The sequence below is a fragment of the Rhineura floridana genome, chromosome 1, assembly GCF_030035675.1.
Source record: "Rhineura floridana isolate rRhiFlo1 chromosome 1, rRhiFlo1.hap2, whole genome shotgun sequence".
NCBI classification, from domain to species: Eukaryota; Metazoa; Chordata; class Lepidosauria; order Squamata; family Rhineuridae; genus Rhineura; species Rhineura floridana.
The window spans coordinates 12,888,213-13,152,326 of NC_084480.1; the positions used below are offsets into that span (position 1 = coordinate 12,888,213).

General features: G+C 43.6%; 1 protein-coding gene across 1 annotated transcript; it reads right to left on the reverse strand.

Moving 5' to 3' along the window:
- Positions 1-760: 760 nt before the first annotated feature.
- Positions 761-226,150, reverse strand: LOXHD1 (lipoxygenase homology PLAT domains 1). Its single transcript, XM_061636319.1, has 40 exons — positions 225,727-226,150; positions 217,238-217,352; positions 206,562-206,642; positions 203,986-204,170; positions 182,996-183,094; positions 175,714-175,862; positions 175,081-175,204; positions 166,068-166,318; positions 164,177-164,312; positions 158,046-158,206; positions 156,448-156,534; positions 152,763-152,898; positions 146,845-146,999; positions 137,750-137,910; positions 126,995-127,071; positions 126,514-126,710; positions 121,218-121,410; positions 117,990-118,150; positions 115,823-116,120; positions 113,969-114,120; positions 112,348-112,481; positions 110,351-110,496; positions 104,104-104,208; positions 102,824-102,952; positions 99,664-99,828; positions 92,239-92,420; positions 89,254-89,370; positions 76,167-76,329; positions 72,157-72,311; positions 70,345-70,624; positions 60,336-60,544; positions 39,598-39,783; positions 36,984-37,111; positions 31,667-31,784; positions 24,856-25,033; positions 11,676-11,861; positions 6,196-6,366; positions 4,871-5,009; positions 3,769-3,930; positions 761-1,299 (listed from the first exon to the last, which is right to left on the reverse strand). The coding sequence occupies exons 1-40, from the start codon at positions 226,148-226,150 to the stop codon at positions 819-821; spliced, it is 6,876 nt and encodes a 2,291-aa protein (XP_061492303.1). The 3' UTR covers positions 761-818.
- Positions 226,151-264,114: the final 37,964 nt, after the last annotated feature.

Genomic DNA, 264,114 nt, shown 5'->3' on the forward strand with positions numbered 1-264,114 from the left:
AACTGCTGCTTTTTGTAAACTGTATTGTTTTTATTGATGTATTTTTATATTTGTGTTTATTTTTTTGGTAAGCCACCTTGAGGGCCTTTTGGCCAAAAGGCGGGGTAGAAATAAACAACAACAATAACAATAATAATTATTATAACTGCATTACACAGTGTTACTCCAGATGCAAGGATGTCTCTATTAACTTAATCATAAGCAACCAATCCGGGGTTGGCATATTCGGAACTCTGGATGGGTTGTCCAGCTCATCATATGGGATTTATTGATGCCTATAATACAACAATAGTTTTAAAAACAACTTTATTAGTGCTTAAGTACCAGGATATAATCTGACAAAGCTAAAATTATTATTATTTATTATTACTCTTTATTTTTACCCCGCCCTTTTTCCAAAACTGGAACTCAGGGCGGCTTACAAATAAAATGGCCCCATAGCACACACTGGTAATGTTTTAAATCAGAAAAAGGTGTGTTCTATTTTTCTCTTTTTTAAGCATGTAGTTTTTGTTCTTTATTTAAAAAAATGGTAAATCAAATAACATTTATTATTAAAAACAATGGAACACAGCATTTTGAAGGAAACATTTAAAAAGCTCTCTAGCGAACAGGTTCGGTAATGACAAATGAAGTGAATATAAACTTTGCCAAAATCCTGTTATCATAAGCCTTTTGGAAAGAAATTGATTGGTTTAAATTTAAATGGGTTTGTTTTGAAATTCAGTTTGGGATGGAGGATCAGAAATCCAGATTGGAATTCCCGTTGCCAGGTCAGGTTTGAGCCTTTCAGAAAAGTGTACATTTAAAGCTTGCCATTAACTCTTTGGGAACAGCTCTCTCCACGTCAATCCATCCCCTCGATTCTTATCCAGCCACTTCCCACAGGGGAAGTTTGTTGTCACGCCTGTCGCTGAGTTGGTGATTTCAACCCGTTCTACCAACCATCCGCATGATATCCCACTACTGTCATGCTCAATACGAACTTTTTTCAACTCCCCAAGTTCAAGGATCTCCAAGTAAAATCGGTTGGTACTACCCCGTTCAAAGAGGTTGCGGAACTTCTGCTTGAGCGCCCGTTTGCCCGAATCTCCATTCATGCCAAAGATGGTAATGAGGACATTGGCATCTGTGCCGGATCCCTTCTCAAATCCTGTCACAACAATGACCTCATATTTGACTGGCACCAAACTCCGAGCTTTGCTGGCAAAGCTCTCGATCACCTTGGCACACTCAAAGACTTTGCGGTCACCTCTCTTTCCACAGAGCGGGAGTTTTGCATTGCACCTGAAGAAATACCTGTCAAAGGAACAGAACAAAGCTTTGAACTTGGGAGGATTAATGGGGTACTTTTTTGACCAAATATTTTGCTCTAGGGAGTCTATTTTTCCTGGGAGAGAGGAGTACTTTCCCTCACAAGTATTTTGTTAGCTTTGCTAAATCCTGTTTGATTGAATGTTTTGCTATCCTTCTTTTGTTTAAATTCCTTTGGTTGGCAAAGTTCCATAGCATACCAGGTATAGAAACCAATTTAATTGGATGTGTAGCTCATTCCCCTCTGCCCCATCTCTGAATGGTTGTAATCTCTGTCTCCTCCTTTTCCCCATTCAGTCTCGGAATAATAACTAATACTAATATTACTAATAATTTCATTTATGAATTGTGTCTCTTGAGGTTTTCTACAATCAAGCAGTATATGCATTTTGTTAAAAACGAAAAAAGAAAGACACCAATACAAGCACTTTGAATCTCCCAATAGCTGATTGGCAGCCAGTGCAGTTTTTTTCAGCAGTGGCATTATGCCAATATTCTGTCCCAGTTAGCAGCCAAGCTGCTGCATTTTGTACTAACTGCAGCTTCTGGATCAGCGTCAAGGATAGCCTCACATAGAGCCCACTGTAGAAATCCAGTCTGGAGGTAACCTAAGGTACCTAGCACTCCCAGATTGCTACATGATGTTTATTGGAAAATAGGTAATCATATTTTATTTATGCCAATGGACTTCTTAGGATAAAGATTTGTTGTTTAACACACACAAAAACTTACCTTGGCACATCTTTGAAATACCACGAGATTAATCATTCACTGTACAATCACTCTTACTCTCAAACCCATGATGGGAATGAGTTGCATGATAGGTTGATTCTTTGGCAGCTTCAATGTAAAGTATCATCAGATGGTAACAGGCAAGTGTGACAAGTGGGATGGATAAGACCCCCAAGCTCATTTGTTGAAATGAGATGTGTCGAGCTTTGCTAGCAAATGGCGATTTGTGTTTTCAGCTCCAGTCCCTATGTAATCATTTCCAAAAAGTGTGTTGGGGGCACGCTTGTGCAACTGGTTCCCTGGGAAATTAACAAATGAAATAACTAACAGCTGTTGTGAACCCAAATGACCCATGTGATGTTCCTATATTAATGTATATATGGTAAGTGTTGTTGTTTAGAAGATACATGGTAAGTGGAGTGAAAGAGGAGGGGGAGTGAATGGGCAGTAGAATGCTAGATGATTGGCTGAGTGTTTAAAATGGCTGAAGGTATAAAAGGAAGAGTGAGAGTGGAATCTGGGGGGAGAAGAGAAAGAGTGGGTTGCTTGGTGGGGTTTAGAGAGTTGTTTGCCAGGAGAGAGTGGAGAAGGAGGGGGGTGGAGTTCAGATTAGTATTGAGTAAAACCATATGCTTATGTGCCTTAAGAAGAAATCTTGTTAATCTTGTTAGCTTTGTTATCTTTAATAAATACTTAATTTGGTTTACCAAAGGCCTGATCCTTGGCTGGGGTTTCACAGACCAGAAGGGAGGGTAAGGTAATGACCAAGGCTGAAGGGAAACTGTAACAAATGGTGGCAGCGGTGAAGAGAATAACAATACCAGTATTCAGAGTCTCTGGGAATACTAGTATTAGGACGTGACTGGTGGTTGCCTAGCAGGGGGATCTGTTGAGATCTGTGCTAGAGCGGTGAGAGAAACAATAAAAAAGGACAGTCCGGACTGGTGGAGTCCCTGGTGGTGCCTAGTGACAGGCAGTAGCCACGCGCAGGTAGGAACCTGACAGGGAGAGCCAGGGAAGGGCATCACAACCCACCTGTAGAGAAGGGTGTAACACTGAGCACAAAATTCTCTATGGATGTATTTAAAAAAAAAAGAAAATAGGGGGTTGGGATGAGCGAAAGAGGGTGACCCCCTTGCACGTTTTGGGGGAGGGGAAAATCCTGTAATGTTGGGGGGAATGGGCCTCACTAGGAAAAGTGGTGGAGGTACCAGCGTTTCATTCTTTCTCTTTAGGGATGGAAAACCTGTCGATTTCGGTTCTTCAGGTTTTTCTTGTTTTCAGTCTTAAAGGAAGTTCTCCACATTTCCACAACACAAATTGTCATCACTGCAGTGCCAACTTCACCTAAAACACACTTTTGTATGCAGTTTTCAGTGGTGTACACATTTTGGCAAGGAATTTCCCACAATATAATGTCATTTTCACTAATATATCAATTTTTATGCACACATTTCCCCAATATATGCATTTTTGTAAACATTGTTTGGTTGGAGAACTGGATCACAAAATTTGGAGAAGTGTGAATTTTGAAGGATGTCTGTGTTTCGGTTTGGATATTGTTTCTGAAAGTGTGGATTCGGTAGGTTCTCCTTTAAATGCAAACTGAACCAAATTTATCCTCCATTCCTCGCCACCACATCCAGCTATTTCTACTCTTTGTGGCATCATTGAATGCCACAGACTGGCCATCTCTGCTGTTCCTTGCTATGAGCCACTTACTTGTTGTGAAGCTGCATTTCTGTAATAATAATCTCCTGCACGTGCCAGTAGACATCTGCTTTTACGCTTGATTTCTTTCCATCTTTTGGACAGAGTCCCACACAGATGGCTGCGATATCACCGACATTCTTTGAAGTAAACTCAAATACATCTGTTGCTCCTCTGGAGTACCCCCCCAAAAAAACCCAACCAGCTTTAATTAATATCAGGCAGGTCAACAAACAGTAGTGATCAGAGGACAGAAGTTCATTTGTCTGAGGTGATTAAAAAACCATCATTTGATTTTATCTGCAAATTATTTAGCAAAGGCGGATATGTGTGTTGCAAGTAAGGATGACCACAAAATATTTCAGTGCAGAGTGCTCCTGTTCAGGGTTCTAGTCACTCCATTTCATTCCTCCTCCCCTCCCCGTTCCCCACCACCACCAGTCAGCATTCTGTGGCCATTGGGCACATTCAGTCCTTATTGGGCTGTTTTGTGGGACCTCCCCCCCCTTTAGGATACTTACTCCCAAATATATTTTTTGTACTTCTGCTAACCTTGAAGTTCCCTCAAGCCTCCTGATACTTCCTTCTTGTGCATGTGCGATACCATTTTGGCTTCATAAGCAATGGCATGCACAGCCTTGGCACTGGCATTATTTCTTTAAATAATCAGCAGGATGTTCCGATAAGAATTTACCCTGCTCCTTCCTTCATAACATGGAAACCGCATCTGAGATTTTCTCTTTTGCTCTTGAAAACAATTAAGTTTCTAGCCTTCATGGCTGTGCAGAAAAAAAATCAGGAACATATGCCCACTGTCTCCTGTGTTTCTATCTTAGAAGAGGCATCTTTGACAGTGACACATGCCATCTACAGCTTTTATCAGGGCTTGTGGATGTGCAAGATTTCTGTACCAAGCAGTGGGATGGATGAGATTACCTCCACCAGCTCTGTGATTCTAGGATAAAACCATTTTAAAAATAAGATCTGCTGACCAATTCACAGATTCACCTTTGGATACCTTTTTAACCAATCAAAATATTTTGAATCAATTGTTCTAACAGACTGATTGAATAAAGGTTGCAGCACATGATACTATTAAGATCATCTCGCTTACCTTAAAAATCTCCTTTTTTTGGAGGAGTTCTCCAGGAGGAACTCTTTGGAACGTCCCATCTTCCCTTCAAAAATAACAGCAACATTTTCTTTGGTCTCTGCGTTGTCTCTGTCGCTGGTGACTGTCAGGATCTCATAAGCTTGAAAGTCAAAAGAGAGCATACACTGAAGGGGAAGAAGAAAGGAGAAGTAGCCCCCGAAACCTTCCTAGTCCATAGATGCCATTTCAGCTTGTAGGCGATTCCTGCTTCATTTGCTATTAAATTGTGGCACACACACCATAAGATCCCAAAGGGAAAAGATTTGGGTTTCTTTCCCTGTCCTTAAAGCAGGGATGGGGAACCTATGACCCTCCAGATATTATGGACTGCAGCTCCCAAGAGCCCCAACCAGCATGGCCATGGTCAGGGTTGATGGTAGTTGTAGTCCAGGAACATCTTGAGGGCCATAGGTTCCCCATCCCTGCTTTAAAGCCTGCACTTTCCACCTAATGCATGACAAACATAAAATATTTTTTAATGCAAAAGCATTAAGATGCATCTTCGTGATTTGTATGGCCTACTGATTATTTTCAGGCGTTAAAGCTGTGGGGACAGCACAGTAGAACTGCTTCTTTCCTGCCCCGGTTTTGGTTGCCTTCCAACTCCTGGAAGGAGCCAGCCTGAAGAAAGGAGCTGTTAGTATCCCTGGATCTCTCACTGCAGAACCCTGCGTAATACTGTTTATTCATGCAAAGATAATGGAGTAGGGAGCACCCTTCTAAACCCCATCTTTGGCCTAGGTAAGCATCCGAATGCCTGGTCTACATTGGTGGTACAACAAACATAATCACCTCAACTTTTATTCCCCTTTACACACATGCCTGGCCTATTCCTTTCCCCAGCTCTAAGGAGGTTCCTACACCTGACATTTCCATGGTTTTCTCTTGCAGATGTTGAGATAGGAGCCCTCTTTCAGGGTAGGCCTTCCCATGATCAGGACCTCCAACTGCGCAGGGGTACTGATTGCATGAAACCCTATGTACAAACAGATGCTGACATGTAGACTTCCCCTTTCAGAAGCTTCCAACAATGGCCAGTTTGTGCCCAATGTCAGGGGCAGGACTGGGGACACGATCCCGCCACTTTCTTCCCCACATGTAGTTTGCACATGTAGGAGAATACTGGAAGAAGGCTAGCATGACTTTCGTTTTTAAGAAAATGGCTATCAAGATCAAGTTGTTGGGTTGTTGTTTTTTAGTTAGAGTTAAAAGCTGAATAAATCCAGATTTACAGCGAGGTCACTTCCCTGCCCCCTCTGCAGCCAAGCTCTGCCAATCAGACCTACAGGTTCGCTCCTTCAGCTCCAGGATGTCATTATTGGCACACGCCAGTTCTCGCATGAGCTGCCCATCGTCTTCGCCCTTTGCCAGCCAGCGATCACACTGGAAGCGGAATATCTTATCTATGAGGGAGTCTTCCACATCGATGTATTCCAGGTGCCAGCCAGGCCCAACTCCTGTGGGAAAGGAAGCATCTCGTTGCTTGGGATCATGAAACAGCTAGATTGCCACTGTCTTCAGGTAAACTGTACAAGTCACAGGATTAGGGATGGAGGAGGAAGTCCACTGAGAGTCAGTGTGGTGTAATGGTTAGGGTGTCGGAGTAGCACCTGGGAGACCAGGTTCGAATCTCCACTCAGCAGTGAAGCTCACAAGGTGTGACCTAGGGCCAGTCCTTGCCTTTAAGCCTCACAGGGCTGATGCGAGGATGAAATGCCATATATACCACGTTGGGCTCCTTGGAGGGAAGGTGGGATATACATGGAATAAATAAATAAATAAAACAAATTCCGTTTGCATTTAAATTTGAATTTACCTAATTCTCGCTTTCTGAAACAAGATGTGAGCCAAAGCATGGCCGCCTTTCAAAATCTGCACTTCTCTGAATTTCATAATGCGGTTTGCCAGCCGAGTAAGGTGTACCAAAATGCATATACTAATGTAAAGTGTGCATTTAATGCGTGCACCAGTTGAAAGAACATACAGAAATGCATTACAGTTGAGGGCAATTGCTTGGCAATGTGGCCATGCATATCGGCCAGACTTTGGAAAGTACAGTCCTGTTTCTCCAGGTTCTGTCATTTCAGTCAGTTGTCTTACCAGGCAGTTGCTGTGGTGGCTGGCTGGCTGCTCACCTCTGCATGATCCCAGGCTTGGGATCTTACTATTGGCATCTTATTATAGGCTCCTTTCCCAAATTTACACAGAGAAGTGTGAATGTGAAAAAACGGCTGCGTTTCAGTTGGCGTATTGTTTTGGAAAAGTGCAGATTAGGTGGGTTTGCCTTCAAATGCGAACTGAATCAAATTTCCCAGTATTCCTATTCCCAACCTCCTTTACCCAAAGAACTCAGCTGAGCACATGCATAGCCTCTGTTCATGCTATCAGAGGTTCTGCTTTCCCCCCCAGGGTTCTCGATCACCCAGAGAGAGCCTTCATTTGTACAGGTGGATGTGCACAGGCTCTGTTCTGACCTTGTAATGAACATGTGATGGCCAGGGATAAGCACAGTAGGCATGATCGTGATCTGTCTCTCTCACACACATACACAGTCAGTGAACCCATAGAAAGGGCTCCTGGGGCTGGCCTAAGGCATTTTGCTGCTTGAGGTGGAGCAGCAAACACAACCCATCTGCCCCTGCAAATCAAGGCACAGAGTACCCAAAGCCAGCCCAGTTATTTTGGAACCTGAGGCAAAAAAATCCCCTTTCCCTGAAAGTACGTATGGATGTATAATACATATGTACGTATGTATTTGCTGGCTACCACACACATCAAGGTAATGTGCAAGGTAGAGTAAAGACAGCTAGTTTAAAACAACACAGAAAATAACAGCAGATATATTTAGAAACAATACCAAGTACACTCCATGGCAGAGACCTATTCATCCAGCTGGAAAAGTTTGTCAGAACAAAAATGTTTTCAGCTGTTTCTGGAAAGTGCAGATAGTGGGCACCTATCGTATCTCGATAGAAATGCTGTTGCACAGAAGAGGGGCAGCCACAGTGAAGGCCCTGCTGTGGAGTAGGCACCTGAGGTCTTTGGAACTTGCAGATCTCCTACAGACCACAGTACCCTACTGTGTATATTAGGGATAAGATGGTCTCTCAAGTAACCTGGTACTAACTATATAGGGCCTTAGTATCATACCATAGTACCATGCAATTAAATGATGATAAATTAATGTTTCCCTTATCTGTGAACCCTAATCTGTGGCCTCACAAAAATATTAAAAGCAAAAACAAATATACCATAGACACAAAACAATAAAACAGCAACACCCTCAGACAGCCACAGAAAGCTTTGGTAGCAAACTAATAACAAACATCATCATCTCAGTCTGTCAAATGCCTGAGAGAAAAGGTAAGTCTTTACCTGGTGCCAAAAAGATGTCAATGAAGGCACCAGGCGGACCTCACTGGTTAAAAAGATCAGGTAAGCAGGTGCTGTGAGAAACCTCACTTGGCCTGGAGAGCCATCGCCAGCCAAAGTACTAGCCTAGATGGACAAACAGGGCGTTATTCAATGCTACCGTGAAGTTAATAGACTTGACTAACTCAGGTTCATTAATGTCAGTGGGTTTACTCTGAGTAGGAGTCCGCTGAATACAGCCCACAGCCTATAAGGCAGGCGTCCTATGAAAAGGAGCATCCCTGCCCACTCTTGACCATTTAATGTGCTACTGTTATGACACCCAGCATGAGATAAGGCATGGGTGGGGGCACACAGGAACACTGCCAAGTACAGGCAGCTGCTTTGCACGGAGTCTGATCATTGGTCCATCCAGCTCAATACTCAGTACTGCACCTCATTAACACGGCCACATTGCCAAGCAATTTCCGCAGAGCTTGGAAAAGTTACTTTTTTGAACTACAACTTCCATCAGCCCAATCCAGTGGCCATGCTGGCTGGGGCTGATGGGAGTTGTAGTTCAAAAAAGTAACTTTTCCAAGCTCTGATTTCCCCTACTGTAATGCATTTCTGTATGTTATTTTCACATGCAATGACTCTCCAAGGTGGAGGTGCTGGAGACTGAACCTGAGATGTTCTGCATGCCAAGCAGATGCCCTCCCATTGCGCTGTGGCCCTGTCCCTGGTCGACTACATACCTGCCATTTCTCATCACTTAATCCGGCCCAGGCCCTACTTTCCTGCCTATACTTAATCAAGCCTTGAACTCCAGAAGGCAGGGTACTGTTCAGGGATTACCCAGCTGCGCCATGTATGCTGGAAGAAATACAGCCCCCCCTTTTTTGCATCTCCTGAGAAGTAAACCCTTTACAAATAAGACTGCCTACCCTGTTTCCAGCAGCTTGGAAAGAGAGTCTTCCGCAAACTGAAAGCAAAGGTGGGAGGGACTTGAATCTCAACAGTTGCTTGTGGTGAGAGGAGAAGGGGCTGGACACTGCCATGGGAATGTGGGGGCTGATGATGGCCTGACGGCTGGTGGCAAGGCAACACTCCGAGTTGGGAATCTGCCACTGGACTGGCAGCAGCTGGTGTTGGAGTTGAACCAGGAAGGAGCTGCTTCTCCACTTAGAAAGAAAGCAAGACAGGGCGCTCGGGCAAAGAGGTGCCCTTGTAACTGTATTTGTGGACGTGTCTGAGGTTGAATTACATGGGAAGGGGAGACAGCCATCTACCTGGGCTCCATCTACATTGCCGCCCTGGGCTCCTGCCAGTAGGAAGAGCAGGACATTAATTAATTAATTAAATACATACATACATACATGCATACATACCTTCCTTTTGTGATGGCCATCCTAGTTACCATTTTTAGAAGGCTACACTTTGTACCCCCCAGCTCTTGAGGAAGTAGTGATGGAGGGATTAGGCTATTTCCGGTGTGTCTTAAGAATGTAGGAAGAGCCTGCTGGATCAGGCCAAAGGCCCATCTAGTCCAGCATCTTGTTCTCACAGTGGCCAACCAGATGCCCACGGGAAGCCCGCAAGCAGGACCTGAGTGCAACAGCACTCTCCCCTCCTGCAGTTTCCAGCAACTGGCATTTGGAAGCATACTGCCTCCGATCATGGCTAGTGGCCATTGACAGGCTTATCCTACATGAATTTGTCTAATCCTCTTTTAAAGCCATCCAAGTTGATGACCATCACTGCCTCTTGTGGAAGTCAATTCCATAGTTGAACTGTGCACCATGTGAAAAAGTACTTTCTTGTGTCCTGATTCTTCCAACGTTTCAGCTTCATTAAGCCAACCAACATAACACACCAACTACAAAGCCAAACGCAGTGCTCTAGCTGTGTACGGCTAGCATTGCTAACCACCCCAAAATACAACTCTGCAGGGTGAATTTGTTGGTTTCTGGACGTGTTGCTAGATCTTGATACATTTGAACTGCTGAGAACTGTATTTCTGAATTCAGTGATCTCTTGGATAGCTACATTCCAAGATGAGCAGGAGGAAATTTTGCATAGCAATTTGCAAAGATAAATTCCTCAAGAATTCTTAACTTGAATCAGAAGGAGGTTGTTTGGAATCCTCTGGGTGACTCATAGTTGTCCATAAACAAGACAAACCTCCTTTAATTCCAGATACACCAACCAGTTCCTGAATCCTTACTTGCAATCATTAACAATGCTTAGAATCATGCTGCACCCACCTATAAGTGAATATTGAAAGAGTAGCAATGGCTTACTCTTTAACAAATCTCATTGCAAAGAGTAAAGGATGGTTGAAGGGAGGGATTTAAGAAGGCATCTTTTCCATTCTGCCCTGTATTTGTCACATGCAGCACTGTTTCTGGTCTGCTGCCATTTGTTTTCCACCAAAAACTACACTATTTGTCTTGCTGTCCGCTTTGGAGAAATCACATTACTTATTTAATTTAAGTAAATTACATAAATCACACTGTCATTGCATTATTCCACCCCATTTATTTCAATGCAAATAGGGGGAGGAGACATAATGCGTTGCACATTATTTGTGGGCTGAAAGCAACAACCGCAGCGAACACTGATTATATTCACTGGACTGATTTCCGTTCCGGACATGGGATGGATAAACAAACACCAGCAAATTCTGCTCCTGTTTCCATTTTTGTCATTAATTCTCCAACATCCCTAATTGGAGGGTCATATGTTCCACCACTGAGCTATGGCCCAAACAGAAGTTACTTCAGAGAAAATATGTTTTGGTCAGGAGCATGAAAAATACTGTTATTTCTCTTTCAGAAATATAACATGTGGAATAAAGCTCATCCTCTACCCATCAGATACTTTGTGCCCCCTAGGTTTTTTTCCAGGTGCTGCCATGGCTTAAATTTAAGTGTGTGTGCGTCTGTCTGACTATCTAGAAAGAACACTTTGGCTTCTTTGATGGTATAAACCAGAGGTAGGGAACCTTGGGCCTAGTGGCCAAATGTGGTCTTCCAGGTATCCTTGGGATTCTTCCTGGCCACAATCTCTCTCCAGGCCACACACCTCACTGGCCCTGCTCTGCACCCTCCTCAAGCGCTTTCTTCTGCTGGGATGTGTCCTTGAACTGTGATAATGCTTCTTGCTTTCCTGGATGGAAAATGGAAAGATGCACTTGCATGTGTGGAATCTTCTGAGTTTTGTCTGGCTGGGACGTAGGCCTACCTTACAAAGGTAAGAGTCACATTTGTTGCTCCAATCAATTTTGCCTCTGGTCCCGTCCACCACTGGCACGAGGCCCCCGGGAGTTTCCCCGTGAAGAAATGCGGCCCTCAGACTGAAAGAGGCTGCCCACCACTGCTGTAAGTCTTAACACGAATCACATCTCTCTTACCTTTGTTGTCATGCCAGATGCGCACCTTGCAGAGGTCTCTGAGACTGAACACGTCCGAGAAATAGAAAACGTCCAACTGGTCCCTTTCGAACTTGTTGGACCGGTTTGATTCTTTAAGGGCCAAAGTCCCAGAGTCCCCGTTCTCCCCAAAGATGATCATGAACACATTGGCATCTGTTCCAGCCCCTGCAGGAAGAAAGAATGGGGTGGATGGGAAGAAATTAAATTCAGGTCCCATTTAAAGCCAAATCTATCAAATGTGCATTTTCCGCAACAATGTGAGAATCAAAACACAGCCATCCTTCAAAAATTGTACATATCCAAATTTTCTGATGTTCTGCAACCAAATAGTGTTTATAAAAATGCATATACTAGGGTAAAATGTGCATATAAATGCATATATTAGTGAAAATAACACACAAAAATGCATTATATTAGGAGAAATTGCTTGCATAAATGTATACATTAATCAAAACTTTTGTTGTTGGAAGAGGGCTAGCATGATTCCATACAAAAATGTGTTTATTAAGAGACATTCACACTAAAATGCTGGAGAATTTTCATGAGGATTCTTTAAAAAAAAAAAAAAACCAGCAATTTGCTGCAGAAATGTGGAGAACTGAATTTAAGATTGGAAAAAAGAGAAAAGGAGAGAACTGAAATGGATAGATCCTTCTTTCCCTAGAGAACAGAGCATTATGGGGCATTGAAACAAGGGAGATTAGGCATCTCCCTTGTTCCATTTTAATGTCCCATAATTACTGGGCAAGTATAATTTCCTAGATCTATTTCCCTTACCAGATCCAGATGTCTAGGCCTAGGTAGAGGGTCCTGCTCAGAAATAATCAAGGTCTATTGTTTTAGGATGGTCAGCAAAATAATCCACTTGTCCAAATAAAGACAACAAAACAGCAAAGAACCTTGTTGGACCTTAAAAGCTAACAAATTTGTTGCGACGTGTTGGGATTAGACGGGAACTAATGAATGCACACACCTTTTCCAGAGAAGAGGATGAAGAACATGCAATTGTTTAGCTGCACCACTTTAATACACAAAAATTGAAACAAAATGGCAGACTTCCATGTTTTCCTAGCAATTTTCTCTGAGTTGTAACCATTTACTGTTGCTCTGAACAGGTTTTTTTTAAACAGTAGCCCTTCCTGCATGAGCATTTTCAGCTTTCTCAGTCATTAAGAACATAAGAACATAAGAAGAGCCTGCTGGATCAGGCCAGTGGCCCATCTAGTCCAGCATCCTGTTCTCACAGTGACCAACCAGGTGCCTGGGGGAAGCCCACAAGCAGGACCCGAGTACAAGAACACTCTCCCCTCCTGAGGCTTCCGGCAACTGGTTTTCAGAAGCATGCTGCCTCTGACTAGGGTGGCAGAGCACAGCCAACATGGCTAGTAGCCATTGATAGCCCTGTCCTCCATGAATTTGTCTAATCTTCTTTTAAAGCCATCCAAGCTGGTGGCCATTACTGCAGCTTGTGGGAGCAAATTCCATAGTTTAACTATGCGCTGAGTAAAGAAGTACTTCCTTTTGTCTGTCCTGAATCTTCCAACATTCAGCTTCTTTGAATGTCCACGAGTTCTAGTATTATGAGAGAGGGAGAAAAACTTTTCTCTATCCACTTTCTCAATGCCATGCATAATTTTATACACTTCTATCATGTCTCCTCTGACCCGCCTTTTCTCTAAACTAAAAAGCCCCAAATGCTGCGACCTTTCCTCGTAAGGGAGTTGCTCCATCCCCTTGATAATTCTGGTTGCCCTCTTCTGAACCTTTTCCAACTATATAATATCCTTTTTGAGATGAGGCGACCAGAACTGTACACAGTATTCCAAATGCAGCCGCACCATAGATTTATACAACGGCATTATGATATCGGCTGTTTTATTTTCAATACCTTTCCTAATTATCCCTAGCATGGAATTTGCCTTTTTCACAGCTGCTGCACACTGGGTCAACATTTTCATCATGCTGTCCACTACAACCCCGAGGTCTCTCTCCTGGTCGGTCATGGCCAGTTCAGACCCCATGAGTGTATATGTGAAATTAAGATGTTTTGCTCCAATATGCATAATTTTACACTTGTTTCTATTGAATTGCATTTGCCATTTTTCCGCCCATTCACTCAGTTTGGAGAGGTCTTTTTGGAGCTCTTCGCAATCCCTTTTTGTTTTAACAACCCTGAACAATTTAGTGTCGTCAGCAAACTTGGCCACTTCACTGCTCACTCCTAATTCTAGGTCATTAATGAACAAGTTGAAAAGTACAGGTCCCAATACCGATCCTTGAGGGACTCCGCTTTCTACAGCCCTCCATTGGGAGAACTGTCCGTTTATTCCTACTCTCTGCTTTCTGCTTCTTAACCAATTCCTTATCCACAAGAGGACCTCTCCTCTTATTCCATGACTGCTAAGCTTCCTCAGAAGCCTTTGGTGAGGTACCTTGTCAAACGCTTTTTGAAAGTCTAAGTACACTATGTCCACTGGATTACCTCTATCTATATGCTTGTTGACACTCTCAAAGAATTCTAATAGGTTACTGAGACAGGACTTTCCCTTGCAGAAGGGAAAAGTTAGAGCCCACCTTCATGAGAGCAACAAAAAACAAACAAAACCAGAGAGAGAGAGAGAGAGAGAGAGAGAGAGAGAGAGGCTGTTCAAGCTTTGGTATATTTCATGGGGAAAGTCTTTGAGAACAAAGAAGCAAATTTGGTGAAATGGGCAGGCTCTTTCTATTTGCGTGGAGAATGGTTCTTGTAACGGGACAGCCTGAGCAAGTGAGCACTTCTCTGAACAGGCTGAACAGTTGGTGCTATCTGTGCACGCCTGCACATCCTTGAGACCGGGGGAGGCACTTCTTCGAGATCCGCCGCTGACACCTCCTCGGGTTGATCCTCTGATTCCTCTTCTGTAGAGGAGGGGCGTGCGTGCAGCGGTGGTGGCTTGGGTGAAGAGGGAAGGAGGAAAAGGGACTGGCCTTCTGTCATGCCATGACCAAACAGCATTTCTTCCATTGTAACTGGAGCTAAGGGGCTGAAGCCTTCTGCGCAGGACCACCCTGTTACAGGCCACTGGGCCCTTCCCCCGGATCCCATTCTATCTCTTCCTCCTCCTGACCACTCCAGGACTGCTCCAAGGGGCTCATGACAGTATTCTTTTTCTAAGTTTCATTGCAGAACAGTGTCCAGAGCAATGGGCATAACTCTTGCTGTCTTTATATAATAGGCTACACTTCAGCCATACAAAAGTCAGAAGTTTCTACACCCAAATCTCCATTCAGGCAACCAAGTCGGATTATCACAGCTGAAGGACACATTCTGACCAGGCTCATTCCAGGCCCAGGCCCTGTAAGGACAGCAATGCCCAGAACACAAGGCAGGGTCACATGTGCACAACCCTCCGATCTGATTCGAGGCTCAATCCTGTGCTCTGTGGTGGCCTGGATCAAACCTAGGATGACCCGACCCAGATCCAGACCCTTAATCAATTTGGAGGTCCAGCCCTAATTAAACATGGAGTCAGGAGGGCGAAGAAGGAGACACAGTGGTCCAACAGCCCCGGATTGCTCTGCCTCCCCAGTGCAGCTGAAGCTGAATTGGGCTGTTTTGGTTCGGGATCCAGGCTCTGGCTGGACCCAGTGCACAGCCTGAACCGTTTATCTCCAGCATCTATCTTGGCTGCTCCACCAACAAGAAGTGAGTTATTTGTTTTGTATTATCATCATCTGTTGTAAGCTAAAGGGCTGGGTGTAAAAGCTTTATACGATTGCGTGGTGAGGAGTAGTTGTGGAAGCCTCCTGGATGCTGGTAAATGAAGGGACTCTTTGGGGTGTGGTACACCTGCAGAACATCCCCAGCCCCTGCCTAGAGTTGGATGGCATGAGTCTCAAAAGTGCTTCAATGGCATACGAATCGACTTACTGTCTCTGCATTGGGAGATGTCGCAGCCTAGCTAGTTCCAAACCTGCCAGTGTCTCAGCCAGATGTACTGTCACACTGACTGCTGTACAATCTGATCAAAAACAAGCTCACCTCATTCATTCTCTAATTTGTTTTCCCCCACTGGCTGTCTCAGCTCATAACAAGATAGAACTCACTGTCATTAAAAAACATCACCCTTCATTTCCTGGAAAAGAGGAGATGCATTTGCTGATGTTAATATCCACTGTTCTCCTCTTTGTGAACCAGAGTTCAGTCTCTCTCTCTCTCTCTCTCTCTCTCAATCCCTCTCTCTCCCCCCCCCCCACATGCACACAAATCTCACATTGGAAAAATAATCGTTCTACCCAAAGGAATGCCAAACTCACAAAAACGTCCTCCATGTTTTAGGATTCTTACATTTTCGTTGTTAGAATTTCAGTATTTTCAAAGCAGTCATGTATAAACAGGCCCAGCCACAAGATGTGGTTAGGCACGTGCTGAAGGGGCCCCAGGGCACCTATTGTGGATGGTGCTGGGATCATTTCATGTATACATCTACTGTTTTTTTGAAACAGAAGAATCCTCCCTGCACCCAAACTGCTTGAAATAAGGGACAGATTTCAGCCCATGCACACACACCCCTCTTGAAAATCAGAGAAATAGTCCCCAAATTCACAGCCTGCAAAGATGTTCACAGCATTTGTGGGCTATTTCAGAAAGCACTTTGACTCTTTCCGCCAACACACACACACACACACACACACAAACAAAAGGTGCTGTGATTCGAGGTATATTCCAGATGATCCCAGAACATGATCTAAATCACAGGTAGGGAAACTTTTTCAGCCTGAGGGCCGCATTCCCTTCTGCGCAACATTCTGGGGGCCACATGCCTGTAACAGGTGGGGCCAGAAGCAAAAGCGGGTGGAATGATGAATATAATTTTTACCTTTGTACAGTAGTTTCTACACCCCTACTCATCCACCCTTCTCTGTCCTCCATCCCGGAAGGCAAGGGGCATGATCAGAGTTCATGGACACATTCCAGCCAGGCAAAAACCCTCAAGAAGGATGTGAGGCAAGGCCGGAGGGGGATGTGGCCTGCAGAAAGAGGCTGTGGAAAGTCCTGAGGGCCAGATGGAGAGGCCTGGAGGGCCACATTTGGTCCCTGGGTCTGAGGTTTCCCATCCTTTATCAGGCCCAGCAAAGCATGCAACATAGGTGGGCAAATACCAGTGCTCACAGGCCCCATGAGGACTCATCAGGGCTGACACTGGTCACCAACTTTCCTTCCCCCCCCCTTTTCTTTTTCTTTTCTCATTGAAACATGTCTGGCAGGTACATTAAAAGTGAAGCCTCAGCCAAAGCTCCAGCTGCCCACCATTTCCTTTTTCCCTGAATGTCTCTGGGTCCTGACATAGTGAGGCACAATGGCATCCTGGGGAAATGAAGATGTTAGGTGGCATGAGCCTTGGGTGGTGCTTTGCAACGTACCTGGTGCTAGTTAAAGGTGCTTGCGGGCTTCCCTGTGGCATCTGGTTAGCCACTGTGAGAACAGGGTGCTGGACTAGATGCAGGGCCGGCTCCAAAGGGTGGCCAGGTGGGGCCCTGGCTGAGGGGCCCCTCCACTCCCCTTCCATGATTCATGGCAGGATTGCTCCAGCAGATCACACGGTGAGAGCTCCGGAGCAAAGATGGCAGAAGAGGCTTCAGCCCCTTAGGGAAACCTTGTCAGCCATCTTGGTTAAGGGCAGCGCTGCACATGCAACCGCACAACAGCCAAGACAGGTAGGTTGAGCAAGGGAATACCGTGGGCTCAGAAGCTCTCACTGTGCAATCTGTGGTAGTGATCCTGCTGAGAATCATGGAAGGGGAGCACTAGGGCCTGGGGCAGGCTTGTGCCCAAGGGCCCTGGCATGTCTGGGGCCAGCCCTGACTAGATGGGCCTTTGGTCTGATCCAGCAGGGTCCTCCCTCTGTTCTTAAGCTTATGTTTAATTAAGGGAAGAAGGGAACCCTGGCTGCTTCCTGTCAAGCTTGCGGGGGAGGGAGCAGGATGTTGAGGAGGGCATCCAGAGAACACGTTGCCCAGGATCCTTTCACATCTGGCACCAGCCCTGAGAAATATAATGAAGCACCCATGCGAAAGCTAGAGAGCTAGAGAGATCTGGGGTCTAGTCAATACCTAGATAGGAGTCATGGGAACCCCAAGCACAGTGTCTTGAGTTCCATTATGGCAAAAAAGTGGAGTGTAAGTGTAACCAAAAAATAACTCCTTGGAGCAAAGGGTCTAATGGAACACCCAGTTCCCCATTCTTGATCACTGTCATCTCCCACTACATAAGAACATAAGAAGAGCCTGCTGGATCAGGCCAGTGGCCCATCTAGTCCAGCATCCTGTTCTCACAGTGGCCAACCAGGTGCCTGGGGGAAGCCCGCAAGCAGGACCCGAGTGCAAGAACACTCTCCCCTCCTGAGGCTTCCAGCAACTGGTTTTCAGAAGCATGCTGCCTCTGACTAGGGTGGCACAGATAAGCCATCATGGCTAGTAGCCATTGATAGCCCTGTCCTCCATGAATTTGTCTAATCTTCTTTTAAAGCCATCCAAGCTGGTGGCCATTACTGCATCTTGTGGGAGCAAATTCCATAGTTTCACTATGCGCTGAGTAAAGAAGTACTTCCTTTTGTCTGTCCTGAATCTTCCAACATTCAGCTTCTTTGAATGTCCACGAGTTCTAGTATTATGAGAGAGGGAGAAAAACTTTTCTCTATCCACTTTCTCAATGCCATGCATAATTTTATACACTTCAATCATGTCTCCTCTGACCCGCCTTTTCTCTCAACTAAAAAGCCCCAAATGCTGCAACCTTTCCTCATAAGGGAGTCGCTCCATCCCCTTGATCATTCTGGTTGCCCTCTTCTGAACCTTTTCCAACTCTAGAATATCCTTTTTGAGATGAGGCGACCAGAACTGTACACAGTATTCCAAATGCGGCCGCACCATAGATTTATACAACGACATTATGATATCGGCTGTTTTATTTTCAATACCTTTCCTAATTATCCCTAGCATGGAATCTGCCTTTTTCACAGCTGCTGCACACTGGGTCAACATTTTCATCATGCTGTCCACTACAACCCCGAGGTCTCTCTCCTGGTCGGTCACAGCCAGTTCAGACCCCATGAGCGTATATGTGAAATTAAGATGTTTTGCTCCAATATGCATAATTTTACACTTGTTTCTATTGAATTGCATTTGCCATTTTTCCGCCCATTCACTCAGTTTGGAGAGGTCTTTTTGGAGCTCTTCGCAATCCCTTTTTGTTTTAACAACCCTGAACAATTTAGTATCAACAAACTTGGCCACTTGACTGCTCACACCTAATTCTAGGTCATTAATGAACAAGTTGAAAAGTACAGGTCCCAATACCGATCCTTGAGGGACTCCACTTTCTACAGCCCTCCATTGGGAGAACTGTCCGTTGATTCCTACTCTCTGCTTTCTGCTTCTTAACCAATTCCTTATCCACAAGAGGACCTCTCCTCTTATTCCATGACTGCTAAGCTTCCTCAGAAGTCTTTGGTGAGGTACCTTGTCAAACGCTTTTTGAAAGTCTAAGTACACTATGTCCACTGGATTACCTCTATCTATATGCTAGTTGACACTCTCAAAGAATTCTAGTAGGTTACTGAGACAGGACTTTCCCTTGCAGAAGCCATGCTGGCTCTGCTTCAGCAAGGCTTGTTCTTCTATGTGCTTAGTTAATCTAGCTTTAATAATACTTTCTACCAGTTTTCCAGGGACAGAAGCTAAGCTAACTGGCCTGTGATTTCCGGGATCCCCTCTGGATCCCTTTTTGAAGATTGGCGTTACAGCTGCCACTTTCCAGTCGTCAGGCACGGAGGAGGACCCGAGGGGCAAGTTACATATTTTAGTTAGCAGATCAGCAATTTCACATTTGAGTTCTTTGAGAACTCTCGGGTGGATGCCATCCGGGCCCGGTGATTTGTCAGTTTTTATATTGTCCATTAAGCCTAGAACTTCCTCTCTCGTTACCACTATTTGTCTCAGTTCCTCAGAATCCCTTCCTGCAAATGTTAGTTCAGGTTCAGGGATCTGCCCTATATCTTCCGCTGTGAAGACAGATGCAAAGAATTCATTTAGCTTCTCTGCAATCTCCTTATCGTTCTTTAGTACACCTTGGACTCCCTTATCATCCAAGGGTCCAATCGCCTCCCTAGATGGTCTCCTGCTTTGAATGTATTTATATAAATTTTTGTTGTTGGTTTTTATGTTCTTAGCAATGTGCTCCTCAAATTCTTTTTTAGCATCCCTTATTGTCTTCTTGCATTTCTTTTGCCAGAGTTTGTGTTCTTTTTTATTTTCTTCATTCGGACAAGACTTTCATTTTCTGAAGGAAGACTTTTTGCCTCTAGGAGCTTCCTTGACTTTGCTCGTTAACCATGCTGGTATCTTCTTGGCCCTGGCGGTACCTTTTCTGATCTGCGGTATGCACTCCAGTTGAGCTTCTAATATAGTGTTTTTAAACAACTTCCAAGCATTTTCGAGTGATGTGACCTTCTGGACTTTGTTTTGCAGCTTTCTTTTTACCAATCCCCTCAGTTTTGTGAAGTTTCCTCTTTTGAAGTCAGATGTGACCGTGTTGGATTTTCTTGGCAATTGGCCATTTACATGTATGTTTAATTTAATAGCACTATGGTCACTGCTCCCAATCGGTTCAACAACACTTACATCTCGCACCAGGTCCCTGTCCCCACTGAGGATTAAGTCCAGGGTTGCCATCCCTCTGGTCAGTTCCATGACCAACTGGTCTAGGGCATAGTCATTTAGAGTATCTAGAAATTTTGCTTCTTTGTCGTGACTGGAACACATATGGGGCCAGTCTATGTCTGGGTAGTTGAAGTCACCCATTACTACCACATTTCCTAGTTTGGATGCTTCCTCAATTTCGTATCTCATCTCCAGGTCTCCCTGAGCATTTTGATCAGGGGGACGATAGATCGTTCCCAGTATTAAATCGCTCCTGGGGCATGGTATCACCACCCACAATGATTCTGTGGAGGAGTCCGCCTGTTTGGGGGTTTTGTGCTTGCTGCATTCAATGCCTTCTTTCACGTATAGAGCGACTCCGCCACCAATACGTCCTTCCCTGTCCTTCCGATATAGTTTATATCCAGGGATAACTGTATCCCACTGGTTTTCTCCATTCCACCAGGTCTCCATTATGCTCACTATATCAATGCTCTCCTCTAAGACCAAGCACTCCAGTTCTCCCATCTTGGTTCGGAGGCTCCTAGCATTAGCGTACAGGCACTTGTAAGCAGTGTCTCTCTTCAAGTGTCTTTGGCACTTGTGGTTTGGCCTGTGGTAATTTTGCCCTTCTGAATTGATATCCTGTGCCCCTGCTCTCACAATGCCTACTTCTAGGCCTACCCCTTTTACAATTTCATCATTTCTTTGGTCTTTATCCCAGGGGGGAGGTTTATTCTGAACCAGACCCTCCTCAGCTCCTGTCGGGTTCCCCCCCTCAGTCAGATTAAAAGCTGCTCTGCCACCTTTTTATTTTTAAGTGCCAGCAGTCTGATCCATTCTGGTTCAAGTGGAGCTCATCCTTTTTGTACAGGCCCGGCTTGTCCCAAAATGTTCCCCAGTGCCTAACAAATCCAAACCCTTCCACCCGACACCATCGTCTCATCCAAGCATTGAGACTACAAAGCTGTGCCTGTCTGGCTGGTCCTGCGCGTGGAACCGGTAGCATTTCAGAGAAAGCCACCTTGGAGGCCCTGGCTTTCAGCATCCTGCCTAGCAACCTAAATTTTGCTTCCAGGACCTCACAGTTGCATTTCCCCATGTCATTGGTGCCAACATGCACCACGACCACTGACTCCTCCCCAGCACTGTCTACCAAACTATCTAAACAACGGGCGATATCCGCAACCTTCGCACGAGGCAAGCAAATCACCTTGTGCTCTGCACGCCCATCACACACCCCACTGTCTATGTTCCTAATGATCGAATCACCCACTACAAGGATCCCTCCACCCCCTGGAGATACATCCTCGGCACGAGAGGATAGCTGCTCATCCCCCAAGGAATGGGTCCTTTCTAAGGGATCATTTCCCTCTTCCTCGGCTGGATGCTCTCCTTCCCTGAGACCATCGTTCACCATGATAGCAGAAGAGCTATCATCCTTGGAGTGGGACACAGCTATAACGTCCCTGAAGGCCTCCTCCACACACCTCTCTGCCTCTCTCAGCTTTTCCAGGTCAGCCACCTTGGCCTCAAGGAAATGAAGTCACTCCCGGAGAGCCAGGAGCTCATTGCACCAAGAGCACACCCACGACTTCTGTCCAACAGGCAGATAGTTGTACATATTTCAGGCAGTGCAAAACACTGGAAAGCCCCCACACTGCTGCTGGCTTCTTACCTGTGTAGTTTTGTTTAAGGTTTATTAAGTTAATGGGTTGGAAACTGTGGTTTAGTTGAGGTCAGGGAACAGATGGGCAGAGTGGGGGGGCCCTGGCCTCCTCGCCCTGCTGCCGAACTCACTCTGCTGCTTAACTCGCCTTGACGCTTCGTCAGCTGGGGCTCCCTCTAGCTCGTGGAGCAGGCTCCCTCGCTAGGGTGCTCTGAATTTATATGTGTGGCTGGTGCCTCCCAGCTACTGCTGCCAGCCAGTGATGTGTTAATTGAGGCTGATGGCTCAACTGTCAGCTGGGGCTTAACTCCTTAGGATTATCTCAGGCTTCCTTCCTTTGAAGGCAGGAAGGCAGGCTTCCTTCCTTAGAGAGGGGGGGCTGTTTAAGGACTTTGACTAGTGGTACTATGAAAGGTTAACTAGCTTTTACTCTATTTTTATTTTATTTGCTGACAAGAACCACTAGCAGGCTTGACATCAAAGCCTGAAGGCAACTTCATAAGGCACGCTAAGAGAGGGAAGCATTCATTCTCCATAAGAGGACCACCTCCATGGAAACTTCCCCCATTGCTGGTATTGGGGCCGTGGGTGGCCACATGTGAATCTTGGGGCACTTCCAACCGGTCGCTATTTTGGGGTATGATTCAACTACATGCTGGCAAACTCAGGTTGCACAATTAAAGCTGATCTGGGACTCTTGTGCAACAAACCCCCTTCCTCCCAAAACAAGGAACGCGATGGGAGAATGCAGTGAAAAATCTGGAATGACACTTTGACACCACCTCATCTGGCATTCCTGCAAACAAATCATGAAATGGCCGACATTGTCTATTGTCCCTGAAAACAAACCTGTGTGAATGCTCAATAGGCAGGTCATCTGGAAGTGCCCTTGACTGGAGGATTTGTTCCCCAGCTCATGGTCCCTTAGCGACAGCTGGAGACTTGAGCTGGAAGGTAAAGGAGCTGGAGACCAAAACGCAGCAGGCACAATTTATCCACCTATTTATTTATTTGACTTCTAACCTGCTTCCCGGCAATGTCCCCGAGACAGCTTACAAAAAGGAAAAGCAAAATATGAAAAACAGCACCACCAGTTAAACATTTAATAACAAATATGATCAACAGAGAATCGTTGAAACACACACAGAGAATAACATCTAATAAATAAAGAATGTAAGAACATAAGTTAAGAATGTAAGAAGCCCTTCTAGATGAGATCCAGAGCCCATCTAGCCCACACTCCTGCTTCTCACACTAGCGTGCCAGCTTCTCCTGGGAAGCTTCAAAGTTGGCACGTGCCTCAGCTGTCATTTGGCTCCTCCACTCCTTCAGTGGTTTCTGTTCCATAAGAAATGGTGCTTGAGTTTGCTTCTTTTTCTGCTGTGTCTTCCATATTGTAAATCTGTGGACAGGGACTGTCCTGTTTGTAATCTGTGTACAACACTTAGTACATTTCAGGTGCTTTATAAATTAGTAACAACGGGCTTCCGACATGTGCCCTATGGAAATGGAAATGGGCTGCCTTCAAGTCAATCCCGACTTATGGCGACCCTGTGAATAGGAATTACATGGTAAGCGGTATTCAGAGGGGGTTTACCATTGCCTCCCTCTGAGGCTAGTCCTCCCCAGCTGGCTAAGGCCTGCTCAGCTGGCCACAGCTGCACAAGCCAGCCCCTTCCTTGTCCGCAACTGCCAGCTGGGGGGCAACTGGGCTCCTTGGGACTATGCTGCTTGCCCACGGCTGCATAGGTGGCAGGGCACGCAACCCCTGAGCCATTCACTGTGGGGTGATCTTTAGCTGGCCCTTGACGCCCAGGAGACACGAGCAGGGATTTGAACTCACAGACTTTGGACTCCCAGCCAGGCTCTCCTCCCCACTGAAACCAGTATTATTGCCTCTGAACATGACAGGGTGGAAAGGCTCTGTTAAAAAGGACAGTTTTCAATAACTTTCCCCCAAAATGAGCGCAACCATTACGCAAAAGGAAGCTCTCTAGGCTGGAGTTCCCAATGGTGGTGCTACCACCATTGTGAAGGTTCTGACCCTTGTCACTACATGACAGAATTCCGATAGTGATGACACTCTCAACAAAGCCTCTTTGGATGATCTTAAGGCATGAGAAAATATGTAAGAGAGAAGGTGTTCCTTAACATAACCAAGGCTCTTTAGGGCTTTAAGGCTCCATCTGCACTATAGAGTTAAATAAAGTAGCATCATACCACTTTAAACAGTTATGGCTTCCCCCAAAGAATCCACTGAACTATAGTTTGTAAAGGGTGCTGAGAGATCTTAGGAGGCCCCTGTTCCCCTCACAGATCTACAGTTCTCAGAATGGTTTAATAGTCAATCCCTCTTCCCAAGAAACTCTGGGAATTGAAACTCTGTGAGGGGAAAAGGGGTCTCCTCTTTCATACGTTTGTCTCTTTTTAAAGTTTGAAGTAAATGTCTTTCAGTTCCTTCACCTGTGCCAAGGCATGACATGTCCTCTAAGATGTCTGAGACATTTAGAGAGTAGCCAAAATGAGTGTCAATCTGAGTCGGAAAATTTCCCAAAGAGATTTGCACTTCCGTTGGCTGATACCAGATATTTCTGAAAGCAAAAAGCTAAGCAAAATCTGGAGGTTCTCCTCTTTGGGAGAACATCTAAGAAAGTCAACAGAGTTTCAGCAAATCTACTGAAATTCCTCAGTGGGCTTTCGCATTTGCCTAAGAACTCTTTCATTTTTTTACCTTTCAGTTGTGATCCAATCAGCAGGTAAAACTCTTAATTAAATTCTTTTAGAACTGGGCACAGCAAATATTGAACGCACCTCCAATGTCACTGGTTTTAACCTGAATTGTGTACGTTGTATACTCCATCATCTGTACATCGTTGATCACCGCTGGTATCTCCCACTCTAGTGTGAGATTGTCTCCCCACCGCTTGGAGAGCCAGTCGTTGTATGTAAATGTGGTCACCTCTTGAGTAGTCAGATTCTTCATGATGATCTAGAGAATCAAAAAGCAGAAGGAGTTTAGCCTAAATTATGACACTTTGGGTAGGACTAGAAGAAAGAAAGGGCACGATCCACCAGGGAAAACGTCTACCTGGAGCAGCCAGGCAGAGCAACGCATGTAGTGAGAAGGGATGGCAAGATCTGTCCATTTCTGCTTGCTCAGTGTCTCATTTTCAATCGCAAATTCAGTTCTCCACATTTCTGCAGCAATTTGCGATTTTTAAAAAATAGAAATACTCATGAAACTTCTTCAGCATTTTTGGGCAAATTTCTCCTAAAAACATGTTTTTGCCTGCAGTTTTGCCTAATGTACACATTTTTGCAAGCAATTTCTACTGACATAATTCATTTTTGTATGCTATTTTCACTATGTTCATTTTCACATACACTTTCCTCTTATATATGCATTTTTGTAAACATTGGTTTGATTACTAACTGCATCACAAAATTCAGCTAAGTGCGAATTTTGAAGTATGGCTGTGTTTCCATTCTCATACAGTCTTGAAAAGTGCGAATTTCACAGATTTGCCTTTAAATGCAAACTGGACTGAATTTCTCCCCCATCCCTACTTGTAGGCAAAAACATGAGGTGGTCAAGCATGGCAATACCTTTCCACTGCAAACTGTGACATTTGTCCAAGGGCAACCTCATAATTGATACAATCCACTCATTTTTAATTTGTCTCCTTGATCAGCTCCTTACAAGAGGAGAGTGGGAAGGAATTAAAAATAATCTTCTACCGTCAGTTTGTTGGAATAGGAAAACTCAGACTATCATGCCTGCATCTACATAGCAACAAATGGTTAATTATGAGCTTGATGGCTTAATTTGCCTTCTCATCTAGTCTGCTTAGCACTGACAGTGTACCATCTGCCTGACATTCCAGCTCTACTCCCACAAGGACTCCCGTCTGCTCTTTCTTATATCTACTACTGGCAGAAATGAAAGTAAGTTTGGATCAGTCCTCACACCAGAATGACGTCCCATTTGAAGCCTACAGAGACACATTTGGGAGTGCATTACTCCTTGATCCTCAGGGGGGGTACCCTGTATGAATACCCCAGGGCTGCACATGCTGGAAGAGAGGCAGTGGAAGGAGTCCACATTCAGCACCAAATTCCATGACACGAAGATGAGCGGAATTCTTCTGCAACCCTGTATACATCTTCCAAATTAAGAAAATTTACACGCATCAGCTCATTTTACGTAATTTACTCTGTAATGCATAAATATCTTGGATAACTTAGTCTGCTTCTGACAGCCATGGAGAAGGGACATGGGCCTCTGATTACTGGATACCTTATTCAGCCACTCCTGTTGCTCTGCTTTTATATGACTCCTGCACTGGCACAGAGGCAGTGCTTTTGTTTTTGTTTTTGGTAAACAATGATGTGCTGGAACTCATACCTTGATAAAAGTGTTGTGAGTGCTATGGGCAACAGGAGATGTGACGGTATTCTGTACCAGAGAGTACCATCACAAAAAAAGCACTGCACAGAGGTATCCAGATGTAACTCAAGATCTTGGGGGGCTCTTGAGCAATATGCCCTAATGGGCTCCCCCTTTCTGAGTAGCCTCATTCTTCCTTGCTGCTGTCACCACTACCTATTCACTTGCCCTCTCCCTTTGGTCCCAGTCCACCTGCAGCAACCTTGTACAACCTGGTGCCCTCTAGATGTTGGACTAGAACTCCCATTGTCCCTTTCCATTGGCATGCTGGCTGGAGCTGATGGGAGTTGTCCGAAACATCTGGAGAGAAAGAAGTTGTGGAGGGCTGGTTCCTAGATGAAGAGTGCAAAGTAAGTGGAGAGTAGGGTTGCCAGGTTAATGGCCTGAGAATGACCCTGTATCATTAGGAGAAGAGAAAGTCAGCCAAGTGCAGGTGTTCTTGCAACTCTGTAATGGGAAAAACCACAAGGTGGAATTCTCCCTCCCCCCTGCACAATATTTAAAGATACAGAAGACCTCCTGGAGGCCGGGCCTGGCAACCAAAAGGTCTTCTGTATCTTTAAAAGTTGTGCATTGAGAAGGGAGAATTCCACCTTGTGGTTTTTCCCATTACAGTGTTGCAAGAACATCTGCACTTGGCTGACATTCTCTTCTCCTAAAGATACAGGATCAGTCTGAGGCCATGAACCTGGCAACCCTAGTGGAGAGTATTGTTCCAGTCCTTCACTGCTTGAATGCTTGCAGAGGGCAGGTTTGCAGCCAGAGGATACCTCCTAGGCTCCCATCAGGGGCTGGCATTTCTGGGCATTTGCCAAGTTCCACTGCAGATGGACCCCACTGTTGATCCCAGAAGTCCCTGTTTCTGAGGTGCTTTTGGGGAAATTCAGAATGGCTGCCTCCATAAAAAAATGGCTGCCATTATAGCAGACAGCTGAATATCTACACAGAAACACATTTTTATAGATCAAGCATCCCAGTTTTATTCAAGAGGTGCAGGTTTAATTATCACCCCTACAGAAAAGGCAGTGATTGAAGCTGATTTGTTAAAAATATAAAGTCACAATGCAGCCCTATTTTTAATCACCCTACTAGGAAAATGTTTTTTACTGGATTTTTTTAAAAAGATAACTCTCTTGCAAAAATATTATAGAAATAAATTTGCTTTATTTACGGTTTAAAAGGCATCCCATACCATTTTGGAGGAGATGGGGAATCAGAGATTGTGAGCGCAATCTTGTGCATGTCCAATCAGATGTTCAGCCCCATGAGTTCAACTAACACCCATGTAAGGATAGAGGGAAAATTTGATTCAGTTTGCATTTCAAGGTAAACCTAGCAGATCTGCGTTCTTCAAAACAATATGCGAACTGAATTACAGCCATCCTTTGAAATCCACACTTGTCTGAATTTTGCAATGCAGTTCTCCAGCCAAGTAATGTGTAAAAAATGCATATGCTAGAGTGAAGTGTGCACAAAAATGCATATATTCGTGAAAATAACATACGCAAATGCAATGTATAAGGGGAAATTGCTTTGCAAAAACATGTACAAGTCAAAACTGCATTCAAAAATATGTTTATTAGGAGAAACTTGCACTCAAATATTGATGAATTTTCATGGTGTGTTTGTTTTTTTTAAAATGTGCAAATTGTTGTGGAAATGTGAACTGAATTCAATACTGGAAAATTCGGAAACTTGGAGAACCAGATTTCTCAATCCCGATTTCCATGCAAACATGCAAATCGATTTGGAGAAAGAAAACTGAGGATGGGGTGATTTTAAGAAACCATTTCATCTCAAATTGCTGGACCCATTTCACAGAATTTTGGTTGAATCCTGCTTCTCCCTAACCCTGCATTGTACCTCCCCCTCCACAATTCTCACCCATTTGTCTTGTTAAAATCCCCGCTATCTCCCTTTCATACCTTCTCCTACCGCCATAGTTCCCTATAAAAGGCTGCCTAGTAGTAACACACATAGGAAGCTGCCTTACACTGAGTCAGACCACGGCTCCATCTAGCTCAGTAAGGTCTCCAGGGTTTCAAGGCAGGGGACACTCCCAGCTCTATGTGAAGATGGCATTGGAGATTGAACCTGGGGCTTTCTACATGCAGAGCAGGTGTTCCACCATTGACCTATGGTCCTTCTTCAGAAGGGCAACCAAAAGTATCAATGGAGTACAGCACCTTCCCTATGAGAGAAGGCTAGAGTCTGGAGCTTTTTTTAAGATTAAAGCAGAATATGATCAAGGTTTATGAACAGTGTGGAGCAAGTGGACAAAGACATTTTTTATCTTTTCATGAAGGTCAGGGTACCACCGTTGACATTGATTGGCAGCAGTTTCAGGACATCCAAACAAAAATGTACTTTTTCAGACAGCACATAATCAATTTAGGAAAATTCACTGCCATAAAATGTGGCTATGGCCATTGGTTTAGATGGCTTTAAAAGGGATTAAAACAAATTCATGGAAAACAGGTTGTCAAGAATTATTAGCCATGAACCTCCAAACTCAGAGGCCATATGAATACCACTTGAGCAGGGCCAAATAATGGGGAAAGATTGTTGCTTTCCAGGCCTTCTGGTGGGCTTCCCTGAAGCATTTGAATGGCCAGTATTGGAAATAGGATGCTGGTAGCAGCCGGCGGTTCCATGTCAGTGGGGCTGTGGAATCTGTTCTGGACTAAAACTTGGAGCAGAGTCCACTGCTCCACTGACATAGAGTCACCAGCAGCCACTGGCTGATAGCATGACCAGTTGGTTAGAAGGCTCTGCAGCAGGTCTTGCAGCATGAGTTTTCTTTCCCCTTATCTCTCTCGTATGCTCAGATAGCTACAATGAGCCCTTGAGCATTATGTACAAGACTAAGACATGCAAACACAAAAACACACACACCAATACAAAACCTTGTACGCACAGGCCACCTAAAAGTTGGTTTCCTTTTTTTAAAAAAGCTATGTGTCTCTATTGAATTAAAAAAAGATCAGAGAGGCAGCAAAAATAATTTTCAGTATTTGGCACATGAAAGTGGAGGAAGGGGGAAGGGAGCTACATTTTATAACTGCTTTAGAAAAAGGATGTTTAGACAAAATAAATATCTGAAATGGCCCTTTCAAGAATAATATGGATTCAAGCCAGCCTTGGCCACCCACTCCCCATGGGCATGTAACGTTCTTTCTTGGGGAAAAAAACACACACCCCATGACAGCTACAATTTTTCCTCAGGGGGTTTCTATCACAAAAGGGGATTTGAAATCTATTGCAGGTGCAATGGCATAAAGCCAATGTTCTTTCCTAATAAAGTTGAACAGCAGAGAGTCCGCTTGGGTAAAATTATAGGTTGTACTTGGCTTTCCTTACAGATCTCTAAGGTCTCCAGTTCTGCCAAGATAAGAAGTTGAGTGACTAGAGGAAGCATTAACAAAATATGTGACCTTGCCAACATGAAAGGAGACTTTCCTTATTGCAGTCCCTCTGAAACCTTGGGATGTAAATGATGAGGGATAGAAGCCCAAAGGAGGAACAAAACACTTCAGATGAAGCACTCACCGTTCCTGACAGTGTGCTGAAACTGTATTTGGAGAAGGTGTATAGGTCAGCGGGAGAGCACTTGCAGGGAATGCAGAAGGCCCCAGCCTCAATCCCCAATATCTCCAGGTAGGGCTGGAGACTGAAAGAGACCTGCCTGAGACCTTGGAGAGCTGCTGCCTGTCATTGCAGACCTTCCTTTGCCAGCCTGCTGCCCTCCAGATGATTTGGACTACAACTCACATCAGCCCCAGCCACCATGCTATGGTGTAGTGGTTAGAATGGTGTGGGAATAAGGGTCTCTGAACTACTCTCAGCCCCCTTAAGAAACTACAGTTCCCAGGATTCTTTGGGGAAAGCCATTGCTGTTAAAGTAGTATAAGAGTGTTTTACATAAGAGTGATTTAAACTGCCACCTTGGGCTCCTACTGGGAGGAAGGATGGGGATGTTGTTGTTGTTGTTGTTAAATAACAACAACAATGCATGTGTGGTGTGGATGTGGTCACAGTGTCATGGCTTCTTCCAAAGAATCCTTGGAATTGTAGCTTGGGGAGGGTGCAGAGTTTTCTCTGCTTTTCAGATTTATATTTCCCATCAGAACTACAGTTCCCTGGGCAGGGATGGGCAAGAATTCTGCTGAATTCAGATTTAGCACCAGATTTTTCAGTGGTCCTTATCTTTGTGAAGCAATCTTGTCTGCTCCAAACCTCAGTGGCTTTCTCCCAACACCAGATTCCCCCTCCTCAAATATATTGTTCTTTTATTGATTTTACTCACAGCACAGCATATCAGTATAGCTCTCTTTCTCTCTCTCTGTGCTAACTCCTCTCCACTTGAATAATCCAAGTTCCAAGTGAGGAGGAAGCAAGCCAAGCCTATAATAGCAGAGGAGGAGGAGGAGGATATGAAGTCACTTTCCTTTCAAAATATTGATAATAGCTTTCTTTCAAAATATGGATATTAGTATGAATTTTTGGGGGGAGGAAAGAAAATTGGACCAGTAAAAGCAATGGATAGTGGAGAAAGAACAAACTCAAATTGATACTGCCTGTATCACTGGCCAATGGATCCCATCCCATTCCTGGGTAGAATTCCCTAAGGCAGCTTTCCATAAATTGATGCTCTCCAGAATTGCTGGACTACAGCTCCCATAATCCTTGCCCACTGGCCACATTGGCTTGGGCTAATGGGAGCTGGAGTCCAACAACATCTGGAGCAGGGCACCAAGCTGGTAAGGAATGCCTGAAGGTGTGCTCCTCAAGGTCATGCCAGTGCCTGACAGCATCTTGGCAGAATACCAGGATGTCTGATGAGTTCTAAGCTAACTCTGTACATGTACAACTGTGTGTATCCATGTGATGGCTCCAAGCACAGCATTTGCTGTCTGACAGAAGGCAGCATTCTTTCAATTCTAAGTTTGCTGTTGTTTTCAGGCACATTTCTAGCCCCTATAATCTCAGAAAGGAAAGATGTGAATAGTACCTGGTCACATATAAGAAGCTGAGCAAGCTTAGCAAGATTTTCAGTGGCCAATGCTTTGCATACCTCCCTAACTCTTCTCCAAAACCGAGCAACTATATGAAAGCCTACAAAGTATATGCGCAGCCTTTCCTCCGAACAGTGGAAGAGTTAGAGAACTGTGCTACCTGTTCGAGAAACCAGTCCGGGCGACTCCCTTCCCCGTCAGTCCGTATCCTCATCTTCCTGAGTGGGGCAATGTCAGGAATCTCCATGATGAAAGTATCCTTTTGGCCAATCTCAAATCTGGAGGAATGAGAAGTTTGTTCAGATTTTCTATCATAGAATAGAGTTGGCTTTATATACAAAAGAGCTCCTGCTGTAGACAGGAATGGAAAGGTCTGTAATTTTTAGTTCTCCCAGCTCCTCAGGAAATTCAGTTCTCCACATTTCTGCACCAATTTCCAATTTTTAAAAAAAGTCCTCATGAAAATTTTCCCGCATTTTAGTGCAAATTTCTCCTAATCAACATATTTTTGTGTGCAATTTTGACTTCTGTACACATTGTTGCAAGCAAATTCTCCTAACATGATGCATTTTTGCATGTTATATTTATTAATATATTCATTATTATGCACACTTGCCCCTAATATATGCAGGTTTTGTAAACTTTGGTTGGAGAACTGCATTGCAGAATTCGTACAAGTGCAGATTTCAACAGATGGCTGCATTTTTGCTTCTCATATTGTTTTGGAAAGTCAGAATCTGATGGATTCAGCTTCAAATGCAAACTGAGCTGAATTTCTACCTCATCCCTAGCTGCAGGTTAGAAATAACATCTCCCATACCACAGAAAGAATGCTGCTGTGCTTGTGACCTGCTTGTGGGCTTCTCTGAGGCATCTGATTGGCCACTGCGAGAACAGAATGATGGACGAGGGATGCCTTTGGTCTACTCCAGTAGAGCTCTTCTTATGTTCTTGCTTTTGACTTGATGGGCTTTGCATGAATTGAACCTGGAACGGATGGGAGGCCAGGGGGTGGCTTCGACCTCTCTGCCACTAAGTGGCCGTGGCTATTTTAATCCAGACAGGGACATTACTCCCTGCCTCCCTTTTTCGAGTTAGTGAGGGTCGACCAAGTCCTTGATGGCCCATCCATCTATATTTACCAGGTCGAGTCATTCCACTGACGCAGCCATGACCGTCTCTACTTGCCCTGGTGTAATTTTAATGAATAGCCGGAAGGTAATCATCACGAGCTCCCAGTGATGTCCCGGGGAAGGGTAGTGGACAAAATACCAAAGGTTTTAAAAGCGCAGTGTGTTCGAAAGACACTGGGCTTGCCATGCGATCTGTAGCCGGTTACATGGAGCGACTACCCGGATCTGGGCTCGTCTCCAGGGACGTGAACCGGGAGCATGCTCAACCTTGAACACACCCTGGGGATCCCTTCTCACAGAATAGCCAACTCCAGGCACTATTCTTGAGACTGTGTCAAAATCAAGTGGGTATCCCCACGCAACCCCCACTGTTCCTTGGGGGTGCAATCTCGTTGCCGAAGCAACATAACGCAACTGCATATTTAAAATGCGTCAGGCACTATATAGCTCACTTAGCCATACTGCACTGGAGCAGTATGTTACCAGCGGGGCCAATGAGGAGGCAGAGGACCAAGAATGTGCGTGCCTGCCCAGCAACCAGCGGACTATTCGAGTCCCAACCATCTCGCCAGAGTAGAGGTCACACAAAACTGCTGAGAGATGCCCCCGCTCCACTGAGTCTGCTTTGTGAACTCTGCTTGTCATGAGTGAGATTTGTGGCCAGGTAGCATCCTGGCTCAATTCCACTGTACCCCATTCTGGCACCTTTCCAGAACATACTTTGCCAAAGAGAAAATGTCTGCTCCCCCAGCAGTTAAATCGATCCTGACCCAGCGTTGATTCGGGGCTCAAACCAAGTACCACTTGGAAGGCTTCTTTTCAATCTCAAGTTTTCTTTCCAGTCAGTTTAGTCAGGGCAAGTGCCAGGATTGCATCAAATAGAGTGGTCACTTAAGTATCACAAAATAAAGGACACTGATTTGCATAACATTTACATCTGCTAATTTTTATGTATGCATGGGAATTGCTATAACTTAAATAAAAAATAAATCCCACTCTAGTGGGGAAGACTTATCAGGTGACCTGTGTGCCACTTCAGGCTGCTGTCCTAGCACTAACTGTTGATGGGCAACTGCAAGACCCCTCCAGCTTTCCACACCACACCCCATTTTGAGGGACTTATGTTGGCTTAGGTTCTGCCGGCTGAACCAGCGTAGCCTCAGATCATCCAGGTTCAGGGAGTTACACTGGCATATCCCTGGCTGAGCCCTGGTTCAGCTGCGACAGCCCAAGATCCTCCTATTCCAAACTCGCTCATCCCGGCAGATCTTGGATTGTGTTGTAAATTGGCTAGTGTTCGAAAAGGATTGGGGAATTAGGAACATAAGGAGAGCCCTGCTGGATGAGGCCAGTGGCCCATCTAGTTCAGCATCCTGTGCTCACAGTGGCCAATCAGATGCCCATGGGAAGCCCGCAAGCAGGACCTCAGTGCAAGAGCTCTCCTGCAGAAACTGGTATTCGGAAACATACTGCCTCCGACCATGGAGGCAGAGCATAGCCATTTTGTCTAGTAGCCATTGATAGCCTTGTCCTCCATGAATGTGTCTAAATCTCTTTTAAAGCCAACCAAGATGGCGGCCACCATTGCCTCTTGTGGGAGTGAATTCCTTAGTTTAACTTCGCACTGTGTGAAGATGGTCTTTCTTTTGTCTGTCCTGAATGTTCCACCGTTCATTGGATATCCATAAGTTCTAGTGTTATGAGAGAGGGAGAAAAACTTTTCTCTATCCCCTTTCTCCATACTATGCATAATTTTATGCACTTCTGTCATGTCACCTCTTACTCGCCTTTTCTCTAAACGTAAAAGCCTCAAATGCTTCCTGCAAACTTTCCTCATAGGGGAGTTACTCCAGGCCCTAGATCATGTCGGTTTCCCTTTTCTGAACCATTTCCAGTATCCCTTTTGAGGTCAGGTGACCAGAACTGTGCACATGTGGTTGCGCTATAGATTTATATTGGCAGTTAAGTTTTATTTTCCGTTCCTTTCCTGGATTGATTGGGGTGGTGTTGGAACAGGTTGGCAGAAAGCTCACTCTTGCCTACCTGAGACCTTTCCCCTCCTCACTCCCACCCACATCACTCATCCCCATCTGGAGTATTTGTGTGCCACGCCCTGCTCCGACACCAGGTCCACCAGTAGCAGAGCAAACCCTTTGCACGCAAAATGTCCCAGACTCAGCCCCTGCCATCTCCAGTTAAAGGGATCTTGCAACAGGTGATGGGAAAGAGCTCTCTCTGCCTGAAACCTTGGAGTGCTGCTGCCAGCCAGTGCAGATAATGCTGGAGTGGATGGATCCGTTGTGTGATTCAGTGCAAGGCAGCTTCAAATGTGTTAATTCAGGTGGCTGAACAGTCCTGCTATCAAGCTGCTCCTGCCACAAACAACCTTCTGGGTCACATTTAAAGGTTCTGCTCATCACTGTATGTTGGATTCATTTCCTCTCTGTTGCTCCACAGCACAGATTAAATTACACAGAGGCTATTGCTCCGAAGTGATGAGCTAGATGGCGAGAGAGGTCTTTGGGAGCTCTAATTTATATGCACGCAAGGGTATAAATCTGAATCAAAGACTAACGAGAGAAAAGACAGAACAGATAAACGGCCAGGCACAGGGCCTTCCTTGGGATATAGACTTGTCTCTCAGGAGGATCTCATTGGTTCTTCCTGCCCTCCCAGTGCCGACTTATCAATATTTGTGTTGCCACGGGCTATTTTGCAGTTAAAACTAATGTAAATTAAATTGCCTTATTATCCGGGTCAGTTTAAAGGCGTGTTTGTTTCCATCACATATATCACCTTGTATTGTTCCTTAAAGAAAGGAAAGATTTATAGCCTCCTTTGGCTTCAAGTCTAAGGGTGAATAACTACAATTTGCTGTCTCAACGATCCTCATATGGCAATATTCCGGGATTGTGTCCAGGTCTGTGTGCATTTCGCAATTCCATGGAACTGCAGAAAAACCACAAAACCTCAGCTTGTTTTAAAAAAATAGTTTTGTTTCTTGCCCTGGTGGTTGTGCAACCAGGATCTGGTGAAATAGCTGAAGCCAGAAGAGGTCTCACTTTGACTTTCAGAGGGGATGTCATGTGGTAGACCCTCAGGGTTCTATATAACTCATTGCTCCTCCCTGTGACTGGCAGATGCAAAATAAATGATCCAATTTGGAGCATTTGGTATTAGCAGGAAGCCTTTTAACAATATTTGCCCTACTGGTATGATCTGCTTGTTAAGATTTCAGATTAATGAATCATCTTGTATATATTAATCTTTATCAACAAACAAAACCAAAATAAAATAGCATAAATGCAAATTAAGTAGGCAGTGATATTTTATGCATTTTATGTAAACTGCTTCAAGATCTATCTGATAGTAAGCAGTCTATAAAAGTCAAATTAAAAATAGATTTATAATCAAGCAGAAATTAAAAAATAAATTATGCAAAATAGTGACACATATATCAATATTGCTTGATTAACATAATTTATGCAGACCACAGTATGCAACTTCTCTTAATGCAGAATTCTAATTGTTTCAGCAAACACTTCCCTGTGTATGGTGGGTTTTTTTTTTGGTAGGTCTGCCCAATTTGTGATTGCCATCTGTCAGCCAGGTATAGTAGCCCACTTAGAAGCCGTGATAAACCTGGTTTTGCTGCCTGCCTACGAAAACAAAAGCAGGCTGGTTGTTAAGACCCTTGCAGGCTACAGTGCAGGCAGGGATGATGAGCTGTGTTCAACCTGGTGAGTCATAAGCAGTGGCAACAGGTGAGTCTGATGTCAGTGGGGCAGTGAATCTGCTCCAGGTTTTAATTCAAACTTTCAAGGAGCTGTCCAAGCTGCCTTCAGCTTTGAGCACCTTGGATAGCTCCTTGGCAGTTCAGGCTAAAACCTGGAGCAGATTCACTGCCCCACTGACATCGGAGGCACCTCTCCACTGCTCATAAGTTGTACTGGCTGGTCGGGTAAGAACTGCAGCTCAGAGGCAGAGAACAAGATTTGCATGGACAACTATTAGGAAGCAGGCAGTAGGTCTCTATCTGAGACCTTGGGGAGCCATTGCCAATCAGAACAGACAGTACCTGGCCAGATGGGCAAATAGCTTGAGCGGGTATAAGGCAGCTTCCTATGTTTCCTACCACATTGTTTTTATTTTTCTGGATAGGGAACTGGGGCTGAGAGAATACGGCTTGCCCAGAGTCATCTAGGAAGCCCCTGGCTACAGTGGGTTCCAAAGCTAGGATTTTCCCATCGCAAGTCTAACACAGCTATCCACAGATGGACCTTTGAGGAATGTGCTCTGCCCTTGGTAGCTCTGGAGCATGGAAGCTGGCAAAGTCCTGGTTACCTGGCTCCATTTTTTTCCAGCTGCATCTCTTCAGAGCATCCACTGGATCCAAAGAGTGTAATAAAGATTCCAGCATCAGTACCGGAATATGAATGATCTCCAGTCACGACAGTCACTTCATAGAGAATCTGGGGAAAATGGAAATTAGTTTGATTTTTGTAATTTAAAGATTAATTTTTTTTTTTTAAAAAAAATGTGTTTGAATCTTTATTTCTCAGAGCCATAGCCTACCACAATTCAAAAAGACCAAGCCACAATCATAAAAAATAGGACAGACTGGAAAGAGTGTCATTGGTTTGCAGGCTATGCATAGAACAAGGGTGACTTTTCAGAACTTTGAGCTAGGGGAACATCCAGCTAAGGATACAGGTGTATGAAATTAATTCTGCATGGGGGGGGGAACATGTCTTGGAATCAGTTGTCATAGTGGACATTGTCTTCACATAACACATAATTAATTGATGGCATTCACTGCTCCAGGTAATGTAGTGATGGCCAGTAGTCTTGAAAGGTTTAGAGGATAGGTCTGTCAATGGCCATTATCCATGGCAGCTATGCAGAACCTCCATGGTTAGAGGCAGTCTACCTCTGAATGCCAATTTCTGGACAACAGTGGAGGAGGACTGTTGCCTTCAAGCCCCGCTTTTGGGCTTCCAGTAGCAAGTAGCTTGGTGACTGTGAGGAATAAGATGCTGGATTATACTCATACAATCAGAAAATTGGAGGGGTCACTGGAGGAGGACATCTACCCCACCCCACACTTGAAGCAGGAACTCCATAGCTCATTCCCAACAGGTAGCTCTGCAGCCATTGTCTGAAGACCCACAGTGGGGGAGAGCCATCCACTCGTCTTATGAGATTGGGATGTTGCAGAAATCCAATGGAAACAGAAAACAGGAGTTGAAATTGCTGATATTCACTTATTTGTCACATGCCCAGAATGGAAATCAATCCAGTGAATACAATCTGTATCCACTGTGTCGTTGCTTTCAGTCTGCCAATGATACTTAATTGATTACACATACCCTCATTGCATTGTGTTTCCTTTGCACTGAACTGAATGGGGTGGAATAACATAATGACAACATAATGTATGTAATCACATAAATTACTTAAGCTGTGCAATTTCAACACAGTGGACAGTGAAATGAATAATGTTTTTGACAGAAGACAAACTGTAGCAGAACGGAAGCAATGCTGCATGTGATGAGCACAGGGTAGAAAGCAAAACAATGCCTGCTTACATCCCTACTTATAGGTAATTGGTTGTATTGTCAAACTCCTCTTACCATTTCCCATGTTCCCATGTTCCCATGCAATCTGCCTTCCTGGCCTGGACCTTAAGCCCATTGGATGGAGTCCTGCCCTCTGATGCAGCCCTCTTCTATGTACCTGCCCTCTAGCCCTTCAGGTATATGAAGAGCACAATCACATCACACCTCAGTCTTCTTTTCTACAGGCTAAACATACCCAGGTCCTTTAACCTTTCTCCATAGGACGTCCATTTCCTGACCATTTTTGCAGCCTTCCACTGAACCTGTTCCAATTTGTTTATGCTCTTCTTAAAATGTGGCACCCAGAAAAGAACACAATGCTCCAAATGAGGTCCGGAGCTTTGGGATTAGAAGCATCACACTTGAAATGGAAGATCTTGCAGTCTCATCTCCAGCCTCCTCTACCACAAGCTGTGATCACCCCAAACATTATAGGGGGAATACAGAGGGTGGGGAACCCAAGTGAATTCACAACCAGAGTCTCAAAAATATTGTTAACCTAATTCAGGGATTCTCAAACTGTGGTCTCTGAACCACTGCAGAAGTTCAGTCCAGATCATCTGGGAAAGGTTGCAGAACTGTTGAGAATATTGGTACTTTATCTGTTTTTCTGACAATGGAGATCAAGGCCATTTCAATGAGGGCCAGTTTATCGAACAGAGTAACAAAGTCCCGGCCTTGGGCCTGTGATTTTCACAGTATGGTGCTGGTGCAGTTCACCAATTTACCCCCTTAAAATGTATCAGTCAAAGACTGACCTAGTGATTTTCATAATGGCCTGTGATTTTCATAATATGGCACTGGTTTTCAGAATGATTTCTGCATATCTAATTTAGAGGACTATTAGTTGTTCTGTTGTCCTTTGCTAAAGTTACCACATAATTGCCGTCTGGAGGGGCACTCTTGTGCTATAGCACCACGAAAACAGGACAATACCCCCAAAAAACATTTGTGGTATGAAAAGCTACAGGATGTCACCAGGAAGTTGCATGATATGCACAGATTGGAAATGAAGCAGTATATCTGCCCTGAAACATTTGCAGATACAAACCGATTTGAAAGCAGTAACATATAGCCATGCCAATACCATCCTGGGCACAAATCATCATGAATGCACACTAAAAATGTCATCTTGTAGAAGAAAAACACTTCATTAAATGGTCTGCCGAAATGCCCAGTAATTTTAAAGTGGTCAGGCGGGGGGGGGGCAGAGTTTGAGAACCACTGGTCTAAACAACAATATCATAGTTTTTCTGGAGGAAAACCATATTTGCTTCAAAAGCGAAAAGCGTGAGTTAAAAGGCACAGCACTGACCTTCAGGCAAGGCAATAGCACTGACCTTCAGGCCAATGTTGACACAGTCGGCATCCAGGATGTTGAAAACACGCGAGGTAAGTCCATCTCCCATGTCCCTGGCCAGCCAGCACTTGCAGACGAAGGTATACATGACGCCTTTGGTGGGCACAATGATGGTTATTTCATCCAAGAGCCAGGAGCTTTCTGGTGTGGCACCATCATGACCAACCTGCGGGATCCAGAAATAGGGGGGAAAAGATTTTGGTCAACACAAAAACATGTGCAGTGCCAGAGAGATCAAAGGGGAAAGCACAGAGCTTGGAAGATTACTTTTAAAAAGGAATAAACCACAATTACTGTTATATGGCCCCAAAAAGGAATAAATTACCATTACAATTACAATCGTTCTGAAAGGAATTGATTACTTTACTCAAAAGTAATCACTACAATTACACTTAAGTTACTTTAAAAAACCTCTAGAGTGCCTACAAGGTGCTGGCCTTGGCGGCTGCACACCTCAATTGCCTGAAACAACATTAAAAATAAACACACGCAGAGAGAGGTAGTAGAATAATTCTTTTTATCTATAAGATAGCAGTGGTGGTCTCTTCACTGGGAAGGGAGGTGGGGAAGGAGGCAGAGGCCACTACTAAGATATTTGCACATCAAACCAAGTGCAACCCTCCCCCACACACACACTCAGCCAGGAAGTATCATCTCTCTCATTCAACCACCTCCTTGACCCTGCCCTGCCACCAAGGGACACCCACCCAAGCAAACATTCCCCCCTGCAATGCAAAAAAGTCAAAACACTGCAAATGCAGCAAAGTAGCGAGGGAGGGTGGTGGAGGCTGCTTTGTGTGCCAAGTGCAAACACAGTATTCACACACACACTTATCATCTTTCACCTCCACAGTTCGTGATTTCCATTCTGCTGCTGCCTCCTCCTTTATCCATGTTCTTGCCCTCCGGCTCCTTTCTCCCTCCACTCCATTCTTCTCCATCACCGTCAATTTTTTAAAACAATTGTTTTCTCCACTCCACCCCGCTCGTCTCTCTTTCCACCTCCTCCCTCGTCGCCTCCTACCCACCCACAGAACACGAGGGAAGAGTGATGCTGCACAGAAGCCCAGTTTGAGGCACATGATTTTCATCCACAAATCAGAGGAGCAGAAGACTTCCCCTGCTCCCCTCCCAAGTAATGCCCACAAGTAATGCTGGAAACATTACAGTTACCGCTCAAAAGTAATAAAATTACTCCTCGTTCTATTACAATGAAAATTTAAATGAATTACCCACTTGTTCCTCAAAAAAGTAATGAATTACAAGTAATTCATTTTTTGTAGCTAATTACATCCAAGCTCTGACTGGGTGGGGCCAGGACTGTGAGCAGAACAGTTAATTCTTCCATAGACAGAAGGAACCATCAACTCAGAAAAGTGCAACATAGTGTCATGCCAGCTTGCCAGCCTTACCCTGGCCTGCATTTAAAATGGCTAACTCCCAAAGCCTTATGGGGAATTCTTCCCCTTGACATCTTCCCTGTTAGCTTGCTAGCAAGCAGTTAAATCTTTGATGTTCTTTCATCACTGTGACTTGGTGATTTTTACAACACAGCTGTACCAGCTTACAGTAATTTTGCACCTTCTTATCAGTGGAAGGGGCCTGGTTCCATCAAGGCTGTAAAACTCCTTGCTTTGTTATGGGAAACCAAGAGGAGGCGCCAGGTGCTGTGGGAACATCATTTTTTCATCCCTTTGATGAAAATGTTAATTGGTTAATTGTCTCTGGCTGGGAGGGAATTTTCCTCCATAAGAGGAGGCTCAAAATTCTGGGTTTGTGTCCCACTTTGGAACACCAGCTTGCCTATGGTGATGGTCTGTTGTGGCTCCATTTACATCTTGACTTGCAATCCCCTGAGGGGAAGAAGGCTACCCACTGAAAGATCCTATGCTCTTGTAAGTATAGCTAAGGCAGATAGCTTTGTTATTTTGATTTGTGCCAAGAAACTTTCCTTTACCTTTTTTACTAAATACCTTACCCGTTTGGGTGTATGGTTTTTGGATTCAGTTTGCTGCTACAAATTATTTGTGTGTACCTTTTTGCTTTTTGTAACCTTTTTATGCTTTTCTTATTTTCTTTTTAATAAACTTTAATTATTTTAAACCAATGATCTCTGCCATGCCCCTTCTATGATAAGCTTCCGCCGGGCCTTGAAGACTTGGCTCTTCAGGCAGGCTTTTGGGGTGGGTTAGGTTTTTTACTGTTATGGTTTTAAATTTTAATGTTTTAATGTATTGTTTTATCTTGTACATTGCCCAGAGTGGCTGGACAACCAGCCAGATGGGTGACTAATAAATTTAATAAATAAAATAAATAAATAATAAAAAATGTGTGTTTATTCCAGAGTGAGGGGTCAGTTCCTAAATTCAGTCCTTGCCATTTGACCACAACTACCGTGTAACAGAGAAACGTTTTTACCTAAGACTTCAGAAGGGGCCAGGAGTGTATCTAGACTCTGGTCCTGAGAGGCTCAGGTGTTTAAGTGGGCTCTGGGGTTCCCTTTGCCCCAGAGTAGCTAACCAGTTGAAGGGTGGTGGCAGTACTATCTTGCAGGGTTGGTGTTGACGTGCATAACCTTGGCAAACCAGGATTTGCTGGGATCAATTGCCCAAGGCTGGGGATTGACTCCTAGGACAGTGAGAGCAGACGGGGAGAGGCTCCCCGCTTTCACTACACATAGCAATTAATTAATTTATCTTTAAAGCCCCTGCTGAACTCTTAGAGGGTAGGGCTGCAAGTTTTAATCAACTAACTGTGAGATTCATCAGCTGGCAGTGCAATCTTCTGAATGTTTACCTGAAATAGGTGCCCTTGCGTCCAATTGGGCTTCACTCCTATGTAAGTGCATTTTGGATTTTCAGCCTAAAAAAGCAAAACAAGTGGGATCTGGCAATCAACAAAGGAAGAGGCTATCAATGGCTGCTAGCCATGATGGCTATGCTCTGCCTCCATGGTAAGAGGCAGCATGCTCCTGAATACCAGTTGCTGGAAACTGCAGGAGGGGAGAGTGCTCTTGCACTAAGGTCTTGTTTGCAAACTTCCTCTTGGGGCATCTGGTTGGCCACTGTGGGAACAGGATGCTAGACTAGATGGGCCTTTGGCCTGATCTTAGCAGGCTCTTCTTAGGTTCCTATCTGCAACAATATTTCTCAATACAAAGTGTTCCTGTTCATGTCAGCCATGCCCTCCACTGGAATACTTGAATGGAGTATTCCCCTTCTACCTGGTTTTCTTGGGTTTCCAACCCCAACAGTATATAAGCATTCTGTGGCAAGTGAGTGTGCTCAATCCTCATTGGGTTGTTTTTTTAAGGGGGTGGGTTTCCCCTCTTAGGGTTGATTTAAATGTTTTTTTTAAAAAAATCTGCAAACCTCTGGGCTCCTCCCCTCTTATGTGTGAGGAGATGATGATGATGATTACCTGCCCTTCACCCAGAGATCCAGGGCGGATTACAACAATTAAAAAACATAATTAAAACAGTTAAAAGCAACCTAAACGACATCACAGAAAATAGGATTGGTCCTAAAAATATACATCTCAATATACCCTGAAGGCCAGGGTAAAGAGGATCGTCTACAGTATTTGGTGAAAGTTGTACAATCAAGTTGCCAGACACATTTTGGTGGGGAGGGAGTTCCACAGCTTAGGGTTTGTCACAGAGAATGCCCTCTCCCAGGCCGCTACCACCATCCCGAGCTTCTGAGAGTGGCAGAACTACCAAAAGGGCCCCCTCTGCTGATCTCAAGCCCTGTTGGGAAGGAGATGGTCTTTCAGATACTTGAGATCAAAGTCATTTAGGGCTTTAAACACTAAAGTGAGGGCCTTCAACTGGGCCCTGAGATGCTGTATTGGCTACATAAGCAATGACTCTCAGGCCTGAACACCAGAAATTGAGGGAATAATATTCTCCCTTGATTACATGGAGGTGGGCTTTTTCATGGTGGCACCAGTGTTGTGGAATACCCTTCCTGCGGAAATAAAAGAAGCCCCATCGTTATTGGCATTCCACTCACTCTTGAAGCCACATCTGTTTAGGCAAGCATTTCCTTGAACCTGAACTTCCTGATCTCATTGTTTCAATTGTTTCTTTAACTATTTCAATTGTACTGGCTTGTTTTATCATGCATTTTAATTATAAATGTTTTCAGTGCTTTGATGGATTTGTTTTATTGTGTATTTTAATTATATATTGATTTTATAATTGGTTTTATACTTCCAAACTGTTTAGAAGCCATTTTTGCATGTAAGCAGTATACAAATTAATAAATAATAATAATAATTAATGATCAGGCCTGAAAGCAAGCAAATGCTTAGCCTTGGCAGTTAAATGAAAACCCCATGTCCAGGGACACTATATCTTTGAGCACCAGCAGCTGGACATGATCTACCGGGAATACCATTATCATCATTCCTGCTTCCAAGCTTTCAGGAGCTCCTGACTAGCTAGTGTTAGAAACTGAAACAGCCAAATTAACTGTTAGTGAAATCCAGCAAAGGAATACTCATGTTCCATTAGTGGCTTTTGCACAGTTAAATTTTAAATTACACTTAAGAGAATGTTTTCACCGTCTCTCGGGATCCTCAAAAATGCCCTTTCCTTGAAGCTCTGAAGAATGTAAATATATTTAATGAGCAATCAGTGAAAAGCTAGACATGCTGAAGATTAGTTGAGAGCCAGTATTTGTAAGAGACCTCCATATCTCAGAAAGCACTTCTCCCTATTTGGATTCTTTAGTCTGTTTTACAATGAGCAGAAGATAAGGCCAAGCTCACTGTACCGACAATCAAATGTTAGATCACCTGTAGTTGGATCAGGGTCTTTTTAGTTGTGGTCCCACTCCCAAGGATGCTGAATAGGTTTCCTGAATATGTGTAACTGTGTTATGGGGAAAAATATATGGTATGCTTTTTAAAATAAACCTAGCTTGGGGTGAATAGGCAAATTGCTTTTAAAATACTGAAAGCTGCCTGAATGAGGAGGCAGCAAACTCTCACACCATCCACGTGATCTTGCAAGACTTTGGGAAATGCAATGGAAAGTGGCCCATTGTCGTGAATCACACTGATGCCTGCATGAGCCTTCATGCACAAATGTTGCCCACTCCCTCCCTCCCAAACCTTTAAGTAAGTAGTATTGCTGGGTCACAGATGCTGCCATATACCAAGTCAGACTATTAGCTCAGTACTGTCTACACTGATTCACAGTAGCATTCCAGGATTTCAGGCAGGGAGCCTTTCCCAGCCCTACCTGGTCCTGTAGATGGTCAGTGGAGACGTCAGTGGGGCAGTGAATCCACTCCAGGCTTCAAGGAGCTGTCCAAGGTGCTGGACTCTATTCCCAAAATAGGTTTGGCACCTTGGACAGCTCCTTGAAAGTTCAGACCGCAACCCAGCATGGATTCACTGACATGGGAGCCACCAGTCTCCACTGGAGATGCCAGGAACTGAACCCTTCCGAGGATCTAGTCAGGGCTCAGCTGTGGGCAGCAGTCAGAGAACAGTAAGGAACCAGCAGCAGTTGGACGAACCAAAAAGCAATGCTGAAGAATAAGTTGGGGCCAAAAGGCTAACCAGGAGTAGTAGCAAGGTGCAGGTCAGAAGGGGAAGCTGGAGGCTGAACTAGGAGCACCACTGAGATGGCCAGAATGTAAGGGTAAGGCAGAGCCAGAGGACAATTGCGGGTGGCCTGTTGTACACAGACAAGTACAACAGGGCTGACAGATGACACACCCCTGTATGAAGGAAGCATCTATTTGAAGGGCTGACCAGGCCATGTTCTCTGTTGTTGTTGTTGTTGATGATGATTTGTACCCTGCCTTTTGGCCAAAGGCCCTCAAGGCAGCTTACAAAAAAATAGGCACAAGCATAAATAGGCACAAGCATAAAAATACATCAGTGAAGGCAAATTAGATAACAAATATCATTATTTTAAAAAACCCAGCAATTACAACATTTTTAAAAAACAACAATTACAACTTATACCCCTGCAGATGTTGCTGGACTTGATTGGATGTATGCATTGTCACCTATTCCCACAAATGGAACCTGAGAAACAGTGAACAGTCACCTATGCCATGAATAACATCAGAAACAGACAGGACAGAGTCATTGAAGTTGTTAGGAGTTGCTGGCACATTCAGTTGGAAACAGCATGAATTATCGGGAGTCTTTTGATAGTGCTGTTGAAATCTTTACAGATAAAGCCTAAGAAGAGAGAGCAGGAGGGGCTCTGAAGTTGCCCACCAACCGCTAGCAACTAGAGAGCACGCTGAGCAGGCACATAGCTGACCTGGTCACAGCCTGCCCCACTATAGGGAGATGTACATTGCTTCTAAGCAAATCATAGCAATTGCTGTTAAATCTGCATATTTACATAGACATTTATGCAACTTTACGCAAACTCTAAGTGAACATTACACAACTTTACATGAACTTTACGCAAATCTGTGCCGTCCTTTGTCCTCTTTGTAAGTGGCCACACTAGGAGAAACTGGGAGGGAGGCTTGAGGAGCAAGCCAGGACTGAGGACGGAAGAACAACCAAGGACACAGGAGCAAGACCCTGTTGCTCAAGCAAATCTCAGCTGAAACAGGAAGCCTCTTATACTCCTTCCATCCAGAAGAGTCCAATGGCTGGCCTGGGTGGGCAGAGTCTGACCAGGGCCTCAAGGAACTTCACTGGAAAGACTGTCCCCTGCAGTTCAGTGATTCACTACATGGGGGCGCTGTGCACAGATCCAACAACTCCTGACAGATATGACTTGAATTCCAGAGTTTTAGCTGCTTTGGGGGTATGGTCCAAAGGAGTAAAATCTCATGATGAATGTCCAGAAATAAGGGAGAAAGCGTGCTGTTATCAGGACCTGCCCCTATGCTTCTTCACCACTCTAAACAATGGCATTTTTGTCAAACATCTTGGCTGGAGCCTTTGCTGCTGGCTACACTTCACTGGCAATCGGTCTCTACACCTAACCTGTTTGGTGACCTGCTTCCTGCCCCAGTCAGGTACATGAGAATGTGCCCCCATCATAACAAGCCCCACCACCTGCTTTGTCAGGCACCTCCTCTTGGCCTTCAGGCTCCACCCCCTTTCTCAAGGTCTGAACCTCAGGAAGCAAAAACTGATACTCATTTGCTTCCAAAGTAGATAACAGATGCAGGGAAATTGAGACTGGCTTCTAAGCCTGAAAGATAGCCGCTGAAACAGAAGCAACACAGGAATTTTGAAAACAGCTAATTCAGTGAGCTAAAAATGTCCTCTAAAATATATTTACATTAGTATATATTCAACTTTCTGAAATTGTCCTTGGTGCCATTTCCCTCCGACCCACCCCCCGGCTTCTTCTTCTTCTTTCTTTTTCCTCAATAAATCACCTGGGTTACCTGAGCCAATCACATATTGGTGAAGGAGATGATGTCATCACAACACTATGTAGTTGGTGAGATTTGGCTATTTGATAGGGTCAATGAGGGCAACTGAGGTCAGTGTTTCCCTAATTAGTCACAAGAGTGCTCCTATACTATCAGAGGTCACACAGTGAACAATGGCATGCCACTACCATGCCACACAGCCAGCGGCATTTGGCTATGAGACATCACTGGAGTCAAGTGAAAGCAATGGTAAGTGATGGCAAGTGAGGGCAATGGAAATGGAAAGGCAAGCATTTTCACAAGCAGCACAAACAAAAAGAAACCCGTGTGTGTGTGTGTGTGTACGTGCAACGTAACTGAAAATGTTTGTGAAAAACCTGTAAGCAGTTTTGGTTTAGCTCTGCTGGCCTCCAGCACTATATTTCATGAGTGGCAGAGTGAAGAACATATTTCTGTAGCTCAGCAGGGCTTCTCATCCACTCCCTGAACTTGCATAACCCTGCCTAGCTTCAAGAGATGTGAATCCTCTCAGCCGGCGCTGTCTGAACTGCCTGACAAACTGCTAACAGCTTAGACTTCTCTCCAAGAATCTCGCTGTGTGTCACTGCTAAATTACTTAAGAGATTAATCTTAGGCACATTCTTATCAGTATAATTATGTATCCCAATCACTTCAAGGAAGCCTCTCCCAGTCAATCAGCCTAATGAACAATCTGCTCACAAAAAACACTGGAAGGCCTGACAGTTCATCATGTTCAAAGCCAACGTTGTTCATTATTGGTGGAGGCATCCAAACCTTTTTAACGTTTCCTTTTCAAGTGGAGAAATGACCCCTCAGTCCACCCTCAGTAACTTTTTCTTTCTGTACAATAAGCTACACCATCTGAAATTATAGATCTCTTGTAGGTCTCCTCCCCTTCCAAAACACTGGATAACTTTACCTAACTGTTTCAGCCATGCCTTCCATTAGGGACATTATCACCCTGCTAATGGCTGTACTAAGATCCTCCATGGCGCAGAGTGGTAAGCAGTGGTAATGCAGCCGAAGCTCTACTCACGGCCGGAGTTCGATTCCAACGGAAGGAGGAAGTTGAATCTCCGGTAAAAGGGGTCGAGGTCCACTCAGCCTTCCATCCATCTGTGGTCGGTAAAATGAGTGCCTGGCATATGCTGGGAGGTAAAGAAAGGCCCGGGAAGGAACTGGCAATCCCACCCCATATATACAGTCTGCCTAGTAAATGTCGCAAGACGTCACCCTAAGAGTCGGAAACGACTTGCACTACAAGTGCGGGGACACCTTTACCTTTACCTTTAATGGCTGTACTGCTGCAGAAAATTACACCTAAACTTGAGTGGGAAACTTGAGTGACTGACAGTGAGATGTGCTGATGCTAGTGACGGGAGAGAGAAATTCAGTTTGCATCAGGTTTCAACGTGAAAACTACCTGACTCAATTCTCACTTCCTGAAACAATGAGTGGACTCAAACCTTCAAAATATGCACATCTCCAAATTTTGCAGCACAGTTCTCCAACCAAATAATTTGTTTATTAGGAGGAAGTGTGCGTATATTAGTGAAAATAACGTACAAGAATGCATTATATTAGGAAATATTGCTTGCCAAAATGTATATATTAGGCAATACTGCATACAATGTGTAGATGAGGAGAAACATGCACTAAACTACTAATGAATTCTTGTGAGGACTTTTTAAAAACACAGATGCAAATATGTGGAGAACTGAAGATGGAAAAAATGACAAACCAAAGCTGATAGATCCATTCGTCCCCAGCTGATGCTCAGGTTACTGATGGATGATGGGTTTGATAGGAACACAGGAAGTTGCCTTCTACTGAGTCAGACCATTGGTCCATCTAACTCTGTATTGTTTACACGGACTGGCAGCAGCTTTCCAGGGCTGCAGGCAGGAGTCTCTCCCAGCCCTACCTGAAGATGCTGGGGACTGAACCTGGAACCTTCTGCATGCACAGCAGATGCTCTGCCACTGAGCTACAGCTGCCTTCCCTGCTCTTTTGCCCAATCTCAGTAAGACTTCCTCAAAGCCTATTGCTCTGGCTTGCTGAGTGCTATACAACAGGGGTGTGCAACCACAAGCACAAGGGCCAAATGTGGCCCTCTGGGATGCTCTGTTTGACCCTCGGAAATGTCCCCAGGCCAGACCCGTCTGTGACCCTGCTTTATTCCTCAAGTCTTTTTTTTTTTTTTGCCTGGCTGGGCATGTGACCTTGAACTCTGATAACGCCTCTTGCTTGCCTAGATGGAGGAAGGAGAGGGGTGAGCATGTGTGAGAGTGTGCAGAAACTAGCCTACTGTCCAAAGGTGAAATTTACATTTCTTGCTCTGCCTGCTTTTGTCTCTGGTCCTGCCCACCACTGGCAGGTCCTGCAGGGAATGTGACCCCAGGGCTGAAAAGGATTTCCCACCCCAGCTATAAAAGAAACATGCCTATCCAGAACGTTGATATGCTACTGGGTAGCTCAGTGGTAGAGCAGATGTTCTGGGTGTAGAAGGTCCCAGATTAATTCCTTGGCATCTCCAGGTGTGAGCACCAGTTAGGAGGTGATCTTTCTCTCCATGAGGCCCTGGAGAGCTGCTGCCAGTCAAAGTGGGGCAATATGGAGCTAGATGTACCAGTCTCGGCAACTTCTTGTATTCCTAACTGATCGAGAGTGCTGCCATCACTTCACTGACCCTACTCCTGCGCCTTTAACACACAAGGTCTATTCGGACATTCAGCTGAGTGTGTGAGGACAGACACTGTGTAGGCGGCATGCAGCGCCCAATAATGCTGGCTCTGCCCCCTCCAGTCTGACCTTCATGTGTTCAGTGCAAAGGTCTAAATCAGGGATGAGGAACCTCTGGTTCTCCAGAGGTTTCTGGACTACAGCTCCCATCATGGGCTCCTGCTGGGAGGAAGGGTGGGATATAAATCAAATCATCATCATCATCCCTGACCTTTGGCCAAGGTTGGCTGGGGCTGATGGGAGTTGGAGTCCAGCAACCTCTGCAGGACCACCGGTTCCCCATCCCTGGTCTAAAGGGAGAGTCTAAACATGTTCAGCGGAATGAGCTTATCCCTGTGATCAGGGGGGTTATCCAAGTTCCCCATCCTTGGGAGGCTTCTAAGGGCATTCGGCTGAATACCCTTAGGCTGTCTTTTCAGAGCTTTGCAATGAATGCATGAAGGTCAGGACTGGAGGGGCAGCACACAAAGGGATTTGGGGGGGAGCATGTGTTCCCCATACACCCCTTGTACAGTTTGACATCTCGTGCGTTCCGCTGGAACACCTGCGTAGGGCCAATGAAATCTAGTGTTCCTGTCCTCAAGAGAACTGGTGGGAACATATTCGCCCACTCAATTTCTGAGCATCCAGCTGCTGCTAAAATCACAACACCAAAACCAGAGTTGGCAACATTATGCCTTTATTGAGGATCACACATATTTTGAAATATAAGGTGGGGCTTAATAGTAACATTGGTGCAGAAGCTTTTACAGAGAGAGCCCGCTATTGCCTGCATCACACAGGAACATCCAGCTGCCTGGATGTGAGAGGGCAGGAATTTCAACTGCCTACATTTGTGCCATCACGAGGGATGGAAAGATCTGTCAGTTTTTGGTTGTCTCTGTCTCTCATTTTTTTCCAGTCTTAAATTCGGTTTTCCACATTTCTGCAGCAACGTGTAGATTTTTTTATTTAAAATTCTTGAAAATTCTTCCCCATTTTAGTGCAAATTTCTCCCAATAAGCTCATTTTTGTATGCCATTTTGATTGACGCACACATTTTTGCAAACAATTTCTCAGAACATAGTGCATTTTATGTGTTGCTTTCACTAATATATTCATTTTTATGCACACTTTCCCTTAGCAGATGCATTTTTAAAAACATTGGTTGGAGAAGTGCATTGCAAAATTTGGATATGTGCGCATTTCAAAGGCTGGCTGTGTTTTGGTTCTCATATTGTTTTGGAAAGTGCAGATTTGATAGATTCGGCTTTAAAAGCAAACTGAACTGAATCTCTCTCCCTCCCTAGCCACACCTAGCCAGAAGAATGAAAATAATAAACTGGCCTTGATAAGTTTATCCAAATCTCTTCAAATCAATATGCTTCTTTGTTCCTGAATCTGCTAGGTGAGGTACCTGTGGCTCTCCAGGTAGTGCTGCACTACAAATCCCATCCTTCCTGGCCATTGGCAATGCAAGCTGGGGCTTATGGGAGCTGGAGTCCAACTACATATGGAGGGCCACAGCTTTCTCATTCCTGTGTTGGGACATTCTACACCTTTGTAGAAACTGTTCTCTCTTACTAACCCAGTTTATGAATGGGAAATTTCCATTCAGGTTTCAGTCTTGCTCTCTGGCCTATCATTCACAGCATGCCTCCAGACTCTTGCAAGCAGGAAATGATCTTGTCTAGCTCTCCCCCTGTGCTTTCAGGAAGATCTGGCAAATGTCAGTTGGCACAGATGCTGCAAGGTTGCAATAATATGATGCAATGGATTTGTCAAAGAGGAAACTGGATTAGATTAGCCAAAAATCCATTCCGGCCAGATGGAGAAAATGAGAGAAGACGCAAAGCCTGGAAGAGGAGGAGGAGGAGGAGGGAACAAACAAGAAAAGCCAAAGAGTCAGAATAAGCAAAAAAAAGGAGGCTGAATGATGTCAAAGAAATTGTTGAAGAAGGAGGCAGTGCTATGTCTACTATGGGCTTTTAAAAATAGTCTTCAGCCAGACAAAACAAACTGATAGACAAATTTGCATACAATCTCTTTTTGGTATAATTTATTTCACTTTTGTTATTGATTGTCATTAAAGGAATTAATGTAGGACATAAACTGGCTCCAACCAGCAGCCGCCCTGCTCAGCTGACCCCTTTGTTTGAGGCTTTTCAGCAGGTATTGCCTACATACTTTAAAACATTGCAATCATAAGGGATAATCATGTGCCATGATAGTCGTGGCTACTAGCCATGATGGCTATGTTCTACCTTCACTGTTGGGGGAAGTATGCCTCTGAATGCCAGTTGCTGGAGATCACCAATGGGGAGAGTTCTGTTGCGCTCAGGTCCTGCTTGCATGTTCCCCATTAGGGCATTTGGTTGGCCACTGTCAGAGTGGCATCCGCTTCTCACAGTGGCCAACCAGGTGCCCTAATGGGAAGCCCACAATCAGGACCTGAGCGCAGGAGCGCTGTCTCCCTCCTGCCATTTCCAGCAACTGGAATTCAGAAGCATGCTACCTCTGACCATAGGCAGAGCATAGACATCAAGGCTGCTAGTAGCCACGGACAGTCTTATCCTCCATGGAGTTGTCCAATCCTCTTTTAAAGCCCACCTAGTTGGCGGCCATTGCTGACTCCTGCAGGAGCAAATTCCATAGTTTAACTATGCACAGTGTGAAGAAGAGTGTTCTTCTGTTTGTCCTGGAACCCCCAACATTCCCCTTTATTGGATCTCCACACATTCTAGTGTTATAAGAGAGGGAGAAAAAAATGTTTCTTAGGCCAAACGAGAGATGGATTGATTCCATAAAGGAAGCCACAGACCTGAATTTACAAGATCTGAACAGGGTGGTTCATGACAGATGCTCTTGGAGGTTGCTGATTCATAGGGTCACCATAAGTCGTAATCGACTTGAAGGCACATAACAACAACAGACTTAGGATTGCTCCAAGATATTGTGGTATGAAAATGGCAGGTGCCACATACACAGAGTAAATTGGAGAATATTTGGGGGGTGGGGAATCTGCAAAGTGATTTTCTTTTTGTCAGTAGATATGGGGGTAAGAGAAAAAATCAGGAATGTCTTCTGAGAAATTTCATCTGAGCTCTAGTACATCTTGGCTCTAGCTAGACTAGACAAACCTTCATTCAACCCAGCAGGGTTCCTATGATCTTCCAATTAGTTGGGGGCAGGTGGGGAGGGTAGCACAAGGCATAATATGCAAGAGCAACAACACTGCTTGCAGAGAGTCTTAAGGAGAAAGAAAACATTTTTTTTTGGTGGAGAGGGGAAGCTGAGTGGAGTGATTATCTATGTAAATTGTGTCTGTCAGGCCCTTTGCTACATGAGGGTTCCTGTGCTGGGATCTCTGATCGGTGCACACTGCTTATGAGCCATGATTAATGCTCTCCAATGAGAGGTCTCCCAAGGTCTGGCAAGCTGTGAAAACAATTTCCATGTTGAGCTAAAAAATTATACAAGACGTTCTTCTCACTGCAGGCCATTTATGAAATCCAATCTCTGATAGCGATCAACGCTCTGTCAAGTCTTCTCTCCCTCCCTCTCTTTACCACACATACAAATTGAAAGAAACAGAAATTGCCAAGAGCCACTCAGAAGTGAGCACCATGCAAACACATACACAACAAAATAAGCTTTTTTTTTTGCAATGAAAATTATGTAAGAATCATCTTCAAACATGCACACATGCACATTAAGGGAAAGGAATTGGATTGATCAAGTGTGCACAATTTGTAACCCACCAAACTAAGTACATCTTCTCACCCATGTAGGGTGCAAGTAAGGTGGTTGCTTACACATCACTAAAAAAAGAGGAAATGCATCACCAGAGGACAAAGGAATATACAGATCTGCATAAAATTTGCATGTGCTGATTTATATGAACAGATGCAAAGTTAGGGTGGCAGCCAACCAAGTTTTACTCAAAGTAGACCCACTGACATTATGGACCTAAATTACAGTACAACCTAGCCATGATGTCTCAGAAATAAGTCTTACTGAACTCAGTGGGGGGTTATTCTTAGGTAAATGGGGTTAAGATTACAGCCTTAATCATGTTCATTAATTTCAGTGGGTCTACTCCAATTATTACTAACATCGGACAGAGCCCTTAGAAATAATTGCTACACCTCCCTGGGTGCTTCCACGTGACTTGTTCATTGTATTCATTTGTTTCAATCAAATCAACGTGCATTCGTACGGATTTGTTTGCAGGGAGATTAGATTATGTTGGCTATCTAATGAATATTCACTCTGATTTGCTTGTGAAGAAGTTAGATGGCCCTGCATCAAAGCAAGTGTAATCCCATATTTTCCAGTGCATATTTATGTCACTTTCCTTATCACAAAAAGCCTCATCTTTTGGGGAAGTGGGTTTGTTGTGCAGGCCCTCCAAATCAACTATCATTGTGCAACCTGAATTTGCCAGGATGAATCACACCTGCAAAATAGCACAGTCTGGAAGCACTTCCTCTTGAGTGTGGATGGCACTGTTTAGTGCACAAAGTTCATAAAGGCGTGGACTGCATGCACATCATACATTTTAAGCACATGGCTTCCCTCAAAGGATCCTGGGAACTGTAGTTTACCCTTCACAGACTGACAGTTCCCAGCACCCTTAACAAACTACAGTTCCCAGGATTCTTGGGCCAGGTGCTTTAAATGTGCTTTAAATGTATGGTGTGGATGTGACCCTGCACTTGTGGGTAACTGAGATTAATATTCACATAATAACAAATATTTACTGCTTACAGCCATAGGCAATTGCAAATGCAGTAAAATGCCTATTAGCACAGACATAAAACTTCAATAAATTATACAGCCACAAGAATGGCTGTAAACTATAGCCAGCATGGATTTTTCACATTCGGCCATGTTAGATTGAAAATACCCCCATGCTATTCTGCTGCTTCCCGTAAACTAATTTCAAAACAAAACCTTACAAAACTTATAGTTCTGAACTTAGAAATACTTGCTTAACAACACCATGAAACATGTTTCCATAGTGATACACAAAACACTCAGAGAGAATCCAGACTTTAAAGTCTGAAACATGAGTAAAAAAATCCAGAACCCTATTGGACTTTTTTCTATCAATCAGTGGTTTCATAATTTGTTGAAATTAATTAAAAATCAGCCATGTTCACAGAGTACCTATAATCCTTTTACTAACCGTGGCCGATACTCTGACCTTCATCTTCTGCAGTTTAAAAGTTAAAAAAAATGCATGGCTAATTTTTAATTAATTTAAGAAAATTAACATTTGAGTCTATGATAGCACAGGCATGCTCAGTAAGAACCAACCGTCAGTGTTTTAAAAGCCTGACTAACAGCTGTTTGGCTTGGCTAATCAGAGGGTCACACCCATGCCAGACATTTATTTCACTTTAAGCCGTCATGGCTTCCCCCAAAGAATCATGGGAAATATAATTTGTGAAGGATGCTGAGAGTTGTTAGGAGTCCCCTATCCTCCTGACAGAGCTCCAGTGGCCAGAGTGGTTAAACAGTCAGCCCCCCTTCCCAGAGAATTCTGGAGATTGTAACTCTGTGAGAGAAATAGGGCGTCTCTTAACAGCTCTCAACACCCTTCACAAACTACACTTCCCAGGATTCTTTGCAGGAAGCCATGATCGCTGAAAGTGAAATAAACATCTGGTGTGAATGTGGCCAGTGACAACTTTGGTTTAAATTTGGGTGGGAGGCTACATGTGCCTGCTGTAGAATAGAAAGGTGGGGGAAATCCCCAAAAGTAATGATACTGCTAACAGTGTTTTCCTTTTGGAAAGGAAAGGCACTTTCCCTCTGCCCAGTGCCCACCTACTCAATCTCCTCCCCCTCCTTCTATACCCCTCCCCTCCCTCCCTACTCCTCTTCCTCCTCTCCCCTTACTCTCCCTTCCCCTCTCCCTGCCGCTTCCCCAGGTCAGTTACACCTATCCTAGGCATGATTGCATGGAGTAAATCCCACTGAACTCAATAAGCATGCAAATGATCAAACCAGCCCTCCTCCTCCCCTTCCCTTTCCACCTGCTCCCCTCCCCTCCCTCCCCCCTTTCCCCTCCCCTCCGTCTGCCCTCCCTCCTCCTCTCCCATGGTCAGTTTCATCTATCCTAAGCATTATTGCAGGGAAGTAAATCCCATTGAACTCAATAAGCAGGCAAATGATCAATCCATTCTCAGCAAACTTGCATAGGATCCCATTTTCTTTTACCTCCTGGACTAAAAAGCAGATAAATTCACTAATAGCCAACAGATATTTCTATCAAACTTTAAAAAGTGGGGAAATTGGGCAGCTATAGTGAATGCACCAGGGGAGCAGGAGACCTTACCTCTCTGAGATATTGTACTGCCCTACAAATTTGTAAAAATGTAAACACAATTTGGGCTGGTCTTTCAAAGTCCAATCCATTTCCTGTGTAGCTTGGAAGGATTTGGTGACATGTGTCTCTGAGCATATGGTGAGTGGTAGCAACACCTGCAATCAGGACTGCATCTCCAAAGATGAAGCATTACATTTTTTGTGTTTGTTGGCGTTTTCCTTACTTTGCTTCTTTCCTGTGTTACTACTGTTTCTACAGATAACCTAACCTAAAAAATTACATATCACTCATTATTCCTCCTGGAAATCTCTGTCAAATTTATTTTTATTAATTACATTAACTTTTTATTGGTCAGTATCATATGCTGGTGAAGACAGCCTGTTGTATTGCAAACTGGAGGTTATGTTCTATTTCTATTTTGGGTGCATTAACTGTTGAATCTGAAACTGCAGCTTTGATGTAAAATTAGGCTGTTTACAATATTGTTATGGGTTTGCGGTTGAAATAGATGATTTCTATGAGTCCCCTTCCAGCCTCTGATTTGGGACCCTGCACCTGGGGGTGAGAAACCTGCTCTGAGAAAAGGCTGGGAACTGGAGGCAGGAGAGAAGCTGGCTCTCTGGACCATGGCTTTAGGGTGCCTCCTGTAAGCGTAATGAAAAAGCAAGATATTGGACTGCTGATGCTTTGAACCCCTCCATCTGGAGCTCAGGTTGGAATGTGTGTAAATAAATAAACCATATTTCATAAAGACACCACAGCCTCCGCTGACCTTCTTTCCAAGGAAATCAAACCCCTGGGCATGTGCAGGGACCCCTGGAAATCTCTCACTACTTGGAGATTGGGGTGGCATGCAACAATATGTTGCTACTTAAGCAATGAAACTAACTGTTGGAAAAAACAAACTTAACCAGCCCAAGATGCCTTTGTTCAGCCTGCTCTGCTTAAATATACCCCACTTAAGGAAGGGTGGGCAGGGTCAATTAAAAACACAGAGCACACTTAGAAATTTGCTAGAATATATTTCACCTCCCATTGTTTTAACTTGTACAAACTGAGACGCTCCTCCCGTCCCCTGGAGACTATTCTGCAGAATAGTCAGTGCCATTATTCCATAATAGTTTTTGGCATTTTTTAGTGTAATTATGCAAAGTTTTGCTGTGCTTCATATGTTCACAGAAAGAGAAGCAAAATAATTTACCATAGGAAATTTTATTAAAATTGCCAAGTAAATAAAACATATTTAAAGTTTGTCTTAATATTGTTGCTTCCTCCCTGCTAAAACAAGATCAGCACAGCACATCTTGCTTTTGTTGTTTGGGCTGATTACAGGTATTGCCACCACTCACCATATGCTCAGAGGCACATGTTACCAAATTCTTCTAAACTACACAGGAAATGGGTTGGACTGTGAGAGACCAACCCAAATTGGGTTTGCATTTTTACAAATTTGTAGTACAATATCTCAGAGAAGAGGTCAGGTCTCCTGCTCCCCTGGTGCATTCACTATAGCTGCCCAATTTCCCCGCTTTTTAAAGTTTGATAGAAATATCTGTTGGCTATAGGTATATTCTTAAACCGCAAGGCTGTTTTGCCTATTAGTGAATATACTCTCTTATTCATATACACAAGTATCACAAATCTGCTTGTGTGTTTTCATTATTTGAATTAGAGGACTTTTATTGTAAGTCAGTTTTACATAGAAAGGGGCATCTACCATTTTAAGCTTACAGAATAGACCCTCAAACGTACATGTGCATGCATGAGCACACACACACACATAGGAAGAGGAATCCTGTTGGTTCAGAACACAGCTTTAATGGAGCCCCTTCTTTTCCACAGTAGCTAACCAGATGCCTCTAGGAAGTCCCAAAGCAGGACATAAAGGGTAGTTTTCAGTGGTCATGACTATCTTAGGGTAATACATTTCAATAGATCTACTCTGAGTAGGATTTATTTATATACAGTCCAACAGAAACAGCACTACCCTCTGCTGCCCCAGTTTCAGCAGCCAGCAACTGGTGTTGAGTGATAGGCTGCCTCTGATCATGGAGCTTCCCTATATGACATGATGACTTGATGGGTTCTCCCCTCTCCATTCATGTGTCTAATCCCCTTTCAAAGCCAGTGGCCAACACCACATTTTGTGGCACATGCTTCCGATGTAATTTGTTTCAGACATGCACACTCCTCACCTCTGCCCCCTACCAGCCACATACTGGTTTAGCATCCCCCCCTTACCACCCCTTCCCAAAAAGAGATCCAAGCATGGTCAAGTGGGCCATGAGCAAAACAAACAATCACAAATGTACAAGCAAGGCAGTGTGTTGCACTATAAAGTGCAGAAAAAGCAGTAAAATGTAGCATTGGGAGCAGAATCCCTACAAATCTCAGCTTTCTTTAAAAGGAAAAATATCAAGTCTCTAGTTCTTAATGGGCTGCAACAGGCTATCCGTGCAACTGTGTAGGACAGGTGAGGGGAGCATTTGGCCTTCCAGATGTTGCTGAACTACAACTCCTTTAATCTCTAGCCATTGGCCATTCTTGATGAGGCTGATAGGAGTTGTAGTTCAGCAATGGAGGGCCAAAGTTTTCCCACACTGGGTGTAGGCAATTTGTGATAAAAGTCTCAGACTCAGAGACATTAGTGAATAAAGTTTTCCACCATTAAGAGGGCAGGACTTTGGGGGCACATGCTCATTACCCCTCCCTATCACTACACAATACATTATACACACACACACACACACACACATATATTGTATTTTGGGTATTTTAATTGTATTTTAATTTATTTTAATGTTTGTGTGATTTTATTGTTTACAATTTTATTATGTACGTGTTCGATTTTATTTTTGTAAACCGCCCTGAGTGCCCTATTATAGGGTAGAAGAGTGGGATAGGAATATTTTAAATAAATAAATAAGTAAATAATGCAATCTAGGAAAATAATTATAATTGAGAAGGGGGAGTTGTTGAGAGCAAAGCACGCATTGCTAATGGGAAGGGTCACAGCTCCATGATAAAGCACATAGTTTGCAGAAAGTCCATGGTTCAAACCCTGGTACGTCTAGATAAAAGGATCTCAGCTAGACCTTTCTTTACCTGAGACTGTGAAGAGCCACTGTCAATCACAGTGGACAATATTGCTCTTGACGTATTCAATACTACTCTTGAAGTGGTCTGATGCAGTATAGGGCAGCTTCATATATGTCAGGCTGAGCGACCCTTTGGCCCTCCAGATGTTGCTGAATGACAACTCCCATCATTCCTGGCCATTGGCCATGCCTGGTGGAGCTGGTGGGAATTGCAGTTCAACAACGTCTGGAGGATCAAAGGTTCTCCATCCCTGATCCATGTACTTGAGATGTGATATTTAAGCACACTTGCCAATTTCTCGGGCCTTTTGGGGGGCAAGTGAGGGTTGAAGGTTAGCAGAGATGGGCTGGAATTTAGCTGAATATGGACTTAGCAGCAGATGTTTAAATAGTCTGCTCATTCTCTACCTTCTGTGGAGCAAATTGCTTTGCTGTGACGTTCAGTGGCTTTCCCCAACACCAGATTAGCTCCAAGAGTGGAGTGAGTGAGCTAAGCCTTCTGACAGTTGAAAATGCAAGTCTAGAAAGTTTCACCTGCATTAAGGAGATTTTCTAGCTTTGCCTTTAATTACTGTAGTATTAACCCTCTAAATGCTCATTTAACAAATGCTGGCAGAATAGCTTTCAGAGGGTTAATACTACAGAGATTAAAATGCAAGGCTAGAAAATCTCCTTAACATGGGCAGGACTCACTAGCATTGTATTTTAAACTTTGCAGTATTAACCCTTTAAACCCCTCCCTGCTTATCTTATTTGCTGATCTCTCTCTCTCTCTCTCTCTCTCTCTCTCTCTCTCTCTCTCTCTCACACACACACACACACACACACACACACACACACACACATTGAAGCAGATAAAAATATTCCATTGTTCCACAATACTTCAAACCACTGAACTGACCAGGGGCAGGCAGGCAGGCAATCTCTTGTTTTCTCTCATGGCGGGGAGAGGGAGGGATATGATTCAGATAGGAGGAGAAAGAGGCAAAGGGGGGATTGGCACTGGCCACCATTGAGAGAAAGAGTCTTTTCTTCCTTTCTCAGAAGTAACAATATCAATACAGTATAGAGCGGAATAGAATAGAAAACAAAATGGAAAGGAACCACCTGTCAGTCCAATGGAATGCAATTGGACCACCTACAGTAAGTGGTCCCAATCCCTGATGGTTACCTCCACTTTCTTGACTTCTTCAACATCCAATCCCATAATGGAGAATTTCTCCACAGAGGCATCTGCAAATACTTTCTGTCCTTCCGGGAGGTCAAGCCAGAGTCGGCCTGTCTGGAGCTTTTCAGGACCCATAATGATGACATAAACTCGACTGTCAGTGTCTGAACCAGGCTCGCCACCCGTGGTGATGATTAAGTGGTAAGGAATAACTGAAAACAAGCAAAGAACCAGCAAAACAAGTGAGACCAGGCAGGAAGCTTGGGGATGGAGCACATGCTTTGCATGGAGAAGGTCCCATGTTCAGTCCCTGGCACAGAGCTTGGAAAAGTTACTTTTTTGAACTACAACTCCCATCAGCCCCAGCCAATGCTGGCTGGGGCTGATGGGAGTTGTAGTTCAAAAAAGTAACTTTTCCAAGCTCTGCCCTGGCATCTCTAGGTAAAGGGTCTCAGACAGGAGGGATAGTAATGAGTCATTTCCCTGAGACTTTAGAGAGCTTCTGCTAGTCAGTTACAGAATAAAAGTGAGGTCTTGCCTTCAAAACTATGTTGCAGTGTAGAGAGCATCTATTCCAGATTCCAGCCACTCCATTCCATGCATTCTCTCCCACAGTGTCCTGTCCTCCTCCATCCCACCCCACCCTGGGCCATTTTGACAAGGGGACAGGTAGACACAAAGTAAAAAAACTTTCCTTTGTGTGTATGGCTGTAGCCACACCTACAGAGGAAGATCCTTTGCATCAAGCCAGTGATGCTTGCACTCTAGTGAGCTATGCAAAGGAATATTGGTGCTCATAGCAAGCTCTGCTTTGGGACTTGCTGTCAGTACCAATCCCAGCAGGGCTTGCTGTTGGTGCCAATCAGTACTCACAGCAAGGTTGTTCCTTTGCAGCTGTGTCTCTACCTGCCCCACACCTTGGTTGCCAGGCCCGGCCTCCAAGAGGTCTTCTGTATCTTTAAAAGGTGTGCAGGGGGAAGGGAGAATTCCACCTTGTGGTTTTTCCCATTACAGTGTTGCAAGAACACCTGCACTTGGCTGACTTTCTCTTCTCCTAAAGATACAGGATCAGTCTCAGGCCCTGAACCTGGCAACCCTAATCTCCACTTCTCTTTTCTGAAAACGGGGACATGTGATGCTAGTCAAACTCTGGCCCTTTTTACTGTACAATCTTGTGGGAGTACCTTGAGTACATTATTTTTTTTTAAAAATTCAGCTTCAAAGAGATTTTCCAACTGATTGGAAAGTGTGGCCAATAAAAACACTTTGCTGCAGGCGACTAGTGTGCTTACCTAGAGACACTACTAGAGTACTGTGTTAAGAAGACAGTAAGGGCTCTCTGAAATCCCCCAGGATACATTGTACTATGGTGTGTACCCCCTCACACTGCACAAAAACATTCCCTTGCAGACAGAAATCTAGCAAGTTGGGGTGAAGGCTAGGCCAGAAAACTTCTCCCTGAGATCTAGTTTTTTATGTGCAGATAATTGATTTTTTGGGGGGAGGAGGTGGTAGTGGTGGTATGAAAAATTATTCACTTTTTCTTTTTGGGGTACTGAAAAGCAATCAATCACATGAGCCCCCACCTGCCCTCTGAAGTGGTACATTCCAGACAAACATCTATCATGGAACAGAGAGCTGTGCAGCATTGGCCCCTGTGATTGGAAGGCAATGTGGAGCCTCTGGTTTATTACATGTTTAATGTAATAAATATTAAAAATCTGGCTTTCTATCCTTGCCTCAAATTCAGAGATTTTTGCATAGTTGTAGGGATGGGCAAGTCAGTCAATTTTAGTTTCTCATTTTTCCAGTTTTAGGTTCCGTTCTCCACATTTCCACATCAGTATGCATTTCTGAAAAGTCCTCACGAAAATTCATCAGCATTGCATTAATATATACATTTTGCACAGCAATCTTGCCTAATATAACACATTTTATTTCCACATTCCTTGGCCAGAGAACTGTAACGTTTGGAGAAGTGTGAACATTGAAGGATGTCTGTGTTTTGGTTCACTCATGATTTTGGAAAGTGCAAATTAGGCAAGTTCTCCTTTAAATGTGAATTCAGTTGAATTTCTCCCCTGTCCCTACATAGCCACATGTCCAAGCGTCAAATGACCTTTCCACCCTACCCCATCCGCCACTGCAGTATTTCCTTACACTGCCCTTCCGGAGCGGATCTCTCTGAGCTGTCTGCTTTCTTATCCTTCACATTGGCATTGCTGTCCCGGCTCACCGATGAGTCACCGATGCTTTTGCGGTCAGGATCGTAGTTCTAACAGGAGAGCACAAACACACACAGGAGACTAATCAGCCTCAGCCTTCTCAGCAAACTCAAGAGAGGTTCCTTCACACCCCAAGGAACAATATTGCCAGAAATGCTGATACAACTTACTCTAAGTCAGCTGTTTACCAAGGGCAATATGAGTAATAGATTTTTTTTAAAATGTAGGTGAGACTTTTCCCTCCCCCCCCCCATTCTGCAGTGTCACACCTACTCACTCAGGCAATCTGGTCAGAGACAGAATTTTTTTTTTGTACTGGGAGCAAACCCTGGGTTCAAGTCCTCGCTCAGAAATGGAGCTCATTTGGTGACCTATGGCAAGCCTCTTCTCCCCTGCCTTTGAAGACGGTTCGGAAACTGCAGCTTGTGCAAAATGAAGCAGCCAGATTGGTAACAGGGACCAGACGATCTGAACATATAAAACCAATTCTGGCCTGCTTGAATTGGCTGCTTGTATGTTTCCAAGCTCAATTCAAGGTGCTGGTTTTGACCTATAAAGCCTTACACGGCTTGGGACCACAATACCTGATGGAACGCCTCTCCCGATACGAACCCACCCATACACTACCCTCAACATCTAAGGCCCTCCTCCGGGTGCCTACTCCGAGGGAAGCTCGGAGGGTGGCTACAAGGGAGAGGGCCTTCTCAGTGGTGGTCCCCAAATTATGGACTGATCCTCTTGATGAGGTGAGCCTGGCGCCATCACTGTTATCTTTTTGGCACCAGGTCAAGACTTTCCTCTTCTCCCAGGCATTTTAGCATGTGTTTTTAAAATTGTTTTAAATTTTTTAAAATTGTGTTTTAAATTGTTTTTAAAAGATGTGTTTTAAATTTGTATGTTTGTTTTTGATGTTTTTAGTTGCTGTAAACCGCCCAGAGAGCTTCGGCTATGGGGGGGGTATACAAATACAATAAATAAATAAATAAACCAACTTAACCTGCCTTACAAAATTATCAGGAGGATAAAATGGGATCATTCCCAAGTATGCTGCCCTGAGTTTGTTGAAGGGGCAGGATCCAAATCTCACAAAGAAAACCTAATGATGAAATCCCCAAATTGTTCCATTGGTTCTGTTTTTACCAGGGCAGCCACCCAGTTGAAGGAATATTAGTTGATTATCTACTGATTAAAGTAGGTTATGAGTAAAAATAATGCTTCTGAGCAAGATGCTTTCTTTGTTTTTAGATGCATATGTATCTTAGGAGGCATCATCTTACACAGGGATGGCAACCTCAGACCCTGGGGCCAAATGTGGGCCTCCAGGTCTTCCTATCTAGCCCTGGGCCTCTCTCCAGGCCACACCTCTCCCTGGCCCTCCTCCATACTTTCCTTGAGTCGTTTTGTCTGGCTGGAATGTGTCCTGACAACACCACTTGTTAAATTCCATAAATGCACTGCCACACCAACCAATATGAGTTTATTTTAAATTATTTTTGAGTATTTCAGTTTGTTACTGCTGTATGATTTATACATGATGTTTTGATTATGTCTGATTATGTTTAATAATGGTGTAAAACGAATAAACAATTATTTAAAAACTAGCCTACTGTACAAAGGTGAAATTTTGCATTGTTCTGCCCACTTTTGCCTCTGGCCAACCCACCACTGGCATGTGGCCCCCAGGAGGTTGTCCAGAAGGCAATGTGGCCCTCAGGCTGAAAAATGTCCTCCACCACTGACTTTAAACAAGGCATTTCCCTCCTGTGTACAACAGAAGAGTGCGTGCTGCTTGCCATCTGCAGTCTTGATGAGTACTTGTAGTACATATATTGCTGCTTAATTAATTCAAGGTATCATTTTTAGTTGAATAAAATAATGTAATCAGTTCATCTACCCCAGAAATATTTGCACACGTGCCTTGCCTTCAATGCTATGAAAAAATATTCCAGCAATTAAAAAAAAAAAAGGTGTAGGGAGGGATAAGCTGCAGTTAGATTATTCTAAGCATGGATGCAATATTGCCTTTTTCTTGAACACAATAATTCAGTTTGATAAAGAGTTTTGCATAACTAAAACACTTGTGCTTTGAACACCAGTGTCAGAGATGGATGTGGGCAGCAGTCTGAGGTGAGCCCGGAGTTGGGAACCAGGAGCTGTGGGATAAAGCCAGAAGTTAGGGATTGAAGGATAAGGCAGGTCTGAACAATAAGCCAGAAGACAGAGTCAGAGAGCAAACCAAATGTAAGAACCAAAGTTCAATTTGAGCCAACCAGGATGGAGGGCAAACCAAGGAACAGAACTTCAGAACTCCTTGCTCAAGCAAATTTCAGCTGGAATAGGAAAGCACTTTTATACTTTTTGCAGCCCAGAAGAATCTATTGGCCAGCCTTGGTGGGCAGAGTCACTTTAGGGCCTGCAGGTACTTGCATTTCAGTGACTCACCACATGGGGTAGTGGTCCATAGGTCCCAGCAGCTCTTGAGAGCCAGTGATGCCTACTTGCAGGGTATGATTTGATTTGCCAAAATGCTTTGCAAGGAGAAATAAGCCAAGAATTCTCAAGCACTTTGTACAGTGAAAAGTGTGATCAGAATGGAAAACAGTCACAAAAAATTCTTAGGGGTTTGGAGACTGGTGTAATAGCATGACTAAAGGTTTTTTAAAAATCCCCTTGCATGTTCATTGAAATTGTTTTTATTAAACCTAATTAGTTTTGCTTCCTTAAAAGGAATTAATAATAGCGACTAAGTAAGCCTGGTCCCACTGACCCCTTTGCAGCCTCATGTATTAGATGCAACCCATCCATCTCATCCCTGGGGTGGCTCCATTTGCCCCAGTGTTAATATGTAATCGTTTCAGTTGTAACATGCAATTAAAACATTGCTGTGCACTGTAGAACAAGCCCTCACAAATCAAGCAGCTTTGCTCAACTACAGTATAAGGCCTTGCTCGGTAAAAGGGTGAGTGCTGCCTATTAATTTTGATCCCATTAATTAATCCACATACTTTGAATTCTAATTAGCTACATTGTGGCACGCAGAAGCTTGCTTTTTTTCACCACACATGGAAGCCAGGGACATTGCACTGAGAAAGATGAATGGCATCAGAGCAAGGCCAGGGCAAAGCATGCTCATGAGTCATGCTGAGTGAATGCAAAGTCAATGAAAAGGACACAGTTTTGCAAGAGTTTCTCGGTCTTGTAAAATTACGCTGATGTCGAGGAAGTGTACAGAGACTTCCCCCCTCCCCCTCCCCAATGCTAACATTCGGAGTCGCCCAATAATGGGCAGTCAGTTCTGAACAGAAAAAGAAAGTACTTCTTCACACAATGCATGCCTCATTCATTCATTCGTCAGTACACGGGTATCAGGAACTGCTCATGTGGTGGTGAGCAACGTCACTGCAGCTTTCCAGGGGACAGCCTTCTGAACTGGCTTCACCCAGGCTGCCCATTGACTGCTCCTAGGCAGGAAGGAGTAGTTAGAGGGCTTCCTGCCTCATTGGTTATTCACTTGAGCAACAAGGTCCACCTGAGCTCTAACATGCCTTGAGTTTCTGATCCTTGGTTGGTTTACCAGATGAACATTCTAGTCCTGATGGTTCTTTGATGATTCTAACTGCTGATTCCTGTCTCCTGACTTGCTCCAGCCTGCTGTCCATGACCCAACCCTGACAAAAGGATGTGGTGATGTCCTCTAGTGTAGAGATTTTGACAGGGGTTTAGACAAATTCATGGAGGCCAGGCCTATTAGCTAATACACCATGGAAGACCAGTGGTTGGGCAGTAGCTTGCAGGGCCATTGCCTTCAAAGCTTGCATGTGGCCTTCCTAGAGAGCTCTGGTTAGTCCATGGAGGGTAAGGCTGGCTACTAACCCTGATGAATATGTCTACCTCTACTGTCAGAGGCAGTATTATCATTATTATTATTTATTGCCCGCCCTTCACCCAGAGGTCCCAGGGCAGATTACAGCAACCTTAAAACACAGTATTAAAAACAATTAAAAACAACCAGAACCACAAAATAGGGTGGGTTCCAAAATATGCTTAGAATGCTTAGTTTGCTTCTGTTTGCTTCTGAATACCAGTTGCTGGAAACCACAGGAGGGGAGAATGAGCATGCGCTAATGTCCTGCTTGTGGGCTTCTCATAGGCATCTGCTTGGGCTTCGTGAGAACAGGATGCTGGACTAGACTGGCCCCCTTTGGCTTGATCCAGCAGGGTTCTCCTTAAGTTCACAATGGAAACAGGACGCTGGACTAGCTGGACCCATGGTCTGATCCAATAGCTCTTGTTATATTCATATTTGGGCTATGGCGCCCATTCGAAAACAATCTTTACATCAACAATAAGATGAAAGGTGAAAATGGAAGCTGCTCCAGGTTACCCAAATCCTCTGTGTCCTGAATGTGGCTTTCCAGGGGTATAATTTAGGGAGAGAAATGTTTCTGACTATTTGTGATTAGTCTTCAGGGGATGCTGTATTTCTGGCCAACTAACTCTTTCTAAATGCTGAGATGCTGGTAAAGATGTTACTGTTGCCCCCCTACCTACTCTTCCCCCCAGCCACACACACACAGTAATGGTCTGTTTGTGTGAGCAACAGAAGAGTGAACTAAGAACAAGATCACCGTTCTTTTTCCATGAGCAGAACAAATGGCAGCTTGGCTCTCTTGCTGTTCACACGAGGGAAATGTCTCAAGTTGAGTCAGATGATTTGCTATCTGAGCTAGCTAGGCACAGATATGCCAGAGAAATAAATGGAAACAGGAGTGGAAATTGCCGATGTTTGCTTATTTGTCATATGTCTAGAACAGAAATCAATCCAATGAATACAATTGGTATTCACTCTTGTTGCTGCTGTTGTTGCTGTCAGTCCACATTAAAAAAAAGTAATTGATTGTTTTTTCCCCATTTGCATTGTGTTTCCTTTTCATTGAAATGAATGGGGTGGAGTAAAGTAATGACAATATAATTTTGCCACAGTGGACAGTGAGACAAATTACATAGTTTTTATAGAAGATGACGTGCAGCAGAGCAGAAACAGTGCTGCATGTGACAAATACAAGGTAGAAGGGGAAACCATGCCTTCTTAAACCGCAAGCTATGCATCCATGTCTTTGAGGGTGAGAATGTTTGGCCCAAATTTGGGGGGAGGAAGAGGAGAAAAAATTAGTTAACCCTATTTTTCAGGGACAGGGGAACCCAGAAGTTGGGGAAGGATGCTAAAGCTAATACTGCTCCCTGGAATTCCCAGTAGCTATAGGCTGATTGTCACCATTTTCATTTCCCAAAAAAACCCCTCTCCCCAAACAATGATTTGCATTTGCACTTCTTGGTAAGCCAAAAAGTATGACTTTCTGTGCACAAGTGCAACATGCTCACTTCACTCTTCCCCACTCATGCTGGGGGAAAATAAACTACACTCTCTGGCTTAGAGTTATGTATAGATTTAGGATTCTGACTTGTTTCTTTTCTAACAAACCACCATCTGTAGCCAAGGTTTGTTCTTGGCTTACTGATCATAGTTTGTCAGAGTGAAGCAAACCATGATCCTTGGTTTGGATGTAACGATGAGGCCAGAAATTTTGGTTTCTTTCCTCCATGTCCCAGCCGGGAAAAAATACAGCCCAGATAGGCACATTCGTGATAAGCCATTAACTGTGGTTCACTGTAATGCATGAAATGGGCCATAGTTTTGCTCCAGCAGACTTTTGAGAAAGGAAAATGGTGTCCACCGGACAGCTAGTGCCAGCTGAGGGTACCTCAAGGAAATAGTTTTGTGTCATGCACCCAATCCTTTGATGCTGGCCCACCCACCCAAACAAACAAACAACCGAAATGTTCTCCTTTTACAGCTTGCAGCTGGAGCTTCAAAAGGGGCGTCATTTTCCCCCAGTATTAAAAACAGTGACTTTGACCTGTCTTGCTAACATTTGACATAGTAATTTGGAGGTACTAGAAAAAAGGCTTCACAACAAATGCTCTTAAAACACATGGTGGTTGTTGTTGTTTTTTTGCTTTTTGCAACTCAGAGCCAATCTTGCTGTGAATCTTGCCTCTCTGAAACAGAAGCCTTTCCACCCTCCACCCCTGAAACTTGAAATGGTGCCCTGCTAGAACCAGCAGGCAGTAGACCTTATTTTCCCCCAGGACCCTTGCTGCAGCCATTTAAAGATGGTTTTTGCCAGGTGTCAGAACTAATTGCCAAAAATAAAAGGAGATGCTGTCTAAGATGAGAAAGTTATAATAAAATGGCTCCAATTAAACTTATAAAGACCAAGATCCCAGTGTCACAGGGAAGCTAGCTCCAGCTACTTCTGGGAATTTCTAGAAGTTTCCTGTTTGGAAATCTATCCAAAACAGTAATATACCCTTTCTCCTCAATATGTTTGGTTGCTGGGGGAAAGAAAAGGGCTTAAGGGATAGTTGAAAAATGTAAAAATACAGTGTGCTGAATGGATGCAGGAGAATTCTGTATTCAGATAGTTCTCTGAAGATAACACAAAAATTAACAATTGACTCTAGAGGGCCCCTACACCTAGCTAGCAATTAAGATCAGGGCCAGCACCAGAGGGTGGTCAGGTCGGGCCCTGGCTGAGGGGCCCTGGGTCCCAAGGGCCCCCTGAAGGGCCCCTCAGGATGCGTGGGTAGCACTCCCTTCCACGATCTGCAGTGCAGATTGCGGAAGGGAGCACTACCCATCTACCCTGAGGGGCCCTTCAGGGAGAGGTAGGTGGGACATGCATGCGTGCATGTGTGCACAGGGCCCCAGGGCAGGCTGGTGCCCAAGGGCCCCAGTATGCCTGGCACCGGCCCTGAGTAAGATCTTCATATTAGTCACTACCTGCATTGAGGATGATATCTTTCTAAACTATTAATTAGCTTAATTGTTAAGCAGAATATGCTGGGTTCATGTGGTTTAATTGCCACTCTTTCACCCACCTTTATATCAGGTATGAGGAAGACTGTGGCCCAAGGGCCTAATCTGGCCCACCAGGCTTCTGATTCTGCCCCTAGCACTCTTCCTAAGCCACACCCCTTCTCCCTAGGCCACACCTCCTTCCTTCTTGTCCTGTTCAGCATCATGCTAGCCATGAAAGAAAAGATCTCTTCCTCCATAGCCAGCTAGGTTTGTTTCTTCATTGAGAGCCCCACCATCTTTGGCTTTTCCTACCTTGGGCCCCCTCACCCCCATGGTAATTAGACATTTTGGGCAAAAGGTTTGCCCACCCAAGCCCTGCACTGTTAACATTACACTGGCAACACACACGATGTGTATACAAATTTACTTTCGCTCTCTCTCACTCTCTAGGGAGAATTCTGTCAAAAAATGGAAACTTCTGCAGTTTGTGCTTGTCTGTGCTCAGGACTGTAAATCAGTCAAGTTAATATGAACAGTATTTGTTCACATGATTGTTGGGGGCTTTTAAGTCCACAAACTAAATGGAATTAATGAGTTTTTAACATTTTTTTGACGTTTCCTTTATGATGAAATAAGTGCAAATTACATACGTTATGTAAATAGTTACATATGTTACATAAAATAGCAGACGACGAGAAGAATAATGTATTTGGTGGAAACCAAAGTGCAGTGGAACGGAAGCAGCACAGATTGTGACCAATACAGGTCAGAATGGAAATCACTGTCTTCTTACATCCCTAGCACTTGCGGCCAAAAAAGATTTGGCATATTATGGAAACAACTGAGCTGAAAGCAGGATTGCACACTACAACCAGCAATTTGCCTTTCAAACAACATTTGGTTCTTTTAAAAAAATCTCATGTGCCTCCTAAGCATACAAACCTTTGGGATGTTGGGACCCTGCAGCCCCCCCCCCTATAAACACTGTGATTTACTTTTTCAAAAAGGATCCGCTCTATCTTTTGGTCCTCCTTCTTCCTTGACAGCCAGCGTTCACACTGAAACAGGTACAAATCATCTGTGTTGTCATTCAGGATCTCTACTTTCTCCAGGTACCAATCTGGTCTTGGCAGGGTATTGTCGTGGCGAATCTTGATTTTATAGACAGGGCCGAGGTCCACGGCTTGGACTGTGAATATATCTTCCTACGGGAGATTGAATGGAAAAGGTTGTCTTTCTTCAAGGTTCTCTTTGTTAGGCAAGCAGAAATGAGTGCAGTGGAATACCGGTTGAGATCCAGAAAGGACTGGAAAGTTAACATCTACTTTAACAAAAAACACACAGTGCACATATAAACCACAAAATTATATATATATATATATATATATATATAAATTAATGCACAAGTATTATAAAACCAACATAAAATCACTACTAAAATCCTGCATGTAGTATTGACTCAACGCCTGCGTAAGGTGAAATATGAATAAAAGAATATAGCCATAAAATTCTGCAGATGGTATTAAATCAATGGCTATATTAGATGAAATACAAAAACAGAGTACAGCCGAATGCATTTCGACAGAGTCTTCTTCAGTGGCCTTGTGACTTAATACAACAGCTAAGTGTGGCTAGCATCTAAAACCAGAGAAGGGGAAAAGAAGGGGGGAACCCCAAAATGCTAGAAAAATATATTTTATTATAATCCAAGCCCAACGCGTTTCAGCCTGTGTGTATTTAGGCCTTCGTCAGGAGAACAACAGCGGTGGTTGTACTAATGAAAGCAGCTTTGCACACAGAAAGACACTTCACACCTTAATAGGCATACACTATAAAAATCTCCCAACAAACAGCTGTTTTTTTAAAAAATCCAGATACACTCACCATTAGTAATTAATGTGCAAATGTATTTTTATCTTTTGCCCATTATAGTGTATTCCTATTAAGTCACAAGTTTCAGTAGTGGTTTTTTGTTGGTTTTATAATATTTGTGCATTAAATGTTTATTTTATTTAGTGTTTTATACGTGCACCTTCACTCCTTTTTGAGCATTCAGATCCAAAAAGCCCTGGACCTGAGTCCTGGCATTTTTGCACTTGCAGTGTGGCTTCTATGAGAGCCAAATGAGACATTCACTTAATGTGTAGCATGCCAGGTATGTATCTTTGCAACTTAAAGAAAAAGCAAGTGAGAGGGGACATAACAGAGATGTAGAAAAGTATGCACGGCATGGAGAAAGTGGACAGAAAAAGGTTTTTCTCCCTCTTGCATAATGCTAGAACTCTCAGACATCCAGCAAAGCCAAATGTTGGAGGATTCAGGGCAGACAAAAGAAAGTGTACTTCTTTACACAGCGCATAGTTAAGCCATGGAATTTTCTTCCACAAGAGGCCACCAAATTGGATGGTTCTGAAAGAGGATTAAACAAATTCGTGGAGGATGAGGCTATCAAAGGCTAATAGCCATGATGGTTTTTTTCTGCCTCCACTGCCTGAATGCCAGTTCCTGGGAATTACAAATGGGGAGAGTGCTCTTGCATTCAGACCTGCTTGAGACATCTGGCTGGCCAGTGTGAGAACAGGATGCTGGATTAGATGGGCCATTGACCTGATCCAGCAGCCAGGCTCTTCTTATGTTCTTAGAATTGGACAGGGGGCAGAAAAGTTATATTCCTCTCTTATCAAACTGTTTTAGAAACCAACAGCATCAGTGAAAAAGAATACTGTGTTATTGGTACCTGTCCTCTTTCAAACTTGTTGGTGCTAGTTTCAGACTTGGTGAGTTTTCTTTCCCCTGTGTCTCCCAGGTCTCCATATATGGTCAAGAACACATTGGCATCCGTTCCGGCACCATAAACATCGCCGGTGAAAATGGTGATCTTGTATGCGTGAACTATCCAAAGCATGGGGGGAAACAACACATTTTAATTTACGCTTTTGGAGTGGTAACCTCAGCGGCAGAAGAAGCATTCTCCTACCGACTTTACTTAAATCATAGCTTGCCATCATTTCTGAATGAACACAGGGAGCTGCTTTGTACTCAGACAATCGGTTCCTCTGGCCTAGTACTGTGACCGGCAGCAACCCTCCAAGTTCTCAAGCAGGGGGTGAGGAACCTCTGGCTTCTCTGGCTCCTTTGGCTCCAAAGATGGCAGGCCATCTTTGACAGATGGGCGCGGCAACCCACCTGTAAATCATATAACATCATTATAACACGATTGACAGGTGGGTTGCATTGCCCGGCTGTCACAATCCCTTGAGTGGCATCCCCAAGCTTGAGAAGCACCATGCCATGGGCTATGCTTTGCAAGCCACTTCGTGCTGCTCCTTTCAACTTCTTATAACAGCTGATGGGCAGTTGGGCGTGTGCCTTCCTCCAGCAAAACAACAATCTGTAGCCTACTTTAAGGTCACAATTGTTCCTTTGAAGCTCCAACCTTACCTGCTCTGTGCTTGACATCATAAATTATGTTGGGTGAGTGGGCACAGCTTCCTCAAAATAGCCTTTTGGGCCAAATGAGGAGGCCTGATGGGCCAAGTTTGTCCCATGGGCCAGAGGTTCCCCACCCCTGACTTTAGGGTTGCCAGGTTCATGGCCTTAGACTGATCCTGTATCTTTAGGAGAAGAGAAAGTCAGCCAAGTGCAGGTGTTCTTGTAACACTGTAATGAGAAAAACCACAAGGTGGAATTCTCCCTTCCCCCTGCACAACTTTTAAAGATACAGAAGACATCTTGGTTGCCAGCCCCAGCCCCCAAGAGCTCTTTTGAATCTTTAAAAGGTCTGCAGGGAGAAGGGAGAATTCCACCTTGTGGTTTTTCTCATTACAGTGTTGCAAGAACACCTGCACTTGGCTGAGTTTCTTTTCTCCTAAAGATACAGGATCAGTCTCAGGCCATGAACCTGGCAACCCTACTTAAGCAACAGTGTTTTCCTGACACTCTTTAACTGGAGACGTTGGGGATTGAACCCAAAACATTCTGCATGCAATGCCTGTTACCTATTGCTACTGAGTTAGAGATGGTTAAGAATCACATGTATTTCTCCAGCTCTGCTTGTTTGTTTGTTTATTATTTGGTTTATATCATGCCCTTTCTCCCAGCAGGAGCCCAGGGCACCAAGTTTTAAGTTCTTTGTAACCCATACATGTTCTGGAAAGAATAGGCATGAGCACTGCAACTTTTTGTTGGAAAAACAAGATTTGCTCAGCGATAAGCACCAGAGCTTGGAAAAGTTACTTTTTTGAACTACAACTCCCATCAGCCCCAGCCAGCATGGCCACTGGATTGGGCTGATGGGAGTTGTAGTTCAAAAAAGTAACTTTTCCAAGCTCTGCACCAAACACATGTCAGCTTCTTTCCCTCAATGCTCTCCACATTGCAGCAACCTTCCTTCAATGGGCTGCAAAGTGCAAGAAAGAACTTTGATACGTAATGAATTGGAAAACCATTTTATTCAGTCTAGTACTCTTTCTTTCAAAAAAAAAAGGGCTTGCTTGAAAGAAATAAGATGAAGCGCAAAGTAAAATTAACTGCTCCGAAATGGGTACTTAGGGAAAAATGAAAAATCATCAATAAAGATGATACTATTATGAAAGCTCATTGTTCAATATTTGATTTGGCTTTAGCACAGCTTGTAAGCACTTGTTTACACTGTCATTCATGCTGAGATGACAATCTCCCTGCCTTAGCTTAATGCACTCTTTTATTTATTTACAAGATCAAGGGTTTAATGTAAGACTCGGGGTTTTGCACATATAACACAGGTACAAACTCAGGCTTGCCATGGAGGCCTGGTCTGCACATGCAGCAGAATGAGGTGGTAGAGCCCTGAACTAACATGAATTATACCTCTCTAGACTGCAAACGTGGGTGGGGATGGGGTGGGGGTGGGGAGTCACATTATTGAATGGTCCCATGAATACAGGAAAAAACTCCATGCAAATAGTATGTGTAGCTGAAATAACTGCATATTGTTCCTGTCTACCCCTACTTCCACTTTCCTTTCCTTCCTGTGTCACCTCCCTTATGTCTGTTTTCTAGATTGCAAGCCTCTTGAGGCAGGGACCCATCCTCTCATTATTTGTAAAGTACCATGTTCACTATGTACATAAATACAAACATAGGCCACATCTGCACCTTGCATTTAAAGCAGTATAAAGGTCCTCAAATGCAAAGATGAACACTAAAGTCAGGATCATTCAGACCATGGTATTCCCAATCTCTATGTATGGATGTGAAAGTTGGACAGTGAAAAAAGCAGATAAGAGAAAAATCAACTCATTTGAAATGTGGTGTTGGAGGAGAGCTTTGTGCATACCATGGACTGCGAAAAAGACAAATAATTGGGTGTTAGAACAAATTAAACCAGAACTATCATTAGAAGCTAAAATGATGAGCCTGAGGTTATCATACTTTGGACGCATAATGAGAAGACCTGATTCACTAGAAAAGACAATAATGCTGGGAAAAACAGAAGGGAGTAGAAAAGGAGGAAGACCAAACAAGAGATGGATTGATTCTGTAAAGGAAGCTACAGACCTGAACTTACAAGATCTGAACAGATGCTACTGGAGGTTGCTGATTCATAGGGTCGCCATAAGTCGTAATCAACCTGAAGGCACATAACAACAATAAATACCACTTTAAACTGTCATGCCTTCCCCCAAAAAACCTGGGAACTGTTGCTACAATTCCCAGAGTTCCCTGGGAAGAAAGATTGACTGTTTGGCCACTCTGGAAGTGTAGCTCTGTGAGGGAAGGACGGGACTCCTTACAACTCTCAGCACCCTTAACAAGTTACAGTTCCCAGAATTCTTTGGGGGAAGCCATGACTGTTTGAAAGTGGTATAATACTGCTTTAAATATATAGTGCAGATGAGGCCATAAATAAATTATATAAAATTAGCATAGGAGGGGTGGGTTGGTCTAGAACATTTATCCCTGCTGTGGTGGTAGTCGGGTGTGTATTTTTGCCAGCAGGAAAGGTCTTTTTATGGGAGCACGCTAAAAATAAAACTCCTGCATTCTGGTGATCTACAGTCCTCTGTACTACCTCAGGATTCTACCAACCTCTTCTGCTGATTGTGCGGATCTGGCCTGAGTGTACACTGAACAGCCAGTCCTAAATCCCTTTAGTGTTGTGGCACCTACCCTTAATGGAATTCCCTCCCCTTAAATATTAGACAGGCACCATCTCTGTTGTCTTTTCAGTGCCTACTGAAGACCTTCCTCTTTCAACAAGCCTTTCAAGTAGAGACCTTATCCCAATCTTAGTCTGTGTTGGAATCGCTTTTTAAGACGTTTTAAAGATGTTTTGTTTTTAAGATGTTTTAAATGTTTCAACTTTTGCAGCCTTAGACTCCTTCTGGGAAGACAGGTGGGATATAAATTTAATTAAATAAACTGTTGGCAATCTGTTGAAGAGTGATGTATAAAAAAAATAAAAATAAAATGTTCACCCATTCATATTTTGTCCTGTGTGTGAATGTCTCACTTCTCTAAAGTCCAGTTTGGATTCTCTTCTTATTCAGTGGTAGTTGTACAGTTGTATGCCAAAGCTGTGTAGGATGCCCCTGAGACACATAAGAACCAGACCCCATGGACCACCTCCAGCTAGGAGTAACAATACTGGTTGTGGAGGACCTTTAGCCTGGATCATTTATAAGGCAACTCCTTCTGTGTTAATCAGAGTCGTAGTAAATGGGGAAAAAAGTGTTGAAGTGGGACAGAAGTTGGAAGTTGACTCACTTTCCAGTGGATCGTCAATTTCTTCGTCAATCTGCTTGAGCGTCCCATCTTTCATGAGCTTTTCAGTAAAGACGTCAGATGGAACCAGTTCCCTCATAATCTCTCCATCGTCTTCTGACCTGGCTAGCCACCTCTCACATGGAAATGTGGTTTTTTCAGAACCCTATTGTGGCAACAGGGGGGAAAAAAAGAGGGGGCAACAAACTTCTGTAATGGAATAACGTCTGTAAATACATAAGAACAGCCTGCTGGTCAAGAACAGAAGAAGAGCGTGCTGACCTAGGTCAACAACCAACTTTTATTTATGTCAGGATGCAGCCCTACCCAGACCTCAAACCTGAGGTCTCCTCAGATGAGGAGGAAGGGGAGCAGGAATCTCTCCACACTGACAATGACACCAAAGAGCCATCAGGTCTGGACATCCCTGCCCTAAGACTGGAGATCCCCACACCAGCGCTCTGGGTTCCCCAGACCACCATACCTCATCTCCCCCAGGGCCACAGGAGCAGAGGTGAGAGGAAGATAGGCAGGAACTTCAGAGCCACCACTGAAGTGCCTAGCTAGCTGCAAGAGGTGGGGAAGGCACATGGAAACACCTGCTCAGATTGGACCCAGGCTGCGAGCCAAGAAGAGGTGGAGCCTTCAGCTCCTGTATAATCCCCAACATTCTGAGCTGCTCCGTTGCTGAAACAACTCTCACTCAAGCTCTACCCTTGCTAGATACTTTAAAACAGGGATGGGGGCCTTTTTCAGCCTGAGGGCCACATTTCATTATGGGCCACCTTCCAGGGGCCATGTGCCGGTGGTGGGTAGAGCGACTGATGTACGTTTTTCCTTTGTACAGCAGTCTAGTTTCTACACTCACTCAGACACTTCTCCCTCAGACTCACTCACCCAGGCAAGCAGGAGGCAGGACCACAGCTGAAGGCCACATTCTAGTCAGGCATAAATCAATTCTCATGAAAAGCCAGTGAAGAGTGGCCTGGGGAGGGGAGGTGGGGCTAGGGAGGTGGTGTGGCCTAGAGAGAGTCCTGAGGGCCAGGCACAGTGGTCTGGAGGGCCACATTTCCCCCCGCTCCCCGGGCCTGAGTTGATTTGTTGTGGCCTGGCCCTCCCACAGCTGCCACTGCAGCACAACCTAAGAACCATCTTGCCCAGCATCCACTTTTTCTGTTTCCAGTTGAGGTGTTTCCTCCCTACTCCATTTGCCACCACAGAACTACCTCAGAATCAACTTGCCCTGAGGGGGGCAAGAAAAGCCTGTCCGATAACCTGAAAGGAGCATGAAAAGAGCAGGAAAGAGCATTTCTTTATGTTACAGAGGGCCACTTGGCCTCCACTAGAACTCAGCCATTTAGTGTTGCTGGTCCCAAGCTGTGGGAGACTCTTCCAGGAGAGATTGGGCAGGCACCCCTGCTTTTGGCGCTGAGGCATCTTTTGAAGACCTTTCTACACCAGCAGGCCTGTGCAGCTGTTAAATTAACCTGTCACTTTAATTATTGTCGGTGTTGTTCTTAGTGGTGTTTCATGTTTTATTGCTGTACACCGTCCTGGTACTTTATGATATGCCAGCGCAGAAATACTTTTACAGGTAAACTCATAAATATATGTAAGCTGTCAATTAGCCTGTGACAAGCATGGAAGACATTTTCAGTAACAGCAATGGCTAAAGTTGTCCGTGAAAGTATACAACAGTCAACAACACCACTTGTAAAGCATCATTAAATAAAATCAAGTTTAAGATATCCAGCTAGCAAACAAGAATTTGCTAGGCTCAGTGCTGACTTAACTGTAATGATTAATACAAAATCAATATCTTGGCAGCACCAGGCTAAAATATGAACATATGAAAAATGCCTTATACTGAGCCAGACCATTAGTCCATCCTGTCTAGCCTTGAGTCTCATTCTCCTCTGGCTGGTAGTGGCTCCTTGGGGCCTTGGGGGAGATGTTTCCTATCATCTGCTACCCGATCTTGATGACTGGAGATTAAGCCTGGGTCCATCTACATATAGGTCATGTGCAGCAGTGTAATGGCAAATGCAGAAGTTTAGGATCCCTTCATGATAGTCATGCCATGCTCCATCACAGCCATGCCCCATTTTCCGCTTTCCCTCATTGGCTTTGCTCTCCCTGTCATCTTGTGAGTCCACCCTCCACTACAACACATACCCCTAGCAGCCAATCAGCATGAAAGGGGAGGCTGTGTGTTAGCTACTGAGAAGAGTCTTCTCAGTGGCTGACTCACCTCCTTTTACTCTGATTGGCTCCAATCAGCATGAAAGGACAAGGACTCTTCTCTTCTCAGGAATATGCTTCATTTCCATACTCATTGGCTCATACATAGGGACCTGGCTGGGACCCTTCTCCCCAAAAAGTAATGGGCCTGCAACTTCCCATGACCCCAGATGATTGCACCCCTGGGCATATGTTCTACCAGTGTGCAATTGCCCTCCCCCTCCCTTTGACCTAGCATCAAGCTTAGGGCCACTGGGGTGAAAGCCAGATCCTAACCATTAGACAGGAGGTGGGGAACCTCAGGACTAGCTTTCAGCATTCTGGACAGCTCCTTGAAAGTTCAGACTAACACCCACATTGGATTCATGGCCCTGCTGATACCAGAGCCACAAGCCTCCACTGCTCAGGCTCAGAGGCCAAATACTATTTAGCCCTGGCCACACCCCATCCCAAAGGCCACACCTTCCTTGAGTGCTTTTGCCTGGATGTGTCCTTGAGCTGTGATAAGGAAGGAGAAGATTTGTGGGTTTGTGTGTTTGTGTGTAGAAACGTCTAACTTTTACATGGCTGGATTGTACAAAGGTAAGAGTCACTTCTGGTGCTCCACCCACTTTTGTATCTGGTATCTGGTGTGTCGCCCTCAGAAGGCTACCTATGAGAGAATATGGCCCTTGGGCAGAAAAAGGTTCCCCACCCCTGCACTAGACAGATGCAATAATGCAATGTCTCTGTAGCCCGGGAATGCCAAAGACCTTCCCATCTCTACAGGTGCTCTTAGAGGATTTGGGGAGTGACTGTAGGCCCCCTCCTTCTCTGATTCAATCCCCAGCATCTTTAGGTAGGGCTGAGAAAGAACCATGTCTCAGACCCTGGAGAGCTGCTGCCAATCAGTGTAGATAATAATGAAATAGATGGGCCGAGGGTCTGACTTAAGATAAGGCAGCTCCATATGATCCTATTACCAGACTCCAAACTTGGGAGTGGCAGCACAGACTTTCCAGGAGAGGAGCCTGTGTCAGCCCACCAACCACCAAAGGGCAAGCCACATTCTGAGGTCATTCAACAGGGCCAGGCTCCATGATCCAAGGGCCCAGTTCCCTTTTAGGCTGTTCAAAACAACCTTTGGTGCCTCTGGGAACTCTTCAGGCCCTACACTAACCTTTCCCAAGCTGGTGCCCTCCAGACATTGTTGGACTACAACTCCCAGCAGCCCAGCTAGCATAATCCAACTAGCATTGTTTTCGTGTTTTAAAATTTGTATATTTGTTTTTATTGTTTTTAATTGCTGTAAACCACCCAGAGAGCTTTGGCTATGGGGTGGTATATAAATAAATAAATAGTCAATTATCAGGAACGATGGGAGCTGTAATCCAAAATGTCTGGAGGGCACTGATTGATGAAGCCTGCCCTACACAGAATCTGAATAACCCCGTGCAGTGGGCTCTCTGTTATCTGGTCCCTTCTGGCATATCTTTCTGTCTGCTGCTCTATGGAAATATAAAATTGCCTTAAGCCAAGTCAACCCATTTGACCAGGCCTTCCAGTTGTTGCTGAACTACAATTCCCATCATCCCAGGCCATTGGCTATGCTTATAGAGGCTTATGGGAGTTGTAATTCAGCAACAACTGGAGGGCCATGGGTCCCCCCTCCTGCATTAGACCATTTTGCATGGCCATTGCTAGCTGGCTGTGACTCTACTAGCCATAATGGCTGTGCTCTGTCTCCACTGTTGGAGGCATTATGCTTCTAAATGCCAGTTTCTGGAAACTGCAGGTGGGTAGAGAGCTGTTCTACTTAGGTCTTGCTTGCGGACTTCCCATTGGGGCATCTGATTGGCTGCTGTGATAACCAGAGCTTGGAAGTAACTAGTTACAAGTAACGAATTACTTGTAATCCATTACTTTTTTGAGTAACGCGTGGGTAATTCCTTTACATTTTGATTGTAATAGACCTAGGAGTAATTTTACAACTTTTGTGGAGTAATTGTAATGTTTCCAGAATTACTTTTGGGCATTACTGGGGGGGAGCAGGGGAAGTCTTCTGCTCCTCTGATTTGTGGATGAAAATCATGTGCCTCAAACTGGGCTTCTGTGCAGTGTCACTCTTTCCTCATGCTCTGTGGATGGGCAGGAGGTGACGAGGGAGGAGACGGAGAGTGAGATGGGGTGGAGTGGAGAAAATAATTATTTTAAAAAATGGATAGTGGTGGTGAAGCATGGAGTGGAGGGAGAAAGGATCCGGAGGTCAAGAACATGGATAAAGGAGGAGAAGGAGGCAGCAGCAGAATGGAGATAATGAACTGTGGAGGTGACAGATGACAATGCGTGTGTTTGTGTGTGTGTGAATACTGTGTTTGCACTTGGCACACAAAGTGGCCTCCACCACCCTCTCTGGCTACTGTGCTGCATTTGCAGTATTTTAACTTTTTTGCATCTCAGGGGAAAATGTTTGCTTGAGTGAGTGTCCCTTAGTTGGTGGCAGGGCAGGGTCCGGGAGGTGGTTAAGTGAGAGAGATTATGCCGGCTGGCTGAGTGGAGGGGGTTGCATTTGGTTTGACGTGCAAAGATCTGAGTAGTGGCCTCAGCCTCCCACCCCACCACCCTTACCAGTGGAGAGACCACCATTGCTATCTTATGAATAAAAATAATATTCATACTACCTCTGTATGTGTTTGTTTATTTTTGTTGTTTTAGGCTACTTAGATGTGCAGCAGCCAAGGCCAGCACCTTGTAGGCATTTTTTTTTAAGTAACTGAAATGTAATTGTAGTGATTACTTTGGTGGAAAAGTAAAGTAATCAGCTACTTTCAGAGCAGTTGTAATTGTAACAGTAATTGCTACTTTTTTGGGCCATGTAACTGTAACTGTAATTTATTACTTTTAAAAAGTAATCTTCCAAGCTCTGGTGATAACAGAATGCTGGACTAAATGGGCCTCTAGCCTGAGCCAGGAGAGCTCTTCTTACATTGTGTTCTTACTCTCCAAAGTCTCAGCCAGTGACTTGCTTCCCGAGATTCCTTTATCCAGAGATGTCAGGGGATGGGTCTGGGGCCTTCTGCATGCAAACTGTGAACTCTACAAGTTATGTCTGAAGACCAAACTAGACATGGCGTTGAATTTAAAGTCCAGGGTTGCTGTTGATGTTTTTTTTTAAAAAAATGTAAATATAATTAAATACTAACAATGGGAGAGTCCTCCATAATGCAAATAACAGCTTCAGAGGAGGGATTTTTCTTAGGGCCACAGCACAGGAGGAAAGGATTGAACTTCCCCTCCACACATGCAGTGATCCGGATAATAATCTTGGACACACACCAGGCTGATGCAACTTCTTTTTTATTGCTGCTGTTTAAACTGCACATTAAATGCAAAGACATGACTTTTACATTTAACGTCACATCTGTTTTGTGTTCCCCAGAAAGCTCATTGCTCTCAGCTCTGGATCAATTCTCCAGCACCCTTTGAGCTCCCAGATGGTGACCACAAGGTACAAATGGTAGCATGTCAGACAGATTTTTGTGAAGGAGGGACTTCTTTTCACCTCCATGCCTTGCTCTGTCAGAACCACCTCATTACTGTCTGTTGGCTACCTTCTTTCTTCCCGGTGCAATCAGAGACAAGAGATCTTATCGAAATGCTCTGATTGGCCAGTCTCCCCTCCCTGTGCAAACTCGGTACAGTGGATGAAATATAATTATGAGATATAATTGGCACGCGCTGCCGTGGCTTTAGTCCTCTGCAGCTAAGTCAGCTTGTCCTCCCCAAACACTTTCAATTTAATCTGACCTCATTTCTCCTCCATGCAGAGCAGAGCTACATGGAGATGCTTCTTAACAATCTAATCAGGTAGCAGGGCTTTTAGCGGCCTTGGCAGTCTGTTACTATCCTGTGGCAGACCGTGATATCCTGCGGATGATGATGGCATGATCATGCCACACTCAGCTTTTCCTCTCCCCACGTGCCTGAATCTAAAAGCTCGGCAAGAATCCCTCTCGCTCTCTCTGCCGCTCAAGTGCACCCAGCCTGCTGCTACGACCGCTCCTCTAGGCTTTCTCATTAGGGAGGTTTTGTCAAAGACTGGTTATGGTTACAAAGCCCAGAAGGAAAAAATGGGCACAGGCAGCCAGCCGCTGTCCACAGGGAGCTATCCAGAGTGCTGATTCTGGTCCATGCATGCCACCATTTCTACAGGCAAAAGATTTGACTGGCTCTTTCACATCCACACAGAAACTGAGCCCAATTCGCTGCTCCTCTGGACTCTGCTTTGTAGCCCAACAGCAGCCCTTCTGGTCTCTAGGCCCTGTATGAGTATTTCCCCCAGCATCCCTTTCTCCTGCTTTTTCTCAGCATCCAGCTTCTCCTGCCCTTCCCTTTCCCCCCTTGGCTGTCTTCCCGCTGCATCCTTCTGCTCCTCAGATCCCTGTCGGCTTCCCTGTAGGCTTCTCGACCTACAGACTACTCTGCCCGTTTCTGTTCAGCCACCTTGCCTCTGTTCCTTATCTCCCCTACCTCCCCGCGTGGTCTCTCCACTTGGCTTCCCAACCTGCAGCCTCATTACAGCAGGGCAAAGGAAGCCAGGGAGAAAGGCACGCAGGGGGACAATCTGGCAGGTGCACAGGGGAGGCCAAAGCACCTTCCAGATAGCAGCCGGGGAATGCCTGCTTCTCTCCAGCGCACAGGGGAAGGCCGTCTTTGTTCTTAGATTTTGCTCCTTTCTGGATTTTGAAGAGTGTGCTGCTGCCATCGCTGCTGGGAAGCAGAGAAACATGAGAAGCTAACAGCACAGAACGTGCCTCCGTGAGATCTCATTAGTTTCAAGGAGGGGAAGGGACAGAAGCTGCTGCAGTTATCTCAGTTATCTTGAGGATGCTGCCTGCTCTGTTCCATCCCCAAGACAGCACTCTGCTTCCCAGTCTGGTGTAATCTTATGATGTAAGCAATGATAAATCAATAGCACAGACAGGCTTAATAACTGGCTTTCTATCAGAATTTGTTTAGTTTTGTGGATGTTTGAATTTTAATTATACCCTATAGTTTTAATGCTGTGTATTTATATGCTGGCCTTTGACCATAATAAATTTACTACTACTATGATGTAAAGAGACATTATGAGGCAAATACTGAAAGATCATATTACCCTGATAAACCCAGTGGATCACTGCGCTCTGCAGGTGAGGGCCTCCTGCAGATACCATCTTATCAGGAGGTCCATTCTGCACAACATAGGAAGTGAACCTTTAGTGTGGTGGCACCTACCCTTTGGAATTCCCTCCCCTTGAATATTAGACAGGCACCATCTCTGTTATCTTTTCAGCGCCTACTGAAGACCTCCCTCTTTCAACAAGCCTTTTAAGTTGAGACCTGATCCCAGTCTGTTTCTGGGCTGGAACTACTTTTTATGATGTTTTGAAAGTTGTTTTTTAAAAGATTTTTTGTTTTATATGTTTTTAAAGATGTTTTGTTTTATTATGTTATAAAGTCTTTTGTTTTTAATATGTTTTACTGCTTTCAGTGTTTTTCCTTGCCTCCCTGGGCTCTTTTTGGGAGCCCAGATGATGATGATGATGATGATGATACTACTACTACTACTAATAATAATAATAATGTTATGTGCCTTCAAGTCGATTATGACTTATGGTAACACTATGAATCAGAGACCTCCAGTAGCATCTGTTATAAACCACCCTGCTCAGATCTTGTAAGTTCAGGTCTGTGGCTTCCTTTATGGAATCAATCCATCTCTTGTTTGGTCTTCCTCTTTTTCTACTCCCTTCTGTTTTCCCAGCATTATTATCTTTTCTAGTGAATCATGTCTTCTTGTTCTGTGTCCAAAGTATGATAACCTTAGTTTCGTCATTTTAGCTTCTAGTAATAGTTCTGGTTTAATTTGTTCTAACACCCAATTATTTGTCTTTTTCACGGTCCATGGTATCTGCAAACCTCTCCTCCAACACCACATTTCAAATGAGTGGATTTTTCTCTTATCTGCTTTTTTCACTGTCCAACTTCCATATCCATACATAGAGATCAGGAATACCATGGTCTGAATGATCCTGACTTTGGTGTTCACTGATACATTTTTGCATTTGAGGACCTTTTCTAGTTCTCTCATAGCTGCCCTCCCCATTCCTAGCCTTCTTCTGATTTCTTGACTATTGTCTCCATTTGGGTTAATGACTGTGCCGAGATATTGATAATCCTTGACAAGTTCAGTGTCCTCATTGTCAACTTTAAAGTTACATAAATCTTCTGTTGTCATTACTTTAGTGTTTTTGACGTTCAGCTGTAGTCCTGCTTTTGTGCTTTCCTCTTTAACATTCATCAGCATTCGTTTCAAATCATTACTGGTTTCTGCTAGTAGTATGGTATCGTCTGCATATCTTAAATTATTGATATTTCTCCCTCCCATTTTCACACCTCCTTCATCTGGGTCCAGTCTCCTTTCCGTATGATATGTTCTGTATATAGATTAAACAAATAGGGTGATAAAAGACACCCCTGTCTCACACCTTTCCCGATGGGGAACCAATCGGTTTCTCCATATTCTGTCCTTACAGTAGCCTCTTGTCCAGAGTATAGGTTGCGCATCAGGACAATCAGATGTTGTGGCACCCCCACACCTCCTTCATTTTGGTCCAATCCCACTGATAATGATAATGATGTATACGTGAATTTACCTTGTAACATTGATGTGGGAGGGGTGGTTTGCAGGGGAGAATGGGGAGGAGGAGAGGGATGAACTATTAGGATCATAAGCAGACAGGACGCTGCCATATACTGAGTCAGACCACTGGTCCATCTAGCTCAGCACTGTCTCTAGTGACAGGCAGTGGCTCTCCAGGGTTTCTCCTACCTGGAGATGCCAGGGATTGAACCTGGGGCCTCCTGCATGCAAAGCAGGCACCCTGCTACTGAGCTATGGCCCCTTCCCCAAACTGTTCTCATGCACGCAACTTTCTGCTATCTTTGATCCATTTTTCTTGAGCCAGGTTTCAAGATTATAAATCCGGCTGATAAAACTGACGCTCCTGTCGAAACCCTGGTCAATCTGTGGAATACGGAAATGACCCGGGCAGTTGACACGATCGCCCTGGTGCGCCCTCTCCTATGCAGAGCTCAAGTGGCTCCATGGTTTACCCCGGAGCTAAGAGTGATGAAGCAAGAAAGGACACGGCTTGAGTGCAAATGGAGGCGAACTCCCGACGGCTGTAATCCTGCACTTGTGAAGGTCTCTACTAAGCTCTATGTGAAGGCGGTGAGGGCAGCGAAGAAGCAGTACTTTGCTGCCTCTATTCAGGCATCTTCTAACTGCCCAGCGGAACTTTATAAAGTTGTTCGGGGACTTTTACACTCTGGTCCTCAGAACGCAATAACACCATCAACAGCCCGCTGTAATGAGTTTGCGAGACACTTCCAAGATAAGATTGCGAACATCCGCCGGGACCTTGAGTCCAACACTGCAGTTGAACCTAATGAGGTGTCCGGAGCACAGTCCTGTCCTGTTTTATTGGATGAATTTCAGTTGGTACAGCTCGAAGATGTGGACAAGGTGCTTGGACAGGTGCGGGCGACCACTTCTGCTCTGGATCCTTGCCCCTCATGGCTAATAAAAGCTAGCAGGAATGGAACAGCCGGATGGGCCAAGGAGGTGATCAATGCCTCTTTACGAGAGGGAGTGGTACCACCCTGCCTGAAACAGGCGGTGGTGAGACCACTCCTTAAAAAACCCTCCTTGGACCCTGAAAACCTTGACAACTATAGACCGGTAGCAAATTGCTAGCCAGCTCCAGGCGCTCTTGGATGAAACTGATTATCTGGATCCATTTCAATCGGGCTTTCGGCCGGGGTTTGGTACAGAAACAGCCTTGGTCGCCCTGTATGATGACCTCTGTCGGGAGAAAGACAGAGGGAGTGTAACTCTGTTGGTTCTCCTTGATCTCTCAGCGGCTTTTGATCCCATCGACCATGGTATCCTTCTGGGGTGACTTGCAGATTTAGGAGTTGGAGGCACTGCTTGGCAGTGGCTGTGCTCCTACCTCGAGAATCGTCTCCAGAAGGTGGTGTTTGGGGAGCATTACTCGAGTCCCTGGGTACTCCAATATGGGGTCCCGCAGGGTTCAGTTCTGTCCCCCATGCTCTTTAATATCTATATGAAGCCGCTGGGTGGGGTCATTAGGAGATTTGGAGTGTGTTTCCAGCAATATGCTGATGATACGCAGCTCTACTTCTCCTTTTCATCTTCTTCAGGTGAGGCTGTTAATGTACTAAACCACTGCCTGGCCGCGATAATGGACTGGATGAAAGCTAATAAACTGAGACTCAATCCTGACAAGACTGAGATGCTGTTGGTGGAGGGGCTCTCTGCCCGGATGGTTGATGTCCGACCTGCCCTAGATGGGGTTACACTCCCCCTAAAGGAGCAGATCCGTAGTTTGGGGGTCTTATTAGATCCGCTCCTGTCACTGGAGGCTCAGGTAGCCTCGGTGGCACGGAATGCGTTCTACCAGCTTCGGCTGGTAGCCCAACTACGACCCTATCTGGACAGGGAGAACCTTGCCACAGTTATCCATGCTCTGGTAACCTCTAGATTGGACTACTGTAATGCACTCTACATAGGGCTACCTTTGAAGACGGTTCGGAAACTTCAGCTGGTGCAGAATGCTGCGGCCAGAGTTCTTACTTGGTCTAAAAAATCTGACCATATAACACCTGTCCTGGCCCAGCTGCACTGGCTACCAATATGTTTCCGGGCCAGATTCAAAGTGTTGGTTCTTACCTATAAAGCCCTTAACGGCATCGGACCGCAATACCTGACGGAACGCCTCTCCCGCTATGTACCTACCCAGTCGCTGCGCTCGACGTCGAAGGCCCTTCTCCGGGTTCCAACGCATAGGGAGGCCCAGAGAGCAATAACTAGAGCTAGGGCCTTCTCAGTGGTGGCCCCCGAATTATGGAACGACCTCCCTGATGAGATACGCCTGGCGCCTTCCTTATTATCTTTTCAGCGCCAGGTAAAGACCTACCTCTTTGCCCAGGCATTTTAAATGTTAAATGTTAAATTTTAAATTTAATCTATTTTAATTTAATTTTTTTCTTAATTTTGTTTTTAAATATGTTTTCATATTGTCTTGTACCCACACCTGTATTTTAATCTGTTTTTATCTTGTTGTACACCGCCCTGAGAGCTTGTCGCTAAAGGGCGGTCTAAAAGTGCAATAAATAATAATAATAATAATAAATAAGCCTTAGAGCAGCCTTTCCCAACCTTTGGGTCCCCAGATGTTGTTGAACTACATCTTCCATCAGTACCAGCCAGCATGGTCAATGGTCAGGAATGATGGGAATTGTAGTCCAGCAACATCTGGGGACCCAAAGGTTGGGAAAGGCTGCCTTAGAGGGTTGTGGCAGGGGGATGACTCATGGTGTATTTACAGGGGGGAAATTGGTAGGTGAGGGACAGTTTAATCACTCTGCTCTGGCCTGTCAAACCTTCTCTGCAAATGGCCCATGTCAGCGCTTGCGTTACATTGGCCTGTAGGTGCCAGTGCATGTTTTTATTCTGTCTGCATCTGGGTCCTGGCATCGCCCACATATGGGCAAATCTCAGTTCACCTCACTCAAGGGTGGTGGTGGGGAATGCCTCCCTACACCTTCCCAGCCTGAGAGCACTGCTCTTCCATTTTCTGCAGATTCTGAGGATGTCTCCCCTGTAGCTTTCCTGCTCCACAGCCAGGCAGGACAATGTGTCTGCAGAATCAGCTATGCGCCCCTTAAGGACTGCAGGCAGCAATCCCTCTTCCTCCAGAAATTTGTCTAATCCCCTTGTAGAGTCATCCATGTTGGCAGCCATCAGTGCATCTTGTGGCTTAACTATGCACTATGCAAAAAAGGTACTTGCTTTTGCTGTCCTGAATCTTGAAACATTCGGCTTCACTGAATAGTATTATGAGAAAGGTCCCTGTTCACTTTCTCCACACCATGCATAATCGCATGCCCCTCTCTTATGTCCTCCCCCTCAGTTGCCTTTCCCTAAACTCAAAAGCCCCATATTTTATAACTTTTCCTCATAGGGGAGTTGCTCCAGCTCCTTGATCATTTTGCTTGCCCTTTTTTTTGCACCTTTTCCAGCAACACAACATCCTTTTTGAGGTGCAGCAGCCAGAACTGTATGCAGTATTCCTAGTTTTGTATATCATTATGATATTGGCAGTTATCTCTTTCTATTGATCTCTAACATGGAACCTTTTTCACAGCTGCCGCATGCTGGGTCAATATCTTCATTGAGCTCTCCAGCACAACCACAAGATCTTTTCTGTGGTTGGCCACTGCCACTTCAGACCCCATTAGTGCATAAGAACATAAGAAGAAGTGGCCCATCTAGTCCAGCATGCCTGAGGAAAGCCTGCTGTCAGGACCTGAGCACAACAGCACTCTCCCCTCCTGTGGTTTCCAGCAACTGGTATTCAGAAGCATACTGCTGCTGACAGTGGAAGTAAAACAAAGCCATTGTGGCTAGTAGCCATTGGTACTAACCATGTGAAGCTGTACATGTGAAGTTAAACTATTTGCCGCCTTCTCAGCTGCAATGAGATTTGAAATAGGGACTTGCTGCCTTGGTTGTCCAATAGTCTTGGGTTCTCCCCTCTGCTGTTGTTGTTTGTTATGTGCCTTCAAGTCGATTATGACTTATGGTGACCCTATGAATCAGCGACCTCCAAGAGCATCTGTCATGAACCACCCTGTTCAGATCTTGTAAGTTCAGGTCTGTGGCTTCCCCCCTCTGCTGTATGAAGCAGAAAAGTTTGGGTGAAGCTGATGCCTGTTGCAAAACATTCAGCTTGACACTCACCTTTCCATTGGGTAAAAGCCTGCGTATCTCCACTCGATCAAGATGCCAGCCAGAATTAATCCCTGAACCGTCATGCCCAATGCGAATCTTTTCAAGAATGTCTCCAATGTCCTCCAACTAAATAAATTAAAGAAGACATTTCAGAACCAACCAAAGCTTTGTAACCTCACTTTCCAGTGCCAAATCCCATTTGTTCCTTTAGTTCAGGTGTGGGGAACCTTTTGCCCATCAGATGCTGTTGGGATAAGCAAAGTTGCATGCTTTTAAAAGGGAGATGTCACTTTTAGCCAGAATATGGGGACACCTCTATGCTTGTTTACTGTGAAGTAACTTCCTGTTGACCAGGTGAATTTTTTCCATTCTCTTTCTCTTTCTTTGTTAAGAGTTGTTCTCTTTTGCATATCTTCCATTAAGCCACAGAAGGGAGGAGCCTCCACAGGTTTCTCTCACAGATGGTCCCAATCATGGACTAAAATCTACTACCTACTTCTGTCTTTTCTCTCCTAGCTAGAGCCTATGTTTGCTGAACATATGAAAGGTTGTAAGTAAACATTTTTAATACTTTTGCCCCGAAGAGGACTCTCTCTGTTGCTTGTATTCAGCTAGTCTGCATGAAGGGAAGGTGGGCTGGTTAATTCTCATTCCGTTTTGCAAGATATATATTCCACTAAGAGACAGAACTACTAAACTGTTTCTATCTCATTTAAGCCCAATAGATGTTGCTGAACTACAACTCCAGTCATCCCCAGTCATTGGCCATGCTTGCTGGGGCTGACGGGAGTTGTAGTTCAGCAACACCTGGAGAGCCAAAGATTCCCCACACCTGCTTTTGTTTGTATCTTGTTTTTCTCAAGTGAATAAAAAGCCGGCAAGCACCCTGGTAGTATCTCAAAATGCAGCCATCTCAGAAGTCTGTGCTAGACATAGTTTCTGTGTTAGCACATCCAGCTAACTGAGGACTTGATTGTAGTTACTGAAGCTTGTGGACTTGGCAAAAAGGGAGTATATGTTAGTAGCTGGAGCTGAAAAATCCAAAGAGAATAATGGCCATTTTAAACATTCAGAGAAAAAAGACACACTTGGCACAGTCCTTTCTGGGCCATAACCACAGCAAGGATGAGGAACCTGTGGTCCTCCTGATGTTATCGGACTACAGCTCCCATCAAAACGTAGCCCTCCTTCAGAATTTGCACTCATCCAAATTTTGCACTGCAGTTCTCCAACCAAACAATGTTTACAAAATGCATATATTGGAGGAAAATGTGCATAAAAGCAAACATATTAATCAAAATAAGATAGAAAAATGCATTATATTAGGAGAAATTGCTTGCAAGAATGTTACATTAGTCAAAATGGGATATAAAATGTGTTTAGTATGAGAAATTTGCACTAAAAGGTTGGTGAATTTTCACCAAGATTTTTTTTAAAAAAAGAATTGCAAATTGCTGCAGAAATGTGGAGAACTGAATTTAAGACTGGAAAAAGGAGAAACTGAGAGAAGTGAAACTGACAGATCTTTCCATCCCTACTTGGTGACAAGCTCTTTGTTCACTTTCTCTTGACTGATTGAGTCTGTTCCATCTATCTCTCCTTTTGAAAATAATTAAAATCCTCTCCATTTATCTGAAAGCATGTAACATTAAAGGAGAGAAATTATTCCCCCCCACCCTTCTGCTCATCCCAAATAAATAGCTTTCTTTTGTTATGTACACCCTGTGGAATTGCTGTATGTGACTTTAAAGACAGGCACAGAATAAACCAACGAGAAACAACAACAAAAAGAGTGTATTTATTGCAGTGCTTTCCACATTGCCAGCAAATCACCTCCTAGAAGTGTAGCTGATAACAGTTTCTTAAACGCTTTTAGGATGCCATCTGCAGAATACAAAGCAGTTCCAGCAGTAAAACTTTTTTTTAAAAGGCAATACGCAGCTCTGGATGATCAGGAATCCCAGAATTGTTTTCAAGGTCTATTGAACTTATTATAGATTCTCACAAGTAGGTGTCAGAATACAACATCTCGCGCTTTCCCCCCTCTCCTCTCCCCACTCACTAGCTGTCTTCTCCCAGTGTAAAAAAACCACAACCAAAGGAGGATTAAACATGCTAAAGGAGATTTCAGAAACAGTTTTGTGTCAGTACAAAGAACCTCAAGGCCACCCTAGAATAAAACATGAAAGAATGACCTGTGAAACTATTTTTAAGTGATCTGGATAAAAGAGCAATTGGCCTAGGTGTCTATTTCTTCATCTTTGTTTTTTGGATGACACAAAGCTGGGATGAACTGCAAGCAATTTAGAGAATGTTATAAAATACAGATATATCACAAATTACAGGCAGGCTGTTTGGTTTGCAAATTAATTAACTAAAGTAAATTCCCTTATACTTTCCCTCTGTCTGATCCCTTCTACGCTCATGGCTGAATAAGACCACATTCACACCATACATTTATTCCATTATTATTCCACTTTAACAAGTTATGGCTTCCCCCAAAGAATCTTGGAAAGTGTAGTTTGCAAACAGTGCTGAGAGTTGATAGGAGACTACTATTCTACTCAGAGAGCTACAATTTCCGGAGTGGTTTAACAGTCAGTCCCTCTTCCCAGAGAACTTTATGAGAGGAACAGGAGTCTCCTAACAGCTCTCAGCACCCTTCTCAAACTTCACTTCCCAGGATTCTTTGGGGGAAGCCTTGACTGTTTAAAGAGGAATAGTGGAATAAATGTATGGTGTGAATGTGGCCTAATTCATCGCTCTGCCCTACACTCTTTCCTTGACATTTGTCCTACAGTCATTACATTTCACTCCTCCCCTCCAAAAAGAAAAAGAAAAGCCAAATTACTGGAAAACATGAATGTTGGTTGCTGACTAAATTATTATGCAAATATATGTAAATGTAATTTACAGGATAATTCTGAGACCAGAGTCATCAGATCATTTATTTGGATGGGGAGGGGAGAGTAGCTACAGCATCTTTGATGTTACCTCAACAATGAACTGATTCACGGAGTCCCTCTCAAAGAACATCCTTCGCTCCCTTTTGTTTTGGCACAAGGATTTCTGTCGAGTGCAGACCCCATCAGCTCCATACAGGACAATGAAGACATCCGCATCAGTGCCAGCTCCAAAAATGTCACTTGTGCAAACAGTGACCTCATAGGGAACAACTACACCAGGTGAAGAAGGAAAAAAGATACAGATCAAGAAAAATGAGGCATGGCCATCTCCTCCAAACCATTATTGTTATCGTTATTGTTATCTTTTTTTTTCAATTAATTTTTATTCCAATTTTCAAAACCAAAACAATACAAAAAGAAAACAACACAAATCAATAACTAGTACAATACAAAAAGAAGAAATATATATATATATATAAAAAAGAAAAAATATTGACTTCCGATTTGTCATAGTTCAGCTATAAATCTATAATATATAACAAACCTATCTCTTAATAGATTATAAAATCACCTTCCTCCAGCGGTTATCTTAGTTGGTTTCAAATCTCATTATCATCATATCATTTTAATCTTCCACAAAAAGTCAAAGAGAAGTTTCCAATCCTTGAGATATATATCAATCAATTTTTTTGCTAAATAAACATATCAATTAATCCAACTCTTCAAATCTACTAAGTCCAGTAATTTTAAATCGCTCTTCTGTCATTATCCATATTAGGTCCATCTTCCATCTTCCATCTTTACGCACCCAAAAATCTTGCTGTCATAGTCATATAATAAAAGTCTGATAGGAATTTCCTCCATCACAGATATTTTCTTGCCATCAAATCGAAACGTATCACTGAAGTATTGTTGCAAAGCCGCATCTCTGTTCCTCTTTTCCACATGATACACTAGTACATCTCTTGAAGGTTTTTCCATTGACACAAAACAGGGATTAATTCTGTTAACTTTCTCCATTTCAAGTTCCATCAAATCCTTCCAGTCCAGGAATTTTTTTGAACCGATAATAGCTTTATCTCCAATCTCTTCAATTCCTTCAGGGACAGCGCTGAATTCCAAACTATAATATTTGTCTCCAGGATCCATCACAGCCAGGAAATCCAAATCTTTTTTCATGTCCATAATTAAGCCAATCTCCATAATTTGAACCTTGCCTTTAATTTCTCTTTCATCCTTTTTTTGTTTTCCAGATCTATCTTTATTCTCCTTTCTCATAGAATCCTGAGTTTCTTTCAGCTCCTGTCTCATTTCGTGAAATTCAATTCTCCACGCTTGTCTATTATTTCTCAGTTCTTGTTTTATTGAGTTAATCCCATTCATTATTTTCTGAAACATGTCTAGAGATAAAGTCCCTTCTTGTGCATCCATGATCTTCTTAATTGTCATTCTTAAAGCCAAAGGAACAAAACTCCTTCAATTTTCAATGTCCCAAACAAAGAGCAGCTTATTTCTTTAACCAGTTACAAAGGAGTTAATCTTTCCAACCAACTGACGTCACACACTAGACAGCCCTTATCTCTTATCTGCCCGGAAGTGTAAGAACGGCTTTAGTTCACAGAGTCCAAATAACTAGTAGCAGAGAGAATGAGCAGATTCGTCAAAAAAAAAAGTAGATCAGGAAAAATAGTCCCAGCCATATATTACACAAAAGCCTTATAAATCAAAAAGATTTCTTATCTCTTCCAATCAGAAATCTCTCGTCCGTTGTAATCTTTAGAATGCTATTTTCCATGTCAGCTTTTTGCAATAAAAAGAGATAAGCTATTTATATTTTCTTCCCCCTTAGTTCCGTGAATAAAAAAAAGGAAAGTCTTACCTCACCTAGGTTATCTCAATTGCTGTTACTTTGACAAATCTCTTTAGCTGTATAGATAAGAAAATGATGAATGTAGACAGGAGGATGTTTGCCTGTTAATCCGTATAAAAAAAAACGGGTCACTTATCCAGCTGAGCTAGCATAAAAATCCTCGCTCTGTCTGAGCTGCTGGAAGACAGACAATTCTGACGAATTCCAGACTCCAACAATCAAAGCAAAGCTGTGTGGGAAATCTCACGTTTCTTCCTTATCCGGAAGAAATTATTCCCAGTCAGAAAAGAGCCTTCTGACTGAATTTAAACTGGATAAGTTTCATCCAAGACGGAGCTCGTCTCAGAGGCTGCACAGGCGTAGGGATCCTCCTGGGAAGTCATTATCGTTATTGTTATCATCCTGGCCTTCACTGTGGGGTCCCAGGGCGGATTACACCAGTTTAAAATAAATCATTAAAAACAATTGAAAACAACTTATTTATTTATTTATTAAATTTATATCCCGCCCTTCCTCCCAGTAGGAGCCCAGGCCAGCAAACAAAAACACTAAAAACACTCTAAAACATCATAAAAACAGACTTTAAAATATATTAAAACACCTTTAAAAATATGTTAAAATAAAACATTTTTTAAAACATTAAAAAACAAAAGCTTTGAAAAGCTTTAAAAAGCCATTCCAGCACAGATGCAGACTGGGATTATACAGCCACAAGAGTTTATGTATAAGTTCTCTACTTAAAAGGCTTGTTGAAAGAGGAGGGTCTTCAGTAGGCACCGAAGAGATAACAGAGATGGTGCCTGTCTAATATTTAAGGGCAGGAAATTCCAAAGGGTAGGTGATTCCAAAATCACATCACAAAAATAGGATGGGTCCTAAAACATCTCAGGTGTCAAAGGCCAGGTTAAAGAGGTGGGTCTTTAAAATATTTTAAGAAGGCTAGGCATCATGGACATTTAAATGGAATGGCCAGTGTGCTGATGATGAGTGATTAAAGGAAGGGATGCGAGTGTTGTCCTCTCATTTCCCACTGCCCTGTAGAGGTGGTCCATAGCTCAGCAGTGGGGCATCTGCTTTGCATGCAGAAGGCCCCAATTTCAACCCTTTGCACCTCCAGGTAGGGCAAGTAAAAATTCCTGCCTGAAACCCTGGAGAACCAGACAGTGAAAATCGTATTGGTCTAGATGGCTTGACTCAATTTGAAGCAGCTTTCTATGTAAAAATCATGTGTGCAGACTGTGCATCAAAGTCATGAGATGAGCTACAAATGTAAAAAAAAAATCTTCAAAAAGTGGAAGAAATTGAGACAGAGGGTCACTAAAGATGCTGTTTACTCAGGATGCCCTTTGGTCTAGGCTCAGCTCCAAATGCCTTTGCCTAACTCCGTTCTCAACTTCAGGAACTGGGTTCATGGTTGCCAACATTTGAACCAGCCCCTACAGTGGTTTAAAAAATACTGTAGACATTAAGCCTCTGTGTGTTGAGGGTTAGCAAGACCGGTCTGTTAGGTATGTGATGGAGGAGGCAAGGCCAGCAACCAGAATCCTATTTTCACACCCCTCATGTGATGAAGAATGTGGAGGCAGAGAGGAGGAGATGCCCAAAGAGGGCTAATCAGAACATAGGAAGCTCCCTCATACTGAGTCAGACCTTTGGTCTATCTAACTCAGTATTGTCTATACTGACTGGCAGAAGCTGTCTGGGATTTCACACAAGGTTGTCTCCAGTCCCAACCCTACCTGGAGATGCTGGGAGTTGAAAATGGAGCCTTTTGCATGCAAAACAGATGCTCTGCAACTGAGCTATGGCCCTTCCCCTCATGTTCATTCCATGAAAAGCTCCACCTGTTGGTTTCTGTGCATCACACCTCTGTTAAAGGCAAGAAAGTCAAGCTCATTTCTGACAAGAAGTTGGCCTTAGTTAGGATCCACCTGACAGCGCTCTGGACCCAGAAAGGAGGCCTTTACACAATTCAGTAAGCAACCAGACTGAACAAATTATGTGTTTGTGTGTGTGAGTGTGTATATGTGAGTGACACTCATGAACTCCAGGTTCCTGTGTACCAGGCCTAAGTAGCAGCAGGAAAGCAACATTTTAACAATTCAGCAAATTTGTCCATTTCAATTTCTCCAATCTTAAATTTCATTCTCCATGTTAGCACATCAGTTTGCAATTAAAAAAAAAATCTTCATGAAAATTCATCTGCATTTTAGGGCAAATTTCCCTTAATATACTCATTTTGTATGCAATTTCCCTAAAATACACACTTTGTTTTGCAAAACTCCCCTATTATAATACATTCTTGTATGTTATTTCCATTGCAATGTGCATTTCAACGCACACTGTACACTAATATATGCATTTTTGGCTGGAGAACTGCACTGCAAAATTCGGAGAAGTGTGAATTTTGAAGGATGGCTACATTTGGGAGGTGCAAATTAGGTAGGTTTTGCTTTAAATGCAAACTGAATTGAACTGCTCCCCCATCCCTAATTTCATCCAAGGTGCAAACATGCTCATAGCCTTGTTGCCAACCTCTTATCTCATTCATGTGGTGGTTTAACAGCCACACTGAGCCCTGAGGAGTAATTTTAATTGGGATGGGCACAAATGACATAAGAGCTTCCCTTCCATCTTGGCAACAGCCAAACTTCTTGAAGTGTTATCAAATCCCTTTATTTTTCTTCTGCAAATGAACTAAATAATCTGAAAGGTTAATGGTTGGAAAATTAGATTATTGTTAGAAGCACAAAGCATTCATTTAAGCAGAGCAACTGGGTAGAAGGCATATTGGTTGAGTGCCCCTTCTTCCTAGCCTGTCAACATCATCAGCTTTGGGGCTGATTTGGAAGCAAAGGATAAAAATGCATAAAAAGTGAGCTGGGCCTGGAGATGCTGCAGGTAAATAGATGCAGTGCTGGAAATTTACAGTCTCTTGCAAATCCAGTTCACACGTCGCTTTTTAAACTTTGGTGCCCAAAGAAATGATGTTAATGATTGTATTTATTTTAAAACATTTGTCACTGCGCCCTTGTGCTCTAACAAAAAGCACCCAAGGTGCAATGTGTGTAATTTTATGCATATTTACTTCAAAGTAAGCCCCACAATGGGGCTTACTCCCAGGCAATTGTATACAGGATGCAGTGTTTAAAAATTGGTACATCAGAGACCCGATGGTCAATATCAGGAAACAATAGTTCAAACTGTGACAGACTCTGTAAGAGGGATGGGAAACCTGTGTCCCACCAGATGTCACTGAACTCAGATTCATTGCAGGAAACCTGCCCCTTTAAATGCAAATATGCCATTTCCAGCTGATGACGACACCCATGTATTTTGCCATGTAAAGTGAAAGCATGACTTACCCCTTAAGTCATTTCAGAGATTCTGCAGATTTAAGGACTGACAGTCATTGAAATTTAATAAATAGCAATACTACTTCTCAGTAGCAGTTCCACATTTGCAGAATGCCCTCCCTGGTGAGATGCATCTGTCTCCCTCATTATTAACATTCAGGACACATGTAAAAACATTCCTGTTCACCCAGGCATTAGATCGGTGAAAGATACTGTTCCCAGCAACCTTGCATTTATTGGCTGTGAAGATGGGTGACTGTTTTTAAATGATTTTAGATGTTCTTCTTAATGTGTTTTTTTTACTGTATTATTGTGTTGTTTTGGTGCTTCATTCCTTTGGGAGGAAGGGAAGAATTATTATTATTATTATTATTATTATTATTAATAATAATAATAATAATAATAATAATAATAATAATAATAATAATTCACAGTCACTGGCAAAGGGCTTCTTTATGTTGCCCCCACATCCGAATAGAAGATTCATGAGACAGAACTTGGATTAAATTATATTTATTTAAATATAGCATAAGGAAGAATTATGTAAAACCAAAATTAACCAAATCAGAAACTACAAGCAGGTGAGGATCCCACTAATTCTGGTAGGGAACCATCCCTCCCGACTCCTGGGCATGTAATATAGCAAATAGCACTGACTCCCCAGCCAAGGATGTGGAATAATTCCCTCCCTCCTTGCTAGGTGAGCGTTGGATGTGGATACTTCATGCGCACTGTGGCCCCGCTGTATTCATGTTCATCCTGATGCGCCTGACAGTCCACAAGGAGCACCCCCCCAGTTCTCCCCCCCCAAGACCTGAGGGCCTGGGAGGTCCCTGAAGGGTGCACTTACCCAATAATGCCTCAGTATACCCCAAGTTCCTTACCTGCCTGTGACATAATGCCATAACTGGCAAGCGACCACACCACTCCCTGAAGCAAAACGAATTAAACCCAGCAGTACAAAGTAGGCAAACCGAGACAGGCCCCAACAAGGAGGCCCAACCAAAAAATTCCTACTTGGCCTCTTGATAGATGACCCGTATAACCCACACTGAATAGAGGGAGGGAGGGAGGGAGGGTGGGTGCAAGAAGACATGAGGAGGAGGCTAGAGAGGTGGAGCAAACCCCTTTTAAACTCTGCTCAAGCCTCCTCCTATAGGCTGTGGGGCATCCTATGCCCCTCCCTTACCCCTCCCTATCGGGATCATCCTTCCTGAGTCACCTTTCCAACAGGTAGGACAAGCCCACCCCCACTAAACAGCAGGAACGTTATTCTCTCAGTTTCTCATTTTATTTCAGACTTCAGTTCTCCTTATTTCTACATGAATTTGTGATTAAAAAAAACATGCTTATGAACCTTCATCGACGTTTTGGTGCATTTTTAAATACAATTTTGCCTAGTATACATATTTGCGTAAATCAATTTTCCCTAATAAAATGCATTTTATGCAGAGCTTGGAAGATTTACTTTTTTAAACTACAACTCCCATCAACCCCAGCCAGCATGGCCACTGGATTGGGCTGATGGGAGTTGTAGTTCAAAAAAGAGTAACTTTTCCAAGCTCTGATGTTATGTTATTTTTGCTTATATATGCAGTTTTATGCACACTTTACCCTAGTATGCACATTTTTGCAAACATTACTTGGCAGATTCCCCCGTCTCTACTCCTGAATGACTCCACAGATCAGTGGGGCTCCAGTAGCACACAGTCCTTGCTTGCTGTGAGGCTCAGGCTGAATAATAATAATAATAATAATAGTAATAATAATACATTTATATTCTGCTCTTCCTGATGATAAAGCACTAAAAAATCTTAAAAACAAAACATTAAAAAATCTTCCAGTACAGATGCAGACTGGGATAAGGGATCTACTTAAAAGATTTGTTGAAAGAGAAAGTTGCTGAATTACCTTGAATGTTTTATTATTGTTATTTGTTGAATTTTTATCCTGCCCCTCCTACCAAAGGCGTCCATGACAGAAAACCAGAAAACCATGAAAGTGGTACAATTTTAATTTAAAAGAAACAAACCAAGTATCCTAATAGTTTCAAAGTTGTCAGAAACAATGTATTTCATTGAACAGGAATGTCTTAAAACCCACCTAAATGTTAATAATGAGAAGGGCACTTATACCTCACCAAGGATGGCATTCCAGAAGTAAGGGACCACTACCAAGAAGGCCCTGTCACAGGTCAGCACCAGCATAAAGGCCCAGTTAAGTTGGAACTTCTGCATGCACATTATGGACAGCAACCCACTGGAGACGGGCTAACACCACTACTCACATGGGACGTACGTCCTGGTCTGCAGTTTTGCAGGAAACAGAACCCTTTCAGTGGCTCCATCGTCCTCTGACTTATCCAGCCAACGGCCACAAGGGAACTTCAGGCAGAGCCCCAAGCAAGGAGCATCCACTTCTACCCACTCCATGAACCACCCTGAAGAATTACCTGCCGAGAAACAGGAGGCTCTTTGCGCTTTCCATCAGCACTCTGAGTTGACTTTTCACATGGCAATCCACAACCCAATTACACCAGAGTAATTCCATCAAAACATGCAGGGCTGCTCCACAATATGTAGCTGGACCAGTGGAGTCTCTATAATTTGCAGGTTTACAGTGCAATCTAAACCCAAGATCCATGAAGATGAGAGAGTGCGGAATTGGCAAATCTTACAGCAGCATAACTTCCTCATCCGGGCTCAGCTGGGACTATGCCGACGTAAGTCCCTCAACCTGGCTGAGCCAGGACTATTCTATAACAAACCTCTTTCAGCTCAGTCACATGACCTGACAACCTGGTGGAACTGATATCAGCAAAAAATGTGGGGTAAATTAGACTCTATTTTAAAAGCTTGCTGTCGTTCTGCCAGGCTCGGGCCAGCTCAGCCAGCAGCAGCCTGGCTCTTGAACAGCGTTTGGAATAGGGGTTGCTTAAATCCAGTTTAACTTAAGCCGGCATAAATTCCACCTATACTTAGGACTGCTCTTGGGGGGGGGGCTTGAGGGGGCGAGGTTGGGAGGCTTGTTTGCATCTAGGTGAATGTCCAGACTCCAAAAATGGAACTGAGCAAGCTGCACTTCCTCTGACATCTTGCAAAAGATCTTCTACACATGCATCCCAGTATGAATTGGATCCTTTCTGCCAGACATGGCCACAGCTGCAGGAAGCAGCGCAAAGGGGAAGAGTGACAGAGAAGGTCCAATCTGTGCGGTGTATATGTGTGCTGTGAGCTCTTCCAATTAAAGGAAGGGGCTGCAGCTCAGTGGGAGAGCACCTGCTTCATATCCAAAAAGGACCTCGCTCAGTCCCAAGCATCTTCAGGTAGGGTTGGGAAAGACCTCTGCCAGGGACTTTGGGGAGCAGTTGCCAATCAGTGTAGACCATGACGTAGCTAGCCTTTTTGGTCTGAAGGCCACCCTTGGTCAATCCTCCAGGGGCTGTGGCTGCAAGCAGGTGTAGCCATCCGTCTCATGCACTCGCTCACATATGTATGCACACAAGCACACAACACCTGTTCCTCAGCTGGTCCATGCAGATCAGCTGAGGATGGGAGGTACAAAATTATCAATCAGATGACCTGGGGGTACAATTTGCATTCCTACCTGGGCATTGGTTCCATTGTCGTACCACTCTAATAGGACGTTTTTCCTGATGTTCAATTTCTTTGCATGCCTGGTGATTCCTTTGGGAACATGAAGGGGTCCAGAACAGTGTTCTTCAACTTTGGGTCCCTAGCTGTTGTTGTACTCCAACTCCCAGAATCCCTTGATCAGTGGCTAAACTGGCTGGGGATTATGGGAGTTGTAGTCCAAGAACATCTGGGGACCCAAGGCTGAAGACCAGTGGTCTAGAGTGGAGGCCAACTCCTAATCAGTACTTTATTGGTTAAAAAGAAGAAGAGCTGCTAGTACTCTGACAAATGTGCCATGAACGCACAAAATGGTTACAAAGGGCAGGAAAAAGAGAGGTGCCAGTACTCCTTACTAGTGAGCACCATCACAAAAAAGCACTGCTCCTAAGTAATTCAAATCAGAGATGAGAGAGAGAGATGCTGCAACAGACAGTGAATCATTCACTTTTGAAAAAAATATTGTGCTATTTGAAAAGTGAGAAATTAACAAGAGGCAAAGGCTTCTTCCCCTCCTCCTCTCTGCTCTGAGACAGAGGCCTTGTTCTCACAGAGATGGAAAATCGGTACCTGAGCTGCACCACTTTAGATTGCAGGAAGGGGCTTCCATAACTGAAGGCTCCACCTTACAAAATGAATAAATACATAGTTGCCCATAGAAAACCAGTTGTCAGGTAGGAAGGCTAGAATCCTTCTCTCTGACGTGCTAGTTTTTCCTGTATATTCTGTCATGTGACCCCCCACCTGCAGTCTAAACATGGTACAGCCCAGCCATGCATTTACCACATCGGTGAGATCTAGGTTGGAATCTGGAAGTCATTGCTGATTGGTTCAGATCAGTAGTGCCCTGGCAAATTCAGAAATGCAGGGCCTCTTCCTGATAGTCACAGCCATCACCACTCCTTTTTTGGTGCTGGGTTGAGAATGAGATCCTTGTTAATGCCTTCTCCCACAACAACAGACATCCCTAGCAGTCATTAAGCATCAACGGGACAGTGTTAGCAACTGAGAAGAGTCTTCTCAGTGGCTGACTCACCTCCTTTCAGTCCGATTGGCTCCAAACAGCAGGAAAGGACAAGAAAGCATGTTAGAAGACTCTTCTTAGTGACTAACACACTCCTCTTTCATACTAATTGGCTCATAGGATGCTGGAGACATAGGGTCCGTGCTGGGACCCTTCTCCTGATAAAATAAGGGGTCTAAGACCCCCTGAGACCCCAGACGACTACACCCCTGGTTCAGAGTCATCACACTCCACTAGCCAATCTACATTCTGAAAGAAAGATGAGGCAGAGCTACCTATTCAGTCAACATCTCATCTCTTGGGACTTTTCTTGTGTGTATGTAGGTTAGGAGAACAGCTCTGGGTTGAAGATCTCAGTGCAAATTGGGGAAGATGATGTTCCACTGAGTTTATGGTTGGGAGCAGTTCTCCCATGAACAGCTGGAGGTTGGGACAGGTGGCTATTCTGGTAGCAGCTCAAGTTCCAAGCTGGCTTGTGTCATCATTTTACTGGGTAACACTGCTCTATCATTTATTTATTACATGTATTGGTTGCTTACCACCAAAATGTCTCAAAGTGACTTAACAATGATAAAAGCATGCATGACACAAGATTTAAAACACATCATGAAGGTAAGAGAACATTGATTAAAAGCACTCAAGGTGCAATTGCATAAAAATGACAAATCTTAGCCCACGCTACCAATAGGTGAATGGCACCACCCTAGAGCTTTTAATTCTGAATACATCAGTAGGTGGGTGAAACATGTACAAAACTAAACTTACCTATTTATACTTCCAGACCAACATACCTGTATTATCATGGCCAATCTTTATTTTCTTTATGTCTCCAAGATCCACGCATTCCACCGTGAACACATCTAACTTTCCTCGCTCAAACTTGTTCTTGTTCGTCTTGGAAGCCTTCAAGTAGATGGTCCCTGTTTTGTTTTAACCATAGACCCTCATTGTTTACAGGAGAGGAAAATAGAGCTGGCATCAACGGTCAATGCATCTGGGCATCTCCCAAGGCCATGGCCTGTTTGGGTCCTATTGAGGGCACCACCGTCTTTGTGGATGCCATGAGAGACCTGGAGAAGCTAGAGGTAATTTGTGCTACCTCAGCTTGCTGGGCCCCATCCAAAATAAGCTTATGGGTTGTCTCCGATATTTGTCATGCTTGGAGTAGATCCATCAGGATTGATGGGCATGACTAACTGAAGTCCATTAACTTCAGTGGGTCTACTGAGGAAAACAACCTTAAGGATTCTGAAGAGAAGTATAATTTGCCACGTGTTTCAGCTGAACTCTCTCCTCACCCTTGGGGCCATCTGTCACCAATTGCCCCGTGAGAAGGATCCTGATGACTTGCTATATGTTAAATTGCTTATTGAGGTATGTGTCTAGATGTATTTTGATGTAAGTTGTCTTGGAAGGATTTGCATCCTGAAAGACAGGATATAATTGGAATAAATATATAATATGAAGATGAGACAATTTTCATCCAGTTATTTCACCGGCACTTATTCTGGCCCCAGACACAACAGTATAGAGCGGATAAAAATGATAAAAAGAAGAAGAAATATTTAGAAGGCAGCCCTCAGGCCACCACATAAAAGTAAATAATGCCTTTTTGAAAAATATCCACAGAAATGGGATACTTAAAAATGAAATTTGCAAAAGTGGTGCGAACAAGAATTCAACTGATCTGCCTGTTCCTTCTTCATTTACAGTGTATTTGATACGCTTTCAGAATACAAACCACCCTGCACTTCATACTGAGTACTGGAACCGCCAAAAGTAATCTCAGGGTGCTCTGGGAGAACATACACACAGACACACAAATGCCTGGAGACACAACAGCCCAAATGGTCTGAAAATACAGTTTATCTAACCATGACAAGAGAGAAAAATCTGATCTGATTCAGCTGTCCTAATAAGCAAACATGAGACGATACCATGAGATGATGAAAAGGCATTTCCTGAAAGAATGGGGGGAAACTGCCATGCCAGTTCTCTTGAGTGACAGTAGCCAATTATATGAATGGCCAAAATCACACGGTCTCCCTCTGGGGCTGAGCTTGGCTCCTACCTGTGTCATCTTTGGTTCCATAAAGGATGATGAAGACATTGGCATCTGTCCCAGCATGTTTCTTGTCCCCAGTTTTCACTGACACAGTAAATGTCGTTGATTTAGCTGTCAAAAAAGAAGAATCTCCATTGGGAAGGGTGGCTTCTGTGCTATGATGAATTTCATTTCCTCTCTTATTCCATCACATGTGGGGCTATTTCATGAAGTATGGGAGGGGATTATGGAATCAGCGGAAATGTATGGAGTGAGTGACATAGGCATTCATTATGGTTGATCTAAAACCCACAGAAGAGTAATGCCTTTATTACGTGGATGGGGAATCTTTTTCAACCTAAGGACCACATTCCCTTTTGGACAACCTTCTGGAGGCCTCATGTCAGTGGTGGGTGGGGCCAGAGGCAAACACAGGCAGAGCAATGAATATGAAATTTAAATTTTGTACAGTAGCCTGGTTTCTTCATATTCACACATCCTTCATATTAATATATTCTCTATCCAGGCAAGCAATAAGCATTATCAGAGTTCAAGGACCTATTCTGGCCAGGGACACTTAAGGAGGGGTGTGAACTGGAAGGCTGTGCAACCTGGGTAGAGTCCCAAGGGCCAGATAGAGAGGTCTGGAGGGCTGCATTTGTTCCCCAGGCCTGAAGTTTCCCATCCTTGCTTTATGACTGCCAATGAAAGTGCCACAGAATAAGTAAGCTTTCATGTTCTTCAGAAAGTTTCCCCTCCCCCTATAAAAATCCTCATAAAAATTTGTCAGTATTTTAGTGTGAATTTCTAACACATTTTTTGGTATGCTGTTTTGACAACTCTACACATTTTTGCAAGCTATAAATATATAGTGCATTTTGTATGCTATTTTCACTAATATATGCATTTAAACACACACTTTATCCTAATAGATTTCATTTTTCTACAGATCACTTGGCTAGAGAGCTGCATTGCAAAATTTTGGAAAAGTGTCATTTTCGAAGGATGGCTGTGTTTCAGAGCATCTATTATTCCAGAGAGCGCAAATTAGGTAAATTCACCTTGAAATGTGAACTGAATCGAATTTCTGCCCCATCCGTAATAGGGATTTGGTCCCATGAAGCCAATGGATCTTTTGAGGCTTGGGAAAGTTCAAGAAAGAATATTTGTGGCTGGGGCGGCTATTTCAGATGCCAAGGAAGGCGAAGCCAGAGGGCTCAGAACTAGAAACAAAGAGAACACTAAAAGGAGGAGATAAAGGAACTCAGGCGTGTGTTAATCCCTTTCTCTTCATTCTAAGACTGATGTGAACCCAGCAATTTTGTCAGCAAACCTGATCCTCACTGGTACTGCATTCAAGGCATAAATCATTTCTTTATTTATTATTTGATTTCTATCCCGCCTGTTGTCCCAGCAGGAGCCCAGGGCAGCATATCATTGCCACAGGAATGTGATGGCTGCCATCGCAGTTTAAAGCAGTTTAATCCTTTATTTTATTTTTAAAAAGAGCAAGAACAGATGCCTGTGGAAAAAGCAGCACTGGCAAACAGAATCTCCCTCGTTTAATAGCTGCTCACCATTATGGGCTGCATTTCATTGTTCCTAAAGGTGACTGTAGAAGGCCAAGACCCAAAGCCCAGTAAGGGATGATAGTGGTAGATTTGTGGGAGTTGAAATTACCATACAGGGTACAAAAATTTTGATAGTGGGCATTTATGCTCCCAATGAAGATAAAACAAGGTTTTATACTGGACTTATGGAAAAATTATCAGAGTTTGTATATGATCATTGGTGTGTCATGGGTGATTGAAATGGGGTAATTTCACCAAAACTGGATAGACTTTCTGAGAAAAATATTAAAGAGACACAGGGCAAATTGCCGAAGATTTGTTTTGAATTGATGGAAAATTTGGAATTGGTGGACGCTTGGAGACATATAAATAATAATGCAAAGGAATTTACCTATTTTTCAGAAAGGCATAAAACATTTTCGAGGATTGATATGATTTGGATGTCTAAAAGTTTAGTGAAAGATATTTTCAAGATGGATGTACTACCAAAAACTTTTTCGGATCACAATCCAGTGATACTGACTTTAAAAAAAAAAAATCTTGGATTTAGATGGAGACTAAATGAATCTTTATTACAGAATGATAAAATAGTGCAGGAATGTAAGAAGAAATTAAAAGAGTTTTTTGAACACAATTTATATAAAGGAACAGATGAAAATATTGTTTGGGATACAAGTAAAGCATTTATGAGGGGATATTTTTGAATCAATACCAGCCCGTTGGGTCAAAGGAATGCTTTTGAACTGGAACCAGCCAACAAATCCCATCCCTAGTTTATAAACAGTCAAACTTCTGACTACCAGACTCCACGGACACATAAAGCGATATTATGTCGTCATAATGAGGGGATATTTCTAAGAAACTTGGGTGAATCACACTTTTTTTTTGCATAAAGTTAAGGAAGAAGGGAGCAATACAAAGAACTTGTTTTACTTTTTTTTATATGACAAAAAGCTGGCTTAAATTTGGAATTATAAAGATCAAAACGAATAAGAGGCAACCTATTGGACAAGATAATTTGATTATTTGAAGGAAATATATCTGAGACTATTTTTTATTCCTTTCTATTTCGGATTATGTTTTTTTTTTAACGAATCTGCTGTTCGTGTATGTCATTAACTGCTGGACGCTGAGAACTGGATTTGTTTTACATTCTTGAACGTGCCGGAGATAAGAACTGTGTTGGCTAAGATCATACTAACAAGCCTGATTATATTAACTCTTTTGTTGTTGAGGAAAAGTAAGAAACAGCTTGCCACTAAGTTTGGGAACATTGGTTAATAATAGAAAAAGTTTTACCTTTTTGAAATGACAACCAGGAAAACAGCCAAAGTTTTAGAGCAAAGAGTTTCAACTGATACACAGGAAGGAATAGACATGTTTCAGAAAATTATGGAGGGGTTTAATGACTTTAAACAAGAGATGAAACAAGAGATGAAACAGGACAGACAACAATTTAAAGATGAATTTTACAATATGAAAAAGGATTATAAAGATTTACAAGATCATATCAAAACAGAAGTGGGTGAGATTAAAATAATATTGGGCAATTAACACAGGAAGTAAAAAATGTTAAAGATAAGGTGCAAACCTTAGAGAATAGAATTGATAGTGTAAATGTGGAATTAGAAAAAAATTTGGACTATTTTGCTGTTATGGAACTTAGAGATAAAGAATATTGTTTGAGATTCCGTGCAATTCCTGAGGAAACAGGTGGAGATATCAGAGAGAAAATTGTTACTGTCTTAGCAAAATCCTTGGAAATGAATGAAGACCGGATGGAATTTGAAATAGATACAGTTTACAGAATTAATTCCAGATATGCAACAATGAAAAAAATCCCAAGAGATGTACTTGTTAATTTCTTTAAAAAAAAGACTAGAAATATGGTATTGCAATATCATTTCAACAATGGTTTCAAAATTGACGGTAAAGAAATACTGGTGATGAAGGAAATTCCTATTAGACTTTACGAAAGAGAAAAGAATATGCTTTCTTCACAGAAAAACTTAAACAATGTAAAATTCAATTTAGATGGGATGTTCCAGAGGGAGTGATTTTTATATTCAGACAACAGAAGTATCGATTAAATACTGTTCAAAAAGCAAGGGATTTCTTGAGAAAAGCTTCAAAAGATATGGAAGAAGATAAACTCAAAGACATGGATACAATTCCTGGGAAACAAAGTCAACAGAAACAGGTAGAAGAAGAAAAGGATGATGATGAATCAAAGGGAGCAACAGGTACAGACTTTTCCAAAATACATGCTTAAAAATGGATTACAAATATTTGACTTGGAATATAAATGGAGCTAATTCGGCGCAGAAGAGAAAGAAAGTATTTCATTATTTGAAAAAAATAAAATTGGATATAATTTGTTTACAAGAAACTCATATTAAGAAGAAAGACTCCAAATATTTAATCTGTAAAAATTTGGGTGAAGAATTTATTTCAGCAGGATCAAAAAAAAAAAATGGTGTGGTCCTTTATATTAATTCACAATTGTCTCCTAAATTTAATTTATCGACATTTCATTTCAAAAATTTCCTTTCAAAAATTGATATTTCCTTTAGAAATATCAATATCAGTATTAATATTTTTTCTAAGCTAAAAGCAGTGGCTTGCAGACAAAGAATGAACTCGAATCAATACCAGCCTGTTAGGTCAAAGGAATGCTTTTGAACTGGAACCAGCCAACAAATCCGATCCCTAGTTTATAAACAGTCAAACTTCTGACTACCAGACTCCACGGACACATAAAGCGATATGATGTCGTCATAATCTTCATTACCAGAGCTGGCCCCAGACATGCCGGGGCCCTTGGGCACGAGCTTGCCCCAGTGCGCGCACACACGCCTACCTGTCTCTTGATGGGAGGGAGCTTCTTCCACCCACTCGTTCACTGGCTCCGTCTCTCCTGTCTTTTGCAGCTGTGCGGGCTGTTACGCGTGCACATTGCTGCCATCAACCAAGATGGTGGCAGAGGCTTCAGCCCCTTAGGGAAACCTCGGCCGCCATCTTGGTTAATGGCAGTTCTGCATGTGCAGCCCACACAGCTGCAAAAGACAGGAGAGATGGGTAGGTGGAGCCAGTGAACGGGTGGTGGAAGAAGCTCCCTCCCTGCGATCCGCAGCAGCTACTTTGCTGCGGATCATGGAAAAGGAGTGCTACTCCTCCCCCATCCTATCAAGAGCCCCTTCACGAGCCTCTATGGCTCCAGGGGCCCTCAGCCAGGGCCCAATCTGGCCGCCCTTTGGGACCGTCCCTGTTCATCACCCTGTGCTTCTGAGCAACCATTTCAAAATGCAACAGGCTGAGCTTGAGAGCATAGTCAATGAATGCATAGGATGTGTTGGGACTGAATCTGCTGGTCTGATTCTCAACTTATGCAATGTAATCTCATCTTCTGCACAACCTCTCTTTGGCTGTGTGATCTGTACTCTGAATTTGACAGGATACCGATTGTACAGATAGATCCTAGATTCAGAAGAATCAGATAGAAGAATGCAGAGAGGTTGGGATGGGGCGACAAGGCATTATCCTGACCCCCTCACTCACAATCATTCATTAACCCTGGATAGGGGGCTAGAGTTTTGAAGTGGATAGTGAAATTTGTGGAGTTCCTGTTTTTAGAAAATGAGGCACAGTAACATATAAAACCATTTTCAGTTTTGCCATTCATGTAGCGCTCATGGGTGGACATGGGGCCCTCTCCATGTTGTACTCAATAGAATATATTGTTGGGAGGGTGCGCGCAACAGTTTCTCTGGTTTGCAAATGTGACCAAGAAAGGTTGGCAACCTCCAATGTGGAGGGTACATACAATTACTCCACACCTATGGAACCCACTTCCTTCTTATGCACACACAACACTCATGATGAATAAAACACAGCAAGGTACATGAAAAAAGTCCCAGATTCAGTCTCCAGAATCTCCAGGTAGGGCTGTGAATGGCCCCTGCCTGAAAGCTGCTGCAGTCAGTGTAGACAATACTAAGCTAGATGGACCAACAATCTGACAATATAGGGCAGCTTCCCATGAGCCATCTGACTCTTCATTATTGGTAGGAATGTTGAAGAATTCCACTGGAAACAGACACAGGAATGGGAATTCCCGCAATTTGCATGTTCGTCCGAGGCCAGGAATGGATATGCAAACAAACACACGTGGTATTTGCTGTCATTGTTTTGTCTGCAAACATTACATAAATAATTACATTATTTGCTGCATCATTTTTGACATTTCTTTTCCAATGAAATTAATTACATAATGGATTACATTAGTTTCAGCCATAGGGGATAGTGTAACAAATAACATAGGTTTTAGTGGAAGCTGAACTGCAGCAGAACAGAAACAGTGCTGATTGTGGAGAACGCAGGATGGCATGGAAATTGCTGCCTTATGTCCCTCATGATAGGAATCTGCAGTTTTCCACATTGTTACTCAGTCCGTATTGAGGAGGTTCCAAGTCCCCAATAAACATGCCATGGGAGCCACTTTTCCATAGCCACATTTAAAGGCCCACAACCCTTGGGGGCAGAATAATTGTACAGGCCCTTGGCATGAAACTGTCTCTCTCTCACACACACACACCAATGCCAGCAGCAATGGGCCTTCCTTATGATTAGTGCTATTAAAATGTCTTTGTTTCATCCTCAGCCTTAGTGACATAGAAGGTAATGTAAAAAGCCAGACTACAAACCTTTCTGTTCCAAGCCAAGTGTTGCAAGGGATCCGGCGTTATCTGAATCCTTCTTTACAAAGGCTTCAGCCACTGGGACCAGCTCTCTGGCAATCTGACCATCATCTTCATCCACTGCCAACCACCTCTGGCATGGGAAATAATAACTGCAAAAAAAGCACCATTTAGCAGTCTTTTCTTGGCCACCTCCAGATGAAAAATCTATCTCTAAAGGCCAAACCAGGCAATGTGTCAGCTCCATATCTTAATCAATACACTGCAATACATTAGCACCGTTCTGTGCCCTCAAGTGCAGGTGTTTTTTCCCCCAACACAAATTGCTGGTGTGGAGGACTTGATCGAGATCAGAATCCAAGCATGGGAAATAGGGGTACTTCCCCCAGTATGGCCCTGATCCAAATCAGGGGCCCCATGTCTGCAATTTGCATGGGGGAAAAACAACCCTACCAATTCTCTTCCATGGATATCCCCCCCTTACTCAATTTGCAGGCAAGAGTTCAGATTGGGACCATTGGGGGAGCAAATGGTTAAAGCCTCTTTATTCCCCTTCATGCTAGGATCCATATCCCCACATGAGCAATTTGTGATTAACACCCACACATACCCTGCTCTTAAGGGTACAGATATAAAGCTAATGTATTGTCGAGTTTGACTCTTAAAAGGGAAGGTCAGTACAAACTGAGTTGAAGAGTACTCTTAACATTTGGCCAGAACGCATTCAACACAGTAAGAAAGTAGGCAAAGGAGCAAGCTCTGTAGCATAAGAAGAGTGTTGGGGTGGGAGTGGGGGTGTCAGGGAGAAAATGAAACCCCCTTTTGTTTTGGTCCTTTTCTCTACCCACCTCATCAATGACATATAGAAATTGAACCAAAATGGACCTAATGGCAGATGTGACCTTTGCCTACGACAGGATTATCTTAGATATCTAGATAATCTTAGCTATCCAGTCTTTAGTGTTGTTATTATCAACATTCTCAGAATAAATAATTTTTTACAATGCAGCATGTGAAAAGCCGTGATCAGAAGCTAGCTTGTTTACATAATCATTTTGAGAAAGTAATAATGAGAGGCAGACCAGTTTTAACCCCTCACTACCGAATGTGACCAGTTGGCACATATCAATGCCACATGCATTGCCTTTTCCACACCTCTTTTGGTCTTGGGTTGGCTGGGGAGGGAGGGGGAGGTGTGGAGAAATGGGACTTCTCAGGAGGATAGATTTTGCATAGAGATATCCCAAAACAAGCCAATACTGCAAATCTCCAGTAAGGGGGGGATCCTAAAACTATAATCCTATACTCACTTTCCTGGTAGTTAGTCCCACTGGGGCTTTGTAGAAATGTTAAGGGTTACACTCTAAAATATCCAAGGGTACCACTACCCATGCAATTAGAATTCCATTGTTAAAATGCACATTTAGGACATTTTGTGTAGTGGTTATCCTAAACATACCTTCTTGTCCTTTGAAAAAAAGCACTGTACCTTGCTTGGGTATTGTAACCCTTGGGCATTTTAGTCATATTAACAACTGAAAATGGTAACTGATTTATTTATTCATTTATTAGATTTATATCCTGCCCTTCCTCCCAACAGAAGTCCAGGGCGGCAAACAAAAACACTAAAAACACTCTAAAACATAATAAAACATAATTTAAAATATATTAAAACAAAACATCTTGAAAATGTTTAAACACCTTTAAAAACATGTTAAAACAAAACATCTTTTTTTAAAAAAAAAAAGCTTTAAAAACATCTTAAAAAGCAACTCCAACACAGACGCAGACTTGGATAAGGTCTCTACTTAAAAGGCTTGTTGAAAGAGGAAGGTCTTTGGTAGGTGCCGAAAAAATAACAGAGTTGGCGCCTGTCCAATATTCAAGGGGAGGGAATTCCAAAGGGTCAGTGCCACCTCAAATTGAATTTCAATGGCACTGTGAATTATCTGGCCAGCACTCTAAATGTTGCCTTAGTTGTGGGTGGTCATCTATCTGCTCACGTGGTTTCCTCTTTGGTGTCAATAATTTCTATCCTCTCTAGGAACCAAGCAGGATTGTTTCCAGTGTTGTCATGTCGGATTCGTAGCTTCTTAAGCTCTCCCATGTCAATGGCTTGGACAGTAAATATATCTACCTGCAAAACAGCGCAAGAGAATTACCCGTTGCCCGGTATGCTTCTAAAAGGATTTGTGCCTTGAGAATGGAATGTTTTCCCATTTTCAGTGTGTTTCATAGTGCAATCCTACACATATCTACTCAGTCCCATTGACATCAATAGGGATTACTCCAAAGTATAGATGGAAGGATCTGTCAATTTCAGTTCTGTCATTTTCTTATTTTTCTAATCTTGAATTCAGTTCTCCACCATTCTGCAGCAATTTGCAATTCTTTAAAATCCTCATGGAAATTCTCCAGCATTAATTGATTGATTGATTAAATTTATATCCCACCCTTCCTTTCAGAAGGAGCCCAGGTTGTATGCAGTTTTGACTAATGTACACATTTTGCAAGCAATTCTTATATAATGCATTTTATATGCTATTTTCACTAATATATTCATTTTAAGCACATTCCCCCTTAAAATATGCATTTTTGTAAACATTGGTTGGAGAACTGCATTGCAACATTCGGATAAGTGTGAATTTCAAAAGATGGCTAAGTTTCAGTTTTCATATTGTTTAGGGAAATATGAATTTGATAAATTTGGCTTTCAATGCAAACTGAATTGAATTGCTCCCCCATTCCTACTCCCAAGTAAGCAGGTATAGGACTGTCGCCCTACAGAACAATCCTATAATGTCTACTCATATGTATGTCTCATTGAGTTTCATGGGGTTTACTCCCAGCTAAGTAGATATAGGATTGCAGCCTTGCAGCACAATCCTATACATGTCTATCCAGAAGTAAGCCCCATTGAGTTCATTGGGGCTAATTCCCAGGTAAGTGGGTATAGGAGCCTAGGCCCCACTGAACTCAGGGGGACTTACTTCTGAGTAGATGTGTCCAGGATTGCACTGTTAATATATGTCACTTCTGCATTAGAGGTGAAACAAATGTGTTCCCCAAATTTTCAGCAAAGTTCTCCATGATTTTTTTATATTGAATATTCACCCCACAGTTGTTTATCTATTATTATTATTATTATTGAGTAGTAGTTGTAGTAGTAGTAGTTGCATTGTTGTGGTTTATATGAATCACTTCCCATGAGGCATCTTGAAGTGATTTACAATATAACAGTATATATAAAAAATTACATATATATAAACAGTTAAAATAATTGCATATATAGAAACATTATGTATGTGTGTGTACACACACGCACACACACACACACACACACACACAATCAGTTCCAATCAAAGACAGATACCAACTGGAATAAAGATTTGAGAAGGCTTGTTGAAAGAGGAACGCCTTTAGCAGGCACCAAAAAGACAATAGAAAAGGCGTGCAAATCTGTAGCAGCTACGTATCTGAAACATTACTCTGGGCCTTTGTCTGGTGATTTATAGCAATGGAAAAGGGCAGAGGGGCATGCCTGTCTCTTGGCTATTTTCAGAGCACTGGATTAGCTGGACATTTGGTCTATAGCCAGCCAAATAGCTTTTAGGTCCTTCTTACCTGGTTCTTCTCAAACTTGTTCAGGTGATCTGAGCGCTTCAGGTGGCGTTCCCCAGTATCTCCTCTTTCACCATAGATGCTCAAGTAGACATTAGCATCAGTTCCAGCTGCCCACACAATGCCAGTGATGACATGGACTTCATAGGTGTTTACTGGGGGAAGAAAGTCATAAAACTGGAATCAGATTGTGAGATGACTCATTGCTTTCCCTTCCATATAAGGGTTTTCTTCAGGCTCAGTGAGCCCCCAAACCCTCTGTCGATCAGTGGGGGGTTCTGGTGAGTCCTTAATTCCCCCAGGAGAAAGTCCAGGACTCTTCTCATCATAGGGACACCCACACTTAGTTACAGAAGCCTTCACAATTCCGTTCCTCTCTTCATGGAGTTAACTTCACTCGCTAGTTAAGCAAATCCCCCACTTATCTCGTAATCAGTTCACAAGTATATAGGAACATGGGAAGCTGCCTTATACCAAATCAGACCATTTGTCTAGCTCAGAGCTGTCTGCACTGAATGGCAGTGCTCTCCAGGCTTTTAGGCAGAGGACATCCCTACTTGGAGATGCCAGGGATTGAACCTGGGGCCTTCTGCGTGTAAGCAGATGCTCTACCACTGAGCTACAGCCCTTCCCTCTCCAGTGCTACACCGGCCTGTTATCTTTTGCCTCCAGTGCCAGTTGCCTTCAGTCATGCATTGAACCTCACTCTGCCTCCCCTGGCTGCACCCTCCTATATGTTGACAGAAGGGATAGCAGATGCGCACACCTTAGCTAGCAACTCCTCAAACAGATGTTCAAGCCCTTTCTGTTGCCAGCCTTGCTCCTTTCATTGGGGGACTGTTTTTGTAGCAGTGCTGGCAATCTAAATAGCGCTTTCTCGTGCACAAGCTCCACATGAAGCAGAGGTCTGCGATTCTTTAAACACTGCACCAGCCTTCCCCAACCTTGTGCCCTCCAGGTGTTTTTGGACTTCAATTCCCATCAGCCCCAGCCTCCAGCTAGCATGGAAAATAGTCAGGGATGATCGGAGGGGACATCCAAAAAATCTGGAGGGCTCCAGGGTGGGGAATGCTGCACTACACCTTACTTCTTCTTCCTCTTCCTCTTCTTCTTCAGCCCACACAATGATGCATCTGCACTGGTATAATGGAGCAGAAAGACATTGGTACTTTCTTCCCAGCAGGAACAATGACCATAATCTACTGGAGAAGTATTTATAAGTTTGAGGGGAGGGCTAGACAACAGGTTTGGTTGGGCACATAATACCTTTGTTAGGTAGGCCAGGCTTAGTCAGTGACCTTCATTGCTCTTCAGGGATGTGAAGTCAGGTCTCCCTCCTTCAGAGGTGTGGCTGTAAGCATTTATCACCACACCACTTGTGAAAGGAGGACAGGTGGGCAAAGGGGCTGGTATTTTCCCTCCTGCCCTCTTTTCAGCTCAAAACAAGACCGGCATCATGGCTCAGTTTTGCTGGGAACCTGCCAAGGTCCACACTGCTGGTGCAGTGGGGGACACTGCTGACTCCGCAGAGCTCTCTTCCTTCTCTTGGCTATGGCCCCCTGTTCACCTGCCCTCTGCAACTAGTGTCAAGAAAAGGAACCTTAGGGTTGTACTCAATTAAGTCCTACTCAGAGCAGACCCACTGAAATTAATGAACCTTAGTCAGTCATGTCTATTAACTTCAATGGATCTATTCTCAGTAGGACTAACAATGAATACCACCCTCAGCCCCTGTTTGCCTTGCTCTTTCCCACTGGGTGACCATGTGGATTGGGCCTAGAAGAAGAAGACAATCATCATCACCATCACCCCTCTACTACTGAGCTATGGCCCTTCCCCAAGGTGATCCTAGTTTACCTTCAAGTTCAGATCCATCCTCTGGTATCACCTCCACAACCAGTTCCTTGTCCTCTTCATCACTCGCCAGCCAGCGGTGGAGCACAAAATTATAAACCTCCATGACATCAACCTCATTAGGCTCCTTCTCTTCCTCTTCTTCAACTGGCTTCTTTTTCTTCTTCTTCCTCTTCTTTTCCAACTTCTTTGTACGCGTCTTCTTAACTGTGACACTTTCCAGGAACCAGCCAGCCCCAATGCCTGTCCCATCATGGCCAATTCGCATCTTGTAGACCTTCCCAACATCCACAGCTTCTACCTTTAATATTGTTAGTATTTATTTATTTATTTAATTCTACTTATATACCACCTTTCGTCAAGAGACCCCAGGGTGGTTTACAACACAGAACGGAAAAAAGCAAGATATATATCAATACTTAACGTAATATCTATACAATATAAAAAATTAAAGCAATTATAATGAGGAATACTCAGTAAAATGCAAAGTCTCACAAGGTAAGTTATGGTCTACTTATCTCAGGTTCAGCTGTAAAATGCCATACATATATAACAATAATATTAGCATTTCATTGATAGTCTTATCCTCCATGAATTTGTCTAATCCTCTTTTAAAGCCATCCAAGTCGGTGGCCATCACTGTCTCCTGTGGGAATTTCATAATACACTGCATTAAAAAGTACTTTCTTTTGACTGTCCTCAATCTTCCAACATTCTGCTTCCTCAGATGTTCACAAGTTCTAGTGTTACGAGAGAGAAAGGAAAACTTTTCTCGATCTACTTTGTCCATGCCATGCATAATTATATACACTTGTATCATGTCACCTCTTATTCGCCTTTTCTCAAACCTCATAGGGGAGTTGCTCCACCCCCTTGATCATTTTGATTGCCCTTTTCAGCATGTAACAGCCCTATGGACCATAATCCATAGAAGAACCATCAGCAGAATCTCCCCAGCCAATCTAAAAGCCTGAGTCAGTTGATACTGAAGGAGATTCTCCCTCAAATACTTGGAACCTGAGCTGTTTAGGGCCTTATAGACAAGTACTAATTCCATAAGGAAGCCACAGACCTGAACTTACAAGCTCTGAACAGGGTGGTTTATAACAGATGCTATTGGAGGTAGTTGATTCATAGGGTCGCCATAAGTCGGAATCGACTTGAAAGCATATAACAACAACAACACAAGTACTAATACCTTGAATTGGGCCCAGTAGCTGACTGGAAGCCAGTGCTCTGCCCGCAGGATTAGTATTACGTTATCCCACCTCACTGCCCCACATAATGTTGGGCTCCAGTGCCCTGGCCAGCACAGCTAATAATCTGTGCAGTGATTGGTGCACAGCCAACAAGCAGGGATGCTAGGCATTAGAGTCCAGAAGGACTGCAGGTTTCACATCCCTGCTTTAGAGGTGAGGGGAGCAATGTGTTTCAAATCATTCCATAAGACGTGCAGGCCCTGAAGGAATCAGTCCAAATGGATTAGACATGTTCAGCCCCTCAGAACGTCTGGATCTTAACTCCAGTCTGTTGCCTTGTCTATTTCTTCTTCTTCTTTGTTTCCATAAGCTATTCTGCATGGTTTAATCTGGCTCTGCCAGTCATGGGAAGGAGCACGGCAATGAATATTCTGTCTCCGAGCACTGGGAATCTTATTCAAAGCTCTCAGGGTTGGGAGTCAAATGTGTTGTGTGGACATGGCCTTTGACAAACAAACAGAAGGCATCTTGCCTAATGTCCAAGTCTGCCAAAGATCCAAAATCTAGATCCACAGCATCTCTGCTGGTGAAGAGGGGAAGTCTAGTCCCAGGTGGGGATGGAAGGCCTTGTGAAAATTCTTCAGCATTTTGGTTCAGAATTCTTCTAATAAACACATTTTTGCATGTAGTTTTGACTAATGTACACATTTTGCAACCAATTTCCCCTAATATAATGCATTTTTGTATGTCTTTATTAATATATTCATTTATACGCCCATTTCCCCCAATATACGCATTTTTGTAAACAGTGGTTGAACGACTGCGTCACAAATTTCCGATAAGTGCAGATTTTGAAGGATGGCTGCGTTTCATTTCTCACATTGTTTCAGAAAGTGCAAATTTGATAGATTCAGCTTTAAATTGGATTGAACGTCTCCCCCATTCCTAGCCCTGGGAAATCTCAGCTGTACCTTGAAGGTTTCATTTGCTCCCCTCTCGTAGTTGTTTGACCTGTTCTTCAGGATCAGCACCTCTGTTTTGCCCAGCTCACCATAAATCTGCATGAAGACGTTCGCATTGGTGCCTGCATTCCGGACGTTGCCAGTAACTACGCACACCTCATAATTTATCACTGTGTTCAAAGCAAACCAGAGGGGGGAGCAGGGGGAGGGATGAAAGTTATTGTGGGAATTAAGATTGTTCTCAAACATCACTCTTACAAAATCCCAGAAACAGGGATCCATATTTCTACTATTAGACCTTTTGTTTATTTATTATAAGTCCTTTTCATATCAACCCTCAATTATATCCCAATACATTTTCAAGTAAAATACTCAGTTCTTTTAATTTACTTAAAGCAGACACAGGAAGCAGCTTCACACAAGTACAGACTCTCCATCACTGGAGCCAAGAACTCTGGCTGGCTGAAGCTGTCCAGGCTCTTAGGCAGGAATCTTTCACACCTGATCCTTTAAACTGGAGATCCTTAGGATTGAATGGAGGGCATGCTACTTGCAAAACATGGACTGTGCCACTCACCTATGGTCCTTCTCTATGAGGGTCAGATGCAAAACTTAGACAACTGGGAATCTGCCATATTAGGAAAGGAGAACAGGGAGACGGTGGCGCACAAGGAGACAAGATGCCCGAAGCAATATATTGTTTCATGCTTGGATGTTGGGAAATTCAAGCAATCTTTACACTCCCCCGCTACCCTCTGTCGGCCACGTTTATATTCTACCCCTCCTCCCAGGAGGAGCCTAGGCAAACAAAATCACAATGTCAGGCAACCCATTTTTGCACAGCCGTATTCATGGAAGACATCAGCTGATCATCAGGGCTTGCAAAGCTTCATGCACCATGTTTTACACGTCCTGACAATCAGCTAATTATTGGGGCTTGCATAGGTCTGTGCTCAGAAGTCCAGACAATCAGCTGATCATTGGGGCCAGCAAAGCACCATGTAGAGGTCTTTGCAGATGTCGTCAACCAGCTAACCAGCAGTGCCTGCAAACTCCCTTTCAGCTGAGCAGTGTCTTTACCTGCTACACACCTGATGTCATATATATGACATCAGATGTAGGGCAGGTGGGTGTAGATTTCCCAAAGTGGCTTCAAGGACCAAATGGGGAGGCCTACTTGACCTAATAAGGCCCAAGGACCGGAGGTTCTCCACCACTGCTTTACAGAGAGGAACGAAAAGTGAAGACTTTAGCTGTCTTTAGAGCAATTTGCTATCAAATGTCCAGGCAGCCGGCCACCTCCAAAACTTCTCTACGCTTCCTACACCCATTCTAGCCAAACCAGCTCTAGCCTCCTTCCAATGGGGGGAACCCTAGGAAAGGCATTCTAAGGGGCCTGTGCAAAAACAAAAAATCGGCTTAGAGGGCTACTAGACCCCCCACAGCAGCACCCAATCAAGGACCAAGCCACTCAAACCTAGGGTAACAGAATGTATCAGGGAGGTATAGAGAGAACCAGGAGACTTTTCAAAGCACTTCAGGTTTTATTATTATTATTATTATTATTATTATTATTATTATTATTATTATTATTATTGTTGTTGTTGTTGTTGTTGTTGTTGTTGTTGTTGTTGTTGTTGTTGTCTTTATTTATACCCCACCATTTTTCCAAAACTGGAACACGGCGGCTTCCAGATAAAAATGCATATAATTAAAAACATACAAAGTCTACATTAAAATAAGATTAAACTATTTCCAAAGGAGGTCACTCTCAGTGGCCATCAGCTGGTTGTTGCTGAGAATGAGCCTCATTGGCTGCACTAGGGAGGTCACCTGACATCACATACGACATCGGGTGGGCGTAGTTTGGGGAAATTGACCACCAGGGCCTAACTGAGACCCCAGCTAAGCCCACAGGCCAGAGGTTCCTCACCTTCTGAAGAACATCTTCTGCTTGACACACAACTGTCAGGATGTCCCTTAGCAAGAGGGAGAATGAAGAGGGAAGGGATCATAGGAATATAGGAAGCTGTCTTATACTCGGTCAGACCATTGGTCCATCTAGCTCAGTATTACCTATCCTGACTGGCAGCAGCGCTCCAGGGTTTCAGGTTGAGGTTTCTCCCAGCCCTACCTGAAGATGCTGAGGATTGAACTTGGGACCTTCTGCATGCAAAGCAGATGCTCTGCCACTGAGCTACGGTCCTTCCCTGATCCTGACTCTTTAGGATGATTTAAAAATGTTTTTGCTTATGGGGAGATTCTATTGTTTTATATTGCATTGTATTGTAATTTTGCATTATGCTGTATTGTAGGTTTTTTAATTTTTATTTTTGTAAACCACTTAGGGACTGTTTTAGTATTAAGCGGTATATAAATATATGAAATAAATAAAATGAAATAAAAATAACTGCATTTATATGATTGGGCTTATCCCCAAAACAAGAAGCTTTTCATGGCCTTCATTTTACTTGGGTGGCCTTCTTGGACTCCCTGATTTTGGTTCCTGCTTATTTGTTCATCTTCTGACAACAACTACTGCTATTTGCTACTACATGAAATGTTCCTTGAGCACTAGCAATGTGCAAGACTCTGTACATAGTGAAGTGACACAGTCTGTGTGTCGTCTCACCATTCACCTGGCTCAGATAGGGAATAGTCATCCAGGGTCTTAGGAGGACTTAGACCCCTTACTTTTTTTGGAAACAGGGCCCCAGCTAGGTCCATATGTCTCCAGCATCCTATGAGCCAATCAGCATGAAAGGGAAGTGTGTTAGCTACTGAGAAGAGTCTTCTAACATGCTTCCTTGTCCTTTCCTGCTGATTGGAGTGAAGGGAGGTGAGTCAGCCACTGAGAAGACTCTTCTCAGTAGCTAACACACTACCTTTCCATGCTGATTGGCTCCTAGGGATGTCGTCGTGGGAGAAGGCATGAGTGGGAAGGACTGAGGAGTGTGGAGATGACAATGGAGAGCAAGCAAGTGAGAGAGAGGGCATGGCATGACCGCCATGAAGGGACCCTGCCCTTCTGAATTTGCCACTATGCTACTGGCTGCAGGTGTTCAATATATAATGAACAGCCATCATTAAATAGTGACAATTTCAAACAGTTAAAATTCCAGGATTGTTCTTCTCTGCTTCCAGCTGAGCAAATCCAAGAGGACCTTCCTCTGTTCTTTTTCACTCCCAGAAATTTCTATCAATAATAAACACTAACAATGTGCCGGTGTTCCTTACATTTCTCAATCGGCACGATCTCGCTGGGGTAGACCTCAATCTCTACCTTTCCATCAGCTTCGTTTTTGTCAAGCCACCGGTTGCAAGGGAAGTTGTACTGCTTGCCATGGACAGGAATCATAATCTGGACACTGCCAAGGTGCCAGCCGGCTCGGAGCCCAACATTGTCATGCCCAATGAGAAGCCGTTGGATCTTTGGGAAACAAAGCAGAAAGAGTTTGGGTGTGCCATGGAAATGGCACAAGATGGGCATTTGCATAAAATCGTGCTTCTCAAACTAGAGTCGGGGGGTCATCAGGGCTGGTGGTAAGAATGCAGGCACATGGGTAGGGGTCATCCATACCCAGTTCAGACAGGGCCCAGGACAAGAGTCCATCATTTCACAGGACCCGACAGAATCTTCTACTGTTGTTATTTATTTATGGCGTTTATATACTGCTCAATTAACCATATCCTCTGGGTGGTTCAGGAATTAATAAGAATAAAATACAAATGCGATCAATTCACAACTAAACCAATCAATGCCAAAGCAGCCCCAACATAAACATAGCATACAACCATACAAAGCAGCATAAAAATCAGTAAAAACTGCATGAAAACTCAACAAAGGTGGAAAACACAACCGTTCTTAAAGAAAATTAAACTGAAAAGGAAGGAGAGGAAAATCTTCACCTGATGCCAAAAGATCCTAATGTGGACTTCAGGCAAATCTGTCAAAGGAACACATTCAATAACTAGGGTGCCAATGGTGGATTTTGGAATTGTTCTGGTGGACCAACATGGCCACCTATAATTTTTGAGTGTCTTGGAGGACTCTGAATTGAGCATAATTTTCTACTACCTGAAGATGGGACCTTGGAGGTAGGTGGACTTACATGTCCATCAACCACTAAAAAATGCTGTCCACTTTGGTTTTTATTTATGTTTTACCTATTGCTCTGGCCAGTGCTTTTTTGTGATGGTACCCACCAGTACTGAGTACTGCCACCTCTTTTTCTGCTGCCATTAGCAGCCATTCTGTTCTGGCATCCATGGCACTTTTGCCAAGACGTGAGTACTGGCACCTCATTTTTACCCCTCCCAAAAAAGTATTGGGTCTATAAAGACTCCCACATTTCCCTTTTCTTCTGTTCTCTGCCTCAGAAGGGACCTGTGAATTCTGCTTAGTGCTGTAGTAGACTAAGTATAACAGTGAGACTGTGTGTGCAGCATCCAACTAAATTCTGCACAAAGTAGACCCATTGAAGTGAATGGACCTGAATTAGGCATGTCCATTAATGTGAATGGGTCTACCCTGAATGTGACTGACATTGGACACAAACCTATAGTTGTTGTTATTAATGGGAGATCAGCCATTATTATTATGGTCCCAGCAACCGTCAATGCACCCTGAAACCTGCTGAGCAGAGGCTAATCTAAATGACCCTGCATAGCTCTTCTGGCTCACCCTCTTAAGACTGTTACAAACTGCACAGTTGGTGTCTTTAAGAAATCAACATGCTCCTCTTTTCCTCTTCCCTCTGCCTTGACCTGTCATTTTCCTGAATGCTGAGCTTGCTTGCTATCGCATGACATTTTCCTTGGGTCTAACAAAGGTCTCGCTGAACTTGAACCAGAATGGAACCAGACTGCTGGCACTTAAAATTAAAATTAAAAAGGTAGCAGAGCAGCTTTTAAACTGACTGAGGGGGGAAACCCGACAGGAGCTGAGAAAGGTCCGGTTCGGAATAAACCTCCCCCCTGGGATAAAGACCAAAGAAATGATGAAATTTTAAAAGGGGTAGGCCTAGAAGTAGGCATTGTGAGAGCAGGAGCACAGAATATAAATTCAGAAGAGCAAAATTACCACAGGCCAAACCACAAGTGCCAAAGACACTTGAAGAGAGACACTGCTTACAAGTGCCTGTACGCTAATGCTAGGAGCCTCCGAACCAAGATGGGAGAACTGGAGTGCTTGGTCTTAGAGGAGAGCATTGATATAGTGAGCATAACGGAGACCTGGTGGAATGGAGAAAACCAGTGGGATACGGTTATCCCTGGATATAAACTATATCGGAAGGACAGGGAAGGATGTATTGGTGGCGGAGTCGCTCTATACGTGAAAGAAGGCATTGAATCCAGCAAGCACAAAACCCCCAAACAGGCGGACTCCTCCACAGAATCATTGTGGGTGGTGATACCATGCCCCAGGAGCGATTTAATACTGGGAACGATCTATCGTCCCCCTGATCAAAATGCTCAGGGAGACCTGGAGATGAGATATGAAATTGAGGAAGCATCCAAACTAGGAAATGTGGTAGTAATGGGTGACTTCAACTACCCGGACATAGACTGGCCGCATATGTGTTCCAGTCATGACAAAGAAGCAAAGTTTCTAGATATTCTAAATGACTATTCCCTAGACCAGTTGGTCATGGAACCGACCAGAGGGACGGCAACCCTGGACTTAATCCTCAGTGGGGACCGGGACCTGGTGCAAGATGTAAGTGTTGTTGAACCGATTGGGAGCAGCGACCACAGTGCTATTAAATTAAACATACATGTAAATGGCCAATTGTCAAGAAAATCCAACACGGTCACATTTGACTTCAAAAGAGGAAACTTCACAAAAATGAGGGGATTGGTAAAAAGAAAGCTGAAAAACAAAGTCCAGAGGGTCACATCACTCGAAAATGCTTGGAAGTTGTTTAAAAACACTATATTAGAAGCTCAACCGGAGTGCATACCGCAGATCAGAAAAGGTACTGCCAGGGCCAAGAAGATGCCAGCATGGTTAACGAGCAAAGTCAAGGAAGCTCTTAGAGGCAAAAAGTCTTCCTTCAGAAAATGGAAGTCTTGTCCGAATGAAGAAAATAAAAAAGAACACAAACTCTGGCAAAAGAAATGCAAGAAGACAATAAGGGATGCTAAAAAAGAATTTGAGGAGCACATTGCTAAGAACATAAAAACCAACAACAAAAAATTCTATAAATACATTCAAAGCAGGAGACCATCTACGGAGACAATTGGACCCTTGGATGATAAGGGAGTCCAAGGTGTACTAAAGAACGATAAGGAGATTGCAGAGAAGCTAAATGAATTCTTTGCATCTGTCTTCACAGTGGAAGATATAGGGCAGATCCCTGAACCTGAACTAACATTTGCAGGAAGGGATTCTGAGGAACTGAGACAAATAGTGGTAACGAGAGAGGAAGTTCTAGGCTTAATGGACAATATAAAAACTGACAAATCACCGGGCCCGGATGGCATCCACCCGAGAGTTCTCAAAGAACTCAAATGTGAAATTGCTGATCTGCTAACTAAAATATGTAACTTGTCCCTCGGGTGCTCCTCTGTGCCTGAGGACTGGAAAGTGGCAAATGTAACGCCAATATTCAAAAAGGGATCCAGAGGGGATCCCGGAAATTACAGGCCAGTTAGCTTAACTTCTGTCCCTGGAAAACTGGTAGAAAGTATTATTAAAGCTAGATTAACTAAGCACATAGAAGAACAAGCCTTGCTGAAGCAGAGCCAGCATGGCTTCTGCAAGGGAAAGTCCTGTCTCAGTAACCTATTAGAATTCTTTGAGAGTGTCAACAAGCATATAGATAGAGGTGATCCAGTGGACATAGTGTACTTAGACTTTCAAAAAGCGTTTGACAAGGTACCTCACCAAAGACTTCTGAGGAAGCTTAGCAGTCATGGAATAAGAGGAGAGGTCCTCTTGTGGATAAGGAATTGGTTAAGAAGCAGAAAGCAGAGAGTAGGAATAAATGGACAGTTCTCCCAATGGAGGGCTGTAGAAAGTGGAGTCCCTCAAGGATCGGTATTGGGACCTGTACTTTTCAACTTGTTCATTAATAACCTAGAATTAGGAGTGAGCAGTGAAGTGGCCAAGTTTGCTGACGACACTAAATTGTTCAGGGTTGTTAAAACAAAAAGGGATTGTGAAGAGCTCCAAAAAGATCTCTCCAAACTGAGTGAATGGGCAGAAAAATGGCAAATGCAATTCAATAGAAACAAGTGTAAAATTATGCGTATTGGAGCAAAACATCTTAATTTCACATACACGCTCATGGGGTCTGAACTGGCGGTGACCGACCAGGAGAGAGACCGCGGGGTTGTAGTGGACAGCACGATGAAAATGTCGACCCAGTGTGCGGCAGCTGTGAAAAAGGCAAATTCCATGCTAGCGATAATTAGGAAAGGTATTGAAAATAAAACAGCCGATATCATAATGCCGTTGTATAAATCTATGGTGCGGCCGCATTTGGAATACTGTATACAGTTCTGGTCGCCTCATCTCAAAAAGGATATTATAGAGTTGGAAAAGGTTCAGAAGAGGGCAACCAGAATGATCAAGGGGGTGGAGAGACTCCCTTATGAGGAAAGGTTGCAGGATTTGGGGCTTTTTAGTTTAGAGAAAAGGCGGGTCACAGGAGACATGATAGAAGTGTATAAAATTATGCAGGGCATTGAGAAAGTGGATAGAGAAAAGTTCTTCTCCCTCATAATACTAGAACTCGTGGACATTCAAAGAAGCTGAATGTTGGAAGATTCAGGACAGACAAAAGGAAGTACTTCTTTACTCAGCGCATAGTTAAACTATGGAATTTGCTCCCACAAGATGCAGTAATGGCCACCAGCTTGGACGGCTTTAAAAGAAGATTAGACAAATTCATGGAGGACAGGGCTATCAATGGCTACTAGCCGTGATGGCTGTGCTGTGCCACCCTAGTCAGAGGCAGCATGCTTCTGAAAACCAGTTGCCGGAAGCCTCAGGAGGGGAGAGTGTTCTTGCACTCGGGTCCTGCTTGCGGGCTTCCCCCAGGCACCTGGTTGGCCACTGTGAGAACAGGATGCTGGACTAGATGGGCCACTGGCCTGATCTAGCAGGCTCTTCTTATGTTCTTATGTATATTGCAGTTTAGAAAGGATATGATACCCTTTATACAACAGGGATTTACTCAGCGTAGAACCATTTAAAATTAATAGAGCCGAGTAAATGTCTGTTGATTTCAATGGGTCTACTCTGAGTAGGACTAGCATTGGCTAGAACCCATAATGTTTGACAAACAGTAACTTGCTAGATTAAAACCAGAGCTTGGAAAAGTTACTTTTTTTGAACTACAACTCCCATCAGCCCAATCCAGTGGCCATGCTGGCCGGGGTTGATGGGAGTTGTAGTTCAAAAAAGTAACTTTTCCAAGCTCTGAACCCACCATTTTCAAATGCATTTGGAGCACTCCAGTATGGACCTTAACAATAAAATCAGTATTTTCTGTTGCTCAAAGCCATGTTTGCAGTTCTTTCTTACCTTCCCAATGTCCATCGTATCAAGAGTAAAGACATCTATTCGGCCACGTTCAAAATAATTGCCTAAGTCATTATCAGACACCAAGAGAGTCTCCTTTTTTGTGTCTGAGTTTTCACCATACAGCTTGATCAAAACCTTCGAATCCGAGCTGGCTCCAGGGACATCTCCTGTTTTTATGCTGATGTGGTAACCAATATCTACAGAAATAATAATAAGAGACCTAACAGAGTGCTTCAAAAAATAGCCCCTCATATTTTCAAATGATTAAAGAAGATCACACATTACTGCAGAAATGTGGAGAGCTGAATTTAAGATTGGAAAAAATGAGAAACTGAGAGGACCAAGATTGACAGATCCTTCCATCCCTGTCTGAGGCCCAGTATGGATCCACAAAAGGTACCAGTGAAAATAATGCTGTCCCCAAAGTAAAAATCAAAGAGCTAGCGCCAAAGTGCCACATGCAAATCATGAGCAAACTCACTTTCCAGGATAGACGATCGCCCGTCCGGAACTAGCTCTCGAACAATCTGGCCATCGTCTTCATTTTTGTCAAGCCATCTGGTTAGCAAATAAACGTTAAGTTATTTGCTATTACCAACCAAACATCAGGAGGCTTATTAAAATCCAGGAAGATACAGTGTATATACTGAAAAACAAACCTGTGTGCTTAGAGAGACTTTTTTTTATGGCAACCTGGAATAAAGAAGCAGATTACAGGACACCTTGTAAAGAGGAAACAACCCCAAATGTATATCTTTATTCTCCTTATTCCATTTTTAATGTTCTCAATTATGAATCTAAGGTGCTTTAAACAAAATTAGCTGGAAAAGGGATGCATTTCTGGCATGTTGGTGGTTAATACTTTTAAAATTCAGCATCAAGACTGACACCTTCTGTGTTTTGGGAACTAACTCCAAAGGGTACTTTGTAGCACATCTGCCATTTTGTTTTCCAGGTAGTCTACTACAAAAATGGGCTACTCATTTCCTTTTCCCCATTTTTTAAATTATATTATTTTAATTAGACCCCAATTAAAATATACAGGGCGTTTAAAGTGAATGTCCAAGGCGTTAGGGGATCTAAATCAGCCTTCCTCAATCAGGTGCCCTCCACATGTTGTTGGACTACCTCTCTCAGTATCCCTGACCATTGGCTAACCTGGCAGGGGATGATGGGAGTTGGAGTCCAACAACTTCTGGGGACTCAAGGTTAAAGGACATTAATCTAAATGATCCCAATATGGCACAAAGTCTCATTTAACAATATCTACTTTATGTTGATGTAGAAATGAAGATAAGGAGGTGTTAGCTATTCAAGTAGTGTTTCCCCCCCCATTCATACCTCCAGGAGATTTTGAGCGGGAAGTAAAAGTATTATAATTATTTACTGGATTTATTCATTGCCTCATACAAATAGTCTTTCGGAGACTCACAAAAAGGAATACAAAATTCTAAAATGAGCACAACCATCAACAATTAATCAATCAGCAATACCCGACCTGGAAGAATATAAAACATCATCAACAACAAGAATCACAGTATATTATCATGAGTGTCAGGGCTGTTTGAGGGCTCTTTGTAAAATCATTACAGAATCCAAATAACATTCCTGTATAGTTCTGTTCCTGTACTATACACAATTACCCTTAGCCAAACTTCATATTTTTACATTAAATTTGAGTAATTGCCTATTCTATCTCATTAGAAAATGACTAATATATTATTAGTAAAGTACTTTTTAACAAATGTAGGAGGGTTAGATATTTCAAAAATTAACCCTCAGTGTTGGGCTTCAAACTAAAAGTCAGATTTGAATTCTAAAACTCATGTACAGTTTTAGAAATGTGTCAAATAAACTTCATGCATGTCTGTTCTCCAAGATCTTTGAGCCTTGTTAATTAACCTGAGCTGATGTTTGAATCTGGGATCTTACAGATGCACAGTCTGAGTCTGTGTTGGAATGACTTTTTAGATGTTTTTAAAGCTTTCTTTTTTAAAAAAAAAATGCTTCTAAAGATGTTTTGTTTTAATATGTTTTAAAGTCTTTTGTTTTTAAGATGTTTTAGAGTGCTTTTGCTAGCTCTCCCTATTCATCCATAGTTATTTGTGTTATATTAATACCAGAATGGAAACATCTCTGTCTGGTTGCTTGGAGCTCCTTCTGGGAGGAAGGGTGGGATATAAATTTAATAAATAAATAAATAATAAATAAATAAATAAGCAGAGCACCTTCCTAGCCATGAGTCTTGGCCCTTCCTTCAATAAGAAGCCATCAGGGCTTGCACAAAAGCTACTAGCCTGGTTACCTCTGGTGAGGATGAATTGCTCCAAGCACCCAGATAGAGAAGTTTCCATTCTGGTATTAATATAACAGAAATATCTATGCATGAGTAGGGAGGACTAGTAAAAAAAAAAAGCATGGTAAATTTAGGGGACTTATTTGCAAAACTGGAGCCATCTTATAATGAAGACCAAATGTTGCAATCCAGTACTGTCAATTATATGCAGATTCCTGCTGTTCATGGACAGATGCTCCCACTGTTCAATTTCTACAGCTCATTTCATTTTTGGCATGTGAAAAAAGACACCAAGAAGCCAATTGTAGAAGGGATCTCAGAAGGGATATCTGTGTGACCCTCTACTTCATCTTTCCAGCAGGTCAACATGACTTAACATCTAACACAGTATAACAGGTGGCTTGCAGTGAAAGGTCCCATATCTCATTACTGATGCCCCAAATTAAAGATCTCTTGTAAACTTACCTGGAAATTCTCTAAGGGCCTCATTTCCTGTGTCCTACTATTGTTCCATTCCTTCCTACTTCCCTTAAGACCTATCCGCCCACTCAGAATAAATGTCTTCTCTAGGAATTGTACCAATAAGGGACAAGAAGCTCAGATTATATCATTAGTACCTCATCACAGTAAAGGAAACAGGTGCAGCCAACAAAAAAAAAAGATCTACTAAGTTTTTAATAAAAGCTCGGTTGTAGAATTAGCAACTTCACATGATGTATCTGTGGATGGGAAATCAAATGGCTCCATTTATTTACTTATTTATTAGATTTATATCCCACCCTTCCTCCCAGTAGTAGCCCAGGGTGGCAAGCAAAAGCCCTAAAACCCTTTAAAACATAATAAAAACAGACTTTAAAATATATTAAAAACAAAACATCTTTAAAAACATCTTTTAAAAAAAGCTTTAAAACCAGATTAAAAAGCAACTCTAACACAGACACAGACTGTCCCTCCATCTAAAATTCTCAGCATGTTGAAAGCCAGCAAGTTAAGGGGACAGCTAGCCTGCAACTCTTCTCTTGACATGCTAGTTTTAGGAGCAGAGCACTGGCCATGCAGCTCAGTATTGTGTACACCACTGTTCTTCAACCTGAGGCCCCAGATGCTGTTGAACTCCCATAAATCCCAGCCAGTTTAGCCAGTGGCCAAGAATGATGGGAGTTGTAATCCAACAACATCTGGGGACCCGAGGTTGAAGAACAGTGGTCTACACTGACCAGCAGTGGTTCTCCAGGGTTTTCGGTGGAGATGCCAGGGATTGAACCTGGGACCTTCTGCATGCAAGGCTACCCATGGCCCTTCTCCATTTTCTGTTTACAGGATGGGATTTTTTTTTTAACACAGAGAAACATTGAAAGAGATGACCACACACGCACATGCACACACTTGCAGTTCAGAAGTGGTGCAGTTTAGCAACAGATACATCACATGAATTTGGTGATTGTATATTTCGATTTTTTAAAATTCAAAGAAACTCAGATACCTCAGCACAACAACACAGCAGAATGGACAGCATGCAAAAACAAGGACACTTTGACAAACACTCTATTCCCCCCTACTGAACGTTTGTTGGTTGTCGGGTATGTATTCTACCCAGTATTCTTCCCTTTCAGTCCCTAAAACCACGTGGCCTAATGTAAGCTCTTTGGATAGGTTTAGAGGTCATTGAAGAACCATTAGTCAAATAGGAGCAGTACTGCACTAAATTTTCCTGAGGGTTTACTTTTGCTGCAAAAGCGGCTGTTGGGGGATGTTCACTGGAAAAAAACCACCTACTTTCTGCTCTCTCGCACATTTTGTCATGTGCGTGTTGTGTTCGCAGTAATTTTTTTTCAGTCTGCTACTGCTTGGGTGCCAGTTTGCTTTACTTGAAATAGCCACTCCAGTCCATGACCTCAGCCAATCGAGGATCATAGAGTGAATATGATGATGTCACAGCACCCTGGAACCAGTCAGATATGGCAATGTGACAGAAACGCTGAGGGAAAACAAAGCCTCCCCTAATCCCCTCACTCTGAATGGGAGGAAATGAATTTCTGTTGCCTAGGCATACATGCCAATGCTCTGAATCTTGCCATAGTGCGCTGGTGATATTGCCCATCTGTGCTACAGGGCAAGGCTTTCCACATGAACCAGTTCTTGTTGTGTATGACTAGCTTGGAGGAAAATGGGGATGGGTATGTATATTTCAAAATACATCCCACAGAAAGCAAGTGTGGATATATGACATCTGCATTCTACACCAGCTAATAACAATGTGCAACAGTTAGATCAGGGCAATGATGCATTGGTCTGGTTGCCTTGACAATCAGGAAATTTTTCATCTTCCATTGACTCACACACACATACCCAGTGAACAATTTTGCTCAAAAGGGTGGGTGCATTTTGCAGGAGATGAAAAATGTTCATGAACTATTTTAGTGCCGCATTAGTTAGAAATGATCATCCCTTGCCATGAAGAGTGATAAATCTTGTAGCGGAGACAGAGATGTAGGAACCAAGTACCTCTAATTTAGAAGAAGGCCAAGAATGGAAGCTGGAGAGGAATGTAAGGAATGTACCTGAAGACGCATCTATGATAATTGCCTAAAGAAAGGAAGTCTTTGTACGGTTGGTTTTTCTTTTGTTTTACCTTGCTGCAACTGGGTCCTTAGTACCTGTGTGTTGCGCAGTCCTTGATGTCGGTTCAGGATTCCCATCTTGGGCCCAGCTTCCAGTGACTAGGGATTAAGTCACCACAGTGGTAAAGACATCTTGCTATTTAGGTGACACCTTCATGAGAAGTTCCTCTGAAAAACTTCCTCAACCCCATCCCCCATATCACCCCTGATAGTCATCTGGATTCAAAACGTTCTTTTCAGAATGTAGGTCAGTCTGCCAATCAATATGGATTCTGCTTTTCTTTTTTTCTTTTGCATGCAACCTCTCCGGAGGTTGGTGGATATGCTGACATTTCTGATACCAGAGAGGGATAATTTCATGTCAGTGAGACTCCATCAAGATGTTCTTTGGGAGACACTAAATGTTTTGTGCAAAGAGATGGACCCCAAACTGCCACACATGTCAAGTAATATCACATAGGAGAATATCCACTGAGGAAAGCTTTGCAAACTGGATAGACAGCCTTTACCAATCACTGATCTGGGATCCCGAAGGCATGGTTAAGGTGAAGAGTTTGAAACAATAACAAATGTATGTCAGACACTAGAGAGACGGAATCTAGGGTCAGCACAGTGCTCAGTTGACCACCTATTATTTGATCATGGTCAGATATTGTCAAATATTTCATGAGGACAAGAATGCCACTGTGTAGGTTTCAGAGTATCTTCTTATTTAAAATTTAATTATGGTGCCCCTTGTTAGCATGTAGAGGAGTGAGCATTGCTTATATCCTAGCTAAAGTCATATCTAGCAGGATAGCAAAGCTCCTCCTACTGACTAAATGCTATAATGGCAGGCATCACCAAACAGGAACAGGAACAGGAACATAAGCTTTCATCAGTGACACAGGGTACTGCCTAGCAATGGGCTCTGTTTCTGCAGCAATCAGATTTGCCATTGGATTATCCATTATTTCTGATATTCTCTATCTTTGTGGAGAGGATTTAGAAGTCACAACTCTCTGCACCTATTTTGCAATTTGGTTTTTTCCCCAGATTTTTTTTAAAAAATCCGCTTTGAAATCGTTGATAGTGTGAGCATTAATTACATTACTTAGGAAACCAACAGACGGAAAGCAGGAGGGGGAAAGACACTGACTTGACAGGCAATTATCTGCCTAATTTGCACTTGAAAAGGAATGTAAGCAGACACTTATTACAGAGTTCAGAATAAAGATCGATACCAATGCAGGAGACTCATGAATAAATAGTGATTATAATATTGATAAATCTCCACAAAGAAAAAAGATATCGGCGCAGATCAGAAAAAGGATAAGATAGCGCAGGAAAAAGGAATTGGATCATTAATGACCACCAGGGGGCCATACTTAAAAACAAAAAATAAGAAAGGAGAGGATTCTATCCCTAGTTCTACCTAGGACCATTCATGACTCCATCTTGTTTGCAGCAGAAAACATGGGGGGGGGGAACCCTCCATGGAATCTGTGAGGGACTGGATTGAGGTCTAGAAAGCTACTGAAAGAACTGAAGGAACTGGTTGAAATATTTTTGTTCTAATGAAATTAGTGCATTCATTTTTTTAAAAAAAAGAACACCTTGATAATATTATTTAGCAATATTTGACCAATCAGAAGTCCAATCCTAGAGGAATCCCATTGATGGGAACAGATAAAGAAGGATAAATTCAACAACACATCCACCAACCTCAGGCTGCTTGAAAAGAGGACTCACTTCACTTGCCATTTCCAATTTAGTGCCTTTTAACCCAAATGAAAACCCCTTCCTCATTACAACCCCTTCTTCATTATAACCAGGATCACCCACCACAGGAAGGCTGCTTTCAGCAACCTCCTAGTGATGAGTGTAACATCTGCATCAGCCCTAAGCAAAGCCCATTGTTTGTGATCCAAGTTTCATACAGATCTGGATTCAAATGGCTTCTCTCTCTCTCTCTCTCTCTCTCTCTCTCTCTCACACACACACACACACACACACACACAGAAACACACACACACACACACATACACATACACACATACACACACACACACAGAAATCGGAAGCCTCCTTGACCAGCAGGCCTGGAATGGGTTTCATCCAATATCTACAGGTCATGGAGAGATCTGCTTTCCTTCATAATGGAGGATGCAGTTGGCGTGTACCTTTGTCTTCAAAGTTCTCAAGAGCCCATGGCATGACTGCCAAACAGAAGGCACCCATGTTGGCAGGGAACACTGGTGCCAGCAGTGGGCTAGCCACTTCTGCGGCAGGCTGTCATGTGACTCTCTATCTGAAAGACAGAGATAATAGAGGCATAAGGACAGCAAAGGAAATTTCTCTAACAGGTGATGGTCTCCCTTGCAAAAGAGGGCCCAGGAGATGAAGGAACAGTGTGATCATTTGTAGCATGGATCATTTGTAGCATGTGTGCGTGTGTGTGTGTGTGTGTGACTACTCCAGGAAATTCCATCCATTCATTCCATTGGTTACCTCAGGGATGTGCAACCTTCAGATGCTGCTGAACTACAACTCCCATCATCCCCAGTTATTGGTCATGCTGACTGGGCCTGATGGGAGTCAGAATACATCAACATCTGGAGGTCCACAGGTTTGCCACAACCAGGGTTATACAATATTGAGTGCGCTGAGTTTCCCATTATATAGGCCAAGAGTGGCTGATAACTGGCTAAGTTTCCAGATCTCTTAGGGGTGTAGAAGAGGTGGCTATCTAAAAAACTACTATGTAGTACTTCCTAAGTTTTAGTAATGTATTTCCCATTTGAAGTGCCTTTATCATGCACAGGTTCATAGTTGCCAGCAGAAATTGCTGTATTCGTTTACTTGTCAAGGGGAACTGCAGAAACAGGCACCTGCAAATCTGATGTGACTGCAAAGGAATCATCAGGAGTTTAAAATGAGCACCTGGCTGTTCTTTTGCAAGTGGTTTGGATTCATAGTGCTTCCTCCAAATGGAGCATTTTCCCCTCTGCAGACTGCTTCCCAACCAAATCCAAACTGCTTTCTCTGCAGAGGGAGAAACACTCTGTTTTTAAATGGATCACTTCCACCTCTTTGATGCAGAGACATCAAAAGGGCTCCCTATAGCCACCGATCAGCTGATCGGAGGTCAGAGGCTCAGCAAGCCTCTCTGAAAGGGCACTCCCAGCCCCAATCAGCTGAAAGCATGTCTTCAAAGGAGGCTGCTGTAAAATATAGCAATCTCCTTTGAATTTGACATGTGTCATTTGACATGTGTCCATAGCAGGGATGTGCTAGAATTCCGTCTATTTGGATTTGATACTGAATTTTCCATTAATTGGCTTATTCGCAATCTGAGGATTGGATTTTAATGTAACAAATTTCCATGGCTGTTTTTGAAAACAGACTTTTTTTTAAAAAAAATGCCTCTAAAAACATTGATTGTTATTGTCGATATTTCCTTCTAAAATGTCGATATTAATATCAATATTTTTTCTGAGTGGAAAAAAAACACGGATCAGTTAAAGCAGCGGCCGTTTGGCTGACGGAATGCTTGCAAACTGGCACCTGCCAATGGATTCCATCCCTAATACATAGAAACACTCCTGCTGGAGAGTTCCTGACTGTTATGTTCTCTCTCTTTAAAGTTCAACATTTGTAGCCTCCATAATTCTGAAGCAATTTACCGCTTGATACTCATGTAGATGATGTGAAACGAACCAAATTGTGGCTTTATTTGCACAGTAGCCATTTTTATTTTTACTTTTCAAGGCCACTAGATTGGAAGGAAGAAAGGAAAGAATACATTTTAAAAAAAAATGCCAACAGGGCAATTCTAAATTGTTTGTGAACCATTCCTGGGTTTAAAAGGGATGTAAATGTCCCTTGCACGCTGCATCCTAGTGATTTGTGTTTAGGGATGGAGGAGAATCTCTGCTAAATCAGACTTAGTACCAGATTCCCACTGAATTCAACAATCCACTATCTTTTCAGACCAGCACTGATTTCTTGCAGTAGGCTGTGGCTGTAATCAGCATGGTTTTTTTTTTTGCTGCGGGCAGCAACTGTAATCAGCACAGATTTTTTTGATTTTTTCCCCCTGATTTAATGTAATCATCTTTGTGATTTCCTCAAAGCCGATCCATTTGTAACAGTGTGTAGGTATGATAAACAGGAAAAAATAAATCATGTGGAACACCTTGATGATTTACATAAGCATTTATATTAAAAATTATGCAATTTTTTTTTGCAACCAAAAAAACCCCCCCAGAGGATCGAATCGGCAAGCGGCAAATCAAGCAGGAACAAAAAAAGGGCGGAGTGGGATCGAACAACAGATACAATCAGATCAGAACTAGGCAGCAAACACCATCCCTACTTGTGTTACATGCTTACAAGAGCGCCTTGAGATTCTTAGGAATTCTGAAGAGTGTGGATCCTGAAGAGCCACACCTTTGAGCTGCATGCTAAAATGACCTGGGAGTAGTTTCCTTTCACAGTAGAATCCTAACCGTGTTTACTCAAAGAAGACCCATGCATTTGAATAATTTTCAGATTTCAGCCCAATAAGCCTGATCTTGAGCATATTTATGCAGAAACAAATATCTATGGGTGGCATCCAAGTCAACATTTATGCTAGCAAAATGACTTTAAGCTGCACAATGTAATTTCCCCACCATCTCCTCTCCCTATATGTTCCCCATGCCCCATAAATCTGTTCCAAGGGTTCCCCTAACACTTCGGAGCAAATTTAGGAGATGTGCAGGGGAGAGAAGAGGGTAGGGAAGGTTCACTGCACAGCTAAAAGTCATTGTGCTGGAATAACTGTTAACTTGGATAGTGGTTACTGAGTTGAGTAGGACATACTCCCAAGTGAGTGTGTATATGTTTTCAGCCTTGCACTTTGAATGTTGACACAGAAGCAAGTCCCATTGTTTACAATGAGGCTTACTCCTAGGGAAGCGTGCATGTAGGGTTACCAACCGATGTCAGAGCTTGGAAAAGTTACTTTTTTGAACTTCAACTCCCATCAGCCCCAGCCTGCATGGCCACTGGATTGGGCTGATGGGAGTTGTAGTTCAAAAAAGTAACTTTTCCAAGCTCTGCCAACCGTACTCTTTTAAGAGTAGTACTCTTTTTGAGATGATGCAACAGCATACTCTTACTTTTCACTTATTGAAGCCAAATGTACTCTTTTTGAAATGACAAAATGATGGTAACCCTAGCGTGCATGAGATCAGGAATGTAGGAAGCTATCTTATACCGAGTCAGACCATTGGTCCACCTTGCTCACAAATACAAAAATAATACTGACCAGAAATGGGCAGATTTGCCGATCTCTAGCCTGAAACAGTACAGCTTCTCTCAGTGTTTTCCTGCCTCTTTCTGCTGCATGTGTGGACCAGGCCCTTGTCTTCATCCAAGGTCACTCAGTGAGGGGAAAGCTGTGAGTTGGCCAAAAATGTAGGCAGTCTAGGGTTGCCAGGTTCAATCCCTGAGACTGATCCTGTATCTTTAGGAGAAAAGAAAGTCAACCAAGTGCAGGTGTTCTTGCAACCCTGTAATGGGAAAAACCACAAGGTGGAATTCTCCCTCCACTCTGCACAACTTTTAAAGATACAAAAGACCTCTTGGAGGCGTCTTCTGTATCTTTAAAAGTTGTGCAGGGGGGAGGGAGAAGTTCACCTTGTGGTTTTTCCCATTACAGGGTTGCAAGAACACCTGCACTTGGCTGACTTTCTCTTCTCCTAAAGATACAGGATCAGTCTCAGGCCATGAACCTGGCAACCCTAAGGCAGTCCTGTGGAATTATCATTTGGACTGAAATACAGCCTGGGGTGGGGGAACTGCCCTCTGTAGAAGCGCCTCCTCCTGGAAGCTGCTCCACTACTGCCCTGTGGTCCTCATCATCACGTTGAATGTTGCCCTTCAGACATTCAAAGTGCGGCTTCCACCATTCAGGCATGGTTTCTCTTTAACTTCCTAACATTTTAAATTATTACTGTTACTATTGCTATTACTGTTTTGGATCACTCTTTGCCAGTGCTAAGATAGCCTCAGAATGCTTTTCCCCCCAGTCGCATTCATCCTACAAGGCAACAACAATGAGGTTTTAAGTTCCAGGCTCTTGGGGTAACTGTTGCATTCTCTTTCCTTGTTTATATATGCTTCTCTCTCTCTTGGAGGATTAACTGGAGAGGATAAAGGCAACAGGCTTGGTAGCCCAGGGGCCACCTTGCATTAACCACATGTTAAAAGAATGAAAGTGTAGTCTAGTCTGCCTTTTTGAACCCTCGGCCAACTGATGGGGCACAGGCAGAGCCCAATTGCTTTCCAGTACCTGTAGCAGGGGAATTCTTGAGCCTCACTCTCTGGCTGTCCATCTTCCCTCACTATCACTTTGCCAAGGTACCAGCCACTGCTTCCTCCTTTGCCGTCATGCCCTATCCTCACCCTCCTCACCTGCTTCAGGTCGACCGCTTCAATGATGAATTCATCAGCCTTTGGCGGGAGTGGAGAGGGAAAGAAGAAGAAAAGTCAAAATGGAACATGAGAGGGTCAGGAAACAAATGCGCTTTGCAGACAGCTAGAATGAGAAATAGGTTCAGGCGGTGAAGGTTGGCCCGTTAGAGCAAATGGGACGCTGTCCCACCAGACTCAGCCTGCCCTTAGCCAGCCCCCACCTGCCTGCCACCTTATCAGACACCATTGATTCTGGTCACCCTGTCTGCTGCCCCACCAGTCCCAGTGTGCACCAGACACCACTGGGTTTAGGCCTTCCTTGCAGGGGTGCCATTGGGGAAGGACTTTTGGACAGAAGCCTAGGACCCCACAGAGAAAAATGAGCAGGAGAGTTTCCCAATGCAGCAGGCTGGCTTATCACATTTTGGAGTACCATGGAGGGCCTTCTCAGTGGTGGCCCCCAAATTATGGAATGATGTTCTTGACAAGGTGTGCCTGGCGCCAACACTGTTATCTTTCTGGTGCCAGGTCAAGACTTTCCTCTTCTCCCAGGCATTTTAGCATGTATTTTTAAATTGTTTTTTTATTTTTTTATTGTGTTTTTAAATTTTTTTGTGTGTTTTAAAATTTGTTTATTTGTTTTTATTGTTTTTAATTGCTGTAAACCACCCAGACAGCTTCAGCTGTGGGGCGGTATATAAATGTAATAAATAAATAAATAAATCTAAACAGGGTCCTCCCTGATAAATCCAGAGTCTAAAATCACCCAAATGCAACACCAGATTTATTATTATTATTATTATTATTATTATAACCGCTTATATAATTATGGGAGGAAGGTTGAGATAGAAGTTTAATAACTAATAACAATAATAACAATAAAAAGGCCAAAATGGGTCCTAAGAGGTTTACAAAGTAATAATTACAAAATGCATGCATAATTAAAATGTCAAATAACAATTAAAACTTCCTTCATTGAAATATTATTTATTTATATATTTATTTATTTAATTTGTATCCCGCCCTTCCTCCCAGCAGGAGCCCAGGGCGGCAAACAAAGCACTAAAACACTTTAAAACATCATAAAAACAGATCTTAAAATACATTAAAACAAAACAGCATTAAAAACATTTTAAAAAACTTTTAAAAAGGGTTAAAAACATTATTAAAAACATATTAAACAATTCTGACACAGCTGCAGACTGTTTTATATACAATAACAATGTTTATATACAATAAAACAAATCAATTAAAAACCTGACAATGAAACAGTCAAACAATAAACAATAAAACTGAAAATTCAACTGTAGGGGATTCTTGCCTAAACAGGAGTGTCTTCAGGAGCCGGTGGAATGCCAATATAGATTACATCCCAGTCTCATTCATTTGCTCAAGGCAAGCTAGTGTCCCTCAATTATACCATCTCTAAAGTGATAAGAATAATAGCCCACCTCAAAGGGGATGGTTGTGGTGTCAAGCACAAAAGCAAGACATTTGCAATTTTTTTTAAAAAAAATAAAAAATAAAATGCTATATAAAATGATTGCTGTCAGGGCCAGCCCCAGGCATGCCGGGGCCCTTGGGCACCAGCCTGCCCTGGGCCCTGGCACACGCACGCATGCATGCCCCACCCAGCTACCAGTGGGCAGGGGGGGACAGCATGCAAGCGAGCTGGTGAGAGGGCAGGGGAGGGCAAGTGAATGGGGGGCAAGTGAATGGGAGGCAGGGGGAGGGCAAACGAGCAGGGGAAGAGGGAGACTAGGCAAGTGAGCAAGCAAGTGGGCAGGTAGCAGGGATAGTGAGCAAGTGGGTGGACAGCTCCCTCCCTGCAATCGTGGCAGTGAGCCTGCTGCGGAAGGGGAGAGCTACTCCCACACCATAATGAGGGGCCCTTCAGAGACCCCTGTGGGCCACGGGTCCCTTGTCCAGGGCCCCACCTGGTCGCCTTTTGGAGCTGGCCCTGACTGCTGTGATCAGGGCTACCAACAGGTGGGTACAGGGGGTACAGATATACCAGGCCCAGAACCAATAGGGGGCCCAGATTCTGTGGTTTCATTTTTTAAAAAAGTCTCTAGCCCACACAGAAAGATGAAGTGAAATATGCAGATACCCTTCTTAGTGATTTCTGTGAGATGAGTCAGCCTGGCTCCTCCTGCTTTCAGTATTTTTAGACAATGAGTAAAGTTAGAGCTGTGATTGACAAGTGAGTTGTTTGGACGCCAGGCAAAAGGAACCCTGAGGGAATTTGGAATCTCCAAATTTTGCCCTTCCATTTTTCCTAGAAACCAAGATGCATCTTTTCTGTGGTAGGTTCATATGAGATTAACTACTACCTAGAAGGTTTTTTTTTTGCAAATACCATTGCACAATAAGTGCATGAACATTAAAGAATTTCCCCCCACCCCCCCAAAAAAGGCAAATGCAAAATGTGAACAAACCGGCTTAGGCATGTGTCCTGCTGGAGAGGACCTAGGCTTTGTTTTAGGGTTGGCACTGGGGGAAAGCAGGGTTCTTGTGTTTTTAATAGGTGGGCGGCAGGCAGAAATTCAACAGGTTATGTCTATTTTAGTATGGAAATAAAATGATGGGGAAAACACCTGTTCACATTTTATCTGTCAGACACTTTATTAGGTGTGTGGCCACTGATTTACTTTTCTGCCCTCCATTGCTCCTGCAAAAGAAGACACAAATGTATATATGACATAAAGCATGTGACTCCCCTCCCCCCCCAAAAATCGGTGTCCTCTATTGCAAGTGGACCAGAGGGTCCAATCCATATGCAGTGTATTGGGTTGAGAAAAACCTGGTTGTGATCACGGGGTTTATCGCAGCAATCAAGCTGAATGAGATAAGGATTGCAAAACCCTTTGTGTACTAACAATTAATGATAAATAGCTTGGGGGAGAAGAGGCAGAAGACCAAATGTTGTTTCATTCTATATCATTTAATCAGCAAATATGTTGTAGGCATGAAGACGTATTTGTATTCCACCCTCGTAGACCAATCATCTGCTTTCAACTTAATCAGTCAAAAAACAGGCTGTGGCATAATCGAGTATATACCCAGGAGGACAAATAGTTATTCTTATTAGCTAAGTCTTTCTACTCTGAAACTTGCCAATAATTTCAGCAACAGGGGAAATCTCAGCTGATGGATGATATACCAGCCTCACCACGTGTTCTTCAATGTTGCCTACAAACACCTTTCTTATTTATTTTAAAAGGATCCTCTTATTGCTCCCCCTCCCCATTCATTGGCTGGTAGGTATATATTTATAGGGTACTACTATATCCAGAGAAGATGATTTTCTTATTATGCACAGCTGTGGAGTTGAGGCAACATCTGACAACATTTTGCCTACACTGCAAAAGGGAACGTTTTACATTTAATTATGAGAAGGTTAAAGTGGCTGCTTTTGGTAGGAAACTACTTATTCCTAAATAGGGATGGAAAGATCTGTCGGTTCTCTCAGTTTCTCATTTTTCCAATGTTAAATTCAGTTCAGCAATCTGCAATTTTTTAAAGAAGAAATCCTCATGAAAATTCTCCACCATAGTGCGAATTTCTCCAAATTTTTGCAGGCAGTTTTGACAAAGGTACAAATTTTTGCAAGCCACTTCTCATCATTTCATGCCTTTTTGCATGTTATTTTCACTCATGTATTCACTTTTATGCACACTTCCCCCCAATATATGCATTTTTGTAAATGTTGTTTAGTTGGTGACCTGCATCCCAAAATTCTAATAAATGTGAATTTAGAAAGATGGCTGTGTTTTGGTTCGCATATTGTTTCAGAAACTGCGAATTTGATAAATTCTGCTTGAAATGCAAACTGAATAAAAATTCTCACCCATCCCTATTCATAAATGGCAGTTTGATGGTCAAGACTTTGGGGAAATCAAGAATTTTAAAAACATTTGCCTATTTTGTTTTAAACCACAGGGAAACAGATGAGCCATTGCTAGTCACTAACTGAGGTTAGGAAGAATCAAATACGGTTGAAATATGATTCCTCAAGCATTAAAGTCTTTGATCCTAATATTCTAGCACAAAGCAACATGAGTATGGTGCTGAAATATGGAACATAACAATCCAAAGTACAATTTTTAGGACCCTTTTACAACTTCTTACAAGAAAGTTCCACTGATTATAAAGGCCTGTATTAGTGTCTGTTACTCACGAGCAACAGGATCTGGCAAAGGTCTATAATGCAATGCCAGGTTTTCTCTCTGGCCTAAGTACTGTGAACTCAATCATGTTCTTGAGAATCATGCTCTTGGATGAGATGCCTTGCAAGTTAAAAAGGGGTTTCACTGATAATGCTGTGCCAAAACAATCTGATTTTTAAAACCATTTCCCATCAATAAAATTGCATTTAAAAATTATCGAAGGGGAGCAAAACATTTAGTGAATCATCATGAATGGAGTGCAGGGGGTTGCACATATAACCTTTGTGGTGGCTGAGGGGTTGCGTGAGGATCTTTTTTTTTTTCATTCTGCAAACCATCTCATGGGTGGTGTGTATTCTGCAGCCTTCCCAGGTGCCTGTGCTTCCTGAAAACCTCATGATGTCTGGCACGAGCCTGCCCTGGGCTTGCAGCACAGTAAGGCTGAACACCCGTGCCTGATACAGGCAGCACGTGGCTTAACTAAGCCATGCGCCCACCCCACCTACCTGTCATATAAGCACATCAGCACACCAGCACACACAGCCAGCCCATTGTGTGGGAACGTCAACACCTTAGGGATGTCCCTGCCACCTTCTTGGGTGATGGCAGACATGTGGATACAGCACTTGGGGCGTGTGTGCTGATGTGACAGGTAGGTGGGGGCAGGCAGGCTTATTTAAGCCCTGTTCTGCCTGTACCAGTGATGGGGGTCCCTGGAGTGCCTGGGAACCCCTGTTTTATGACCTGCGGCAGCATTGGGTCACTGAGTTCCCGCAATCCAATGCTGCCACAGATGGCCAAGTGGAAGCTTCATCCTCCCACCCTAAATGAGGGCCCCTCAGGGGTCCTTAGCCAATGCCCAGCCTGGCCACCCACTGGTGCTGCGCCTGGCTGGGGAGACTGTCTACCATTCTCATGACAGCTGTCCACTGCTGCTGTTTTTTAAAGTGTTTTTACTTCTAAATAAATCAGTGCAGAAATATTTTTTTAAGAGGTAAAGGGAAGGATTTCCCTTAAAAACAAAATTAAGAGAGCATGCCAGTCTCAGGCACTTGGTAGCCTGCCTCCCTGGCTCCCCACATTTTAAATAAAGCCTAGGGGAAGACACCATCAAGTAATTCCTCCCACAGAGATTTTTTTCAAATCAGGAAAAGTGGGCACCTGGGGAGGTTGCAAAACACTAGAAAAATGTTTAATGCCCTGAGAATGATTCTGTATCTTTAAAAGAGGAAATTCAGCCAAGTGCAGGTTTTCTTGCAACACTGTAATGGGAAAAACCACAAGGTGAAATTCTCCCTTCCCCCTGCACAACTTTTAAAGATAAAGAAGACCTCTTGGAGGCTGGGCCTGGCAACCAAGAGATCTTCTATATCTTTAAAAGTTGTGCAGGGGGAAGGGAGAATTTCACCTTGTGGTTTTTCCCATTGCGGAGTTGCAAGAACATCTGCACTTGGCTGAATTTTCTCTTCTCTTAAAAGATACAGGATCAGTCTCAGGGCCTGAGCCTGGCAACCCTAGACTGTGCAACTATCATGTACAGAGAGAAATAAGAACATAAGAAGAGATCACTGGATCAGTCAGTGATTCCCCTAGTCCAGCATCCTGTTCTCACAGTGGCCAACCAGATGCCTCTGAGAAGCCTGCAAGCAGGACATGAGCGCAAAAGCACTCTCCCATCCTGTGGTTTCCAACAACTGGTATTCTAGGCTCTCTGCAACGAAAAGGTGATGGAGACTTCAGATCACTACCTCCTAAACTGCTCACTTTATCAGGAAGATATTAGCAATAATTGGCTTTCCATCTCTCTTAGGAAAGTTCAATACTGTCCTATAATAAGGATGACTGAATCTTTATCTTGGTGTCAGGGCCTGCACTATTGCATACAACATTGCAGTATTTCCCATTTGGCTGCAAAGGAGAGAGCATTTTTAAAAAAATGCATGCTATCTATAGTGGTCACTTCCACACCATGCATTTAAAGCATTCTGGATACTATTTTAACTGTTATGGCTTCCCCAAAGGCTCCTGGGAACTGTAACAGGTTAAGGATGCTGGGACTTGTAGCTCTGTGAGGGATCTCCTAACAGGTCTCAGCCACCAGGGAATGGTTGTTAAAGTGGTATAAAAGTGCTTCAAATGTAAAGTGGTTTAATTATATATATATATATATATATATATATATATATATATATCCCCACAAATGGCTGTAAATTTCAGTGGTCTTTCAGCTGTTATGTTGATACAGCTAAGAAATAGCAACAGGAATATACTGCAGTGTTTATACAAGATTCAGACACCTCCTGGCAACAACCCCTGTCTATATGAAAAAGGAATCTGAGGGAGCATTTCAGGTCTGGCTCGTGTTTTACAGCTCGCAAAATTGAAAGGGAACATCCCAAGATGCTGATAAATAACTTTAATATAGTCTCTTTTTAAATGTCCAGCAGGTTCCGAGCCGTGGTAGACTCTTCTTCAGGGAATTTCCTTCTATTGCCAACTTCCTCGACGCTCTTCCCCTCAGAAAAGGTTGCATTAAAGTTATTTATAAGCAGCTTGGGACGTTCCCATTGGTTTTTATTCTTTTGTGGCACAGAAGTACAGCCCTCTTTGTTATATGTTCCAGTAGCACCGTGTAGAAATAATGTTAAATCACTCCGTAAAATGTGGTATACCAGCTGCTCGGAGAAAATTGACTCAGGGCATTTTTAGTATGGAAGGCAAAACATCCAAATTGTACCCCCCACACCCTAATGCCCCCCTCATGCACACACTCCTTGGTGGTGGGTAATATCCATCTGTATAAAATAACTCAGGGGCTGCCAACCTTTTTGAGCCAGTGAGTACATTTGGGGTTCTGGGAAAGTGCCATGGGCACCAATCACAAAATGGCTGCCATCAGTGTGTGGCATAGCACAAAATGGCTGTCACCTCTAAGGACAGGCCCACACCATACAGTTAAAGCACTTCCAACACATTTTTCTCCAACACATTTTGCCTCCCCCTCCCCTGTATCATAGGAATTGTAGTTTGTTAAGAATGCTGGGAATTTGTAGCTCTGTGAGAGAGAGAAAAAACAGTTTCCAGAATTATTTGGGGGGATTCATGTGCTTGAAATGTATGGTGTGGATCTGCCCTAAACAAGCAGAAAAAGGAGAGAGGACCATAAAATGGTGTGGGCATGTGGGCATGCCACGCCAGCAGCCCCACCCACATAATTTTTTAAGAAAGCACCCATATCACCTGCACCACATCCACTCACAGAGAGAAGCTCTTTTTACCTCTCCTGTGTGCAGAATGGAAATGAGGATGGGTGCCCAATCTTAGTATCTAATGAAAAGTGGGCATCATTAAGGAGTGTACTCAAGCCACTGGGAAACAGGAACTGAGCAGGAAGAGCAAATAGTCTCTCGTGCGTTGTGGTTTGGTGAGGATTTTTGTTGTTGTTGGCTGTCCCTGGAATAACTGATTATTTATTTGCTGTAATGGCTCCCAAACTCTGCCACATGATGGGTAGCTGCCATACTCTACCTCACAGTAGGGCCAGCTTCGAAATGGAGCATTTTGTATGGGGGGAGGCACTGTGTACAAACAGCTCGCTTGTTACACTGTGAAAATATGGAGAGATTCAAAAGTGCCTCCCTTCAGCAGCCACAATAGGTAAACGAGTCATGCTCTGTTTTTCATTTGTCTTGGGCAATTAAAATGTCACTGTGCTTCTGTCAGAGCCATGTCCTCCACCCAGCAGAAATCAATCAATCCAATTATAGTTTAATAAGAGACCACCCTCCCCTAGAGCTGAGTGAATGGTACATGACTTGTGTAGAAATGGCTTGGAAATGAACTGAAGCATTCTTCCCTCCCTCCTGCCACCCACCCACCCACCTACCCACCCATTCAGTTCCCCTTTGTCCTTCCCTTTAAACCTCTGCAAACTTTGCAAACAAAAGCTCTGCACGGCCAAGAGAGGTCTTATCCTGGCCATGGGTAGCTATAGTTTGTAGGCAGGGATTGTTGTGCATGTAAACTCCTACAAACCCTGGCTGCGAATGGGAAGAGGCTCCACCAGGACCTCCCTTGGCTAGGCAAATCTGTCATTTAAGATGTTTTCTGGTGGCGTTTGGCTCGGAGTTCTTCTCCAGCTTGGATTTGAATCTGAGACTAAGAAGAATTTCTTAGTCTACAAGCTCTAACACTCACCTATTCATTGGAAGTGGACACTACATGCCCTTGAAGTCTCATATCTGATCTCAGATATGATGAGCGTTTCTGACATTTCTACCCTCTCCTTATCTAGACTTTTCAGATGCCACCATAACAAGGCATCTACTCATTTTAAAGCTCTGAACCATGGCAACTTAGGAGATGGATCTTCTCCCCTCCACCTCCACCACCACATCCATAATCTAAAAGAAGCTGCACCTGTGTAATGGCTGCCTTTTTCAGAGCCCGTAAAGGGGGAAAAACCTGTCTCATATGGAAAATGACAATGCTGTGCTTCCTTTCCACCTAATGGGTTACGCAGCATTTCCCACAGTTGCAATCACCGAATGCTCTCCTTACAACTTTAGTAGAAGCAAAATGGCCTGCTAGTAGGGGCAGGTAGAGCGAGGAATGCTCCTGTGATTCTTTAGAGAGGCCATGGTGCTAGTACCTGTGAATTGACTGCTCAGCATTCCCACAAATGGTGGTGCCTGCCTGGGACAACTGACCCCATGTCTGTTAAACGGGGTTCTCTCTCTCTCTTTCAACGCCTAGTCTGTTGTGGTGTATTTTTAAACAGTCACACGCATGCATGCAGACTTACACTGCCCTTCTCAAATTTATTGATTGTGTTCACACTGTTCTGCAGGATACGGTCCCCTGTGTCTCCCTTATCCCCAATGAGACAAGCGAAGACGTTGGCGTCTGTCCCACTTCCACTCACTGTCCCAGTGCACACGGTCACCCGGTACTTGATCACTGCAAAGGCACAGGTTAAGGAATACATTAAAAAGACACGAGCCCAGGAATGAAGTTCTATGGCTTTTCCCTTATACCTGAGTGCAGCCACTCTGGAGCGTTCTGCTTCACAGCTCATGGTTCCCACAGGCCATTCTGCTGATGTTTTATTGGCTTTTATATGCCTAGCACTCCAAGTCTGGTTATTACCCTCAAGAAAGATAAAACCTAGCATAGATTTCTAATGGTAAAGCATGCATTGTTGAGCATGCTGCATGCCTCATAAAAACATGTTGCTTTTTGGCCATAAGCTATACTGCCTGTTTTAGCAGAAATTGCTGTATAATGCAAGAATTCCATGCAAGAGTTGACTCAAGAATGTGAGGAGATTGGGGGCGGGGAAATTCACTTGAAGGCCTTTGGGCCGATTGACTTGGTTCACTGCTAAGATGGACTTGCAAGTGTAAAAGACATTTCACAGATCAGTTTATCACAGAAACAGTTAGGTGCAGTGCTGGCTGGGGCTGATGGGACTTGTAGTTCAAAAAAGTAACTTTTCCAAGCTCTGGAAGTGAGTGGGTATAGAGTGTTAGGGAGAATGGGGTTCAAGGGGAAGGATTGTAGCTCAGTGGTAGAACATCTGCTTTGCATGCAGAAGGTCCCAGGTTCAATCCCCAACATCTCCAGGTACTAAGGATGTTCTAGAATTCTTCCCAATTCAGATCTGGTACAGAATTTTCCATGCAGTGATTTTCCATGGCGATTTTCACGAATGTTTTTTTTTAAAAAAAATATTGGCATCTAAAATATTGATATTAATATTGATATTTTATCGACATTTCCTTCAACATAAATATTTCCTTTAATTTATCAGCATTTCCTTTCAAAATATTGATATTTCCTTTCAAAATATCAATATTAATATCAATATTTTTTCCAAGGGAAAAAACTGATTGGTAAAATCAGCAGCTTGTGCACAAAGAACAAACTCAGATGGATACCAGCTAGTTAGATCAACAAAATGCTTTTGAAAGAGCACTGGGCGATGGATTCCATCCCTGTGAGGTAGGGATGGAAATGTCTCCTGTCTGCAACCCTGGAGAACTGCTGCCTATCATTGTAGACAGTGCTGAGTACTGAGCTTCCCAAATCCTTCTTCTCCCAACTTAAAGCTCACTGAGTGATCTTAGGTTCATCACCATCATCAGCCAAATGTAACTTGCAAAGGTGCTGTGAGGATACATGCATGCTGCCTTAAACTTCTAGGTGGAAGGGGAAGATAAAAATGTAATATTAAATGTAACACACTTCCATATCACCAGATATTACCTTGGCCATAGCACTTTTTCAGTGGAGGCAGTGCACAGTTTTGCTCAGGAATGGGGAACTTGTGTACCTCCAGATGTTTCTGGACTACAAATCCCATCATCCTGACTCTTAGCTATGCTGGCTTGGGCTGATGGGAGTTGGAGTCCAACAGCACCTGGCAGGACACAGGTTCTCAATCCCTGGTTTAGTGTAAAGCTAGCAAATAATGTATATATATATGTGTGGACCAGTCTTTTGTAGACCCACAATATGACTGCATGCTCTTCCATTTTAATATGCAAAAATAAGCACACGGGGTATTTTTATTTTATAGGAAAGTAACAACAAAGACAGAGAACAAATAAGTTAGTGTGGATGTTCCAACTTCATTTGAGTCTGTTAGCTGGCAAGCATTATTGAAGAATTTTGGAAACCTTTATGTCTAAAGGAACTTTTCCCTTTGTAATGAGCTCAAGGGAGCTTTCCACATATTTTCAAGCACCTTGTAAACCATCCCCTATGTTAGGCTCTTCAAGATGGTGTGAAAATTTTTTTGAGGGGGGTCGGAGAGGGAATGAATCCCTCTCGCCTTCAGAATCAGATGGTTGTTTAGCCATGCTGCACTACTTCAAGGAAAGGGCTACAGCCCAGCACAACAAAACAGGAAATGCTAGCAGAGGTAAGTATTTAGAGGCACCTCAGAATCCGAGTGTGGCTAGGATGCATGCTTTTACTAGATTTTCCAATTCTCATTCTTGCACGACTCTTTGCTCTCACTGACGTCACCACATAACTAAATCTGATTGGCGTATTGGCACCATGATGCCATCACATTCATTATGGGATCCCTGATTGGCTGGAATCGCATGGCAAAAGCCCTAACAAATGGGGGGAAGGGTGCAGCAGCAGATGTGGCTGTGAAGAGGTGCAAAAAAAAAAGATAAAAAAGAGAATGGGGAAAACACAGGGAAAAATTGTGTAGAGTACTATTTTCCTGTGAATTTTGTAAAAACAGGTGATTGGTCTGTCTAAGTCTATAAAGAGGATCTCTCATCTCATCAGTTCCACCATATGGTGGCCCAGAAGTAGGGAGAACAATGCACCAAGGATGTGTAAGCTTCCCCCCTATTACAATTTTGTCCTGGCCCCATTTGATAACTATGGTTAGGAACTAAGGTAGGAATCACATGCTCTCCTCTTTTTTTGACCCTTAACCATGGGCTGCACTAACACTAATCATGATTAGCCAGGATTCACATCTAAACCAGGATCTAAACCAGAATTTGAAATAGGTTTGTAAACCCAAACTAAGAGGGAACTCTGGTTAACTCTAGCTATGGATACAACTGCTTCAGTGCTCATGCTAAACCATGGCTAAGGGGAATAAGAGCTGGGAGGGGGGAATTTGACCAGAGAGGAGGAGGAAGGGAGCACCTGCTCCTGAGGTTGGCTCCCGATTAGCAAATCAGAGTTTGTAGGGAGCCAGAATGGCATTTGCAATGGGCTGGAGTGGCTACCTTCTTAAATGGATAAACAAGAGCATCATCAAACCTTGTTCCTGATGGCCTACGCTATGCTCCATGCAGTTGGCAAACAGCACCCAACTGGGGAACACGCACCGTTCCTCACAGTCAACCACTTCACACAGTGGATTAAAAATAAACTTCATCAAAGGTTTGTTGACATTTTAATCATAACATTTGCAATTATAATCATTCCCACAACTTCTCGGGAACAGCTCTCCTCTGCATACTGATCAATGAGCTGGATGGTGCATAGCCAGAGATGGCTCAGATCCATGTAATCCAAAATTCTCCTTCCATTCAACTGCAGGCGTACTCACTTGAGGCTGATCTGGGGTTGTGCCATACCTGCGATGCTCACCGGTGTGCTGTTAGTACTATAAACCAGGTCAGCTTTATTTTCTGTGGCGTGCCAGGCTATGCTTGGCTTAAGACCAAGCAGCAGTTTTACACTTTGTATACTACGTTGTGTGTCTGCATACAAATACGGCTCAGTGGAGCTGTGTCTAAGGGAAAGACCAGGGCTCAGCGAAAGAGCACTCGTTCAGTCCCCAGCATCTCCAGGCAGGGTTAGGAAAGACCCCTGTCAGAAACCCCAGAGAGCTAATGCCAGTCAGTGTAGGCAATACTGTGCTTGATGGAGCAATGGTGTAACTCGGTATCAGGCAGCTTCCTTTGAGGGTTCTGAGTGGAAAGACTGACACACGGCAGGAAACGCTTCCAGTAAGAAGAGGTGTAAATAATAACTGTGTGTAAAGTTGTCACAGTTTGGGATGGATAATTATGGTGGTGGAGAGGCTGGGAATGGAGGCTGAAGGGAACATTCTCTCCATTCTACCCAATCTATACCTAGAACTAGTGGAGACTGATAGCCCCGAGGTCAGTGGGGCAGGGAATCTGCCCTGGGTTAGTCCAAACTTTCAAGGAGCTGTGGTACACAGCTCCCTGAAGGTTTAGACTAAAATCCAGAGTGGATTCACTGCCCCACTGACATCGGGGCCACCAGCCGCTGCTGCTCAGAACTATGTGCCTCCAATTTTCCTGTGTGTTTTTAAATCCAGATTCTGCATGTTCAGAGAAATAAAGAATTCAGCATTCCAAGACCCTGAGCTTTAAAAAAAAAAGAAAAAGAAAAAAGCACCTTGATCTGGCTGGCAACTGCTCTCTCGAGAACCTTGGCCAGAAAGGGGACATTTGCTACTGGTGTAAAATTATTAGGATCTTCCTGATCCAAGGAAGGCTTCTTCAGGAGCAGTTCTTATTGATGGCAGCAGTAAGAGAAATCCCATATGGGCTGTGCCTGATGAAATCTCAGAAGCTAAGGAGGACCTCCTAAGAACGGGGCTGCCTAGACCCCAGGGACACAAGAATCAGTGAATGAGTGCGTCTCCTGCCTGGACGGATGGAACATGGGCTTCTTTAATGCTGTTCCACTCTCTCCAACAGAATGTGGGCTTCTTAAGAAGCACACATTTTTGAAATGAAGGTGACATGGAGATATATCCATTTGTGATCTATAAATAGGTCAAGCATCTATTTATTGGCAGAGCCATCAAACCCCAGCCTGGCAGCAGGGAGATGTGACGGAGTGGCATAGCCATTGCCGCATCTGCAGACCCCGTGGCACACACCAGGCAGCAGGGGAGGAATGGGGGGGGCAGTCCATAGTGGCTGTCTCAACAAAGCCCAATGGTGGTATTTAGCACTTACCCCCACTTTTGGGTTAGGGTTAGGGAGTTCCACAGAGGCTGCCAAAGCTGTTCTGGGCTGGGCAGAGGGTGACTTCCCCATCCAACCTCCGACACTCAGTGTGGCAGATGGGGGGACGGTTGGACTGTGCTCAGATTATCTCATTTTTATCACAGCTTTCCTCAAAGGAGCTCAAGAGAGTGAGAAGGTGGAGCCCAAATGTCAATTGCATTCCTGATATAGCACAGATCAGCTGCAAACACACCATACCTTTAAAGCATGATATTCCCCCCAAAGAATCCTGGGAACATTTAATTGATTGTTTGTAACTTGCCCTGAGGCCTTTGGGTGTAAGGCAGGTAACAAATCACAGAAATAAAATAAAATCAATATAACCTGTCAACAATTAAGGAGAGGGTTTTTCTGTGGTGGTACCTAGATTTTGGAATCAGCTTCCCCAGATGCACTCTCCTGAGGGAGGTGGGTGGTGGTGAAATGAACAAGAGCAGAGAAAATCTGTTCCTTTGTATTAATTTACAAAGCCCTGAATAACTTCAGGGTATCTTAGGGACCACCTCCACTCTTATATCCCAGTTCAATCACTGAGATCATCTGCAGGAGCAACTTTGATCATCCCCCAAGTTGGCAAGGATCATTTAACATCAACATGAAATTGTGTCTTCGGTGATATTGGCCCAGTTCTCTGGAATGCTCTGCCAACAGAGATTCAGCAGGTGCCTTCTGTTTTAACTTTTAAGCACCTGCTGAAAACCTTTCTGTTTTGCCAGGTTTATGCAGGCAATTAAGGAAGCTTTTCCCCCCGCAACAGTTGACCTTTGTTTTTATTGCATTTTTAATTTTTTTGAATACTATAGTTGTTGTTTTAAACACGTTGTAAATCGCTTTGATGTTTTTAATGAAATAGCAGTATACAAATATTTTTATAAATAAATAAATAAATTGGTGTACACACCATACATTTAATGCACATGATTTCCCTCAAAGAATTCTGGGAAGTGTGGTTTGCTAAAGGTGCTCAGAATCATAGCTCTGTGAAGGGTAAACAACACTTCTCAGGATTCTTTGGGTGATGCTTTAAATGTTAGGTCTTCAGAAAGTGCTGATTAAAACAACAACTACTGATGATGAAAATGTGCAGCAACTCATCCTGCTAATGGTGCCTGCAGGAGATGCTGTGCCAATGAGGGTGGGGTGGGGATTAAGTGCTGGTCAGCCCCCCCATAGAGATTCTCTTTCCTCTCACCTGGCATCACTTCAGTCACTAGCAGGCCTTCCGCTGCGACTTCCCGCACAATCTCATTATCCTCCTCGTTGATATCCAGCCAACGGCCGCACTTGAATGAGTACTTCTCCTTTGTCAGGGTTTTCAAAAGAGTTACCTTTAATTAAACCAGAATGGTACCAGAATTCAAGAAGTTCAACATGAACGAAAGAAGAGGAGGGGGGAATTGGAGTAAATTATTATCATCATCGACGTCGTCATCATCCCACCCTTCCTCCCAGCAGGAGCCCAGGGCGGCAAACAAAAACATTAAAACACTCTAAAACATCACAAAAACAGACATTAAAATATATTTTAAGAAATCTTTAAAAACATGCTACCACATTTTGTACCAGCTGCAGCTTCCGGACCAACCTCAAGGGCAGCCCCACACAGAGCGCATTACAGTAATCCAGACTGAAGGTTACCAGTGCATGGACAACAGTAGTCAGGCTATCCTAGTCCAGAAACAGCTGCAGCTGTCTTAACAGCCAAAGCTGGTAAAAGGCACTCCTAGCCAATGAGGTCACCTGGGCATCTAGCAACAACGATGGATCCAGGAGCACCCCCAGACTACAGACCTGATTGAACCCATCTGCTCTCACTTGGGAAGGGTTAATGCAATTTTATCAAACAAACAGGTCAGATAGCAAGGGCGGGGGATGAGTGTTTATTACTATGATGGTTCTGTTATTTTCTTCCCTCTGGATGAGGCTTCTATTAATCTGGGAATTCAGCTAAATATCAAGTTCTCTTCTCCTCTCCCCCAAGATACAAAGCGAGACAGCCATCACCACAGAGCGGCATCTTTTTTTGTTTTAGTTCATGCTGTGAAAACCTAGGCCAAGCTATTCACAAGGTTCATGTACTGGATTTCAAATAGTTTTTATATATGAAATTGTTTTGCATAAGCTTTATTGCTGATGTTTTTCTTCTTCAGTCAAGTGAAGAACTTTCTAAGGCATGGATTCATAAATGAAATACATTTCATTTAGGAAATAAACTTAATTAAAAAAAAAAAACCTGAACAATCCGCCTGATACATCAGGGTTCCTTTTTAATTTTAATTGATTCTGGCTAGAATCCTACACTCACATAGGGAATAAGGCCAATGGCTTTATTTATGTTATTTATTTATTTGTCATTTGAGTTATATCCTGCCCTTCCTCCCAGTAGGAGCCCAGGGCGGCTTTACACCTCAGTAGACACATATACAAGTGGTACAGCTGCGGTCCTGAACACAGATATTGCACAGCATTTAACTCACAGGGAGACTCGTCTGTCCTGAGTAAACATGCTTAAACCTATGTTGCACAAGGTTTTTAACTGATTAATCTGAGAGCAATGAATAGGGCTGTGCACAGGTCCCTCAATATGCCCCATGGCCCTAATCCATGGTCCGTGGATTGCGCCAATCCACCCTGTACTGACCCCGGGGCTACCTGGCCTGCCTTGGATCCATTCCTGCGGCAGTTGGGGTGGGGATGGGGCTTTCTTAATCCCTGTTTTAAACATATGGTTGAGGTGGGAGATACTGAGTCCCCTTCTGCCCCCCCTTCCTGATTGGGAGCAGTTGGGTTTGATCCTGTAGGGTGCTGCTGCTTTGCATGCAGGGAAGCTATTCGCGAAGGAGAAGCAAACAGAAAACAGAAGGATTTGATCCTGCGTGGTGCTGCTTCAGGGAGTGAGAAGGAGAGGGAGGGCAGGAAAGGCATCCGCCCAATCCCTACCTTCTTCTGCAGAGACACAACTGCCTGACAGGTCCCTACTTCTCACAGTTTCTCCCTCTTCCTGCCCTTGCCTATCTCTTCTTCCTTCCTGACAGCCCCATCCCCTGACAGCACCCATTGCTCTGGGCCACCTGACTTGACCCGCGGTGATCTGAGGCTATCTCACCCTGACTGACGCCTGGATTCCCACGAATCAGCCCAATTCAATTCGGGCCTCAGCCAAACCCGGTGCACAGTTCTAGTGATTAATTAACTAAACGTTGCGGCCCTATCTTACTAGAGTCTGAACAAGGGACTGTTTTGCAGCTGGACATCACCCTTTCCTCCAGGAGTGGAAGCGACAGTACAGCCAGACTAATGAGGCCAGAACCGGATGAAGCATTCATCTGCAGTGCTTCATGGTTTACTAACCCTCAGCTAGATCCTCTAAACATCCATGCAGTACAAAAGAAGGCAGAAGCCTATCAAATCATATTAGAACCCCTTAAGCCAAGATCTATGAACAATGTGGCCTTACTTTTTTAAAAAAGGTAAATGATTATTTGGCTGCGTAGCAGAAGGGGCACATTTCTGGAGCGCGTTCTGTGTTATCTGAAGCAGGGACTCCACACAGACTGACACTGCACTGTCCAGAAACAGCATCTGATAATGGCAACGCAATTAATCATCCTGGGAGTTCAGTTTTTACTTGTAGAAAAAGTTTTCTAGTCCTTATGCACACAGGGGCTGGGCGATGCTGACTGTTATCTCACAAACTGGAATATAATCTGAGCAGGATATTATTTATTTATTTATTTATTACATTTATACCCTGCCTTTCTTTTCATGATAGAAACCCAAGGCGGTTCATCTGGTTCCCAGGCGCTCTCCCATCCAGGCACTGACCAGACCTGACCCTGCTTAGCTTCAGCAGGGTGCTGGCCTCATGTGCCTTCAGACCAGAGCCTGGGACCATCCATCCATCCAAGTGTCAGCGAATGGGACAATAGTGTACTACATCAGCACCTTGCTCCACCCTCTGATTGACTAGCCAACACCAGGCCTCTTCTCCCAGGCATTTTAGCATGTGTTTTTAAATTGTTTTTAAATTGTTTTAAGTTGTGTTTTTAAATTGATTTTGTGTTTTAAAATTTGTATATTTGTTTTTAATGTTTTTAATTGCTGTAAACCGCCCAGAGAGCTTGGGTTATGGAGTGGTATATAAATAATTAAATACATATATTAGATGTGTAATGGAAGTATATGTCAATTTGCTTAATTTGAATAAATTATACGTTACAAGCATTTAGTTATTTCTTGGCACAGAATATGGATTTTGCAAAATGGTGGTTCTCAAACTCTGCCCTCAAAGGAATCCCAAGATTCCTGGGAACTGTTCTATGACAGTGGTGGCCCTCCAGATGCTGCTGGACTACAACTCCCAACAGTCTCAGCCAGCATGACCAGAGTTACAACATCTGGAGGGCCACAGGTTAACCTCTCCTGACCTCTCTCTAAAGCTGACTAATACAGAACAAGCTCCTCTTGGAAGACAGCTTGCTTTCTCCTACAAATCTTGCCATGGCAATCTGGAGCTGCAGGGGACTGTTAGATATACTGTGGGATGCACCATCAGGGTGGTGACAGTGAGACCCAACAGGTGTGGCCAGTGTCCTGGGTGAATTGAGTGTTCATCCTAGAAAAAGCCCAAGAAAGAAACCTTTGCAGCATAGAAGAGTTCCCACAGCAGTTGTTCAGAGCCTCCTTGACAAGTCAATATGGAAAGTGTTCCCTGAAGTCTGAAAATCAGTGCATGCACATCTCTGCTTAAGTGTTAAACACGGATGCAACCACATTGAAAGCGGTGCTTTGTTTCTTTGGTTTACAGCTCTTACTCTTGCTTATTACAAGGAGTTGATCTTGCTCCCATAGCTCAATCTGTCCCGCTGACTTCTTACCTTGTTCAGATGCCACCCAGAAAACGGACTCCGTTTCTCATGCCATATCCGGATCTTGTACAAAACACCCAGATCTGGGAGCTCAATCTGCATAAAACAAGTGTAAAATGCAACATAGCAGCATCTTCCTACTAGGGGCACAGGTCTTGGGAAAATGAACTGGTGGTGCATCTGAGCAGCAAAATCCAGTGGGAACTTTTCCTACACAAGCTCCAGTGAAGCAAATGGGAATAGGGCTCTAGCATAGATTCCCTGCATTTCAATGGTGTTTGCAAAAAAAGAGGGATGTTGTAGGCGTAAGATTCTTGCATTGAGCAGGGGTTTGTACTACATGATCCCCATGTAAACCAGGGTTGGGTATCACTTTTCGGCATGCAGAAGGTCCCAGGTTCCACTCCTGGCATCTCCTGGTAGGGCTAGGAGACACACATGCATCTGAAACCCTGGAGAGCCACTGCCAGTCAGAGTAGACAATACTGAGCTAGATAGACCAGCGGTCTGATTCAATATAAGGTGGATTCCTATGTTGCACTCTAAAATTCTGTTATTCTAACTTTTCAGTTGATTGCGCTGCCTACATCATCAAAACAAACTCTGCTCCACAAGAAGTTCAGAAGCTGGACAAATCCCAGTAGTTAAGACTATATATGATCTAAACAGAGCTTTCTCCAGGTATGTGTTGATCCGATGTGCCTTGATCCTTAGTCATACAGTAAGCTAAAGGAAATCTGGGGTCAGTGAGTATGGCACAGAAAAGTCTACACCGGAAGACACATGAATTGAACTGCATGCAACAATGCACTCTCTTATTTCGGCACTTGGCTTTAAAGCACCAGGAGAAAGGGTAGCTCCTATTCATGTTCATTTGGGTATCTTGTAAACCACTTGGAGATTTCTTACAATCAAGCAGTATATAAATGTTGTTATGTAAAGTAAACAAAAGTATTGCAAAACTGAAGGTGGAGAAGAGGGAATATATATACATCTCTGTAGTAAATTAATGACAAGGTTATATTTTGAAAGCTGTGGTGAATGGTAAATCACAGGTCATTAAACCTCTATTCAAAAGGGCGCTGCACACAACATAGAGGGAGCATGAACAGAACCGTTGTATGCATGGCAGGGAGAGAGGAGATCTTGCAAACACTGCAAGTTGTGTAGTGAGTTACATATAGTTAATGCTGATATTGGTATAGTTAAAGTTCTGCCAGTCTTCAATATCAGTTTGGAGGTTGACATCTGGATGGGAAGGAGGAGAGAAGCAGCTGGATTCTTCTTTGGCTCAGATTAAATTTGAACTGGAGAAGAACTCAAGCAGCATAATGTTTACCTTGTATTTAAGGCAAGAATTAGTTATATATTCTGAGTCAATGAAGCACATTGAGTTGACATCTTTGGCTTTTCCTTTTTCAATAAGTTATTTTCTTCCTTTTCTAAGGGCTATTAAACCCTTTCATATAAACAGCAAGGAATTGACCGGCTATTCTTCTGTGCCATCTAACTGGCTGTAACTGAAAACAAACAGTAAATGTTTGGGCTGATTCCCAGGTTAACACAGCAGTGTCTGGAGCACACACATGCAAAATGGGAAGCCATACCACGAATTTGTCCGTTTGTCCGGCCTCAAAGTTATCAGAATTATTGTCCAGTTTCATTTCGTCAGACTTTCCTTTGTCACCGTAAACCTGGAGGAAGATGGTAGCATCTGTCCCAGCACCCTTAATATCACTTGTCCATATCCACAGTGACCAAGGATTTTCTACAAAAGAAAGCAAAAAAAATCTAAATCACTGAATTAGAAGATTTAAGCTGGTGCTAAAATAACAAAACAAAACAAACAAAAAAACAAAGACTTGGAGATTATCTTTTTATCCAAGGGTACCCAAAGCCTTTAACAGCTGTGTGATGAGCAGATTTTCAGCAGGTGAATCCTTCCACTGCTTGGAGATGCAGCAATGAGAATTTCTTCCCATGCGATCAATACAATCATATCTTCAAGTTCAGCTAAGCATCACCTTCATGCTAGCCTCAATCCACTGCCAGGACCTGCATATGTAATTTCCCTTCCCACCCAAGAACAAAAGTTCTATTGATCCCATACAAACAAGGCACTTTGGCAAAGCGGACAGTATCTTGCGAGTCTGGACCTGGGTGCAGGTGCATAGTCAGGTAATTGGTAAACTAAGACTCCAGACTTAATGGTCTTATTGCAGGTGGTGGGGAGGGCTTTTGAGAAGGTGATGTGCAGAGGAGACTGGTGGTGCCAATATCAGTGGGACAGTGAATCCACTCCGGGTTTTAGTCCACCTTGTACAGCTCCTTGAAAGTTTGGACTAAAACCTGGAGCGGATTCACTGCTCTACTCATATCAGAGCCACTAGTCTCCACTAGTAATGTGTATGTGACTTCACCAACTTTAAAATGTGCTAGTGAGTTCTGCTGTGCTTGGGGGACCCTCCTGCTCATTTGGGCACCTGGACATCTACCCTACATTCCTGCCCTAATGGCACCACTGCAGGGACAGCTGTGTTGAAACCTCTCTTGGGCTACGGAGCTCTCTCTGGACCAGTCCTCACCAAGTTGTCAACCAGTGCCTGGTTTCTACTACTTCAGACTGCGGGTGGGGGCTCACAAGTGGAAACGTTCCACCATGCAAAACAACTTTTTTCCCTGACATGCCAATTTTCTATGTGAAAGGATTTTTTCCCCCATATAGAGGAGATTTCATCCTTGTGAACATTCACCTGCAGTCTGAGTCCTTTTTATTGTGCATGCATGATGATTTGTGCTCAAACATTGGGGCAGTTATACATGATCCTGTTTTTATACTGTTTGTGCCTGCAAAAGTTTTGGGGTGCATGCCCCATGGCTTACTGCTGAACTCCTGCAACTTTTTTATGCCACAAGTGTACTGGTGTGTGTGTGTGTGTTGTCCCACTTTTGTTGTGCTATAGCGCAAAGAGTGCCCCCTGCAGGTGGCAAGAATGCCATAGCATCAGGGAAGCACAGCAGAACAACTAATAAAACAGAATGAAGTGTGGACGGTCCAGTATAAATTTGCCACTAATGCACTACTGTTGTGTCAACGTTGCAGAATATACCCACCAAAAAAACCCACAACAGCCTGGAGTGAGCCTGAAGTAGTATAGAGGTAATACAGGATTACCGCCTCAGTGAGAACCAGACCACTTGAGTCTACCTCATACGGCTGTTGTGATAACCCATATGCATCACCCTGAGGTCACTGGAGAAAAGTAGGGGATGCACACAACTGTGGCGAGTTGTAACAGCTGAATAACTACTAAGAATTCATCATGCAAATGCATCCCTGGTTTGGAAAAAAAATCCTGAGCATCTAATGGAGGTCTTGCAAAGGGACAGTAAGCAAAGCTCCTGTCCAGGCAGGCAGGAGGTAAGATGACAATACAAGTTATCCCATTGTATGGTGGTTAAAGGTCACCAATTACACAAGGCCACTGCTTCCTGCCTATTTAATATATAACAGCCACAAAGGAATTACCCTGTCAATAGCAATCAGGGGTGATAACATGGCAGTTTAAAGGTCATAAATGCTTTTGCTGAATGGACTGCGCTGCAGAGATAAAGTGGTTGCAATGTTCGCTGTAATGAGCTCGGTTTCAATGGAATTGCTCCTTAAATGGGACAAACTGTTCATCACAGAGGCATCTTGATTGTACAGTGCCTTAACCAATTTTATAAACATTCATTGCACTAATATGATCAGGGGAGTAGGAGGGACAGTGTAAATTCTCTCCGCCAGTTATGAACCTTATGCAACTCTTGCTCCTGAGGCATCTGTGCTGCCATTGAAAATAACGGACATCCTAAACCCAATGGGGATTTAGAATGTAGCTGGAGTCTAGAGGACTCTTGCACTGATGTTAGCACTGATGTTAGACAATCTTTTTCAGCAAACAACAACAATGCCTTGCCTTTGTGAAACAGGGGAAGCAGGCCAATTCAAGGGGATATGGAGCAAGTTCCTGGAATTGCACATGGTTTAGGTCATAGAATCATAGAGTTGGAAGGGGCCTATGAGGTCATCAAGTCCAACCCCCTGCTCAATGCAGAAATCCAAATCAAAGCATTCCTGACAGATGGCTGTCCAGCTGCCTCTTGAATGCCTCCAGTGTTGGAGACCCCACTACCTCTCTAGGTCATTGGTTCCATTGTCGTATGGCTCTAACAGTTAGGAGGTTTTCCTGATGTCCAGTCAAAATCTGGCTTCCTGCAACTTGAGCCCATTATTTCGTGTACTGCATTCTGGGATGATTGAGAAGAGATCCCAGCCCTCCTCTGTGTGACAACCTTTCATGTACTTGAAGAGTGCTATCATATCTCCCCTCAGTCTTCTCTTCTCCAGGCTCAACATGCCCAGTTCTTTCAATCTCTCCTCATAGGGCTTGCTTTCTAGTCCCCTGATCATCCTTGTTGCCCTCCTCTGAACCTGTTCCAGTTTCTCTGCATCCTTCTTGAAGTGCGGAGTCTTCAAGGAGGTCCTCCTTCATCAATCAGGTGCAAAGAGCAGGAGAGTAATCATCCAGGGTCATGGAGGGGGACATAGACCCCTTACTTTTTGGGAGCAGGGTCCCTATGTATGAGGCAATCAGCATGAAAGGGGAGCTTATTAGCCACTGAGAAGAGTCCTGGTCCTTTCGTACTGATTGGAGCCAATCAGAGTGAAAGGAAATGAGTTGGCTACTAACAAGACTCTTCTGCGTTGCTAACCTACAACTTCTTCTTTCATCCTGATTGGCTCCTAGAGATGTCTGTTGTAGTGGGGGACAGCAAAGAAGACAAGGGCAAGTGGGAAAGGGTGTGTGCCATCACTATCATGAAGGGACCATGCTCTTCTGGATTTGCCACTACACTACTGGCAAACAGTGTGCCAGCTGGAGTTGAAGGGAGCTGTAGTCCAAAAAACTGGAGGGCACCGGGTTGGCAAACACTAATTCTAATGCCCATGTTTCGAGATGGATTTTCTATAAGCAAACATTTGAATAAATACAGGTAATCAAGATGTGTTTATTCCAACTATTTTGCAACCCAAAGTGCCCCTTTATTTCTTTTGTTTTCTTTTATTAATTAATTAATTAAATTTATATCCTGCCCTTCCTCCCAGTAGGATCCCAGGGCAGCAAACAAAAACACTAAAAACATTCTAAAGCATCATAAAAATACATTAAAACAAAACAACTGTTAAAAACATCTTTTTTAAAATAGCTTTTAAAACATCTTAAAAAGCAATTGCAACACAGACGCAGACTAGGATAAGGTCTCTACTTAAAAGGCTTGTTGAAAGAGGAAGGTCTCCACTAGGTGCTGAAAAGATAAGAGATGGCGCCTGTCTAATATTTAAGGGGAGGAAATTCCAAAGAGTAGGTGACACAACGCTAAAGGTTCACTTCCTCTGTAGTGCAGAATGGACTTCCTGATAAGATGGTATCTGTAAGAGGCCCTCACCTGCTAACGATCGACTGGGTATATAATGGGTAAGATGGTCTTTCAGGTATCCTGGTCCCAAGCTACATAGGGCATGGTACAACCAAAACCAGAACCTTGAACTCTTTTTCCCATCTTGGTTTCTCAGGCAATAGCTCATCTTTGGAGAGGGGATTTATTGAGGACACTAGAATGCTTCCTGTGACCTTTCCCCTCCCCCCCAAAAAAGTAAGTGTATTGTATTGTTTACCATTAACTTTTTAATAATGGACTCTAAAGTAACTATGCTTGAGGGTAGATGGGGTGTCAGAGGGATAAGGGGGAGAAGCAGGGAATGTATTCTGTGCATAAAATGGGGTGGAAGGGAGCCCTCTGATAAAAATCTTAACAAGAAACAGAGCAAAAATGAAAGGAACACCAAGACCTGAGATTATCCTATGTTGAATTGTTCCTGTAAATGTATCACTGTCTGGTAAATGAGAGCTACAACCAATTTCAGCTCCTCTCAGTTTTTCTTTTGTCCACTCTTAAATTCAGTTCTTCACATTGGTTTGAAATTTTTTAAAAAAGCAGTTCTTACAAAAATTCAGCAGCATTTCAGTGTAAATTTCTCACAACATATTTGTATGCATTTTTGCCTTATATACACATTCTGGCAAAGCAATTTTCCTTTATGTAATGCATTCTTGTCTGCTGTTTTCAAGGATATATGGATTCTCCTCTGCCTGCTTTACTCTAGCATATGCACTTTTGTACACATTATTTCAATTTATGACATTTGCACTTTCGGAAACTGTATGAAAACAAAAATGCAGCCAATCTTCAAAATTTGCACTTATCTGAATTTTGTGATGCAGTTTTCTAACCAATGATTACAAAAAGCATATATGGGGAAAGTGTGCATAAAAATGAATATGTTAGTGAAAATAACATACAAAAATACATTGCATTAGGAGAAATTGCCTGCAAAATGTGTCAAAACAGCAGACAAAAATGACTTCATTAGGAGGAATTTGCACTAAATACACTGAAGCATTTTCATGAAGACTTTTTTTAAAAAATAAATTGCAAATTGCTGCAAAAATGTGGAGAAGCGAATTCAGGATTGGAAAGAATGAGAAAGTGAGGGAACTGAAATTGACAGATCCTTCCATCCCTATCTGGAGAACTTCATTTCAAAAGTTAGAGAAGTGCAAATTTCAAAAGACTGCTGTGTTTCAGTTTGCATACCGTTTTGGAAAGTGCAAATTAGGCAGGTTCACCTTAAATACGAGCTGAATTGAAATTCTCCCCCATCTCTAGTTAAGGTGCATAGTATCTATAGCTGGCCAAGTTATTATGACACCTGACAGAAAATCTTATATGTGCCTTTTTCCGGGAGTAAAAAATACAATAATAAATTAAATAACTCACAACGTCCTGCCCATTCATGACCCTCAACATCTGCTCTCTGTGGCAGCTGCCTCACTCTCCCTAATGGTAGGGCCTGCCCTATGTGCATAGTGCCTAGCTGTTGCATGCTCTTTAGATAATGAAATGAATTAATAGGCACTGCAAAAGAAGCAGAGGCAGTGAAGTTAGTGGGGATCTTCATATTGTAGGAGGAGAAGGATCCCTCTACATTTTCGATAGTAGAACCTGTCCTGAACCCTTAACATGTATTTAATGTATTTTAAGATCTGTTTTTATGATGTTTTAAAGTGTTTTAGTGCTTTGTTTGCCGCCCTGGGCTCCTGCTGGGAGGAAGGGCGGGATACAAATTAAACAAATAAATAAACATAAAGTAGAACACAAGGTTAAATAAAATAACTGTATCCTGTGGTAAATGCCAGATCCACACCATACATTTAAAGCACATTTAAAGCACATGGTTTCCCCCAAAGAATCCCGGGAACTGTAGCTTACCCCTCACTGAGCTACAATGCCCAGCACCCTTAACAAGCTACCGTTCCTGGGATTCTTTGGGGGAAGTCTTGTGTCTATGTATAGTGTGTACGTGGCCAGGGACAGAGTAATGGCTTGTAGCATGTGCAGTTCTCTTCTAGTAAAAAATGAGGAGCCGGTACTCATATCTTAAGAAAAGTGCTGTGGGTACCAGCACAAAATGGCTGCCATGGGCAGGGGAAAAAAGAAGTGTCAGTGCTCTGTTCCAGTTAGTACTGTCACACAAAAAGCATTGAGTGTGCGCAAGAGCAATGTAAGGACAGGAGCATTTACCAAAGAATGAATGAATGAGTGTTTGAGCCTCACTCTCTTTTGCACCTACTTTTCAGTCTCTTGTGACGCAGTGAGACCATTTCATAGAGCTCCCTTTCAACCAATCCATCTCCTTCATCCTCGTCCAGCCATTTTCCACAAGGGAATGTCTGTTCAATACCAGTAAACGGGCAGTAAACCACGACCTGGAAGGGAGCGGGGATGAGAAATCAGCACCAGAGCGGATCATCCATATTTGAAAAATGGAAATGGACTGCCTCCAAGTTGATTCTGACTTATGGCGACCCTATGAATAGGGTTTTCATGGTAAGTGGTATTCAGAGGGGGTTTACCATTGCCTTCATCTGAGGCTGAGAGGCAGTGACTGGCCCAAGGTCACACAGTGAGCTTCATGGCTGTGTGCGGATTCAAACCTTGGTCTCCCAGGTCGTAGACCAACACCTTAACCACTACACCACACTGGCTCTCTCATCCATATTTACCATTGCCCATATGCTCCTGATGAGACATGATGCATTCACATACACGAGCAAGGTTTCAAACTTAGAGGGAAAGATAACAGAGCTAAGCCAAGGATATTGCAAGTAGGGCTGGTCCAAAATGTCTCAGAAAATAATTTTCTGACAAGTTCTTTTTTTATTTTATTTTTTTCATTTTGAGCCCCTCCTGAACAGTTGGAGAATTCAAGTCCTCTCCTGGAGAACATTCAGCAAAATGTCATAGGAACACAGAACATGGGAAGGTTTCTTGCACACAGTTAGACCTTTGCTCCTCCTTGCTCAGTACTGTCTACAGTGACTAACAGTGGCTCTCCGGGGTTTCAGGCCCAGGCCATTCCAAGCCTTATCTGGTGACAACAGGGATTGAACTTGTGTGCAAGGCAGATGCTTTACCACTGAGCTATGTCCCTTCCTCAGTTTTGCCATCTGTGATTTTTGGGCACAACTGTAGGTCCAGGGTTTCTATTGTTTGGATTTATTTGAATATTGTCAAAGGTTCTTCTCCAGTTCTCTTGCTCATTGCTTCCTTGGGGAAGGGAAGTAGCTCAGTAGGAGGACACTTGCTCTGCATGCAGAAGGTTCCAAGTGCAACCCCTGAAGAATATTCAGGTAGGGCTGGGAAAGACCTCCGTCTGAAACCCTGGAGACCCTCTGCCAGTCAGTGGAGCCAATACACATCTTAATGGGCACTTGGAGAAGTGTGCATTTCAAAGGATGTCTGTGTTTCAGTTCTCCAATGGTTTCAGAAAGTGCTAATTAAGTAGGTTCGCTTTTGAATGCAAACTGAATCAAATTCCCACCCACCCTCCGTCCCTAGTCCTTCAAACATCTGCAGATGGCAGCCACGTTGCTCCATTCCTCAAACCAGCCCTCTGTCCTCTTCAGCTCCCCCTTTCCCTTCTTAGAGCCACATTAAATCTCAAACTCGCCACGTTTAGAAACTGGAGGACAACATGACCGTCAGGTTCGATAGGGAAGTGATTGTGTCCCCAGAGAAATCAATGCAAACTTCATTCAAATGGCCTCAACGTCCGTTCTGCACAATCCTAAGGGTACATTAAGACAGAGGGACAGAATATACTGAATTAGAACTGAATTGGTTTACACTGACTGGCAGTGGCTTCTCCAGAGTTTCAGGGAGGAGCATCTCCAGGGAGATGCCAGGGATTGAACCTGGGACCTTCTGCATGCAAAGCAGATGCTCTACCACTGAGCTATGTCCCTTCCCCTGGCTGCAACCGCAGCAGAGCCCTTGGACCTAGTAAGCACATATGGATTGTTGCATAATGTTGAGTGTCATGCAGCCTATATTAGGTACATTCAGCATCATAAGTGAAACCAGAGCAACATTTTTCAAACCTTTCAGGTCACTCTCGTCAGACTGCAAATAGGGGAAGCGATTGGACAGCTGTCCAAAGGTGTTCAGTGACCTGTCCTCACCTTCTCACAGTACCAGCCTGAGCTGACGCCAGCATTATCATGTCCAACTGAGACACGGCTCAAGGGACTCAGGAGAGCAGCTATCTCTATGTTAAAAAGATCGGTCCTGGCCCGTTCAAATTCGCCTCCTTCCAAAAAAACCTTCCCGCTGTTTTTCAGCCCTTTGGAGCCATGCATGACGATGTGGATCTTGGAGTTGGTACCAGCCCCTCGGATATCCCCCGTCACGACAGCAACATTATAGACAATACCTGCAGGGTGGGAGGTTGGTTAGACACAGACAGGGCAATGAGGACAGTGGTGGTGGAGGCGGCTGTGGTTTATTATTATTATTATTATTATTATTATTAATATTAGTAGTAGTAGTAGTAGTAGTAGTAGTATCACCATCATTTATTACCTGCCCTTCACCCAAAGGTGCCAGGGTGGGTTACAACAATCCTAAAATGCAACAATTCTAAAAACAAATTTAAAACAACCTAAAATCCCAAAATAGGGTTACTAATGGCAGCCTTAATGTTTGCTGTCTTGATAACACTTTTGACTGTACAGCAGGGGTGAGGGCAATGTTCAGTCCAAGAGCCACATTCCTTTCTGGGCCACCTTCTGGGGGCCGCATGCCAGTGTTGGGTGAGCCAGAGGCAGAAGCAGGTGGAGCAACACATGTTAATTTTACCTTTGAGCAGTAGTCCAGTTTCTGGACAGACTCACACACTCCTTCATGCAGAGACCCAAGAGGCATGATCAGAGCTCAATAAGACATTCCAGCCACACAGTAACACTCAAGGAGAGAGTGAAGCAGAGCCAGTGAGTTGTGTGGCCTGGAACAGGTGCTGATTTCCTGGAAAGTCCTGAGGGCCAGATAGAAAGACCTGGAGGGCCACATGTGCAAAGTGATCAGCATGTGCAAAGCATTGCCTGTGTTAGCCACCACTGGGTGGGCATGTAAAGTGCACTTACTACCAACCACTAGATTTGACTATTTAGTATGTGTTTTGCCAGAGGCAAGAAAATTCAAGGATTGATTTCAAAGGTGATGAAACACACTCGTGAAGAAGAGAGTTATTGCTTTATTTGAGATAGAAGCTAGTGGTTTAAGGCAGGCAGGCAGAAAACAGATAAAGCAACTAATGAGTGCAGTTATCTCACGTTCTCCTTTCAGTTGTTGGGAGCCCCGGACAAGCAATTATGGAGAGATCCCACTGGCCTCTACACAATACCCCCAACCAGCCTGGGTCTGTGCTGAGGCTCCCTGAGCAGGAGTTAGGGACCCTTGTTTATACCCAAAAGAGCCCCTGAATCTGGGTGCAGGTTGGACCTGTGACTTTAACCAGCTAAACCTGCGGGATTTTTTTTAAAAAAATTGGATCTCATGCTCGTGCCTTTGTTTATCAATTCTGTTGGTCAATGTCCTTGCTTTGTAGCAGCCTGATTCATTGCAGCTGCCTTTGAAGGCCAGGTTCCCAGCGCTTAGCAGTGTGTGAGAAAACATCCTTCCCAATGATTTGTTGGCATCCACTATCTATTTTTGCCAATTAAGAGCCTCTCTTACCTCATCTGTGTTAAATAAACAAAGCTTCTCAAATTTGTGTACTATTGTATTCTGCATAGGCAGAGTTCAAGAAAACATGCCAAAAAGGCCCACCTGGCTGGGATGAAGGGGCATGGGACAGGGGAACTGAGCATGCCATCCTACCCTTCCTCATTACATTGAGATGTCTTGCAGTCATTTTCCCATACAGTATGCCACTGCATGAGCATTTGCACTGGACTGCCCAGTGCTCAAGTCTTGGGGTGGCAGCGCATGGACAAGAGCATGCCATGAAAACTGCTTCACTCACATTTCTTCCTGTTGCATCACTGTTAAAATCTACAGAGACATGCCAGGAAGGCCAGCCCTACTATTCAATAGAGTGAGGCAGCTGCCACAGGTGCGGCTGCCAAAAAAGGAGGTGTTGGAAGAAAGATCTGTGTGTGCCACATGGCTGTCTCTCCACCACCTAAGCTAGCCTGCTGCCCCTGAGCTCTGTAGAGGACACTGCCCCATTGCCAGCACTGGAGTACAATTCAACTGCCAGTCTGGTTGGCTTTTCTATAAGGAATGGGAGAGGGAGCCATCTTGTCCTTCCTCTCAGGCTGTAAAATGTCTTGGGCTGGCCCTGCCCACCAGATATGTAAATCATGCAATGAATACTGGCCTGGAAGTCAAAGTTCAAAATCAGACCAGGTATAAAGCCCAGGTGACTATCTGGGACGCTGACCTCAGGCGGTATACATCACAGGCTCTCTGCTCAACAGCTGAAACAAACAGCTGGCAACAGTGACATGCCTGGGTAACGTTGGATGCACTTTCATTTTGCCTTCTTATTCGTGGGAAAACTTAGATCAACATTGCCTGTTCGACAAAATGGTGTCCATGAGCAATTGTGATCAGATCTCACACATACAAAGGTATTGCCTTGGATGTCAGGGACAAATCACGCTTGCCAATCGTGTATCCAAGTAGTGGTGGCTGAGGCCCATTGGGACTGGTGAGGCCAAAGACAGGGAGCCCAAACAGTGACAGGCAGAGCCAACTATTGCTAATTTTGTCCCCATCCTCCTCCCTGCTGAGTTCTACAAGTATAACACTGAGTCTGAGAAGGAGTAAACTGCCAGCCCCTGTACTGGTTCTACATAAGAAGGCAGGGAGGTAGGAGCTGGCTGAGGGCAGACCAAAGTTGGTGGGTCACCCTAACGGACCAGCCTCCATAGCATCCAAGCTGTGAAATGGGTACAACAAATAAAAAAGTATTCAAAAGATGAACAAATGGGGGGGCACCAAAGATGCTCTTCATTTGGGGCACACAGAGGACTAGCCCGGTTCAAAATCTCATGGTTCGACTGGGCATGTCAGTTCTGGTCCTCTCAGTTTCTCATTTCTACAATCTTAAATTGAGTTATCTACATTTCTGCAGCAATTTGCATTGCTTAAAAAAAATCCTCATGAAAGTTCTTCAGCATTTTAGTGCAAATCTATCCTAATACACACATGCTGTCTGCAGTTTTGACTAATGTGAATGAATGAATCTTTATTTTTACCCCGCCCTTTTTCCAAAACTGGAACTCACAGCGGCTTACAAATAAAAACTACACATAGGTAAAAAAACATACAAAAAATACAATTAAAATAGAATTAAACTGTTTGTGACATTAAAACCATGAAATACACACTTAAGATACTAAGAATGTGCATATTGTTGCAAGCAGTTTCCCCTAATATAATGCATTTCTGTATGTTACTTTCATTAATATATTCATTTTTATGCACACATCCCCCTAATATATGCATCTTTGTAGACATTGTTTGGTTGGAGAACTGCACTGCAAAATTTAGATAAGTATGAATTTTGAAGGATGGGTGTATTATGGTTCTCATAGTGTTTTGGAAAGTGAAAATGTCATAGATTCAGCTTTAAATGTGAACTGATTCAGATTTCTCCCACATCTCTAGGTTCGGCATAGCCAGGCTTTAACTGGCACCCACCCTTCCAACTGCTGCTTAAACTTCAAGGCAGATTTGCAGCAAAGCTCAAAGCTCACTATAGCAGCCGCATCTTCCAGCAGCAACTTAAGTTTAAGTGAAATGCACGTGCCAGCTTCTCCGTTCAGGGGCTTCTGTTGTTTTAAGGCTGCTTGCATCATACTGTAAATACGGTAGTTTTCATTCTCTGACAATTTCACCTTATTAAATTGTATATAACTTTGAAAGGCCCCAGCAGGGGTCTTTTAACAGCGATAGCCTCTGTTGCACACTTGCCAAAGAAGAGAGAGACCTGAGCAGCAGTTCAATGATGCCGGCAGCTGCATTATAACACTTAAACAGGTTGAATAAATAAGTACTCAATGCAGAGCTCCACCGATGCTTACCTTTTGGAAGGGAGGCAAACTGTTTTCATCCCAGGAGGAAATCAAAGCAAGCATGCTCAAGCCCATGTTCCCAGACCCATGCCTTTAAAGTTAGTGTAGGCATCTGTATTTAACCATCAATAATTTCATTTTCAGATACGCACTCAGGTCTTGCTTGTGGGCTTCCCCCAGGCACCTGGTTGGCCACTGTGAGAACAGGATGCTGGACTAGATGGGCCACTGGCCTGATCCAGCAGGTTCTTCTTATGTTCTTATGACTAAATCCTTGAAGTGCTCACTTCAGGAAAAAGAAGAGACTGGAACATATACGTGAAGTGTGGCAACCTATAACATGCCTTTCCATAGGAAACTTCCCCTCCCAATGCAGTGAAATCCAAAACAGAGCCTGTAGGTACTAAGGATGCATGAGGTTTTTGCTAAAATTGAAACTGACACCAGTCTTCCCGAAAACCCATAGGCTCTTTGTGGACCAATCCTGAATGCTGCAAGTTTCCCAGCTTTACCCAACCCCTGACTTTTTAAAAAAAGCATTAACTTTGCTTTGCCAATGTGAAACTCTGCAGCACGCTGCTTTGCTTTGCTAAGGTAAAATTGACTGGCCTGTGTGTTTGCTTTGCTAATTTTAAATGTGTGTGTTTGCTTGTGTAATTGACCAGCCTGTGTATTTGCTTTCCTAATGTTTGACAGACTGTGACTTTGCTCAGTCTGCTCTTTGCTTTGCAGCCTGTCTTTACTTTGCTCAGCTTGTGTCTTTGCTTTGCTAATGTTAAACTGACAAACCTGTGCCTGCTTTGCTAAGGTGAAGCTGACCACCTTGAGTTTGCTTTGCTAACCTTACACTGACAAGCCTGTGTCTTTGCTTTGCTAACATGAAATTGACCAGCCTGTGTCTTTGCTTTGCTAACATGAAATTGACCAGCCTGTGTCTTTGCTTTGCATTAAACTGACTCTCACTTTCTCCTAGTGCTGTGGGGAGGGCAGCAGGAAGGCACTGGGCAGAGGGGAAGCTGATTTCCAAAAGGAAAACATTGTTAACAATATTATTATTGTTCAGGAGGGGGAAAATTGGAATGGTAAAATTTAAATTGCTTCTTTTTATTTCTCATGTATTTTATTGTATTCTATGGGATTCATATTGTAATGCTATAAAGCATAACACACAAGAAGTGAAAGAAGCAATAAGAATACAATGAAAAATCACATAGCATCTAGCACAGCATACTACAATTACTACAACAGGCAGAAAAATCATTAAATAATCTGCCAAGACCTCAACAATCTTCAGGTATTATGGAGGGGCGGAGTTTGGGAACCAGTGTTGCACACTGCAACTGCCATCAGTCCCAGCCAACATGACCAGTGGTCAGGGATGATGTGAGTTGTTGTCCGAAGCATCTGGAGAGCACTCCCTGGTGGCAACAATACGGAAATAGATGCACCAATGTGCTGACTCAGCATAAGTCACCTTCCTATGTTCCCACTAAGGCGTTGACTACATAAAGACCTGAAACATGTCGTTTTCCTTAGAATTATCTTCCATTCTCTACAGCAGGCCCTGGTTCTTTGGGGCAAAGAAGAAGATACATATCCTATAGAACATAGAACACAGGAAGATGTCTTATACTGAGTCAGCTTATTGATCCCTCTAGCTCAGTATTGTCTACACTGACTGGCAGCAGCTCTCCAGGGTTTCAGACAGTGGTCTTCCCCAGCCTTACCTGGAGATGCTGGGGACTGAACCTGGGACCTTCTGCATGCAAGGCAGATGCTCTACCATTGTGCTACGGACTTTGCCCTACTGCTTAGAATAGCAGTGCCAACAAGGCTACATACAGCAGTGTGGAGAAGTTCTGATTTCCACTGTGGTCATCTGCTAAGGCACTTAAGCACTTATTTCCTCAAAAGATGAGAAGACGTTACTTTGTTGGAGCTCTAATTAAGCCAAACAATTGAAGAAGAAAAAACAGTGAGGGAGGGGAGTTGGGGTTTGCACTGCGATAGAACCCCATGAGTTGGGGAAGGAAGATGCAGCTCCTCCCTCCCCCCCCCCCAAGATCCTGAAGCATAAAACTAATCGGAGTGGAACGTGCTGGCAGCTTTTTCATCAGTTGCTCAAATCAATAATTAAGCTGTTTAGAAAGGGCACCTCGCATGCTGGAGGCTGTGACTCCACTGGAAGAAACCTGGATTAAGCAGGCCTTCCCAGCAGGCACGTTGCTTGCCCAGATGCCTCAAGGCCTAGAATCTTGTTTTGTATTCTATTCTGCCCCCTCCCCTTCTTCCCAGGGGCAGGAAGTTCTGGGCAGCCTTCAGAGCATCAGCAACCTTTGGAAAAAGAGTGTCCTGAAGGTCCAGGGTGTCTTTGTAGGAATAATCTGCTCCTTTGCATTTTAACAGCAATACGTTGAGGAGGAGGAGATGGATACATGTATCAGATTCTGATGTGGCAGGAAACATTCTGTTCTCCAAAACCTTGAGAATGGACTGGTCCATAAACTTAGTTTTGCAAGTTTCATTATGAAATTAGACAGGGCCAGCACTGACACCTGGCTTCCTGGGGCAGCTGCCAGGACTCCAACAGGGGCCACTGCTAACAGAAGTATTAAAGAAGAAGCCACCTGCTACCATGGTCTTCAGCAGAAAAATCTCCATGGGTGTCAGCGCAAGGATGTACACTTCCACAATGGAAATTCCTCACCTCACTCTCCTCTCCCCATGTGTGCCATGCACCCTCCCCAGATCTGATCCAGAGGGTTGGGGAAACACCCAGAATAGATTTAGGGGATGTGGAGGGGAAAGATAGGGGGAGACATTCTGTTGTGCAAGCGACCACAATAGTACTGATGGAACAAGATGCTCAGCACTATAATGGATACAACCAATCCAATGGTACAATGCTCCAAAAACCTATGGATAAGAGTAAGGAAAGTTTTTGCTGTTTCCTATGTTCCTGGCCCTTCTGTTAACTTTGGCTCTTTCAAATATATATGCACTGCACCCTCCTGTAAAAGGAGCCTCAAAAGGGTCTTTCGCTTTAATGTAATTTTTATTTTCCTTCCTAGTAATGGATAAGGCAATTAGGATGCCAGGGGCAGCATCTCTCATAGTTATTGTTGTTGTTGTTAGAATTTATTACCTGCCCTTCACCCAGAGATCCCAGGGCGAGTTACAATTTTAAAACGCATAATTAAAATAGTTAAAAGCAACCTAAACATCACAGGAAAAAAAAGTGGCTCCTAGAAATATCCATCTCAGGTGTCGAAGGCTAGGGTAAAGAGGTGCATCTTCAGCATTCACCAAAAGTTGTACAATGAAGTTGCCAGGCGCACTTGGTGGGGAGGGAGTTCCACAGCCTAGGGGCTGCCGCAGAGAATGCCCCCTCCCGGGCCACCACCACCCCTGAGCTTCCAAGTGTCACGGAACTACCAAAATGCCCCCCTTAGCTGATCTCAACACCCGAAAGACATTTGCTTGGTATCATTGAGGGCTTTTAAACAAAGATGATTCAGAAGCCACCCTGCATCTTTCAAAACAGGAGTAGCCAGCAGGTGGCACTGTGGCACTGGACTCCAGCAATGGCATCGCTGCTGTGTACCAGGACAGGACTGGGCAGCAGGCAAGTCAGGCTTGTTCAGGCACACCAGCAGAGCCAGTGCATCCAAGCTGTCATCACTGCTTCCTGCCTCAATATGGGGCAGTGATGTCACTACAGTAGGCCAGTTCCATGTCCCCCTCCCTGTCAGCCACCTTGCTCAAAGAAGATGAATTTGAGGCCACCAACCTGGATGCTGTTAAAAAGGGGGTTCATTTGTTATTTTCACTAATATACAGGCATACCCCACTTAACGTCGCTTCACTTAACGTCGCCCCACTATTATAACGTATATGCTCCATACGCCACCATACCCCGCTTAACGTACACGTGCTTTGCAATTACGGACACTTAATGGCATGACACCGCTGCCATCTAGTGGCGATTGCCGTGCAGTACATGCATAGATAATTGCTTCACTTTAAGTACATTTTCACTTTACATACGCGCTCCGGTCCCATTGCGTATGTTAAAGCGGGGTATGCCTGTAGTCACTGTTATGCACACTTTCCCCTAATACATGCATTATTGTATACATTCCTTGGTTGGATAATTGCATCGCAAAATTTGGACATGTGCGAATTGGAAGGCTAGCTGTGTTTTGCTTCTCATAGTGTTTTGGAAAGTGAGAATTTGATAGATTTGGCTTTAAATGTGAACTGATTCAGATTTTTCTCCCATCCCTAGCAGTGCCCTGTTCATTGTAACGGACCAGCTGCCATTGCATTTAAAGTCAGTATAATGGAAACATAGGGGCACAGTTAGGAGAATTCCTCTATGGATAGGGCACTGCTAGAGATGGGGAGAAATTCAATTCAGTTCACATTTAAAGTTGAATTTATTCAATTTGCACGTTCCAAAACAATATGAGAACAGAAACAAAGCCATCCTTCCAAATTCACACGTGTCTGAATTTTGCAATATAATTCTCCAACTGAAAGAATGTTTACAAACATGCACACATTAGGGGCAAGTGCACATAACAATCAATATATTCATGAAAATAACAAACAAAAATGGATTATATTAGGAGAAATTGCTTGCAAAAATGTGTACAATAGTCAAAACTGCATACAAAAATGTGTGCGTTGGGAGAAATTCACACTAAAATGCTGAAGAGTCTCATGAAGATTTTTTTTTTTAAAAAAAATGCAAATTGCTGCATAAATGTGGAGAACTGAATGTAAGGTTGGAAAAATGAGAAAGTGATAGAACAGAAATTGACAGCTCCTTCCATCCCTAGGCACTGCCCAACCAACTTCAGTCTGGCCTCATCCAGCCCCCACCTGCGTGCTTTCAGCTCCTTGAAAGTTTGGACTAAAACCCGCAGCAGCTTCACTGCCCCACCGACATCAAAGCCCCTAGTCTCCACTGTGCTGCAGGGGGAAAGGCATGGTTTCGCCCATGTTCATTCTCTTTTGAAAAAGCTACATTAGTCCCCCTGTGCCCAAATTATCAATCTTGAACCCAAACCTCAGCTTAATTTTCACCCTCAACCTCCTGCGCATTTACCTGTAGCCTCTGTTCCTCCCACTAGAATATCCCGCTGAATTTTGCCATCGTCTTCGTCCAGCGCAAACCAACGGTTGCATGGGAATTCGTACACGCACTTGTTGCCAATGTCTTCAATGATAACCTAGCATGGAAGCAGAGCTTCATTTGAACAAGGAGCGAAAGAAGACTACAAGGAAGCCATGGCATTTAACACGGACACAACACCAAACTATTTCTAGGTGAATTCACAGGAACAAGCAGTACACACTGGGGATTATCAGCATATGCACTTTATTTTCGCCAGAGAATATTTGGTGAGCCTCTGCCCTCCTTACAAAAGAGAGAGAGAGTTATTCTATTTGGTCAGGACTCAGAGTGGTGAGCCCATGCCCTCATGAAAAGGGTTGTGTGGTAGCAGTGGTAGTGGTGGCTGGGTCATAGTTCAGTGGTAGAGGACATGCTTTGTATACAGAAGGTCCTGGGTTCGAACCCCGGGACCTCCAGGTAGTTCTGGAAAAGACCCCTTCCTGAGACTCTGAAGTGCTACTGCCAGTCAGTGCAAGCTATATGGAGCTATATGGACCAATTGGCTAATGCAGTAAAAGGCAGTTTCCTATCTCCCTAGAGGAAAGTAAGCACATCTGTACAAACCTTGGCCAGGAACCATCCAGCTGAGCCTCCCTTGTTGTTGTGGCCTATGGTGATTTTCCTTAACTTTCCCAGATTGGGAGCATCGAGAGTAAACTTGTCTTCTGCGCCTTTCTCAAAATTGTCCTTGTCGTTGTCCAGCTTTCGCTCTCCTAACATCAAAAGTAAAGGCAAACAAATAAGGGAGTATTAGATGCAGAAATCCACGTAAGCCCGGCATTGTGATGTACAGTATGTATGCAAATAAAGAGCTTTAGGGGAGCATGCACCAGAGATTTCAGCTGGGAGCTTCAGGGTTGGAGGCATGGGCCTAATCTAGGCCCCTGTATATGGCCAGACCTCAGAGCCATCTTGAGATACCAACTTAATAGGAATATGGCAAATCCCTGTGATTGGCAGGCAGCATTAATCCTTTGGACTGGCCAGGAGCAGGGGTGTAGTCATGTGGAGTCTTCGCGGTGGTCTTAGACCTTTTTACTTTTTTGGGAGCAGGGTCCCAGCGGGGTCCTTATGTCTCCAGCATATTACAAGTCAATCAGCATGAAAGGGAGTGTTAGCCACTGAGGAGAGTCTTCTAACATGCTTCTTTCCTGCTGATTGAAGCCAATCCGAGTGAAAGGAGGCAAGTCAGCCACTGAGAAGACTCTTCTCAGTGCTAACACTCTCCTCTTTCATGCTTATTGGTTCCTAGGCATTAATAAGGATCTCATTCTCAACCCCACAGCAAAAAAAGTGGAGAGGGGGCATGGCTGTGATCAACATTAAGGGACCCTGCACTTCTGAATTTGTCACTACACTACTGGCCAGGGCCTGTATAAATATTAGGAGCACAGCTTGCCTAACTCAACGGTATCTTCTCCCTACTAACTGCTGCTTTTCTAGCTTCATGCTCCAGTCTCAGAGACTCTGAGCTAGAGATTGCACCACCCAGGGCTTGACTTGGGTACCTGGGCCAGGCCCCAACAATACTTACATACTGTATATATCCTAATCCTAGGACATAGGAAATGTGAACTTCCTGGGATAGAGACAGACCAATATTTATTTTTTATTTTTATTTTATTTACTTTATTAAGCTTATATACCACCCGACTAGCAAACAGCTCTCTGGGCGGTGAACATAAAAACATATACAATAATAAAATTACATGATCTAATACCACAAGTATATAAAAGTACACCATCTAAAATAAAATTACAACATTAATTTACTCAAATTAACTTAGATTAAAATGCCTCAGAGAAGAGAAAGGTTTTAACCTGGCGCCGAAAGGATAATAGTGTCGGTGCCAGGCGTATCTCCTCGGGGAGACTATTCCACAATTCGGGAGCCACCACTGAGAAGGCCCTAGATCTTGTTACTACCCTCCGGGCCTCCCTATGGGTCGGGACCCGGAGGAGGGCCTTCGTAGTAGACCGTAGTGTACGAGCCGGTTTGTATCGGGAGAGGCGTTCCAGCAGATATCGTGGCTGGTGCTCATTGGGACTGGCAGGGTGGGAGGCAGGGATCACAAACAGTAGGCGGAGCTAGAGTCAATGACAGGTGGAGCCAAATAATTCTACTTTTGTCCTCATTCTCTTCCCTGATGAGTTCTACAAGGTATAGCACTGAGACTGAGGAAGAAGAGGAGGGTAAACTGACTGGTTGTAAGTAGGAAGGAAGGAAGGAAAGAAGGAAGGAAGGCAGAGGGGGGCTGGCTGGGGGCAGACGGAGATTGGTGGTACAGGGCCTTATTTGCCCCAATGGACCAGCCTCCACTGAAATCATTTTTTAAGGCAATTGAAAGTGCTATGAAGGAAGCCTAGTATTCTGTGGGCCTCTGGTTAAAACAGGATTTGCAGGTTTTTGATGTGCTACAAAAACTTGCAAAACCTGTCAAGGAAGGTGCTTGCAGACAGGGCTGTGCATCACAGGCAGCCTCTCTCATAGCACCTTCAACTCTGAGAAAAAAGCCACAGAATCCGTGAGTTCAGGTTTATCCGCATCATTCCAGACCCCTGTTTGCCTCAAGAAAAGTTCAAGAGTCGAATAAAATGCAAGGCACCAAAAGTATGGCAACATGTAGTCAGTGTATGCCTTATATGTCTTCAAAAGTAGCATCTAGCGGGGAGAAGGATGGGTGGGAAGGTGGTCCCTGAAGGCCTCTGTATGTGTGAAACAAATTATCCTTAGCGGAAACCTACACAGCCCTATGGCCAGCAGGGGTGTAGTTGCCCAGGGTCTTGGCAGGGTCTTAGACTCCTTACCTTTTTAGTAGCAGGGCCCCAGCAGGGCACCTATGTCTCCAGCCTTCTAAGAGTCAATCAGCAAGAAATGGCACAGTGTTAGCCACTGAAAAGAATAACTTTCTAACATGCTTCCTTGTCCTTTCCTACTGATTGGAGCCAATCAGAGTAAAAGGATGCGAGTCAGCCACTGAGAAGACTCTTTGCAGTAGCCAACTCTCTCCCCTTTCATGTTTAGTGGCTCCTAGGAATGTCTTATGTTGTGGGAGAAGGCATTAACAAAGATGTCATTCTCAACCCAGCACAAACAAGGGGAGAAAGAGGTGTTGCTGTGACCAACATGAGGAGACCCTGCACTTCTGAATTTGCCACTACACTACTGATGGCAAGGGTGGGAGAACCTTTTTGGGCCAATGGGCCAGATAGTTATCTCTCCAACCCAAGGTGGGCCAAATCTGACGTGTGGGCGGGGTTGCCTGTCAATCACCTGATGTCACTATGACATCAGGTGATGTAGCGCTTTGAAGTCCCGACTGTCAGGACTGCAAAGCACAAAGCCCCCTTGCTGTTTTTCAAGGCTCAAACAGGAATGCTGGGCTGATTGAAGTGAGCAGAATTTAACCCCTGCTCATTAACTGATGAGCAGAGATTAAATCTTGCTGCCTTGGTTGCACATGCCTGTTCCCTGCAGGGAACACATGCGCACAGCGAAAGCAGGATTTAACCTGACTCCCAATGATGTCAGCTGATGGGTGGGTGGTCATGGTTTGGGGGAAATGGCCTTGTGGGCCAAACTGGACCCCCTGGTGGTCCAAGACTGACCTGCAGACCAGAGGTTCCCCGCCCTTGGACTACGGTCTTCATATGTTTACCACGTAGGGAAAAGGTGGCATATGAAATGGCCTTCAAGCGCTTTAAAGAGGATGCTGGAATCACAAGGCCATCTTGCTTAGGATATCATTTCTTCCCAGCTTAAGAAATGGTGGTCGATTTTTTACATTACATAAAGTTACACTCCACTATGAAGGACAGAACCGAGCATGGGAATTATTCTTTTTTTATTTCCGTGTTAGAGAATTGGAGGAGGAAATTTTGGGGCATCATGTTAATGAATAAATTCACAACTTATGAGTACATTTGGGAAGTGGAAATCCAGGCCTATTTATTCCTTTATTTATTTATTTAGGGACTTTATTCATTCACTTTTGAGATTAGATGACACCCAGAGCAATTGCAATTCAAGATGTGCCAGCTGTGGAGTAAAACAATAAGGAAAACTTGACTGGACACTTTTGGGCTGGCTGCTCTCCACGCGTGGGTTTTTCATTCCATTTTCATGTGGAATGTAATGATGAAAATTACAAATGTTTTCTTTTTAGAACAACAAGCTTTGCACTACAATATTGGGGAAGGGCCGTAGCTCCGGGGTTAGAGCATCTGCTTTCCGTGTGGAAGGTTCCAGGTTCAATCCCCAGCATCTCCAGGCAGGGCTGGGAGAGGCCCCAGTCTGAAATCCCAGACAGCCACTGCCAGTCAGTGTAAGCAATATTGAGCTAGATAGACCAATGTTCTACCTCAGTATAAGGCAGCTTCCTGTGCCCCTACACGTGTTTACTCAAGTAGGTCCTTGAGAGTCTAATGCAATTTACTCCCAAATAAGTATCATACAGGATTGGGGCCTGCTGGGCAGCGCAATCCTATGGTACAAGGATGGAGAGCAACTGCTCTGTTCAAAACCCTCCTGGCCCACTGCAGCCAGGGCAGGTGCTGGGGGAGGGGTTTGTTCCCTTCCATTGAGGTCAATAGGAAGCAATTAACTATACCAGCCCCAGGGTCCATTTTGGGGAGTGTCAAAGGAACAAGGGGGCAAACAAGACATCTCCATCCACAGAGCTTTCCATGAGGGTACCAGGGAGCCTCTGGCAGATACCACAGCATCTGATTGTCCCGATGCGCACCCTATACCCTGGACAAGAGGCTACTATAAGGACAGACTATGGAGAAACCGATTGGTTCCCAATCAGAAAGGGTGTGAGACGGGTGTATTTTATCACCCTGTTTGTTTAATCTATACGCAGAACATATCATACAGAAAGTGGGATTGGACCAAGATGAAGGAGGTGTGAAAACTGGAAGGAGAAATATTAATAATTTAAGATATGCAGACAATACCATATCACTAGCAGCAACCAGTAATGTTTTGAAACGAATGCTGTTGAAAGTTAAAGAGGAAAGCACAAAAGCAGGACTACAGCTGAACATCAAGAAGACTAAAATAATGACAACAGAAGATTTATGTAATTTTAAAGTTGACAACAAGGACATTCAACTTGTCAAGGATTATCAATACTTTGGCACAGTCATTAACCAAAATGGAGAACTAAACAAGATCCTCAAATGCAAAGGTGTATCACTGAGCACTAAAGTCAGGATCATTCAGACCATGCTATTCCCGATCTCTATGTATGGATGTGAAAGTTGGACAGTGAAAAAAGAGGATAAGAGAAAAATCAACCCATTTGAAATGTGGTGTTGGAGGAGAGCTTTGTGCATACCATGGACTGCAAAAAGGACAAATAATTGTTAGAACAAATTAAACCAGAACTATTACTAGAAGCTAAAATGATGAAACAGAGGTTATCATACTTTGGACACATCATCAGAAGACCTGATTCACTAGAAAAGACAATCGTGCTGGGGAAAACAGAAGGGAGTCAAAAAAGAGGAAGGCCAAACAAGAGATGGATTGATTCCATAAAGGAAGCCACGGGCCTGAACGTACAAGATCTGAACAGGGTAGTTAGAACAGATGCTACTGGAGGTTGCTGATTCATTGGGTCACCATAAGTTGCAATCGACTTGAAGGCACATAACAACAACTGCTGGTGGGACAACACTCTGCTGACATGTACATCATCTGCCGCAACCCTCTTCAGCTGACCTTCAGCCGACTTCAGGATTGCTCCCTGAGCCATCGAATCAATAAATTTATCAACTTCAGTTTTATTTATTTATGTATTTAATTTGTATCCCACCCTTCCTCCCAGCAGGAGCCCAGGGTGGCAAACAAAGCACTAAAAACACTTTAAAACATTGTACACCGCCCAGAGAGCCTTCGGGCTTAGGGCGGTATATAAATTAAATTAAATTAATAAAAATAAAAATAAAATAAAAACAGATCTTAAAATACATTAAAACAAAACAGCATTAAAAACATTGAATTTTGTTTTTTAAAAAAGGGTTAAAACATTATTAAAAAACATATGAAGCAATTCTAACAGACGCAGACTGGGTTAGGTCTCAACCGAAAAGGCTTGTTGGTAGGGGGTGATTTTTCAATCTGTAAGGGCACATCGCAAATTGATGGAGCTGTAAATTCAAGGAATAACTTTCAAACTTTGGGGCCAGGGACTCTTTTTGTTGTGATGTGTTATTATAATGGAGAATGGAAAGGGAAATATTAAAGATGGCATTTCTGTCTAATCGTGAGTGGGAGCTTTCATTGATTAAACCATAAACTATCCTACCCTTTCTTCAGTATCTCAAAAAGAGGCCTATCTTGAGATAAGGTAATAACGTGCAAAATGTATGTAAATTTAATTGATGGATTCATTAATCAATTAATTTGTTAAAAGGTACATGATTAATCAAGTAAAATTATTTAATGAGTTGAGAGACCGTATAATTTGCCTTGCTAGTTGTTTAATGTATGACTGAAATATGTTGTGGGGGAAAAAAAACAGTTTTTTCATAAATTCCAGAAGGGCGGCTGCAGGTCCTCATGATGAGTGAAACTTAGCTCTGGGTGCTCAGCATATTTGCTTCGAATGCCAATCTGGTTGCATCAATCAGTTCTGAACTTCACAGAAATTGCAGCATTATGAAGAGCAAGGACTGAAAAAAATGGATTTGGTTGGAAATGATGAATTTGTTACCTTTTCATTCCCCCTTCCTCCAAGGACAGATGGAGAACCTTTTTCAGCTCAAGGGCCACATTCCCTTCTGTGCAACCTTCTGGGGCCACAGGTAAATCAATGGGCAGGGCCAGAGGCAGAAGTGGGCACAGCAATGAAGGCACATGGTACCTTTATAGAGCAGGCCAATTTCTACACACATTCACACAAACCTCTTTATCCAGGCAAGCCTGAGGCATTTTCAGAATTCAAGGGCATATCCAGGCAGGCAAAATAGGGATGCAAAGCATTGCTCATGAGGGGCTTGCCCTGGGGAGAAAGGGTGCGGCTGGGGAGTGTTATGCTGTGGGAAGAGTCCTGAGGGTCAGAGGGGAAGGCTTGATGGGCTGCATTTGGCTCCTGGTCTCCAGGTTCCACACCCCTCTTCAAAGAACACAGGGTGGCATACAAAACTCTCTCATATCCTCACAATATCCTTGTGAGGTAGATTAGGGTACAAGATGTTGACTGGCCCAAGACTACCCGGTGAGCTTCATGGATGAGTTGGAATCGGAACCTGGGACTCTATTATCTTAGCCCAACACTGTAACCGCTACACCAAGCTGGCGATACACCTTTCCCAGAATCACATATGGACTTCTTCTGGGAGGAAGAGTGGGATATAAATTGATTGATTGAATGAATGAAGGAATGAATGAATCTCAGTTGTGTGTATGATTCAGATACTATTATTATTAATGTTATTGTTATTAGTTGCTTGCTACCTGAAGGTCTGCAAGCGACTTACAACCCTATTAAAAAACAAAATAAAGGTATCATACTATAAAACAAAAATAATAAAACAACGGCCACATACAGCCACAGAAAGCTTTGGCAGCATACTAAAAACAAACATCATCTCAGTATATGAAATGTCTGGGAGAAAAGGTGCGTCTTTACCTGGTGCTGAAAAGATGTCAATGAAGGTGCCAGGCAGACCTCACTGGGGAACGTATTCCCCAGATGGGGAGCTACAACTGAAAAGTTCCTCTCCCTTGTCACCACCCTCTGAGCCTCCCTCAGAGGGGGTACCTGGAGAAGGGCCTCAGGAGATGATCTAAGGGTACTTGGTTTGCTGTGGTCACCAGTTCCTCGGGAAATACTACCTGTGTCTCCATTCTGGCCGAAGAGGTTAATAAAAACATCTGCATCTGTTCCGCTGCCGCTTATGTCACCTGTAAACACTCTGACTACATATTTGTTTACTGCAAAGAAGAAAAGAGAGAGAAAATCATAGATATTAGATGGTAATTATGATGACGAATTAAGTTTATATCCCACCCTTCCTTCGAAAGAAGCCCAGATGCATAACCAGTGGCATTTGCAACAAAACATTGCAGTGTAGAGTGCTGCTGTTCGGGAATTCAGTCACTCCTCTCCACTCTCTCTGGCCCTACCCCCAAATTCCCATAATTTTTACCCCAACAGCCAGTTAGTGTTCTGTGGCCATCCGGTCCTGATTGGGTTGTGTTTTGGGGTTCCCTCCTTACTTTCCCCCCTAAAGTGGGTTTTTTTGAACTTCTGTAACCCCCAGGATTCCTCCTAGCCTCATGATACCACCCTCTTCAGCTATACAAGGACCAGAACTTGGAGAACTGAGATAGCTATTAGTACATATCCACTAATAGGCAAAAAACCTTGTGGTTTAAGAACATACCTATAGCCCACAGCTATTTCTATCAAACTTTAAAAAGCAAGGAAATTGGGCAGCTATAGTGAATGCACCAGGGGAGCAGGAGACCTGACCTCCTCTCTGAGATATTGTACTGCCCTACAAATTTATCAAAATGCAAACACAATTTGCTAAGAGGCACATGTTACCAAATTTTTCCAGCCTACACAGGAAGTGGATTGGACTGTGAAACACCAACCCAAATGGTAGTCTCCCACCCAAATTTAAACCAAAGCTGTCCCTGGCCACATCCACACCAGACCTTTGTATCACTTTGGAGAGTCACAGCTTCTTCCAAAGAATCCTGGGAAGTGTAGTTAGTGAAAGGTGCTGAGAGTTGTTAGGAGATGCCCTGTTCCCCTCACAGAGCTTCAGTCAGAGCAGCTGACTGTTAAACCGCTCTGGCCACTGGAGCTCTGTCAGAGGAATAGGAGATTCCTCTCAGCACCCTTCACAAACTACATTTCCCAGGATTCTTTGGGGGAAGCCATGACTGTCTAAAGCAGCCTTTCTCAACCTGTGTGCCTCCAGATGTTGTTGGACCACAACTTCCATCCGCCTCAGCCAGCATTGCCAATGGTTGAGGCGGATGGGAGTTGTGGTCCAACAACATCTGGAGGCACATCGGTTGGGAAAGGCTGGTCTAAAGTGAAATAAAGGTCTGGCGTGGATGTGGCTCCCTGATTAGGCAACCCCAGCAGCTGGGAATCTGGCTTTTAGAACACTGACAGTGGGCTCATACTGAGCATGCCTGACCTTATCATTGAGTTCAATGCTAAAATTCTTAAATTAATTAAAAGTCAGGCAGGCATTTTTTTAACTTTTAAACTGCAGAAGATGAAGGTCAGAGTATGGGGCAAGGTCAGTAATAGGATTACAGGTCCTCTGTGAACATGGCTGATTTTTAATTAAGTTCAACAGATTATGAGAACTCAGAGAAAAAAGTCCAAAAGGGCTCTGGTTTTCTTCTCTCTCTTTTTACACTTTGAACTCTCAATTCTCTCTGTTTTGTGCATCACCATGAAAATTTAGAGGGTTGTTAAGCAAGCGTTTCTGAGTTCAGGACTATGAGTTTTCATAAAATCATAGAACAGTAGAGGTGGAAGGGGCCTATAAGGCATCAAGTCCAACCGCCTGCACAATGTAGGAATCCAAATCAAAGCATTCCTGACAGATGGCTGTCCAGCTGCCTTTTGAATGCCTCCAGTGTCGGAGAGCCCACCACCTCTCCAGGTAATTGGTTCCATTGTCATATGGCTCTAACAGAAAGTTTTTCCAGTTGAAATCTGGCTTCCTGCAACTTGAGCCCATTATTCCGTGTCCTGCACTCTGGGATGATCGAGAAGAGATCTTGGCCCTCCTCTGTGTGACAAGTTTTGTAAGCTTTTGTTTTGAAATGAGCTTATGGGAAGCATCAAAATGGCATGGGGGGATATTTTCAATTTAATATTGCAGAATGCGAAAAATCCATGCTGACTATAGTATACAGCCACTCTTGTGGCTGTATAATAATGATGATGATGGCAGAAGACACCAGAAGCAACACAAAAGAGTTGTCCTGCCCATCTGTCAAAGTTGACCCACAGGGGTGGTGGGGAGGTCGACAGCTTTGCCAGAGCACAGCAGGCTGAACCCTCCACTGAACTCTCAGCTGATGAGTAGGGGGTTCAATCCTGCTTTCTACAGGGGTCTGCTTTGTCAGTATGTTCCCTGCAGCACCCAGGAGGATTTAACTCTCCAGTCATCAGCTGATATAGGAGGAGCAGCAGCAGCAGCAACCACCACCACTGTTCTCTCTTATGTACATTTGTTCAGAGGTATGTACCACAGTGTTAAGTAGGGCTTGCTCTTTATTGTGTTTTTAGAATTGCAACCTTAGAATGAGTTTTTTTACATGCAAGGCTTAAATCACCTTTGAGCCTCTCTTGAGCTTTTTGGCCTGATTGTCATTAATGTCACAGAGAATGAGTAAGAGTAGGCATTTGCAATGCCAGTGAACAACCTGGCCCATTTATGTTAAATATTCTTATCATGAAATGGATTGAAGCAAGAAGTGTGGTGAACCTCACCTATGAAAACTGTCTGAATCCTCAGGTGTTCTGGTGAGCTCGCTACAACCGAGTTGCAAGAAGGGCCCATGGGTGAGAGAACATTGGAAGTTTATTTCTCCATTGCACCAGTGAAAACAAACCCTTTTGAACAATTCCCATAGCACAGTGGATCTGCTCCCTCTGCTGGTTAGACATATATTGAATTGCCTTTTAAGATTAAGTTTTCCTCTTGAAACTGAACACCCAGAACAGAGTATGGTACAAAAATCACAGGGTTATTATTATTATTATTATTGTTGTTGTTGTTGTTGTTGATGATGATGATGATGATGATGAACTGCCTTCAAGTCGATTCCGACTTATGGCGACCCTATGAAGAAGGTTTTCATGGTAAGCGGTATTCAGAGGGGGTTTACCATTGCCTCCCTCTGAGGCTGAGAGGCAGTGACTGGCCCAAGGTCACCCAGTGAGCTTCATGGCTGTGTGGGGATTCGAACCCTGATCTTCCAGGTCGTAGTCCAGCACCTTAATCACTACACCACACTGGCTCTTCATTATTATTATTATTATTATTATTATTATTATTACTATTGGGGGATCAGAAGACTGAAACCAATATTGAACTTTAAAAAATGCAAAGGAAACCAGGAATGCCCAATAATTAAACAACAACAACAACCAGGATGACTCCGTAGAAAAGCAGACATTTTTAGATCAAAGAATCTAAAGTCAGGGGAAACCCATCATGAAAATTTCTGAGCAAACTGAAGAATTGGACAATAAGAACCATAGAATAAATTTAACGATATATAATGTACCGGATGGGTGTGAGGGGAAGCAATTGCTCATTTAATACTGCAAGTTAGATTGTCTCTTTCTATGGTCATGTCCATTAATTTCACTGGGTTTACTACTCTGAGTAGGTCTAACATTGTATACAACCCTTTGAACAGAGGGATGCAGAAACCAGGAAGAATTCTTTTCTCATCTTAAGGCTCCTATGCTGTACCCACATACAGAGCTTGGAAAAGTTACGTTTTTGAACTACAACTACAACAGCACGGCCACTGGATTGGGCTGATGGGAGTTGTAGTTCAAAAAAGTAACTTTTCCAAGCTCTGCCCACATATCACAATGTAAGCTCCAATGAACTCATATAGGATTGTGCTGTAAATCTGTGGAAGGGCCATGGCTCAGTGGCAGAGCAGCTGTCTTGCATGCAGAAGGTCCCAGGTTCAACCCCCAATGGCATCTCCAGGTAGAGCTGGGAGACATTCCTGCCTGAAACACCAGAGAGCTGCTGCCAGTCAATGTAGACAATATTGAGCATGATGGACTAAAGGTCTGATTCAGTACCCAGCAGCTTCCTACGTTCCTATCTCAGTATCAGATCTCTTATAAGAGTCCTTGGGACATCTTGGTTCAAATTTACAATAAGACATTAATTAAAAGAACTGTTTGGAGTTATCAGACCTTAGGATTTATGGCTCACCTATTCAGATTTCATCTGACGTTTAGGAAATGGAGACTTTTGCGATTTTTCACATATCAGCCTTAGCAAAGGTAGCAGTTCCCCTTTAAATTTGCAATCCAGTCCAAGGGCCACATTCCCTTCTGGGCAACCTTCTGGGAGCCACATGGCAATGGTGTGCAAGGCCAAAGGCAAAAGTGGGTGGAGCAATGCATGCAAATTTTACCTTTATTTAGTAGACTGGTTTCTACACACACTTGCTCTGTCCTTCATCCAGGCAAGCAAGAGGCAGTATCAGAGTTCAAAGACAAACTCTAGCCAGGCAAAAACATTCATGGAGATTCAGTGAGGGGCAGGGCTGGCGCCAGAGGGCAGCCAAGTCAAGCCCTGACTGAGGGCTCCTGCGGCCCAGGGGGGCCCTTCCTTAGGGTGGAAGGGTGGCACTCTCATTCCATGATCCACAGCAGTGCCAATTGCTGACCCTGCCACAGATCCCAGAGAGGGAGCTCCCAGGCACCCTCTCATACAGGCTGCGTTGACTTCAATAAGCCTGCATGCATTACCTCTCCTGTTACTGTGAATGATCCGTGCACTGCACGTCCATGCCTGCCATCGACTAAAACGGCAGCGGGGGCATCAGCCCCTTAGGGAAACCCCCACCCCCATCTTGGTTGATGGCAGGCATGCATGCTCAGCGCACACGGCATTCACGTGAGACAACAAGACAGGTATGTGGGGTATGTGGGTGGGTGCCATGGCCCCGGGGCAGGCTGGTGCCCAAAAGCCCAGTCATGCCTGGCACCAGCCCTGGTGAGGGATGTGCTCTGGGAACAATTCCAAGGGCCATTTAGAGAGGTCTGGAGGGCCCCATTTAGCTCTCATGCCTGAGGTTCCCCAACCCCCGTGCTAAACCATGGGTGAGCGAAATCACTCTGGAAAGGGAAAGAATCAGGCAGACAGTGCGTGCATTCCAGAGGCTGACTCCTGGGTTGCCAACCATGGTTTGCAGGTTCTAAATGCATGAAGCCAACTGGGAGGTAATAATGCTACATGTCTATAATAAGAAACAGCAAGGCTAGTAATTCTTGTGTCTGGAAGGGCCGTGCGAGAGTTTCTCTCCTTCACGCAGAAGACCTGCTTAGTGGTATCATTGACTAAATCTGGCAGGAAGAAAAGGCTAATCAAGCTTGGATTGATTCCTAGTTTCACACATACCCTGACATCTTGGCAACCAGCAAGCAGCAGCAAAGAGTCAAAATTCAGACAGATGGAGAAGACGGATTCACCAAGATTTTTGTCCAAATGCACATATAGGTAACAGGTAGACTCTTCTCAGTAGCTAATGCTCTCCCCTTTCATGCTTATTGGTTCCTAGGGCTGTCTGTTGTTGTGAGAAAAAGGCATTAACAAGGATCTCATTCTCAACCCAGCAGCAAAAAGGGGGGGGAGGGGTGTGGCTGCCACTACTATGAAGGGTCTCTGCACTTCTGAATTTGCCACTACACTACTGGTAGCCACTGTCTATGCAAGCAAGTCAGGATGAATGCTGCATAAACAGGTTGTCTGGAGGAGACCCAGTTCAAGCCTCTAGTATAGATATGGCTTTTTTGCCTGTTAGCCAGGTGATGTAGCTATTGCCCCGTGCCATGGCAACTGTGCCACCAGGCACGGTCAAGGCGATGCAGTTCTCCAGCCTGTCAGTTTGGCAAGTCACTTCAATGCAAATCAGGCCAGCTGCAGTATGACTTGAGTGGATTAGATGGATGGAGTTAGCAAATGTGAACCCAACCAAAAGACAGTTGGAGCTAACAGAGACAGATCTTTTACACTTCAGCCAACCCTCTGAATAATCCTTGGTTATTCGATCATAAAGTATGCACCTATTTAACACAACCCTTTGCATAATTGTATATCAGACACTAGGTGGCATCCTTAAATTAGACTTGGAATCAGATGTGCACAAAGCCTTTGGGGCTACACCATAACAATAGAGTAGCACTGCATGGTACAGTTTGCCTGCTGTACTGAGCATGAATAGTCACGCTTCATGTTTTTGAAAACCAGTTGCCGGAAGCCTCAGGAGGGGAGAGTGTTCTTGCACTCGGGTCCTGCTTGCGGGCTTCCCCCAGGCACCTGGTTGGCCACTGTGAGAACAGGATGCTGGACTAGATGGGCCACTGGCCTGATCCAGCAGGCTCTTCTTAGCTTCTTATGTTCATTATTTCAAGCTACCATCCTTATCTCTGAGCAGCTGTAGGTGTGCTCTCCTTAAGTTCCCTCTCCAAACCACTTAAATGATTTGTTTGTTTGTTTATTATGTTTACATCCCAGGAGCTCAAGATGGTGTACATGGCTTTCCCCCTCTCCATTTTATCCTCACAACAACCCTGTGAGGTAGGTTAGGCTGAGAGACTGTGGCTGGCCCAAGGTCATCTAGCAAGTTTCATGTCTGAGTGCAGATCTGAACCTTGGTCTCCCAAGTCCTAGTCCAACTCCCTAACCACTACACCACGCTGGCTCTTTTCTCCCCCAAAGGAAAAGCTAGTGGGTTAACCAAGCAACCATGGGATGTCACTGCAGGCAGAAATGTATCATATCAAGACTTTTTAAAAAAATCAGTCTACAATGATAATCCAGAACACTGGTCACTGCCCAGGCCATATTAATTTCAATCACTTTCATATGGTTTATAATAAGGTTGCCATCTCTCCCTCTTCTTCGCTAACTCTTCCTTACTCCTTGAACAGCAGCCATTAAACACTGCCTAGCCATCTGCTGCCAAATGTTTCACCTGCTAATTATTAGGATGATCTTTTCAAAACTTGGTGCCTCTTCGAAATCTGTTGATATTTTGTTTTATATGTCTGTTATTTTATATTGTTGTTTGTTATTAATCTGTTGCTTTTTTTACTTAATTATTTGTAAACCACCTTGAGTGTAATTTATACAGAAATTAAACATAGCAATAGTAATCGTAGTAGCAAACATACTAGCAATAGTATTAGTATTAATAGTAATAGCGGTAGTAGTAGCAGTTGTCATTTTGTGTTATTTTGTTCATTTTGTACGTCGCCCAGAGTGGCTGGATGGCCAGCCAGATGGGTGACTAAGAAATCCAATAAATTAATTAAAATTAGTCAGGGGTGTAGTCTTCCAGGGTGTCAGGAGGACTTAGCCCCCTTACTTTTTTGGGAGTTAGGTCCCAGCAGGGTCCCTAAGTCTCCAGTATCCTGTAAGCTAATCAGCAAAAAAAGGAAGAGAGCCACTCAGAAGAGTCTTCTAACATGCTTCCTTGTCATTTTCTGTTGATTGGAGCCAATCAGAGTGAAAGTTCCTAGCAGTTCCTACTTCAAAAAGCCAAGTTGTGGAGACGGAGAGCAATTGCAGAAGAAGAGACAGAGAATCCTGATGATAGCATCCCATCTACATCATCCAGCAGTTTGGTAGCAGTAGGCAAAAAAACATGTAGGCAGTGAATTCGGTAATTCAATCAATATCTCTGACAGTGAGAAAGGACAGTCAAATGGTGACAGTGATAGAGAAGCAGAAAACAGTATTCAAAGCTGGTCAGATTATTCTATAATATTAGAAGGTTGTATAACCTTAGAAGGGGGCATGGCTGTGAATATTATGGAGGGACCCTGCACGAATTTGCCACTACACTACTTCTGCAGTGTTGGAGAGCCCACCACCTCCTTAGATCATTGTTTGCATTGTCGTAACTCTCTAACAGTTAGGAAATTTTTCCTGATGTTCAGTTGAAAACTGGCTTCTTGCAACTTGAGTCCATTATTCCATGTCCTGCACTCTGGGACGATCGAGAAGAGATCCTGACCCTCCTCTGTGTGTCAACCTTTCATGTACTTGGAGTGCTATCATATTTCCCCTCCATCTTCTCTTCTCAAGGCTAAACATGCCCAGTTCTTTCCATCACTCCTCATAGGGCTTTGTTCCCAGTCGCTTGATCATCTTTGTTGCCCTCTTCTGAACCTGTTCCAGTTTGTCTACATTCTTCTTAAAGTGTGGTGTCCAGAACTGGATAGCAGTACTCAAGATGTGGCCAAACCAGTGCCTAATAAAGGGGAACTAGTACTTCATACAATTTGGAAACTATACTTCTGTTAATGCAGCCTAAAACAGCATTTGCCTTTTTTTTTTTTTTTGCAGCCACATTGCTCTGTTGGCTTATTTTCAGTTTGTGATTAATAGCAATTCCAAGATCCATCTTGTATCAGCTAATCCAGACACCAAAGGCACCAAATCAGGCCAGACAGGGCTTTATGTGGGTGGTTCAAATTTATTTATAAAGGGGGGAGGGAATCATAGGGTGTTGATTCTGAGCATCATCCTTACACACAATTAGCCTTAGTCAACTGAATTTTAAATATTTGAAAAAGCCCAAGTGGCAGAGGGAGCAAAGAGCTTCACTTCTTCTCTTTCTGAATTGCTGGTTCTGCAAGCTGATTCTGAATCCCAAACAATATCATTTAAATGGGGAGGAAGCAACGCCTTGCTAATTCATTTCTAGCTTGGCGTACATTTACTCTGTTTAGGAATGGTTGTTTTGTTTTTATAGTTTGTTTTTATTTGCTGCCCTACTGAGTCTTATCAAAATAGCGTTTTTAATCTGTTTTATGTTCTATGTGGCCCACTGGCCAGCTGGGGAATGGAATAAATGAATAATTTGAAAGTAATATAAGATATGCAGTTGTTGTGCACTACAGATAAGACACATCTCCCCGTGCATCTCAGAGATTTGATTTCTAGAGCAAGGAGGGGGAAGCTGTATCCCTCCAGATGACACTGGATCTCAGCCAGCATAGCCAATGGGCAGGAATTGTGGGAGCTGGAGTCCAGCAACATCTGGAGGGCCACATAGGAAACTGCCTTATGTCAAGTCAGACCAACCGTCCATCCTTCTAGCTCAGTATTGTCCACACTGGTGTTCAGCGCCTCTCCAGGGTTTCAGACAGGGGACAGGTCCAGCCCTACCTGGAGACGGAACCTTGGATCTTCTGCATGCAAAGCAGATTTTTTTGCATGCAACGTGGCTTAATATATGCATTTTGCATGCATTTTCCCTATAATGTAAATAATTCTTATCTATTATTTTCATAGAATCATAGAACAGTGGCGTTGGAAGGGGCCTATAAGGCCGTCAAGTCCAACTCCCTGCTCAATGCAGGAATCCAAATTAAAGCATATCCGTCAGGTGACTGTCCAGCTGCCTCTTGAAGGCCTCCAGAGTAGCATTGCTGAGCCAAGTATCCTCCATCTTATAACCATGCATTTGGTTTTTTTTCCCTAGGTGTAGAACTTTGCACTTATCCCTGTTAAATTTCATTCTGTTGTTTTCAGCCAAATCCTCCACCTATCAAGATCACTTTGAATTTTGTTTCTGTCTTCCACAGTATTAGCTGTGCCCCCCAATTTTCTGCAAATTTGATAAGCATTCCCTGCACCTCCTCATCCAAGTCATGAATAAAAATGTTGAAGAGCACTGGGTCCAAGATAGAACCCTGCGGCACCCCGCTCGTTACCTCCCCCCAGTTTGAGAAGGAACCATTGATAAGCACTCTTTGGGTACAATTCTAGAGCCAACTGTGGATCCACCTGATAGTTGTTCCATCCAGCCCACATTCAGCTAGCTTGCCAATCAGAATATCATGGGGCACTTTGTCAAAAGCTTTGCTGAAGTCATATTTATTTATTAGATTTATATCCTGCCCTTCCTCCCAGTAGGAGCCCAGGGCGGCATATTATGTCCACAGTCTACCAGGGATCAAAAAATGAGATAAAATTAGTCCAGCAGGATTTGTTCTTACTAAATCCATGTTGGCTTCTAGTAATCACTACATTGTTTTCAAGGTGCTTACAGACTGACCGCTTTATAATCTGCTCCAGAATTTTCCCAGGGTTTGATGTCAGGTTGACTGGTCCACAGTTCCCAAATTGCCAAGGGTTTTGGCAGACCACTTCATGGTTTTCCTGTCTGTTATACCCAATGTAATGTGCTTTACTAGATGCTATATGGTTTTTAAATGCATTTTTACAGACACTGTGCAGACCATCTGAATGAAGCTGGTGGACCACTAGTGGTCTGCAGACCACAGTTTGGGAACTCCTGCACTCATAGCATAGTCATTCCCCAAGTGCTTATCCTTATGCAGACACTATCCATGCATAAGCAGGAGATACTGGCAGGTTTCAAGGAGCCCCAATATTTGCAGAAGGAGGGGAGGAAAGGTTCAGAAAATTTCCAAGGAGTGAGAAACCCCAAAACAACCCAATGAGGACTGAGCATGCTCAGTGGGCACAAATTGCTGACTAATGGATAGCAGGGAACGGAAGAAGGCAAAGCTGCCTGGAACCCTGAAGAGGAGTGCTACACTCCGCAACATTTTGTTGCTGGCTCCGCTTGTACTATTGCAAGACAGACTGACAGACACACACAGAGATCTCCAGCAATCTACAGGGGCAGAAAGACAGAGGCAGCTGGGAATCCCTAACTGCAATGTTTACTCCTAGAACAAAGCCACAACTCACTGGTAGGGCATGCGTTCTGCACGCAAAAGGTCTCTGGTTCAGTCCCCAGAATTTCCAGACATGGTCTGGAAAGCCTCCTGTGTGAAACTCTGGGTGAGCACTACTGAGCTAGAGGGATCAATGGTCTCACTCGGTATATGGCTCTTTCTTGTGCTTAGGGAAGGACCATCCCTCAGTGGTAGAGCACCCGCTTGCATGCTAGAAGTCCCAGATTCAGTCCCTGGAATGTCCCAGGCCCGGCCTCCAAGAGGTCTTTTGTATCTTTAAAAGTTGTGCAGGGGGGAGGGAGAATTCCACCTTGTGGTTTTTCCCATTACAGTGTGGCAAGAACACCTGCACTTGGCTGACTTTCTCTTCTCCTGAAGATACAGGATCAGTCTCAGGCCCTGAACCTGGCCACCCTACACTGTACCCAGAGCCCTGCTCACTCTACTCAAACCTTGTTTAAAATAGCTATTTTCCTTGGTGTCCCTCAATCCCTGCTTCACTCAAACAAACTTCTGCCATTGGTTAAAACCACAATTTTCCTCTCAGCATTCCCTCAATCCCTGCTTTAATTCAAAACTTCTGTTGTTGTTTAAAACCAACATTTCCCTCTCAATGTCACTCGATCTCTGCTTTATGCAAACCTCTGGGATTTGTGGTTTTTCCCATTACAGGGTTGCAAGAACACCTGCACTTGGCTGACTTTCTCTTCTCCTAGAGATACAGGATCAGTCTCAGGCCCTGAACCTGGCAACCCTATGCTGCCCCCTTCCCTCTAACTCATATTTGGGGAATATCTCTATGTACCTGTTTACCATGATGTAACTTCCTTAAAGGGTGGGGTTATTTACCTTCTTCCTCCTATTTTGTCTGGGGATATTGTAGATTCCTGAATATCCACCATTATTGTGCTTTAACCTCTAGATCCGTTTCAATCCGGTTTTAGGTCCGGTTTTGGCACTGAAACAGCCTTGGTCGCCCTGTATGATGACCTCTGTCGGGAGAGGGACAAGGGGAGTGTGACCCTGTTGATTCTCATTGATCTCTCAGCGGCGTTTGATACCATCAACCATTGTATCCTTCTGGGGAGGCTCGCGGAGTTGGGAGTTGGGGGCACTGCTTTGCAGTGGCTCTGCTCTTACTTAGTGGATCGTCACCAGAAGGTAGTGCTTGGGGAACATTGCTCGATACTCTGGATTCTCCATTGTGGAGTCCCTCAGGGATCGGTTTTGTCCCCCATGCTTTTTAACATCTACATGCAGCCTCTGGGTGCAGTCATCAGGAGTTTTGGAGTGCGGTGCCATCAGTACGCTGATGACACGCAGCTCTACTTCTCCTTTTCACCTTCTTCAGGTGAGGCTGTCGATGTACTAAACCGTTGCCTGACCGCGATAATGGACTGGATGAGAGCTAATAAACTGAAACTCAATCCAGACAAGACCAAGACGCTGTTGGTGAACTTCTTTTCTGCCAAGATGGTGGATGCCCGACCTGTTCTAGATGGGGTTACACTCCCCTTGAAGGAACAGGTTCGTAGCTTGGGTGTACTTTTTGACCCTTCCTTGTCACTTGAGGCTCAAGTGGCCTCGGTGGCACAGAATGCGTTTTACCATCTTCGCTTAGTCTCTCAACTACGCCCCTATCTGGACAGTGACGATTTCGCCTCAGTTGTTCACGCTCTGGTAACCTCTAGATTGGATTACTGTAATGCGCTCTACGTAGGGCTGCCCTTGAAGACAGTTCAGAAACTACAGCTAGTGCAAAACGCGGCAGCCAGGCTGCTGACAAGGACCAATCGGTCCGCGCATATAACACTTGTCCTGGCCCGTTTGCACTGGCTACCTATTTGTTTCTGAGCCAGATTCAAGGTGTTGGTTTTAACCTATAAAGCCTTACACGGTGTGGGACCGCAGTACCTTGTGGAACGCCTCTCCTGCTATGAACCTACCCGTCCACTTCGTTCAGTATCTAAGGCCCTCCTCCGGGTACCAACTCATCAAGATGCCCGGAGGATTACTACTAGATCTAGGGCCTTTTCTGTGGTGGCCCCCGAATTGTGGAACAGCTTACCAGAGGAGATACGCCTGGCGCCTACGGTATTTTCTTTTAGGCGCCAGGTTAAGACCTGGCTATACTCCCAGGCATTTTAATGTTTAATGTTAATGTTTAATGTTAATTGTTCATCTTAATGTTTTAAATTTTCTTGTTATTTGAAATGGATTTTATTGTAACATTGTATTTTAACTCTGTTTTGTACACCGCCCAGAGAGCTACTTGCTATGGGTGGTTTAAAAATGAAATGAAATTAAATAAATAAATAAATAGCAGAGGCAGCATGGCAGATGCTCTTCCAGGAGCATAATCACCAAAGACTAAAATGGACTAAGACTTCTACTTTTTCCATCTAAGCTAGAGCCCATGTTTCCTGAACATATGAAAGGTCATGAGTAAACCTTTATATTTTTTTACCTAAGAAGATTGTCTCTGTTGTTATTTGTGTCTGAGGGAAAGGTGGGCTGGTTGATTCTCAAAATCTGCTGTTAATAAATACTTCTGCTAAGAAATAGGACTACATACTGTTCCTATTTCATTTTAAACCAAACATTGCAGAAGTACAAAAGAAAATTAACCCACTCCATAAGGGGGTTAAAAAAACCCACCTCAAAACAGCCCAATGAAGACTGGACATGCTCAGTAGTCACCAAATGTCGAGTGTCTCTTGGAAAAGAAAACCAGATAGGGGACACAAAAGGGGATCGGAATGGAATGGAAAGATCTGCTGGAAAAGGGCATGGCTGGCTGGCTCTCTGAACAAGAGCACTCCTCTTAGGTGAGGATAATACTCTGCAACATTTTTTTACAGGTCCCCACTTGTTAAATAAATAAATACTACTTTACAGCGAATGTCACCATCCTGTATCTGTAGCCTTTCCCATTTCTGAGCCTGAATAGAACTCTATTATTATCATATTTATTATTAATAGGCCTAGATGACTTTACTGTGACCCAAGGAAAGAGTTTGCACTAATTATGTTGGCAGACGAGTGAGGCAGCTCCAGGTCACACACAGGCTACAACCAGTTTGAATAAGCAGCCTTGTCTACAGACTGACACAAACTGTTACCTGAATCATTTTGCACCCATTGTGCTTCATTGTTAACCACTGTTTGTGTTAATAATGGCCAGGCGGTAAGCAGGCACAACAATCTTGGCACCAAACCAGTTGGCAATCACCAAGCTGGAATGTCTGAGTTTATAAAAGCGTACTGAAAAAGGGTGCTGATTTGAATCAGTTTAATCAACTAAAGCTCAAGTTGATTCATCAGTGGGAGGCTGCTTTAATTGGTGAGGCCTCTGAGTTGAAAGCACAATTGTTCTGAAATCATTTTGGTCTTGCTCTGTTAAGAGTGGAATTGAAGCACCTTGGACAGCTTCTTGAAAGTTTGGACTAAAACCCAGAGTGGATTCCACTGTCCCACTGACATGGAGCCACCAGCCACTGGTGGAATTATACATCACAAGAGACACAGGCCATAAGAATGAGAAAAAAACAATCTGGCTCCATCCATTCACCAAAGGAACAAGACTCATCAATTACTATTCAAGTAAGAACACCAGCTAAGAAAGATCAAGCTGACCTGAACTGGATATAAATGTTCTTTTATATGTCACCACTTTGTTCTGGCCTTGAAGACCTGATCTCTGCCATGTGTCACCAGTCCTGAAAGTGCTGCATGGGCTACCAATGAACTACTGGACCCAATTCGGCTTGGGATCCAAGCATCTAAAAGAGCACCTTCCCCAATATCAGCCATCTGAGACTTTATGATTGGCAGGTGAGGCCTTGCTGGAGGTCCGGGGCTGGCCAGTTGGCATTATCCCATGACAGGGCCTTTTCAGTGGTGGTTCTCCATTTGTGGAATACCCTCCTGGTGAGGTGGGTCTTTCTCCCTCATTACTGACTCTGAGGAGGACTCTACTAACATTCCTGTATACTCATGCATTTGATGGATAAAAGACACTGGGTGGAATCCAACATCACACTAAGGTGAATGTTCTGTCAGCGCAAGGATGGCTTCTTGTGCAACAGGATGTTCTCCCCCTCTCCTCCCCCATGTGCCCATAAGTCTGTTCGAGGAGTATCCCCAACCCTCTGGAACAGATTTGGGGAAGGTGAGGGGTGTGCACAGGGAAAGGAGAGGGGGATGTCCCTTTGCGCAAGTGGAAATCCTTGCGCTGATGGAATGAGTTAGCTTGATCAGTGGCCACAGAATATTGACTGATTCTTGGGGGGTGGTTGAATGGAAACCCAGGTGGAAGGGAAATGGACTATCATGGAAGAGAGCATGGTTGGCTGGTTGGCTGGCACTAGGGATGGAAAGAGCTATCAGTTTTGGTTCTCTCATTTTCTCTATTATTATTATTATTATTATTATTATTAGTCACTTTTTTCCAAAATGGAACTCAAAGCAACTTACAAAAACAAAAACAAAAAACTGTGCTCAAAGTAGCCCACAACAAAAGCAAACAGCAATTACAAAAACCATTTCATAATAAAATAATACAACAGTAATAAAACAATAACAAATGTCACAGCAACACAAAAACCATTTCAATACTATAAATTTAACATTACATTTTCCCAATCTTAAATTCAGTTCTTCACATTTCTGCAGCAATCTGCAGTTATTTTTTTAAAAAATCCTTGTGAAAATTCTCCAACATTGTAGTGTGAATTTCTCCTAATAAACACATTCCTGTAAGCAGTTTTGACTAATGTATACATTTTTGCAAGCCATTTTTCATCACAGAATGCATTTTTGTATGTTATTTTCACCCATATATTCATTTTTATGCACACTTCCCTTTAACATATGCATTTTTGTAAACCTTGTTTTGATGGCTAACTGCGTTGCAAAATTCAAATAAGTGTGAGACAGTGTTTCAATTCTCATGCTGTTTCAGGAAGTGCAAATTTAATAGATTTGGCTTGAAATGCAAACTGAATCAAATTTCTCACCCAACCCTAGCTGGAACCCTGAACCGGAGGACTCCACACTGCAAAATTTTGCTTCTTGTTCCACTTGCCCAGTAGGATTACCCATGGAACCTCCATATGTGGAAGTAGCATGTCTCTGAATACTAGTCCAGCACTTTGTTTCCAGTAATAGGTAGGGAGATGCCCTTTGTTTGGCCCCAGTAACTGTTACTCCGCTGTATGTGGCCTCAGAACATGAAGGTCCCATTTGTAACTAACCTGGTTGACAGAGCCACCAAATTACACTGTCTCGTCCCCTTTTAAGCCATCTCAGCTAAATATGAGAGGCCCCATCTGTATTGCACCTTCCTACACAGGCATTCCCTTGAATGCTTGACCTGTCCCCTGTTTCAATTGCTGTCTTGTTTTAATGGGATTGTTTCATTGGGTATTTTAATTATAGATGTTTATATTTTAATGTTTGAATGGGATCATTTTATTACGTATTTTAACTAGGAATGTTTATGCAACTGGTTTTTGGACACAAAATGAGACATGATTCACTAGAAAAGACAATAATGCTGGGAAAAACAGAAGGGAGTAGAAAAAGAGGAAGGCCAATCAAGAGATGGATTGATTCCGTAAAGGAAGCCACAGACCTGAACTTACAAGATCTGAACAGGGTGGTTCATAACAGATACTCTTGGAGGTCACTGATTCATAGTGTCGCCCTAAGTCGAAATCGACTTGAAGGCACATAACACACACACAAACAGCTTATATACATTAAGCAATTCATCATTACTGTCTACTATGGAACTGATCCAAATGTTCCCTGAATCAAATAGGGGGAAAGTCCCCATTAGATGAACAGTTTGGGGGGTGGGGAAAGGATCTTTGTCATTTGCTACTGTTCAAAGTTTAGCTGCTTCAGACTGACAAATCTATCAAATGATAGGAAATAGCACAAGGCAGAACAATATCCCTTTCCTTGTAATTAATACCCACAACGCAAGTTAATACCAGCTTGGCAGAGTGGCACTTAGGTAAATAAGAATCTGCAGCAGCATAATGGTGAGAATAATCGCTGGCATACGGAAGCTAGAAAAATCAGCGGGGACCCTGTGACCCGGTGCCACCAAATGCAACATTCTCCCCAGTAGAAACAAGTCTAGATCAGCAGGAAACCTGGAAGGAGCATTTAGCTTCATGCTAGTAATAAGGAAACCTGAAAGTTGTTTCACTTTCGGCCAGGAAAAAAAATATTTCCCTCTCATTTGCCTGGTAGGGATGTTTTCCCTTCCAAATCAGCCCTTGCAATCACGGATGGCAGGAACTGTCAATGTCTGTTCTCTCAGTTTCTCATTTTTTCCAAGCTTACACTCCGTTGTGTGAATTTTTGTGGTTGTTTTTTAGAATCTCATTAAAATTCTTTAGCATTTTAGTGTGAATTTCCCTGAATGTACACATCTTTGCATGCAGTTCTGACTAATTTGCAAGCAATTTCTCTTAATATAATGCATTGTGTATGTTATTTTCACTGGTATATTCATTTTTATGCACACTTTCCCCTAGTAAATGCATTTTTATAAACATTGGTTGGAGAACTACATCGCAAAATTCAGATAAGTGCAAATTTTGAAGGATGGCAGTGTTTCGGTTCTCATAGTGTTTCGGAAAGTGAAAATTTGATAGATTTGGCTTGAAATGTGGATTGAATTTCTTGCCCATCCCAACTTGCAAAATAACAGCTGCCTATGAATCAGAGTCTTATAGATTTATACCTGACCCAAAGGGTAAGATCTCTGTCTCATCTGGGAGAAGGTAGGCAAAGTTCATCTTCCTTAAAATGATATTTTAGGTAACAGAGATGAACTATTATTGACCTAAGCATAGCAGGGTCCATTTTCACAAGTCTTTGAGACTGGGAGGGAGGTCACATCTTCTCTCATGTTACATGTACAATATTGCTTCTCATGGTACGATTGTCAGTGTTGCTTATGGGAGATTTATCTGGTTTGCAGAGTACACAGGACTGAACTAAACATCATTAATCACAGATTTATATCATAGACATCAAACAACTTTATTAGACATTCCCCAGAAATTGCTAGGAGCTGCAGTTCTGTTGGAGGTGGGTGAGCCATGGAATTTCTACAAGAGTATCCTCACCAAGCTTAACTTTTCAGGATTCTTGGGGGAAAGCCAGTACAATCATCATCATCATCATCATCTAAATTTCTATCCCACCATTCCTGCCTGAAGGAGCCCAGGATGGCAAACAAGGGGCCAAACTCTGAAAACATCTTGAAAATGGAAATGGACTGCCTTCAAGTCGATTCTGACTTATGGCGACCCTACGGATAGGGTTTTCATGGCAAGCGGTATTCAGAGGTGGTTTACCATTGCCTCCCTCTGAGGCTGAGAGGCAGCGACTGGCCCAAGGTCACCCAGTGAGCTTCATGGCTGTGTGGGGATTTGAACCCTAGTCTCCCAGGTCGTAGTCTAACACTTTAACCACTATGCCACACTGGCTCTCCCCAAAAATATTTTTTAAAAAATATATTTTAAAAAATATTTGAAAACATCTAAACCATTTTTAAAAAAATATATTTAAAGAAAAATCTTTAAAAACATCTAAAAAAACAATACCAACACAGATGCAGACTGGGATAAGGTCTCTGCTTAAAAGGCTTGTTGAAAGAGGAAGGTCTTCAGTAGGTGCTGAAAAGATAACAGAGATGGGGCCTGTCTAATATTTAAGGGGAGGGAATTCCAAAGGGTAGGTGCCACTACACTAAAAGTCAGCTTCCTATGTTGTGCGGAACAGGCCTCCTGATAAGATGGTATCTGCAGGAGGCCCTCACCTGCAGAGCATAATGATCAAGTGGGTATACAAGAGGTAAGAAGACCTTTCAGGTATCCTGGTCCCAAGCTGTATATGGCTTTGTACACCAAAGCTAGAACCTTGAACTTGGCCCAGTAGCTAATGGGCAGCCCGTGCAATTCTTTCAGCAACAGGGTAACATGTTGGTGATACCCTGCCCCAGTGAACAGTCACATCGCCACATTTTGCACCAGCTGCAGCTTCAGGGCCAATCTCAAGGTTAGCCCCACATTGAGCGCATTATAGTAATCCAGCCTGGAGGTTACCAACACATGGACAACAGTGGTCAGGATATCCCAGTCCAGAAACAGTTGCAGCTATCTTACCAGAAGCTGGTAAAAGACATTCCTAGCCACTGAGGTCATCTGGGTCTCTAGCAACAAAGATGGATCCAGGAACACCACAACACTACACACCTGCTCTTTCAGAGGAAATATGACCCCATCCAAAGTAGACAATTGACCAGTTACCCAGACTCGGGAGCCACCTAGCTAGAGCACCTCTGTCTACTAGGATTCAGAATCAGTTTAGAGGCCCTCGTCCAGCATACCACTGAGTCCAGGCACTGGTCCTAGGGTTGCATGGCCTCTCCCAATTCAGATGTTATAGAGAAATATAGCTGGGTATCATCAGTGCACTGCTGACACCTCATCCCAAATCTCCTGATGACCACTCCCAAGGGCTTCATATAGATGTTAAACAGCATTGGGGACAAGATGGTACCCTGCAGCATCCCACAGCAGAACTGCCAGGGGGCTGAAAGACAATCACCCAATACTATTCTCTGAAAACAACCCTGGAGGTAGGATTGGAACCACTGTAAAACAGTACCTCCAATACCCATCTCAACAAGTTGGCTCAGAAGGATACCATGGTCAGTGGTAATAAAAGCCACCAAGAGATCAAGTAAGAATAACAGGGTCACACACCCTGTCCTTCTTCCGATAAAGACCATCTATCAGGGCAACCAAGGCCAATTCAGCCCCATAACCAGGCCTGAACCCAGATTGGAATGGGTCAGGGTAATCTGTGTCATCCAAGAGTGCTTGCAATTGCTGCACCACAACCCTCTCAATCATCTTCCCTAAAAAGGGGGTATTTGCAACTGGGCGGTAGTTGTCACAAATCGATGAATCCAGGGTGGGCTTTTTCAGGAGTGGTCAGATCACCACCTCTTTCACGACGGCTGGGATCACTCCATCCAGCAAAGATGCTTTCACCACACCCTGGATCCACTCAGATATCCATCAGCAAGCTTTAATAAGCCAAGAAGAAAAGGGTCAAGAGGGCACGTTGCTGGCTGCATCGTCACAAACACCTTGTCCAGATCATCAGGCTGCATCAACTGAAACTGATCCCAAGAAGTTGCAGCAGACATTGCACTGGACACCTCACTGGGGACTACAGTAGATGGGGATGGGGCATCAAGACTGCTATGGGCTATGGATGCGAGCAACTTTTCCCTCAAAGTGCCTGGCAAACAATTCACAGTGGGCCTCCAAAGGGTCTAAAACTCCATTTCCTGGAGCTGATGTCAACAGACCCTTGACAATACGGAAAAGCTCCTCTTGAGGCAGAGGAGTAGGCCTTCTTCGCTGCCCTCACTGTCACGCAGTAGGCACAGTTACATTGTTTTACTTGTGCCCCGTCAGCCTCACAGTATTTCTTTTGCCACTTGCACTCTAGCTGTCGTCCGGCCTGTTTCATTTCCCTTAGTTCACTTGTGTACCAATTAAACTGGTATACAACTAGCCTAAGTGTGTAATGTAAATCGCAGAGTAAACTACAGAAAAGGCCAATGCTTGAAGAAGCAAGATCGGTTATACGTTTACTCCTACCCCCAATCCTCCACAGAGTACATAGAAACATATAGAAAGCTGCCTTCTACTGAGTCAGACTACTGGTCCATCCACCTCAGTATTATCTACACTGACTGGCAGCAGCTCTCCTGGGTTTCAGACAGGGAACATTACCAGCCCTACCTGGAGATGCAGCCAGGGATTGAACCTGTGAACTTCACATGCAAAGCAGGTGTTCTACTACCACTGAACTATTGCCTTTCTGCAAAGAAGCAGAGTAGAGTAGACATCTTATACTGCAAAGGTAACATCTCAGGAGAACCACTACTAAGATCTGCCAAAGAAAGGCCCAGTTTGGCCCTTGGCCAATGTCAGCTCTAGGTTTTGGAGGGCCCTTGGGCATGACACCCTATATGGGTCCCCATCCCCCAGTGAGCCTACCCTCTTAACTGCAGCAGGTCCAGGGGGCCCTCATCATTGGGCCCCTTGGTTAGGTGTGGGCCCTCTGCAGAAACCCAATCATACTGATCCTTGACACCAGCCCTGTCCTTCGCTTCTGTAAATTGCTTGATAGCGTTATTGCCCAGGACTTAATTTGTTATCACATTCCTTTCATCCTATAACCACCACCACCACCCTATACCAGCTGCCCCATTTTGGCACTGTTCTATATCATCCTAATTTCAGCACCTTACAGAATAATGTACCTTTGGGAACATCCATGGGGTTGAGGCTGCCAATCAGATCTCTGACATAAAGTCCGTCTCCCTCATCCTTACTCAGCCAATTGTTGCATGGGAAATAGAATCGGAGGTGAGGCCTGTTCATGTCCGTCACTATCACACGATCCAGAAACCAGCTGGCATTCATTCCCGTGTTGTCATGCTCAATTCTGCCCACACAAAACAGAAGTGGAATGAGGCTCATGTTTGGGATTTGCTAAATCTTCAAATTTAACATAACAAGTTGGCAATCCATTTCTCAGCTCTGTTGACAAACTGGGGTTCTTCATTATACCAATGCTCTGATTTAATCAGTTTCTTAATTTCTTGATTTAAGTGCAACTTTAAAGCACAGAAGGATCTCATCCAGTCATACACCCTCCAAGAGAAACTGGCTAATCTCAATCACCAAGGGATGGGCTACCTGAGCACACACAGTGCACAGTAAAACTGTGGAATTCAGTCCCAAGAGAGGAAGTGATGGCCACCAACTTGGATGGCTTTAAAAGAGGATTAGACAAATTCATTGAGGATAAGGCTATCAAAGGCTACTAGCCATGATGGCTATGCGCTGACCCCACAGTTGGAGGCAACAGCTTCTGAATTCCAGTTGCTGGAAACCAAAGGAGGAAAGAGTGCTTTTGCATTCAGGCCCTACTTGTGAACTTCACACAGGCATCCGGTTGGGCATTATGAGAACAGGATGCTGGACCAAATGGGTCATTGGCCTGATCCAGCAAGGCTCCTCTTGTGCTCTTACCATGATACTGTAATGGGGGAAAGGCACTGGCTCAGTAGTAGAGCATCTGCCGTGTGTGCAGAAGGCCCCAAGGGCAATCCTCAGCATCTCCAGGCAAGGCTGGGAATGACCCCTGTCTGAACCCCTGGAGAGCTGCTCCTGGGCAGTGGAGACAATGCTGAGCTAGATGGTCCAGTGGTCTCAGGTACCTTTCTGTATTTCTATGTTCTATCAAAGGGATACTGCATATGTGCTCAAAAGCTCATCACTAGGGACCAAATATAAGAATTCTGGCATTTCCAGTCAAGAATTCAGAGTGGGTGGGGATTCTACTTCCTAAACTTCTGGCTTGGTAGTGATACCATGAGGATGTAAGAGCCTGGCTTGTTGACATCGGGGTCCTTTTAGCCCAGGATCTTGTTTCCACAGTGGGCAGCCTAGGAAGCCCCAAAACAGAACATGAAAGCAAGAGCACTCCTCCTGTTTGCCCCTCTGCCAGCAACTGGCACTCAAAGGTATAGAATCATAGAATAGTAGAGTTGGAAGGGGCCTATAAGACCATCAAGTCCAACCCCCTGCTCAATGCAGGAATCCAAATCAAAGCATTCCCGACAGATGGCTGTCCAGCTGCCTCTTGAAGGCCTCCAGTGTCGGAGAGCCCACTACCTCTCTAGGTAATTGGTTCCATTGTCGTATGATTCTAACAGTTAGGAAGTTTTTCCTGATGTCCAGTCAAAATCTGGCTTCCTGCAACTTGAGCCCATTATTCCGTGTCCTGCACTCTGGGATGATCAAGAAGAGAAGAGAAGGTATGTATGCTACCTCTGAACACAGAGATTAGAATTCAGCACAGTGCAGGAATAATAAGGGGAAGGGGAGGTGGATCCTAAAAGACATTCAGAAGCCCTGTCTCCTTCTTGACCCATGTTCATTTCTGCCTCTCCCAGGAGCCTCCTCCTAAGCCACACACATCCCTCTTGTGCTTAAGTGCACTGCAAGGAAAATCAGGCCTGCATCAGTGGGCGGCCAAGTCAAGCACTGACTGAGGGCCTCTGCAGCTCAGATGGGCCCCTGATTGACCCCTCCTTAGGCTGGGAGAGTGGATCTCCCACTCTATGATCTGCACCACCATCAGGCCATGGGGCTCAGCAATGCAACACTGCCATGGATCACAGAGCGTGAGCTCCTTGCTCCCAGGAAACACCTCCCATGCAGGCAGCACATGCTTAAACAGGCCCACCCCATCCACCTCCTGCATCTCTGTGTCAGTAACTGGAAGGGCTCCACTTGGCTGGAAAGTCCCCTTAGCTAGTGTGCATGGGCTAAAAGACAGGGGTGGGGAACCTTTTTCAGCTTGACGGCCACATACCCTCCTGGGCAACCTTCCAGGCGCCACAAGCCAGTGGTGGGCAGGGCCAGAGACAAAAGTGGACAGAGCAACAACTGTGAATCTTACCTTGGTACAGTAGGCTCAGTTCTTCACACTCATGCACCCCACTCTTCCAGTCAAGCCAGGCAAAAACACTCAAGGAAAATGTGAAGGAGGGCACACCTGGGACGAGAGGGTGTGGTGGAAAAGGGGGCTGGGAACTGCAGCTCTGTGAGGGGTAAACTACATTTCCCAGGATTCTTTGGAGGAGCCATATGCTTACATGTATGATGTGGTAGTGGGAGGAAGGGTGGGATTTAAATTATTATTAAATTACTGTTATAAAAATAATAGTAATAGTAATAACTACTACTACTACTACTACTACTACTACTACATAGTTAATCATTGCATCTCCTCCCCTAAAATGAAGCCCGGTGGAGATAAACTAACCTTATCTTCCTTATTGTTCCAACGTTGTTGATTCTGACTCGAAACACATCGGTTTTGCTCCTTTCAAAGGCAGAGCTGCTCCTGAAATGCACACATGCCCCCAAAAAGAACATTGCTTGAATAAAGAAGCTGACAATGATAAATTGAGAGTGATTTGCACATGCATTTACACCACACAGCTGATTTATCCCTAGATGATTTCAACCTAAGTGTGGGAGGGCTGCCATTATCTATTATATTATAATGCACAATGGTGGCAATTATGCCTCTGGCTCCTATTGGCTGAGGTGATGTGATGTACTGTGTTAGGATGTTTGTGATCATTCTAAGCCTGAAAGAATGAAAGAGGCAGCATGGCATTCTCACAGACAGTCTCCTCTGAGGGAAGTGAGTGGTCACTCTTGTGGAACAGACACTTCAGGCAAGGGGCCATACTGCGCAGGTCTTATTCTTCTGCCAGTGGTTTTTATTTTTGTTTTTTTTTACTTAAAAACAACATTGGCTGGTTCAATCAAGAGAAGGGGAGAAGAGTGCTAACAAGTGAAGGGTGTTCGTAGCAAGCCAGAGTAGCTGAAGGAAGCTGTACTTACTGGAAAGAGAAGAAAGGGCTTGAGGAAGCAAGGATCAGTGAAGGCATGGAGTAAAAGAAAGAGAAGCAAGGAAAATGTAGTGCTATCAGAAAGCATCGGTCTCATGTTTTCAAGGGTTTCACGACAGGCAGAAATCAGGTTATGTAACAGGTTCAGCTTTCCCCCAGACACTGCTAGGAAGAGGTGCTGATACATTCTTGTTGGTGTGCAGCTTTTAAAAGCATAGAAATCTAAGGCATGGGACGAAACGCTCACACCGGTTTGAATTGGGGGACCTCTTCCAGTGCAATCCCATGCATGTCTACTCAGAAGTAAGTCCCATTAAGCTCAATGGACCTTGCTCTCGGATACTGTAAGTGTGTACAGGATTGCAGCGTTAGTCACAGTGCAACACACCAACTTAAATGACTGGTTGCTTTTTACTATGCTCTTTATTAACAGCAACCTGAACACTGGTGTTTATTATTATTAATTACTACTACTATTACTACTCCCCTCGCTGGATCGTCACCTTGTAGTGGTGAGTGGGCTTGTAGGTTCTAATGAACCCTGTGAGTGATGCCGTCGGGAGATGTACTCCCAGCAGGGTCACCCATGGCAGTAAGGTCAAGGGAGAGGAACCAGACAAAGAACGATCCAAGAATGTCCTCAACGGCAGAACGGGTGGAGGATAACAATGTGTATGTTACAACAGCTGTGAATGCAGATGAAGGATGCAGCAGATAAAAGACTTCCAATCATCATGGTATCCATGCCATTGGATCAAAGCCTTTTTCTGTCAAGATTGTGTGCTGATCGTTGTGCACCGATCTCCCCACGTAAAACAAATTCACACATAGGCGTCTTCCAACCAACCTTATTTTGGAAGACAATCTTACTTGGTCATGAGTGATTGCCAGTACTACTACTACAACAACAACACTCCTCTCACTACTACTTTAACATGTGGAAGGGCAGGATATATTCATTCTTCAAAATAAATAAACACATTAAATATTAAATAGTCAACTTTGTCATGTGTTCTTTAATATCTCAAAAATATGCCCACACTGAGATTTTAGTGATATTCATATTTACCGGGTGATATCCAATAATAGTCAGAGTACATGCATTGAAATCGATGGACTTATGTTATTTAAGTCCATTCTTTTCCATGGATCTACTCTTGAGTATGACTTAACTTATTATCACCCATTACTGGCATTTATAGTGCAATCCTGTGTAAGCACACTGAGTTCAACGGCGCTTTCTTCCCGGCAGCGCAGACTGGCTGTTCCAACGTCAATGGGGCAGTGACCTGCTCTGGGTTTTAGTCTGAATGTTCAAGGAGCTGTCTAAGGTGTGGAACCTGTTTTGGGAATATATTTCAGCACCTTGGACAGCTTCTTGAAGCTTCTTGGACTAAAACCCGGAGTGGATTCATTGCCCCACTGACATTGGAGCCACCAGTCTGCACTGCTTCCAGATGCTCCCTCTGTGCTATGAACTAGGTGTCTTCACGTGAAGAGAAACTGTGGAGGCTGAGAAGGGCACAGAGCAGAGCTTGGAAAAGTTACTTTTTTGAACTACAACTCCCATCAGCCCAGTTCAGTGGCCATGCTGCTGGGGCTGATGGGAGTTGTAGTTCAAAAAAGTAACTTTTCCAAGTTCTGGCACAGAGGCACAGAGAGTGAAGGTTTGGGCTCTGTCTTAGGGTGCTAACAGCATTTTGGAGTGCTGGCTGCCGCCTTGGAGACCTAATGAGGGAGCAGCAGACTTTGGCTGTCTGTTGGAGTGTTTTTAAGCCCTTTGCCTCCACCCTCACTGAACCTGCATAGCAAACAAACACAGAAATTACAAAATGTCAATAAGCCTCCAGTGACTTCCTTTCCAAAGGGAATCAAGCCTGGATGAGGGCTATGCCCGTGGAGCTTCTCACCACTTGGAAAAGTGGGGCAAAAACAGCAATAATATAAATGCAACGGAAGCACAACGTTGAATCTACTTTGGGGGACCTCCGGAATGGATGTTTCTTGTTGTGATGAGCCACATGGGGCCATGCAAAGTTGTGTACATTTACATGAAAACCTATTGCATTCCAACAACAGGATGATTCAAGAGACTGCAGCATGCCTTGTTGAGAACATTCTGTCAAGTGCGTCACCAAAATGCGGGGAGGAGGGGAATAACATTGTCATGTGCTAGTTTGCCAGCATGCAGCCGTGAAAGGAAAAGTAACAGAAAAGCGGTGTGACAATCAGGAAGGTACCACCTTTAAGGCAACGCACGGCATTTTATCTGATTTACAGCATGGAGCAAAACAGGGGTATAAAATGTCATGCATTTTGCAAGGCGTGTCATCCGTGAGCACTCTGAAAACAGCTCGCTGGGAGATACATGAGATCCCATCCTTTTGCCATATTCTGTGAACAGCGGGACAAATTGTAGGAGCTGTCATGCTCTTGCTACCCCTGCCGCTTATGGCATTTCCAAGAGAAATTGATTGATCCATTACTACAGTCAAACACCAGCAGCCTGGCACTTATAGGTGGGAATAATTTTCTCCTAGCTTTTGTTTTTGTAGAGTGACTTATGGTTAGGAGGCCATGGGGGAGGGAAGAAAATGAACTGAGAGCAAATGGCCAAACGATGGTCTGTTTAGAAAGAATTGCAAGCTACTGTTGCACCACTTGGGAAGAAAGGGTTTAAGTCAGAAAGACAGTAATCTCAATCTCCAAGCAAGATTCCCAGCAAAATTTAAAAGCCCGTTCTGCGTCATCCAATGAAACTGATCAGGAAGAGATTTGGGACAAACATAAGAACGTATGTCTTTGCATGACACATAATAAATGTGTGGTTATGGCCACTGGCTTAGATGGATTTAAAACGGGGTTAGGCAACTGTATGGAGGATGGATGTATTAATGGCTATTTAGTCATGAGGGCTACATGGAACCTCCATGTTCGGAGACAGTCTTGTAGAAGTTGTTGAGGATATAACAGGTGGGGAAAGCTGTTCTCTTCATGCACTGCTTGTGGGTTTCCCACATGCACCTATGTTTTTTCTATAGGAGAAAATAGGGGGGAAATGATTTTCATTAATAGAATGGCAAAAGGAAAAGGGTTAATTCTCCCTCTCTCCACACTGTAGTCCTGATCTGGAGTAAATTTCTCCTGCTTCTCCACAGCTGCTATTTGTAAAAAAATTCCAATAAGCACAGATGCGTACAAACACCACCGTCATCTAGGGGTGTGGGAGAAATTCAGATCAGTTTGCATTGTAGCACAAACCTACACGGGGCTGACTTCCTGAAACAAGATGTGAACTGAAACGCCGCTATCCATTTACATCCGCATTTCTCTGAATTTTGCAATGCAGTTCTCCAACCAAAACAACTTGTGCAAAAGTGTGCATAAAAATGCATTCTCTTCATGAAAAATAACATGCAAAAAATGCATTCGTTCATATTACGGAAAAGAATTTGCTTGCAAAAATGATCATGAGACAAAACTGCATTCCGAAATGTGTATTAGGAGAAATGCGTGGCCTCAAATGCAGACAAATCGTTCATGCGGACTTCTCCCTCTCTTTTTACGTCAGGGGATGGGGAAATGAGGCAACCTGAATTTAAGACTGGCAAAATGAGAAATTGGGTTTGGGACAGAGTGAGACACATGGATAAGACCGGGCTGTGCAAGTATTCCTTATAACACTTAACAACTATGTCAATGTTACCAACACAAAACATTCAGCCTCAGTGTGCACAGCCAGTGAGCTGGCCAAACGTATAGGTCCTCCTGAGGAATAATGGCCTGAGTTTGGAAGCGCAAGAGTTTTTAAATGATACCCGCACTCCCTCTTCAGCCTCCCAGAAGGAGAACACTTGCAGCTCAGTGGGAGAGCATCTACCCTGCATGCAGGCAGTCCCAGGTTCAATCCCCGCCGTCTCCAAGTAGGGCTCAGAAAGACTCTGGCCTGAAAACCCTGGAGAGCCCCTCCCAGTCACTGTAGATAATACTGAGCAAGTTGGACCAACACTCTGACTCAGTATAAGGCAGCATCCTATGTTAACTTGGAAGAACATCTCGCTTTTGGGGGAAGGAGCTCACTGGTAGAGCATCTGCTTGGTCCCAAGGTCCCAGGTTCAATACTAGGCATTTCCACGTAGGGCTGGGAGCATCCCCTATCTGAAACCCTGGAGAGCCACTTCCAGTCACCATGAACACAAAGCTGAGCTGGCTAAACCAACGGTCTGGCTCCGCAGAAGGCAGCCTCCTATGTTCTTAAGGGTAGCCCTATGAACTATCGCTGCCGTTCTTTTTCTACAGGGGACTCTTGGCACCAGGGCCCATGTCTTCTGTTCCCAACTGTTCTTATTCATTGAGGGAACAACCTTGTATAAATGCTGTATCTTCCATCCTCCCCACCACACTGTTGCTGTTGTTAGGTGCCTTCAAGTCGATCATGCCTGCCATTTCCAAAGATGGAGAATTACATTTTTGTATGTTTGTTGGGGTTCTTCTTACTTCTTTTCTGTATTATTACTACAGAGAATGTAACCTAGAAACTTATATTTCTCTCATTATTCATCCTAGAAATCTGTGTCAAATTTTGTTGTTGTTGTTGCTATGTGCCTTCAAGTCAATCACGACTTATGGCGACCCTATGAATCAGCAACCTCCAAGAGCATCTGTCATGAACCACCCTGTTCAGATCTTGTAAGTTCAGGTCTGTGGCTTCCTTGATGGAATCAATCCATCTCTTGATTGGCCTTCCTCTTTTTCTACTCCCTTGTTTTTCCAAGCATTATTATCTTTTCTAATGAATCATGTCTTCTCATGATGTGTCCAAAGTATGATAAACTCAGCTTCATCATTTTAGCTTCTAGTGAGAGTTCGGGTTTAATTTGTTCTAACACCCAATTATTTGTCTTTTTCGCAGTCCATGGTATGTGCAAAGCTCCCATCCAACACCACATTTCAAATGAGTTGATTCTTCTCTTATCTGCTTTTTTCACTGTCCAACTTTCACATCCATACATAGAGATCGGGAATAGCATGGTCTGAATGATCCTGACTTTAGTGCTCAGTGATACACCTTTGCATTTGAGGGCCTTTTCTAGTTTTCTCATAGCTCACGCACCCTATAAAGCTAAGAGGTTGCAGCATCCTTCTGGGGGTATGTTGAGATCTATGGATAGGCAGCAATGCAAAAGAGTTAGGAACAGGAATGTAAATTTAGTGTTTGACAAATTCCTGCTTACCCAGGCATTTGGTGGCTGAAGGGGACTGTTCCCGGCAACCTGAAGATCACTGATGAAATTATGTTTTTAACTCTACTTTATAATATTTTATCTGTATTTTAGAATATTTTAAACTGTGCTTTAGAATGTTTTTAATTGTAATTATGTTTTGGAATGTTATTAACCATTTTTAGTATTTTTTTTCTTTTTCTTGTTAATTGTTTTTATGTTTGCCACCCTGGGCTCCTTTGGGAGGAAGGGTGGGATATAAATTCAATAAATAAATAAATATACTCAACATTTATTCACCCTAATAAACAAATGGAGCCTCCATGATTAGAGGCAGTGTACCTCTGATTATTAGATTGGGGGGAAAGCAATGGTGGGCAGGAGGGTGCCTTCATGCCTAGCTTTTAACTGGAAATTATTGATGGACACTGGAGCAGATGGATGTTTGACCCACTCCAGCAGGGCTTTTCTTATGTTCTTCTAAAAAGCTATATACTACAGCTAAAGGCAAAGACTATAATTAAATCCTGCTACATTGTTCTTAGATCTGGGGGTTCTTAAATCTGAAGGGGAGGAATGAACTCTGTGGGGAGGACATTAGAGGAAAGCTGGTTCCTTTCAGATTCTCACCATCACCGCCCCCTGCCCTGCTTACAAAACATCACAAACATGCACCAGTAGTAAACCCTTCTCATGCAAAAGGATTTTTGCACTTTTGATTCACAAGGAGTAAAACAAGGAGTTTTATTGGTTTTAGGTAGTGTTTTTCTTTTAATGTTTGAATGCGTTTTAATATGTAACTTGTTTTAGTTTTAAATTTTGTTGTAATTGTTTCTGATTCCTTGTTTTTATATATGTTTATGCTGTATTTATTATGAGATTTTTGAGATGTTTTTTGTATTTTTATATTTTGTTGTACACCGCCCAGAGAGCTAATGCTAGTCGGGCGGTATAAAAATCTAATAAAATAAATAAATAAATATATGGTATATTGTTTGTTTTTTAGACTGCACACTGCTTAGAGATTTTTTAAATATTAAGTGGTGTATAAATGCTTTTAAATAAAGCAATAATAGGACTTCCTCTTCCACATGTTCCAGAGCAAAGGATAATGCAGAAAGCTTCAGAGTGGACAGTCGCAATTCATAACTTTTAACAGTAGGTCCTATACATGTTTACTCAGAAGTTAGAGTCATTGAACTCAATAGGGCTTACTCCCAGGTATGTGTGTATAGTATTGCAGCCTAAACCACGGACTGCTGCAACTGGGAAGGTTCAATTCTTTGTCTCCCTGCCCCCCCATAGGATGACTTAAGTCAATCTTTGCCAACCTGGTATCCTCCAGATATTAAACCACAACTCCCATCTGCCCCAACCAGCACAGCCCTGCTGTGCATAAATCTGTCAATTTCTAAGGATGGGGAAATCTGTCAATTTCAGTTTCTCTCAATTTCTCATGTTTGCCATCTTATATTCGTTTCTCCACATTTTTGCAGCAATTTTGCAATTTATTCTTTTTTTAAAAAAATCTTCATGAAAATTCATCAGCATTTTAGTGTGTGAATTCCTCCTGAAAACACATTCTTATGTGCAGATTTCATTAATATACACATTTTGCATCACTTATCCCTAATATAATGAACTTTTCATGTCATTTTCACTACTATATCCATTTTAATGCACTGTTTTTGTTTACTTTCCACTAATATATGCATTTTTGTACACATTGTTTGGTTGGAAAACGGCAACAAAATATTCAGAAAAGTGTGAATTTTGAAGGATGGCTGTGTTTCAGTTTGCATTTTGGTCTGAGAGGTCTCAATTAGGTCATTTCTCCTTTAACTACAAACAAATGCAAATTTCTATCTCTTCCCTAGGTAGAGCAAATGGAAATTGTAGCACAAAACATCTACAGAACATGAGATTGGTGACAGCTTAGTGTAATGAATGTCTTTGAGTATTCTCAAAAATCTCTACCAACTTCAAGTTCATTGTCACAAATTTATTTATTTATTTATTATTTGATTTATATCCTGCCCTTCCTCCCAGCAGGGACCCAGGGCGGCAAACAAAAGCTCTAAAAACACATCAAAATATCATAAAAACAGACCGTAAAATACACCAAAACAAAACAAACATTTTTTTAAAGCTTTAAAAAACATCTTTTTAAAAGGGTTAAAAAATGTATTGTTTTTTAAAATATATATATTAAAAAGCAATTCAAACACAGATGCAGACTGGGAGAGGTCTCAACTTAAAAGGCTTGTTGAAAGAGGAAAGTCTTCAAAAGACTTGGGCTCCTGCTGGGAGGAAGGGCGGGATATAAATCAAATAAATAAATAAATAGGTGCTGAAAAGATAACAGAGATGGTGCCTGCCTAATATTCAAGGGGAGAGAATTCCACATGGTAGGTTTTACCACACTAAAGATCCACTTCCTATGTTGTGCACAACGGACCTCCTGATAAGATGGTATCTGCAGGAGGCCCTCACCTGCAGAGCGCAGTGATTGACTGGGCACATAAGGGATACGACAGTCTTCCAGGTATCCTGGTCCCAAGTTGTATAGGGCTTTGTACACCAAAACTAGAACCTTGAACTTGGCCCAGTAGCAAATGGGCAGCCAGTGCAATTCCTTCAGCAGCAGGGTGACATGTTGGCGATACCCTGTCCCAGTGAGCAGTCTCGCTGCTACATTTTGCACCAGTTGCAGCTTCCAGACCAACCTCAAGGTCAGCCCCACATAAAGCGCATTACAGTAATCCAGCCTGCAGGTTACCAGTGAATGGACAACAGTGGTCAAGCTATCCCAGTCCAGAAATGGCTGCAGCTGTCTTACCAGCCGAAGCTGGTAAAAGGCACTCCTAGCCATGGAGGTCACCTGGGCCTCTAGTGACAAAGATGGATCCAGGAGCACCCCCAGGCTATGGACCTGCTCTTTCAGAGGGAGTACGACCCCATCTAAAGCAGGCAACTGACCAATTATTTGAACTCGGGAACCACCAACCCACAGCGCCTCTGTGTTGCTAGGATTCAGACTCAGTTTATTGGCCCTCATCCAGTCCACCACTGAGTCCAGGCAGCGGTCCAGGGCTTGCACGGCCTCTCCCGATTCAAATGTTACAGAGAAATAGAGCTGGGTATTGTCAGCATAATGCTGACACCTTGCCCCAAAGCTCCTGATGACCGCTCCCAAGGGCTTCATATAGATGTTAAACAGCATGGGGGACAAAATGGTACCTTGCGGCACCCCACAGCACAACTGACAAGGGCCCAAAAGATAGCCACCCAATGCTATTCTCTGAGAGAGACCTTGGAGATAGGATCGGAACCACTGTAAAGCAGTGCCTCCAATACCCATCTCACCAAGCTGACCCAGAAGGATACCATGGTCAATGGTATCAAAAACCGCTGAGAGATCAACTAAGAATAACAGGGTTGCACTCCCCCTGTCCTTCTCCTGATAAAGGTCATCCATCAGGGCAACCAAGGCCGATTCAGTCCCATAACCAGGCCTGAACCCAGACTGGGATGGGTCAAGATAATCTGTTTCATCCAAAAGTACCTGCAACTGCTGCACCACAACCCTCTCAGTCACTTTCACTAAAAAGGGAGTATTTGCAACCGGTCGGTAGTTGTCACATACCAATGGGTCCAGGATGGGCTTTTTCAGGAGTGGTCAGATCACCACCTCTTTAAAGGCGGTTAGAACCACTCCCTCCCGCAATGATGCATTGACCACACCCTGGATCCACTCGGTCAAGCCCCCTCGGCAAGCTTTAATAAGCCAAGAAGGGCAAGGGTTGAGAGGACACGTTGCTGGCCATATATGGCAAACAGGTCTGAAATTTCACATATCTCCTTTACCATTCCCATATTATTTGTCTTTGTAAGATTTTCATGTTTGAGTCGCTTCATTGTGGAAAGAAGATCTTTTGAGGGGAAAACTTAAAATAGTTGCAGGTACCTCTTGTCAAAACTGTAGAAATGGAGAAAATGTGAAGTTATGGTATGAGATTGGCATTTTCTGAGACACATTTATACCCAGAGGAAGCCAAGCAAGCACAGTGAAGAGCCTGACTCTACACGATCCTACTATGTCTACTCAGAAGTAAGTCCTACTGAATTCAATGGGGCTCATCCCCAGATAAACCGAGTTAGGATTATAGCCTAAACCAATCATTTAGTGATTCAGATCCACAGAGGTTCAACCACCCCAGCGTCTGATTCACATAGCCCTCTAACTCCAGATGTGGGTCAAGTGAATCTGTACTCAAATTGGTGGCATGACAAAGAGGTCATCTAGTCATTCAGCCATTCACACAGCTCACCTGTCAGTATGCATGGAGGTCTGTACATTTCATATCTGCCTCATTGCCTTGAGCCTATTAGTTCTTTTCCCACAACCTTTCCCACCAGTGTAACATTCCCCAAAGCAGAGTTATGTAAAACCATAATCTCTCCTACTGACAGTTAAGCAAATAACTGTACCCTGCACTTCAATGCACTTTAGAGTGGCTCAGTTAACTATGGTACCCTTTCTGGGAAGCCACAGAATTGTTGGGACATATGTTAGATGAGGTTTGATATCTTTGAATGAGGGGCAAAGGGAGGGTATAATGGCTCCTGAATGGACATTTCAGAACAGAGTGGTAACAAGATGATTAACACATTTGTGTGTGCGTGCACTCTCAGGTTATCTATGCAGGTGTCATTTGATTTTTCTCACAGGCTTTGCATGCATTGAGAATATGCTCCATCCATCAGTGAATTAAGGTATTTTGCAAACCAAAAACACTTGCAGTAGCTTACTTCAGGGAATGCAGCTGAGCTCACGGAATCCCAGAGATACTCACTTGCTGGTCAGATGGGCCTTTGGCGTAATCCCGAATTCTCCAAAGAGAGTAACAAAGACATTAGCATCAGTCCCTGCTCCTCTGACATCTCCTGTCACCGTCACCACTTCATAGACTGTGAGGACAAAGTACAGAAAGGTTATGAAACCAGCAGAAAGAATAGATCTTACTGTCAGAGGGGATCTGGAGCTTTAGGTCAAAACGGACCCCGACATCATTTCAGAGTAAGTGCAGGGCCCAATGCAAAGTTCTTTTCAACATCAATACGCCCGACTTGTGCAAATATAAAAAGAAAGCAATTGGGACTGCTTCTCTGATGTAGAAGTATGGATGGACAAATCTGTCAATTTGAGTTTCTCTCCCTTTTCTCATTTTTCCAATCTTGAATTCAGTTCTCCACCTTTCTACATCAATTTGCAATTTTTAAAAAAAAAAAAAAACCCTCATGAGAATTTTTCAGCATTTTAGTGCAAATTTCTCCTAATAAAACATACTTTTAATGCAGTTTTAAAGCACACATTTTTGCCAGCATTTCCCCTAATAGAGTGCATTCTTGTATGTTGCTTTCCCTAGTATATGCATCTTTGTACACATTATTTGTACACAATTCAGAGAAGTGCAAATTCTGAAAGTTATTTCTGTTTCAGTTCACATTTTGGTTCAAGAATAATAAATAACCTAGTTTCTCATTAAAATGAAAACAGAATTGAATTTTCCCCACCACCACAGTGATTAGCCTTTCTCCATTATATGAATCGCCATGAAAATTAAATCAAGAGCCACATGTAGTCCAAGTGTTGCATCCCAGAATCCCCTGCAGCCTTGTAAGGATTCTGGGATGCAGCTATCTGAATGTGCACAGCTTCAGTGGCATCCCTAAAAACACTGTCCCTCTCATGGAGCCATTTCTCTTGCTTGTGCATTCAGGCTGGTCCTGCCTCCTTAGCAGCACATGCTGTGAAGCCTTGAGTCGGAGCCACAAGGTCCCGAATGCAAGCACTACAGTGGTCTTAAATTCTGGCAAGAGACACTCTTTTGCTGAATGCAAACATTACATCATGCCACAGTTAAATAAGCTTAATTATGGTTTGGTTTGATACGTGCATTGATGAACCATGTTTTGGGGACTGGTTGGCAGACTAGAAGCAAATGTAAACAATGGTTTGTGGCTGTGCAAACAATACTCTTCTGTGTGAGAGACAAAGGGGAATGTCTTTCTTTACATTGTGCTTGCCAACCGCAGATTTTTATAAGTCCTCGTATTAAAAATCATGCCTCTTTTTTTAAAAAAAAATCTGCTGCTCAATGAATTGGGTCACTATCAAGTTTATTTTTAAAAAATGAATTGATTAACCAAAAAATTCAATTAAATGTTGCAGTCCTAATAGTAAGTTCATTGCTTGTTTTGGACAGGGCTCTTGAAATAATTGACAAATTATAAAAATTATGAATGACTGTCAACCCTAGTTGCTCTCTGTGTCCCATTTAGCCTCAGCACATAAGGGCAACGCTCTCTCTACAGCCTCTTATATACTGTATAGCCCAGCCTTTGTCAACCTGGTGCCCTCCAGAAGTTTGGACTATGACTCCTATCAACCCCAGTCAGCATGCCTATACTAGCTGGGGCAATGGGAGTTGTGGTACAAAACATTTGGAAGGCACTAGGTTAGCAAAGGTTGCTCTATCCTATATTCACAGACTGAAAGACTGCAGCCTAGAGGAGACAAATACAGAAATTCCCTGGATTTCTTTATGTGTGATCAGCCACTGCAAAGTCAAATGTTATTTCTGAGTCATCACCTGAAGAAGGCCTTCAGTTGTTTGGTGTCACAGCTAGGAGCAAAACATCTATCTCCCTTTCAGAAGCTGGGGAAACACAAATCTTGGCTTCTTCACAGCAGTGGCAGATATTAGTTCAGAAACTGACAGATCTTGTGATTTAATTTGAATTTGTGCTGCAGGGAGGGAAAGCCACCATTTAGGTAGGGAGAAATAGAGGGCTGTATCAAGCCAGTGTGGTGTAGTGGTTAAGGTGTTGGACTACGACCTGGGAGACCAGGGTTTGAATCCCCACACAGCCATGAAGCTCACTGGGTGACCGTGGGCCAGTCAATGCCTCTCAGTCTCAGAGGAAGGCAATGGTAAACCACTTCTGAATACCGCTTACTGAGAAAACCCTATTCATAGGGTCACCATAAGTCGGAATCGACTTGAAGGCAGTCCATTCCCCACTCCGTCATTCCAAATCTGCTTATTCTGTGTCTGCCAGAGAGATGCCACGTCCAACATGCAGATATCCAGGTTTAGGAATCTGTGCGCCAATTGCACTGTGCTAATTTGATAGTTGACCATGCTGTCCCCCACCCTCTTTGCAAACTTAAAGAGGTACAACGAAAGAACAATGAACACAGGTTCAGTTAAGGATAGATGAATCTTCTGTTTTGGTTTCTCATTTGTCCGATCTTAAATTCATGTGTCCACATTTACACATCAATTTGAAGTTTTGTATGTTGTTTTTGTCTTTTTTTAAGTCCCTATGAAAATGCATCAGCATTTTAGTGTTCATTTCTCCTAAGATACGCATGTTTCTATGCAATTTTGCCTAAGATACACATTTTTGCAAAACATTTTCCCTAATATAATGCATTTTTCATGTTATTTCCACGAATATATGGGTTTTTTTTTTTACATATAAGCATTCTGGTACAGCTTATGGCCAGAGAGTTATACTGCAAAATGTGGAGAAATGCAAATTTTAAAGGATGGCTGTTTCAATTCTTATATTAACATAAGAACATAAGAAGAGCCTGCTGGATCAGGCCAGTGGCCCATCTAGTCCAGCATCCTGTTCTCACAGTGGCCAACCAGGTGCCTGGGGGAAGCCCGCAAGCAGGACCCGAGTGCAAGAACACTCTCCCCTCCTGAGGCTTCCGGCAACTGGTTTTCAGAAGCGTGCTGCCTCTGACTAGGGTGGCACAGCACAGCCATCACGGCTAGTAGCCATTGATAGCCCTGTCCTCCATGAATTTGTCTAATCTTCTTTTAAAGCTGTCCAAGCTGGTGGCCATTACTGCATCTTGTGGGAGCAAATTCCATAGTTTAACTATGCGCTGAGTAAAGAAGTACTTCCTTTTGTCTGTCCTGAATCTTCCAACATTCAGCTTCTTTGAATGTCCACGATTTCTAGTATTATGAGAGAGGGAGAAGAACTTTTCTCTATCCACTTTCTCAATGCCATGCATGATTTTATACACTTCTATCATGTCTCCTCTGACCCGCCTTTTCTTTAAACTAAAAAGCCCCAAATGCTGCAACCTTTCCTCATAAGGAGTCGCTCCATCCCCTTGATCATTCTGGTTGCCCTCTTCTGAACCTTTTCCAACTCTAGAATATCCTTTTTGAGATGAGGCGACCAGAACTGTACACAGTATTCCAAATGCGGCCGCACCATAGATTTATACAACGGCATTATGATATCGGCTGTTTTATTTTCAATACCTTTCCTAATTATCGCTAGCATGGAATTTGCCTTTTTCACAGCTGCTGCACACTGGGTTGACATTTTCATCGTACTGTCCACTACAACCCCGAGGTCTCTCTCCTGGTCGGTCACCGCCAGTTCAGACCCCATGAGCGTATATGTGAAATTCAGATTTTTTGCTCCAATATGCATAATTTTACACTTGTTTCTATTGAATTGCATTTGCCATTTTTCCACCCATTCACTCAGTTTGGAGAGGTCTTTTTGAAGCTCTTCACAATCCCTTTTTGTTTTATCAACCCTGAACAATTTAGTGTCGTCAGCAAACTTGGCCACTTCACTGCTCACGCCTAATTCTAGGTCATTAATGAACAAGTTGAAAAGTACAGGTCCCAATACCGATCCTTGAGGGACTCCACTTTCTACAGCCCTCCATTGGGAGAACTGTCCGTTTATTCCTACTCTCTGCTTTCTGCTTCTTAACCAATTCCTTATCCACAAGAGGACCTCTCCTCTTATTCCATGACTGCTAAGCTTCCTCAGAAGTCTTTGGTGAGGTACCTTGTCAAACGCTTTTTGAAAGTCTAAGTACACTATGTCCACTGGATCACCTCTATCTATATGCTTGTTGACACTCTCAAAGAATTCTAATAGGTTACTGAGACAGGACTTTCCCTTGCAGAAGCCATGCTGGCTCTGCTTCAGCAAGCCTTGTTCTTCTATGTGCTTAGTTAATCTAGCTTTAGTAATACTTTCTACCAGTTTTCCAGGGACAGAAGTTAAGCTAACTGGCCTGTAATTTCCGGGATCCCCTCTGGATCCCTTTTTGAAGATTGGCGTTACAGTTGCCACTTTCCAGTCCTCAGGCACGGAGGAGGACCCGAGGGACAAGTTACATATTTTATTTAGCAGATCAGCAATTTCACATTTGAGTTCTTTGAGAACTCTCGGGTGGATGCCATCCGGGCCCGGTGATATGTCAGTTTTTATATTGTCCATTAAGCCTAGAACTTCCTCTCTCGTTACCACTATTTGTCTCAGTTCCTCAGAATCCCTTCCTGCAAATGTTAGTTCAGGTTCAGGGATCTGCCCTATATCTTCCACTGTGAAGACAGATGCAAAGAATTCATTTAGCTTCTCTGCAATCTCCTTATCGTTCTTTAGTACACCTTGGACTCCCTTATCATCCAAGGGTCCAATCGCCTCCCTAGATGGTCTCCTGCTTTGAATGTATTTACAGAATTTTTTGTTGTTGGTTTTTATGTTCTTAGCAATGTGCTCCTCAAATTCTTTTTTAGCATCCCTTATTGTCTTCTTGCATTTCTTTTGCCAGAGTTTGTGTTCTTTTTTATTTTCTTCATTCGGACAAGACTTCCATTTTCTGAAGGAAGACTTTTTGCCTCTAAGAGCTTCCTTGACTTTGCTCGTTAACCATGCTGGCATCTTCTTGGCCCTGGCGGTACCTTTTCTGCTGTGCGGTATGCACTCCAGTTGAGCTTCTAATATAGTGTTTTTAAACAACTTCCAAGCATTTTCGAGTGATGTGACCCTCTGGACTTTGTTTTTCAGCTTTCTTTTTACCAATCCCCTCATTTTTGTGAAGTTTCCTCTTTTGAAGTCAAATGTGACCGTGTTGGATTTTCTTGGCAATTGGCTATTTACATGTATGTTTAATTTCGTATGTTTAATATTGTATTGAAAAGTGTGAATTAGGTAAGTTTGCCTTTAAATGCTGAATCAGATTTCTCCCCCATTCCTGGGTTCAGTATTTTAAGCACAAATTTAGCTCACTCTCTCATTGAAATCAACGGGACATAAAACTGCTCATCTTTCACTGGCATTGTGCCCCAAGATCCATCCATCCCCCATTTTACAATTCATACTTGGTTGAACATGTGGATCCCTGAGTCTAATTAAACATGGCCCAGTACAAATCATCAAAATGAACAAATCCAGTCCTACTTAAAGTCTTGGCATCAAATAATCTATTCCAATTACAGCTCCCATCAGCCCTAGTCGCATGGCCAACAGTCAGGGATGATGAGTATTACAGTCCAGTTCATCTGGAGAGCACCAGGTTGCATATCCCTGCAGTAGGACATGAGGACTTAGGTTCCACCACGGCTTCGTGAAAAGGTCTTTTTTCAAAATTTAAAACACTTAGGGTTGCCAGGTTCAGGGCCTGAGACTGATCCTGTATCTTTAGGAGAAGAGAAAGTCAGCCAAGTGCAGGTGTTCTTGCAACACCGTAATGGGAAAAACCACAAGGTGGAATTCTCCCTTCCTCCTGCACACCTTTTAAAGATACAGAAGACCTCTTGGTTGCCAGGCCCAGCTTCCAAGAGGTCTTCTGTATCTTTAAAAGTTGTGCAGGGGGAAGGGAGAATTCCACCTTGTGGTTTTTCCTATTACAGTGTTGCAAGAACACCTGCTCTTGGCTGACTTTCTCTCCTAAACATATAGGAGCAGTCTCAGGCCAAGAACCTGGCAACCCTAAAACCACTGCATGAAACAGACCTTACAAAACTACAACAACTGCATCATAAACAACACAAAAGCAAAGGAATGGTTTGCATGTAACCTAATATCTTGAAATGTATCATTCAGAAATAATGGAGACTTCACCTATATTTTTGTATAACTGTATTTTGCATTTGCACAGTCAGCCCTCCCAATCTTGTATATAACAAATGATTTTTGACATAATTTGGCAAAACCCCAAATTCTATAAAACCATTGTGATGCAGAAGGTGAAGAAGATTTCTTCCAATAATATGCAGTGACCTTTCAGTTCAAGGGTGGGGAACCTGTGACTCTCCAGATGTCGTCGTTAGACCAGATCCCATCAGCCTCAGCCAGCATGGCCAATGTTCAAAAATGATGGGAACAGGAGTCCAATAATATCCAATAATAAACATTCCCTGTTTTGACTGATGCTGTTAATAAACTAATTACCACCACTACATCAGTCTTTTCCAATCATTTGGCTTAAGTTATTGCATGCACATAACCCATCTTCAGCAATCAAATACCCAGTGATCTTCTGATCTGCTCAATATAAAATAAGATCATTTGGTTCAAGGACCTAAACTAGTTCTGCTTGGATATTTAAAGAATATAATCCCAGAAATGGATTTGGAGGTAGCAATTAATGTTTTAACTGCATAATCATAGCTAAAAATTGGAAAAAGAGTACTGCACTATCTTTTACTGAGTGGATTGAGAAAATGTCATCCACTGTGATAATGATTAAATAAATGTATTATAAGAAAAATGCAAGTTAACCAAGGCAGACTGATTGAAAAATGAGCTTTATTTTTAATGTTATGGAACAACGTATCAAGATAATGTACAAAGCAAGATGCTTTCAATTTATTGTAGTCTTACATATATGTGAAGCTTAAGTACTATTGTAATGTATAAGTTATGAATAAAAAAAATAAAGATCATTTTCCAAACTTTTTGGGAGCAGATCAGAGAGCAACACAATAAAGCCACACTTGCTTTTTCAGAACTACCCAACAAGCCTGAAAAACAATGTGTGAATTAATTAGTAAAATGCTCCTCTTTGTTTCCCTCGTTACTGAATGCAGCCCATTTTTAAATACATATCCCCTTACAAGTATTCATTGCTAGTAATGTGCCGATGAAGGAGCACCACTTCCTCACTGAGTCACTTTGGATATTTTAAGTTTGCAGAAGGCTTGATCCTAAAGCTAAGTGTGCAAAAGACCATATGCCTGATGCTTCTTGAAAGCAAGGCTGGGGCTGAACAGAATTGCATCCTGCAGGCAAGATGGATTCTTCCACGTTTCAGAGTTCTGTCTATTTTAAAGAAATCGACAAGAATAGAAGGCATGAAGCCTTAACACCCATCCAGAACACCTAGGGAAGCCAAAAAACCCAGCTGTGGAACTGAATGCTTCCAAGATGTGCAACGATGCCGCAAAGGCAAGGCCAAGAAGCACATGTCCAGTTGAATTAGAAGGCAAATCTGTCCAATGAAGTACAAAACCTTTGCCAACCTATTGCCCTCAAGACATTTTGGACTACAACTCCCATCAGCCCTAGCCAGTGTATGCTGATACATTAAGCTGATCTACTGATTTGTGATGTATTTCATACTTGTTTTTTGAATGCAGTAATATTGTTGATTTTACACTGTTCAACACCCTGATTTTTCTTCTTAATATTGGTGGGTATAAATTTTTTTGCAAATAAATAAATGATCCTCACATGCTGCCTGGACACAGCCTTTGAGACTTTTCCTATGTTATTCTCCCAAGGGAGTGATAAGAGCGGCCTACCATAAAAGGTTGTCATGAGGTTTTGAACTTTATGTTATTGTTTCACGTTACTCTCTGCTTCTCTAATTTGTTTTTTTTTAATGTGATCTTAATTATTTATTTCTTTTGCTGCTGTTTGTTGTTTTATCAACATTTTGGTTGTTTTTGAATGCCGCCTTGGGTATTTTTTTATAGAAAAGTGGCTTTTAAATATTTTAAATAAGTAAATAATTAAACATAGCCTGCGTCCTCAATGATCATCACATTTGCCCCTTGTTACCTTTGTTTTCCTTCCCAGTCTCCACTTCATTGTCAGCCCAATTGTCAAAATTTAGCTTGTAAGCTACTTGGGGCAGGGAACCTCCTTTTGTTGTTGTTGTTGTCGGTGGAGGTGGTGTAAAGCACCATTTTATCAAGCTATTCCATTTTGTTCCACTTTTCCTCCAAGGAACTCAGGACAGCACACATGATCCAATCCAGCCCCACCCTCCATTCTATGCTCACAACAATCCTGTAAGTTAGAGGAGGCTCAGAGATAATGGCTGTCCTAAAGTCACCCAGTCAGCTTAGAGGCTGAGCAGGATTTGAACTGAGGCCTCCAACCAGCAACTCGGTCCACTGCGGCACCCTGAGTCTGTACATTGCTATATAAATCAGGCATAATTCAAGAGGCTTTGAGCATTAGTTCAAAAGGACACCCTACTCAGCCCTCCACAGCTCACCTTTTTTCTTGTTGTACTCATCTTCGGTTTCGTGAGAAGATTCCGAGTGATAATCCCGAAGTTCCTGTTCATACATCTCTGCAAAATTCTCATCATCCTTTTTCTTTTTCTTCTTGTCTTTGCCCTTGGACTTCTTCTTCTTCTTCTTCTTCCCTTTTTTCTTTTTCTTTTTCTTCTTCTTTCGGCTAAAGTCATCACTATCGTCGTCATCATCACTGTCACTCCACTCCTTCTTCTTCTTCTTCTGTTTCTTCTTCTTCTTTTTCCTCTCCTCGCTGCTCTCATCGCTCTCGTCATCTGACGAATCCCTGTCTCCCAATTTCCTTTTTCTGTTCCTTTCATTGATTTCATCCTCATCCTCTTCCTCCTCATCCTCTTCCTCCACCTCCTCCTCCTCTTCCTCCTCCTCTGATGATCTACTCATCCTCTCCTCCCAGTTATCATCTACACGTTCTCTTCTCCTTCCTCATCCCTCCCCAACAACTTTTCCTCTTGGTCTCTTCCGACTTCCCACTTGATCCGTCTCCCCTTGATGCTCTCCGTTTGGTATTGCTCCCTTCTCTTCCGTCTCTTGGAAACGTGTCAGCTCCCCCAAGCTTCCCTACCTCCGTGCCTCTCTGGATCCCATAGATGGCCTCCCCTGCTTTCAATCAATAATCCCTCTTCTTTAACTCCCTTCGACTTTATCCCTCCTGTCTTCCCCGTTTGGCCAAAAAGCTTTTTCCTTTCACATCTTTCGTTTCCCCGTTCTGTTGCCTGGTCTCCTTTTCGGTTCCATTACTTATTCATGGGCCTGAGCAAAGTGCACCCTCCTCCTCCTTCCTTCCACCTTTTTTTTTTTAAAGAAGAACTTTCTTTTCCCCTAGATTAAATCACGCAACTGATCTCCTGTATCACACCTGGCCAATGAAAGTCAGGATCCTGTTGAATGTAGGTCAGGTGGGGGACACATCATGACACTTGGCCTGAGCACAGAGAGAGAGACTTATGCAGCAAGGAAAGTTTATGCTGTGTTCCTTGAAGCTCCACTTGTAGCTTCCAAAGGCTCGGGGAGGTGGCAGCGGCGAGATGACCTGCCATTCCTTCAGTCAGGTGACCCAAGACAGACAGACAGATGAAAAGAGAGAGCGCCATCCAGCCACCTTATCTGGCTGGTCTGCAGTTCCCTCTCCATTATTCATGCGTCTCGGGATCGCTTTACAGCAGGGGATCTCCCACTTTGTCACAGAGAGCCTCCTTGAGTCGACAGGGGAAGGGCCATAGCTCAGTGGCAGAGCATCTCCTTTGCATGCAAAAGGTCCCAGTTTCAGAGCCCAGCATCTCCAGATAGGGCTGGGAATGTCCTCTGTCTGAAACCCTGGAGAACCACTGACAGTCAGTGTGGGCAGTACTGAGCTAGATGGACCAATGGTCTGACTCAGTATAAGGCAGCTTCCTGTGTTCCTCAGGAAGGGGGAAAGGTCCGAAGTGACGCCCCCATCTGGACTTTTTAAAGATATATTTATCTATCCCGTCCTCCCTTTCACAAAAGCTCAGAGAACTATACACGCTGAAAGGAGGTGCCTCAAACATGATCTGCACATAGGGTGGCCAGGTTCAGGGCCTGAGACTGATTCTGTATCTTTAGGAGAAGAGAAAGTCAGCCAAGTGCAGGTGTTCTTGCCACACTGTAATGGGAAAAACCACAAGGTGGAATTCTCCCTTCCCCCTGCACAACTTTTAAAGGTACAGAAGACCTCTTGGAGGCCGGGCCTGCTGTGAGTTGTTAGGAGACACCTATTCACCTCATGGAGCCACAAATCCAAGAATTCCCTGGGAAGAGGGATTGATTGTTAAAGTAATCTGGGATTGTTAAAGTAGCTCTGTGAGGGGAAGAGCAGCCTCTTAACAATTCTTTGCATTCCTAACTATAGTTCCCAGGATGTTTTGGGGGAAGCCATGGCTGTTACAGTGGCATCATAAATGTATGGTGCGGATGGGGGCTTAATTAGCTTGGTTTTATGAATTTAATTTCATACAGCTGGTTTTAATTATATAATTCATGGTGAGGGTTTAAGCACATTGCACACTGCTCTGGCTCCCAACTGGGCAGAAGAGTGGTATAAACATGAAATGAATAAATAAATAAAAACACGTCAGGACCTGTTTAGGACTGTGGGCAGACAGGGCCAAGTCCTGACCTGGAGAACATAGATGAGATAGAAGAGAACAATGATTGATGACTAAGGGCCAAACGAAACCTAATTGGGGCAACCATCTTTAGCCCTCTTCAGGAGTTGTTCATCATGAAGATGACAAGCTTGTCAAAAGCAGATGGACGGTTGCGTGTTTAGTCCTGCCCAGAGCTTGGAAAAGTTACTTTTTTAAACTACAACTTCCATCAGCCCAATCCAGCAGCCATGCTGGCTAGGGCTGATGGGAATTGTAGTTTCAAAAAAGTAACTTTTACAAGCTCTGGTCCTGCCCCCAAAGTCATGTGGCTTCCCTTACCACATTGTCGCCGTAGCTGTGTTGGGTCAAGTAACTTTTGCAATGTGCTTTAGAATCCTGTTTGCCCAGGGTTCTAAATCGTGTGAGGAGCCTCCAAGTGGGCAGCAGGCATGCCCCTTCTGAAGTTCTGCCCCAACAGCTAGAAGAAGCTGTGTGACTTTAGGGGTGAGTCCAAACATATAGCCCAGTGCTCCTCTCACCAAAGGGCCATAGTTCAGTGGAAGAGCATCGGCCTTGCATACCGAAGGTCCCAGATTCAATCCCTGGCATCTCCAGAAAGGACTGGGGATGTCCCTTGTCTGAATCCCTAGAGAGTTGCTGCCAGTCAGTTTTGACTGTACTGAGCTAGATGGATCAATGGTCTGACCCAGTATAAAGCACTTCCTCAGTTCTTATCCTACAGCCTCTGAGACACCCTCCCAGGGACCATAGGATTGCAACCATAGAGTAGTTTTAACTTAGGGTTAACTTACAGTGCATTCACTGTTAACTTACAGTGCCCAAACCTGTGGAACTCCCTCCCAACTGAGGTAAAACAAGCACCATCCTTGCTGAACTTCAGGAGCATGACAAAGACTTTCTTATTCCATCAGGCATTTTAAAGTAGTGTTCGGGTTTTTGTTTGGTTTCATGATTATTGTTTTATTGTTTTATTTCTATACAGTTTATTTTTATGCACACCACTTAGAAATACTAACGATTAAGCAGTATTTAAATGCCTTAAATAAATAAATCAGAACACTTTTCACATGGCTGGCAATCACCCATGTGAGCTCCAAGCCATGGAAGTCCCAGGGCATGATCTGAAGGTTCTGTATCTTTAAAAGTTGTGCAGGGGGAAGGGAGAATTCCACCTTGTGAATTTTCCCATTACAGTGTTGCAAGAACACCGGCACTTGGCTGACTTTCTCTTCTCCTAAAGATACAGGATCAGTCTCAAGCCCTGAGCATGGCAACCCTAGGTACACAGGGCCATCAACTGCTTGCTGAAGCTAAGCAGGTCTGGAGCTGTTTGGTGCCTGGATGGCAGACTGCCAGGAAGCCACATGACGGAAGAAAGACTGGATATAAAAGCAAGATAATATTTAAATAAATAACCCCCACATGTCTGCTATGATGAGTAACATATTGTTATAGGATTGGGGGGTTGGTTTGGATGAAATCTGTGGGTACCCTCCATGTCTGTAATTCTGTGTCTGCAGAGATAGAGTTTGTAGTAAAGGAATCTGCTGGAACTGGTCAAGCCAGTTCCTTTGTCAGGGTAATGAGTTCTGGAAAAGTCTGTCAAGTACTCCAGTGGTTCCCATCCTGGGAGTAGGGACCTCCAGGGGAGTCACGACGTCATCTCAGGGGAGTCGCAAAGAGCCAAGAGAAGAATTGTTTATTAATTTAAGAATTAATTAATGGCTGTTCTGTGCATCACCAACTTGTGAGCCTCCACTGCATGTGCACACAACCACTTCTGCCTCCCCTTCCTTCTTTCCAGCTGGCACAGTCAGTTCCTGCCACACAGAGAGCTGAGCAGCACAGTGCATGATGAGGAGGGGCCAGCTGAGCTTGTTTAAGCTCCAGCACCTCTCCCCCGCTTTTTCAGCGGCAATGAGGAAAGATTGAATGAGCGGATTGGTTCTGGCTGTAGAGACAGAAGGACTCCTGGAGGGGGCTACTTGCCAAAAAAATAATGGGGCGCAGTCCCTCCATGAATGCACACCTGGACACTTGTTAAGAATTCACTGTATAGTTAACTTAAAGTACAATGTATACATGTCTACTCAGAAGTAAGTCTCTTCATATTTAATGGGACTTACTCCCAGTTCAATTCAATTTCAATAATCAAACCAGATTAAGATTCAGTTGCAACTTTGAAACTGTGTTACTTTTTTTGGTGGTGGGGAGGGACACAGAGCTTTACAGTACAAAAATGTGGTATTCTGGTTACAGGAAGTAAAAAATTATATCTATAATACCAGGATTTAGGCTGCACTCCTAATCAGGTCTATTCAGGAGTAAGTCCTACAGAATTTAGTGGAGTGAGAGCCATATGAGGTAGGTTAGGCTGAGAGTTAGTGGCTGACCCAAGGCAGGAAATGAGCAAAAGAAATGATGGGTAGAGTAAGTGTCTAAAAGTTTTAAATTCCACATGTTCAGTGTATTTTTGCTGTTTACCAATGCTCTGGGTGTGTTTTTATACAGTTGTATATGTTCATTTCAAATACATCTTAATATATTTTAAAATATGTTAAGTTGCCCAGGTTTTGTTGTTTTTACTCTTGAGTTCTTTGCATGGTTTAGGGTTGGCACTGGGGGAGAGCATGGCTTTTGTGCCCTAACAACTGTGTGGCAGCCACAAATTAAATATAAATTAAATTAAGCGTTTTCTGGTATGGAAATACAATTATGGGGAAAGCTTCACCTGTTGACATTCTGTCTGTTAGACATATTATTATTATCCTCCCATGGAGCCTCCTGAGCCGAGTGCTGAAGATGAGGCATCGTTGCATACAGGTGGAACACAAAACCAGAGTCCAAATGCCCTGGCATCAACCAGGCTCTGTTCACCACTCTGGGCGGTTTACTTTTATCTCCTTCCTTTCATTTCCTTCAAAATATGTTAAAAGTTGTTTATATTGCTGCAACCTGCCCTGGGACCTTCTGGTGAAGGGCAGGTAATAAATATCATCACCATCTTTCTTTTTGTGATGAATCAAAAGTGACATTATTTAATGCTTCATTGTGTGTGTGTGTTTTCCCAATTAACAGAGACTAAAATTACAATTAGCATGCGGGAGTCATGAAAATGAGGTTACAAAAGGGTCCCATACTCACAAAGGTTGAGAACCACTGAAGCACTCAATCTGCATGTCTAAAGATTTACCAGTGGTAGTTGGTAGCCCTGTGTCAGTGGAGCAGTGGAATCCCCTCTGAGGTTTTAGTCTGAACTTTCAAGGAGCTATCCAAGGTGCTGCAGCATGAAGCCGCCAGCCGCCACTGGATTTGGACAAGAGCAGATGTGTTGCCATATCGAACAACTGGAGTAGGCCCTCCCCCTCCTCCACCACTACCTGGCTAGGGCCAAGAGAGAACCTGTGCATTTTAGTTTTGGTATGTTCTTGGAGGTGGATTTCTGTGCTGAATCCAAAGCCATTCATTTTCATTTTCTTTCTTTCTTTCTTTCTTTCTTTCTTTCTTTCTTTATTTATTTATTTATTTATTTATTTATTTATATACCGCCCCATAGCCGAAGCTCTCTGGGCGGTTTACAGCAATTAAAAACAATAAAAACAAATATACAAATTTTAAAACACACACACAAAATGTAAAACACAATTTAAAAACAATTTAAAAAAACAATTTAAAAACACATGGTAAAATGTCTGGGAGAAGAGGAACGTCTGGGGGGGGGGTGGCGGCGTCCTAGAAACCTAACGGGGAAGCAAGATGTGATGGAGTGTTTTTGCTGTGAGCCCTTCCATCTTATGATCAAGGTGTATATATGTGTAAATAAAACCATATATCACAAAGACACCACAGTCTCCTCTCCAGTCACCTTCATTCCAAGGAAACCAAACTCTGTGTAAGCACTGGAACCCCTAGAAGTCTCTCGCTGCTCAGAGATTGGGGTGTACGCAACAATAAGAACTAATTTGGTTGCCCAGATTCAGTAGCGATTGTCTATTTCACAACACAGTTTGTTGCCTATAAATCAGTGAGATGCCTTCAGGCAGAGGAAGAAAAGGGGATCTCTCTTTCTCACCTCCTGATGCAATCGTCTTGCAGGCTATTTTTAATTTATCATCAAATCTAAGGGCAGAGCGCCCCCTACTGGAGAAAAATATTAAGATCCTTAGAAAAGTTGTGTCTGAAGATTGTAGAGCTGCTTCTAAGGCACCTTACAATTGCTAGGGCATCAACTCTTCCCTTTCAAGCTATAAATGAATTAAGATGTCTCTATAGGAACATAAGAATCTGTCTTATAACAAATCAGGCCACTGGTCCATAGATCAGTATTGTTTACACAGACTGACAGCGGCTCTCCAGGGTTTCAGAGTAAGGACATTCTTAGTTTTACTTGGGAGATGCCAGGGATTGAACCTAGGACTTCTGCATGCACAGCAGATGTTCTGCCATTGAGCTATGGCCCTTCCACACTGCAGTAAATATTGTGCTTTATCTCTATGCACATGCAGCAATGCTCATCCACATGGTAAAAGGGGGAAAATGGGGTCGTATCTGTATATGTGTCACTGAGGGGGCAACTGAGAAGAAGGGGGTGCCGGAAAGGGAAATCCTTCCTCTTCCTCTGCTTTGGACAGCAACTTTGCAAACCCCTAAAATATCTTTTATATTGGTATATCTTTTATATTGGAATTTGTATTGGTATTTATTTCTCATTACTAATTTGTATTATGTATGTATTATTTGTATTATGGTTTTATTGTGTATTTTACAAAAAATGTTGTTTTGCTTTTTTGTACACTGCTTAGAGCACTGTTCTTCAACCTTTGGTTCCCAGATGTTGTTGGCCTACAACTCCCATCATCCTTGGCTGTTGGCTAAGCTGGCTGGGGTTGATGGGAGTTGTAGTCTGACATCACCTGTGGACCCAGGTTGAAGAACAGTGGCTTAGAGAGATGTTTACATATTTAGCAGTATAGAAATTGCTAATACTAATAATAACAACAACAATAAATCTGACAGGACTCAGTCCTGACCTGAGATCTCCTCAGACCAGCAGATCTCCACACGGCCAAAGATCCTGAGGGGTCATCAGATCTCAATATCCCTGATTCAGAACTGGAGGGCTCTAAATTAGCTGTCTGGGATCCTGGGCAGCTCCCAGATCCTCCAATTTCCCCTAGGACCACAGGAGCAGAGGAGATGGAAAGCCAGGCCGAAACTTCAGAGCTGCCACCAAAGTGCCAGGCTAGCTGCACATGAGGTTGCTCAGAAAGCATATGGAATCACGTGAATGAATCAGGGCCTGAAGGAGAGCAAGGAAGGAGGTGAAGCCTCCAACTCCAATATAAGCTCCCAATATGAGTTGCTCTTAACCTACTTCCTCTCTGCTGGAGCTGTGAAATGGACAACATCCATAACTGTTTTGCAAAGCAATCTGAGCTTTAATGGAAGTGAGGGATTTTCCTCCCCCTTCCTGTGACTCACATGGAGCCACACAGCTTTGAATGCACTTGAGAGATCCAGCTCTTCTGCAAGTCAGCTAGAGGGAGAATTCAAAGCTCTGTGTCTCAATACAGGTCACAGAAGAGTGGCAGGGGGGAATCTCCCTCACTTGCAGGTAGGAATGGGCAAATCTGTCAATTTCAGTGCAAGGTTCTGGCTTTGGTATACAAAGCCCCACACAGCTGGATACCTGAAAGATTGTCTTAGCCCTTAAATGCACAGTCGATCACTGCACTCTGCAGGTGAGGGCCTCCTGCAGATACCATCTCATTGGGAGGTCCATTCCGAACAACATAGGAAATGGAACTTTTGTGTAATGGCACCTACTCTTTAAAATCCCCTCCCCTTAAATATTAGACAGGCACTGTCTCTGTAGATGGTGCCCACTGAACACCTTCTTTCAACAAGCCTTTTAAGTGTGTGTCTGTGTTGCTTTTTAGGACGTTTTTAAAGTTTTTTCCCCCAAATATTTTTTAGACGTTTTGTTTTAATATGTTTTCAAGTATTTTGTTTTTAAGATGTGTTAAAGTACTTTTTAGTTTGTTTGCCCACCTTGGGCAGGACAAGCAGGATATAAAATAAATAAATAAATCAGGTTTCTCATTTTTCCAATCTTAAATTCGGTTCTCCGCATTTTTACATCAGTTTGTGATTTTTTTAAAAGTCTTCATGGAAATTCCTCAGCATTCTGGTGTGAGTTTCTGCTAATATACACATTTTTGTATGCAATGCTGCCTAATATACACATTTCCCCAAAGCAATATCCCCTGAAATAATAATACATTTTGTATGTTAATGTTACAAATATATGCATTTTTATGCACACTTTATATGAATCTTTCCTCATGTTACTTGGCTGAAGAACTGCAGTGAAAAATTTGGAGAAGTGTGAATTTTGGAAGATGGTTGTGTTTCTGATTGCATTTTGGTATCAGAAAGTGTGCATTCGGTCAGACCTCCTTTTTAAATGCAAACCAAATTCAATTTCTCCCCCAGACCTACTTGGATGGAGCCCCCAAAAAGCTCTGCAAAATAGTGAGACACTTCACTGTTTTGCAAGCTCTTTCCAGCTCAGCGCATCACAAAGTCCACCCACCCCTCTCCTCTGAGCCGAAAGAAAGAAAATTGAGTACATGCATTTCAGCACAAGAAGGAAGTAGATGCAGGGGAAACAGAATCTGTAAACATAATGGAGAAACTGGCAGGTCTAGAGATATGAAGGCCTGGAAAAACTACCCAGAAAATGTCAGGGTTTTTTAAAATTTTTCTCCAATTTTTTGGGAAAACCTAGAAAAAAATCAGGGGGAAATGGGGGAGGGAGCCATTTTTTCCTCTTTTTTTTCTCCAGGTTTCTTCTCTAGACAGGTCTGTAGTTCTAAGGCAGGGACATGGAATGTTTTTCAGCTCGGGGGTCCCATTCCCTCCTAGGCAGTCTTCCAGGGGCCACATGGTAGTGCTGATGGCAAAAGTGAGTGGAACAATGAATATTCACTAATAGGCAAAAAAACCTTGCGGTTTAAGAACATACCTATAGCCCACAGCTATTTCTATCAAACTTTAAAAAGCAGGGGAATTGGGCAGCTATAGTGAATGCACCAGAGGAGCAGGAGACCTGACCTCCTCTCTGAGACATTGTACTGCCCTACAAATTGGTCAAAATGCAAACACCATTTGGGTTGGTCTTTCACAGTCCAATCCACTTCCTGTGTAGCTTGGAAGAATTTGGTCACATGTGCCTCTGAGCATATGGTGAGTGGTGGCAGCACCTGCAATCAGCCCAAATAATAGAAAGAAGACGTGCTGTGCTGATCTTGTTTTAGCAGGGAGGAAGCAACATTATTAAGACAGTTGATATAGTTCAGATGGTCACTTTGAATATGTCTGATTTTCATGGTAAACGGTATCCAGAGGTGGTTCCACCATTGCCTTCCTCTGAGGCTGAGAGGCAGTGACTGGAGTCATAGAACCTATCACAGAACCTACTGATTGGTGCATGCCAATGGTTCCAATACCAAAAAATGCATATGTTTGGATCTAAAACAACTAAATAAAGCTGTCAATCAGGAAAAGTACATTCCTTCTACTATGGATGATATCCTGCCACAGCTAGCTGGTGCCTGTGTATTTTCATTGCTTGATGCTGCAAGTGGATTCTGGCAGATCCGCCTAGCTGCCGACACTGCTAAATTGACTACATTCATCACTCCACTTGGCAGATAATTCAAGAGATTGCCATTTGGAATTTCAAGGGCACCTGAACTGTTTCAGAGAGAAATGTTGGAGCTGTTACAACACCTGGAAGGTGTTTCAGTGTTCATGGATGATGTGTTGGTTTATGGTGCCACAATGGCAGAACATGATGAAAGATTGGCCAAAGTCTTAGCAACAGTAAAGGCAGCAGGGTTAAGACTCAGCAACAGCAAATGCATCTTATGCCAGAAAGACCTTATATATCTTGGACAATGCATAAATGAGCATGATGTGAGTCCAGATCCTAAGAAAGTAGAAGCCATTTCTGCAATCAAACCTCCAGACTCCATCACAGGACTGAATTATATACATTATTTAGGACACTTCTTGCCAAATTTGGCAGAGAAACTATGCCCTTTTGAAAGCAGACATCACATGGTGCTGGGGTCCAAGCCAAGAAAAGGCTTCTCAACAGTGAAAAAACTCTTAACAGAGGCTCCAGTACTTGCTTACTATGAACTTAACCGGCAGACCACAGTGAGTGCTGATGCCAGCAGCTATGGCCTGGGAAGAGTTGAAATCAGTGGCCTATTGCTCAAGAATGCTAACAGAAGCTGAGTCCAGATATGCTCAGATAGAAAAAGAATGTCTAGCTGCAGTTTGGGCTTGTGAAAAATTATCAAAATATCTCTATGGGCTAGAATCATTTACACTCTATACAGACTATAAACCCTTGGTACTTGGATCGAGTTACCAATACAATGTCAGCGATGATGAGGTACATGATGAGGTACAATCCTCAAGCAGAATACAGACAAGGCAAGACTCTTGTTGTAGCAGACACACTGTCAAGAAATCCACTGGAAACTCAGACCCTGAAACAACCCAGTTAGTTGAGGAAATCAAAGTCTATATAAATCTTCTACAAGTGTCTAAACCAATAGCTACCACACTCCTTCAACACATTCAAACAGCTACTAGCAGTGACCCAGACCTTTCAACGGTGCTGAAATTTGTCAGAACTGGTTGGCATTGTACATGTCTGAAGTGACAACTAATCTTAAACCTTTATTTGCAGAAAAGGGAAGCCTTTCAGAGTTGGAAGGAAATGGTGATAGAATTGTCATTCCTGCTACAATGCGACAGGATGTGTTGGTAAAACTCTATGAAGTTCATCAAGGAATCACTAAGTGCAGAGAACGTGCAAGAATGGCTGTTTGGTGGCCATGAATAGGGCAAGACCTCAAGGAAATAATAGCAAACTGTGAGTTTTGCCAGACAAATAGACCTTCAGAATGGAAGGAACCACTCATTACCACTCCATTGCCAGATAGACCATGGAAGAGAGTGGGAGTAGACATTTGTGAGTTACAAGGACAAAAGAACTTAGTCGCAATAGACTATTTCTCCAGATGCATAGAAATTGCATACATGCCTGATTCAGCAAGCTCTACAGTTATCAGTTGTCTGAAGAATATCTTTGCCAGATAGGGATACCCAAATGAATTAGTAACAGATAATGAACTGCAATTTGCAGGGAAAGAGTTTACTTTGTTCACAAAGAAATATGAACTTTTGTCACATTACTCCAGTCCCCATTACTCACAAGCCAATGGGGAAGCAGAAAGAGCAGTACAAACAGCAAAGTGAATCTTATGTCAGGAAGATCTCTTCCTAGCACTGCTAAGCTACAGAGCAACACCTATCACCACAACAAGTGCAGTCCTGCACAATTGATAATGGCAAGACAAGTAAGAATACCAATTCCAACCTTAGAAGCAAATTTGTATCCTAAGTGGCCTGATTTGGGAAAAGTCCATGTCACAGACAACATGGCTAAAAGAAACTACAAATATTGCTACGACAGACACTATGGAGTGAAGACACTTCCAAAATTACAACCTGGTTCACAAGTAAGACTGAAACTGGATGACCAGAAGGGATGGTCTGAACCAGCAACAGTCCAGAGCTGAAGTCAAACTCCAAGATCTTATGTTGTCACTACCAACAATGGAACATTCCGAAGGAACAGGAGACATCTACAGTTGGTTCCCAGACCTCAGCTAATTTTACAACAAAGTGAGAATTCAGAGGCAGAAATACCAAAAGAGCAGAATTTATTGCCAGAACAATCTCAAAAGACTGAGAACAAAGAACTGACAAATTCTTGTGAGCAAGCACCACCTGCCAAAGACAGCCTATCTCTTGAGAGTCCAAAGAGAGTGACATCCAGAGGAAGAGTAATTCAAAAACCAGGACATTATAGAGACTATATGTTACTCTACATAATGTTTGCTGATAGGGAAAAAAACCACAAAATAAGTTAGAACTCGAAGAAAGGGAAATGTAGTGAAATGTGTCTTTAGGTTAGATGCATAGCAAAGAATTAATTTTCTCTAGAGAGTATTGCACACCCTAGGGGGAGCTAGACTGATTTAGTTACTGAAGTTATTTAGTCAGTGTTATGTGTGCTGTGTGAGGCCTAGCACAGAACAAGCTCAGATGTTTTACTGTTTAAGAATTATTAAATAAAGAAGCTCTATTTAATCCTTGGTCTCATCATGATCAATATAACAGGCCCTAGCTCAGTGGCAGAGCATCTGCTTTGCATGCAGAAGGTCCCAGGTTCAATCCCTGGCATCTCCAGGCAGGGTTGTGAATGTACGCTGAAGAGCTGCTGCCAGTCACTGTAAACAATATGGAACTAGACTGACAAATGGTCTGACCCTTTATTGTTCCTCTCTGTTATAACACTTGCTGCCTTTCATATTAATTGTACCTCAGCCCAGACTCAATTTAAGGAGGGAAAGGGTCAGGGAGGTGGAACAAACCTCTTGCGGCTTCTTCAACAGAGCTGAGCATTTATTGAGGAGCCCATCTCCCTCTCAGTCTGCTTCCTTTCTCCCTCAGCTATTGACTCTCCCAGAGATTATGCAGTAGGAGAACATGGCCAAGACCCTTGCAGCACCTATAAGAGCACTCTTCAAGTACATGAAAGGTTGTCACATAGAGGAGGGCTGGGATCTCTTCTCAATCATCCCAGAGTGCAGGACATGGGAAAATGGTCTCAAGTTACAGGAAGCCAGATTTCAGCTGAACATCAGGAGAAACTTCCTACCTGTTAGAGCAGTACGACAATGGAACCAATTATATAGGGAGGTGGTGGGCTCTCCAACACCAGAGTCATTCAAGAGGCAGGTGGACAGCCATCTGTCAGGCATGCTTTAACTTGGATTCATGCATTGAGCCAGGGATTGGATTTGAAGGGGGTTGGACTTGAAGGCCTGATAGGGCCCTTCCAACTCTACGATTCTATGCTTCTATGATAAGCATCTGGTTGTCCACTGGGAGAACAGGGTGGATCTTTTGTCTGATCCAGGAGGGATCTTCTAATATTCTTTAAAACAGCTTTGAAGTTGAGGGGAAACAACTGTAATGCATAAAAAGTAGTGGATCTTTTAAGAAAAACAACCACATACATGTAGCCCATAAATCCAGTCTCATGCAGGAGACTAATCAAGATCCCCCACCTTTGCAAATATATCCACTTGTTAGGTAGCCAGCCAGGAAATGGAGCCAGACTAATTGAATTGCTCCAGAGCCTAGCACTGAGATTGTGGAAGGCCAAAGGCAGGAGTTCTCAATGAGCTGAAACCTCTCTCATTTCTTAGAAGAGAGCTGAGGAAGTCAAGCGTGAATGCCAAGGCTCTTCCAGGGAAACTCGATGCACAAAGATAAGCTGTAAATGACCCAGGCAATTCCATTACATTTATTAATGACACCCACTACCCTGGAAATATGGAAATACTCTCTGGACAAGCTGAGTCCACGTGGCAGGATTTCAGCATGATAAAATGTCACAGACTGTACACTGTATTGTTGTAGAAGTGCTCTTTTGTTCTGGAAACAGGCCCTGTTTTTCTGCGACTGGAGACATAATTCAGGGGTAGAGCATCTGCCTTGCATGCAGAAGGCCTCAAGTTCAATCCTTGGCATCTCCAGGTAGGGTTTGGGAAAAGTCCCTGCCTGAAACCTTGGAGAGCTGCTGCCAGTCAGTGTAGACAATACGGAGCTGGATGGACCAATGGTCTGACTATGAGGCAGTTTTCTGTGCTCCTAGTAAGAATTTCTGGCAAGAGAACATAAGATGAGCCTGCTGCATCAGGTCAAAGGCCCATCTAGTCCAGCATCCTGTTCTCACAGTGGCCAGCCAGATGCTCTTATGGGAAGCCCACAGTCAGGACCTGAGCACAAGAGCACTCCCCCCATTTGGGATTCTCAGCAACTACTATTCAGAGGCACACTAGGACTAATGTTAGCGTTTTGGAAGAAGCAAAGACTACCAGTGTTGAAACAATGATCCTTCAACATCAACTTCGCTGGACTGGCCATGTTGTTCAAATTCCTGATCACCGTCTTCCAAAGCAGCTACTTTACTCCCAACTTAAGGATGGGAAACAGAATATCGGTGGACAGCAAAAGAGGTTTAAAGATGTTCTTAAAGTGTAAATAAATGTAACATGAGCATCGAGAACTGGGAAGTCTTGGCCCATGAACGTCCCAAATGGAGGTCGGCTATTATCAAAGGTTCTATGGACTTCAAAAAAGCATGAATACAGGGTGAATGGGACAAACGAGCTAAGTGGAATGCATGTCAAACAAATCCCCATTGCGACCATCTTCCGTCTGGAAACCTATGTCCTCACTGTGGGAGGCTGTGTGGATCCAGAATTGGCCTCCACATACACTTATGGACCCACTGTTAAAGACCTTATCTTGGAAGACAATCTTACTCGGACACGAGTGATTACTAATGCATGAATGAATGAATGACCTCTGATATTAAAATTAGAACATAGCCACTGCTGCTGACAGCCATTTACAGCCTCGCCCTCCATGAAATTGTCTAATCCCCTTTAGTATTCTGGGAGCATTTGGTGCATTCTGTTGAAGAGCCTGCACTGAAAGTCTGAAGTGGAACAGGCCAGACCCAAGCGTACTGCCTCAGTGAAGGCTAGAACATAAGAACATTTGGGGAGGGGCTGTGACTCAGTAGCAGAGCATTTGTTTTCCCATGCTGAAGGTCCTAGGTTCAATCCCTGGGTTGGCATTTCCAGGTTGGGGTGGAAGAGATCTCTGTCTGAATCGCTGGACTCAGTATAGGCTGAACATAAGTGCCCTGCTGGATCAGGCCAAGAGCTCATCTAGCTCTGTTTTCACAGTGGCCAACCAGGTGCTCCTGTGGGAATCCTGCAAGCAGGACCTGAGCCCTACAGCACTCTCCCCACTGTGATTCCCAGCCAGTGCCAGATTTAGGAACAAGCCAAGTAAGGCCCAAGGCTTGGGGCCTCATATTATGAGGGGCCTCTAAAGATGTTGGCAAAAACTAAGAGTTATTATAATTGAAATCATTTTGGCTTAAATAACCGTTCATATCAAGTCTACCACCCAAATGCTGAATCCTCACCTCCCTGTTCCAATCCACACCCCATCCCAACACCTTCCCTTCCAGGGCTGCTGGATCACTTGCATCAGCCTCAGGTTGCCCAATGTCAGCCTTCAAGGGAGGCAGCTGCAGCCTTGCCTCTGCCTTCTCCCCTGTCAGCAGGTGAAGGCCATTAGGCAACCTCTGAAGCTGAGCATAGGCAAGGGAGATGTGGCAGGATCCATCGGCCCAGCCCTCTGAGAAGCACAGCTGGGTCCGTGCAAGGGTCAGCTCCTTTAAAAGCAGGCTGGAAGGCCAAGGAGGAATGTTTTCTTCTCAAGTGATGCAGCAAAGGATGAGTGGCTTGAGGAGGCAATTGCCTAGGAAAAGGGTGGCTGCAGTTTCCCCCTCAGCTGGCTTTTGCCAAGTATTGATACACTGAGGAATTAGGAGAAAGAGGGGGACAGGGTGCTCGTAATCCTTTTCCATCTCTTTCTTTGGGCTAAACCCTGGCTGGACCAGTGGTACAGCCCGACCTCATTCTTCTATGCACACAAATAGTTAACTGTGAATTCTATACAGCTCTACGAAACAGGAGTCAAAGAAATCAGCTGTTGAAAGAGAGGTGGTAGATTTTTTCATGCTATGCACCAAGATACCAAGCACCTGGAGATGTTCTTTATACATCTAAAACTGTGTTGAGAAACCTCCAGCCTGCAGTCCAAATTAGGCGTCTAGGTCATCCAGTGTGGCCCATGAGGCTGTTTTCAGCTGGCCATGCGCCCTGTCACTCATCTGATGTCATATGATGTGAGGTGCAGGACAAGTAAAGCTTGGTGGCCAAGGAACAATGGAGAGTGCACAGTCTGAGTGCATAGGTGATTGTTTCTTTGCAGCAAGGCTTGCATATGGCACTGTTTGTATTTGGCATCGAAAGCGATCCCCGCTGCTTTTCGCCGGGAATGGATCCCTCAGGTCATTCTGCAAAACATGGTCCATGGAGATTTGGCCACTTTTTGATCCAGCCTGCTGTATGAAAATGGTTTCCTATCCCTGATCTAAAGTAAGGGTTTGTCAGGATGATGAAAGAACGTCATGTCAGTTTGCAGCCAGACTCCAGAAATAAGAGTAGAGTGATACAGTTACCCATGTTTGCATCCCCCAGAAAAAAAAGGCTTCTTAAGACAATGGCAAAATTGGGCTTCTAATGTCACAGGGAGGAGCCAGTAAGAAGAAATTCAAGCCTTTGAAAATGATAAGAGGAAAGTCCGTCATAGAGAGGACCAACATTAAAGAGCACAACAGAGGTGCAACTTCAGACAGATTAAGTCATTTCTTGTGAAACATTTAGAGCCTGGTTTCTTAATAGGTAGGCAGCTGGCTATCTGGGGCCCCCCTCTGGCCCATCTATTCCCAGGACATTAGCCACACTTCTTGGTTTGAGGCTCTGCTGGGCATCTTCTTTACTAGATCTGTCCTCCTGGACAAATGTGCCATGTAAAAAAACATGGAAATGACCTATGAAGAAATTAGGAATGGGCAAAATCTGTCAAGTTCAGTGTCTCTTCATTTTTCAAAGTTTTCCATATTTCCACATCAGTTTACCATTTTTTTTGAAAAAAGAGGGCCTCAAGAAAATTCAACAGCATTTCAGTGTGAATTTCTCCTAATATTCAAACCTTTGTATACAATTTTGCCTAATGTTCACATTTTTGCAAAACAAATTTCCCTGAGATAATGCATTTTTGTATGTTATGCACACCTTACCCCAGTATATGCTGTTCTGTTCACATTATTTGGCTGGCAAACTGCAGTGCAAAATTCAGGAATGCGTACAGTTTGAAAGATGGCTACGGGTTGGTTCTTGTATTGTTATGGAAAGTGTGAATTGCCTTTAAATGCGAACTGAATTGAAACCCCCCCCCGCATTCCTAAAAGAAACAATGTCCATACTTGGAATGCCTTTGGGATTTAAACAGGGTTTTTAAAGCTGTTTTTATTGTATTTTGTCCATCACCTTCAGACATATGTGGAATGTGAAATCACCATCCACAAAATCTCCTTTTAAACCCCCTCCAAGCTTAAAAACAAGCTTGAAGTTCAGCAGTGTGGGTTGGTGCCCAGTCATAAAGCACATATCCCTCCCTCCACAAGAACGTGTGCAACCTTCTCTGCACATCACGCAATTCATTTCATTCTAGCAAGTTTTTAAATAATATCTCATCGTTCATTGGTGTGTAAAGGACGTGCCTCAGGGCTGATGTCATTGAACCCAGAGCTTGGAAAAGTTACTTTTTTGAACTACAACTCCCATCAGCCCCAGCTACCATGTGCTGGCTGGGGCTGATGGGAGTTGTAGTTCAAAAAAGTAACTTTTCCAAGCTCTGAAATCTATATACAGGACATCAAAAAGTTGGAAGGGCCATAGCTCACTGGCAGGGCATCTGCCTTGCAGTGGTAGCTGGTGGCTTCAGCACCTCGGATAGCTCATTGAAAGTTCGGTCTAAAACCCAGAGCGGATTCCACTGCCCTACTGACATGGACCCACCTGCTGCCACTGCATGGTGAATGTCCCAGACTCAATTCTCGAAATCTCCAAGCAGGGCTGGGAGAGACCCTGCCTGAATTCCTGGGAGCTGCTGCCAGTCAGTGTAAAAAATACACTGAGCTACATGGACTAAAGGTTTGACTTAGTATAAGGCCAATTCCTATGCTCCTATATTGTGGTAACAGGCCAAAAGCAATCTTGGTGGACAGCATAGCAGAAGAACATAGGAAATTGTCTTAGGGTCCATCTGCACTGTACACTGAAAGCAGCATCATACCACTTTAAATAGCCATGGGTTCCCCCAAAGGATCCTGGGAACTGTAGTTTGTTAAGGATGCTGAGAGTTGTTACGGAACCTCAGTCACCCTCACAGAGATACCATTCCCAGAGTAGTTAAACAATCAATCCTCCTTCCCAGGCAACTCTGGGAATTGTAGCTCTGGGAGGGGGATAGAGGTCTCCTCACAACCCTCAGCACCCTGTACACATTACAGTTCCCAGAATTCTTTGGGGAAAGCTGTGACAGTAAAAGTGGTAGAAGAGTGCTTTCAATGTACAGTGCAGATGGGACCTTATGCTGTGTCAGACCATTGGTCCATCTAGCTCAGTCTTGTCTACACGGTCAGGCAGTGGCTCTCAGGGGTTTCAGGCAGGACCGCTTCATTTACCCTTCTTAGCCCAAATGCAGAATTGTATTTGGCCATACTTTGGGAGAAAGGGCTGGATATCAATTTTAATAATGATGATGATGATGATGGCACTGGAACAGCACAAGGGGCTCTTTGTTCCTATTAAAGACTATTAGGTTAGCTAATTTGTTGTGAGTGCAAATTATATTACTCTGTCCATGAGAAACAAGCTGACAGCTTGCATCATCATCAACACCAATGCCACCATTATTATCCATCCCTCACCATAAGTTCCCAGGGCAATTTACAACAATAAAACAATAACAGTGGCGACTGATGGCTCCGAAGTCAGTGGGGCAGTTAATCCGCTCCAGGTTTTAGTCTGAACTTTCAAAGAGCTCTCCAAGGTGCTTAGCTTCTTGAAAGTTCAGACTAAAACCCGGAGCGGATCACTGCCCCACTGATATTGGAGGCACCGGCTGCCAGTGAACATAAAGATACAAGATTAAAACCAGTGAATACAATTTACAATCAGAAGAACGGGGTGGGCTCTTAAAAATAGACACCATGGTCTAACATGCTGCATGTGCTGAGCCACAGCCTAGGAAACACATCCCACAATGAAAGGAAAGTCCCAGCATATTGTCTTACCTGTTTGTGAGTGAGAAGACAGGAGCTTCTTTCTCCACCACATGGCAAATTGTCACAACAGCCTCGTCCTTTCTTCTTAGTTCAGGTCTTTGATTCCGAGCAAATGGTTTTATCAAAAGAGTGGTCCAGGAGTGACAGCCAACAAGCCTGTGCTACCCCAGGTACAGCACTGCTTTCACAGGAGTTTTGACTGACACCAGCGAGAAGCCAAGAGCGAGCAGCTCTCACTTCTGACATTTAAGTGTCTGCGTCAGCCCACTGAGAGCCGTTTCAGGCTTAGTGATTGCTTTAAAAAAGTATGAAGTCAGAAAGGACCTACTGACCTCTGCTGGAAGGGGTGAGGAGGGAGAAGAGAGCAAACCTAAAAACCAAGAGGGTCAATGGGACACCTGCTGATCCCACCTCCTATGTTTTATATCGGGGTGGGGAACCGTATTCAGGCCAAGGGCCACATTCCCTTCTTGGCAACCTTCTGAGGGCTGCCTACCAATGGTGGGCAGGCCCAGAGGGAAAAGTGGGCAGAGCTATGAATGCAAATATAAATGGATGGGCCTGGGGGGTGGTCAGTGCCTCACTACAGGAGGGAGTTATGCCCAGTGCCTTGAACGAGCCGGTGGTGCAACCCCTCTAGAAGAGGTCCTCCCTGGATCTAGAGGTTTTAGAAAACTACCGTCCAGTCTCTAATATTCCCTTCCTGGGCAAGGAGATTGAGAAGGTGGTGGCCAGACACCTGCAGGCATACCTGGAGGAAGCAGATTGTCTAGATCCATTCCAGTCTGCTTTCCTGCTTGGTTTTGGCACCACTTGGTCTTGGTGGCCCTAATTGATGAGCTTTGTCAGAAGACAGACAGGGACAATGCGACCCTGTTACTTTTCCTTGACCTCCTGATGATTTTGACACCGTTAACCATGGTGTCCTTCTGGAGTGACTGGAGGAGATGGGAGTTGGAGGTAGTGTATGGCAGTGGTTCTGTTCCTACCTGCAGGGCCGGCCCCAGACATGCCAGGGCCCTTGGGCACAAGCGTGCCCTGGGCTCTGGTGCTCCCCTTCCGCAATTCATGGCAGAATCGCTGCTACAGATTGCATGGCGAGAGCACCAGAGGTGCCTCCATTCCCTTGCTTCTTCAACCTGCCTTTCTCAGCGATTGTGCAGTTGTGCACGCAGTGCTGCCCTTAGCCAAGATGGTGGCCAAGATTTCCCTAAGGGGCTGAAGCCTCTGCTGCCATCTTGGCTTATGGCAGGGACCATATGCCACCAGTCCTGAAAACAGCGCACTGATTGCCAATGAGCTACCAGGCCCAATTCAAGGTGATAGTACTAGCATATAAAACTTTAAATGGTTTGGGACCCAAGTATCTAAAAGAACATCTTTCCAAGTAGCAACCATCTTGGATCCTATAATCAACGAGGCGAGGCCTTATTGGTGGTGCCAACCCATGACAGGGCCGCTTCAGTGGTGGCTCCCCACTTGTGGAATGCCCTCCAATGAGGTGTGTGCTGTCTCTATCACTGTTGACCCTCAGGAGGAATCTGAACATAAGAACATAAGAAGAGCCTGCTGGATCAGGCCAGTGGCCCATCTAGTCCAGCATCCTGTTCTCACAGTGGCCAACCAGGTGCCTGGGGGAAGCCCACAAGCAGGACCTGAGTTCAAGAACACTCTCCCCTCCTGAGGCTTCTGGCAACTGGTTTTCAGAAGCATGCTGCCTCTGACTAGGGTGGCAGAGCACAGCCATCATGGCTAGTAGCCATTGATAGCCCTGTCCTCCATGAATTTGTCTAATCTTCTTTTAAAGCCATCCAAGCTGGTGGCCATTACTGCATCTTGTGGGAGCAAATTCCATAGTTTAACTATGCGCTGAGTAAAGAAGTACTTCCTTTTGTCTGTCCTGAATCTTCCAACATTCAGCTTCTTTGAATGTCCACGAGTTCTTGTATAATGAGAGAGGGAGAAGAACTTTTCTCTATCCACTTTCTCAATGCCATGCATAATTTTATACACTTCTATCATGTCTCCTCTGACCCACCTTTTCTCTAAACTAAAAAGCCCCAAATCCTGCAACCTTTCCTCATAAGGGAGTCGCTCCATCCCCTTGATCATTCTGGTTGCCCTCTTCTGAACCTTTTCCAACTCTATAATATCCTTTTTGAGATGAGGCGACCAGAACTGTACACAGTATTCCAAATGCGGCCGCACCATAGATTTATACAACGGCATTATGATATCGGCTGTTTTATTTTCAATACCTTTCCTAATTATCGCTAGCATGGAATTTGCCTTTTTCACAGCTGCCGCACACTGGGTTGACATTTTCATCGTGCTGTCCACTACAACCCTGAGGTCTCTCTCCTGGTCGATCACCGCCAGTTCACACCCCATGAGCGTATATGTGAAATTAAGATTTTTTGCTCCAATATGCATAATTTTACACTTGTTTATATTGAATTGCATTTGCCATTTTTCCGCCCATTCACTCAGTTTGGAGAGGTCTTTTTGAAGCTCTTCACAATCCCTTTTTGTTTTAACAACCCTGAACAATTTAGTGTCGTCAGCAAACTTGGCCACTTCACTGCTCACTCCTAATTCTTGGTCATTAATGAACAAGTTGAAAAGTACAGGTCCCAATACCGATCCTTGAGGGACTCCACTTTCTACAGCCCTCCATTGGGAGAACTGTCCATTTATTCCTACTCTCTGCTTTCTGCTTCTTAACCAATCCCTTATCCACAAGAGGACCTCTCCTCTTATTCCATGACTGCTAAGCTTCCTCAGAAGCCTTTGGTGAGGTACCTTGTCAAACGCTTTTTGAAAGTCTATGTACACTATGTCCACTGGATCACCTCTATCTATATGCTTGTTGACACTCTCAAAGAATTCTAGTAGGTTACTGAGACAGGACTTTCCCTTGCAGAAGCCATGCTGGCTCTGCTTCAGCAAGGCTTGTTCTTCTATGTGCTTAGTTAATCTAGCTTTAATAATACTTTCTACCAGTTTCCCAGGGACAGAAGTTAAGCTAACTGGCCTGTAATTTCCGGATCCCCTCTGGATCCCTTTTTGAAGATTGGCGTTACATTTGCCACTTTCCAGTCGTCAGGCACGGAGGAGGACCCGAGGGACAAGTTACATATTTTATTTAGCAGATCAGCAATTTCACATTTGAGTTCTTTGAGAACTCTCGGGTGGATGCCATCCGGGCCTGGTGATTTGTCAGTTTTTATATTGTCCATTAAGCTTAGAACTTCCTCTCTCGTTACCACTATTTGTCTCAGTTGCTCAGAATCCCTTCCTGCAAATGTTAGTTCAGGTTCAGGGATCTGCCCTATATCTTCCACTGTGAAGACAGATGCAAAGAATTCATTTAGCTTCTCTGCAATCTCCTTATCGTTCTTTAGTACACCTTGGACTCCCTTATCATCCAAGGGTCCAATCGCCTCCCTAGATGGTCTCCTGCTTTGAATGTATTTATAGAATTTTTTGTTGTTGGTTTTTATGTTCTTAGCAATGTGCTCCTCAAATTCGTTTTTAGCATCCCTTATTGTCTTCTTGCATTTCTTTTGCCAGAGTTTGTGTTCTTTTTTATTTTCTTCATTCGGACAAGACTTCCATTTTCTGAAGGAAGACTTTTTGCCTCTAAGAGCTTCCTTGACTTTGCTCGTTAACCATGCTGGCATCTTCTTGGCCCTGGCGGTACCTTTTCTGCTCTGCGGTATGCACTCCAGTTGAGCTTCTAATATAGTGTTTTTAAACAACTTCCAAGCATTTTCGAGTGATGTGACCCTCTGGACTTTGTTTTTCAGCTTTCTTTTTACCAATCCCCTCATTTTTGTGAAGTTTCCTCTTTTGAAGTCAAATGTGACCGTGTTGGATTTTCTTGGCAATTGGCCAGTTACATGTATGTTTAATTTAATAGCACTGTGGTCACTGCTCCCAATCGGTTCAACAACACTTACATCTCGCACCAGGTCCCAGTCCCCACTGAGGATTAAGTCCAGGGTTGCCGTCCCTCTGGTCGGTTCCATGACCAACTGGTCTAGGGAATAGTCATTTAGAATATCTAGAAATTTTGCTTCTTTGTCATGACTGGAACACATATGTGGCCAGTCTATGTCCGGGTAGTTGAAGTCACCCATTACTACCACATTTCCTAGTTTGGATGCTTCCTCAATTTCATATCTCATCTCAAGGTCTCCCTGAGCATTTTGATCAGGGGGACGATAGATCGTTTTCAGAATTAAATCCCTCCTGGGGCATGGTATCACTACCCACAATGATTCTGTGGAGGAGTCCGCCTCTTTTGGAGTTTCCAGCTTGCTGGATTCAATGCCTTCTTTCACGTATAGAGCGACTCTGCCACCAATACGTCCTTCCCTGTTCTTCTGATATAGTTTATATCCAGGGATAACCGTATCCCACTGGTTTCCTGCATTCCACCAGGTCTCCGTTATGCTCACTATATCAATGCTCTCCTCTAAGACCAAGCACTCCAGTTCTCCCATCTTGGTTCGGAGGCTCCTAGCATTGGCGTACAGGCACTTGTAAGCAGTGTCTCTCTTCAAGTGTCTTTGGCACTTGTGGTTTGGCCTGTGGTAATTTTGCCCTTCTGAATTTATATCCTGTGCCCCTGCTCTCACAATGCCTACTTCTAGGCCTACCCCTTTTACAATTTCATCATTTCTTTGGTCTTTATCCCAGGGGGGAGGTTTATTCCGAACCGGACCTTCCTCAGCTCCTGTCGGGTTTCCCCCCTCAGTCAGTTTAAAAGCTGTTCTGCTACCTTTTTAATTTTAAGTGCCAGCAGTCTGATTCCATTCTGGTTCAAGTGAAGCCCGTCCCTTTTGTACAGGCCCGGCTTGTCCCAAAATGTTCCCCAGTGCCTAACAAATCCAAACCCTTCCACCCAACACCATCGTCTCATCCACGCATTGAGACTGCGAAGCTGGGCCTGTCTGGCTGGTCCTGCGCGTGGAACCGGTAGCATTTCAGAGAAAGCCACCTTGGAGGTCCTGGGTTTTAGGATCCTACTTAGCAACCTAAATTTTGCTTCCAGGACCTCACGGCTGCATTTCCCAAACATTCCTGTTCACCCAGGTATTTGATGTCTGAAGAGGACTGTTCCTAGCAACCCAAAGATTACTCTGGAAAGAATCGTTTTCATTATAACTGTAAGCGTTTTTTAAAAATGTTTTTAACTGTTTTTAGAATGTTCTTTTTCTTGTTAAATTGTTTTGTTGATATGTTTGCCACACTGGGCTCTTTTGGGAGGAAGGGTGGGGATAAAAAATTAATAAATAAATAACTTTTGCCTTTGTACAGTAGGTTAGTTTCTATCCCCTCTCTATTCTCCGTTTCGGCAAGCAAGAGGTATGATCCGAGGTGGACACAGTAGGACAAAGTAGACATGCACAGGATTTAACTGCAAGAGTGGTATTAGCAACCAGAACATTAAATACACCTAACATATGCCATCCTCAGTTGGGTAGAGGTCACAGGTGTCTCTTGGGTGAAAGGGACATAGTTGCAGTCGGAAAGCTGGCCTTTTTTTTTTTGCACCAAAGATCTGCATTTTTCTAAAGCCAGTCACCCTAGAAAGACATCAGTCGTATATCTTCTCCCTTCTCTAATGATGGATTATATTAGGAGGAACTGCTTTGCAGGAATGTACATATTAGGCAAAATTGCATACAAAAATATGTATATTAAGAGAAATTTGCACGAAGATGCTGACAAATTTGCATGAGAGCTTTTTGAAAAAACAACAACCAAAATTGCATGTCCATGTGGACATTTAGAGAACTAAGAATGAGAAAATGAGAAACAGAGAGAAATTAACCTGGAGAGATTCCCCCATCCCTATCTGGCATCCACCCACCACACAAAGGGCACCAGAGAGGTCTCAACAAACACAGCCCCAGAACATCAGCAAGAGCAGAGGCTGAAGAAAATGGCAGCAATTGTCTTGGCCCCACCTGTTGGAATCAGACAGACTCGCTGGCCTATTTTTCTCTGTTACGTTTAGTGTGAAACTCCAGTCCGGAGCGCTTCATGGGTCAGCTTACAGATTACACAGGGTTCTGCAACTTAGCATAACTAGGCATGACTACTCAAAACGAAAACATTCTCGCAGCAATTACACACACACCCCTAACACCCTTAAGTAGGTTCAGGGCAGGCTCTTTCTACTTGCGCGATGAAGGTGTCACAGAATGGGAATGCGTGCACAAATGAGTGCTCCTCCTAGTTGGAAACGTGGGGGCCAGCTGAGCCTGCTTGTGCAGCTGTCTGTGTGTCTGGGATGACGGTGGCAGTGGCACCTCATCGAGATCCGGCTCCTCTAGAGGAGGTTTGTGCAGTGGCAGTGGCTTGGGTGGAGAGGGGAAGTGGAGGGGAGGAGAAGGGCCTGGCTCCTGATCAGCCAGCGTTCTCTCAATTGTAACTGGAGCTAAGGAGGAGGCGCTGTCACTGTCAAAAGTGCTGAAACCTCCTGCTTCAGGACTTCCTTGCTGCAAGTTACTGGGACCCTCCCCTGGGTCCCATTCTGTACCTTCTTCTTCTTGATCACTCCAGGTATGCTCCACAGGGCTCATGACAGCAATAGTGGTCTGGATGGGTAGGGATGGTCTAGAACAGGTGTGGGGAACCTTTGGCTCTCCAGATGTTGCTGAACTACAACTCCCGTCATCTGCCCATTGGCCATGTTGACTGGGGCCGATGGGAACTGGAGTCCAGCAACATCTTCAGGCTCCCCGTCCCTGGTCTAGGAGCTCAGTTAGGTAGTGACCCAGCTGGAAGATCCCTAGCATCCCCAAACATGATTCAAATAGAATTAAAATCAAATAGTAATACTGCACTTCAATTACTGATGCAAATCAGCAAACCTCTCTCTGCCAAAGTTATACTTAAAAGCATGCATTTAGTTTATGTAGCAGATGTCATCTTTACAATAAATGACAATTGGAGAAGATTCATTGATTAAAAATAATTCCACTGCAATTTTTTGGCAGTAAACTAGTTACAGAAGGAAATCCATTATTGAATAAGAAGGCCAAAGACAATTAGTTGTTTCCTCCATGTCCAAACCAGCCAATTTTAACTGCATATGCTATTAAGAATACACAAAGGCAAATACACGTGGGAGGCAAGGATGCCAGAGGATTTTCTGGGCCTGGTATACTGTACTCTTGCCAAACAATACACATATTTGCATAACATTTGCATACACTTTACATCACATGCAAATTTGTACACTTTTGTTCAGGTGAGGGTGGAGCGCCAAAAATAAAGCTGGGATCACACACAAATAATAAGATACCCAACAGACAGAATATCAACAGGTGAAGATTTCCCCATAATTGTAGTCCCATACTACAAAAGGCTTTCTCTGCTTAATATCTACTTGCCATATCACTGTTAAAGGCTGCTCTCCTCCAGTGCTGAGCCTAAACCAGGACAAGTTTCATGAGCTGTAAACAAGTTGTGCTAGTGTAGGTCTTCCACCTGCTGATCTTAGGCTTGGCGATACCATATTCAGTACAAGACCAGACGTGGTATTTCAGATGGAGGGGATCAAAAGTGATTTTACAGCAGTTCTGTTCAGATGCTCATGCTGAGATCAATCCAAGATTTAAATAGTCAAAAAGCAAGCACTGTGTTCATTTGTTGTGGTTATTTATGAATACTTCATAATAATAACAGCAATGTTTTTGTTTTTCATTTTTGAGCAAACAGGATTTGAAATCTCCAGTCAGCTATGAAGCTCACTTGGTGCCCTTGGGCCAGTCACTATCTCATAGCCTAACCTACCTCACAAGCTTGTTGTGAGGATAAAATTGAAAGGGAGAAAGCCATGTACATCATCACCTTCATCGCTTTGAATAACAACAACCCAGCAGCACCAACCCATACCCAAGGATCCCCATATTGCCCCTAGGGATGGAGGAGAATTCCGACTGACTTTGCATTTCAAGCTGAATCTGTCAAACCCCCACTTTCTGAAACAATATGGGGACTGAAACACAGCCATCTTTCAAAATTTGCACGTATTTGAATGTTGCAGTGCAGTTCACCAACCAATGTTTACAAAAATACATATATTAGGGGAAAGTGTGCATAAAAATGCGTGCATAAGTGAAAATAAGATACAAAAATGTATTGTATGATAAGAAGTGACTTGCAAAAATGTGTACATTAGTCAAAACTTCAGACAACAACAAAATATTTGGGCAACTTGATATATATTAAAAATAAACATCTGTAACTGTATACTTTGTAATATTGCACAGGCAAAAAAATAGGTGCTGATTCATGAGAAATAAAAACACACAAACAGCCAGGAAATTAGGCCTCCATGGTTTGATTGTGACATTCCATTCCTGATCTTTTACAACACAAAATTACATATATATATATATATATATATATATATATATATAACATTTATTTATTTATATCCTACCCTTTCTCCCAGTAGGAGCCCAGGGCGGCAAACAAAAGCATTAAAAACACTTTAAAACATCATAAAAACAGACTTTAAAATATATTAAAACACAACCATTAAAAACATATTAAAACAAAACATCTTTAAAAACATTTTAAAAGCTTTAAAAACATTAAAAAGAAGGTTTAAAAATATATTAAAAAGCAATTCCTATACACACACACATATATTTGTGTGTGTGTGTGTATACAGAGAGAGAGAGAGAAAGCATTGTAAGGTGAAATGCAAATGAATATGCCTAAGTGTGTGTGTGTGTGTGTGTGTGTGTGTGTGCACTCAACATCAGAGGTCAAGATCAGGAATTTCCTTGCTCAAATTTCCTCCTAAAACCCATAAGCTCTGCCTAAATGCAGTTACTCTGAGTCTTAGTATGACAACCAAGAAGGGAAACTCAGCAAAGGAAGTTCCTATCTTACAGCATCTTAGTACATTTGCTCATGCACATCCACAGAAAATAGTAGATCTAGCTGAAAGGCAACACATGGACATCTGCATTGATTGTTGCAATGCATCAGTAAGGGAAAATAATCCAAACAAAATAAGAGATTGAAAATTCATTTTATTGTATAATCTTAGAAGGGGTCATGGCTATGAGGGGGCGTGGCATGACTATTTTGAAGGGATCATGCACTTCTGAATTTGCCATTACCCTACTGGATACCTGCCTCCTGATCTATCTGCTGCTGCAGCCGCAGAATTTGGTTGGTGACTGTAAGAACAGGATGCTGGACTAGATGGGCCATTGGCCTGATCTAGCAGGGCTCTTCTTATGTTCTTAAGGGGTTGTAGGACAGCAGTTATTAACTTTTTTTTGCTAAATGATGTGAAGTACAGTATACCTAAAGTATACCTTAAAAAAATCAAATATCCAAAGTATATGTACTTATGATAGTGTGGATACTATATGTTAAACACTGGAAAGATGCTGCAAAACAAAACAAAGTAGAGCTGATTAGGAAAATATGCAATCAGCTGGAGATAATAAAGCTTAGAATGAGGATGAAGTTGCAGGAGGAATATAAGGAAGTGTTAACAGAAGGGGAACCGATAGAGACTTCAGCCAGTCTGACTGGTCATCCTGTCATTACCTCCTTCGACCAGTTCTCTGTGGTGGTGTCCAAACTAACAGCAAGTTTAATATTAGATGGCTTTAAAAGAGGATTAGATAAATTAATGGAGCATAAGGCTAGCCATGGCTACTAGCCACGATGGCTATGCTGTTCCTCCATGGGATGAGGAAGTATGTGGCTGAATACCAGTTGCTGGAAACCACAGGAGGGGAGAGTGCTCTTTGTGCTCAGGTTCTGCTGCAGGATTCCCATTGGCATCTGGTTGGCCGCTGTGAGAACAGGATGCTGGACTAGATGGGCCATTGGCCTGATCCAGCAGGCACTTCTTATGTTCTTATGTTAATAGCTTTGTTACAATGAGATCAATGGGACACTGACTCTCTCTCTTTCACACACACAAACACATATCAGCAAGTTTAGGATTGCAGCAATCCTAAACTTCAGAGCTTAGAAAAGTTACTTTTTTGAACTACAACTCCCATCAACCCAATCCAGTGGCCATGCTGGCTGGGGCTGATGGGAGTTGCAGTTTAAAAAAGTTAACCTTTCCAAGCTCTGCTTCTGAGGGATGTCGAATGGAGACTAAAGCTTCACTCCTAACCAAACTTGCTGGGAGTAAGCCCCAACTGAATTCAATGGGACATACTTTTGAATAGACATAGTTACAATGGCAACCTTAATCTCCATGTTGACATTCCTCGGAAATGGGAAATCAGATGAGCCAATGTGGGTTTGAATGTGGGCTTCAAGATGATTCATTTTTCATGTGCCTGTATTCATCTGCTACTTTAGGAAAAGGTAGTTCAGAGACTGTGTCAGCATTGATCCTTTTGATTAATCGTAATTACCCAATCAGCAAAGTAATTCGTATGCGTAGGAAACACCTCCCAGAACTGCCATACCAATGTCTCAAACTAACAAAACAGCAAGAGAGAGCAAGAGAGTTCATTAGCAAAAGTGAAGGGGGGGTAAGAGAGAGAGAAAAAAGTGCTAACTTCCAGCACTCATTTTTCATCCTGATTGGGTCCTGAAAAGAGTCGATAAGAGAAATTGGACTGCAGCTAGGGAACCACAGAGTTTAATTGCAGGGCTCCTATTGAAAATGGCTGGTCTGAGTTGAGTTCTCCCTTTCGGATGCAAGGAGGCAGCAATTTCCATCCCATCCTGTGTTTGCCACAATCAGCACTGTTTCCATTCCGCTACAGTTTGGCTTCTGCCAAAACCTGTTTTTCATCTTGCTGTCAGCTATGGCCAAAAGTAACACAATTAATTATGTAATTAATTTCAGTAGAAGGGAAATGTCAAAAACAAACCAGAAAATGATATAATTATTTTACGTAATATTTGCAGACTTAATAAACCTAGAGTGAATACCGCTCGTACCCACTTATGTGATTTCTATTCCTGATCGCAGAAGAACATGTGAATTGCAGCAGTTTCCACCCCCATTTATGACAGAATCCTCCTGCATCCTCAGTTGTCATCACCCACTATCATAATGTCCTCTAAAAGTATATATTGCCCTCTTGATGCCAATGTGCATGAATTGACTGTTGCAGGGAAACACACAATGTGATGATGTGAGGACACAGGACAAGATTTGCTACATGTTATCGGTGAGGAAGGAAGAGTATGTCTACAGAGGTGCTATTTTGGGTGGCAGCGCCATGGTTCTAATAAAATTTTATTATTATTAGTATTAGTATTAGTATTCTTCTTGTGATGTGCCATTCTGCCCAAAGCAATGCAGCTGAGTGAAATGCCAAAATATGGATGTACTCCAAAGATGCACAGTTGGCATCCATGTTCAAAAACGAAACTGAGTATTTGTGATCCAACCACTTCCGAATCCTGATTTGAGAATTCATGAGGAGGTATGAGGTCGTTTTGAGGTAGCCCTATACATGAATCCACATAGGAGGAGAGCTACACTGAGTGTTGTCCCACAAACATTTCAGTTGCAAGAGTAGTACTGGGAATACTGAGTTGAATCTAATTGTGCCCTTTTGAGATTTTGAACCAGAAGATGTCTCCATTAAGAGAAAAAGAGGGTAAATTCCCCCGCCCCCCAATCTTAGAGCAATGACCTTTCTTTGTGATGTACTGGAACAATACAGTTCAGGATGACATGTGGCATTTTTGCTTTATTGTTAAAAGTGTATTGACATAAGAATGTCTTGAGCATCTTTTTTAAAAACTACTAATGAGGGGACCATATGTACTTCATGGGGGGGTCATATTCCATACATATGAGGCCCCCACTCAAAATGTTCCATCTCTGGTCCTCATCAGACTAACCTCTTTTATTCTTGGGTCAGAGAACAGGGCCTCAGAAGCTGACCTTAAAGGCTTGGGGTGCTGATATAGAGGCAGACAGCCCTGCAGTTTCAAAAACCAGGACTTTTAAAGTAGGCCCAGAAAAAAAAACAGGTAGCCAGTGTAGATGGTACGGAGTAAGTATAATATGCACTGATCATTTGGCAACGGCATGTATTCTTCCTGCTGTGTTCAACACCAATGGAAGTTTCCAAACTGTCTTTAAAGGCGGTCCATGTAGTAAGCCAGCATATCAGCGGGCTGTGCTAAACTTTTTCTCCCTGACCTGCTAGTTAACCACATGGAGAAAGTTGGAGATAAGTCTTTAATATATTTTAAAATACTTGCTATGTGCAGTGGCGACTGGTCCATTAAAGAAAATGGGATACTACCCCACCAGCTTCAGCATGGGGGTCAGCACCGGGCATGATAGGGCCCTTGAGCACCAGCCTGCTCCAGACTTGTGGTGTCAGAGTCACCCACACTCCCCCCCTGATGCGGGTGGCACAGGGCTTCAATGCATGTGCACACCTGCCATCACCCAAGATGGCAGTGGGGGTGGTCAACCCTTTAGAGGATGGTGGTAGGCATGTGCCCAGAGCGTGCTAGCATGCTGATGCAGTGGTGCCGGAGGTAGGTGGGGCAGGTGGTTCCCACAACCCAACGCTGGCACAGATTGTGAAGCAGAAGCGCTATCATCCTAGCCTAGGAATGGGCCCTTCAGGGGCCATTCTGGGCCACAGGGGTGCTCGGCCAGGGCTTAACCAGGCCACCTACTGGTGCCGGGCCCATTCAGCCTGCCCTCCCACTTCCCTGCATTCTTACTAACAGCCAATCCAGAGGGTGGCCCTGACTTGGTGTTGCCCCTGTAAATTAGAATTCGTTGGCTCTGCCTCTCATTGGCTCTGGATCCACCTACTGTTAGGCTCCCTGCCTTCTGCCCTACAAGCCGCAATGGGTACCAGCTGTCGCTGGCTATACAGACTTTGGGGGGGAGGAAGTGCTGTTGGTGAGGCATCTGTCCATCAGCTTTCCAGATTTCCCCAAATTTTCCTTGCTGTGCAAATATGGAGTTTTGTCTGATGCTGAAATCACAGAGCCTGGGACTACAAAATTACCCACACTGCAGTAGCATCTCAGTATCTCTTTCCACTGCCCGAACCCCCAATATACTGGAGGAGGGATGGGGTGGTGAAGACATATTTCCCCTCTCCAGAAAGTGCTTCTAATCCAAACAGAGGGCAAAAGCATTTCACTGAATGAAAAGAAAGGGATGCACATGGAAGAAACGGCAGGTAAAAGTGCAGCGAAATGCAGAACAACCAGCATCTTTGATCATTCAAAAACTGCTACCAAGCAGATATTGAGTCTCTGTCTTTCTCTGTGTGTGTGTGTGTGACCTCTTTCAATGCAAGGTGACTGCGGCAACCGAGCCCAGCAAAATGAATTTACATCTGTGTACTGCAGGGCAATGCTGGATTTGATTAGAAGGAACAGTAAGTGACGTAAGCCTTTGCATGCCCACGGCAGGCTCCCAATTCGATGCCCCTTCCCCCCAGGAACCAGCATCAAGGCAAGTTATGAATTGCAGTGGGTGTTTAAAGTTACTTCTGCAGAAATGGCCAAATTTCCACTGCTCCGATAGATTGCTCTTGCTCGGAAGATGTAGGAGCAACCACTGCCTGGCTTCTTTCCACTCTGCTGGGTTATGGGAGATGCTACAGCTTCTCCCCACCCTGGCATCACCCCAGTTTGGGGATGGGCAACATTGCCGCAGTTAAGAACCAGGGCTGTGCAAATCAGGTTGATTTAGATCGACCTGGGATTTGGCCAGAGTAAGTTGAGGCAGCCCTGGATTGCCCAGAGTCATATCAGGTCCATCCAGAGCAATCTGGGGCTGTTCGGAGGCAGTCAGAGACGACAAGGAGGGGAGAGGAGATGAAGGAAAACCTCCTACATCTCCTCCTTCCCTATCCTGACCACATCTTTAATTAGGGTTTAAAACTCTAATTAAAAACAGTGCAAGGCCCAGGTCCAGGTCAGGTGATGTCAGCCTTGGATCACATTGGGGCCACTCTGGAGCATTGGAGTGCGCCCTGAATTGGATTGGGGGGCAGACATACCCATCCATATTAAGAACAACACCATTAAGCTGCCATTAATTCTTCCTTCATTGTCTAAACATAAAATACCAGCATCCTCCTTTTCCTTCCGTCACTTCCAACCATTATCCATCTGTCCAGGGAGCAAATGTTGCTGGGTGTAGGCATCTTTATAATGAGTTTAGTTAACACACTGGCTTCAGAAGCCAGAATAGGCCAAGCTGCTGCAAAGTGAGCCAATACAATATACAGCAAATAAAGAAGAGCCTCCAGCAATGTGTAATAGTTGGGGAGGGTGAAGAGAAAGGGGCACACTGCTACAAGTATACAAGAGTACCCCAGTTTTCATTGGTGAAATGGCAAAGGTGGTATCTTTTTATGCTGGCCATGTGGAAAGGTGTGTGCATGCTAGCATGAAGATGCACCTGTCCCCTCAGCCAATGGCTGAATTTCTGTAACAGGTGTGGAGAGCCTGTGGTTATCCAGATGTTGTTGGATTTGAACACCCATCAACCCCTGCCAGCCTGGTCAATGCTCAGAGATGATGGGAGTTGGGAGTCTAGCAACATCTAGAGGGAATCATGTTGGCGAGTCCACCTCTAGACAACTGACATCTTCCCAAAGACAAAACAACTGTGTTAGAATATCCTGGGAAGGTACATTATAGTCAGGCCATTGGTCCATCTCACTCAGATTTAACTTTGAGACTTGGCCAATAATATCCATTATGGCTGTGCAAGCTCCCCACCCCCCACCCCCTGATCTGATCTGGCAGTCCAGATCTGACCCCAACCCAATCCAGACCTGGACCTAGAAATCTGAATCTTGTACTTGCATTCATTCAGTTGTAGCCTGAGAACATTCCACTTCCCCCAGGCGTTGAGTACTTTAAGGATACGCTCAGCAGCTTAGACATTGTTGAATATATACTGAAAATGTATATTTTAGTTGTTTTACATCTTTCTAATGTTTTTAATGATGTGTTACTTAGGAAGTTGAAAGCTACCCTGGGCTCTTTCGGAAGGAAGGATGGTATAATAATAATAATAATAATAATAATAATAATAATAATAATAATAATAATAATAATAATAATAAATTCTGCATCGGTGCAACACCACAGTCCATTATACTATATTAGCAACATCAGCAGGGCTGGTAGTCACGGATTAGCAAACGGATCAATGGGACCAGTTTTGCTGGTACCCTTGATGGCAGGATCAGGCAACCAGTTGAGAGAAGTGCTGAATTTCCTTCTTCTTTGACTTCACAGTTGCATTCATATCTTACAGTGCAAGCTGGTTGAGTCACCCCTTCCATGCTTCACATTTCCCTTTTCTTGTGTAGTAATAATGGCAAAGAATTATCACCAGCAGCTGCAAAGAGAAAACGCTTCCCCTTCCTGGAAATGGGAGTGGGGCTGAAAAGCTGCAATCAAAATCGATTCTGCCTGAATTCATCACAATCATGCCTCTCCGGAGTAATTGGTGGGAGGGGAGGCTTCCTGAAAGAGTAGGGAAGCACAGCAGAAATGTTGTTTCTATAGAATGCTCATGAACAGGCAAGTCAGCTCTTTCACACACCACTCTCAGGGCAAGTTGTATAATCCCCAGAATCAAGCGAAAAATGACAGAAAGTCTTGTGGCACTTTACGGACTAAAAAGTTCACTGACATCGGCTTTCACGCATCAGTCCTTATGAGCCATCAAACTGAGAAGCAACGGTCAGAGACCACCTGGTCAAATGCATGAAGTTATATGGGCTCTACAGGACAATCCTGTGCATATTTGGTTGGGAGGTTGGATTATTATATCTGTGTCCCCGCTGTCCTCCAAGGAGCTCAGGGTGGCACGCATAGTCCTCCCCCTCCCCAATCCATCCTCACAAAAAAACCCATTAAGGTAGGGGAGGCAGAGAGATAGTGACCCAGTGAGCTTCATGGTTGAGTAAGAATCTGAACCCTGGTCTCCCAGGTCCTAGTCCAAGACTCCATCTTCACCCTACTTTTACAGCAGTATCATACCACTTTAAACACTAACATTGTTATGAAAAGGTTCCCCCCCATATTATGCTCCTTGACTAAGAAGATAGGAACTGCATCTATCAATGTTAACCTTCACTAACCTTCACTAAACTCCATACCCAGCTTACAGTTTCCAAGAGTGCCAGCTGTCAAAATAAATAGGCGAGCAGCATGTAGAGTCAAAGCACTCGGGATTCAAGTCCCCAAGGAGCACACAACAATCAGAGGGGCTAGAGCAGAAGTGTGGGGGCCTCAGGCCCTGGATGCAGCCCTTCAGTCCTCCACCCAGCCTTTGGGATTCTGCCTGGGCCCGACTCTATCCCACGGCCATGTACCCTCTCTCCTGGGCACACCTCTCACTGGGGATTGAAAGACCTGTCCATTTTGGTTCCCTCTGTTTCTCATTTTTCCAATCTTAAATTTGGTTCTGCAGCAATTTGCAAACTTTTAAACAAAACAAAAAATCCGCATGAAAATTCATCAGCATTTTTAGCGCGAATTTCTCCTACCAAACACATTTTTGTCTGCAGTTTTACGAACGTACTTTTTGGGCAAGCAATTTCTCCTTATATAATGCATTTGTTGTTTTCACTCCTATGTTCGTTTTTATGCACATTTTCCCCAAATATATGCATTTTTCTAAACCTTCCTCACTTGCAGGGGTGTATCGCAAAATTCGGATAAATGTGAATTTCAAAGGACGCTTGTGCTTCTGTTCTTGTGTTGTTTCGGAAAGAGCAAATTTCATAAATTCAGCTTTAAATGGAAACCGAACCAAATTCCTCCCCATCCCTACCCAGCAACAGTGTCCATGGGGGGGGGGAAGGGGGCATTTGGAATTCTAAATGTAAGGCTGGATGGAGTGCATTGCCAATGACCTGTGGTAACAATTCACAGACCTCTCCCCCCAATATATTTTTGCAGATGCTCTTGCTCACCAGCCTGGCTCCACACCCTCCTCAAGGGCTTTTGCCTGGCTTGATTTGTGTCCTTGGAATGCGAAGATGATGATGCCTCTTGCGTGCTTGCCTGCAGCTCTATTTCTCCTTTTCATCCTCTTCAGGTGAGGCTGTTAACGTGCTAAACCGCTGCCTGGCCGCGATAATGGACTGGATGGGAGCTAACAGACTGAAGCTCAATCCAGACAAGACCGAGACGCTGTTGGTGAGTGCCTTCTCTGCCCAGATGGAGGATGTTCATCCTGTTCTTGATGGGGTTACACTCCCCTTGAAGGAACAGGTGCGTAGCTTGGGGGTTCTTTTTGATCCTTCCTTGTCACTTGAGGCCCAGGTGGCCTCGGTGGCACGGAATGCTTTCTACCATCTTCGCTTGGTAGCCCAGCTACGTCCCTATCTGGACAGTGACGACCTCGCCTCAGTTGTTCATGCTCTGGTAACTTCTAGACTGGACTACTGCAATGCGCTCTACATTGGGCTGCCCTTGAAGACTGTTCAGAAACTACAACTAGTCCAGAATGCAGCGGCCAGATTGCTGACACGGACCAGAAGGTCCGCTCATATAACACCTGTTCTGGCCCGTCTGCACTGGCTTCCTGTTTGTTTCCGGGCTAGATTCAAAGTGCTGGTTTTGACCTATAAAGCCCTACACAGCATGGGACCGCAATACCTGGTGGACCGCCTCTCCCAATATGAACCTACCCGGACACTACGCTCAACATCTAAGGCCCTCCTCCGAGTGCCATCCCATCGAGAAGCTCGGAGGGTGGTGGCTAGAACCAGGGCCTTTTCCGTGGTGGCCCCCGAACTGTGGAACAGCCTCCCCGATGAGGTGCGCCTGGTGCCGACGCTACTATCTTTTCGGCGCCAGGTGAAAACCTTTTTATACTCCCAGGCATTTTAAAGTGTGTTTTAATAGCATTTTCATCATTATTTGTATTTTGGATGTTGTTTGGTTCTTTTATTGTTTGTTTGTTTTGTTTTCTTGATTTATTGTATTTATTGTATTTATACATTGCTTGTTTTTTATCTTTTTGTACACCGCCCAGCGAGCCTTCGGGCTTAGGGCGGTATATAAATTAAATAAAATAAATAAATAAATAAATGGGGAGATGTGTAGATGTGTGTGTGGAAACCTGAACTTTTGTGCGGCTGGAATGCAGCCTACTGTTCAAAGGTAAGAGTCACGTCCATTGCTCTACACAGTTTTGCCTATAGCCCTGAGCGCCCTTGGCATGTGGCCCTGGAAAGTTGCCCATAAGGGAACGCAGACCTTGGGATGGTAACAGTTCCCCACCTGGGGCTGGTGGCAGGTGTCTTGTCAAACACATGCAGCGGTTCTAGATCCAAGGCAGCAACAGAGAACCAGAAGCAGGTGTGTACTCGCAAAGCCAGGCAGGATCCAAAGCAGTAATCAGTAATCTCACCAACTGAGACAAGTTGCCGAGATTTAAGGAGCAAGCTCTGAAGACAGGGCTTTATCATGCTTGTTGGGCAGGGATCAGCTCCTGGGGTCATCTGACTGGACACTCAGGCAAGCTGGTACTGCAGCCTAGATGGCGCCCTCAGACCACAGAGTTCAGCCTGCTAGGTTTGCAGGGGGCCCTGGAGCCTGACCGCTGGGAGCACTGGTTTGAGATCCACACAGAACATGGTTCCCCAGCACCTGATAATAGGAACACAGGAAACTGTTTTATACCGGGTCAGACTCATTGGCCCATCTAGTTCAGTATTGTCTACACTGACTGGCAGCAGCTTTCCAGAGTCTCAGGCAGGAGTTTTTCCTAGCCCCACCTGGAGATGCCGGGGCTTGAACCTGGGACCTTCTGCATTGGAGGCAGATGCTCTGCTACTGGGTTATAATCCTTCCCAAATGTCCATATAGAAGACTGGGATACTAACCACAATGGCTAAAAACATTAAATGGCTCAACATTATGCTTTAGCTGGGAATTGTGGTTTCTTTGAGTGTGTAGGCTGGCAGGAGATGACAGTGCCTCTGCACATATGCAGAATACTCTTCCCTTACTGCACCCACTGTATCTGAAATTGAGGACAGGGCATTCATTGCCTGGGAAAGTCTGTCTTTACAAAAGGACATGGTCCGATTCTATGCCCTACACACTTGCAAATGGATGTGGCATCCCGAAAGCTGTGTACAGGTATTTTGGAGAGACAAGTGTCATGCCAAAAGAGAGGGAGGGAGGGAGGGAGGGAGAGAAATCATCATACAAAGGTATGTTAGACCTGATTGATAAATGAAGATAATGACTTCGACTGAGTTCGACTGAACATCAGGAAAAACTTCCTA

Bases quoted from the DNA above. Each gene is read 5' to 3' on its own strand.
- LOXHD1 (XM_061636319.1), bottom strand. From the start codon at position 226,150: ATGAGTAGATCATCAGAGGAGGAGGAAGAGGAGGAGGAGGTGGAGGAA. The intron at 147,000-152,762 runs GTGAGAGGAAAG...GTGCCTTTGCAG, and splicing joins AGTGACTGAAGTGATGCCAG to TGATCAAGTACCGGGTGACC. The intron at 118,151-121,217 runs GTAAGGAACACC...CTTTGAACACAG, and splicing joins GATCGTGCCGATTGAGAAAT to TGATAAATTATGAGGTGTGC.